This window comes from Pelobates fuscus, chromosome 2, assembly GCF_036172605.1.
Source record: "Pelobates fuscus isolate aPelFus1 chromosome 2, aPelFus1.pri, whole genome shotgun sequence".
Classification (NCBI taxonomy): Eukaryota; Metazoa; Chordata; class Amphibia; order Anura; family Pelobatidae; genus Pelobates; species Pelobates fuscus.
Genome location: NC_086318.1, coordinates 364024082 through 364312439, shown reverse-complemented (window position 1 = coordinate 364312439; position 288358 = coordinate 364024082). Strand labels below are relative to the sequence as shown.

The following is a 288358-nucleotide window of genomic DNA, read 5'->3' as shown; positions in this document are numbered from 1 at the left end:
GACTTCCCACCGGGAGCAGACCCAAGAGCATTCAAAGACCTAATCCGGGACCCGCTACCCAGACTTCTACACATCCTCACAACGACAGGCACTAAGACATTAACAGATTTACGGGGCACCATGGAACACACACTCCTGACACGCCTAAAATACCAGCAAATTAGGAGCTATATCACCTCCCTCCCACAGGGACCGATACTGACGAGAGCGACCACCGCTTTCGAGAACCTTTGTTTAGACCCTCACCCATTGACACACGGAGTCTCCATACTATACACCCTTTTACTAACATGCATACCGACGGAACACCCGCGATTTATGGGAAAATGGGAGACAGCCCTGGGCCACACGCTAAATGATGAAGAATGGGAAAAGATATGCTATCTTACTCACCACTGCTCCAATTTTAGCAAGACACAGGAAACGGCCTACAAATTACTGACACACTGGTACTACACTCCAGCAACACTACATGCACGAATTGCCTCACACCCCCCTCAATGTTGGCGATGCGAAGAGGCAATGGGCACACTCCTACATATCTGGTGGGAATGTAAAAAGATCACACCATACTGGAAAGAAATACATAGAATACTAGGCCAGTACTCGGATGATCCACCTCCATTCAGCCCAGCAGCCATGCTCTTACATCACACCAAGGCTCCCAAAACAGCATATAAACGTTCACTCACCATACGCATTCTGAATGTAGCCAAAGCTATCATACCCCAGTATTGGAAGCAACAAGTGACCCCTCCACTAAAAGTCTGGTTCACACAAATGGAGGAACTAAGATCCCTAGAGGAACTCCATAACTCCGCAAACGGCACCTCCCAAAAATACCTTGACATTTGGACACACTGGATAATACAAGCGTCCAAGCCAGAATTCATTAACACGTTAATGACCCTGCCTTAAATATGACACGTAGACACTTCACTAACACTGAGTCAGGTTAACGACAGCCCATACAAATAACGAAGCCTCTCCTCGCAACCTCAGCACACCAACGGAGAGCTCTCCACCGTCCACCCAAACAGAAATAAGATACATAAGCACACGTCACCCTAAGCGCACCACCGGCGCGGGGACCACATAGGGGGTTACAGACTGGTTAGCTAAGCGGACAACACCTCAGAGGGACAGAGGGGATGAGGCGCTATAACCGAGACACCCACTAACCAGACACCCATGGAAGCTGGGAAAGGGGGCAACTAGACCAAAAATAGGACACGTGATCAGTAGAATACAGCAACCCCGTAGACATACGGAGTAGCAGACACCCGGGCCTCGGCTGTTGCGAGACCTACCCCACTACACACCCCCACAACGACAGGAACACTACACACGAATCACTATCATTGGTATGAATACGAGGACCTGCGAGTCCAACGAAACTGCGGGCCTGCGAGCCCATCTGATACTGATATTGATAATAATACCGATATATACAAGAATCAAATGGCATGCATGTATGTAGACGAACGAACTTCAATATATATTTACCATGGAATGCAAAGTCAAACTTTACTCAAAGAGGTACCTGCGAGTCCTACATACTGCAGGGCATCCGCGCTCACTAGACAACACGACTGTATATGGCTAATACCGTAATCAATATCTACTATTGAGGCGACCTGCGAGTCCCACTATACAATATTTGATACATGTTGAAAAATCAATAAAAATTATAGGGGGCGGGGCCTGACCGTCAAGGAGGGAAGACGTGCTTAACCGAAGCTCCCTCCTGATCTAAGCTACAACAACTATATGGTCACTCCTGACCCACAAAAAACGACACAAACTGACCCCAAGCAACGCACTGACCTTAGTCCATACGGTAAACCGGTAATGCGGCCCAGAGATGGATGACAGATGGCAGGCTATACCCGTGGAGGCATGCGGCCGGGTGTGCACGGGACGGGAGCGGCGGCCGAGCTCTCAGCCTGGAGCGACCCGCGAGCCGATTGCTACACACGAGTAACCCGTAACCCCCTCCCCCCCCGGACCGGTGGGGGTGATCCCGGTTCACCACTAGGAGTACTACCAGCTATGGCAGAAACAAACATGGAACATATCGGAGGTCAGGGAGACCCACCCAAGATGGCGGCGACCACGTGGTTTACGAGCAGACATGGGGTACAGCAAGCCCCTGTGTCCAGCCTGGACCTAATTTTCACTAACTTCTGGCTTAAGCTTGAGCACAGATTGAGACAGGGGGCTCTGCTAACGCCCACCTCCAGACACCCGCCAAGCCGCCCACCGCCCGACCCGCAGCGTCAAACGGCACCCCAGGGGAGGCCCAAACCAGCGAGAAAACAACGGAGAGACAAACAAACAGCTTATCCATACAGGGTGGCGAAACTGCGAACACAAACAAGACGCAGCATGGGCTCACCTCAGGCTCCCTCTACCGTAAGGGCAACTCTACCCCAGTCTACTAACTCACCCAAGCGATACCCACGTCCACTGACCCACCGCATTGAACTGCGACAGCATGGGCAACCGTGGCAGGGACCAGCACAGCCCCAACGAGGCATCGGCTGAAGAACCTAAAGAGCACTGCATACCTGGGTCCACGACCGAAAGGCCGGCCGCAGCAGGCTACACCACACCGGGAAAATGATCAGCTTTCTGCAGGCAATCCTAAAGAGGGACTTAAGCCTGGGGGCCCCCATGAGACCGTATAGAACTGCATTGTAATACTCTGATGCCCACCCAGGAGTGTCCCCCGGCCTATATCGGCCATCACAAGCTCAGGTTGCACGTTATTATTGCCAACCCAGGCAAATGCAAGTACCTCTCATGCATAATGTATAGCACGCTAAATGAGGCACAGCAGTTAACGATACGCGAGGCTATAATATTTAATATCATCTAAGGCCTAACAAATGCAACCCCAAACTTATAACCGCCCACCCAAGCTGTGTTAGTCTTATAAGCCTATGTCATGCCGCACTAACCTATGGCAGCGGTCCCTGGTTAATTCATGTTATTTTAGGCCACTTATGTTTGTCGGTTCTAACTAACCTTGCACCTCACTACTGATATACGGCGCAGGAGCAAATATCTGACAAGCGACACTACTATATAACAAAGAAAATGAGCAACACCCTCCAATACCTAACTAATGTTAAACCATGAGTATAACCGTTTTTCCTTGCCGTTGTGACACTGTAAGCCAGATGTCTTTTCATAACCTAGTTTAACGCTGTTATTAATAATATTATTGGATGCGACACGAAGTTTAATGTTAACTAAGCTTACTTCCTACCATGTTCCTAATCAACTACCTTTAAACACAAAATTTGTGCTAGATATTGCATGTACCTCTCTGTTAAACTGTCTGCTATGCGTTGGAGGAATGCCGTTGGGGTACCTCACAATCGACTGTTATGCACAACATATGCACAACATAAGCTTATGCACAACAAAAATAAAGAATGAAAAAAAAAAAAAAATTATATTTACAAAAAAAAAAAAATTTGAGGTCAGAGTAGCCGAACTGAATGCTGCTTATATGGAGTTTAACCCCTTTAATACCAGAGGTGTACCACCACATTTGCTATCCTGGACAGAACAAGCATTTCGGGCTGGCTAATGTTAATTCTGTGCTTATTACTATGCACAGGCGCTCATTCATTGGCTGACGCTGTCAGCTGATCACTCTCTGTCAATTAATAAGTGGCAGATATCCAGCGGGGATCATGGAAAGAGGGCATACCACTGCAAAATGTTTTGCCCCAGTACCGTGGAACAGTGCCAACATACTCCTACAGCAGGCTGTGGTGGGTTATCATGGTTGGAGCAACCCTTTAACCCCTTAAGGACCAAACTTCTGGAATAAAAGGGAATCATGACATGTCACACGTCATGTGTCCTTAAGGGGTTAAAACGTTGTTTTCTTAGGTTGGAAGATGACGAATGCTAGGTCGCAGTGTGCTGGGATATTCTTGAATGCATTAAATCTGTCCTAAACTCAGTTGTATTAGACACAGGACATTATCCTGTTGCCTGTAGTGCACACATGGTATTTAAGAAAAATACACTTTGTATGTCTCTTAAAAGAAACCTATGCTGTGTGGGCACTTAATTAGTGTTAAACCAACATCTTTGCTGGCCATATTTAGTAAGCATTCATTGACAGGGCATATCAACTGATACTCGGTATATGAATTCAGTCAAAATTTGGCCAAGATAGATATATCTTAGGGAACTTATATCACTATCTGAAGAGGGACTGAACTGTGGGAACCCATGTGTATCAGACCCTTAGAGAACTGCATGACTCAACAACAGGACAGCACCAGGGGACTTCTAGCAGAATAATGTATACAGTATATTAAAAATGAATATTATATTTGCTCTTTAACACAAGCCTCTGTTTTTTTTAGTTTTAACCTTTTAATGACAAGCACTGTATGTTGCCGTTACAAATACACTTTGGACAGCCAACATACTATGATAGCCGTTTATAAGGCCCTAAAGCCACGCGTCTTGACAATCGCTGCAAAACCCAACTATTGCTGGGCTCTTAACTTCTCTGGAATTTCTACCATTGAATGAAATAATTGAAAATATCTTGTGTTAATGTTTTTTTCACCATTTGATGTTCTTCTTTCTCTGAAATTTATATGAAAGATTTATCAAATTACCGTATGTCATAATCCAGTTCAGATAAAGCAAGGCCTGGGTAAATATTGCAAATGAAGAGGAGAAATAGAATAATTGTCTCCATTCTCCTCTTCCCTGTGTGCTTTCTCGGTGTTATCTAGAAAATTACACCAACTCTCTCTAAAGTGTCTAAGAGCTTCTGGAAAAAAAAGTGTTTATACAATAATGCATATATGGAGTTCAGCGAGTTTGTTTTATAATACTCATGTTGCAACACATCCCCTTATGCAATAAATCAACCTTGAACCATGTATCTATGATACTTTGCCCTTGTTTAAAATGTTTGGCTCTTTAGCAACACAAGACATATGTACTTCAAGGTAAACAGAGCCAGATTTAACAATATATGGGAATTCATATAGGACATTTTCATCCCTGATAACCAATTACCCTTTAGTATATATATTATTATATATAATCCTGACCCATATACAGTTGAGAACATTATTTGTTGGTAGGCATGATTAAAAGTCTCTAGAAGTGATTGTTCCTTTACCCTAGTAAACCCTATTGAAGTACATAAAATACAGCTGTCAGGTTTCTGAAAAGACAGTAACTTACTTATCTACTATAATAAATATGATTACATAGTTGCATAGTAAAGTAGCCTAAAAAAAGACTTGAGGGTGTGGAGCTCCTTCCACAGCAGTGTTACAGCCTCCCACGATGGGCCTACCCGGGCTGAAGACCAACAGGGATATACTCCCAGTGCAGGCGGCGACTGCCCATCGGGATCCAATGCTGTTCCCTGCAAGGGAAGAACTTGGCCTCCCACATAAGCAATCAAGTTCGTGGTCCGTGGATGCAGGCCTTCACGACGGCCTGGGGCTTTGGGGGGGGGGGACTTACTCGGACTCTGCCTCTTGCTGTAATGCAAGCCCCTAAGCCTGCCACCAAGCCGGGGCATAGGCTGATCAGGGACTTTACACCCCAAGCACTCAGATAGCTGGCGATGTCGCCCATACGTTGGATTATCCTACTGATTATAGCATGCCAGCCTGCATCTACATTCTTAGAAAATGGTTTAGCTCACAGTGAGCACTTATATCTATGTTTTGATTATTGTGCATGTCCATATGTTATAGCTCACCTTATCTGTTATGCTGAGCGTTTGTAACTGATAGAAGCAGCTTGCCAACAAGCAATCTATACGTTAGCTGCTTTGACATGCAAACATCTACTAAGAGGTGGAACCCGTGGTTTTACAAGCCTGTAACATTACGTTTATGCGATTATAATACTCTCACGGATATCTAGCATGAAACACTCAGTTTTTCAATTGTACATGCCAACGTAGTATACTCATGAATACCTAGCCTGATTTATCGTGTTTTTAGCATGTCTACTTTACAACAATCCACAGAGGCGGCTCTAGACTTTATGAGGCCTTGGGCGAAACTCAAACATGAGGCCCCACTAACAAAAAAATGTCACATATACACATTGAGGCACTGTCTACCTGTGTATGTGCCTGAGAGTGTGTCTGACAGAGAGTATCCTTGTGTGTGTGAATGTATGTCGCTGTGAGCATGTTTGAGTTTTTGTCTGAGACCGTATGTGTATGGGGTAGCTGCTTGAAGTGTGTTGTGTGTATGGGGAGGTGATGGTGAGAGGGACAGGGGGGTGATGGTGAGAGAGGGTGATGATGAGAGGGAGAGGGGTGATGTGAGAAGGAGGGGGTGATGTGAGAAGGAGGGGGTGATGTGAGAGTGAGGGGCGGTGATGTGAGAGTGAGGAGGGGTGATGTGAGAGTGAGGAGGGGTGATGTGAGAGTGAAGGGGGGTGATGTGAGAAGGAGGGGGGTTGATGATGGTGAGGGAGGAGGGTTGAGGGTGAGTGAGGGGGTTGATGCTGAGGGTGGTGGAGGGGTGAGTCTGAGGGTGGTGGGGGGTGAGGCTGAGGGTGGTGAAGGAGGGTGATGCTGAGGGTGGTGAGGGAGGGTGATGCTTAGGGTGGTGAGGGTGGTGTGGGGGATGCTGAGGGTGGTGTCGGGGTAATGCTGAGGGGGGTGAGGGTGGTGGTGTGGGGGTGATGAGGCTGAGGGGGGTGTGGGGTGGTGAGGCTGAGGGTGGTGTGGGGGGTGATGCTTAGGGTGGTGTGGGAGGGTGATGCTGAGGGTGGTGAGGGTGGTGGTGTGGGGGTGATGAGGCTGAGGGTGGTGGTGAGGCTGAGGGTGGTGAGGCTGAGGGTGGTGGTGAGGCTGAGGGTGGTGAGGCTGAGGGGGGTGTGGGGGGTGAGGCTGAGGGTGGTGGGGTGGTGATGCTGAGGGTGGTGGGGGGTGGTGAGGCTGCGTGTGGCGGGGTGGTGAGGCTGAGGGTGGTTGGGGGTGGTGAGGCGGGTGGTGGGGGGTGGTGAGGCTGGTGGTGGTGGGGGTGGTGATGCTGAGGGTGGTGGGGGGTGGTGAAGCTGGTGGGGGGGTGGTGAGGCTGAGGGTGGTGGTGAGGCTGAGGGTGGTGGTGAGGCTGAGAGTGGTGGTGAGGCTGGTGGGGGGTGGTGAGGCTGAGGGTGGTGGGGGTGGTGATGCTGAGGGTGATGGGGAGGCTGAGGGTGGTGGGGGGTGAGCGAGAACCTACTTTTTCTTCCCTGGTGGTCCAGTGGGCTCCCTGGTGGTCCGGTGGCCATTGTTTCCGGTCTGCAGCTCTGCAGAGCTGCAGACCATGTAATCTTGCAAGACCATCAGAACGTTGCCGTGGTAGCTCACGGCAACGTCCTGAATGGACGGTTTTCGCGCAACACATGGTCTGCAGCTCTGCTCACTGCGGAGCTGCAGACCGGTGTCTGCGCTGGCTGGCCAGGCAGCCAGGAGGGGCCACGCACCCGGCGGCATACTGGGCAAGCCACCGGTCCCCTCCTGGTGTCAGGTCCTTGGTCAGTGACCGAGGACCTGACACAGTCTGCCCACAGGTGGTTTAGGCGGCCGCGAGGCCCCAGCCAGCGTGAGGCCTTAGGCGGCTGCCTAATTAGAGAGCCGCCTCTGACAATCCATTTATGAATATCTAGCCTGATAAAACGTGTACCATTATAAAAATGTGGCTGCTTCACTTAGGAGTTTCCTCTGTTATACGTTGATACATCTGTCTTATGCCTATCTGATTTAACTCCTTTCGTACTATTCTGTAAAATGTGAATCAACTGCCACAATAAAAGAAAGATTGACAAAAAAAAAAACAAGTCAATAAACTTCAGCCATGAACATATGTGATTTCTGCTGTTAATCCAAACAAGGTGAAAAAAATGGTTACTTCAAATGTTGCATCAAAATGGGTGAAACAAAACCTTCTGGCTTCTTGTCTCCAATCTGTCAGTAGGCTTTCTTCTTGAATCAATAAGCTGTTACCCCGCATATTAACTATATACTCTTAAATATTCTGTTTCTTCACAAATGAATCCAGACATAGTTTAAATGTCTTTCACAATACAACATCGTTAGGCAGAGAATTCCAGAATTCCAAATCTTTTTTTTTGTTGTAAATTTTTCTTTTATTATGGCATATGCGTTATGGGGTACAGAAGAGTTTGTGTTTTACAGTTAGGAAGGACTGCGATCTTCACTTGTTGAAACATGAAGAGACATAGTGTTACTGACAGTACAGGTCAACTGCTAGCCTACAATGGTGCATTCGTTCAATTGTAAGGGGTTTATAGGCCATTCAGGCGCCACACTATTTTTAATCTATGCGTTGTAAGGCATATGGGACGACCATTAGGCGCAGCGGCCATTTTGCTGGTGCCGTGAGGTGGGCTGTCGGCCTGCCGAGGCTGTGCTTGCTGCCACTGGCGCAGGGCCAGGTTTCTCCAGAAGTTGTCGAATATTTCATCCAGCCTTGCAGAATAATTTGATTGCTCGGTAAGGCAATCGGTGGGTCTCGCTGTAATCTCCCAGGGCTGCGGGAATAAAGCTGTGACTGCCCCTTGTGTGTGGTTTGTCTCGCTTGTTGGCGCCATCTTAGGCAGGCCATTTGCTTGATAGCTCTTCAGTTTCTCTCCTGTGAGCTGAGGTTTCAGGCTCCGTCTGTCTCTCCGGTTGCCCAAGCTAGACCGAGATAACCCCCATCGGTCCAAAGGGGGGGGGTAGGCGTGGAGAGCGGTCTGCAGCGTGGAGAGCGGCCGTCTCTCCACTGCCCGATCTCTGGCAGGCCTCGGGTGTCAATGCAGGGTCTCGATGGGTTACACGCTTCGTTTTTGCACCCAAGTGTCACCCGGGTGTTCCCTACTTAATGGCACCTCTCCTGCATGCCTTTGTGTCGTTATTTGGGGGGTAAATTCCCCAATTTGTGCCGTTTTGAGCAGGAGCTGAGGTGCAGCACAACCGCTCCGTTTGGAAGCCAGGCTCCGCCCCCCGAATTCCAAATATTTATTGTTCTTGCTGTATAGAACCTGTTCCTCTGCCATAGGTGAAATCTCTTTTCTTCAAATCTATGTAAATAAATGTAGAATTTTCCAACCTTTCTTCATAACTATTAAAAGTATGGCAACACCACCAAAAACAAAAAAGGGCTAAGGCAATTTGCATGAAGCTAAGATACAGGCAGAGATAGCAGACAAAAAATAGGTTTTCTATAGAATAAAACCTGTCTGTGGTAGTTAAGGCACTTTAAGAATGTGGGTTTATTATTTAAGGGAACACTATAGTGTCAGGAATACAAACATGTATTCCTTATACAATAGTCATGGAATGCTGGATTAGGTCCCTGTCCCCCCTCAGTTCGCTTTTTCTCATACGCATCAACGGTTTCGTTGAGGCTGGCAATGCCTGGTCCCTCTATGGCTAAGATCATCAATTTTGATTCTCTCAGTTCCTACAATGCTTTCCCATAAGAAAATATTGGGAGGCTAGTACTCATATGGGCAAAACGCCGCACTGTGCCAATCAGCAGCTCCTCATAGAGATGAATTGAATCAATGCATCTGTATGAGAAACGTTCAGCGTCTCCATGCAGAGCGTGGAGAATCTGGACGGGGGTTCTGCACACTGTACAGCAGTGACATAGGAAGTGACTACCACTAAAGGTGTATCTACCCAGCAATGTAAACACTGCCTTTTATCTCTAAAGCCAATGTTTACAGTGCAGGGCCAGGCTATAGACACCAGAACCACTACATTAAGCTGCAATGGTTCTGAAGCTAATAGTGTCCCTTTAACCCCTTAAGGACACATGACGTGTGTGACACGTCATGATTCCCTTTTATTCCAGAAGTTTGGTCCTTAAGGGGTTAAAAACCCATATATGCAGAGGGTGAGTGATTTCTCTGCATAATATATATTTATTAGCGTTCCACTGATATACTGATGTCAGTATACAGTCGTCTAGTCATCACTATTTGGCCCTTGTTAAAGTCACTCAGATCTTTCTGTTGCCCATTATTCCTGCTTCTAACACATGAAATTCAAGAACTGACTCTTCACTTGCTGCTTAATATATCCCACCCCTTGACAGATGCCATTGTAATGATATGATCAATATTATTCACTTCACCTCTTAGTGGTTTTTAAAGTTCTGACTGATCAGTGTATAATACAATATCACTCAAACTATTACATAACAATACTTGTTTAACTTTATAATGATACAATATCGAAGGTAAAGATTTAAATAAATTAAATAAAAGTAGTACTAGATGTACAGAATGCACAACCTAATTTGTCTAACACAATGATAGTCAGGGCTGTTACCATATCACTAGAAACTGAGATTACCCAACAAAGAGAGCGTACATAAACCAGACATGATAATACCAGCAACATCCATACACCCAGCCACTTCAATTCTACAATCCCGGTCAATAAATTAGAAACCGAGGATAGTCTGCTAAATGAGCTGAATTCTGTTCTGTTAATTTAACCCATCACATCCTTCCAAGGAGAGCATAACACCAACAATGAACTCTCTTGATTAGTGACAACATAATTAAATATGTGGAAAAACAGTGAAATCGAGAACCAAAATAAAATTACCACATTGTCACTACTCAAATCAAGTGAAACAATATTCAAAACATGAATTAGAATAAAAAGCAGTGAATACAAAAGTGAAAACATTGTGAAAAGAATATAAAATGTGAAATGTATGACATGAAAAAAATGAATAAAAAGAAACAAAAAAATTCAAATTAATAGGAAAACAATAAAAATACATTTAAAAAGTCATGTAATAAACAAAAAATGCTAAATGGTGAATGATACAATAAACTTGGATTGACCTAATAATGAATTTTGAAGTTGCATCACCATACAATACAAGGAAATATCTAAAAATTGTGCCACAACTAAATATAATATCTTAAAAAGCACAAAAACCGGAGGGCGGGGCCTGACAGCCAAGATGGCCGGCAGCACTTTCCAAGAGCTCCAGCACCAATGAGCAAAAATAAGCAATTTATGATTGAATCGACACCCAGAAACAAGCTGGGACCATGGGGAAACCCATCCCTTACGAACACGCTATAATACCGCTCTGTCCGGCCATGCGGCCTGGCTCTGAGCGGGGCCATGTGCCTGCGTTAGGCGGCCGATCCCCCAGAACAGAACAGGCGCCCAACAGCAGGCTCACAACAGCCCTGCTATGATCTTCCCCCCCCCCTTGGGCCGGTGGGGGTTATCCCGGTTCCCGCTGGGGTTACTCACTGCAACACCACTGACTGAACCCATACAGTCCCAAAAGGCACCAAAGTTAGCAGCCACATTCTCACCCACGTGAACCTGTGAGAGCACGGTGAGTCCCACCAACTACCTCACTGAGCAAGCAGAATTCTCCGCAAGTCTGGACGCGATATTTAACGGGTTTTGGAGAAAACTGTCCCGGTGCCAAAAGCAGCAAGCAAAACTCAAGCAGGACAACAGCCCACCTCAAAGTCCACGAGGTACACAAATAATGACTGCTGCGCCTAGTCTCCGGCTCCCTCACAGCCAACCTCACCGCTCAACTCCCCGTGTCAAACTGCGGACTGCAGCAGGGACCGCCCGGTCCCCGTCTGGACTGGGAAGCCACAAGAGAAAGCACCCTACCTACCGCTCATATAGCCGAAAGGTCATTCAGGGATCGGCGCTCCCGAGGGCCCACGGTGTCCATGGACACGGGGGAATGACTCCCATCTCAGCTTAGGCTAGGGGAGCGGAGCAGCCGCAGCTCTATCACCGCGGAACCACCCGACGCCAGCAGAAATGCCGTTCCAAGCGGAGCACCGAGATGGCAGGAGAACTAGACTTGCCTAAACAGGTACCATCACTACCGTCGATGGGGATCGGCTGATCCTGATGCTGGACTCAAAGTTAGACCTCTGTGACACCTGCCATGGACACTACACGCTAAGATATGTACACTGAGGGCCCATTTCCTTCACGCTCACAACTGATTTTATCACTTTGCTTACCGCAGCCTTAATGTTTATATGCCAGGCAAGTTGTTCTAGCATGCCAGTTAATGCTCTTGTCGGTTTAATGTAATGAATAGTATGTCCTTTGGTGAGAATGTTTTGCCTCTTCTTAGTTAACAAGCCGGGATGGCCCAGATATGGAGATTGTCTAATTTCTAGCTCACGAAGGGGACATTAATATAACATCGCCTTAAAATCTGCCTTACCCTTATGAATAGCACCCAGCGGCTACTAAGCTACAGAAATAATAATTATAGTTTAACATGTTTTGAGACATCTTCTTCCTTCATAGCGTTATTGTCAGCCTACCCGACATGTCTAAATTGTGCTTACTGCCATCTCATTATCTGACATAATTTGTTTCTGCTTGCTTAGTACTCTTAAAAAATGTGCGTTCTTTCTTACTTGTCACAGTACTATGCCTCTTGAAATGCCTGTAACTATTGTCGTGGCATAGCAAACCTGTCTGTCAAACTTTTGCACAACAAAAATAAAGAATTATAAAAATTTAAAAAAATCACAAAAGCCATTAATAAATAAAGCCTATCAAGGATTTCACTGTGCCAAAAATAAAGATAAATATAGTAAAAATAAAACAAAATTAAAATAAATAGAATGTTGCCCCCACCCCCTCCCCCCCCAATCATTATTTAAGACAAGCAATAAGTTCAAAATTAACATTATTTTAGACTGTGTTCCAAAGTATTCAATTCAAAAATCCATTTAGCTTCAACCTTGTCTAGTTCTCTATGTCTCACCTTCTCCATTTAGTCACAACTTTCTAAAGCTGTAAAATTGGGGCCCACCGTATCCTGACCATGAAAAATACAAAAATGTTTAGACAAATAATGTGACTGTAATCCCCTTTAGATATACTAAATTCTGATTTTAGTGTTGTTTTGTTAATCCCACATACTGTTTTTTACATTGACAATCAAATAAATAGATGGCATCTTTTGTGTTAAAATTCATATGCGTCTTAATATTAAACTTCTCCTGAATTTTATTACTCATGAATTCTATAATCCTCTTATCTTGCGTGTAATATTACGACAGTCATCACAATTGATCAGTGTACACTATGGGTCTTTGATTTCTTTTTCAAATCATGTGTCTACACTTATGGATCATTTACATTTCTAGCATCAATTTTTGGATTTTTGATGGACTTGCTGAACAGCTTAGTGTCATTGTTTCATTTAAGTTGCGATACAACCATATATTGCTGCTTTGTTTAGAATATTACATAGTAACTTTTTCCTAAACTCATTTTTATAACTTCTTTCCTATCTTTGCCTAGATACAGCTCAAGGTAAGGGTTCTCCTTAATATTTAGTGTTACACATGGGAGCACAGTATGGTTGAGCCTTGATCCTATGTAGAGCGAAATTCAGGCAAAATTCCCCTTTACTAATTTTGTAGCCAATCTCTGCACCAGTTTCATACTATCATTCTTTAAAACAGGTGTGTAAAATCTAATTTGACACTTGACTGCCCTCTAATTGATCCAACCAATATCAAAGACTATGCCAAGATCATCCATAAACAGATTAAATAGTAGTGGACCCAGAACAGAACCATGTGGTACTACACTTACCATATTTGTCCAGTTTGAAAATATATCTGTGTACTCTAATTTATGGCAAGGTACAATCAAATAACTAGAATTTTCATCTAACTAATTGCTTTTAATTGATGTAGTAACCTTGCTATATAGATACCATCCACTGCAACACCTAGATCCGTGCTTGTAGGCTTGTACAGGATTCTTCATGGACTGCAAATAATATAGTTTGATATGACCTGCTTTTCAAAAATGATGTTGATTACCCTAAATAACATGTTGTTCAGATCTGTTTCCTGAATACTATCCCTTAATTACCCTTCAACTAATTTCCCGACCACCACATTTGCTTTTGTCTAGTCTTTTTGTACAATTACTAAAGAAAAGGATTTCAGAAGATTAAAAGCAGTAGTTGTGCTATTTTTATTCTAAGCTTCTTATTTATGCCTGGGTAAATAAATGCCATCTGGTATCTTGTTTACATTAACTTAAAGGAACACTTAGTGTCAGGAATACAAAGATGTATTCCTAGCACTAACGTGTTCCTCAGACCCCGCATCCCCCCAATTAACATAAAGGGTTAAAGGATAACCCTTTATTTACGTACCAGATTCCAGAACTGAGGTCTCTCAGCAATGTGTGTGTTCCACCTCCTCCAACGTCATCTGATAGGGGGACCTAAAGCGCACACATTAGGCCTTCCCCATAGGAGAGCTTTGCCTCAGTGAGAATTAGAATTTATGTACGTAAACACTTTTTGGGACTGGTTTTGCTCTCTTTGGTTTAAGAGTCAGTTTTATATTTTCTAGTTTAGCCCATCTTATTTTCCCTTTATCAGCATTTTAGCACCGTTAATTCTAAAAAAAAATAAAATAAGTCAGGAGATATGCAAAATGATGGGAAGGAAAATGTTTCCAATTTTCCCCCGTACAATTCTAAAGTTTAAAGAACAAGCCCCCCAGAATTTAAAATGGTCTAATCAGGAATCAAAAGCACACCATAGTGGTCCCTGATGACCTCCCAGAGTAAGTAGTCAAACCATTTAAAAAAGGTTTAACTAACCTGGGTTTCAACATAAAACGCCTCCCCCACCTGTTGCCATATGTTCTTAGATAATAAGGTAGCGTTGCATCAAAAATATAGAATATGACAAAATTAAGAACAAACAAAAGAATAGAGAACCTCAATAGCTTGCCCTTCAGTAAATCCCCGCTCAGATCTTAAAAATGTCTTTGCTCCTTATTGCCATTGCAGAGTGAACCTTTACCATTTGCATACCTATTAGGGCAGTCCATAACTGAAGTGCCGGCAAGTTCCCCCTGCACAGGAGACACAGCAACCCATGACAATTATTTCTGCCTTCTTTGGGCCTTGTCAGCGATGCGTAGCTGATACCACTCTCAGCACAGTGAGCACGTGGTCCACGTCAAGATTACCCCTTTTGCTTACAGAGAGCCAAAGCAAATTGCATTGCAACAAAAACTAGAGAAAACTAGATGGCTGGGCTTAGCTCACCTAAGTTATCAGAAGTCTTTCTGGTACCAAGGAAGGCAATGACGGGAGCCCAGTGGGACTCCGGTAAGTTGTCAAACTGTGCTTAAGCAGTTTAACTATTTACTCTTGGAGAGTGACAGAGTATTACAGACATCTTAACCACTATGGCTGTAGTGCATATGGTGCTTGGAATGCTCCTTTAATGGTTAAAGGGTGTGTATGTATGTGTCAGGGTGTGTGTAATGTATCAGTGTGTCTATCTATGTGAGTATGTGTCAGGGTGTATATACATTTGTGTGTACGTGTGTATTTTTCCGTTCGGGAGTACTTCATGCGAACAGAATTCTTTTGTCTCCTGAACGAGGACCACCCCTTTACCCCATTAGAACGTTAACACCAACCACTTAAGTGCGAAACCGCAAGGGAAGTAATTAATGAATGCTTCCCCTGGCCATCTTGTCTCCGGACGTGGGCAGCGGTACTTGGTCGTCGAGTGTCTGGAACTCTTTTCCGCTAGGCATTTGTGCGAACGCCGGTATTATTATTATTATTATTATTGCCATTTATATAGCGCCAACAGATTCCGTAGCGCTTTACAATATTTTGAGAGGGGGGGGATGTAACAATAAATAAGACAATTACAAGAAAACTGACAGGAATAATAGGTTGAAGAGGACCCTGCTCAAATGAGCTTACAGTCTATAGGAGGTGGGGTATTAGAAACATTAGGATAGGAAATATCAAGTAGGAGTGAAGCAGAGCTGGAGGAGAGAGCAAAGCACTATTCCATAGGGACAGGTATGTAAGGGAGAGATTACTCTGGGAGGCCATACGCTTTCCTGAAGAGATGGGATTTAAGGCCCTTCTTAAATGATTGAAGACTAGGGGAGAGTCTGATGGCAGTAGGCAAGTTATTCCATAGGAGAGGAGCCGCCCGTGAGAAGTCCTGCAAGCGTGAGTTGGCCGTACGGGTGCGAGCAGCGGTCAGGAGGTGGTCGCGGGCAGAGCGGAGGGTACGAGGAGGGGCATACCTCTGGATCAGTGAAGAGATATAAGAGGGGCTGGAATTGTTCAGTGCTTTAAATGTATGGGTTAGCACTTTGAATTGACTCCTATAGGATACAGGGAGCCAATGTAAGGACTGGCAGAGGGGCGAGGTGTGAGAGGACCGACTGGATAGGAAAATCAGTCTAGCTGCAGCATTCATTACAGACTGTAGCGGGGCAGTACGGCTTTTGGGGAGACCAATCAGGAGAGGGTTACAGTAATCCATGCGGGAAATTACTAGAGCATGGACAAGCTCCTTGGTAGCATCTTGCGTAAGAACCTACAGGACTTGGCAACAAACTGGATGTGAGACTCAAAGGTGAGACCAGAGTCAAGTATGACGCCAAGACAGCGCGCTTGTAGGGATGGACTTATGTGGATATCACTGACTTGAAGGGAGAGTGAGAGAGGAGGATCAGTATTAGGAGGAGGAAAGACAAGGAGTTCAGTTTTAGAGAGGTTAAGTTTGAGAAAGCGTGACGACATCCAGTCAGAGATGGAAGAGAGGCAAGCAGTGACACGTTGCAGGACGGCCGGGGAGAGGTCCGGTGAGGAGAGGTATATCTGAGTGTCATCAGCGTACAGGTGGTAGTTGAATCCAAAAGAGGCAATAAGTTTTCCAAGAGAGGCAGTATAAAGAGAAAATAGAAGGGGACCAAGGACAGAGCCTTGGGGAACTCCAACCGAGACAGGGCGAGGGGAGGAGGTATCCTTGGAAAAGGAGACACTAAATGAGCGTTGGGAGAGATAGGAGGAAAACCAAGAGAGGACAGAGTCACAGAGACCGAGTGATTGAAGAGTTTGAAGGAGAAGAGAATGATCAACTGTGTCAAAGGCAGCAGAGAGGTCAAGGAGAATTAATATGGAGTAGTGACCTTTGGATTTAGCGGAGATTAGGTCATTAGTCACTTTGATAAGAGCGGTCTCAGTAGAGTGGAGAGGGCGGAAGCCAGACTGAAGAGGGTCAAGGAGAGAGTTGGAATTAAGGAAGTGAGACACACGGGTAAAGACAAGTCTTTCCAAAAGCTTTGATGAGTAAGGAAGCAGGGATATGGGACGATAGTTCGAGGGGGAGGACGGGTCAAGAGATGGTTTTTTCAGGATAGGTATTACAGTGGCATGTTTAAGGTCAGCAGGAACAGTGCCAGAAGAGAGAGAGCAGTTAAAGATGTGTGTTAGGATAGGCACAAGACAAGGGGAGAGAGATCTGATGAGGTGAGATGGGACAGGATCAAGTGGGCAAGTGGTGGGGCGAGAGGAATGGAGAAGTGCAGCCACCTCTTGTTCAGTAGCTGGGGAGAAAGTCTGAAGGGTAGGGAAAGCATGATTTATGTGTGGTTGAGAAAGAGAACGGCAAGGAGGGGAGAATTGTTTCCTTAGCTGTTCAAAAACTTAGACCGATGCCCATTCTATTTCCCGACCACCCATACGAATGACATTCGGGAGATATAAACTACCAAACAGGGGAAGCATTTGTAACCTGAAATAAAGAGATTCCCTTGCATGGTGTTCGCACAGGAACCTCACGAACGGAGACCGGCCAGGACACCTATTTTCCTGAAACTGTTTTGGGCTAGCGCCTAGTGTCTGGCCGGTCAAACTTTACCTCGATGGCATTCTCGTTTCACCAAACCGATCTGAGTGATTCTCGGATATGTTATACACTCAGATTGGGACTATCGGGGAATGTACTTTTGTGGGGTTCCTGAGTACGGTGGGGACACTTTTGGGGTACAGTATATTTTGTTGGATATTCTGTACCTGAGAGATAATTAAATTAGAGTTTTTTTCTCATGCAATTATCTCTCAGGTACAGAAGATCTTGGGATTGAAACCCCTGTTTTATTGTGTTGTACACCCATTGTAGGGGACTGGGCATAAAAGCTGTGTGTGGCCTGAATAAGATCAGTTGACTCCCAGAACTCTGTTTCGTCTGGTTACTGGGGGAATGGGTATCTACTTGTGTTGATGGTTCCAGAGTGGCTGAAGGAAGGAATTAGCGGAGGTAACCAGTTGGGTTACACGTGGTCCGCTACAATTACATACAAACACACCCCTGTATTAAACCACTAAAATTATATACAAGCACCCCTTCAATCAAACAAAAACATTACACACAAAAGGACACCTGCATTTGAAAGCCAACACAACATACAAACAAACCCCTGCATTCAGATTCAAATACTACACATAAGTACACCACTGCATTCTAATGGCAATAGTACATACAAATACACCCCTACATGCACACATATATTCCCTATACAAAAACATGCTTACATTCTAAATGCACAAACACTGCTCACAAATACAACCCTGCAAGGATAGGCAAATGGAAGATCCTCACCTTGTATTTCATCACTGGAGTTTTACAACAGATGCCGATCTACCTTTAGGCCACTCTTGCACTAGACGGGGGCCCAAAAAACTTTCTTGCACCGGGGCCCTCTCTACATTAACTTTGCTTTTTTTAAAATTCTGATTTAGATATTAAAAATAGTTTAAATATGATTTGAGGAGGGGCGTGGTCTGGCGCTGGACAAAGATGGCTGCCTAAACACAAGGCTCCGTCCCCAGATGCCCTAAAAACGCTATAATAAGCCATCAATGCCATCCATGGGGCGCACCAAACGTACCCAAATGACCCCCTCGACTCCTAGAACGCAGGGGGGACCCCCCTCGACCTCCATCAGGGGCTACCTGCAAACGCCGGCGATTTTGGCGGCAAGCCTTGAGGCCTCAAGTATGGCGCCGGCCTCACCCAGCTCCTCTGCGTCGGAAGCAGACTCCCTGTCGGCAAGTGAAAGCCGGCCACCTCCCACACCAGACTGGTACGCTTTGTTCGCATCTCTGCCCAAAAAGGAAGACTTCCAACAAATGGTGGAAGAGGTGAGGGGAGCACTGAGTGCCGAGGTCTCCTCGATGCGCGCTTCCCTAACGACGCTGGAAACCCGGGTCAGTGCGCTGGAGGAGGGAAGAGCGCAGACGAGAGGCCTAGATCCAGATACCGCCCGACAGCAAGCGATGCAAATAACGGACATGAGAATGCACGTTGAGGACCTCGACAACAGAAGCCGACGGAATAACATCAGGGTGCGGGGCCTACGAGAGTTCACCGAGCAGGAAGATCTCCGAGTGATTCTCACCCGCCTGTTTAATAAAATACTGGGAAGACCGCCGGAGGCCCGAGTGGGGATGGACAGAGCGCACAGGGCTCTGCGCCCGCGCCCGCCACCGGATGCACCGCCGAGAGATATCATCTGCAGGATCCAGGACTACCAGCTAAAATCGGAGATCATGATGAGAGCAATATACCGCTCACATAGTAAAGCTCTCAGAGGAGCAGGGCCCACGGAGTGAGGGCCTTCCTCTCTACTCCCCTCCTGCTGGCTCGGTCTAACAGCCTCTGCCCACATTCATCACCCTCCATAGCACTTACCCTTACCCACGGCTGTAACATGTGGCTCCCACTACCTAGATGGGAGGATTTCCCTCACGCTCCTACCAACGCACGAAGAGGCATGGGGGGGGGGAGAGAGGGAGATGGAACGCACAACGGAACGGAGCTCACACACAGGGGGGAGGGCGGGGGGGGGGAGAGGGGGAGAGGGGGAGATGGAACACTCAATGAAAAGTAGCTCACACACAGGGGGGTGGGGGGGGGAGAGAGGGAGATGGAACGCTCAATGAAAAGTAGCACACACACTGGGGGGAGGGGGGGAGGGAGGGAGATGGAACGCTCAATGAAAAGTAGCCCACACACAGGGGGGTGGGGGAGGGAGGGGGGAAGGAGGGGAGGGGGGAGGGGAGGGGAGTGGGAGGGGAGGGGAGAGGGAGGTGGAGAGGAGAGGGGGGGAAGGGAGGGAGACGGAACGATCAATGAAAAGTAGCTCACACTTAAGGGGGAGGGAGGGACACCCGTCAACTGAGATAGAACGGAAGGGAACAGCGGACGGAAGCAAGAGCAACACAGAGAGGACTGAGCGGGAGGAAGGAGATCAGGGATAGGGCAGATTTGCACAGGAGACACTACAGAGAGAGATAGGAGAACTCAAGCACTTAGAGACACAAGGAAGGAAGAAAGAAAACACAGACACCAGCGACATTGCCTAGGGAGATCACCAGGGAGCGGCAGATACCCTGCCAGACACTCCGACTAAGGCTGCCAGATAGACTCACACCAAGACACGGACGGGGCATACACCTGCACGGAGAAACGGGAGGACAAGAAGGGAACCCGCAACTCATATTACCCAGACAAAGAGACTCACGACAGGAGCAGACACATAGGGAGAATAAAAAGGGTACAGAAACACACAATAGACAAGAATACTAGGGAAACACCCGACTTAGACAGACTGGCCCTCGAGGCACCAGTCTAGCTACCCCAACCATGGATGGCTCATGTAGTCAGAGATCCGACGAGTGGGAAAGCGCATTCCCCTATCAACACAACTACGATATTGCTAACCTGACACACTACTACCGCACAGGAGGGCATGGGGGACGGCTCACCATTGACGACCCCACACCAACCCAGACACTACCCCACGGGCGGACTGCCGAGAATCTGAGACCAGGTGAGGGGAGGGGACAAAACCTCAACCCACCCACGGGCTCAGCGGCACATAGCCCCTATCAGGGTCGACAAGAGACGACACACCAAGAAACAACCAATTGACAGAGGGAGAAGAGAGGGGAAGACACCGAGATATTCCGGACAGCTAGTCTGCCCCCCTGACTCGCGGCAGTCCTTGGCGCCCCTCGTCCCCCCCCCCCCCCGCTATCTTCCCCCCCTAAATAATCTTATTTTTTATTTTTTTTCCTTCCTCTTTACCACGCCCCTCCCACTCTCACCTCTCCTAGACGGATGCCGACCGGGACCGTGACCGGGGCCGCAATTCGCTAGTTGGAAAATGCCGCACCCGGCCCATGCCATCACGGAGAGCGGAAATCCCAGAGAGGGGATGGTGATCTACACAATCAACGCGCGGGGACTGAACTCCCCACAAAAAAGAGCAAGAGCACTCAGGGAGCTGAGAGCACTACGTGTATCAGTAGCCTTTTTTCAGGAAACCCATTTCCTGGACAACCAAGCCCCAAAATTCTCAAATAGCTACTTTCCACAGGGATTCTTCGCCAACAACCCCACATCTAAAACCAAGGGAGTGGCAATCCTCTTCTCAGCAGAGGCCCCCTTCCAGTTGGAGGCGGAACAAAGGGAGGAGCAGGGAAGGTATCTCTTCCTGAGGGGAACGATATACCAAGCGAAATTTACCTTCGCAAATATATACCTGCCGAACAGAGGCCAGAAGATCTTCTTGAAAAAGGCATTAGACGCCCTGGAGCAGTTTGGAGAGGGCACGATAGTGCTGGGGGGTGACCTGAATGTCCCATTGATACCGCAGATGGACACATCGTCTGGAACAACGACACTACCGGAGCACATCACGAGAGGGGCCAGGGCCCTACTCCATGAACACCAACTTATGGATTGCTGGCGCATCCTAAATCATAACTCCAGAGACTACACATACTACTCGACGGCACATAAATCCTATTCCCGACTGGACTACTTCTTCCTGCAACACCGAAACCTAGATAACCTACTTTCAGCACGAATATCACCGATGACATGGTCAGACCACGCTCCAGTGGTTATCACCCTCAGCCACCCAAGACCCACCCAAAAGCAATGGATCTGGAGATTAAACGAAACGCTTCTCGAGCAACCAGAGATTCACGCAGACATCCTCGAGAATCTGACGCAGTTCTTCCAGACAAACACCACGCCAGACTCCAACCCAACAACAGTCTGGGAATCCCATAAATGCATGATTCGAGGCCTCCTGATCCAACATGGAGCACGCCAAAAAAAGCTACGTACACAGGAGATAGCGGAACTCATATCACAAGTGGCAGACCTGGAAGCCGAACATAAAACCACGCTGGACGAGGACACGTACAAACGATTAACGGCAGCCAGAGCGCGCCTACAAACAAAACTTATGGCTAAGATCCAATTCCAATTCAAACTCGCCAGGAAATCGTTTTATGAATATGGCAATAAGTGCAGCAAAATGCTCGCCAGAGCGTTGCGTACCAGACGCCAGAAAAGCTTCGTACAATCCATTAACCTTGGAAACGAGAGCCACAGGACCCCCAAAACGATCGCAGAAGCGTTTAGAAGGTATTACGCAGCATTATACCAGCTACCACCCGGAGGAGGACAGACTGAGGGGGGAACCCCGACCGTGCAGGAGAGACGGCTGGAATATGTAACTCGACACACCCTCTCCAGACTGACCACAGAGGCGAAAGAGGCTCTGGAGGAGCCCATCACACTAGAGGAACTGCTGAGAGCGGTAAAGCTGACTAAGGCGGGGAAAAGCCCGGGTCCAGACGGATACACCATCCAATACTACCGGACATACGCGCAAGCCCTGGCACCCCATCTTGTGGAGGCCCTCAACTCGATTAGAACAGGAAGAGAACTTGAACCAGGCATGCTCATGGCGCACGTGGTGGTAATACCAAAGGAGGGAAAGGACATGACGGACTGCGCCAACTATAGACCGATCTCCCTGTTGAACGCCGATCTGAAGATATTTACGAAGATCCTGGCGCTACGCATCCAACCCTTCCTACCGGAGCTGATACACCCGGATCAGGTGGGATTTATACGGAACCAGGAAGCCAGAGACAACACGGTAAAAGTAATCAACCTGGTGCACGCGGCACAACGACAAGCTTCCCCGGCGCTGCTGATCTCGACGGATGCGGAAAAGGCGTTCGACAGGGTAGATTGGTCCTTCCTCATGGCGACACTGAAACAGGTGGGTTTTGGACCCCACATGAGGGCATGGATAGGAGCGCTCTACAGCAAGCCGGCGGCACGAGTCCTAGTCAATGGTGTATTGTCCCAACCATTCGACATACGAAACAGGACTAGACAGGGGTGCCCCCTATCGCCCCTGCTCTTCGTTCTTAGCTTAGAACCGTTCCTCAACGCAATACGAAACAACACAAACATACGGGGCATAGAGGGGGCAGGGGGAGAAAGTAAAATCTCGGCCTATGCTGATGACCTCCTCTTCTCGATCACAAAGCCACAGGCGTCACTCCAAGAGATTCTGAAAGAATTTGACATATACCATCTCCTCTCCAACCTGAAAATCAACTATAAGAAATCATAAATCCTCAACATAGGATGCAACCCACACACAGTGCAGCGGATCCGTTCAACAAGCCCCTTCCAATGGTGCGCAGAGGCCCTGGGATACCTGGGGGTGCAGATCCCGGCAAAGCTGACAGAGATATTCCGGCTCAACTTCATACCCCTCTTGGAACAAATCCAAAGGGACCTCCGACAATGGACACTGCCACACATTACCTGGCTAGGGAGGATAAATGTCCTGAAAATGAACGCCCTCCCAAGGCTTCTATACCTCCTACAAACGCTGCCGGTGGACATCCCCAGGGAATTCCTGCTCAAAGCTCGCCGATCGTTTGTACAATATATATGGAACTGAAAGCAGGCACGTCTGAGTCACGAGATTCTGATCCGGACTAAGACGAGGGGGGGACTGGGGCTACCAGACCTCACCAAATACAGATGGGCGGTGCACCTACAGAGGATTGTGGAGTGGACTCAAGCCCCTCCAGGAAAGCTCTGGATAGCAATAGAGGGGAGCTTCACGGAGACTCCACTGACAGCGCTACCCTGGGTCCCGAAGGGAGTGGAGGGGATGATACCAAGGGACCACCCAACCATTAAAGCCACGATGGCCATCTGGAGAATGCTAGCCCAGAGAGGGAACCTAGCACCATAAGTTTCCCCGCTACACCCTATCGCAGGAAACCCGCGATTCACAACGGCGGCCCCATCACAATTCTTGACAGCACTGGGCCTGCCGCAACGATGTAGACTACACCACATAAGCAAAGAAGGGGGAATGAAGCCCCTGGCGGAACTACCAGCTCCGGATCCTCTGAGCTTCCTGACCCAATTCAAATACCACCAGCTGGCGTCTTACGTTAAAGCCATCCCAAATTTGGGATCGGCGAATAGACAGAAGACGGCCTATGAAAAAATGTGTGACCAGGAGACTCTACCGGTCCATTGCATTTCACTACTATATCAAATGCTCCTCCCAGGCGGTGCGGGAAACGCATTACCATACTACACTAGATACTGGGAGAGAGACATAGGACACACCCTGACGGAGGACCAATGGCAAAACGTATTTGTGAACACACATAAAGCCTCGATTAGCACGAAATATCAGGAATCGGGATACAAGCTACTGAGTCATTGGTACAGGACCCCAGAAAGAATAACGGCAATGGGAGGCCAAAACGGGCCAGAATGTTGGAGATGTGGGAAGGAGCTCGGCACACAATTCCACATATGGTGGAAATGTCAAAATATCCAGCCCTTCTAGGAACAGGTCCACAGGACCATCGTCAGGATCACGGAGGCTGATGTCGAACTCACACCCGAGGTATATCTACTACACATCACATCCATACCGCCGACGAGATATAAAAAAACGGCGATCCCACACTTAATCAACGCGGCGCGCAGCCTTATACCCAACCACTGGAAGAAGATGACAATTCCAACCATCAAAGATTGGATCCGACGGGTGGAGGAGATACGAGAGATTGAGGAACTCATCCTGATAGAAGCGGACAAGGCCCAACGGTACCACCAAACCTGGTACCACTGGACGAGGTGGCTGGAGGAGACCGCGGAGCGCGGGCCCCCGGAGGCGGGCCCGGAACGGCAGAGACGGAGAGCTAGCCCTGCCCCCCTGCCCCTCCCGGCGGGGTCCCTCCTCCCCTGCTCGCCCTCCCCCCCGTTCCCGCCAGCGCATGAGGGGGGACGGGGGGTGCCTTGACATGCTGCGTCCCTTCCTACTGGAGGACGACACTCAAACCCACATCTCAAAAGACCAAACACCCGGTAGCTAAGCCCCGACAGAATAACGACCGGATTACAGACCGGGGGGGGAGGGGGGGGGAGGAGAGGAGACAGAACAGGCCGGACGACGAACAGGGAACAGGGGGAGGAAACATCTGACGGACCCTGTGACACTGGACAAGGAGTGAAGACTAGACCCTGTTAGAGAGCAAAAACTGAGGAGTCTGCAACCTACAAGGAAAGACACACTTAGTGGAAGACACGAGTTACACATTAGAGTTAAGATCTTGTTACAGTTCACACCGTTACTTACGAATGAAGATACAAAGAGCATGTATGTATGATACGCAGCAATTCACACACACCCCGCACACGAACAGACGAGCCCATAGCACACAGAAGCACCACAACGCGAGGGAATACACGACCCTCGGTACCGGGGAAACCGAAACTGACACACTCTGCACACATAAAGAAGGACGCACCACAACAGAGAAGCTGAAGGGGGAGAGGGGGAGGGGGGAAACGAAAAGCAAACCTACACCAGACAGGGAACCCCTCACTAGAGCTCGGACCCAGACAAGGCCCTCGAGGAGGTACAAGAATTAAGGGGGAAAGAACAATACTGAATATACTGAAGCAACTCACACGCACACTTAAACATATGAGCTGCGCCCAAAGTAATGCACAGCGCAATACATCGAAAGAACACAAAACTTACTCAATCAAAGCAAAGTAAAACCTGCAGATAAACGAGAAATAAGCTGCACAATGTATAACATGTTTCATGGCGATTTGTTGATTTATGTATACCGTTATATGCATGACAAAAAAAAATATATATATATATAAATAAAAAGCTTTAATAACCTAAATATGATTTGAGGGTTGGCGCCAGCCGCCAGGGGGCTTCAGCCACTTAAATCACTTCAATGAGATGACTCATGTGCACTCAGTGCCCACAGTATTTCTTTAGCAAAGTATGCTAAAACGGCAGAAAATAATTTTAACAAAAAGAGAAATATCAACATGCTTATTTACAATAAAACTAAAAGTAAATGTTTATCAGGGGCCAGGCGTTGACAAAACTGGGCGGTGACCCTCAGTGCGTCAGACCCGGGAATGAGAGAAAGAGTACAAACTCTGAAAGGAAATATAGATCCATAGCCTCAGGCCTTCTCGTATGAGAGCTGAGTATTTCATTTCATCAGTCCTTTGTGAATAGCGATCCTAAATCCTGTAACTGAGACACTTTATTTTACATACTGAACAAAAGCGAATGAAAATCCCCATTGCTGTCAGTTAGATAATATGTCCTATCCCTTTGTGTTCATCACACGGCAGAACAGAGCCAAATGCTCAACGAATGCAGACAGATCCATCGTGATCTCTTTGTCCAATCTCTCTCCATAGCTGAAAGCGTACAATGTGTGCGTGAAGCAGCGGTTTAAAAAGTTAAGACGAGCTCAGAGCAATATCTTATGCAGCAGTGTGATTTCAGAAGGTGTTACACTGTATGTTCAGGTAATCAATGAAACAAAGATTGGAATTAATTTGCTGTCTTTGGGCTGATTTAATGGTCTATGGCTGAACTATCACAATGGATCAATAACATCCATAAAAATATATTTGAAGGTTTTATTTTTTAAACATGGTTTCCATGCTCTTAATAATTATACCCTCAGACGAAGGCATACATTGCACATACATTGCTTTATTCTCATGTGTAAATCAGCATGAAACCTTGAGATAGGTGTCTCAAGGGAACTACAGTCACGCAGGCCTCGCTGCTCAGTGGTTAACTTTATGAGCTGTACTCCTCATGAATGTTTTTACTTTGGCATGAAGGAGTCAGACTTGCCCTCTTAGAAAGAAAAAAGGGGTTGGCAGTCTTGCAGGATTTTCCTTAGGCCCCTCTTGTATTCTTGTGCATCCATTGTACAGCGCTGTGGAATGTGTTGGCACTTTATGAATAATAATAATAAAAAAAATCATACAGTTATGATACAGGTTCCTGGCAGATGAACTCAGAAAAGAACATGGCGATGACTGGGAGGGAGAGTGGCAGGTACCTCGCTCTTTAGTTTGTTAAATAAAATAAATAACCCTAACGAATGTGTATTTATGAGTATTTGGTTAATTATTGTGCTCTCACGAAAACAATAATAATTTGTATTATTATATTAACACTCTAATGAGATGTGCTGAACTATGTGTAGTCCACAGGGCTGCTCTGACACATTCCCACTAATTTATAATAAGAGCAATGCATCTTATTTACACCGACTGATTTATAAACACATTCATTGTAGGTTAAAGACACATTACAGTGAGTAGTATTGCTGTGGAGCTCTGTTATACACTCCGATAGACCAACACTATGGAGCTCCTAGAAAAGAGGGACATTAGAATAGAAAAGGTCAATAGGTCAACGGGATTTAGGCCCACAATAGGGACTGTCTCTCTTAAATAGGGACACTTGGGAGGTATGCAAATATACTACTTGGGATGTTTGGAAAAGAAATCAGAAAAGCCCTCAGAGTGGGAGTTTATTCGGATTATGTAAAACAGTTTGCAGTTTCCCAAACATGAGGGGGATGGAGGAATTATGAGTCATGACTTCTCAAAGACTCGTAACTCTTTGTGGTCAGTTTTTATCCACACTAGTGGTGTGTGCCCCAGTTCCCTCTCCCTAGTTGCTGTCCTGAAGTGGTTAATTCCACTGCCACTCCCCTTGATTCAGAGTTACTGTGACAGCGCCCATTCCCTGCTGCAGGCTCAGTGTCTCCTGGTAGCAGTGATGGGTGCTAGGTCTGTGCTGGTGCTGAGCTTGCTCTGTGTGTGGGGTGCTGTGAGGGCTGAGGAGGGTGCTGCTGATGAGTACAAGGCTCCTGACTTCTGTGGAACCTATGAATGTCCCAAGTATGAAGTGGCAAAGAAATATGAAGTAAGAGGATGGGGGAGAAGGAATTGTGTGCTTTGGTCTGGAGACTGGCAATAGAATGTTGATATTATTATTATTTATAAAGTGCCAACAAATTCCAAAGCGCTGTACAGTTACTGCCTGTTATACAACTGCAAGAATAACAAAAATGAACTTTATAGATACTATGGTAAAATATATTGCGGCACCAACCTTTCGGTTGTTATTTGTTTAATAGTATTTTCATTTACTCTTTTTAATAGCACTTAATTTAAAGCATCCAGGACTAGTGATAAGCCAACATCTACTGCTAGCATTTTACTAAATATTACATTTGATATAGCCAGAAAATACAAAGAATTGTGTTTTATTATATTTGTGTATATTTACATTTTTTTTTAGATATTTTATAAAAAAAAATAAATTGCGATATGAAACAGTCTTTCAGACAATGCTTGCACGTTCTTCCAGCAGTGCTAATTTAGTGTCTAGCATCTTTGGTAATATATTATAGGAGACTAATATAGGACAGATATAATCACCAAAGTGTTAAACTGTCTGGAATTCAAAGTGAATTCCAAATGAATTCGAATTATAGGCTGTAACAGACAAACTGAACATAGCAGATTTGTTGTTTTGTTTTTTTTCTGTTTAGCTATTTTTGGCCTAATAATCGAAATTCACTGAATTTTCAAAATGATAATCTTATATATAAATAACCGTTTCTGTCTCGTTATTTTCCAATATCATACACTGGTAGAGTATAGTTGATGTTAGTGGTTTTGCATTGCAAAATTCAAGGTGGCGTGTTGCACAGTACAAAACATGTTTTTTAAGTTAGGATGATGTTTCGGTTACCAGCACATTTATGCATTTTGTACTTTTGGCCTCAGTAGTTAGGTGTACAGTTTGATGATTAAATTATTTTTAGGTGTTGGGCTTTTGTTTTGTTTTTTTATGTTTTACAGCTCAAAGGAACATTCTGGGCACCATAACAACTTCACATTTTTATGGTGTCTATCTTACCTTTTACAGATAGAGCTGCCCGTTCAGCCCCAGCTTCAACGAGGATGCCTCGGACAGGGCGCCAGTGATTTTTCTAGATATATTTATTGAGAAAATGCATGAGAACAGTACATACCCATGGTCCTTAAATTTCTATTTTAATCTATTTTTCAGACTTTTGAACTAAGAACTTATCAAAGCACCCTATGGGTAACTACATCACTAGAGTTGGACTACTTTGGCTTTGGAATATATAGAAGCTTCAAGCGCTTGTTCGATTACATCAATGGACAGAACTCAGAAGGTGCAACATCTTTGTTATTGTTTTTTGAAATTGTAACTTCTGTCTCTTTGCTTTGAGAAAAAAAAAGGAAACTAAAAAACTAAACAAGGAGAATAAAATATGCATGATGTTGCAATGTTCTTACAGCTATATAGAAAGAGAAAGGGAACTGAGACTTGCAGCAACAAACCAATGGACTTGGCCAGTAGGGTTCTACCGCCGGTGCGAGCGTCCCCAGGTGCTGCATGCTCTGGGGGCCTGTGGGACGGCCCATACACTTAGAGCAGTCCAGTCGGTATTGGTGGACAGGGGCTCGGACATTGTGCCGCAGGACTTTAACAGAGCAAGTGGGCACCTGTAATACTGCCAGTGCTGGGAGGAAGTGAGAGCCCTTTCACTTCCTCCCAGCTAACAAACTGAGCCGCGTAGAAGCCAAAGAGGAGGAGGAACAGGCTGTAGGGAGGGAGAAGCTAGGAGAGAGCTGCTCCAGACCCCACACTCCCATCAGCCTCCGACACCAGCCTTACCCTGCACTCGGAAATATATGTTATGAGGGTGGCTAAAAATATTACAATTATTACATGTATGTGTGTGTATGTATTAGCGTGTGTCTATATATTTGCCAGTGTGTGTATGTGTCAGTGTGTATGTGCCAGTGGCTGTATCTATTTGTTTGTCAGTGTGTGTGTGTGGCAGTGTATCTATGTTTGTCAGTGTGTGTGTATTTGTCAGTGTGTGTGTATCTGATTGTGTGTATGTGATAGAATGTATCTGAGTTTGTGTGTGTGTCAATGTGAAAGTAGTGTATGTGTATATGAGCTACACTTGGTGCCTCCGAAATGTTAGTTTAGTCCTTCTTTATTGGATTAGCCGCCCAGTTGCTATTCTCTTTTTATAACAGCGAGCAGCCATTGGCTTTTCGCTGTTTAGTAGACATGCCCTTATTCGCTGTAGCTAGGAGCAGCAGGTAGCATTTAACCTTCCTTATACTAATATGGGTGTCATGTTGACTCCTATAGGGTGAGGTGGGCATGGGGGGATTTAGGAAGTGGCAGCTTATATTTTTAAAAATAACAAGAAGGGAGCCATGAGCCAATACCTCCATTACATAACTATGGTGTTGACAAGGATAGAAAGGGGAGGTTTTGGTGAGAAGAAATTACAAATCATATAAAATTAAAAAAAAATGCAAAGAACCTAAAAACAAAGTGGCAAACATGTTAGTTATATTTAAATAGTGCATTCAGAAAGTATTCAGACCCGTTCATTTTGTGTTCCAGCTTTATACTACACATTGATTTAAGTATTGAGACCCTTAACTCAGCACCTTTGACAACAATTACTCATGTCTTTTTGGGTATAATGCGTAAGGTAGTTTCTGCCAATAATCTCTGCAGATCCTCTTAAATTCGGTCAGGTTGGATGGGGACCGTCAGAAGACAGACATTTTTCAATCCCTCCAGAGATGTTTAATTGTGTTTAAGTCCAGGCTTTGGCTGGGCCCCTCAAGGACATTGTCTTGTCTTCACAGTGAGTGTGCTTAGGGTCATTGTGAAGAAAAAATAATAATTAAAAGATGGAAGCTGCAACATGAAACAAATGAAAGGGCCTGAATACTTTCTGAATGCGAATTTTCAACACACTATTATTATTGCCTGATTGTGCGCTGAGACAATTAGTTAAAGCGACACTCTACACATCAAAACAAGCTTAGCATTAGTGTGTACATAATATTCCTGCAATCTAACTGCTTAATACTCTTTAAGGGTTAAATCGCTTTGTTTACACTGATCACCCACCACTTTAAAATCACTGACAGGTAAAGTGAATAACATTGATTATATCGTTACAATAGCATCTGTCAAGGGGTGGGACATATTAGTCAGCAAGTGAACAGTTTGCTCTTGAATCTTTTCGGGTGTTCCCTGTATGCAGTCGTTAGTGCCTACCAAAAGTGGTGCCAGGAAGGACAACCGGTGAACCACTGTCAGGGCTCAAGGCTGAGACTGCAGTGGCATGGTCTGTCCACAAAAACTGCTTAATTCAGCCAACGTTGTTTTGGTGCTTAGAGTGTCCCTTTAATTGTATAAGACATACAATTATAAGGCACCTATACTTATATTTAATAATAAAACTATTGATTCATATTGTAATATCAGGATTTTAGCTACGGCATCTTTCAACTAACAACCCATTTATATCCAACATTTTACAAGAGAAATGGAATGTATTTATATTTTCATCCTTTTTGTTTCATTTTAAGGTATCAAAATTAAGATGACTGTCCCGGTGCGGATTTATGTTCCATTAATAACTCCAACAGATAAGAATGCCACTATGTCTTTTTTTGTGCCATTGGCAGTGGTAAATCCACCGCAACCACTGAACAAAGAGGTTTACATTGAAAGTTTTCCTCAAATGTCTTTCTATGTCAAGTAAGTGACTATCCTGACATTGCATTTCCATTGTATAATTCCTATTAATTTACTTTGCTGTACATTTCTGTTTGTAGACTAAATGTAGTTATGGTAAAACAGAGGAACTCCAGTGCATTTGTATAAAGAGTATGCAGGATATAAAACAAAGAACTTAAAAATAAAGCATTCTATGTACAGTTCTTCTCACACACTACCTTTTGAACAGAAAAAACACGCAGCATTTACATTGATTTGAGATTAGATCTATTAAGTAGATTGTATGATTGTACTAAACGAATTCAGGGGTGTGGAGTCTGACTATCATGGAAGAGAGTCTTGTTCGAGCTCCTCTCTAACACTGGTGATAAAAGTTTTTTCAGCCTCACTCGGCTCGAAATAGTGTTATCCTGCATCTTATCAGAACTTCGACCGGGCTATATTCCAGTCCAGCGGTCCGCAACTCGACGAGAGCCCTCTTACAGCACTTATGAGAGCATTCAGCCTGGTGTACACCGGGTGGGAGAAGCGGCCGATCTCCCGGTCCAAAGCTGCCAAGCAACCGAATGCATTAAGCAGGCGCCCGTGGGGGTGATCCTGGTTAACCCATGGGAGGCCTCCATGACTTACTGAGAACACAGGATGTAACAATCAAGGCTGCTGGTCAACCCAGATACTCACCTAAAATGGCAGGCGCCGCGTGAATCTCCGGCTTTGTTGGAGCCCAGCATACTATCTTGTCCAAGCTGGGCAGCATTTTCAATTACTTCTGGCCCAGGATTGAGCGCAGACTGCATCTCACTGCCCCACAACAGTCGGAGGATCATTCTCTTGGTAATCCGAACCCTACCCTACATAAGACGTCTGTGGTTTTGACAACGATCAAAGCCCCAAGAAGGTGGCGGCAAGTGAAGAAGCGCAGTTGGGGAAGAAAGCTGGGTCGGCAGCTCATGAGAGGCGCAATGCATCGGCCAGCATAGAAGCGAGGCACCTACAAGACGTGTGGAGTGAGTTCCAAGTGAGTCTCAGCAAGGAGGAGTAGACGAAAAAAGCCAAAAGGGCAGCCCTCTTATCTGGGCACTACTTCAACACCACCACAGTGTCAGGGTATTTATATCGGCAGACATTTTGTGCTATGATAGAAATTAAAATGTATATTGTCAGAGTCACTCTGAACAGAGCAGACTCCATTTTGTTATTCTCAAGCTAACAAAAGACACAAGATTTCTATCCTTTCTGTAAAACTAACTACTGAGCTGGGAGCTTAGGAATGTTAGTATATACAAATCAAGTGATAAGAAATGAGAACGGGGGATGGACAGACTGTCTAAATGCTAATGGAATAGAATAAATGTAAAAGGTCCCATTGTAATTTAGAGGTCATATTTAGTTATAACTGTCATATTAGAAATTATAGCAGAATTTTCCAGACACATAGTCTGAAGAAAGCCCAAAGAAACTCTTTGAACTGACAGAAAACTTAAATTATAGGTAACCATAAAGATTAGCTAAATGACGTCAAAATAGCCACCAGGAAAAGTTAACTCTTTCCTGGATAGGTATGTTTAGTGGGACAAAACTGCCCTCTATAGACCAAATACTTAAATTGCTATCTGGAAGGTAACCACACCTCCAGTTTTCTATTGGTCTATCACCTTGTGACGAACAGAGAATTTTTCCCTTTAAAAGTTAAGACAAAGGGAAGAGAGGAATGCAAAGGAAGCAAAGGAGGAAGGAGTAGGGGTTTCAGATTCGGCTATGCAGAGAAATCCATAACAGATATCCACTCCAGGGCACTCAGAATTTCTTACACACCAATCACACATCCATTCAGTTCCTGAGACTACCTACTCATCAGATGAGAATGTCTACTCAACTGGTAATTATACTGGTTTCATTTAATTAATCTAATAATTAAAAATTTCTAATAGCATGATATATGACTGGATAAATCACGATCAGATTTCGATATTTAGAAATCTTAGTTACTAAAGAATATATAGTTATAACATCCCTTTCTGCAGATGGGAAAATAATAATTATGTATTAATGTGACATATCACATGTTAGCATATCGTGATATTTATCCAGGTGTATTGATTTGCTCTAAAATAAGATAAAATATCTGTTTAGGCAAGTTAATATTCTGCTTATAGAACATGGTAGATTACTCTTATTGGATGGTTCCAGTAAATGACTAATGAGCTGGTTTAAATGTTATTTTATTTAAAATTACATGAGGATAGGTATTAACTACCTAGGAGGTCTAGCCAGCATTGAAAGGGTTATTCTAACTGTTAGCTAAAGTTTTTATGGCCTTATGCTGCAAGCTGTGTGAAAGAAAGTGTCTCTGTGAAGCCCATCATAAATCATTGTCTTGACAATTGAAGCTGTGTTAACCATTGGAATGTGTATTGCCATTGTAGTGCATACCATGCTATACTAAATATTCATTGATTATTATCACGCATGTTACATATTATTATTTAAATTGTCACAATAAATTGTATCTATTTTTATAACAAATTGTGATTTTATTATATGGAATACATTTCACTTACACAATAACGATCTTTGGGATCTGAGAATTGAAATAGTGGGCAATTCTCAACTGTTTACTATTATTATCCCATAAATATCCCCACAACAGCTACTAAGCCTGCTACTTCGCACCTTTGACTGGGACTGCACCCTACCTATACCAGGCACAGGCTGAAGTAATAGCCAAACACTCCACTCATCCTCCTGCCACACCCAGCCGTGTGAATCTTGGTGGAGTTCCAATCTTTTTCTGAAGAATGCATACACAACCTGTTGGGCTGTTTTACCCGATGTGTATTGCCCTTCATGTGTTTTTACCCTTTTGTCAGTCTACCATCGTGGGGGCCTCCTCAGGGAATTATCTTGCTAATATAATTTAATTGAAGTCATTCTACTGATGGTTTAGCATGTTTTATATCTCAGCATGGCTATCTTGTTTATTTTATGGAAGTCAACTCATGCATGTTTAGTTTGTTTCCTTACCATTATTTACTTTACCACCTTACTCATGTGTTTACATTTGATATTGTACTCATGTTTTTCTCCATACTATGCCTGACACTATATGTACAGCTCTGCTTTCACTCCTTCTTCCTTGTACTGTACTTTACATCGGCCTCAATAACAACAAAGATTGACAAAAAAAAGTATTCCAGATGTACAAAAATGTGATGTTCCACAAAAAATAACCTTTCCGTGTGACCCCTTTCCCCACCCATATCTTTTGAAAAATGACACAAATAATATTATATTTGCTCTTTCATTTTTTTTTTTAGGTCTTTTGGTGGCTATGCACTTAAGACACACTATGAGAAAAAAGCTAAAATGTTGTCAGAAGAGCTGACGGCCATGGGGCTAGGATTTGACAGCACCTTTGGTACAGCAGCTGGCTACAACGATCCACTTACATTTGTTGGCAGGCATAATGAAGTGTGGTACACAGTCCAATAAATCAGTCAAAACCGATTATATCGTATTCCTGGCTGGATAAGGATAATGTGCGATCTATAGCCGCTATAGGGAATATTTCATTTTAGGACCTGCTAATGGATAGTTACATAGGGATATATAGATACTTTGAGGAAGACAATGCTGTCATGATTGGGTAAACTAATAAAAAAAAGCTTTGTTTTTGTTTTTGCTTGGATTTTGTCAACTTGTCAAGCCAATATATTACTTATTTTATTTGCCAAGTAAACACCATTTATAGATTACTTGTAGGAATTGGATGGACAATATATTTTCTATTCTCTGTATGTACAAAATCTATTGTAATAAAATCTCTGATTTATTTTCTGGCTGTCACATGTGCATTATTAACGTTGGCAGCTGTAATAATAGATCCCCACTTGTAAGTGTTCAGCAGCTTTGAGATTAGGAGTCTGAACGAATGTGTGCCACTTTCCTATTGCCACCGATATCCCATTACAGTACAGTATACACGATGGTGCAAGCTAAGTAAATATGTTTATTAATACAATGATGTCATGTTTGTTTATGTGATATACTTAAGCACGATAAAGGTCTAAATGTTTTGAGACTGAAGCAATAGTATTTTTGTGAACGTGGCTGACCATCAATGGCGACCTAAAGGAAAACTCCAAGCAGCGTAACCTCTGAAGTGCAATCATCTGACGCTCTCGGCGAATTAATTGGGCTGCACTGCAGGGTTTAGCTTAGGAAGGTGAGAGGAAGCTCCGACTTAGCTCCTGGGACTCTGTCAGAAGTAGTGGAGGCTTGGAGCAGTTCCTGGTGGATTCCAGATGAGAAGTTAAACAGTTCAAAATGGTCTAACTACTACAGAGTTTCCGGGCACCATAACCACCAGAGCATTCTGTAGTGTTTATGGTGCTTGTAGTGTTCCGATAATAGACAATTAAAAAAAAAACCCCGAACATATGACTATAGTCACAGCTTAGCAATTTTAAATGGTCTTAATTTAAAAAAAATGTTTAGGAAACCCTTTTTCACCTATAGGGTGCTGATGGCATGGCAATTTTTCATTTATGATCATGCTTAATCAGGGGAGGGCTGGAAACCATTGCCCTTGGGGGCAAGTACAGTTGAATGCCCTTTTTTTTGGTACACAAAACTTGTAGATCTCTGTGTGGATGGTTCGACTAATGCTGAGCATGTGACACATGGAGCTGACAGATGGAGGTTGCTTGTATAGTGTCATATATTCTTCAAACCTCCGTCAGTAGTACCTGAACAGCACTAAGGTGCATTCGCAGAGCCCCACCAGATCACTGTTGCTATTAAAATAAATCTATTGGCATTAGTATAATTGTGAACTATTAATATTATTCCCCTTTGGAAATGGCTTAACTTGCATATTTCCATTATAAATGGTAAACAAAAAAACATCATTCATTGCTGCCGTGCTGTGATTTTTTCCTACTTTTCTTTCACCATAGCACAGACTGACTTACTATTAATGAATGATGGCTATCTGGATAAACCGATGACAGCAGTTGGGCAGCTGGATTGTATGTTCGTGGAGGTGTTGACTACCGTTGTCCTTTTTAGCAATGGAGTCTTGAGAACCAGAGTTTGTATCTCTCGGCCATGCGCAAACCTCTCTGCAGTTAATACTGATGAAGGTTGTGAGATGTATAATGTCGCACATCACCACACCTGCGGCCTTCATCTGTGAAATCCTTATATCCTGCATACGTTGCACAAATCGGATCAGTCACACAAATCTTCATTTTCATTTATTTGTACTTTTCCCTCAGGACTAGAGATGAGAGTCCTCACCTGCTTCTATGGATATTAGGATCAGGAGACCATGCATCCGAGGTCCACTTTTACTGGGCTAGGTGGCTTGGGGGTTTCCTAGCCGAAAATTACTGGTATTATTCTCCACCTCACAGGCAAGGGGTTCTTATTTACCAGGCCTCTGCCCAGCATATCCTTCCCTCCACCCTCGGCACATGGGATGGAGGGGAAGGGCCATTTGTCAGGCCCGCATGGTTAAACTTGAAGTATATCATTTGTGTAGTCCTCCACATGCTGAGTTAGTTGTATTTCCTGAAAGCAAATGTGCCAGATATGTTTTATGTTACTGAAAGTCTAATCTTTGTTCTCACAGACATTCACAGTAAGGCTATGCTAGGTATCTGGACTGGCAGAACACTGCTGAAATATTTACAACAGAAAAAAAAATACCCAACTCCTACTATTTAGCACTATCCATGGACTATTTTTCTCTACCAATAATACTCAGATACATTCTGGTGTAACTCTGCATCTATGAAAGTTTTTTTGTTTTTGTTTTGAAAAGTCTCTATATAGTAAATCTATATGGTCCACCTCTGGCAGCATCATTAGCCATACATCTTGTTCAGCTGTGAATTCTCTGCATAAAATATGTCCTTTGTCAGCAAACATAGCATGCAGGCGATGGATGTTCAATCATGGTACTGCCCCCACTTTGCATGACGCTCTCTGGTACTCCATGTCCTTGCCCCCTTCCTTGTCCTCTCTGACTTAGAAGGAGTGCAATTAATGCAAATGCACCCTAGATCCAATAATGCTTGTCTTTGAGAAGCATTTCATTCAACTGCAGAAATGGGTGGTGACATTCCGGAAGGCTAATTGAGCTGCAGGGAAAACTTGGTTTTAGTGCTGAACTATTGGTGAGGTTTTGGTTTTTTTAATCAATCTTTCTTTTATTTGAGGCATGTGAGAGGTACAGAACATAGAAAGAAAATAGGAGTCATGTCAGAGAACAGTACAACGATATTGTCAGATACACATATACATAAGCTCCTAAGGTAGACAGCCTCTTTTTTTTTTTTTTTTTTAAAGCTGCAAAATATGATATGAAAACATGAAGTTATCATGAGAAATACTGATTGTGTAACAAGAGGAGACAACATGCCACTAGTGTATTGTAGCTGTATAAAATGCATGGGATGCACAATTAAAGTAAAAGTAAATAACTACACATGCAGTGAGTCGTAATATAAGCAGGTGATTAAGTTGCGGCTTCGGTGACCTGTCTCAAATAGTTGAGAAACATGCAGTTCTAGGCCCATAAGAGAAGCTCAAGTCAACCTACACCCTGCGTGGGTAAGGCTTTGCCCTTCAGATGGGGAGGAACCCCTTGAGAGAGTGTCCCTTTGAGACATGTGGTCCAGATGAAACGAGGGCAGAAGTGGATTCTCCCATACTGCTGGTCTGGAACTGGCATCATGCAGTTACCAGAGTCCTAATGAGGGGTATTTCTGGACCCCCTCCTACATAAGCGGCGTCGGTGTAGGCCCCGCATTCGTCTCCTCTGTGTCAGCTGTGATTGCGCTGCTCTATGCGGTCGCCGTTCACTCGGCACTCTAAGAGAAGCAGCGTTCAAGCCTCGCGGTGTGCCGATGGTGAAGAGCAGAGAGCAGTAGGTTGAAGCTGTATGCCTCTAGAAGCCTTCATATGGCACTCAAGTTTGGTCCAGAAGTCCCGAAAAATTCTGTCAAGGCTCTCCAGGACAGGGGCCATTGTGGTGCTGTGGTGGAATCTCGGTAAAAATAAATTTAGTAGGCCGAGATTACCACGTGGCATGTGTACGTGCATATGCTGACGTATCGATCAGTTGGTTGCACGAGGCAAGATGCGATCAGTAGTGTACGGAGCATGTGCAAGAATACAGGATGTAGTATTCCCCTCCTCCATTGTGCTGGACAAGCCATGCGGTCAAGCAGGAAGTTAATTCTTATTTGTATTGATTGGTCAAGAGAATGTGCGGGTGGAGCTTAATATGGGAGGAGTTATGTGCCTATATAAGGAGCCTGCACTATTGTCCGGGACTCAGAACTTGTGGTATTTTGGTGACGCTAGTCCCTCTGAGTCCCGATCGGTGATCCAATAAAGAATCTCTTCCTTCCTGAAGAAACCTGTGTCCATCTCTCTGTGCTTCGCTTCCGTCAGTTTCTCCGGTATCATTTGGTGCATTGGCCGGGAAGCTCATCGTTCAACGGTAGCTGAGAGGCAGAGACGGTCTATCTTTGCCCACGTTCTCTACGGCTGCACCCCTGAACTTCTGCGTGGACCTCCCTTCGTCTCGGCGCCACTGGTCTGTTGTCCAGGAGATCATCGGCCTCTACGTGAGAAGTGCTGGGGTGTCCCCGTCGATGAGTGTGAACTCAGGTTCAGGAACGAGGAGGTAAGACAACTGCTGTTTTAGACGGCAGAACCCACTAGGGGTATACCGATTGTGCGGTAGGCCCAAAGGGGTTTAAATCTGTGTATCTGCCCCCTCTGTCGGAGGGAAGGAGCGAAGGCGCACCGCTCGATCGAACGCTCTTTAGTCAGACCGTTTGATTTTGTTAGTCAGGCGGGGCTCTGGTGTAAATAGCCCTAGGGGGACACCGGTGTCTTGTCTAGACTAGCGTTCTAGGGTGTATATTTTGTTCGCTAGGTCGGAGGGACCGGGAGACTAAGCGGCGTCTGTGTAAATTCGGTTCGCTAGCTCTCATCCTATCTGGGCTAAGTGGGAAGGCGTGTAAATTTGGAACCCACTAGACTTTTGATAGTTATCGACTAAGAGGCGTCTGTGTAAATTCGGTCCTCTAGCTCGCTATATGTGGTGCTTGGGCAGTGTGGCTAACCAAAACGTATGTAGATTGTTTTTAGGTAGTCCATCAAGGTACTGGCCAATAGTTTAGTTGGGAATTGTAAATGTGTTAACGATTGTTTAGTAAAGTGTATATCTTGTTAGATAGCGCGAGCTCAGCCGTCTAGCGAGAGTGTTAATAGCGTGTTGCTGTATTATAGTGCACGGTACCATAACCCTGTATATTTACTGACACTGTATATAAGTACTAATCATTGTCGTCCATTGCATGTTTAACACCATAACCACTAATAATTGTATTGTGACCTTAACTTGTGCTTTGACCTATGCTAACCGTACTGTAACCGCTATTTGTAAAAGACGATGTTACTGGGGTGTGTTATAGACGGGTAATTCGTATATAGAGAATTATAGCGTGGGTGACTGTATAGTTACGCCAAAGGGCATAATATTGATTATCTAGTGACTGGTGTAACAGCTGTGTGTGTACGGGAATTCCCTGAGTGTTTATTGTGTTATTGTATACGTTTCACTTGGTAACTGTACCACGTGGTGCTGTTGCCAGAGGAAACGGGTGTGACTGTTGAATAGTACGCGTGCATAGTATTCGTTGTCGACGACGTTCCATTGTTAAGTATGGGTGCGTCGCAGTCAACGATTCCGGATCCCTTAGGTTGTATGGTGAAGAATTTTAAAAAGGGATTCAAGACATGTGATTTTGGGGTTAAAATGTCTCCTGTACGTTTGGTCACTTTCTGTACTAGGGAGTGGCCTACTTTGGTTGCGGCATGGCCGCCACGTGGCAGTTTGGATCCAACTCTGGTACAGCGCTTACACGTGGCTGTATCGGGTAGGCCTGAACTTTACGGCCAGTTTCCTTATATTGATTGTTGGAGACAGGCCGTAAATGACTCGCCAAAATGGCTCCAGACATGCCACGAGGAGCAGTGTCGCCTCATGGTAGCTAGGACTTGTTTGTCCACTAGGACTGGTGTTAGGCCCATTTTGGACACGCCCCCTGAGTCCGAGATCCCTTTGCCGCCCCCTTACTTTCCGTTAAGAGGAAGTGACGCAAATGCAGGAAGTCCTGCAACCCTCCCCTCATTACCCCCATCCACTTCCGCTTCCTCCTCCAGTACAGGATCCACCCCCCCTCGTACTAAATCTCCCCTTCCGGAATCAGAACCAACCCCCATTAAAAACGAATATCCTGATTTGGCGCCACTTCAGACTTCCGGTCAAGCTTCATCTAGCTCGGCTCGAAGTGTTTTATTTACAACCTTCTCCCAAAACCAAGCTCCCACATCCCCATACCCTATTTCTCCCCGACTGGAACCTATGACTGACGCCCCTCCACGTAGCCCCATACAGACCCGACAGTTGACCGGTGCCCAACAATTAAAACACTATCAGATGCCTCTTCGTCTGAATCCTGGGCCAGCCTATATCGATGCCGCAGGCCAAATGGCACATGCTGACCCAGTCTTTGTATATGTCCCATTCACGACAACCGATCTCTTAAATTGGAAGACCCACAATTCCTCGTATACTGAGAAACCACAAGCTATGACTGATCTGTTCACCTCAATAGTACAGACACATAACCCGACATGGGCTGATTGCCAGCAGTTATTAATGACTTTATTCAACAATGAGGAAAGGACAAGAATTAATCAAGCGGCCATTAAAGCACTAGAGGATAAAGCCCGTACTTTAAACCAAGCCAATCCATCAGCATGGGCCGCAACACATTATCCTAACACCGATCCCGATTGGAATGTAAATGGTGCTGATATGGTTCAACTCAGAGCCTATAGAGACGCTATAATTGCTGGCATGAAAGCCGGAGGAAAGAAAGCCATTAACATGTCGAAGACAGTTGAGGTGATTCAGAAAAGTGATGAAGCGCCCAGTGTCTTTTATGACCGATTATTGGAGGCATACCGCTTGTATACCCCCTTTAATCCGGAAGACGCAGACAATTCCCGAATGGTGAACTCCGCCTTTGTCAGCCAAGCTTATGGAGATATTAAGCGCAAGCTACAAAAGTTAGAAGGGTTTGCAGGTATGTCCATCACCCAACTAATGGAGGTAGCGAATAAGGTATACATGAATAGGGAAACAGAAAGTAAGAAAGAGGAAGAGCGCAAGATGCGTAGAAAGGCAGACATGCTAGCGGTAGCGATCGCAGGCGTAGATAGACGGGGCCCAGATAGAGGCGATAGTAGATGGAATGAGGAACCTCTAAGTAGAAATCAGTGCGCATACTGTAGGGAAGAAGGGCATTGGAGAAATGAGTGTCCTCGAAGAGAACAGTGTGAGAGAGACAGACCTAGGATAGGTTATGTAAACTTTAGAGGCAGAGCGAGAGGTAGAGGAGGCCCCGGAGGGAGTAATGGTAATAGAGGGAGCAATGGGAACAGAGGAAGTGTTAGGGAAGATAGATATATCCCAGCAGCGCAAAGGTCCCGCGATAGAGAAGGCAGGGACTTTGTAGGATTGGCTGACACGGTCATGGAGGACTATTGATACCGACCGGGCTCCATCCCCCTTGGTCGAGCGGAGCCTATGGTCGATGTATCAATAGGGGGAAAAAGGAGTGCGTTCATGATCGACACTGGTGCTGAACATTCAGTGGTGACTAATCTAGTTGCTCCTCCATCTGGAAGGACTATTACTGTAATAGGAGCAACTGGAAGAAGTGCTGAAAAACCGGTTCTTAAAAGTCGACTCTGTACATTGGGAGGCCACGTAGTAAAACATCAATTCCTTTATATGCCTGAATGTCCAGTCCAATTGCTGGGACGTGATATGCTATCAAAATTACAAGCGCAGATTACGTTCCTACCAAATGGAACAACATCCTTAAAGTTTAATGGACCTTCAGGTATCATGACATTATCCGTACCAAAGGAAGAAGAGTGGCGACTTTATACAGCGTTGACTAGCCAAAACCCTAGGAGTGATGAGACATTATTCAACATACCAGGAGTTTGGGCAGAGAACAACCCACCAGGACTGGCCCGCAATATTCCACCTATAAAAATTGAACTAAAACTTGGGGTTTATCCAGTGAGCCTAAGACAATACCACATCCCACAGAAGGCTAAGAAGAACATCCAATCCTATCTGGATAAGTTCATACGGTATGGTATCCTAAAATTCTGTACTTCCCCCTGGAACACCCCATTGCTGCCTGTTCAAAAGCCCGGTACAGATGAGTATCGACCTGTGCAGGACTTGAGAGCAGTCAATGATGCGGTTGTTAGTATACATCCAGTTGTACCCAATCCATATAACCTGCTTGCTTTAATTCCGGGCGGGGCTACTTACTTTACAGTCTTAGACCTCAAAGATGCCTTCTTTTGCCTCCGAATTGCCGCAGAAAGTCAATGTATTTTCGCTTTCCAATGGGAGAACGCTGTAACAGGCTCAAAACGCCAAATGACTTGGACAAGACTGCCCCAAGGGTTTAAAAATTCACCTACCCTATTTGGTTCAGCCCTAAGTCAAGATCTACTGGATTTCGAGTCCATCCCAGGAGAGTGTGTATTGTTACAGTATGTAGATGACTTGTTGATAGCAGCAGTTACAAAAGAAATATGTCAGCAAGCAACGCACGATCTACTACACATTCTCTGGAAGGCAGGATACAAGGTGTCTAGAAAGAAGGCTCAGTTGTGTTTGCCAACTGTCAAATATCTGGGATTCCATATCTCTGAAGGTCAAAGAATTATGGGGCCAGAAAGAAAAGAAGCTGTGTGCCAAATACCGATACCCAAGAATAGAAGACAAGTGCGAGAATTCTTGGGGGCAGCAGGCTTCTGTAGGATATGGATTCCCAGCTATGCGATACTGGCAAAACCTCTGTACGCAGCTATCAAAGGTACAGAGCACGACCCCTTCTTATGGACCCAAGAACAGCAAACGGCATTTGAAGATGTGAAGAAGGCTTTGATGAGTGCCCCAGCATTAGGTCTACCTGATCACACACGACCATTCTACTTATATGTACACGAGCAAAGAAGAATGGCTGTGGGAGTATTGACACAGTACTTGGGATCATGGCAAAGACCTGTTGCCTACATGTCTAAGCAATTGGATGCAGTGGCCAGCGGACTTCCACCTTGTCTAAGAGCCGTAGCTGCAGCCGCCCTGCTAGTAGCTGAAGCCGATAAACTCACTCTGGGTCAAGAACTTTATGTACGAGTCCCACATGCAGTACAGACGTTGTTGGATTACAAAGGAAATCATTGGTTTAGTAACAGCCGTATGACCAAGTATCAAGCAATGTTGTGTGAAAACCCCAGAGTGCATTTAGAGACTGTAAACACCTTAAATCCAGCTACCCTTTTGCCACAACCTACTGAAAGTCAACATGATTGTTTGGAAGTAATGGATGAAGTATTCTCAAGTAGACCAGATCTTCGTGATTTTCCCATCCAGAACCCCGATGTTCAATATTATACCGACGGCAGTAGTTATGTGAAAGAAGGGATCCGCTATGCAGGATATGCAGTAACAACAATAGACAAGGTGATAGAAGCTCGGCCACTGGCGAAAGGAACATCAGCACAAAAGGCAGAATTAATAGCACTAACACGAGCGTTACAATTGGCTGAAGGTTTAAGAGTGAACATCTACACGGACTCCAAATATGCGTTTTTAACCACTCATGCCCACGGAGCTTTGTATAAAGAAAGAGGACTACTGAATTCAGAAGGCAAAGAAATCAAGTATGCAGCTGAAATCCTACAACTATTGGAAGCAGTGTGGGAGCCGAAAGAAGTCGGTATCATACATTGTCGAGCGCATCTGAGAGGAGATGGTGATGTAACCAAGGGAAATCGGATGGCAGACAGTGCAGCCAAGCGTGCTGCTGAATCAGGAAGACAGGAGTATGTGGGGCATATAGCTGCTCTTATACCAACTCCACTATCCCAATGGACTCCAGTTTATACAGCTCAAGAAGAGGAGTGGTTAAAGACTGAACCAGGAAAGTATTTGGAGAACAAGTGGTATCAGCTAGAAGATGGAAGAATAGTCATACCAGCATCACTAGCGGTAGAAATTGTCCAAAATTATCACAACGGGACACATTCTGGGAGAGACAGCACTGAAGAATCTCTCAGAAAACATTTCTACATACCAAGATTGTCCAACTTGACTCAGGCCATTGTACGAAGATGTGTAACGTGTGCTAAAAATAATGCAAGACTAGGACCAGTAAAGCCACCAGGAGTCCAGTTTATGGGGGGACTCCCCATGTCCGATTTACAAATTGACTTTACAGTGATGCCTAAATCGGGTGGACATCGTTACCTGCTGGTAATTGTGTGCACCTATTCAGGCTGGGTAGAAGCATGTCCTACTCGTACAGAGAAAGCAGGAGAAGTTGTGAGATTCCTGCTACGAGAAATAATACCCCGATATGGACTACCCTGTTCTATAGGATCGGACAATGGTCCAGCTTTTGTTCATCAGTGCCTACAACAACTGACTCATATGCTTGGTATAAAGTGGAGGCTTCATACAGCATATAGACCCCAGAGTTCTGGTAAGGTAGAGAGAATGAATAGAACTATTAAGAATCAGTTGGCTAAAATGTGTCAGGAAACCCAACTTAAGTGGAACGTTCTCTTACCCATAGCTCTATTGCGAATCCGCAGTACCCCTACCAGAAGGATGGGCCTCTCTCCTTTTGAAATCATGTATGGGCGACCACCTCCCGTACTTGGTAACTTAAGGGGGGACTTGAGTCAGTTGGGAGAAGGAATTACCCGGCAGCAGGTTGTAGAGTTGGGTAAGACTATGGAGAAGGTACAGAAATGGGTACAAGATAGATTACCTGTGAATATTTATCCCCCTGTTCATAGTTATCATCCAGGAGATCAAGTGTGGATTAAAGAGTGGAATAATGTACCGTTAGGGCCCAAGTGGAGAGGTCCTTATGTTGTTCTTTTGTCTACCCCTACAGCGATAAAAGTAGCCGAAGTGACTCCGTGGATACATCACTCCAGGGTTAAACCAGCAGCAGTCGATTCTTGGCAAGTTACAGCAGATCCAGAGAATCCCTGCAAGATCCGGTTAAAACGCACTACTCAGTCGGAGTAACGAGGAACTATTGTGGATTACAAATTTTATTGTTACAGGGATTTGGTGAAGTGAGTGTTTTTAGACGGCCATAATAAAGCCTGTCCGCTCACCGACATATAGTTTATAAGCCAGGGAAAGTCTCGAAGGGACTCCTGTGAAGACGAGCAGAACTCCATTCCCTGCAGCCCTTACATCCTGGAAGCTGAGGTGCCTTCGCACGGACGAAGACTGAGGATGACGGCGAAAGATGTGTTGATGATAGTGTTTATTTATGTGTGTTTTTATATTCAGGAAGGTAGAGGTACCGACACTCCTAGCTGTGAGGTATGCATTAAGACTACGAGAACAGGTAACCATATTTCCCAAACCCTAATTTGGCATTCACAATACGAGTGTAAAGGAGATGTATCGAGATGTAGATACCTAAATATAGACTATAGTGTGTGCCATTTAGGAGTAGGAGAACCTAAGTGCTTCAGTCCGGAGTATCAACCCCGTACAGTTTGGTTGACTCTCAGGAATGGAGATCCTCAGGGGACCCTAATTAATAAGACGGTGTTAGAATCCGTACATTCTTCGGGTGTTCTGCTATTTGATGCGTGTAAAGCGATATCGAGTGGTAGAAAGCCGTGGAATGTATGTGGGGATCTTAGATGGGAGAGGACGTATGGGTCTAATGATAAATATATTTGTCCCAGTAGTAAAAATAAATATGTGAGTCCTAGATGCCCAAATAAAGACTATAACTTTTGCCCATATTGGTCTTGTGTGGGGTGGGCGACTTGGGGACAGACAGTAGACAAAGACATGATAGTGACTAAGTTGCCTACCAGCCCATATTGTAAGTCTATGGAATGTAATCCCATCCATATACTTATAAATAACCCCGATAAGTTTTTAGACAAATATGGCAATTTATTTGGGTTTCAGATATACGGGACGGGTTTAGATCCTGGGACAGTATTGTTTATAGGGATAGAGACTGATACAGTATCCTCCCAAACTCATCAAGTATACCATTCCTTTTATGAAGAGATGAGCATAGATAATAAGATCCCCCATAATGCTAAAAACCTGTTTATTGATTTAGCTGAAAGTATTGCCGGTAGTCTTAATGTTACCAACTGCTATGTGTGTGGAGGTACTAACATGGGAGACCAATGGCCTTGGGAAGCAAAGGAGGTAATGTCCGGTTCTGAGGCAGTTGACCAATTAATATCTACACAAGCCGATTATCATATGAGTGTTAGAGGTAAATCTGAGTGGAGATTAAAGACCTCCATCATAGGTTATGTTTGCATAGCAAGGAAAGGAATAATGTATAATACTTCTGTAGGAGAATTAACTTGTCTAGGGCAAAAAGCTTATGATGATGATACCAAGAATACAACTTGGTGGTCGGCTTCAAATGTCTCAGAACCATCTAACCCGTTTGCTAGATACGCCAATTTAAAGGATGTGTGGTTTGATTTATCCATCACATCTACCTGGAGAGCCCCAGCAAATTTGTACTGGATCTGTGGTAAGAAAGCCTATTCGGAGTTGCCACAGGACTGGGAAGGGGCATGTGTGTTGGGTATGCTCAAACCATCCTTCTTCTTGTTACCGATTGAAACAGGTGAGACTTTAGGTGTTAAAGTGTATGATGTGAATCATAGGAAGAAAAGGGGACCCATAGAGATAGGCGCCTGGGAAGATGATGAATGGCCTCCCCAGCGTATCATAGATTATTATGGGCCAGCCACGTGGGCAGAGGATGGTACCTTTGGTTACAGAACCCCTATTTATATGCTCAACCGTATTATAAGATTACAGGCGGTGGTTGAGATTATTACTAACGAAACATCACAAGCGCTCAATCTTCTAGCGAAGCATAACACCAGGATGAGGACGGCAGTCTACCAAAATAGATTAGCCTTGGATTACCTTTTGGCAGTAGAGGGAGGTGTATGTGGGAAGTTTAACCTGAGCAATTGCTGTCTTCAAATAGATGACGAAGGGCAAGCAATAGCTGAGCTTACTAGCCATATGGTTAAACTAGCGCATGTGCCTACTCAGGTATGGAAAGGGTATAATCCAAGTAGTTGGTTTGGTAGCTGGTATGAGTGGTTTGGAGGGCTTAAGGCAGTGGTAGGTGGAGTCCTACTGATTTTAATGTTGTGTCTACTCCTGCCGTGTCTTATACCCTTAGTAGTTAGGTCTGTGCAAAGCCTGATAGAAAATATAGCAGAGAGGAAGGCTGCTGCACAGATAATGGCGATTTATAAATATAAGGCTCTAGATCAGGGAGAACCAATGCAGGAAGATGAGTGTTGAAGATTCACATCATAGATAAGTCTGGTCTGGTTCATGGTAACTTGCGGTGTATGCAAACCAAGGTTAAGTGATGCCTCAAGTAATTGTGAAATATCAAGAGGCATCAAAGGGGGGAATGTGGTGGAATCTCGGTAAAAATAAATTTAGTAGGCCGAGATTACCACGTGGCATGTGTACGTGCATATGCTGACGTATCGATCAGTTGGTTGCACGAGGCAAGATACGATCAGTAGTGTACGGAGCATGTGCAAGAATACAGGATGTAGTATTCCCCTCCTCCATTGTGCTGGACAAGCCATGTGGTCAAGCAGGAAGTTAATTCTTATTTGTATTGATTGGTCAAGAGAATGTGCGGATGGAGCTTAATATGGGAGGAGTTATGTGCCTATATAAGGAGCCTGCACTATTGTCCGGGACTCAGAACTTGTGGTATTTTGGTGACGCTAGTCCCTCTGAGTCCCGATCGGTGATCCAATAAAGAATCTCTTCCTTCCTGAAGAAACCTGTGTCCATCTCTCTGTGCTTTGCTTCCGTCAGTTTCTCCGGTATCAGTGCTAGATTCTGGTGGGCACATGGTGTGTGCCATTTCGTGGCAGAGAAGGTGGCTGTTTCAGGACACCCATCACAGCCCTGAAGATGTTGCCAGGATATCCCTTTAAAGGCAAGGGAGGGGGGGGGACAGGGGAAGACCCTCGGAGTTAAAGAATTTTAAACAGTCTGCACAGGAATCGACCGCATCCCCTGGACCAGCCCTTAGTAGGCCGCTTCAAGGCCGCATGTCTGCCCCACTCCTGATCCGCGGAACTTGACTGGGTCAATGCCCAGGTGTACTTCACCAGAGCTCACACTGTTATTTCTTACGTTCAGTAAGTTTTAAATTGTGATTTGCACGCCTTTTCTGCTTAGTTTGTAGCTTTTTTCTCCAAGCATGCGACCTTCCAGTATGGCGGCCAGGCTACACCCCCCATCGGTGAGTTTTTTTAATCACCATTTAATTTACTATTACTAGCCAGAGCTACTCGAAGCATAAACAGTGTTATAATAAAGCATTGTTATTTTTGAGTAAATCTTTAACCCCTTAAGGACCAAACTTCTGGAACAAAAGGGAATCATGACATGTCACATGTCATGTGTCCGTAAGGGGTTAAATAGGATTGTGACGGGTCCCCTGTGCCACAACTGAGCAAACCCATCTGAACAGCTTCTTCCCACCGCCAAACCACAGGTGTCAGCCCGTTCATGAAGACTCAGTCAGCTAACACCTCTCCCCCAAGAAAAGCAGACACACACAGCTTGAGGGTAGTGCAGGAACTCATTTTTATTAGACACACCCAGGTATTTGTATACAAGTAAACTCATGAGTAAACACACAAAGGTTTGGAACAGCAACCAATCAAACTGGGCCTAAACAAACAGCCAATCACGCTAAGCCCATTAATAACCAATAGGACACACCATCACAGAACACCTACTTCGCATATACAGGAAAACATTAGGCATTAGGTAGAGGGCTTAGCACACAGTCAACAATAGGTGACTCAGCTCCCTGAGTCACAAAGGGTAGAGTCCCAACCCCCACCCACGTGGTCACACAGTCTCTGGTTTGACACCATCTTGTCTCTCCATGTTGTGGCTAGGTCTAAGTCTGTGCGGTCTAAATGGCCGCTCCCCACCAGAGCCCACCCAAACAAAGGAGCCCTTGATGCCCAAGTGACGGCGTACCAGTGTTACGTCACAAGGATTATAATACATTTTCACAAAAGTGTCTTTATAACTGTTTGTGGTTGGAAGGTCAGCTCTTTATACACTGAACTCAATATTGCATAGCCAAGCAGCTTCCTATTCCTGTCTTCAATTACATTCTCTCCTGACGCAGCTCCAAAAACAAGGTTTAGCTCAAGGTTTATCTCCTATTAATATCACACCGTGGGAGCAAATATGTATCAATGGAAGAATGACTCCTCATTGTAAGCTGATCTCCATGTGCTACAGGCCAATATCCGTGCACACGCCCCTCTTTCAATCTAAAATTTCAAAACAAGTGGAACCAGATCTCAAATGTAATATATCACCAAAACATGATTAAAATACTAAAAGGTCTATTCATATCTTCCGCTCGTTTTGAACAACAGCACAGAACACTATAGATCCTATATGGTCCCGACTAAATTACATAACATAATTCCCAATACTTCCTCGTAATGTTGGCTCTGTAACAACTCTAAAGGGTCAATGTATCACATATGATGGGAATGTGCTATTACTTGCAACTTCTGTGGAAAAATATATGTGACAGAGTACTCATTAGATTTTGCCCCCCTCTCCTATCTTTTACTCGACTTTACCCATGATATCCCTAATGTAAAATTCAAAATATTACTACATAATATATAACCGCTCAACAGCGGGTGGCGAGATCCTGGAAATCTACCTCTCCTCCAAAAATAATAGTAGCAATTACAGAAATTGATTAACAAAATATGTATGAACACAAATTCAAATTTATATTTCTCTCTTCCAAAAATGTTGTTAATGGATGGCCTTCTATGGAGATCACAGTCAATTAAACGTAAAAATATATTGATGCTCCATGCAATGTAACTAATATCTTGTGCTTCATGTGGAATTTTTCTTATGTAATGTTTTGTATTGTCAAGCATTGTTGTGGTCTGGAATGAATTGAATTTATTGAGTATATCTCATTTTCCACCTCGACTCTTCTTTCACTAATTCACATGGGCTGTTAGATGCTATGGTACGATGTAATAATTATGCTAACGTATACATTTGGCACTTGTCTATGTTGTAGAAAAAATATAAAAGTGCTTTCATGTGCATGAATAAAGTGCTAAAAACTAGCACTTTATTCATGCACATGAAAGTACTTTATTTGAACTCCTGAGGAAGTCCAGTCTAACTGGACGAAACACGTCGAGTTAGCTGTTATTTTAATTTATTTTTATTTTATTGTGTTTGCTGCTGATCTTTGTTTTGTTCTGTTCCTGGTTATCCCAGACACTTATGTTTCTGCTATCTGGACGGGGGACCAAGGAATTGACTGATGAGCTTGCTTTGCATTTCTATATTGTAAGTGTAACCATTAAAGTGTATTTTTATTTTTAATCGTATTGCACTATGGTTTTTCGCTTTCTCTCCACTTGACTGGCTTGAATTGCTGAACATTATACTGGAGTCTGATGAGATTGACAATTTTTGTGATGAGCCTGAATTCTCAGTTATTTTCTGAGTGCAACCTTTAATTGTGGGGGCCTATTTTATGTATGCTATTACCCTATGAGTGTTCTCTCCATTGTGTATTTATAGGTGTATTTTGCTTTTTTCTATTTTGTACAAGGATAGAGAGGAATCCTTGGTTTATACCATACCAAAAAGAGTTAGGTTTCTTTTTTATTTACTATAAACTTCTGCACCTGGGTGATCTACACAATCAATTGTTTTCAATATACTTGTCTATGTCGTGTTGGCGTTGTCATCTATACTTGTGATGTCTCCCCATCACCACCATCATCGTTCCTTTTTCTCCCCTGTAGCCCTTTTCATATTGTTTACAAACAATAACAAAAACTTCAAATGTTAAAAAAAGAAAAAATAGCCAAGCTGTATTATAGCTGAATGGGATACCGGTATTTTCTTAAAATTAACTGTTTTGGCTTAAATGTTGCCATTCATACTTTAATTGGCTTCAGTTCGGAGTTTCTGAAATAACCCTGTTATTGTGTCTCAGTTCTGTTTCACAAACTGTAGTACAAAGGTAGTTAACCATTAGTCTGACCCTCGTCACCACCCCATGTCTGATTGCTAAAGCAATTCCCATTCCTCGCTGCAGGCTCAGTGTCTCCTGGTAGCAGTGATGGGAGCTCTGTCTCTGCTGGTGCTGAGCTTGCTCTGTGTGTGGGGCGCTGTGTTGAGCGCTGAGGATACATCTGATGGATACAAGGCTCCTGAATTCTGTCGCAAATCCGAATGTCCCAAGTATCAACTGGTGAAAAAATATGACGTAAGACTAGAGGGAGAATTGATTGTGTCTGTGTTTATCCTACTCTAGCAACTAGATAGATCATTATTTTACTTGTATGCAGTAAAATATTGTTAGTTAATGAAACAATATGATATTTTAATTTTAAGCCAGTCTGGATGTCTTACGAATAACTTGTTGCATGATATGTAAGAGGTATACGAAGTTTGCAAATCCAGAAATACTTTATCAGTGAGAATACAGAGGGCTTAAAAGGGGAATATTAACAAGGGAATTCCTTATTTTAAACCCAAATAACTGAGCTTGTGTTGCTGATTTGTTTTCTTATTTTGCAATTTTGGTCTAAACGTGCAGCTGCCTTGTTAGTTCTCAAATATTGCTGATTCAATTAATACACTTTATTATATTTGAGAAACTATAATGAGCTATTGAATGCTTCAAGTGGCTCTCTCATCAGACTATAAATTGAGTATTTTGTAAATAAAGAACCTTTATGAAATACTCACATTGACTGTGTTGGGGTTTACGGCACCAGGAGTTGAAGATGGCAGCTCCTGCAGGGGACAGTTTCAGGTAAATATATCTACCTTTACTGTCCACCCAGGCCACCGCACCCTGAGCTGGGATGTAACATTCAGAAGTCTTTACAAAATTTGCAAGGATGCCTAAATATGACAGAGTGGCTTTAATATTTGTAAGAGTCTCAGGAAACCTCCCAGGTATTCCCATATTATATAAAACATCTGCAGTATATTAGAAAAGCAGAGGTCATTCTAACTACACATTTACATAATTCTAAATGGTAGAATACACAACAAGGGTACAGAGTGCTCAGATAGGCATCTTCCAATCACATTGCATCATAATGTAATCTAATAGAATGATTCACAACATTTGCCATTAAACAACCTTTGAGCCCTGGATTTAGCTATGGCTGTTAATGACTACTTGTAAACACTTATTGAACAAATGTTATTATCACCAGCCATTCACTTTGTGTAGTATATATATCATATAGTGCACTCTGTCCAAAGAAAGGCACCATCAAATGTAACAAAATACTTTAAAGCTATGGTATATAATAAGAATTATTATTATAGGCAGTCAGAGACTTACTTACCAAGTTGTATTCCTAACAGTATAGTGCCCTCTGGTTCGCTCCTCCCTCGTCCCTCCCCCCTCCCCGCCTTTATTTACTTACCCGTTTCCAGCGCCAATGTCCCTCGGCGCTGGGTAGGCGCTCCGCCTCCCCCGACGTCATATGATGTGAGGTGGGAAGGGACACCTAATGTGCATGTGCATCTAGCGCATTAGGTCCTCCCAATTGAAAACCTTGCCTCAGTGCTTTCCTACGGGATGTCACTGATGCTGGATGTCCTCATGCAGAGCGTGAGGATGTCCAGCGTCATTTAGGCGACCGATAGTACGGTAAACTCTCTGAAGCGCATCTAGTTTTTGTCTCAAAAACTGCAATGTTTTACACAAAAGTACTAAGGAGGACAGAGAGGACAGAGCACCCAGAACATTTCAATGAGATCAAGTGGTCTGGGTGCCTATAGTGTCCCTTTTATGAAAATATGTAAATTAATCATAAATACTTTTTAAAAGTTACTATATGTATATAGCTGAGCCTGTAGCCAAAGCCTGTAGTTGTGGGAATGGTTACCCAGCCTATAAATACACAGGCTGCCCCTTCCTCTGGGCTGATACTGCCTGGTTCAGTACAGAACTATCTACATTCGGTTGAAAGGTCGTCAACAAAAACGACCTAAACTCCAAACAAACTTGTCTTGGCCCCGTGCATTTTACCTCACTTGAGTAAAGAAGAGCCGTCTCCCTCAAAGCTCATGGGGCCTATATTCCTGTTGCTGTTCACGCGTTTCTTACAACAAAAACATTTGTTCATTCAATCCACGTTGGGCCGAGCTATCAGTGACATTCAACATGTATTCGGCCCTCATTCGGATATGGCAAATTTCAATACTAACACAAATTTGGCCTATTTCAATCAAACATAGCATCACAGTGATATCTCAATTAAGTTCATGTATTAATACGATTTACCTACATCTATTCATGCCATAATCCGTACATCTTATACAGCCTATTATAGACACGGCAGCTCAAGACTTACATTTGGCACTATCAGCCTTCCACTGGAATACCTCTATATGCGGCAATCACTAGGCCTTCACTCCATACGTTACATATAGTCGTCTGCGGGAAATTCACTACGACATAATTTCAGCCCCTCTTTTGGGCAATTACATAAAATGTTTCCATCTTTACAAGAGTCTACTACAAGCATGTCAAACTCAAATGCTAGCATTGGCCAAATAAACAAGGTTTAAGTTTACGTGGGCCGCAAAATAAAACAAAAAACTTACATTTTCATAGAAACGTAGGTTTGTTTTGAAAAGTACAGTATAAAAGAAAACCGCATCCCCCTCTACTAAACCCCAGTCCCCCCCTCTATACTAAATCCCAGTCATCTCCCTCTTCTAAATCCCAGCACCCCCCCTCTACTAAACCCCAGCCCTTGTTTAAAAAAACAAGACTCTGGAGTCCAGCCTCTGGGGTCCAGTCGGGATCTTCTCTCGGGAGGTCTCCTACCTGCTCCTCACTGCTCCCTCACGCGTGCTGTTTAGTGATGCCGGGTGCTGGAATGACATCATATTCCGGCACCCGGCATCACTACAGAGGGAGAAGTGAGGAGCAGGACGACTGAGCTCCCTCGCACCTCTCCGCCGGGTAAATTTTAGCAGAGCAGGCACCCCATTGTTCATATATGGTACTCTTCAGCCTTAGATCCCCCTTTTCCTATCAATGTCACTATTCTTAATGCCGTGTGTCATAGTTTTGCTTGATTCATAATGAGTTGAAGTTTAACTGGGTTTGGGAGTGCAGCAAATATATGTTTGTGATACACTAATCTATGCAAGACTGAGTACTGCAATATTCCCAAGATGCACCAGGTTGTGAAAGAACCTCTGAGGTGACAATTCCTCTTTAACTTCTCTATCCTGTTTTTCAGACATTTGAACTAAGAGCTTATGAAGCAACCAAATGGATAACCACGCCACTGGAAGTGGACGTGTTTGGCCTTGGAATATATAAAAGCTTCAGACGTCTATCTGATTATATCAATGGAGAGAACTCAGAAGGTGCAACACCTGCTTTTAATATTTATAGTCAATAATGTTTTACAAAAGGTCTGTAAGGTACAATAAGCCCTTTGATGGTGACCCAAATACCCGCCATAGTAGGTTTACCTGGGAGGCTAAGCCAAATTACCTATGAGGTTCACAAATTAGAAGAATAAAAAAAGTCTTCTTGCTTTAAGTTAACATCAGGAAATCCAAAATGATGCACAAGTGAGGTATAGTGCACAATCGAGGAATGCTGGTGACCCAGTCCAGACAGTAATGTCTTCAAATGTATTGATTAAATGGGGCCACAAGCTGATTTTGGAGATGGCAGTTTGCCATGCTGTAGAAGACGAGGGTGCATGGGTCAAACTTCTGTTGACAGCTATCTACATAAGTCTAACCAATATATGGCCTCAAACTGGTCACAAATAATGCAGTCATTCAGCCAGCAGCCTTTCATCCAGGAATCAGGAATGAGACTTTGGATGACTACAAATGTCCATCAAAGACCCCAGTTATCACTAACATAGGAATCAAATACAATCTGGATGGGTCAGCCTTTATGGCAAATATGCACCCCTTAGGAAGCATCTGTTACATTATGTTGTGGAAAAACAATATACTATCACTGGCGAGGCTAGTAATAGAATGGCTTCCAAACTTCATATCTCTACATATGTTTACACTCTATTCTAACTGGTATAATTTCTCAATTTACTGTACATGTCCACTACTATGATATATTAAATATACCAGTAAGCACTGTACTTCAAAATGTACACATATATTGAAGATAATCTTCTATTTTTCTTATTAAGGTTTAACAATTAAGATGACTGTCCCTGTGCGGATTTATATTCCATTTATAACGCCTCCAGCTAAGAATGCCACTATGTCTCTATTTGTGCCATCTGCACTGGAAAATCCACCACTTCCAAAGAGCACAGACGTTCACCTTGAAAGTTTTCCACCAATCTCAGTTTATGTAAAGTAAGTAAAAACCTCCTGGGCATGTTTTCTCAGATACATAGATGTCTCTTTTTCTACATTTTGTATATCTCTGCTACAATTTAAAAATTAGCAATTGAGCTCTTTTTTTTTCTAGTAAGGATAGGTTCACTACCACTGACATCTCTCTCATTAACACTACATTCCACAGAGATTATTTAGCACAATACTCTCCTTCCTGTGATGATGTCCAATTGGGGGTTTACCGCAAAAAGCTGCAGTAAACCCCCTTACCTCACCCAAACCCCCAAGCTGCAGTAAACCCCCGTACCTCACCCACACTCACACTCACTAATAATCGGAGGGATATATTTAATTTTAAAGTTGCTATTCAAATAACTAAGTCAGTAAAGGTCCCAGGCCTGAATGGTCCCAGTTTAAAATATTCTAAAACACATAAACTACACTGACTTAAGCTAGAACAATTCTGATTCTTAAACCAGACAAAAACTCTGGATTACCCCAATCCCACCAAACTATTACGCTGTTGAACTAAGACCTTAAACTGCTACGGTAAATAGACATCCAGTCATTCTACAACCTTAACAGTTGTCCAGGAAAAATAGGTATCCCATGAAAAAAGATTTACCATAGCATTGAGAATAGGATAGAAGACTCCTGGTTTCTGAGTGTTGATGCCCAGAGGGCATTTGATGTAGTCTCCAGTCCAGACAGCACTTAATGCAGGTTCTTAAATATAGATTTTGATGACAGTCTGTACACCAATCTGGAGCTCCCAGCTTTCTTAAAAGACCACGGCACAAAGGCAATGTATTTACAAATATTTACACCACCAGGGTTTAGTGCCTGTAAACACATTTGCCCTAATTCTCCAGATTTTTCTTATGGCATACGACCCAGCTTATAATATAACTAATATATCAAAATAAAACGCTACGTAGGCCATATTGTCACACCACTCATTGGACTATTATATAATAAGAAAGAATTTCCAGTCATCCAAATGGGTAACACCATCATGAAAAATGACAAAGTTTACAGATGGTCTACTATTCTATATAAAAAAAACTTGTCAATTCTCTACCACACATAGAACTTACAACTATAGCTAATTACATTGCAGTGATTGATGATCTTCACTATCAACCATTTTCCATCACCTTGGTGATGAGGACTGGTGTCCTCAAATAGATTGATCAGCAAATCTTGAATCCTTAATCCAGCATTCCACAAGTTTAGTTTACTCCATCCTCAGGCAAATTACCAACTATAACGACTCATGCACTGTACCAAAAAAATGGCATATCCCCTCTCTACACTGTAATAGAAATTACTAAACTATGCAAACTCCTCCAAGAAGTAAGTTGCCAAGAAACACATTTAAAGTTAACCCATCATGCTTACTATGTAACAGACGAGCAGTTCCATGTGGGATTTTGAGACACCAGTCACAAGACACAAGTGAAGTGAAGAGTTGATATGAGGTTGCAGATCTGTACCACTGTTTCTGGTCATATCATACACTTAAACAACTTAAGAATGAGTTTGTGGCTGGGGTTGGGAGCATTTGTTCCATTTTTATTTTGTTTATTTTGTATTTTTTTTCATGAACTTAAAGGGACAGTATAGGCACCAGAACAACTACAGCTTAATGCTGTAATGCAAACCAGCATTTGGCCCCCTTGCTAATTTTAGCCAATCCAATACTTTTCCCATGGGAAAGCATTGGATTGGCTAAAAATCGGCAATTCTGATTATGTCACCAAGGGGGCGGGGTCAGTGCCGGCGGACCCAAGGAGAGCTGAAAATAAGGTGAGTTTTAACACATTCTGAGGGAGCTTGGGGGGTGGGGGAAAGTCACCTAAATGGTGGGTTTGGCACAATAGAGTCAGGAATACATGTTTCCTGACCCTATAGTGTTCCTTTAATCATCAGCTATGAGGTTAATGGGAGCAAGAAACCAGGGTGTGACTGTTGCCTTAACTAACCTTAATTGTTTTTATTGCATCAATATTATTTAGGATGTATAATTTAAAAAAAAAAAAAAAAAAACTAAGTTTCACAGAAAATAACCCTTCTACGACGATCTCTCCTAGTTTCTGTCGTTTGTGAATTATGTCTAAAATAAGCTAGATCTACTTCTTCATTTTCAGGTCTTTTGGTGGCTATGCACTGAACTCAGACTTTGAGAAAAAAGCTAAAATATTGTCAAAAGAGCTGACAGATCTGGCCTTACAGTTTGATAATACCTTTGGTACAGCGGCTGCCTATAATGATCCACTTACATTTTTTAAAAGACACAATGAAGTGTGGTTCACAGCTCAATAAAGAAAACTCAATCCATTGTATCTTACATCCAAGCCAAGCAGTTAGAGGACGTATCATCCGAACAATGTTTGGGACCGAATACACAAATATTACCAAAACGAGCGAACGCACTTTAATGTTATAATAAAGGGCTAATGGAAAACATTGTATTTGCTTCGTATTCTGTGAATAATGTCTACCAATTAATTATCGCATCCATGAAGCCTGATATTGCGAATGGTTATTTTTAAAGATTAAAATGATTACATTGCTTGCCTTATAATATTATTTCAGTTAATACTAAGGTGATTTTTTTTCCAATTAGACATGCTAATTTGGAAGTAGAAAGCAACATTTATGTACAAGCCAAATTTTTGGGGGGGAGAATTTAATGTGTGGAAGTTGTAATTATTAATGTTAATGGTGTAAAAATATTATTTCAAGCTTTGTTTGCCAACTGGTAAATTATTCAACCAATTGATGACATGATAATCCTTTTACTTACAACATGCCAGCACATCTTACAGCTGGTGAATGGCATATTGTTAAAGAAATAGAGGAGTATGATTAGCAAGAAGGGACACAATTAAGACACAGTTACAGAAAAGTTCTCCAGTCATACATCCCTGCATGTGACTTGCATAGCTTCCCTAAACACTTCCTGTAAAGAAAGTACTAATGCTTAAACGTGTTTATTGCACAGTCTGTTTAATTTAGAATTTCCTATCTCCTGCTCTTTTAATAGCCTTCTAGACCCTGCAGGACACTCATGTATGTTATTAAAGTTCAATTTACAGAGCAGGAGAAAAAAACGTCTAAAGGAAGTTAACATCTTATTAAAATGAAACCATTTTTTCATGCAGGTTGTATCAGTCTCAGCCAGGGGAGGTGCAGCTAGGGCTTGATAAACAAAAATAAAAGTGACTTAACTCCTAAATGGCAGTGAATTGAGAGGGGAGACTTCAGGGGCATAATCTGAACATAAAACGAAAGCTAAAGTGGTTTTGATGCCTATAGTACCCCCTTAATACACAAATTGATCAATTTTAGAGTTTGCATTTCCGGGACAAAATGGTAATATACAAATATGGTGTTACAGTGACAATGAGGATAATTTATGATTATTATTATTATTAAATAATTATTGGCATTTATATAGTGCCAACTTATTCTGAAGCACTTTACATTATTAAGAGTACTTTAACGATAAATGTGCCAACTATTGACACAAACAATAGGTTGATGTGGACCCTGCTCATATTAGTTTATAATCTAGAGGAGGTCAGACATAAAGCACAATCTTAGGACAGTGTTAAAGATAGGAACCAAGTGGCAGGGTGCAAAAGTAGCAAAATTGAGAGGTGAGAGTGAAATGGAAAATTGACACACTAACTAAGTTGAAAGAGTTGTGACAGTTACCCTGAGAGTTTATTATTTTCAATTAAATTCCATTGTGTACATAAAGTCAATGTAAGGATTGACAGAGGGGTGACATATGAGAGGAGCGAAGGGAGAGAAAAATAAACCTGATGGTGTATGGAGAGACCAATTAGGAGAGAATTACGTTAGTCAATGTGCCAAATTGGAAGAGTAAGCTTCTCAGTAGCATCTTGCAGGGCTGCCATCAGAAATTGTGGGGCCCCTGACAAAGCACAAGGTCTGGGCCCCCCCCCCCGCCCCCTCCCTCCCGGGCCCGCCCACGCCCTACCTAGTCCGCTGACAATGATGCGGGACTGAATGTGGTGTGTATAGTGGAAGTGAATTAGAATGTGTGTAATGGATGTAGTGTTTGTGTGTATGTGTTTGTGTAGCGGATGCAGTGTGTATAGTGAACGCAAAGTGTGTTTGAGTAGTGCATGTAGTGTGTGTACAGTGATGTAGTGTGTGTTTGTGTAGTGGATGTAGTGTTTGTATGTACTAGATGAAATGTGTTTAGTGGATGCAGTGTCTGTAATGGATGCAGTGTGTGTATTAGACGCAGTGTCTGTGTATAGTGAATGCAGAGTGTTTCAATTTGTGGTGGATGTAGTGTGTGTACTGTGAATACAGGATGTTTGTGTAGTGGATGCTGTGTGTACAGTTAATGCAGAGTGTGTGTCAGTATAGTGAATCCAGAGTGTGTGTTAGTGTGTAATGAATGCAGAGTGTGTGTTAGTGTGTAGTGAATGCAGAGTGTGTCAATGTAATGAATGTAGTGTGTGTGTGTTAGTGCAGTGAATGCAGAGTGTGTGAAAATGTGTAGTGAATGCAGAGTGTGTGTTAATGTGTAGTGAATGCAGAGAGTGTGTTAGTGTGTAGCGGATGCAGAGTGTGTGTTAGTTTGTAGCGGATGCAGTGTGTTAATGTGTAGTGAATGCAGAGGGTGTGTTAGTGTGTAGTGAATGCAGAGTGTTAATGTGTAGTGAATGCAGAGAGTGTTTGAGTAGTGGATGTAGTGTGTGTACAGTGATGTAGTGTGTGTTTGTGTAGTGGATGTAGTGTTTGTATGTACTAGATGAAATGTGTTTAGTGGATGCAGTGTCTGTAGTGGATGTAGTGTGTGTATTAGACGCAGTGTCTGTGTATAGTGAATGCAGAGTGTTTTAATTTGTGGTGGATGTAGTGTGGGTACTGTGAATACAAGATGTTTGTGTAGTGGATGCTGTGTGTACAGTTGATGCAGAGTGTATGTTAGTATAGTGAATGCAGAGTGTGTGCATAGTTTAGTGAATGCAGAGTGTGTGTTAGTGTGTAATAAATGCAGAGTGTGTGTTAGGGTGTAGTGAATGCAGAGTGTGTCAGTGTAATGAATGTAGTGTGTGTGTAAATTTGTAGTGAATGCAGAGAGTGTGTTAATGTGTAGTGAATGCAGAGAGTGTGTTAGTGTAGTGAATGCAGAAAGTGTGTTAGTGTAGTGAATGCAGAAAGTGTGTTAGTGTAGTGAATGCAGAGTGTGTGTAAATGTGTAGTGAATGCAGAGAGTGTGTAAATGTGTAGTGAATGCAGAGAGTGTGTTAATGTGTAGTGAATGCAGAGAGTGTGTTAGTGTGTAGCGGATGCAGAGTGTGTGTTAGTGTAGTGAATGCAGAGTGTTAATGTGTAGTGAATGCAGAGAGTGTGTTAGTGTGTAGCGGATGCAGAGTGTGTGTCAGTATATTGGATGCAGTGAGTGGGTTAGTGTGTAGTGTATGCAGAGTGCATGTTGTATTAGTGAATGCAGTGTGTGTATTGTATTAGTGTATTAGTGTATGCAGTGTGTGTGTTAGTGTATGCAGTGTGTGTGTGTTGTATTAGTGTATGCAGTGTGTGTGTGTGTGTGTTGTGTTAGTGTATGCAGTGTGTGTGTGTGTTGTGTCAGTGTATGCAGAGTGTGTGTTGTGTCAGTGTATGCAGAGTGTGTGTTGTGTCAGTGTATGCAGAGTGTGTGTTGTGTCAGTGTATGCAGTGTGTGTTGTGTCAGTGTATGCAGAGTGTGTGTTGTCAGTGTATGCAGAGTGTGTGTTGTGTTAGTGTATGCAGTGTGTGTGTGGTGTTAGTGTATGCAGTGTGTGTTGTGTTGGTGTATGCAGAGTGTGTGTTGTGTTAGTGTATGCCGTGTGTGTGTTGTGTTGGTGTATGCAGAGTGTGTGTTGTGTTAGTGTATGCAGTGTGTGTGTTGTGTCAGTGTATGTAGTGTGTGTGTTGTGTCAGTGTATGTAATGTGTGTGTTGTGTCAGTGTATGCAGAGTGTGTATTGTGTTAGTGTATGCCGTGTGTGTGTTGTGTTGGTGTATGCAGAGTGTGTGTTGTGTTAGTGTATGCAGTGTGTGTGTTGTGTCAGTGTATGTAATGTGTGTGTTATGTCAGTGTATGTAGTGTGTGTGTTGTGTTAGTGTATGTAGTGTGTGTGTGTGTTGTGTTAGTGTATATAGTGTGTGTGTGTTGTGTCAGTGTATGTAGTGTGTGTGTGTGTTGTGTCAGTGTATGTAGTGTGTGTGTTGTGTCAGTGTATGTAGTGTGTGTGTTGTGTCAGTGTGTGTTGTGTCAGTGTATGTAGTGTGTGTGTGTTGTGTCAGTGTATGTAGTGTGTGTGTGTTGTGTCAGTGTAGGTAGTGTGTGTGTGTGTTGTGTCAGTGTATGTAGTGTGTGTGTGTGTTGTGTCAGTGTATGTAGTGTGTGTTGTGTCAGTGTATGTAGTGTGTGTGTGTTGTGTCAGTGTATGTAGTGTGTGTGTGTGTGTGTTGTGCCAGTGTATGTAGTGTGTGTGTGTTGTGTCAGTGTATATAGTGTGTGTGTTGTGTCAGTGTATGTAGTGTGTGTGTGTGTGTGTTGTGTCAGTGTATGTAGTGTGTGTGTTGTGTCAGTGTATGTAGTGTGTGTGTGTGTGTTGTGTCAGTGTGTGTGTGTGTAAATGTGCAATCTGGGGTGAGGGGGGGGCATTTTAACATAATAAAAAAAAATTACATTTAATTAAATTGTTTCTCCCCCCTCCCTGCTTACCTGTGTCTAGGGAGGGGGGAGATTCCATCCCTGGTGCTCCGGTGGCATGGTGGGGCCCCCCGGGTTCCCTGATACCGCAGAGGGGGCCCAGGCAGCACACAGCCTCTTCTCTTCGCTCTCCTCTAATAACTCTCGCGAGACCCGCGGAGCGTTGCCATGGCAACCGGGTCTCGCGAGAGTTATTAGAGGAGAGCGAAGAGAAGAGGCTGTGTGCTGCCTGGGCCCCCTCTGTGGTAACCGGGAAGCCGGGGGGGCCCGCGGCTGCACACATAGATAGCGATATTCGCTATCTATGTGTGCAGGGAGGGAAAGTGGGGCCCAGGACTGCCAGAGCAGTCCGGGCCCCCCAGGGCCGCCGGGCCCGTGACAACCGTCATGGTTGTCACCCCCTGATGGCGGCCCTGGCATCTTGCATAGGGCCCAATGTGGGAAATGTTGTTAAGGTGGAATTGGCAGGATCTGTCAACAGAACGCATATGTGGTGTAAAGGTGAGGTCAGAGTGAAAGATAATACCAAGGCAGCAAGCTTGCAAAAACAGGCTGATGCGCGTACTATCTTGCAGAGAGAGCGACAGAGGAGGATTATTAATATAAGGAGTGGAGGTAAAAACCTCAGTTTTAGACAGATTGAGTTTCAGAAATTGGGAGGACATCCACTTGTATATGAAATAAAGGCAACTGTAGACTTGTTCTAGGACAGCGGAAGAGAGATTATGGAAGAAGAGGTATATGTATAAGAACCAAGAAAGGACAAAGTCATGGAGGCCAAGGGCTTGAAAGTTTTGGAGAAGGAGAGCATGATCAACCGTTTTAATAGCAGTAGAGAAGTCTATAAGAAATAGTATGGAGTTGTAGCCTTTTGTCACTGGAAACTACCCTTATACATAGAGAATAAGTACCCCGGAACACAAAATGTAGAGTTAATACCGTCCTTAGAATGGCCGATTAAGGATAATAAGACAAAAGAGCAGTCAAAGTATAGCCAGGTATAAAGGGAGCCAGAAATCAGGAAATGAGATACAAAGACATGTCAAGTATTCCAGAAAGTAGAAAAGTGAAGAGATGCCGAGTCAATAAGCCAAAAAAAATGATAATAAGTATCAAGCACTCTTGGGATCTAAGCAGAAACCACAACAATGCAGTTATTTGCAGACAAACTGCTTTTTATACGGTGAGGCGGCATCGCCAATGGCGTGACTCAGAGTGACTGATGTCGTACCATAGGTGCCAAGGCGTTGCATCATAAAAGGGGGCTGTACCGCAATGGCCAGTGTTGGAAAACCAGGAGGAGAGGCAGGAGAGGAATAAACAGTGTGGTGCTGAAACGGCACACAATGTGATTGGCGCAATCTAAGGACGGAAATGGGGTCTGTGACATGACTAAGCGAGGGATATGGATATTGAAAGCATCAGTCCAAGACCTTTCCTAAGGACCATTTCCTTTCCAGTCCACAAGGTACTGCACATGTCTCCTAGCCATTAGCAAATCCAAAATGGAACAGATCTCATTTTGCTCTTGACCAGCCACGATAACGGGAGAAGGTTGCATGGTTACCCTGTATGCTGTCCTCACTACCCTTTAGCTAGACAGCTGGATAACAATCACACAGAAATAGTTGTCTGTCTTAAAAAAGACAGAGTTTATTCATGTTGCTTGCTTGTAAAAAACGCATAAATATAAATACAACAAATTTGCTCTCACACTCTTCATATATACATTGGTAAATACATACAATTAAATAATTTCAGACACAAAGACTTTACACAAACAACATATACTGTAAATCTTCAACTTTAAAATATGCATTACAGTCTTTTACACACATTTCATAAACTTCATTCAGAAAGCAAGGGTTAAAAAAACTTTATTGTTGCACGCTGACACTGTTCAGAGAGGTGTACTGTCAAGAGAACAAGGTCAAGAGGTTGCGTGATGACGTAGTAGTGGGCGGTGGTACGCACGCATCCTGAGGCGGGGAGGCTGAACTCGTAATGGAGGATCAACGCGGCGTTCTGTGGCAGCGACAGAAGTAAGGTGCTCCGTTTGCAAGGGTCGTGGGAGTCGCAAGAAGACAGGTCGAGCCCGGTGCAGGAGAGCGAATAAAGTGCTGACAGAGAGCAAACAGACCGATTGTGATTGTGAGTCCGTGAGTTCGTGGGAGAGTGTTCAGATTTACCGGTCAGATTTACCGGTCCGATCAATGTGAGCGCGAACAGGAGCAGCACCCTATGATGCCTTAAGAGTTAAAGGACGCCCAGAAAATTAACAGCATACAACCGGCTTTAAAGAGAAGGAAAAAGAAGACAAGCTAAGTACTTCCTCTTTCTTTACATAACTATAGAACGGGGGTAGATCGGGAGTAGAACCGAGAGAAGATCAAGAGAGGAGAAAAACTGACATCGAAAATATTGTTTATTATTATTTAGGACGGAATAGGGGAGAGAAAAGGGGGTAAAGGAAAAAAAAAACTTTATTTATCAAACCACAGAGTTAACTAATAAATTAGAATCACCAGAGGAAAAGAAATAGTTTTGAATAATCTCTATTTGAAGATCTTCAAAAAAAAAAGGAGAAAAAAAAAAAGGGAAAGGAGAAGAAAAGAAATAAGTGAAGAGTGAAACAAAGGCAGAGAGAGCATGGCAACTAAGCCATCAGGAAAAGCTGCCATTAAAAAAGCAGCAAAACAAGATCTACAACAAGAAAAAAAAAAAGCCTCCATAAACTTTTTCTCACCAGGACAGAAACCTAACGAAGAAAAAAATCTTGATATCTCAAATATATACTCATCAAAAGGTGAAGAATCAATTCAAAGCCTGTCCAGTCAAACAGAAAACTATATTACTGCAGATTTTCTAAAACAGTGCTTAGAAGAGCAACTGGTAGCAATAACAGCTGAATTTAATAAAAATACAGCTGAGACAAAAAAACTATTTTTAGAAATATTGGAACAGCTAAAGCAAAGCGAAGATAAAATCACTGCCTTAGAATTTGAAAGCAGAACATACAAAGAACAAAATGATCAGCTGAATAAGCAAGTGAGACAAATAGAAGGAAAACTAGGAGACTTAGAAGACCGTTCAAGAAGAAAAAATTTGAGATTAAGAAATGTCTCAGAAGCAGTAACACAAGATAAAATACCTGAGTATTTGGATACTCTATGGGCAACACTCAATTTAGATTTGCTGACCCTAAATACCAAAATGGAGAGATATCATCGTTTAAACAAACCTAGAACAGCTCCTCAACAATCACCGAGAGATATAATAATCCATTTTCAGTCCTTCCAGTTTAAGGAAGCAATATTATATGCATTTAGGAAAAAACAGATTAATACAGAAAAGTTTGGTGATATCAAGATATTTCAGGACTTATCCTTCTACACTAGACAACAAAGAAAGAAATTCATGTCAGTTACAAATACACTAAGAAATTCAAACATCAAATACTCCTGGATCTACCCCTGTAAAATAAAAATTATCACAGAAGGAATAACTGAGATATTCACGACTCCATCCCAGATTGAAGAATGGATAAAGAAGAAAGAGAAATAACTTAATAAAGAAGGAAAGAAGAAGAAAAAAAGGGAAGAGAGATGAAGGGGAGTGAGAGGAAGAGGGAAGAAGGAAGCTGCTGGAGATCAACAGAAGAAGAAAAAAATCAGTTGACCTAAAGACATCTAGAAACTTCTAAAGGACGCTGAAATATATAAAAACAAAATATTTAAAAGCATAAAATAGACTGTACTCAAAAAGAAGAAATCAACTAGAAGAAAAAAAAGGAAAAAAAAAGAAACTTCTAGACTTAAACCTTTTTTTTTTTTTTTTTTTTTTTATTAAGTAAGGATAAGCACATGATATTAAGTAGGATATATTAAAGTTTAAGAAGAGAAAATGGTGCACTCAGAAACACAATTTGCACACTGACAGAAAGAAATAAAATTAATGATAAAAATATTGTGATAAACACAGGGATAGCATAAGATGGAATCCACAGTTAAAAGGGAAAGTGAAGGGAGGGAAAAGTAAAGGGAAGAGAAATGATAAATGGTCACTTTTTTTTTTTTTTCCCACTAAATTAAGATTTAGGCAAAGTAACTCACACGATATTAAATAAGAAACATTAAAGTTAATGAAGAGGAAATGGAACACTCAGATATATAATCGGCATAAAAACAATTAGAAAGAATTAAAATATACGAGGCACTTTAAATTACAAAAGATGTGTACCAATTAAAAGAGTACTGAAATACAATATAAGGTGGAGAAAAGAAGGGAAAAAAAAAATGAGAGGTGTGAAAATTAAATGTATATAGGAGAGGGAAGGAGAGGGGAATGGGAATAGAAGAGAAGTATAGCAATATAGAAGTGTTGTTTTGTTTTAAGGCTATAAGAACAACAGCGATAAATTAAAGGGTCTAAACGACTAAAGAAACAAAGAGACGAGTTTTTCTAGATTAGTAGGAAAATAAGGTAAAAGAGGGAAATAGGAAATAATTTAGTAAGAAAAAATAAGATAATCTCCAGAGCGTTTTTTTTTTATTTTTTTTTATTTTTTTTTATTTATTTATTTTTTTTTTCCCTCACCCTCTTTCGACCCCTTATCTCTCTCCTCAAGGAAAGAAAGCAGAGTAAAAGTAAATACTTTAGAGAGTAGTAGGAAGAGAGGGAGTGATGAGTGTTGAGAAGAGAGAGGAAAAGGGAAAATGAAAAGTCTCAGGTGGGTTCCTCCAAACCCGAGAAACAGCCTCCCCTGCTGTAACCTGGAAAAGGTTATTAGTGGATAGTAAGATCCACTTAGAAAAGTGTTTTTTGACTCTTTTTAGAGTCTTGGAATGAGTGGAAATATACTCCAAGTGTTGAAGATACTTGTAGATATTTTAGTTATGTATTGTAATGTCAAGTGTTTGTATTGTTCACGAGAGCTCAGTAGGTTAATTAAAATAAAAAAATCTTCGGAAAATGGTTAAAATAATTACGTTAAATATTCAAGGTTTAAATATCCCCCAAAAAAGACAAGCTTTCCAAGATTACTTAAAAAAAGAACAGGTTCAAATTGCTATGATACAAGAGACACACTGGCGTAAACAGGATGAAAAACGATGGAATAGCAGGTCCTTCCCCTTAAAAATTTGTTCCTCTAGAGAGGAGGGAAAAAAAGGAGGAGTAGCAATATTTTTTGCAAAAGATCTAAAAATAAACATAAAATATATGGAAACAGACTTGGAGGGGAGATATATTATTTTAGTAGTCACAATAGAAGATGAACTTTTCACCCTAATCAATGTATACTTGCCTAATAAAAATCCCGTATGCCTATTGAGAAAAATATTAAATAAGGTTGAAAAAGTAGCAGTGGGAATAAAGATATATGCAGGAGACTTTAATAGTATACAAGATCCATTATTAGATAAGTTCTCTGAAAAAAAAAATAATAATTGGGATAAACAAGTATTAAAAAACGCAAGGAACTTTAGTAATGTGATAAAAAGAGAAGGTCTATTTGATATATGGAGACTTAACAATCCCACAGTAAAAGAGTTTACATTTTATTCCTGGCCCCACGATTCGTATTCTCGAATAGATCTTATTTTTGGGCATTTAAAACTGATAGAAAGAATACATAAAATAGAAAACAAAACAGTAATATGGTCAGACCATAAAAGCGTGTGCCTGGAATTAAATAGTAATAGATCTAAGTGCTGTAAGAATACAACCTGGAGGTTAGATGAATCAATACTGGCAGAAAAAGAATATAAAGACTATATAGATAAAATGACTACTTGCTATTTTGAAGAAAATAATAACGGACAAGTGGAGAATGATACTTTATGGTGCTCATTTAAGGCAGTAATAAGGGGACATTGCATAATGCTTAATAAATTAAAGAAAAAAAAAAAAGGTGTAAATATACAAGATCTCTACATTGAATTATATAATTTAAATAAAATAAACAATGTAAAACCAAGAAAGGAGAATCAGCTAAAAATAGAGAAGATTAAATCCGAGATACAGGAAAAAATTTATGAAAAAATTAAAATAAATATGCATAAACTTAAAATTAAATATTATCATAAATCCAATAGAGCAGACAAAATCATGTCGAATATGTTGAAAAAAAAAAATACATCAAATAAGGTTGACAAAATAATAACTAATGATATCATCTCCCTTCTCCCAGAACACATAGGGAAAGCATTCAATGAGTATTATGCCAACTTATATAGTCAATCAACAATCACTTCTTCAGAAAAAATAAAAAGATATATTAAAACAGCAAAATTGAATAAAATAACAGAAATACAAGTAAAAAAGTTAAATAAAGAAATTACAGAAGAAGAGATCAATATAATAATAGACAGATTAGAAACCTACAAAACCCCAGGCCCAGATGGATTTGGAAACAAATTTTATAAAGTAATGAAATCACAACTGATAGGTCATTTAAAAAACACTTTTAATACTGCAGTTAAAAAGGGCAGATTCCCAGAAGAAATGCTCAAAGCAAACATTCTACCTATATTGAAACCAGGGAAAGACCCAACAAAAGTACAGAGCTATCGGCCAATATCATTAATAAATGTAGATGTAAAGATATTCTCTTCTATTTTGGCCAGTAGATTAAAAGAAATAATAAATCAAATCATTCATCCTGACCAAACAGGGTTCGTCCCAGATAGAATGTCAAGCAATAACATCAGACGTCTGATAGATGCACTAGATACATCAAAGCGTAAAAAAAGTCCCATGCTGATCCTGTCTTTAGATGCCGAGAAAGCCTTTGACAGGGTCAGCTGGGACTTTATGAAGTTTACCTTAGAAGAAATAGGCATACAGGGATGGTTGTTTGACGCAATCTTGGCGCTATATAAAGATCCAATGGCGAGAACAATTGGCCCGGGCATATGCGCAGACTGGTTCAAACTGAACAACGGAACCAGACAAGGCTGTCCACTGTCTCCCCTATTGTTTATAATGACAATAGAAGTATTAGCTAATAGAATTAGAAATAATGAAAACATCAAGGGATATACAGTAGGACAGAAAGAATTGAAAATTTCCCTTTATGCTGATGACACCATTCTTTTTCTAAATAACCCGTCAACATCAATAGTAAACGCAATGGCGGAAATTGAAATGTATAGTTCAGTATCAAATTACAAATTGAATAAAACAAAATCAATAGCTATATACAATAATATATCAAGTCAAGAAATAGATCTTTACCAAAAAACCTATAACTTTATAAAAGTAAAAACGTTCTCATATTTAGGAATAAAAATATGTAAAAATCCAAAAAATATTATGCGAACAAACTTTATGGACCTCTTAAAAGAAACTAATAAGAATTTGAAAGAATGGAGAAAAATAGAAGTATCTTGGGGAGGAAGAATTAATATCTTGAAATCATACGTTCTACCAAAATGGATTTACATTTTTAGAATGATTCCTTTAAGCATCCCGAATGAATGGCTGACAATGGTCAATACTTCCTTTTCTAGTTTCGTATGGCAAGGAAAGAAACCTAGAATTAAAAATGGAATATTATCAAAAGGACTAAAGAAGGGAGGTTTGGGATATCCAAACATAAGAAAATATTATGAAGCAGGGATCATAATGCATGCTATGACTACCCAGATAAATCAAAATAAAGAGGAAATATGGTGGTGGTCAGAAATAGAATCAAGTCAATTAAGCGACTCCCTAAACCTAGTCTGGAAGAATAAAAAAGACAACTTCTTTAGATCATATATTCTAGACCAGATTATTCCAGTCTGGCAAAAGATAAGGAAGAAAATTGATTTAACCAATAAAATATTTGATTTCCAAACAATAGACATAATAGAAGCAAGTATAGAGAACATCTCCTTAAAAACATGGAAGGAAAAGGGAATAAATACAATAAAAGAACTGATTAAGGAGGGCAAAATTAAACCCTATAAAATATTGATAGAAGAGTTTAAGGTTCCTGTAAATGAAGTATATACCTATCTTAGAGTAAAACACTTTCTGGAGAAAGTTGAGATAGTAAAAGATGGTAAGATGTATGAAATTTTAAAACCAATGTTACATCAGAATAAAAAAAAGCAAATGTTCTCTAGGTGTGTCAGAATGTTGGAACAAAAGGAGGACTTAGCCCTCCCCAACGTTATAAAAAAATGGAATATGGAACTAAAAATAAATATAGAAGTAAATGAATGGTTATTCAATATACAAAAAAATCAGTAAATTTGTCCACTCCTTTATATTAATAGAAACACACTTTAAGCTAGTTCACAAATGGTATATGACCCCAACTAAAATAGCTAAATTTGATTCATTCAAGGATGTGAAATGCTGGAGGTGCAGAGAGGAAAAAGGAGACTACATTCATATGTGGTGGTCCTGTAGACAAGTGACTGCTGTCTGGCAGTGGGCTCAACTTATCATCCACACACTTTGTGGTGTTGTAATACCTCTAAAACCAGAAACAATGCTATTACATTATCAATGGCCAAAATTAAATAAAATAAATCAATTTTTAATTATTCATTGCTTAATAGCATGTAAAATAATAATAGCAAGAAATTGGAAGGGAAATACCGTCTTTAATATAAAGTTGATAATAATACAGATGATCTATCAAATTAAGATGGAAAAGGATCACTGCAGGATTCTGGATGATAATTTGAGCCTATGGTCAACTTGGGAAGAAAAACTAATACAAATGTAAAGGTAATGAGATTACCATCTGAAAAAAGTAATTAGAAATTGGAAGTATGATGAGCTCTCGTGAGGGAGGGGGGGAAGTCTTTATGTCTATGTGTATGAATATTTTTTATAGATATTGTGTATGAATGTTTTTATGTACTTTTTTGTAAAAGATTTATGGTGATAAACCCAATAAAAAGACTATAAAAAAAAACAAAAAAAAAAACCTTTATTGTTGAACCAAAATGGCTGCTGCAGGCTGGAACTACATTTTATCCTTTAGTGGGATACAGCATCACTTCCTTATGTCACGTCTTCCTATCTTACCTAGACTGCAATTACATCAAACAATCACTAGATGGAGTGCAAACACATTGACTGTACTATGGACAGTACACCATGGTGTGTATACTGCATGTTAACTGCTTGAGTAAAGATACATTAAACATAACGAGTATAAACAGGGAAGAAGGCCATCATAATTAATTTGTATGCAAAGGGATTCACTTTCCTGATGAAAATGTAGAGAGTGATATATCTAGAGGCCAACTTCATTGTAGGTACTTTCAAATGAATGTTCCTAGTGCTTAGCCACACTGTATCACCAACTTGATATGTAGGAGCTGTAAATCTTTTTTGAACAGACTTCCGATTCAGGATGTGTCGAAGATGTGTACATGTCCTCTTCGAATCACCAGCTTGTTCCTCAACAATAGGTATTCCAGTATTCCCTCCCTGTGAGGAAAATGGCATTGGGAGTACAGTGGGATGGAAACCATAGTTAAATGAACACTATAGTGCCAGGAAAACAAACTTGTTTTCCTGGCACTATAGGGTCTTTAGGTCCCCCCCCACCCTCAGGGTCCCACTCCCGCTGGGCTGAAGGGGTTAAAACCCCTTTAGCCACTTGCCTTTCCCCAGCACCAGGCTCCCTTGGCGCTGGGGAACTCTCCTCCTCCTGCCGACGTCGCGCACACATTCAAAACGCCCATAGGAAAGCATTTCTCAATGCTTTCCTATGGACGTCCAGCGTCTTCTCACTGTGATTTTCACAGTGAGAAGCGCAGAAGTGTCTCTAGTGGCTGTTTTCAGCTGCAGGGTGAACACTAGAGGGACCTAGCACCTAGATCACTTCATTGAGCTGAAGTGGTCTGGGTGCCTATAGTGGTCCTTTAACCCCTTAAGGACACATGACATGTGTGACATGTCATGATTCCCTTTTATTCCAAAAGTGTGGTCCTTAAGGGGTTAAAGTAGAAAGAACTATGCTGTATGAACTCACACACGTTATTATGAGCAAATTCAGCCCAGTGGAGCAAGTCATCCAAATTATCCTGATGGGCTGAAATAAAACAATGCAGATACTGCTCTAAGGATTGGTTTGTTCTTTCATCAGCACCATTGGATTGCTTGTGGTAAGCTAAAGAAAAGTAAAGTTTGATACCCATCATATTGCAAAATTATTTCCAGAATATAGATATGAATTGAGGCCTTCTATCAGAGACAATCTTATGAGGCAATCTGTGCAAACAAAAAACCTCCAGTTCTATAGAGCAAGACAATTTAGATAATCATACAAAATTAAAGATTTTTGTGAATCGGTCTACGATAGTCATGATAATTGTTTTCTTTTCAATCACAGGTAAATCATCAGTAATATCTATGTACAGGCTGGACCATAGTTTATTGGGTATGATAAGTAAGTAATTATATGGCTAGGTGTTGCAACTGACAGTCTAAATTTATGTCAGGCTCAAACTTAGGCCTATAAATGTGGTTAGCATTTATGGAACTGCCCATCCATCCACCCATCTATCCACCCATCCATCCATCCACCCACCTAACCATCTATCTATCCACCCATGTGGAAACTTTTAATGTTGTTTGAACTATGGAAAGCCCCATCATGCCACGGGAGAGGACGGTCTTTCCCTTACTGCAACCGAGCCATGATTGGGGCAGCTATAAACAAAGAAGCTGAATTGCAGCGGCACGTTACAAGCTAGATGAAACGATCCCCTATATTATTACTGACACCTAACTGGTGTAGCCAAATAATTAGGGGTAGACAATTTCTGGTGGGCCATATTTAAAAAGACTGGAATCATTAGTCCACCTACTGATGGTCCCAGATGAAGATACGGTTTATTGACAAAAAGCGCATTGGGCATTTCTTTCTCTTTATGCCTTATTTTATTTTGTATCATTTATGGGCTATGCAACAACGAGGGTAGTGCACTTTACAATTATGCACTGATTTATTTTTCACAAATGTTTATTTTATTTGATATTTCAGTATTAAGGGACAGCTGGTTTAGTGTGGTATGTAGGAGCCCTGTGACTCTGATTATAGTGCTATCTCTTTTTGGGGTAATTGTTTGGCATGTAGGAGCCTTTTGCTCAAGGTAATACTAATCCTTAATGTTAGCCAGTTGTCTGCTGCCATTTTTCTACTCGGATTGGTATGTAAGAGCCCTGTGGCTCTGAGTAATTACATTTTTCCTTTTAGGGTTATTTTTAACCAATGAAATATTATTCTGTAATGAAGGATCTTCTTTTGCTTATAGATAGAAGCACCTTTATTGTCACCTAAATTTGTGGCTACTCTTGGGAGTTTTTTCTCATTTCTCCACCACAATTTGAAACCATAAACTATTGAAACTATTCGAATTCTGCTACAAAATTTATATAAAGGAGGATCTTAGACAACCATTTATTTATCTTTAGTTTACACTTAAGCAATATTTTTTAAACTAGATGAATATGCCTCTTGGGGCTCCATACGCCCAAGTACCTTATTTTGCAATTGTTTCTGTATACCTCAGTTCCTCACAGGTGGAATCTTACGTTACAATTGTTCAAGTGGATACTGTGTTTATTCATCTTAGTCGTTAAAATAACACTATAGGGTCAGGAACACAAACATGTACACCCTAAATACAGTAAAATCTTACCTTTATTCTCCTCAGCTGCTGCTGGCTCTGCCCCTGATCAGCCTGCTTGGCTGACATCATCACAAGTAAGTGTTGATCTGAACCAATCACAATGCTTTTCTATAGGAAAGCATTGGATTGTCTGAGACTGTCAAGGAGGCAGATCAGGGGCAGAGCCAGCACAAACCAAACTCAGCTCTGGCCAATCAGCATCTCCTCATAGAGATTCATTGAATCAATGCATCTCCATAATGAACATTCAGTCTGTCTGAACATTCAGATGTCTACATTCAGAGGGTGGATACATTGAATTTCAGTGCTGCACACTGTGACACTGTGTGTTTAGTAACCCTTACCCTGCGGGGAGGGGGAGGCTGGGAAAGCGAGGAGAGGGGGTGGGGACGACAGAGGGAAGAATAGTGTTAGGAATACAGATTTGTATTCCTTACACTATCGTTTCCCTTTATTCCTGCATTCTTTTTTAGATTCCAGCAAGTTATTATGTGATACTAGTGACATCCTAAAATGTAACCATACAGTATAACAGGAAAAACCAGTAGGAAAACCTGATACTCACTAATAATGTTAGCTGCCCTTAGTAATTGAACTGACTAAATACGGGACCATATATTAATTGCAGACCTGTTCTAGCCAAAAACATGTGGGTTTCTCTAGTGTGTAATATATGCAGAAAAGGGAGCACGCTTGTGTTAAGCTAGCTAATTAGTTAATAGCTAGTACAGTATGAAGTTTGTAAACTGCACACAACATTTGAACACTTTTTAAATATATCAAAGTTTTATGTACATAGTTTTCCACTTTGATTTTTTCTTCTTTTTTCACTAAAATTGTGTCTTTTTTAGTCTCTTCCTCCCTTCGGGAAGGAGGAGATTAAATTAGTATTGGTATTGTGCCTAGGTTGCCCTATCACCCTCTATTGCCAAGTTGACCCGAATAAAGAAATCAAACTGGTTTAGAAAGATTTGACTCAGTGGCTGAACTAACCATTATTTAGTGCAATATATATACTACCAGGGATGTATAACTAAACTAACTCCACACACAGTTACACTTAGCCAGCCCTCGCATTCAACCAGACCTACACATAGGTATCAAACTTAAAAGGAAACTATAGTGCCAGGAAAACAAAGTGGTGCAGAAGGAAATAAAAACCCCTTCTGTCATTTACCTGTTTCCAGCACGGATTTTCGTCGGCGCTGGTTCAAGCTCCATCTCCGCTCCTCCCCCACTGACATCAGCCTGGATGGAGGACCTAATGCACATGCTTGCATTAGAACTTTCCCCATAGGAATGCATTACAATGCTTTCCTATTGGTGAAGTCTTAATGTGAGCATTTCTATTGAGTTTCAGGTGAGACTGGGTTCCTCATGCATAACGTAAGAACGTCCAGCACCAGTTAGGCGACCAAAAGTCGCCAAACCACCGAGAAGTTCCTCTAGTGGCTGTCTGGTAGACATCCACTAGAGGTGGAGTTAACCATCAAAGGTAATTATTGCAGTTTATTAAAAACTGCAATAATTACCACTACATTTTTACTAATGAAATCTGAAAAGGAAAACACTGTGTCTAAAATAGCTGATCTGGAGATCTATCTATCGCTCAAGCAACATAATTAGCTTTTAAAGAAATTCTGTGCACACCATAACCACTTCATGTAATCTATTTACCATTAAAGGGAATCTCCAGTGCCAGGAAACAATCTGTTTTCCTGGCACTGGAGGTTCCCTCTCCCTCCCACCCCCCAATCCCCGGTTACTGAAGGGGTGAAAACCCCTTCAGTCACTTACCTGAGGCAGCGACGATGTCCCTCGTCGCTGTCTCCTCCTCCGCGCCGCTCCTCCTACTGACTCCGTCGGCCGGTGGGCGAGACTGATCCCGTCCACCGGCCGGAGAGACCTACCGTGCATGCGCGGCAATGCCCATTAGCGCTCCTCATAGGAAAGCATTGAAAAATAATGTCAATACTTTCCTATGGGGACATGAGCGACGCTGGAGGTCCTCACACAGCGTGAGGACGTCCAGCGACGCTCTAGCACAGATAATCTGTGCTATAATCCAGGAAGTCCCTCTAGTGGCCACTAGAGGTGGAGTTAACCCTGCAATGTAATAATGGCAGTTTATAGAAAACTGCAATAATTACACTTGCAGGGTTAAGGGTAGTGGGAGTTGGCACCCAGACCACTCCAATGGGCAGAAGTGGTCTGGGTGCCTGGAGTGTCCCTTTAAGTGCTAATCTGTATTTGAACTGTTTAACACTGAAGAACTGTCCCTGGGCACTCATCAGCTACTTCTCCTCCTGAGCTCAGGTAGCATTAGCTCCACCAGTGAAAAGGCAGCAGTTATATATTGAGAGCTGCAATTTGCTGTTTTACTGACCCCCGTTTTTGGGTTTTTTTAACACAGAAAATTGATATAACCCATATTATAATACCTGTGTTATTTTTAATACACTGTATCAAAATAAAGCCTTGTATAAAAAGTTTTATTAACCGATCAGGGTACTCACTGAGATCAGGACAAATGCACCCCTGGTCATAGTAGTGTAAACACAATTATAAAACCATGAAGATGTCAATTCCTACTGCTGACCACATCACTTACATAATGGAAAAATAAAAGGGCCTTGACATAGTGACCATTAACTAACCATTAACTAAATATTTAGTCCCCTCAGATTTCCACATGTGTAAATAGGGAAGGGTATAGATAATCCCAAAGATAAGAAGTATCTTTAACCCTATATTACATCCCAAACCAACAACATTCTACGCATTCATTGACTTGTAGGAGTAGTAATCAGCATTCACCCCTCCCCTTCCCCTCCATCTCCATAAACCCTGGCAGACCAGGAACAGGCTCAGTGTTTGCAGGTAGCAGTGATGGGTGCTAGGTCTGTGCTGGTGCTGAGCTTGCTCTGTGTGTGGGGTGCCGTGAGGGCTGATGAAGATGGTCCTGATCCGTACAAGGCTCCTGCCTTCTGTGGGAAACTTGAATGTCCTAGGTATGAAGTAGAGCAGGACTTTAAAGTAAGTTTTTATTTATGTATTTTTGTTTGTATATCTTATCAAATGGTGGATATTTTGCGTCACTGTGTTAATACTTGGTAGATGCATGTACTGTCCTGTTCATAATACAGAGTTATTACCTGAAGGTGGGACCTATAGGGTGAGACTAATCATGGTGATGTGCTGGTCTGAGGTAACATGTAAAGACCAATCGCTATGGGATCTGCAGAATGTTGTCATATAGTACCTTCCACACACTGTTTACCTGATCAGGTTCCCCACAGCAGGTGGTGTGCTAAATGGTATCTATGACTGCACTAAGGTAACCACCCAGCTGCCATTTTGGGCTCAGATCTGGTTAACAAGTGTGACCATCCAAACTATTAAAAGTCTAATCAATGATCTAGGGATCCACTGAGATTATGTAATCAATCTGCCTGTCAGATTCTAACACTTTTTTTTTTATTATTTATTTATTTTTATTTCTACCATGTTAAAACTAGTGTTAAGAGTGTTTATTCACTAATCCAAATTATTAATCCACAAAATGCAGCTTAGTTATAGGGACCCACTATTCAAAGTGCTTATTCACTAAACTGAGAATTGTAGAGACCTGATGTGGAACATTTTAGGTCAAAATGAAAACTCCCCTTGCCAACATTGTTCATTGCTTAACAAATGTGCCCTTAACCCCTTAAGGACACATGACATGTGTGACATGTCATGATTCCCTTTTATTCCAGAAGTTTGGTCCTTAAGGGGTTAAATTTGCCATTCTCTATGAAGTTGTCCAGTCCTCGGGCCACTAAATAGACCCATGTGTACAAATGCAAAATTATATTTCTATCATTTGTTTCTCTCCTCAAACTACACTCAATACCCCACAATGACAAAGCAAATGGCAAACTTCAAATCTGTGTAAAAATAAATAAAATAAAAGGGGGCGGGTCACAGTTCTGAGGAAGGCTATAAAATATTTTGTCTGTATGTATGCACTATACTACACTACAATCCAAAAATATCTCTGGCCTCTGTAAAAGGGACCCTGCTGGCTAGCTGTGTGCTGTATAAACATGTAATAAAGTCACTCTTAATAGAATTAATGTAATATTTCTGTTTTCCAGAGTTTTGAACTTCGTGTCTATGAAGCCACACAGTGGGTGTCAACACCTGTGAATCTAAACGTATTTGGCACAGTGAAGGCCTTTAGACGCTTGTTTAAGTATATCACTGGAAGCAATAGTGAAGGTGAGTAGGTTTTGCTTTTGTAGCTTTTCACGTTTAGCGGTGGTAGCCTAGAAAATGGCATTGCTAATGAAATAACAAAATTTACTCTTCAGAATAAAGGTTGGTCATCGCAGATGGGAATTAGTGTGACTGCTACAAACGACCGCTTCCAATTCCAGTGATATAACTTTATTTAGAAGAAAAATTATCATTGTAATATTTTTTTTTTTTTTTTTTATATAATTCTTTGAGTGCAGAGTAGATGTTTTGGCAATATTACATGGCTTTACAGAGAGATTGACAATGTTTTGTTTAGCATAGTCATGGTGTGCTGCACCTTTTTTTTCTTTTTCTTTCATAACAAGAGTAATATTGAAAGATACAACAGGCTTGTCTACATTTTTGTATGTATGATAACAAAAGAGATTTTTGTGCGTGCTTCCAAGAGAAGTTTAGAGTGTGTGGTGTCTCCTAGGAGATGGGCTCTCTGGTGTGCCCTTGTGATGTGAGTGAGTGTCAGTTGAGGTTCTGTGTGGAGGGTTGCAGGCGCATCTCTTGTGTATACAAATGCAGAAAGAAGAGTCCTGCGCTCACTCCCATCACTGGGCGGCTGCAATGACTACAGTACACATCAGCCCCAATATATAGTAAAAAACATATCTCTTGTGTATGCCTGTGGTGTTCTGTAGGAATTCCCCGGTGTATGGGGTGTCGTTTGCCCAGTGGTTGAGATGTTGGAGTGTGTGGCTGGGTGTCGTTTGGCGCTCTGCCAGGACGTCTGGGGAAGATTTGTGTCCTCCTTGTGATGTGTTGTGTTGCCCCTAACCGGGGGGGCAGCGGGGGTTGATGTGTCGGTGTGTCTCAAGATTCTCGTCTTTGTGGGTTCTAGCGCTCTATTAGTGCGGTGGTCTGGAGTGTGTGTGTAAAAGAGAGCGAGGAAAAAAGAGAAATCAGGAAATAAACAAATCTACAATTGCAACTTAAATCAAAACCGGTATAACGACTCGTGCTGAGTTTTAGCCCATATGTGTTTGTTCAGGTGCCATGGCCACGGGTGTTGGCCCAGTCCCCTGTAGTTGTCAGGTACCAGTTGCTTGTGAGCCTCCGGCTCTCGGGACGGAGGTGGCGATGCGGGCAGGGTCCCATGTGCTCCTTGGGGTGGTCGGCTGTGGGTCCTGATGACTGTCTGTTAGTGCCAGTGCTTGGAGGAAGGCCGGTGCCCCCTCTATTGACGTAAGTGTGTGAGTAGTTCCATTGCGGGTTACCACAAGGGTCCCAGCGGTAGGGTATGACTGCAGATCTTAGTTGAGAGATAACTGTGTTCAGTGATTTCCGCCAGAGTAGGGTATTTTTGGTGAGGTCTTGATAAAATGTTAACGTGGAGCCTTCGAAGGTCAGAGGTGTTTTATTCCTCAGTGCCATCATGATCTGGTTCCTATCTTGTGAGGTTACGCAGCGGAGAATGACGTCTCGTGCCACTCCAGTTGGTGTTTTAGGTGTGCCCGTGACCCGAAACACTCCATCCACAACCATCTTTTTGGCTGATGCGTGGGGCAGTATGGATGCAATTAGTCTGCGTGCATAATGAGGGAGTTCCTCTGCGGTCACTGAAGCAGGGATGCTACAGATTTTTATGTGATTTCTGCGCTGTTTGTCCTCTAGGGCTGAGATTTGGTATGTCAATGTGACTTGGGTGTTTTGCAAGTGTTGTACTGTCTCTTTAAGGGCTGAGATGTCAGTTTTGGCAGCTAATATGTCCTTTTCAGAGGTTTGCACTCTGTCATTTATGGCCTGTGTGTCAGTTCTCAGTGCCCTAAGGTCGGCTGTCCAGACTTGCTGGATGTCATTAAGCAGGAGTTTTAAATCCTGCTTTGTTGTAGGAGCAGTCCCATCTGGGTTGTCAATTGGGTGCATGAGACTTACCTGGGTGGGTGTTGTATCTCCCAGTCCATCTTGCGCCCGGTTCTCCTCGTTCCGGTCCGCAGCAGGAGTCCGCTTAGTCTGTGCTGGCTGTCTTAGCATATCACCTATGTCTCTGCCGTCAGCCACAGCATTAGGTTTTTGGGAGCGTCGCCCCATTGCGTTCCGGTGTTCTGGTTGCGGCAGGGAGGTTATTGGCTCCGGTCCCAGCAGGGGGAGTATGGTGCTGCCGCGGAGAGGTGCTTCCACACTCAGGCTTAGGGGTGTGCTGTAGGCCGCAGTTTTTCGCCGTGGCTTGGAGTACTTCGGGTGTAGAAAAAAGGCATCTTTCGATGCAGTTTGACTCTGGGGACCCAGCTATGTTGGTGAGGGGTTCGGATGAGCTATGGTTGGATGGATATTTGGTTAGATTCGATTGGGTGTGTGGGAGCTCGTGGAAATGGCGTCCGCTTGCAGGCTCCGCCCCGTAATTACTACTTAAAGTGAGCAGAAAGTGTCATTCTTGGTACCTTTTTTATGTGTTTCAGGAACACTCTCAAAATAATAAAGAAGAAGAAAAAAACAAAAACTCGCTCTCTGTTTGAGGCAAACCAATTCTGAAAATCGCTGCCTTAAAGGGACACTCTAGATCAGCAGTTTGCAAACTATAGCACCGTGGATACTTTACTGGTGAACAGGGGTCTGGTCCTTTAAGACCGTGACCGGGCACCTCTAATGTCGGCCGGCTGGGAGGAAGTGACAGCCTGTCACTTCCTCCCAGCATCATGCAGGGAGACCGCAAGGGAGGAAGAGGAGGCAGTCACAGCATGAGGTGAGAGGAGCATGAAGAGCTCCAAGCCACCTTCCTCGACACACAAGGTAAGATAACAGCAGGGTGGCTGGAGATTTTTTTTTTTTTTTTTTTTTTTGAGAATTTTTTTACAATTCTTTATTTTTGCAGTGCATGGATTAATGTACAAGCTGGTGGAGACCTAAAATAAAAATACAGAGTTACAATATAGCTTATCTAGTTATGGCTCTCAATATCACTGCACTTATTTTTGTGTTAGCATTCAAGGATAACTGAAAAGTTTACGAATACAATAAATTGCTTGTCAGGATTGTCACACGTTTGTAAAATTTAAATTTACATTGATAAAACCGATAAAATAAGATGCATATACCATTAAGCAAGATGACCGATCCTAGCCTGTGCTGCATACAGACAATTTTTAGAGGTTAAAGAATACACAGCGAGTTATCAAGCCAAGTTATTCAGACAGGCTCAATCTAGGCACAGGAAGTCCTGAGTGGTATCAAATAGTGGCACAGTGTAGGAAAAGGAATGGCATTAGATACCAAGGCAAAAATAAAATCTGGCATTAACTGTAGATTATCAGATAGTGTTATGGGACTACGAGGGTAGTGCACTTTACAATTATGCACTGACTGGACCCCGGGACACCCCAACGATAAACATTACCCTTGTGTCATTGGTAGGAGAGGAAGAAAATAAGAAAAAATAAATACATTAATTCATTAAAATAAATAATATATTTGCACAAGGGCAAGCAGAGAGGCATATTTTAAAAAAAATGAACACCAGTCAGGGATCAGACGACACTGCAACCGCTATCCTGGGAGTGGAGCTCTAGCTGCAATTCCAGTATCTGGTTCATCTGATCCCCCACCAGTGGCAGGAGTGGAGCCTGTGCATGAGAGTTCAGGTAGGCAGCAGCAGTGTAAAAATGCAGGGCTCCCTTTCCGCCCCAGGCCTGAATGAGAGCCAGCTTCACCATTTCACAGACTCTGGTAGTCACTGGGACCATGTCATTTCTTCTCCCAGGGTGAGCAGGGGGTCTGGATGGTGTGCGCCTTTTTCGCCAGACGATCCTCCACTTCAGTGAATGATGCTTGGAGGCAGTGCCTCGAGGGGCTCTCGGCCCAGATGGCCGAGTAGATGAGTGAGTATGCGCTTGCTTGTGCACTTTGCCCGAAGGAGGCCTGCTCCACTCCGGCTGCTCACTGCTCTCAGGAGCGATTTCCCGCTCAGTCAGGGTAGCCTGCTCACGCTCTACCAAAACCTTCACCAGGTTTTCCACTAAAACCTCTGGAAGAGATCATCCAAGCGCTGCAGTGAATATTCCAAGGAGCCGCATCGAGGCGCTTGAGATGGGCGCAAATGCTGCGTGTTCAGAAAGTAGGCAGTCGTCTTCTTGTGGTTGGTGCACCACACGTTCAGCCTGGTGTCTATTTATTTGTGGCACAAGGTAGGAGCAGTGCTTATAGCCCCAGAATGTCCAGTGGGGAGCGGGATATCCCCCGCTGGTCCAGAGGGGGGTAGGATCGCCGCCGAACTAAACAGATGTTTTAAAAGCGAGGAGATCAGCCGCCTCTCCCCAGCTTTTGCTCAGTAGGCCGCAGCAGCGTGGCTCAGATCTCCAAAGGGTTACAGGCTAGATTCCAGTGTCTGTGTGTGTGTCACAAGAGCCCAGCTTAAAGATAATTGCCTCTAATAAGAAATGGTAGTCGATTAATTAGAGTTGTCACCCCAAAAAGTGAGAGAAGCCTGGGAGCTCAAGCCCCACACGTCTGCGCCCCCCCACCCTCCCCCTTCCACTCTTGTGGCTGGAGATATTAAAAATATTGAGTGTGTGTATGTATATGTCAGTGTGCTTCTGTGTCTATATGTGCGCACACGTGTGTCATTACAGAGTAGTAGTATTACAGTGAGACACACAGTAAAATACAATAAGTGCTCAAAACACCTTAGTGAGTATCCCTTTCACCTCGCAATAAATTCAAATACATACAATATAAGGTGGAGACTCTTCTTATGTAACAGGTAATCAATAGTAGGTAGTCCTAAAGGCAGAAATAAAAACACATAATGGTGCAATATTGTCTATAAATAATATAAATAGAATGAGAGATGGAATATCACTCACAAGTGTAGAGCCTCTAGATAGGGCTCAATTATCCAGTATTGTGGGAAATAAGGTTCCCACTGCCTTCTTTATTTTGCTAGTAGCCAAATATGCTCACAAGGACAGGTGTGTTCTTTCCAAAAGTGCTTTATTATAAAGTGCACAAAAATGATAAAATAAGAATAAAAAGACCTTACAGTATTGGGGGTAGTAGATGGGGTAAGTCCTTAGTGCAAAAGTCCTTAGAGGCTCCTTCAGAGGCTTCATCAGTGTTGTGTGTGTGTGTGTGTGTGTGTGTGTGTGTTTATTTTGAGAAGGGGGGGGGGGGTGCAAACACCGCCAAATACTCTAGGTACACCCCTGGTATGTCGTGATGGGGGTAATTGTTCATTACTTGGCTGCCATAAGGTCTCACCGGTAACATAGGCCCAGCAAACTAATCTGCCAAATTTTAATGTGTAAAACCTGAATGGGCACACTCTTGATGTGACCCTGTAACTTTCGTCCCCCATGAAACCTGTACATGGGGGACGTTATAGCATACAAATGTATAATATATAAGCAATCAACATTTTGACCCAGGAGGTCTATCAAGGTCTTGATAAAGACCTCTTGGGTTGAAATGTTGATTGCTTAAATAATACACAAATACAACTCCTTATTCATTCTTAATATATTTTATATATTATTCACAGTTTATCTTCCCACCTTCTGCATTACATTACGAACTGTGAATGTCCTAATACTTTTGGCTTGTACTGTGGTAAATTAAGAAATTGTTTTGTTTTTTTTTTTAAATGTATGTTTATGTATGTTCTTCTTTATTGCTTCTGGCTGGATTAGCAGATACCGACCAAGCCTTGCATTTTCGAGATTAACTTGATTATACTCAATTGTTAAGGAAAATCCCAAGTTCCTGGAAGACATTTGATCTGAGCTGAAATACCTTCCTCAAGCTTTCCATAAAAACCTAAGCCAGCTGATAGCATGATCTCTAGCACGCACGTTACCAGCATAAAGTGATTCACTAAACTCCTAATTGTTGTGCATTTAAATCTGAATGGGAAAAAAATAGCTGATCTGATCCAAATCTGGCCAAGCTTTTCAACTGATCACAATCTTTTACAAAAAAGCTTTTTGAAATTTGTTACTTACAAAAACCCTGTTGGGCTTTAATTGAGACTTCTGTAAATAAATCATTTGGAAATGTTGTGTGGTTTTTATCCATTTTTCTTTTCTTTTTAGGTCTGAAGATTAACATGACTGTGCCTGTATTGGTGTATCTGCCCATTAATAATGCTTCTGCTAATGCAACCATGTCATTCTACCTTACACCTACACTGAATCCTCCAAAACCACTGGACCCTGATGTGTTCTTGGGGAATGCCGGAGAAACACGTGTCTATGTCAAGTAAGTTTGTTTACGTATTTCTGTAGGCTTATTTTGAAGCCCCGGCCAAGAGGAGCTATTTGTAGCTCCATGCTGAATCTCTGAAGGGCTACTTTCTTGGCAGTGTACTCCAAATGGGTGCAAAGTTGTAGTCTAGTGTGAGTGAAATGTCTATCTTGGCACTATTAAATGCTACCGGTAGTCCATGCTACCAGATATATAGATTGGCGAAAAACCTACTTAAAAATGCGATGGTGTTTTTCTCTCGACGTGCTGAATCGTTGACTTACAAGGCAGAGCAGACGTGACTTCTCACAAAAGTTCCTTCTGCTCTCCCAAGCATAGCAACCACAGAGCTTGTGCTGCAGTTACTATGGAAACTCCCTAGCAGGAGCTGAGGCTATGGAGTATAAGAAAAGCGTAAAACATGACCTCACTCCATTCTGACACTGGCAACAATGTCCGGTGGGGAGATCAGAGCTTGGTCTCCTTCTACTGTAATGGAGCGTAACTGTGGCAATGCCATGCTACATGGGGGTGCAGACTAGGCTATTTTCCAACTGGGCCACCAGGGATAAGGTGCCCCCCTCCCTGGCCAAAGGGAAGGCGGAGGTAAGCGGAAATAAATGAATCGAGGAGGAATTTATATCTTAAAATTCCTGATATTGTGTACTGCATTATCTGCAAAGAAAATGGACTGGACCTGCTTAAATTGATATGGGAGATACCACAAAGTGTAGTTGAGAATGACAGGACTAAGATCCTGTGGAACTTTTGGATCAAAACAGACAAAGTAGTGGCCAACCAATCTGAGATTGTGGATGTGACTAACATCAGAAAGCAGGAACATGAGAAGGTAGACAGATGCCAAGGACTGAAAGAGAAGGTAGAAAGGATGTTGAAAGTGAAGGCGGCTGTAGTCCTATTAGTGATAGAAATAATCTGGCCAGTGACCCTCCAGTTGTGAGAGAGGTTTCAGTAGATTTAAGGTGGGACATCTGGGATCGCTGTCCAGAAGAGTGCAGTTCTAGAAACCGCTTAGATACTACACTGAACCATTTAGAAGTCTACAATACTTCAGCTTATATACTGTACAAAGCTTATTGAATGTTTGATAATTTCATGACTGTCACTCAAATAAAGAATTGAAGAAAAAAAGTACACAATACTTAAATAACTAGAAGGGGAGTCTTTATCTTTGTATCCCTCCTCTACATCAACTGATGCAATTGTCACCCCTGCAACCACTACTATGATGAGGTGGTGGACATTATTGGTGCCACCCCTATTTTGAATGTGATATCTTATGTGAGCTCCCTGTGTATTGTTCCTAAATGGTATAGAATTGAGCAGTTGGACTGCAGCGGCATGATCTATATACTGAAGCTGCTTCATTAACCTAAAGTTATTTTGGTCATGTCTCCCAACTGTCCCAATTTTGGTATGACAGTCCTGATTTTTCAGGTGCTATCCTGCCTTAGTTTCCTGCTTTTGGGGACACCAGGGAACTGTCCCTGATGATGATGATCATCATAAGATGTACTTGCATTATGTTTGTGGCACTAGGACCATGTAGGGCAGGGATAGGCAACCTTCGGCACTCCAGATGTTGTGTACTACATCCCCCATAATGCTCTTACACCCATAATGCTGGAAAAGCATCATGTGAGGTGTTCCAAAACATCTGGAGTACCAAAGGTTGCCTATGCCTGATGTAGGGGGCACTAACCTAGTGTTCCCTGCATGTTCTTCCCTCAGTGGACCAGCTAAAATGTTTGGCAGGCAGCTTGGTGTGTATTCACAACAGTCTGACCTCCTGCTGACATGGGCAGACTAGCCCCCTTTTCCTGGCAGGTTCACCTCTTTGGGTTGGAGCTAGTGACACAATCCCATCAGGGCTTGCCCCATTTACCTTCCTCAGGACGCCGGTATTTGGAGGTATGTTTTTGGTGCCTATTGTGTCCCTTGAAGCAATAGTTTTTGTGGATAAAAAAAATTAAAATCTGGATTTTGCTACTTGTTTGCACAAAGTATATAATGGGAAATATTTTTAAAGATGGATTCTATTACCTTACGAATAATAAGTTGTTACAGAAAGTTCCAATCACATGATAAGGTGGGGACGTCATTACATAAGGACACCAATATGCCAGAATGTGCATGTGACATCACATACAAGTATATGGCAACACTGACCAGAACTGAAAGAGAAAGAAACATAAGCATTTAAAATTGGTGTCTAGATGCCACCATTATGACCCTTTCAGACATTCGTTTCATCCACTATTATGGCTCAATCTTCATAGGATCCACTGATGTTAGTCTTAAGTTACCTAGAGGTACAGACTACGATTTTTTTTTTTTGTTTGTTTGTTTTGTGGGGTCACATCACCAATCTACTGTTTTTATCTTTAGTCTAAATCTTAAAAAAAAAAAACCTAATTTTTGTAAATGTATTTATTTTGTTTCCCCCTCCAGGTCGTTTGGTGGCTATGCGTTTGACTATGAATACGCAAAGCAAGCCAAACTGTTGTCAGAAGAGCTGCTTGCCCACGGCATTCAATTTGATGATTCAGCTTATGTACGTGCTGGCTATAATGATCCATTCACATTTTTTAACAGGCACAATGAAATTTGGTACTTGTCAAAATAAAAATGCAAACGTCTGTAAGACTCGATTTTATTTAGATGTGCGTTGATCTCAAGAGTAAAGGAATCTAACCCTGCCATGAATAAAATAAGTGTTTAAATCTCATTGATCCTCTTTGTAACTGGTTTTATGTTTAAATAAACTTGCATGTTCTAATGGAGAGAAGGAATATCAGGTGTAGCGCTCTAATAATGGTGGATATACTGGTGTAAAAGAAAAACTGGATATACCTTAAGGGATCGTATACACTTATATGTAGTCCCAATATTTTCAGATAAACTTTAAAAAATAAGAAACACATATACAGAACATAGTGTAACCTGTATATAAATATAGAATGGAAATAGATGTGTAAATTGCTAAAACACTAGCTCAGGTATATGCGCCATAGGGTCCGTTGAGGCGACCCTCACCCCCCTTTAGATCCAAATTTCTCCAGGGGTTATATCCTAGATAATAAGTATAGGAGGAAAATATAGCGTAGTACGGTCGATATAGTGGGTATATATTATGAGATAATTTGTATATATACTCACAAACCCAGAGCCAATAAGTCGTCTCACTTCATAAGATGTATGTGGTTAAGGATCACATTCTTTCTTTGTAAAAGCAGGTAAAAAAAAAAGCTGTAAGTGTAAAAGATATATTATATACTTTTTTTATAAATAAATTATAACATATGGTATAAAAAAATAAATATATATATATATATATATATATATATATATATAAAATATAACACTTATTCGGCTATAGTTCTATGTGCTCACTGTTCCTCCAGGACGCGTTTCACCAATAGGCTTCCTCAGCTGGAAAAATTCTGTGATCTCGAAGGACTCCTTCCTGCTTTAAATATCCCTGTTGATTGCAGCATCTCTGTCTCTGGGCTTGTGATTTTCGTGGGCAATTTCCATGGAAACGGAGATGCCCTGTGGTTCAAGCCTACTATTTGTCCGTTTTACTTCCGGGTATATGAAAAAATGTTTACTTACAGTTTTGGCTCTTTCGGCGTCATGCATTCCACGGTGCGTTCCACAATGGAACAGTCTCTCGAAGTCCTTTTGCTGGATTAGGAGATGGATTTCTCGAAACACTCATTTTAAATATATAAGAACAATCTTGTTAGCCAACTTATTCTATGAAAAGTATTTATAAGACATAAACAATTTAAAAGTATACATTTGTATTACACTTATATAGCAACTGAGTTTTATATCCATATTGAGATATTAAATCTATTATACAGTTTTCTCTTTTGGAGGAGGGGTAACTAAAATCCAAGAAGGGGACAAGAATAAATAAGGGTAAATGTAAAAGGAGAATAATCAAATATTTTTTTTAATAAAGGACTGAATATAGAGATTTTAAACCAAAAGGAATTCCAGTTTTTAAATAATTTATATCCTAAAATCCCTGTTTTTTTATTTCCTACCTGAAGTCCATATAGAGCTCAACAACCCCCTGGGGAGACCTATTGTGGCAGGCATAGATTCCATATCAAGCAGGCCATCTCAATATGTTGATTTACATTTACAACCCATAGTTAAAAAAAAAAAAAACGAGATCATATATTAAAGACACTATGATGGTGTTAAAACTTCTAAACGAATTTTAGATGGAATAATAACTGTTTTTTTTAGTTACTTGCGATGTAACTGCCTTATACAGTAATATCCCGCATAATTATGGATACGAAGCAGCTAAGCACTTTATGGAAAATCATTCAGACCTTACCCCTATTAAAACAGAATTTATTTTAGAAGCAATCGAGCTCATTTTAAATAAAAACTTTTTTTGGTACAATGAAGAATTCATTCTCCAGATTAAAGGGACGGCCATGGGAACTAAGTTCGCCCCCAGTTATGCCAATCTATGGCATTTTGGGAAGACAACTTTATTTGTGGAGAACTTCATATGGGAAGGACGAGAAGAAGACTTATCTACTTTTTAAAATATTTTAAACTCTAATACATGGGGGATGCAACTCACAAGCAATTGGAGTAAAAAAAAAAAGTTATTTTTTTAGACCTACATATTTACATAGAAAATAATTTTATTAAGACTAAAATCCATTTTAAAACTGTTGAATCTAATAGTTTCATAGGTAGAGAAAGTTGTCATTTTCTACCATGGTTGGAAAATGCTCCCAAAGGACAATTTCTTAGAATAAGAAGACATTGTACAGATTTAGAAACTTATGAGATTCAATCTAATAAAATTAAATCAGATTTTATGGAAAAGGGGAATTAAGGAACTAAATTAGAAAAATCAAGACAGGAAATTAAAGAAATAGAGAAAGTATTTTACAATATAAAAACAAAGAGGAACGTGTAAATAATGAGATTCCGTTTGTATGTACATATAGCTCAAATAATTATAAAGTTAGGAAGACCGTTTCGAAATATTGGCCCATTCTCCTTCAAGATCCTATTTTAAAAACCTTCCTCCCAGAGAAACCTTGTTTCATTCATAGAGGAGTAAACAATTCAAGGAATACTCTAACTTCTAGTTTTATAAAAGAAAAACCGAAGACTAATACAACCTAATACTAATCTTAATACAGAAAAGGGTTTCTTTGGATGCGGGCTGTGCTTAACCTGCAAAAGAACCGAAAATAAAAAAAGACATATAAAAAATTTTAAATGTAATGAAGGGGATGAATATCCTATTAAAGAATTCATTACTTGTCATTCTAAAAACCTTACCTACCTCATGCAATGCCCTTGCAGGCTTAATTATGTAGGAAAAACTACAAGAGCCCTGCATTTAAGAATATAAGAACATGGCCGGAATATTAGTAAAGGTTTTGAAAAATATAGCGTGTCATTACATTACAGAACTCACCATAATTGTGAAATAAAGGGTACTATTTTTTGGGGAATCAACAAAATATCCAAAGACTGGAGGGGAGGTAACTTCAATCTAAAATTAAGCAAAACAGAAATGGAATGGATATTTAAATTAAATAGTCTCATTCCCCATGGTTTAAACTCAGACTTCGAAATGTGCCATTTCTTAACATAATTTTTATCTCTTCTCTCCCATTCACCCTTCCTTCCTTTTTCTTTTTCATATATATAATGATGGCATATGTTTTATATATATTTTTTCTTTTATATTTATTATTACTGCATTTCCTTACCTCTCTGCCTTTTTAATGAGCATTCCTGGACCATGGTGTATCCTGGTTTTGTGCTGCCCTAGGCAGGACAAAATTCAGGCGCCCCCCTCCCCCCCCCCGGAACACCCCCACCCACCCCATCCCCCCGCGCCACCCCACCCAACCCTTCCCCCCGCCCCGCATTCTAAATACACACACATTCACTGTCAGATACGCATACACTAGCTAACAGAAACAGACACACACTAACAGACAGACAAACACACTCACTAACAAACACACACTCACTCACTAACATACACACACACTCACAGGCAAACACACACAGAGTCAGGCACGCTCACTAGCACACACACACACAGACTAACAGACACTCTCACAGACACAGACACTCTCACAGACACACACTCTCACAGACACAGACACTCTCACATACTCTCTCTCACTCTCACAGACTCACTCTCACTCTCACAGACTCACTCACAGACTCACTCTCACACTCACAGACTCACAATTTATTTAAACACCCCCCCAGCCTCCTTACCTTTGGGAATGCTGGGGGGGGGGTCTCTGCAGAGGTGTGTTTCCCTGGTGGTCCAGTGGCTGCTGGGCGGCGCGGTGGCCGGCGAGGGAGCACTTCCTCTGAGCTCTCTGCTCAGCTCCCTCGCGCGCCGCCCGCAGAGTGAGGCTGGAAGGCGGAGCCGGAATATGACGTCATATTCCGGCTCCCAGCCTCACTCTGCGCCGCCCGACCGCCCAGCATGTCTGTTAGCCGCGAGGCTAACAAGGCATTTGCCCTGGGCATTTGGGGGCGGCGTTTTTTGCCGCCCCCTGGAAAATGCCGCCCAAGGCAAATGCCTTGTTTGCCTCGCGGCTAATACGCCCCTGTTCCTGGTATATATTTATATACATTTTTTAAGTTTAATAAGCCCTTCATAAGGTGCTTTTATTATTGGGGTTTACTTCTTGTGCTATGGAGTTTTTTATAATATTTAATTATTTGATTATTCTCCTTTTACATTTACCCTTATTTATTCTTGTCCCCTTCTTGGATTTTAGTTACCCCTCCTCCAAAAGAGAAAACTGTATAATAGATTTAATATCATATCTCAATATGGATATAAAAAACTCAGTTGCTATATAAGTGTAATACAAATGTATACTTTTAAATTGTTTGTGTCTGATAAATACTTTTCATAGAATAAGTTGGCTAACAAGATTGTTCTTATATATTTAAAATGAGTGTTTCGAGAAATCCATCTCCTAATCCAGCAAAGGACTTCGAGAGACTGTTCCATTGTGGAACGCACTGTGGAATGCATGACGCCGAAAGAGCCAAAACCGGAAGTAAACATTTTTTCACATACCCGGAAGTAAACGGACGAATAGGAGGCTTGAACCGCAGGGCATCTCCGTTTCCATGGAGATTGCCCACGAAAATCACAAGCCCAGAGACAGAGATGCTGCAATCAACAGGGATATTTAAAGCAGGAAGGAGTCCTTAGAGATCACAGAATTTTTCCAGCTGAGGAAGCCTATTGGTGAAACGCGTCCTGGAGGAACAGTGAGTACATAGAACTATCTATTGGACTATAGCCGAATAAGTGTTATTTTTATTATATATATATTTTTTATACCATATGTTATATTATATACTTTTTTATAAATAATAAATTATATCTTTTACACTTACGGCTTTTTTTTTTTTACCTGCTTTTACAAAGAAGGAATGTGGTCCTTAACCACATACACCTTATGAAGTGAGCCGACTTATTGGCTCTGGGTTTGTGAGTATATATAGAAATGACCTCATAATATATACCCACTATATCGACCGTACTACGCTATATTTTCCTCCTATACTTATTATCTAGAATATAACCCCTGGAGAAATTTGGATCTAAAGGGGGGTGAGGGTCGCCTCAACGGACCCTATGGCACATATACCTGAGCTAGTGTTTTAGTTTAGAAAAGTGTGAGTTAGCAATATACACATCTATTTCCATTCTATATTTATATACAGGTTACACTATGTTCTGTATATTTGTGTTTCATATTTAAGGTTTATCTGAAAATATTGGGACTACATATAAGTGGATACGATCCCTTAAGGTATATCCAGTTTTTCTTTTACACCAGTATATCCACCATTATTAGAGCGCTACACCTGATATTCCTGCTCTCCACAATTTCTGATAGAAAGATAAGCACGGTGACATAGCAGCTCACGGAAATTTGGTATAACCTAAGATATAAGATCACGCATATAAGCGCTTGTACTCTCCATTTTATTCTTTTGCATGTTCTAATGCTGACTACTGTCTTGTTTTGTATCTGAACTGCAAGATCTTAAACAAAATATGGCCTGTAATGAATTCAATAGCTAAGGGACATCTTATTAATTGGCATTGGTTGTGCTCCTTGCATAGTTTATAGAGCAAGCAAGGGGCACCCCTTAACATTCTGTCAAAGGTGACACACAGGTATAAAGATGATATCAATTTTATGTATCGGACAACGTATTAAAATAAAGTACGCTCGTCCTAAGATCCTGAATCAGTACAGATTAGATGTTTGCAGGTTCAGTTATACTGGGTCTTCATCAGGAAGAGGATCCACCAATCAGTGGCATCTTATTCATTCTGGTATAAGGATTTTGATCTTCTCCCATATTCCATCCAGCAGAGGTTTATGGCATAAGTAGCTAATTTCCCCCCACCTTCTGTCTTTCTGATCAATAAACGGATGGCAGTCGCGGTGTGGCTGTTTCAAACAGCCCAGTTCAGGTTATGAACCAGGTTTGTCTCTGGCAACCAGCCGGGCTGCTATCTGTACATATCCTCTCTGCAGTGAGACACACAGCCTGTGCTTATCAAGGGAAGCTAGGGATGTATGGGAACTGCAATTCAAGAGCTAGCACAGCCTAAATATTACATTTTGGAAGTAAATACATCAAAGAATACTCCAGGCACCATAACTACTAAAGCTGACTATGGTTATTGTTATGGTGGTAAACTTGACCATAAACTTCAATAATGAAAAGGTGCTAAGGTACCTAGAAACCAGATGTAAAAAGGAACTGCTAGTGCTAGTCTCTCCAATTAGCCATGTAATACTTTACCACTTAATACATTTAAAACCTATGGTCTTTAGAAGCTAACTTTCAAAGTAATACCCAGATCCAGGAAAAAGGTAAGAGTGCTATATTTGTAGGGAGGAATGCTTGCATGATTTTCACACTAAAATGTCAAGTGTCTGGAATTCAACTTGAATTTCTAATTATAGGCCAAAATGTGCAAATGAGAAAATCTGTCGGTTGGATTCTTAGTTCTGTATTTTGGCCTAACGTTTAAAATTCACTTTGTATGCCAAACTATTTGCACTCCAATGAATACCTAAGGAGGTTTTCTTCACAGCTTTATGTTCTGGACTGGCTCTTGGCTAGGATATAATAAACTGGTGGTGTGTCCCCTGCATGTCAAATGGTAATAATGCTTTAAGTGTTCTTAGAATCTGAACAGCCAATTAAAAGGTAGATCTGCACCACGCAATTAGGCCCTCAATCAAAATCCTTTCGTAAGCATCGCTGATTCAAAGAAGTGTTTTGCTTGGGAAAACACATAAACAGAGAACATTTGTTGAACTCTAGCTCAATCTTTAAACTGATTTGCATCAGAGAGATCGAAGTAATATGAAAACCGCACAAGCAATCAGGATCATAAACTTATTCAAGGAAAACATCTGTTAGGAATAAATGTTTATATTTCTAATGTTCATTTCTTCAATAATTAGATTGAGTGTTTCCCCATAATGCTAAAATTAATTTGTTACCTATCATCCCTCACTACCACTCTACTACTGGCTGACACCATCCTTACAAGTTATCTCAGACAATCCATAGTGAAGCATTTAGGGCCTACACAGCACCAATCAGCATCTCCTTTGGTTTCTTCCTGCTGAGTGTAAGGTTGGCAAAGGATGGTCTGTTCTGCAAATATTGCAAAAACATAACCTCTTGGCGCTGTCTGAGCAACAGTCTCTAAAGATGTTCTTCAGGACAAATGTAAAGATATGTTTACAAAGGACGGACATACTTGTTCCATGAAATCCACTGCATTAAGCTATAGTGGTTCTTGTGTTGAGTGTCCCTTTAGAAGTTTTATTTCATTAATGGATGAGGCGTCAGTCTCACTCATGATCCTCACAGCCAGGTCAGCAGCGCCGGTATTCTGTGTAGAGAGAGATCTTAGGACCAACAGTCCATCTGTGAGGCTCAGTCTGACCCTACTTCATCAGAGCCTAGCATTTACACCGGAGACCAGTGCTGCTTACTTGGCTGTGAGTATCCCGGAGCAACACACGCCGATCCAAACCGGTGGTGCACACACAGAACTGACTGAAGCACTCATCCATCCAAGGAACAGGCATATCCGGTTTCATTGCCAGCTGTTTAGCCTATGTCATTTATTTAATGTACTCTTATGAGTGCTTTTAATCCTTCTTTTGAATAACATTTCAGCTAATATAGTGGGCATGTGATATGTGTTGTTTTAGGCTTCACTGCCTTTGTTTCGTTAGGCAGTTAGCTGGTTTATGTACTGCACTACAAGTGTATCACATTGTACTGATTTTAGCGCTAGATGATGCTTGCATAAGGGTCTATATTGATATATACTTCCATATAGCTTATCACTCTGCTCCTACAATTTTTGGACTATGTTTTTATTTAGTTTTCCCTTTTTTTGGACTGATTTATTGGGGCTATTATTATTTATCTATGTTATTTTTGTATTGTACTTTATTTTATAGCTTTGATTATAGCTTACTAAATACTATTGATATTAATTGCATGTATTTTTATCCACCTTATTTTATCATTTTCTATATTCAGATTTATATACCATACTTTTATAGCTCCTAGATGTCTCACTGTGTCAGAACAGAGGTACTAATAAAAAGTCATAGTTGGGTCCAGTAGTTTGAAACCATACAAGGAGCAGAGCAACACATGTTGGGTGAGACTTAGCAGTAGACTTAGACTCAGCAAGTATCCTGTTCTAAAAAGCAAGGCAAAATTTAAAAGGGGAGGAATTTTATAACTTTAGATCACTTTTTAGAACACTTTGATAAATGTTCATGTGTGTCATAGCTTCACACAACATGTCTCTGTCCAACACCATGGCAACATGCATCTCACCAGTGCATCCAAAGATAAAACATTTATTTCCTTCTTAAGATATAAAATGAGCCTTCCGTGTACTAAGGCAGTTTTTATTTCTTTCATTGAGGGCTTTCAGGATGAGAATGAGGGGGCGTTATATAACTGATATATAGGAGGGCTAAAGTAGAGATCAGGAGGCATAGATGAATGGAATACGCTGCATAATGGGAGAGGCGGGAAAGAGCACTTAATAGGAAATATAAGGAAGGGGACAGGCACTAGGATTTACTGTGAAAGCAAAGGAGAGCAGGGGCCAGAAATGGCTAACTGGGGAATCACATTAAGGGAGAGGAAAGGAAATATGACTTACAATGTCCCCCCTCTTATAATATTGGACAGCGCTACGGAATATGTTGGTGCTATATAAATGGCAATAATATTAATGTAAAGAAGGGCAAATAGAGGGGATACAAATACACAAAAATAAGGCTTGCATTCAAACTAACCATTAAATGTAAGTCCACTAGCCACGATTAAGGGTTAATAAGTATGTAAGGGTTTAGAAAAACACCCCTCTCTGTCTCAGATTTCTTAGCCTGAAGCTGAAGGAAGCAAGGTAAATGGTTAGTGTAGGACCCACCTAAGGTTTGTCTTGACATGGCATGTGGGCTTACATCTAATGGCCATTGGAGTAACTAAATAACCTCCATTTATTTAAATATGCACAGGGATTTGCGCTACTACACAGGTAACCTTTTTCATTGATAAATAAAGTGGATATGACTGGAAAGGCAGTAGAGGGTAGGGGACATTCAAAATATCTAACTGAGGAATAAAGAAAAACAAAAACACATTTGCAATACATTCTAGACACAGAACTACGAGGATGATAGGTAACGAGATATGGGGGGCAAAGAATGTGCTGCCCATATGATTGACAGCAGAGGAAGTGGATGGGAGGAGGCTAGGAGCTGTGATAGGAGACATAACGGGCAAAGAATGTAAGACATAAGAGGCAAAGAAATGGGAGATAAAGAGGTTGTGAATGACAGGAGCATTGTGATAGGATGGTCATCGTGCGGAAGCAATAAGCAGCATTCAGGAACTTTTTACCCTGTAGATTTGCATGTAATTTCACACTGTATAGAATAAATGTGCCAATCTGACAGTCACTCCTTAATGGACATGAGATTAAGGCTTCTCACACAAGGTTTTTATTGCTTTATATTCAAATCTGATTTAAGGACATACAAATGTAATATAAACATCATAGATACTTAGATGTAGTCTTTTGGGTGGCAAATTAAACAGTTACAATTCAAATTCCAATCCTGAATGCAGTGACATTTACCATTTGATAAGTTTTCATGATGTGTAGTTGTTTCCTACAAGGTGCAGCCAAGCAAGACGGGCCACAAAAACAAAACAAAACACAAGCATCATGTATTTCTTTCACTGACAAAAGTTTAGGCACTGCTTAAAGTGCTTTATGTGTGAAGTCTGTGTCCTCTTTGTTTCCCCATTTTACAAAAATTGCAGATTTAAATAGAAATTGGGACTTATTACACCTCCTCACCTGTCAATCGAACAATTGGTCCTGTTACTTCCTGGTTTGTTTAACTCAATTGAGCTAAGATTAGAAGACAGCAATTACTAAGTACCTGCCTAGCTCTTGAGCTGCTTTGGGAAGTCTGTGATTGGACAGCCACAGAAGGTCTGGGCAGGGTTAGAAAGGCATGGCTTGTAAAGGCTGCAGACAACAGATCTGCAGCTTTTGAAAGCTGTCTGTAGATAAAAAAAAATTAATTGCACAATCAAGTGCATGCATTGTACATGGAGTATATCTACTAAACATTGAATATATTATTTGGGCAGTGGTGTGTCTCTTTAAGGGATTGGCAAATGGGTGTTGCAATGCACTACCCCCCCCCCCCCTTCCCCTTCCCCTTCCCCTTCCCCTTCCCCTTCCCCTTCCCCTTCCCCTTCCTTGTATTATTGGTCATGTAAAAGGTTTCTCTAGCATTTACTGACACAGGTCATCATATACATTTTAAATATATATATATATATATACACACACACACCAATAGAGTTGTGGTGGGGAAAAAAAAGTGTGTCTGAAAACCCTTCCACCTGAAGTAAGTGGATAGTTAATACATTGCTAAACACAAATACCCACACCAGTCAAGTCATAAGACTTGCTTTTCCCACAGAAATCTCACTTTAACAGTGCGCTCACCACTGCAAGGGATTCTGATGATTTGCACTAACAATAAAACAGCTGTCCATGAGTGGTTCACTGGCTTTGCTCCTCTTCCCGAGTTGTGTTTCAAAGCTGTTGTATACAGCAGACACATACTTCAAGGAATCCATGTATAAAGTAGAGTTATGAGGCAAAAATGTGATTCTTTGTTGAGATCATTTGCATACCCCTCCCCAGAATCCCTTGCAGTAGTGAGAGCACAGCAATGTATTAACTATATATATATATATATATATATATATAGATTTTTTTTTTCTTCTTTTAAATGCCTGTGTATCAGAGCAAACAATTAAATGTGTGTCTCGCTCAGTTTTACTACACCACAGGAATAGTCTGAGCATATGCATTCATCAAAACAGACATAAGCAGCATACATTCCCGTCAGTAGTGAAAATTATATTTTTATATATATATATATATTAAAAAACAAGTTAAAAAAACAAAACACACAAGACATTAAATGTTGGAACAGCATCAGAATTTATTCAACCTATTTTATTCTCTCACTTCAGCCTCTTACAGCTTCATTGCCTCCTATCACACAAGAGCACTGCAGACACCTAAATAAGAAACACTACGTATGTACACACTGTGCTTGGTTCTTGGGCAAAAGATAGAAAACGTTACCGTACGCATTCAACATTTGTATCAGTGCAGAAACTCCACACACTCGTATATTCACACACAAAATAAATAATACGAAAAACTATCTACCGTAATTAAACTTCAAAATCCATTAAAATAAAATGCTTTTTCTTAACTATTAATTTTCCTTTTAAATATAGTTCACTGACTGAGATCATCATATACGCAATACAAAGAATGAGAGGATCTATATAGGCATTGTTGCTGCATCCAAATTGGAAGAATTTTCCCAAAGTACATCACTATGTAGACAGTATTCTGCTATTCAGAATCCTAATGCAATGTAGCACGGGGTTCCATCACTGTGATTTGTTCCCAATTGCTTGGCATATTCAAGAAATTAAAACACTACTTATCTGCCTACATAATTCACTACAAGTTATGTGCTGTTAAAACCCAAGTACTCAAAGACTTGCAAAACAGCTCATGTACTGCTACCACTTGTAATACGGGCATTTTATCAATATATACAGTGTGAAGCTCTTGGATAATGGTGTTAGATGGCAAAATTGCCAATCTAAACTATATATAAAGCAACATTAAAGAAACTCAAAGAGCAAACGATCACATTTAAAAATTAAAAAAAAAACTAGTGTTCATTCATTGAGCACTAAGTTGTAGAGGAAGGACAACTGAGGTGGATGTTTCAGCTTGTCTATTCAGCGTAATGTTTGAAGTGGTTGTCAACTTACAAACAAAGCAAAGAAAAAAAAAAAAAGGTTATTAAACGCTAGGTTTAATAAAGGCAGATTTAAAACATTTCCTATCTACTGAACTCTTACGGATTTATTATGAGTGAGGTTTACATGGCAGAATAAAGAAATGTTAATTCCCCCACTTGGCGTGAATATATAGTAGGAGCTATTACAAATGTATTTTCCCACAATTTGTAGATATCTGATCATTGCATTTAATCACTATTCACAGTGAGCATTTTATGCAAAAACCCACAAGGGCTTTTAGGCAGTATCCTTGACTGGCAGCTGAGTTTGTTTTATAAGGATGTACAGATACAATCCACAGACCGTCTTTATAGCCAACATATATGTGCAGTGGCACCAGTGTTCTAGAGCAATACAAATATAGGCAGCCAGGACAGTAAGAAACAGAATTCTCAGTAAAGCAACAGAAGCAAGGTGAGGCAGATAACCCTCAGGAGTAAAGTGTATTAATAACCCCAATGAAACCACGACGCTTATCATAAATCAAAAACCTTCCTATGAAGAGTTATAAATACAAAAACCAACAATTATTGGTCTATTTAGAATGTGCTTTTTAGAGTTTTGATCACCCTTTCTGTATACCAGAGAATAAAAATAAATTTTAGGTGTCGGGTATGAAAAGCTATTTTTTTATATTCTAATTGCAGGACATGTTCACTTTTTTTCAGTCAGTCACTTTCATTTTGCATAGGTAAATACAATGCATTTATCATCCTTTTGCCCAAGAACCACAGCTAGGGTTATTCAATATCTTCAGGCCGGACCGGGTGCTGGAGAGGGACGATGGATTTCTTCTCTGTGTCTCTTGATAATGCCTTCCTCATGTCTAAAATAAAACAGCAAAAATATATATACACACACGTACATAAAATGAACTTTGAACCCCAAAGTAAGTAGAAGAAAGAAATATTTAGAAAAACAAAAAAAACGCCACATTTTTTTAGGGAGGGAAAAAAATAAACATAAAGGAACACACAAAGCATTTTATCTTGTTGAAGTGCTTTAGTTGCTGATTTCTGGTCACTGCAGGCTTGTTTTATACAACTGCTGATTTCAAGAGAACCCACTTAGTAAAATCTCCGGCTGCTTCACTCACTGCAGTTCAAAGTGAATGCGAGTGTTCTGCTTAAAGGGACACTGTAGGCACCCAGACCACTTCAGCTCCTTGAAGTGGTCTGGGTGCAATGTCTTATGACACTTAACCCTACAGTGGTAATTATTGCAGTTTCTGAGACACTGCTTGTTCGGCTTTAGAGCTGAAGGAAGGTGTGGGAGAAGTAACCACCTCCATTGATGCCTCTGAGAGAGAGGGGCTTAGGGGAGATCCTCCGCTACTCCCATGGGTTGGTCCTATCTTCGGTGCCACCTATATGTCCAAGAGGTTGAGGGAAAAATGTTTCAAAGAAGTCCTCTTGGACCCTCCCAGGACTGCCAAGGGAGCTTTTGCATCTGTTCGACCCTTTTTAGATGCCATCTGCTTACTGGATATTGTGAGATTGATAATGATTGTTGTGTTGCCTCGAGAGAGTTCCGTTCATGCGTCCATACTCGGGCTGATCCTAACCACGCCCCCTATATTCAACATTTTAACCAATAACAGTTACCTATAGTTATTACATTATTGCTCCATTTAAAGATATTCCTGACATTTCTTACTACATAACCCTGTATGAATTACCAAGATTTGAAGAAAATATTTACAGTGCAATTTCACAGTGAGAAGACGCCAGCGTCCATAGGAAAGCATTGAGAATGCTTTCCTATGGACTGGCTGATTGCGCGCACGGCTCTTGCCGCGCATTGAGCAGATGATGGCGAAAAGGAGGAGGAGAGTTCCCCGCGCCGAGGGAGCCCGGCGGGGGAAAATAGGTAAGATTTAACCCCTTTCACCCCCTAGAGCCCGGCGGGAGGGGGGCCATGAGGGTGGGAGGGACCTAGAGACCCTATAGTGCCAGGAAAACGAGTATGTTTTCCTGGCACTATAGTGGTCCTTTAAGAATACAATTACAACATATTCTCAATCTAGAAGCACAACGTAAAGTTTTATTAAAAAGATGCTCATATTACTCATATGGAAATAAATGTGGTAAATTGCTGGAGAAGGCCATGAAACAGAGGTGTCAATACTCGTTTATTTCCAAGATAGTAGATCCCAATCACCACACATTAGGCCTTCCCCATAGCAAAGCACTGAATCAAGTATTTTCTATGGGGGACTTTATGAGCTGAATATCCTTATGCAAAGTTTGAGGACGTCCAGAGTCGTTTCATGGAGTTAAAAGTAGATTGCAAAGTGAATGCTAAAAGAGCCAAGCTGTGACTTTTTCCCAAATCTGCTATTTTTGTCTAAATTTTGCAGCTTGGTGTTCAATTCCCTACACAGTGAAAAATCTTAAGAAGCTCAATCAAATGGCAAGTTGAAAAAAAAAGGCACAAAAATTCTACAAATAAGAACAGACCAGGGAAAATTACTGTTTGATTTTACACCTGCAGATAATCTGTAATCAGGAAGACAAGCGGACAGGTACATGTTTATATAGATTACGGACCTGCTTGATTCTTTGCCCTTCTGGTGTGTTACAAATGTTACATATTCTGATAAGCCTTCAGAATACAATGTTAGGGCAATATAGCAAATTCACAGCTTTATCCCACCCAACACTTTTACGATGCCAGGACGGTTAAAGAATAGAATGGATAGCAGGTGAACGTGAAGGAAAACAACAAGCAGGTATATATGTAAAGTGTGTCTGAAACTTGCCAGTTCAAATATGCGAATTACAAAGCAATATAGAAATTTAGGTCAAACGTAAGCAGGCTTCCAATACATTGTCCTTACCATAGGCATCCTCATCTGGCTCTCCATTGCTGGCCGAGTAGTACTCTATCACAGTCCTGTATACACTGTAACCAAGCTGCTTATACATGTTTACTGCTACCTGATTGGACACTCTTACAAACAGATCGACAAAGAATCCTCCTTTTCTGGATGGGAAGAAATATTAAGGTTACTAGAAAATATCTAGAAAAGAGGAAGATGGTAACAAATAGTCAAAAGAGCTGATAACACAAGGATTCCTATTAATTTAAAGGGATATTATAGTCACTAAAACAACTTTAGCTTAATGAAGCAGTTTGGGTGTTTGGATGATGCCCCTGCAGTCTCACTTCTCAACTCTGACAATTAGGAGTTAAGTCACTTTGTTAATGCAACTCTAGGCACACCTCCCTGCATGTGACTTGCGCTGCCTTCCTAAACACTTCCTGTAATGTGAGATCTAATGTTTACACTTCCTGTATTGCTAATTATGTTTATTTTTTTATTTCTTATCTCCTGCACTGTTACTAGATTGCTAGACCTTGCAAGAGCCTCCTTTATGTGAGTAAAGTAAAATTTGCAGTGCATGAAGTAAAACGTCTAAAGTAAATTAACATCTGATTGAATTTGAAACCATATTTCTTTTTAGGTTTGGCTAGGGCTGCATGGACAAAAATAAAAGTGATTTAACTCCTAAGGGACAGAGGATTGAACAGTGAGACTTTACAGCATGACCTATACACAAAACAGCTGAAATAACTTTGGTTACTATACGGTCTCTTTAATCAGGAAGAAAAGATACAAGTCATGATATTACAAGACACCCCCCCACCCCAAAAAAATAAAATGAAAGGCCTCTCTCCCAATTTTATGTATGTAAATATTAGGTTTGTCTAAGTCGCAGTGTTTAGTACACAGTCCTGCCATAGAAACCTCAGAATTCTTTTATTTTTTTTTACAGATCATGAAAATACAGCAAAGAAAAAGAAAACACCACACACAAAGCACTTCTGCTTGTTAAAGCTGTATGTGCCTGAAGATTGTCACATTTGTGACAGTTTTTAAAACTGCCAATTTCAGAATAAATCTGCACCTTTATAACTGGTGGCAGAGCGGTCTCTTGGTGGAAGCAGCACGCGTGTTTTACTAGCGTGCGGCTGGCTACCTTCCCCCTTCTCAATGAGCTGTATTAGAGTTCATTGAGAAGCAGTGGGAAGACACAATCGCAGATCCAGCACAGAGGCTTTGCAATAAAAGGAAAATACAAACAAACTCAACAACAATTACATTGACTTAAGGGCTGTGTGCATTTCTAGATAGATTAAAGGATTATTACCTTTCTGAAATCTCTTCCAGAAGCTCCATTAACTTGGCAGCTAAACCGAGGCGTCGGAACTCAGGCGCTACTGAGAGAGCTGTCACATGTCCATGCCATTCCTCCCGGGCAACTGACCCCTCCGCTTTCCCCATTACTTCAAAAACATAATTGAGCATTTAAAATGATTGCATAGGATGCGTGTAAGAGTACAACAATCAGTACAAACGGTTACCTTTTTATGTAAGTGAAGGAGAGGAAATAAAGTGTCATTGCATGGTATAATACAACGATTTGCACTCTAACCCATTTAATGCAGGGCACTGGGTCTACACTATGGCTGGCTGTGACGTGCATTATCTGGCTTCTGCAGAGCCAGATGCAAATCCTGCCAGCCATTCATTGGCTGAGAGCATCAGCAGACTGCTCTCAGCCAAAGATTGCAATTCTATGCAGAGAAAAAAAAAAACGCAATTTCCGGGCTAGCAGATGAGGCCCCAATGATGCTGCCCGTGGTGGAATTACACCGTATGTGCAGTGCTTCATAGCCAAACGCTGCACCTACAGACTCCAGGCACCATGACCACTTCAAATCACTGAAGTACAGATGGTGCTTGGGGTAACCCTTTAATGCCATTCAAAAGCCAAGTAAAATAGACATAAATTGCCATATTTGAAGAGGAAACAGTTGAGTCCCTTCTATTTCATTCTGATCATTCTATTTTTAGCATGTACATTGAAAGGGACAATCTGAGCACCAAAACAACTTTAGCTTAAAGAAGTAGTGTTAGTCTATAGACCATGCCCCTGCAGTATTACTGTTTAACAGAGGAGGAGATAACTTCTAAACACCAAATTTCCTTTGGAAGGACAAAATCAGATGAAAATGACCAATTTGACCATACTGGCAATTCTCAGATTTACTAAAGTCAAAAATGGTCAGAATTTGGTCAACTTTTGAGTGAACCTGTATAAACTGCCTGGATGCATTTGTTATTCGGAATAAAATTGGTGTATTCACATCTGATTGCTATACAAAGTATAGGATTTGGAAAATTCTCAAAGCAGCGGTTTTAAAAATTCCGAACCAAATGCAATCCAGTAGAATTCACATTTGCAAACTATCGTTTACTTGCTATTTTGGAAGTGACTAATCTTAAGTACTATTGAATTAATGGTTTCCTATTGGGAATTTGATGATGTTGGATGGCCTCATGCACAGCGTGAGGACGACCAGCGTCATATTAAACTCCATGAAAAAGCAGGATGTGCCTCTGGTGGTGGTCTTAACCCGGCAACATAAACATTGCAATATATCTGAAACTGCATTGTTTTCAGATTGCAGGATTAAGGGGACAGTATACAGAGACCACTTCGATGACATGATGTGGTATGTGTGCTTATAGTGTCCATTTAAATCAAAGTCAGAATCAAATTGTACTGTTTTAGCATTCTCCACTAGATGGTGGTGTGCACTGTATGGGATGACTTCAAGTCTCAAGGACAGAGACACACACACACACACACACAATAGTAGATAGCTGGGATGGAAAATATTTTCGAGTGGATGACTTTTAGCATATATCAAGTCACAGACCTGAAAGTATTTAAATTCTACTTTTATCTTAAGATCTGAATGGTTCAAAATTCTTAATGGCACGAGACAGGGCTGTCCACTCTCACCGCTATTATATGTTATTTCAGTAGAACCCTTGGCATGCATAATTAGGCAAAATATAGGCATAAAAGGGATTTCTATCCCAAATGAAGAACTCAAGATCTGTTTATATGCAGACGATGTTATATTGACTATTACAGAACCTGAACACTCGCTACCACTGTTAATGCAGGAGATAACATTATATGGTGAGGTTTCCAACTTTAAAATTACACATTTTCCATATTTAGGCATTTTGTTAACAACTGACGTTGCTCGTTTAATTTGAAATTAATTTTTTAAATCAACTAAAAGAAACAAATAGATTGCTTAAGGAATGGAGATTCCATGAAATATGGTGGGGCAGAATTAATACGGTTAAGGCATATATTGTCCCAAAATGGATCTGTTTCGCATGATCCCTCTTAAGGTCCCACTACATTGGTTAAATTTAATACAGAGAAGTTTTACAGACTTTATATGGAGGGGCAAGAAACCCAGAATCAGCTCAATAACGTTAGCGAATAAAGCCTATAGGGGAGGTCTGGGATATCCACTAATAATAAATACCTATCAAGCAATTATAATGTCACATGCTTTAAATTTACAAGCTGTAGATTATAAAGAACAAGCGTGGTATAAATTAGATTACATAGAGAGGGGTTGTCTAACCTAGAAACTTTGGGCAAATATCGGTAAAAGGGTTAACATGCCAAAGTGTAAAACTACGAATATTTCACATACAATAAATAAATGGTATACTATTAAAAAAAAATTAAAAAAAATTGGGAATTGTAGAATTAATCCCAAATACTATATCCCTGAAAATGGTGGAAAATATTATGGAGGATATAAGTTTAAAAAACTAGTATGACAATCTTGATATCTGTATTAAAGATATATATGATAATGATCATCTGGAAGATTATCTCACGTTAAGGATAAGATTGGCTTTACCCCCTAGAGAAATTTTTAATTACTTGCGTATTAAGAGTTTTCTAAAGATGCATCTTATAAATTATAATGGGGATAAAGAAAATCTAATTAGAAACATTCTCTCCATAGAAACTATGAATAGGAAATACTCTCTAATACTTGAGTTGTTGAACTGTATAAATCAATCAAACCCCCACAGCTTTTAAAAACTGGGAGAGAGATTTTGACTCTAAGGTTGACTTTAACTTGCATTTTTTAAAATTAAAAAACATCTCCATTGCTTAAATATATTGGAAAACTTTATTAAAGTTAGCTCTAGATGGTATATGGTTCCAAGGAGGTTAAACAAAATATGGCAAACCAATCTCCCTAACTGCTGGAGATGTTTTGATTTGGACGGTTCAATGATGCATATATGGTGGAGTTGCCCTAGAATCCAACCAATATGGGAGCTTACATATAAAATAATAGCTGAGATAAATAATATTCGACTAAACTTTACACCAGAAACAGCTTTATTACATATCTATAACAACAAACTAGACAAAAAAAACAAAATATTTGCCATCCACTGTTTCATGGCCACTAAGTTCCTGATTGCAAAATCATGGAAAAAAACAGATATTCCAAATATGCATCATTTAAAGGGCCAAATTCTGGATCAACTGGAGATGGAAAAAGGAGTAATTTGGAATAATGCTTATAAAAAAACTCAACAAGAGATATATATATATATATATTTATATATATATATATATATATATATATATATATATAACACCCTTATAGCAGATATGAACCATATAGAAAGCTAAAAAAAAAAAAAAAAAGGGGGAAAGGGAATGGAAAAAAAAGGGAAAAAGGAAGAAGGAAATAAAAAGAAAGAAAAAAAAAAAGTAATAACTTTATGAAAAAAAGAGTTAACCCAATCTATGTTTTAATGCATGTTGAAGTCTGTGTGAATGTGGCATAATCATAGAAAAGATAAATAAAGTATGTAAAAAAAATAAAAAATAAAAATTCTACTTTTATTCACCTCTTACTCGTTTTAGTCTTTTTATCCTCACTGCTTATTCTTATTTTAAATTTCCCATTCAATTTTTCCTTCGTGACCACAATTAAATTTCAGTTCATGGTGCTGTAGTGGTTATATTGCCATGAATGCCTTGGCACCTCGCAGGATAAACCATCTACAAACGGTATGACAATTTACCAGGTAGCCCAAGGCTTCAAGGAGAGCTCGAAGCTTTTGCATGGAGCTTCTGTTTGCACCCCTCCGCAAGTTATGAAACAGTCTTCAAATGGTTTAACTACAGATCCTGGAAGAGTGCCAGGGCACTCCAGTACACTATAGTGGTTATGGTGCTCAGAGTGTTCCTTTCAATTCACCATTTATTGCAGTTCACTTTTTACCTGCACCTTCCATTCCAATTTTCTGCTTCCCACTTTTATACCAGCTTCTACTATTCTGCCAGTTGTTACAGAGCCACAACTCTCAAGATGCTCTGCCATTCTTAAAGCAGCACTGCTACCACCTATCCCCCATGCAAAATGAGTATTTGATAAAGATAGAATCTTTATGAAACACTCATTATGACGGTGGTGGAATTTCACTTTAACTCCAACACAGTCCAAAGATATACAGCAAGCATGTCAAACTTGCGGCCCTCAACGGATATATTTGCGGCCCACCTGTCCTGGGGACACTTTGTGTTGTGGCTGCGACCAGCCACAAGACAGGAAAGATATTTCCTGTCCGATTCTAGTCTTCCCTCCCACGGCCGATCGCGTGCTCCTGCAGGCCAGGCACTCCCCCTTCCCTCCTGCTCGCAGTGCCAGAGGAGCGTCTGGCCTGCTTGAGCAAAGAAGAGCAGGGCTGGAACTGGAAGACAGGTGGCTCATCTTAAGGTAGTGGAAGAGGGGTTTGGGGGACCTTCCTGTGTAGTGTGTTAAATTGGGTAGGGGAGAGCAGTGTATTAATTTCAAGGAGGGGGCTTTTATATTTATTTGGGGGAGGGGTGCAATGTATTAATTTTAGGGAAGGAAGGCAGGCAGTGTATTAGAGTGGTGGGAGGGTGGGCAGTGTATTATTTGGAGGGAGAGAGAGGGGCAGTGTATTAATATGAGGAAGAGAGGGGGGCAGTGTATTAATTTGGGGTAGAGAGAGGGGCAGTGTATTAAATTGGGGGTAGGGAAGTATTAAACTGGGAAAGGGAGGGGGCAGCGTATTAAATTAGAGTGGAGGGAGGGGGGCATTGTACTGGATTTGTGGGCAATGTATTAGAATTGGGGAAGGGGCCATGTATAGATTGGGTCTGCATGGAGGTGCTGACCGCTCCCCATGGAGATGCTGATTGGCCGCGCAACTTTTTGCCACACATTCACAATAGCCTCCCAATGCTTTCCTATGGGAAAGCATTGGATTGGCTGAGATCATCAAGTTTGATGATCTCATTCAAGTGAAAAACACACTTATAGGACTTCAAAATCAACGTTGTTTTTTACAGCTGTGCAACAGCATACATTCACAATTTCAGTCCCATTACCAAACTGGAGTGAAACATTGGTTATATGCAAATGCACGTCTCCTTAAAATAAATTTGCAATTTGCTCTTTGTTTACTTTGAAGCCCTACGAGCGTGAGGACATCCAGTGTATACCGTTTATACTGTACTTTTCTAAATAAATCTACGTTTCTATGGGTTTTTAACCACTACCACTACATGAAGCTGCATTGGTTCTAGGGACTATAGTGCCCCTTTAAGAACTTTATTTTTGTAGCTGAGAATGATACTTTGGTAGTTTAAAAAAAAACAAAAAAAAAAACTGGCTTTTAACTTTTTTAGCTGGCCCTCGAGATTCAAAGCAAATTTGTCAAGCTTGCACTAGAGCCAGTTTCAGGTAAGCTGCCCTCCTCCACCCCCCTTCACAGCTATGGCTCCAATAGGGTCTTTGCAAATTATGCAAAATCCCCAGATGGTGCTAGTGCTGCTTTAAGGCTGGTAAATCATCATAGGAGGGATGTTTGGCCTGTGTCACCTCAGGGTCCTCTGCACATTTTGTGATAATCAATTTTTATAAAAAGTAATTACGTTTTTTTTTTTTTTTTAAACCTTCTGTTATTCTTTTATAATAGTTTTTATTTTTAACAAATTGCTGTATTCAGTGTGCTTGTAGAATTTATTTGACACTTGCCTACCAATGTAAACTGCACTTCACCTTTTTTGAGTACATTTCAAAATGAGATACTAGTTTACAGGCTACATTTCCTTTACAATGGGGCTTTATAGCGAGAAGCTTTATTTAAGATGAAAGCAGAGCCCCCATTTCTGTTAGATTTTGATACTCTTCCTTTAAAATATGAAAAGTGCAGCATTAAAGAGAGCTTACATTTCATCCAGCAAACATTGGTATTTTTGGGGTCCCTCTGCTTTTCCTTAGACGCAGACCTTGTTTTTATTTTATTCCTCATTGATTTAGAGAGAATACACTAATGAGAAAGCACACCTACAAGTTTGTCCCCCAACCCACTTTTTTTTTTTTTTTTTTACATGACATGTACAATCTAATGTGACAGTTTTGTAATAACTTTTCACACTTATAAATACACATTAGCAATTAGCTTGCAAGCAATACCATCATAATTTAAACTATGTTTGTCAATCATTTAGAATACTTACTGTAACCCATAAGTTCCCCTCCAGGAGCCTCTGCAACAATGAAATATTCTGGCCAGTGAGCCAAATATTGAAGGTAAAAAGGGATCCCATACTGAAAGAGTCAAGGTATCCAATGGTGAATAGAGAACTTTCAAAACATTTACAACGGTACCTCCCATAAACATCAATTACACATAATGGAATGGATTGCACTCATGCCATAGCAATTATGTAAGCAGTAAGTTGGTGGTGATCGGTATCCACAGATTGTTCCAAAAAGTGAATACAGTTGACAAAGGCCACTTAATGCCAAAACGTTGTCATGACGGCTTGCTTCTGTGTAAGTCTGCACTTTAAAATATTTGCCTGGACCCTTTGTAGAGTTTTGAATCCCATCATTTAATCTGCCCTTAGTGAAACTGCACTATCTTTATATATACTTTGGGGACAGCACTTGCAATTCCCAAGCATTCCTTGATTTACTGACTGCGTTTGCTTTCATTACTTATAATGGAAGGCTATTCCAGGTAAATACATATTCTCAAGATGGATGGAGAGAAAGTACCGGTAAGTTCATATCTCACTGAAACCAAGCACTAACATGTATATATAACATTACAGGCAATTTGCAAAAGGATACAGTCTCTGTGAGAGGATCCAAATTTCTGCAAAAACAAAAAACAAATCACAGATTATATAAAATCACAAAATGTGAAATGCTCATTTCAATGTATTTATATTCAGTTCACTGTAAAACATTTTGCTGCATTGATAACATGCAGAGGGAGGCTCTGAGCAACATAACCTTTCTTATGCAATACATGAACACAGCAAAGATTTGCTAAAACAGCTGCAAGCATGTGCTCACCCACCCACCCAATATGTGCTGACAAATGTGAAGTCCAGCACATCCCTACACCACATGTTATAAAGGACTTGTGTGATCGTTCTCCCATACATTCCAATGAGAGAGCTTATAGATCACAATGTATAAAAACTCTTGCACACATGGCTATTATTTCACATTCACTACAATAGAAACGCAAATGGAATCATTCATTAAAGGGACACCCCAGGCACCCAGACCACTTCTGCCCATTGGAGTGGTCTGGGTGCCAACGCCCACCACCCTTAACCCTGCAAGTGTAATTATTGCAGTTTTTATAAACTGCAATAATTACCTTGCAGGGTTAACTCCACCTCTAGTGGCTGTCTACTAGACAGCCACTAGAGGGAACTTCCTGCTCTATAGCACAGATTATCTGTGCTAGAGCGTCGCTGGACGTCCTCACGCTATGTGAGGACCTCCAGCGGAGCTCAAATCCCCATAGGAAAGCATTGAAATTCGTTTTCAATGCTTTCCTATGGGGAGACCTAATGCGCATGCGCGGCATTGCCGCGCATGCGCATTAGGTCTCCTCGGCCGGTGGACGGGATCAGTCTCGCCAACCGGCCTACGGAGTAAGAAGGAGGAGCGGCGGGGAGGAGACAGCGACGAGGGACATCGTCGCTGCCTCAGGTAAGTGACTGAAGGGGTTTTCACCCCTTCAGTAACTGGGGATTGGGAGGGAGAGGGTACCTCCAGTGCCAGGAAAACGGATTGTTTTCCTGGCACTGGAGATTCCCTTTAAGTTAAAGAAGTTGTCAGGCATGTCAGAAATGGATATATTAACTAAAGACACTTTAACCTCGGGGTCTAAATGAGGGCTTTTCTTTTGCCCCATTAATTTGACTGTACTGCTTTTGAGTGCCCTAGTTGTTTTCATTTTTGTTTTGCTTGACTAGTTTATACGAGGGTCCTGTTTTTTGAGACCCTTACTTGAGCCATGCCTTTTCTTATATATACCACTCTGTTTTTAATCTGTTTATCTATTTGCTATAATTTTTCTGATTGATGAAACAATTTTATCTATTCAATTACTTTTCTTCCTCCCTCCCCTCCCCCCCCGTAAAGGCCACTAAAAGATGTGTATGAGACAGTGTGGATATGACTATATACATCTGTTCCTCACATTAACATTTAAACAAATGAGGGAGATTCTCCTTCAGCAATATATTTGTGAATACAGGTGCCCTTATATATAGGTTATCCCGTTGAAACAGGGGACACATACTTGTTTATAATACCAGATTGGGAAGAATAATTCTATTCTTAGTATGTTTGAATCGTCTTTCATTAAAACCCTATTTTTTGATATACCCGCAGAGTGAAGTTTACTCCTATATATATGAAGATCCACCTTCACTTTATTATCTACTCTTTGAGTCTATACTCATGCATATAGGCCATCTCAATGGAATACAGGTTATATACCTATTGAAAATTTGGGATTGCCTACTGTATACTAGTGTATTCCTGTTTATGTGGGGATATGTCTTCATTGTATTCAAACTTCAAGTGTTTGCGCATGTGTCCGCAAATTGATGCGGACATGCGCACTTAATTTGTGGGTCTTAGTTATGTATTCCTCGCCCGGCTGAGATTGAGAACACCCATCTGGCGGACGTGATTGAATCCCTCCCCTTGTGAACAGGTAGGAGGGATCTGTGGTATTTAAGGAGTGAGGTACATCTCCATTACTTGCCCTTGAGAAAGGCGGTAAGACGACCGAAACGCGCGTTGGGCAAATTTTCTACAAGACTACTTGGTAATGATTTGATGGTTTTGGGCAATTTTTCTACAGACTACTTAGTAATGATTTGATGATTTTGTATGCTCTATTGACTGAGATGACAGCGTGCTTAATTTTGATCCTTAATTTTGCGGTCTCTCTATACACTATAGGGATCTATGTCACTTAAGCTTTTGTGGTAACAGAGTTCTTTCTTGTACTCTGGACCCTGTATAGCTTTTTCTAAAATGTTTGTTTCCTCTATTTCTCATCTCCCTGTCCTTTCGATTTAACCTCTGTTGGACGGCTTAGACAAGTTTTTTTACGATTTAAATTGGTTTACAGGGACTTTCTTGACCTTAGAGAGGTTACTTAGGTTCATTTCTCCCTATTTGACTTATTAGGGGGAGGCAAACTGCTGTTTTTTGGCTACTATTAACCATTTATAGGCTGGATATCCTGGAAACATTTTTTTCTTTTGCAACAATTTTTTTAGTATTTGCAACTGTGTTCAGTTGTCATATCATATAATAGTTGCACTCTTTTGATATTTTTGATACACTGTTCAAGCCTTTCTTTTTATACAAGGATCATGCCTGAATATCCTACTAGCTGGATCTGCAGTCTTTAGTCTCTATGTTTTAACCCTCACTATTGTAGGGTGATAGTGTTGTTTCCTTTTTTTTGTTTGTGTGTAGGATATTTTTGTTTCAATAAAGTTTATCAGTTTTTAAGCTATATTCACTTGATAGGGGTAGTAGTGGTGAGGAGAAGTACCCCGGTTTCACGAGGTGTTCTCCTCATTACTTTTTCTTGTTTTCTCAATATATTTAGGGTTATGCCCTGTACTACCCCTGTAACCCTTCTTTCACTTCCTGCCAGAGTTTTCATTGGCTGGTAGTTTTTTGTATGCATGAAATATATACCGCTCTCAAAATAAAGATTAAGATTAAGGAGGATCTATTAAGAAATGACATAAAATTGTGGGGAGGGAGAGCCAGGAATTAAATCAGGGAGGAGTGTCGGGTTGGAAGAGAGAAGCTAATCACAGAATGTGGACAAAGCAGACGCACAAACTAATCACAGCAATGTTGCAAAATGCAAAAGTCCATAAGAACCTAAACACCAAAAAATAAAAATGGAGATTAGTGAATAACAGAGTGTTGGGATTTTTTTTTTGAATGGAGGAAAGAGATGCAAACTAGCATAGCTAAAATGAAAAGCACTGTATCAATTTCTAAAGCAAGGTGTAGAGTGGTGATGCAGTACGTACATGCTGTTATGCTTTGTGTTGTGGGGTTTACTCGCTAGACTCTGATGTGTATCACATTTAAATTTGAATGGCAAAATTTAGGCTCAATAGCCAAGTCGTACATGTAGCAGTGAGAGAATTTTCAGATTTGAATGCTTTAGAATTTGTAAACATTAACGTAGGTGCTGCAAAGTGTGAAGCACTGACACAGGAAGCACCTCTAGGAGTCGTCTGAGTTACTGTCGCTAGAGGTGTCACCAGGCAGCAATGTAAGCACTGCCTTTTGTCTGAAAAGTCAGTGTTTACATTTAAAAGCATTCAGGGACGTGTGTATGGGGGACGTTTTTGTGTCTCCAGGGGGTAGGAGGGAAAATGTATAAATATATCATTTTAAAAAAAAAAAAAAAAAAAGAGGGAAAAAAATATTTATTAAATAATATCCCCCCTCCCTGTTTACCTTTGACTGTGAGGGGGGACATTTCCTGCAATACCTGGTGGTCCGGTAGGGATGACCTGGTGGTGACAATGAACTCTAGCAGCCTCAGGAGTTGCTAGAGTTCACTCACGCGAGATTCGGAGTGTTGCCGTGGTAACCGCGGCAACAATCCCAGCTCGTGAGAGGAGAACCAGGCAGAGCTGCAGGTTAGAGTTCCCTGGATCCTCTCTCCCTCCCTCCCCTGCCGGCTGCAGCATTACACTGCTAGCGGGCCAGAGAGGGAGGTCTCTGATCTCCTCTCTGGTCCTGCAGAGCCGGCAGGGGAGAGGGAGGCACAGTTCCTGGTGCGATCATCATAGCACCTGGAAAATATCTTGCGGCGTCCCTGTGTGCCCGTCGTGGCGCCCCAGGGTGCCATGACACACAGTTTGGGAACCGCTGCTCTAAGCCAATCAGCAACTCACCTTTAACCCCTTAAGGACACATGACATGTGTGACATGTCATGATTCCCTTTTATTCCAGAAGTTTGGTCCTTAAGGGGTAAAAAAAAAAAAGGGGGGGCTTGTAAAACGTACATCCCTAACTGCAACAGCACTGCACCGCTGTCTGATGACAGTAGGGCAGAGCAGAACGTAACTGGAGCACCGAAGTTAAGATTAAACAGTTTGTGAATGGTTTAACTAGTAACAGTAAGCCACCGCCATGGACCTCCTGACACCATAACAGCTTAATTCAATGATTTAATGCCCAAAGTGTCCCTTTAAACCCTGTGGGACATTTGCATCATAAAACGTGGGACAGATATTTTATTACTTTGGAGCAACCATGAAATAAATTCGGTTTCTCCTATTACCTCCTCTCAATATTTCTTTGATTTAAAGTGGCACGGTCACCGCCTGGGGACTTCGCTGAATTCGCAAACACCCCCTGACGGTAACATTTAAGTGAATAGAGGTTTGACAATGACACTCCAGTTTTGTTGACTACGTTTCCCACAATGCTCAGCCAACTGAGGAACATTTGTGTAGACTCACAGAATTTGGTATTCATTGGGACCCAGATTTCTTACTATAAACTCTGAATTATCTCCAAACCCAACTCCTACTGGCAATGGCTATGATAAAACCAGCCGGACTGGGACTATAGTGAAGTTGGAGAATGTCTCCAGGTGAACTTGTTCACACATGTTGCCATCTCCATGAGTAAATCCCATGATATGGAGCACACTGACACCTCCCCTCCTCCTCCATCAGGACAGACAGGCTGCTTTCTCCTGCTCTTAGTGCCCTATATCCCCTGAGGAGGGATACAGGCGGCTATCCCAGCGCTATCCCCGCTATACTGCCTGCTCACATGTTGTTGAATCTGAAGAGATCGTCGCAGGTGAACGCTCTCAGCGTGGTCATCTTGTAAGGCAGCAGGAGAACTCCAACCGGAAGTGCAGAATGTGGCGAGTTCGGTCGGCGGAAGTGACGTTGACTTCCTGGCAGAACTCCCAGGCGCCATAGTAAGTGCTGGCACATGTTGCCATGGGTCACAGTTATTGAATTCATTGAAGTTGCCTTTCCCTTTGTGTATCAAGCACCTTGCTGTGGGACTAGTCATTATTACCCACAGTATTTTAAATTTGAAGAAAGAACGTACAAAATGTCCTTCATTTTCTTGGGGGGGGGGGCGTGTCTCTTTTTATCCTTTATAATGTCAGCTGGCTAGTGAGTATGGAAGGGTTGGCCAGGCTGTTTTTGCTGGAGGCATTTGTCTCTTTAACAGCGACTGCTTATACTGACACACATCCACTTGGCAAAGTAAACTTGGATTCTTATTTTTTTATTATTACCGGCATTTATAAAGCGCCGACATATTACGCAGTGCAGTACAATTGGGGGAAAAAAACAATACAGTAAAAAGACAAATACAAAAGGTAGAGAGGGGCCTGCCCATGAGCTTACGATCTTAAGTCATCGCAAAGTAAATTTCACATTTTATTTAAACAACGTAACTGACATGGTGAATTTTTTTTTCCAAATTCAATTTTTTGTGTGTAACGTTGGAAATTAAAGGGTTATTGGAAGCACCACAACCACTTTAGTTAAATTAGATTAGCTCCTTTGGACAAGGTCCTCTTCACCTACTGTACCTGTCTGTCACGTCATGCTTTGTTAGAGCCAAATGTTTGTCTTGTTTACCTATTGTACAGCGCTGCAGAGTTTGTTGGCACTGTATAACTAATTGTAATTGTCGTGGTGCTTGGAGTCTGCATGTGCAGATTTTAAAGGAACACTAAGGTGTCCCTCTCCCTAGTGTAGATGTTTCCCTTCAGGTGTGCCATAAAATAAATGTAAAAAAGAAAAGCTTTTTTTATCTTACCTTTTTCCAGCTTTGAGACTCCCTTTGCTTTGCTTACTGCCCACACCTTAATATGTATTTGAATAGGAACATATAAACTATGTAATATTCTACACTTGCCTCACCTCAGCACTGGTACGGAGTTAAGTTTTAGCTTTATTTTGGCTTTTTCAGCCTCAATTTTGCAATTCGGTTTTTAGTTCACTGCAATTAAAGGGACACTCCAGGCATCTTTAGTACATTTGATAGGTTTAGGCCTCATATCCATGCCTTTTCTCCATACTCAAATCTCTTTATTTAAAAATAGGTTCAAAACCTGAATTTATCTTATGAATTTATCTCACACAAAGTAATTTGAGGCCAGATGCAGCATGTGCATCATATACTTCTCTGTCAGAAGTGTTAGATTCAATGCTTCTCATAGAGAACCCCTGGACTGGTAGATCACGGCAATTGCAGTGCATGAGCTGTATTGTCACAATGCTTCCCTTCAAAAAGTATTCGATTAGACACAATGATCAAACTTGATGATCTCATAGAAGGATTAGGCTTCAGTGGCCTCCCAGTCATCCCGTTTTCAGGCTGGACAGTCCCAATAATTAGGTTCTGTCCAGAGAACTGCCCCCAACAAGCATAGCGTGAGCACATTGTTAGACGCACTTGCCCTGAGAACATGACACTAGGATCCTGCAGACAGCACTGAAAGAGCGCGGAATTACAGGTAAGATTAATTGTGTGTATCTAAAGATTTTTAGTTTTTGTTTTAAAGTGTAGCCCAGTAATTTTAACTGATAATGGAAAATAGCTAATTTAAAAAAGAATACAGATTATTCTGGCACACTACTGAAAAAGTGTAAAATAGGAACTAATGTATAAAGGGTGCAGTAACAATTTAACTACCTAATAAAATGGAGCTTGCTTATAAAGCTAGCACAAACACAAAAGAGAATGCCACAAGTTTTATACATAAACCCGAGCATGTCCTTCATAGCGTGCAGTCAGTCTTGGGGCCATTAAAAGGTTATAGATACAATGTCCAAAATCAGATGTTGCTAATCCGTTAAATTAAAAACATTCTTCTTTATAGTTTTCATTTAAAAAATATTCCATGCTTTTGCTGCAAAACAGTAAATTGTCGCATAGACTCACGCAGAATTATGAAGGACTCCGTAAACTGCAATCATCGTGTATTATATATATATAAAAAAAAAACTTTCTTCTTCAAGATTAAAGATTGCTACACGGTGGCAATTTACTGGTTTGCAGCAAAAGAATACAATATTTTTAAATGAAAATAACAAAGAAGAATGGTTTTAATGGATTATCATTAGTATGAGCGTCTGATTGTATCTATATTCTTACATATCAGTGAACATGAGAGTGTACCACTCCAGGTTACGTCTTGCACGAGTATAAAGATTTGTCATGTATTGTCCTGTAGTGGGTGTGGCAATCATTGCAAATACACTTACCTTCAAATTGTCAGGATCGGGACAGGGATCCAACACGCAAAGTACAAACAGGAGGTAGGTACGTATACCGGACCTTAGAATGGCCGGACTAACGTAAGGAGTAAGCAAAGAATGGTCTAGAGACAAGCCGAGGTCGAGGGAACGAGAGAGCAGATAAGCGAGAGACAAGCCGAGTCAAAGGGTAATAGAGGTAAGCAGGGTAGAACAAACAAGCCGGGTCAAAACCAAAGAGACAAATAGATAACAAGAGCACTGAGTGACTAGACAAGCTAGAACCACGACAGGGCAATGAGCAAATGCATAAAGCCCTACTTTATACCCTGGTTCTAGATAGGTAATCACGCCCCCGACGAGTCCTGATTCGTGGTCGGGACTTGATTGACAGGTCGGAACGGATTGTCGTCATGACGTCGGCTACTGAGCGCCGCGTCATAAAAGGAAGCGGGTCCCTCGCGGCCGGCGTGTAAACGGCCGAGAGAACTGCGAGAAACGAGTGAGTCAACCCCTCTGAGAGGATGAACGTCTAAGTATCTCACCTCCTCTGAGGTAGATACAACAGGTACCCTGACAGTACCCCCCCTCTCAGAAACGCCCACCGGGCGGAAGGAACCGGGGCGAGATGGAAAACGAGAGTGAAAAGCCCTGCGGAGGCGAGGAGCATGCACATCCTCCTGAGGTACCCAAGTCCTCTCCTCAGGACCATATCCCTTCCAGCCAACAAGATATTGTAACCTCCCCCGAGAGATTCGAGAATCGAGGATGGAGTTGATCTCATACTCCTCCTGACCCTCAACCTGAACAGCGCGAGGAGAGGATACAGCGGAGGAAAACTTGTTACATACTAGAGGCTTCAACAAGGAAACATGAAAGGAGTTAGGAATGCGTAAGGCAGATGGAAGGGCCAGACGATACGCAACTGGGTTAATTCGAGTCAGAACCCTGTAAGGGCCAATGTAACGAGGGGCGAATTTCATAGAAGGAACCTTCAAGCGAATGTTTCTGGTACTCAACCATACCCTATCACCTGGAACAAAAGCCGGAGCCGCCCTTCTACGCTTATCAGCGTGTTTCTTGAACAACGCGGAATTATGCAGGAGAATTTGTCGAGTTTGATCCCACAACTTCCTCAAATTGGCAACATGAACATCAACCGACGGTACCCCTTGGGAAGGAGAAACCGAGGGAAGAATGGAAGGATGAAAGCCATAATTCATGAAAAAGGGGCTAGAACGAGTAGAATCACAAACGAGATTGTTGTGTGCAAACTCCGCCCAAGGAATCAGACCGACCCAATCGTCCTGGTGTTCGGAAACAAAACAACGTAAATATTGTTCGATCTTTTGGTTGGTGCGTTCAGCAGCTCCGTTAGACTGGGGATGATAGGCAGAAGAGAAATTCAATTTGATGCCCAGTTGAGAACAGAAGGATTTCCAAAAACGGGAAACAAATTGGGAACCTCTATCAGAAACAATTTCGGAGGGTATCCCATGTAAACGAAAAATCTCTCTCGCGAATATCTCAGCCAATTCGGGAGAAGATGGCAGTTTAGGTAAGGGCACGAAATGAGCCATCTTAGTAAACCTGTCAACCACCGTGAGGATAACAGTCTGTTTTTTAGAAACAGGCAAATCGACAATGAAGTCCATCGCCAGACAGGACCACGGTCTCTCGGGAATTTCCAAGGGATGCAAAAGCCCACATGGAAGCGTATGAGGTTGTTTAGTCTTCATACAGACCTCACATGCTCCGACGAAATCCCTAATATCCTTACGTAGTGAAGGCCACCAGAAATCTTTGGAAATCAAGGCACACGTCTTGCGAATGCCAGGATGCCCAGCCACCTTACTGTTGAGAAAGCACTGTAACAGTTCCAGTTGGAGTTCAGGAGGAACGAAATACCTTGCCCCAGGACCCTGTCTAGGAGCCAGATGCTGTAACTTCATGATCTCGGCCAGCAACGGAGAATGAATCCTGAGACTCGTGTTGGCGATAATATTGCACTTGGGAACTATAGAAGACAAAACCGCCTCAGATATAGTAGAAGGTTCATGTTGGCGAGACAAAGCATCGGCTTTAGAGTTCTTAGAACCAGGTCTATAAGTGAGCACGTAATTGAAATGAGTGAGGAACAAGGACCAACGAGCTTGCCTGGCGGACAAGCGCTTGGCCTCCCCAATATAGGACAAGTTCTTGTGATCCGTCAAAATAGTAACAGGATGCAAGGTCCCTTCCAATAAATGTCTCCACTCCTTTAAAGCCATGATGACCGCTAGTAGTTCCCTGTCACCAATGTCATATCTGCTTTCAGGCCCAGATAATTTCTTGGAAAAAAAACCACATGGATGTAACGGTTTATCCACACCTAACCTTTGAGACAAGATAGCGCCTACCCCTGTCTCTGAGGCGTCTACCTCGAGTAGAAAAGGCAAAGTCGTATCAGGGTGAACTAAAATTGGTGCAGAAGCAAAAAGTTCCTTGAGTGTCTTGAAAGCAACGAGAGCTTCAGTAGACCAAGTCTTAGTGTCAGCCCCCTGTCTGGTCATATTGGTAATAGGAGCAATAATAGAAGAGTATCCTTTAATGAAACGCCTGTAATAATTGGAGAATCCAATAAACCTCTGAATGGCTTTGAGACCCCTGGGTAATGGCCAATCTAAAATAGACTGGAGTTTATCCGGATCCATTTTAAACCCGTCCCCAGAAATCACGTAACCAAGAAAGTTTATCTGAGATTGGTCAAAACTACATTTCTCCAATTTGCAGTACAACCCATGTTGTAGAAGTTTGCGCAATACCCTTCTGACTTGTCTGTGGTGGGTCTCAATTTCTCTAGAGTGTATTAGTATATCATCCAAATATACAATAACGCAATCCTGTTGAAATTCCCTAAGAACTTCATTGATCAGGTCCTGAAATACTGCCGGTGCATTACAGAGCCCAAAAGGCATTACCGTGTACTCATAGTGCCCATATCGGGTATTGAACGCTGTTTTCCACTCGTCACCCTGCTGAATTCTCACCAAGTTATACGCCCCTCTGAGATCTAACTTGGTGAAAATCTTGGAGCCTTTTAGATGATCAAAGAGCTCAGTAATCAAAGGAATCGGGTAGGCATTTCTAATCGTTATTTTATTCAAGCCTCGATAATCAATGCAAGGCCTTAACTTACCATCCTTCTTATTCACAAAAAAAAAACCAGCCCCGGCAGGGGAGGAGGATCTCCTAATGAATCCTTTGTCTAGGTTCTCACGAATATACTCCTCTAAGACTAAGTTCTCCTTAGTGGATAAAGGGTATACCGTACCCCTCGGAGGCATGGTCCCAGGCAGGAGTCTGATCTTGCAGTCAAAGGGCCTGTGTGGAGGTAAAGTGTCAGCATTCTTTTTGTCAAAGACTGCCTTTAAATCCAGGTACAGAGGCGGTATTTGTACGTCTGTAGACTGGGTAGAATTAGCCGGTGCGTTAACTACGCAAACCGGTGAGACTTTCTGTAAGCACCTGCTCTGGCAACCCTGACCCCATGAGACTATCTCCCCTAGTTCCCAATCAATAATAGGGTTATGTTTCTTTAACCACGGATACCCCAGGACTATAGGAACAGAAGGAGACGAAATAAGCATAAGAGATATACCCTCCTCGTGTAGGATACCAACAGTTAAGTTAACAGGTATGGTCTCACGAAAAATAACAGGTTCAGATAATGGTCTACCATCTATGGCCTCAACGGCCAAGGGTGTATCCCTTAGCTGGGATGGAATAGAGTGTTTAGTAACAAAAACTTGGTCAATAAAGCTCTCAGCAGCTCCGGAATAGTTTTTAGTACTCCCTTCTCCCAAGCTAAAGAAACAGGTAGCAGAAGCCTGTGATCTTTATAATTATGTATAGAGGACAAAATAGAAACACCCAAGGCCTGTCCTCTAGAGAAACTTAGGTGCGAGCGTTTCCCGGGCGATTAGGACAATTTAGGCGTAGGTGCCCTCTTACTCCACAATACATACACAACCCCTCCCTTCTCCTGTACTGTCTCTCTTCTTCTGAGAGGCGAGTATTGCCTATCTGCATAGTTTCTGGAAAAGCTGAGGTTGTGGATTCAGGACTTTGAAATGAGGGAGCTAGTTTAAAGGAAGGTCTACGGGTTCTATTTCGAGTGTTCTGCCTCTCTCTTAAACGTTCATCAATACGAGAAATAAAAGAAATTAAATCCTCAAAATTTTCAGGAAGCTCTCTTGTAGCAACCTCGTCTAGAATTTCATCTGATAGTCCGTTTAAAAATACGTCTATATAAGCCTGTTCATTCCACTTAACTTCTGCCGCCAAGGACCTGAACTCTAGTGCATAATCCACAAGGGTTCGGTTATCTTGTCTAAGGCGCAACAATAATCTAGCTGCATTGACCTTTCTACCTGGAGGGTCAAAAGTTCTTCTAAAAGCAGCGACAAAGGCATTATAATTATAGACTAACGGGTTATCATTCTCCCACAATGGATTGGCCCATCTCAGAGCCTTATCAATGAGTAGTGTGATAATGAATCCAACCTTCGCCCTATCTGTAGGGTAGGAGCGGGGTTGTAATTCGAAATGAATACCTATCTGGTTTAAAAAACCACGACACTTATCCGGAGAGCCACCATAACGTACAGGAGGAGTAATACGGGAAGAAGCACCTACTGTGGCTACCTCTAGACCTGAACTTACAGGGGAGATGGATGTAGTACGCATCTCTTCTGGTTGATTATTAGAACAAGATAATAAAGCCTGCAGCGCTAGAGCCATCTGATCCATTCTATGATCCATGGTCTCAAATCTAGAGTCGGAAGAACCAACCTGAGTGTTTGTACCTGCAGGATCCATTGGCCCTGTCGTAATGTCAGGATCGGGACAGGGATCCAACACGCAAAGTACAAACGGGAGGTAGGTACGTATACCGGACCTTAGAATGGCCGGACTAACGTAAGGAGTAAGCAAAGAATGGTCTAGAGACAAGCCGAGGTCGAGGGAACGAGAGAGCAGATAAGCGAGAGACAAGCCGAGTCAAAGGGTAATAGAGGTAAGCAGGGTAGAACAAACAAGCCGGGTCAAAACCAAAGAGACAAATAGATAACAAGAGCACTGAGTGACAAGCTAGAACCACAACAGGGCAATGAGCAAATGCATAAAGCCCTACTTTATACCCTGGTTCTAGATAGGTAATTACGCCCCCGACGAGTCCTGATTCGTGGTCGGGACTTGATTGACAGGTCGGAACGGATTGTCGTCATGACGTCGGCTACTGAGCGCCGCGTCATAAAAGGAAGCGGGTCCCTCGCGGCCGGCGTGTAAACGGCCGAGAGAACTGCGAGGAACGAGTGAGTCAACACCTCTGAGAGGATGAACGTCTAAGTATCTCACCTCCTCTGAGGTAGAGACAACAGGTACCCTGACACAAATAAGGTGTATATATGGATTTTGTTCCACATTAGTATTTTTTTGGGGGGGGGGTGTGCCATTAAAAGCACACTCTAAGTAAAGGAGACATGACTCTCATCACTGGCACCGCCCAAAGGGGTGGCCCTTCCCTTAGCCACACAAAAAACTAGCAGATCAGACCGGTATTGATAACATGCCAGGATGCCTACCAGTCACACAGGCATGGGCGTCCGCAGGAATTTTTCCAGGGGGGGGGGGCATAATTGTAATGACATCTATGCTTGGCCCCTTTTTGACAGTGTCATGAAGGGGAGGAGCATAGTGATTATCACAAAAAGTCAGGGTGAATAGCGTTTTCACAACTATGGTGTCAGGAATGCATGTTTGTATTCCTGACACTATAGTGTTCCTTTAAGCAAATTAAAGGAACATTCTGGTGACCATAACAACTTCATCTAAATGAAAATGCTATGATGCCAGGAAGCCCCTTTAAGGGGTTAAACCGCTCTCAAATGGTTTAACCCCAAAGGCTTCCTCCAGTTTCAGGTCCCTCAGTGGTATTCGGCATCTGAAACGGAGTGTCAGGAAGTGCAGATTGACATCAGGCATGGGTGCCGCTGATTGGCTAGAGTTGACAGTTGACGCTCTAAGCCAATTGCTAGTTCCCGGTTCATAATTTTTTAAAACATTTTTATGAAGGTGGAGCTACTGATTGGCTTAGAGTGCCAGCTGACTGCTCTAGCCAATCAGCAACACCCCTACCCAGCGGCACTCTGTGCTTCCTGACACTCAGTAAATAAAAGTGAACATATTAACACTGATATTTTTTTTTTACCTGGGGAGATGAGAAAGTCCAGAGTTTCCCTGCCAGGCCCAGGTACCAAAGCCTTATGATGTGGTGTCCAGAATAAAGTGGAGGTTTCAGTTCATTTGTCCTTCCTGCTCCAATCTCCTTTTCTTCTCCTTCATTTGACAGTCTTCTTTTTCTTCTGACACTGTCTTCAATATTTGGCTCCTTCTGCTCCTTTACCTTTCTGCTCCTTTCTGCTTATTTTGCGCCCTTCTGCTCCTTTCTCATTCAGATTCCTTTCTGCTCCTTGCAGACCCTTTCTGCTCCTTCTCCTACTTTAGCTTTGTGCTCCTTGCTGTCCCTTTCTGCTCCTTCTTCAACTTTACCTTTGTGCTCCTTCTGATTCTTTCTGCTCCTTTACCTTTGTGCTCCTTCTGTCCCTTTCTGCTTCTTGCAGACCCTTCCTGCCCCTTGCTGCCCCTGCTCCTTGCTGCCCCTGCTCCTTGCTGACTCTTCATTTAGCCCCCCATCCCTCACTTGCCTAATCTATAGGCTGCCCCCCCCATGCCTCACTTGCGTAATCTATAGGCTGCCCCCCTATGCCTCACTTGCCTAATCTTTAGGCTGCCCCCCCATGCCTCACTTGCCTAATCTATAGGCTGCCCCCCCCATGCCTCACTTGCCTAATCTTTAGGCTGCCCCCCATGCCTCACTTGCCCATGCCTCACTCCCCTAATCTATAGGCTGCCCCCATGCCTCACTCCCCTAATCTAGAGGCTGCCCCCCATGCCTCACTCTCCTAATCTATAGGCTGCCTCCATGCCTCACTCCCCTAATCTATAGGCTGCCCCCATGCCTCACTCCCCTAATATATAGGCTGCCCCCCATGCCTTACTTCCCTAATATATAGGCTGCCCCCCCATGCCTTACTCCCCTAATATGTAGGCTGCCCCCCATGCCTTACTCCCCTAATATATAGGCTGCCCCCTATCCCTCATTTCCCTAATATATAGGCTGCCCCCCCATCCCTCACTCCCCTAATATATAGGCTGGCCCCCCATCCCTCACTCCCCTAATATATAGGCTGCCCCCCCATCCCTCATTCCCCTAATATATAGGCTATTTTAACCCCACCCCATCCCTCACTTACCTGATCTGTAGGCTGTCTCTGTTGCCTGCATGTGTTGCTGCCCTGCGGTTTCAATCAGCAGAGAGAAGCAGGGATAGATGCAGCTTCCTATCCCTGTCTTTCTCCATACACAGCGCCACCTACTGTCCGGCGTTGGTATTGCACTGTATTTTCAATTTCACAGGAAAATCAGCAGAACAAGCTGAAAAATGCAGGGGGGGGGGGACGCCCATGCACACAGGCCAACATTATTGTCTTATTATCAAAGCAATCATATATGGCTGAAAAGGTCAGGAATTATCCATCAATAATGCTGTCGTAATTAACAATTTTCAATTACGTAAGCAGCTATTAAAGGATCACTCTAGTGTCAGGAAAACAAAGTGGTTTTCCTGACACTATAGTGCTCTGAGGGTGCCCCTGACCCTATAGTGATCCTTTAATGACTTGAAGCTGGCAGAATATCTTGGTTGTACAAAATAATAGTTGGGAGCTTATGAATTGGTTATAGTGATTATGGTCTCCTGGATCTATCCCTCGATACAGTGTTAAACCATATTTGAGCTGTTAAACACTGAATGATGGTCCCTGGCCACCCACAGCCCGCATATACAGGAGGTATGGCTAAAACAGAGATCACACACTTCCTTCTAGCCATACCGATTCATACCAGCAATGCTGGCTGTGATAGGATGAACATGGTCAGCTGACATTCTCAGTTTAGCATCGCCAGCAATTGCTGCTCAGGCTACTTTAATGTTTCTTCATTAGCCCAAGCAGCATTAGTAATTAACAATTTTCAATTACGTAAGCAGCTATTAAAGGATCACTCTAGTGTCAGGAAAACAAAGCGGTTTTCCTGACACCATAGTGCGCTGAGGGTGCCCCCACCCTCAGGGTCCCCCTCCCGTGGCGCTGAAGGGGTTAAAACCCCTTCAGCAGCTTACCTTATTCCAGCGCCGATGACCTCTCCTCCCCCGTCGACGTCAGCTCCCTCTGCAAGCGGAGCCAAATGCGCATGCACGACATTTCTCAATGCTTTCCTATGGACGCTCTGCGCGACGGAGGCATAATATACCTCCAGCGTTGCAGATGCGCCTCTAGTGGCTGTCCAGAAGAGGCTGGCTTAAACCCAAATGTAAACATAGCAGTTTCTCTGAAACTGCTATGTTTGCATCTGAAGGGTTAAAACCTGAGGGACCTGGCACCCAGACCACTTCATTGCGCTTAAGTGGTCTGGGTGACTATAGTGTCTGTAACAGATCCTTCCAACTTAGTCTTTTCTTTTGTTCGGTTCATGCCTCTGTTCGCCTGATTTCGTGCGAAGTCCGTATGTGAAATATAGGTGGCCGCCATTTCAGGACTTTACACGTGTTCGCGGCCATCTTGTGTGCGAACAGCGGTGTTTGCCTGTAACCGCATGGAACTAAAAACGGATACGCAAACAGGCGAACACCGCTGAGTCCTCCAGACCTCCACAAGTTCGCACAGAAACTACCGAACACCCCACCATTCGGTAGTTACACTCAGTCACCTATGGGGATTTCAGCGAACCCCGCGATTCGGATGGATGACAAGATTTTCATACCGTTTTACCGTGCGAACAGAGACCGACCGCAAGGCCAAAACTCATGGAACTATTTTCGGCTAGTTGGTCTGTGCGGTCGGTCAAAACTTTGAAACTCTGTAACTCCCGAACCGTTCACCCAATCGGGCTGATTTTTGGACAGAGTGTTCCCCGAACGAAGATCTCTCAAGCGGTGCCGGATTTAAAGGTGTACCCCCTGTTTTTGGGGTACATCCAGAACTGGGGCAAAATATTGTATGTTCTAATTGTATTATGTGGTTATCTGAGGGGAGGAGACGTGGGGGTGTTACCCTGTACATAATTGGTTGTTTTCATCCTCCCCCTGGGAGTGTCCTGTGTGTACCCTTTTCTAATAAAAAGCAGGCTGGGTGTCCCAGTCCTCAGTTCATCTTGACCCTTCATAACGTAGCCTCGTCTCGTTCTTGAAAGGGGATTGTTTGGGAAGGTTATTCTGTTCCTGTTGCAGCTGAACCTGATTTTCGCTCTGGATATCGTGGATGGGATTATATCAGCCTACTTCTCCACAGCAGCTTGCAGGGAAAAAGGACGTCTCCAACGGCAGAAACCCTCTCTCTATCTGGGTAGCCGTTACAGTGTCCCTTTAATGTGACTGTGCACAGTTTTTAAAGGGGAACTTTAGTCTCCAGAACAACTACAGCTATTTGTATTTGTTCTGGTGAGTAGAATCATTCCCTTCAGGCTTTTTGCAGTAAACACTGTCTTTTCAGAGAAAATGCAGTGTTTACACTACAGGGAGTGCAGAATTATTAGGCAAATGAGTATTTTGACCACATCATCCTCTTTATGCATGTTGTCTTACTCCAAGCTGTATAGGCTCGAAAGCCTACTACCAATTAAGCATATTAGGTTATGTGCATCTCTGTAATGAGAAGGGGTGTGGTCTAATGACATCAACACCCTATATCAGGTGTGCATAATTATTAGGCAACTTCCTTTCCTTTGGCAAAATGGGTCAAAAGAAGGACTTGACAGGCTCAGAAAAGTCAAAAATAGTGAGATATCTTGCAGAGGGATGCAGCACTATTAAAATTGCAAAGCTTCTGAAGCGTGATCATCGAACAATCAAGCGTTTCATTCAAAATAGTCAACAGGGTCGCAAGAAGCGTGTGGAAAAACCAAGGCGCAAAATAACTGCCCATGAACTGAGAAAAGTCAAGCGTGCAGCTGCCAAGATGCCACTTGCCACCAGTTTGGCCATATTTCAGAGCTGCAACATCACTGGAGTGCCCAAAAGCACAAGGTGTGCAATACTCAGAGACATGGCCAGGGTAAGAAAGGCTGAAAGACGACCACCACTGAACAAGACACACAAGCTGAAACGTCAAGACTGGGCCAAGAAATATCTCGACTGATTTTTCTATGGTTTTATGGACTGATGAAATGAGAGTGAGTCTTGATGGGCCAGATGGATGGGCCCGTGGCTGGATTGGTAAAGGGCAGAGAGCTCCAGTCCGACTCAGACGCCAGCTAGGTGGAGGTGGAGTACTGGTTTGGGCTGGTATCGTCAAAGATGAGCTTGTGGGGCCTTTTCGGGTTGAGGATGGAGTCAAGCTCAACTCCCAGTCCTACTGCCAGTTTCTGGAAGACACCTTCTTCAAGCAGTGGTACAGGAAGAAGTCTGCATCCTTCAAGAAAAACATGATTTTCATGCAGGACAATGCTCCATCACACGCGTCCAAGTACTCCACAGCGTGGCTGGCAAGAAAGGGTATAAAAGAAGAAAATCTAATGACATGGCCTCCTTGTTCACCTGATCTGAACCCCATTGGTGAACAGATCAAAACACTGACAGAATCCATGGATGGCAGGCTTTTGAGTGTCCTTGCAAAGAAAGGTGGCTATATTGGTCACTGATTTGTTTTTGTTTTGTTTTTGAATGTCAGAAATATTATTTGTGAATGTTGAGATGTTATATTAGTTTCACTGGTAAAAATAAATAATTGAAATGGGTATATATTTGTTTTTTGTTAAGTTGCCTAATAATTATGCACAGTAATAGTCACCTGCACCCACAGATATCCCCCTAAAACATCTAAAACTAAAAACCAACTAAAAACTACTTCCAAAAATATTCATCTTTGATATTAATGAGTTTTTTGGGTTCATTGAGAACATGGTTGTTGTTCAATAATAAAATTAATCCTCAAAAATACAACTTGCCTAATAATTCTGCACTCCCTGTATAGCCTAGCAGTGATACCTCCACTGGCCACTTCTTAGATGGTTGCTAAAGCTGCGTCCTTGGGCAGTGCTGCCTAATGTACAGCACTACCATTCAGTGCCTCCACCCTCTGCATGCAGACACTGAACTTTCCTGATAGAGATGCATTGATTCAATTAATCTCTGTGAGGAGATGCTGCTTGGCCAGGGCTATTTTGTGCTGCCCCGATCTGCCTTCTTGACAGTCTCAGACAATCCTATGGGGAAGCATTGTGATTGGCTCAGACCACCACTTCTGATGATGTCAGCAGACTGGGGCAAAGCCACCAGCTGCAGGCTTGAATATAAGTAAGATTTTACAATATGTAGGGAGGCAGGGGGGCTAGATGGTGGTTTTAACACTATAGGGTCAGGAATACATGTTTGTATTCCTGACCCTATAGTGATCCTTTAATGACTTGAAGCTGGCAGAATATCTTGGTTGTACAAAATGATAGTTGGGAGCTTATGAATTGGTTATAGTGATTATGGTCTCCTGGATCTATCCCTTGATACAGTGTTAAACCATATTTGAGCTGTTAAACACTGAATGATGGTCCCTGGCCACCCACAGCCCGCATATACAGGAGGTATGGCTAAAACAGAGATCACACACTTCCTTTTAGCCATACCGATTCATACCAGCAATGCTGGCTGTGATAGGATGAACGTGGTCAGCTGACATTCTCAGTTTAGCATCGCCACTAGTGATGTCCCGAACAGTTCGCCGGGAACCGTTCGCTGGCGAACATAGCGTGTTCGCGGTTGCGAACACGCGCGCTGTTCGGTCCGCCCCCTATTCGTCATCATTGAGTAAACTTTGACCCTGTACCTCACAGTCAGCAGACACATTCCAGCCAATCAGCAGCAGACCCTCCCTCCCAGACCCTCCCACCTCCATGACGAATAGGGGGCGGACAGAACATCGCGCATGTTCGCGACCGCAAACACTCTATGTTCGCCGGCGAACGGTTCCTGGCGAACTGTTCGGGACATCACTAATCGCCACCAATTGCTGCTTAGGTTACTTTAATGTTTCTTCATTAGCCCAAGCAGCATTTAGAGGAAGGGCTGCTTGGGCTAATGAATGGGGAGTCTGGTTTAGCATTAAAAATGGTTTAAAGTAAACCTGTCACTTATATTTTAGCTTTGCCTAAATTGTTTCCAAATACTTTAACTACATCATATATTGCAAAGTTACTTAATTCAATGTAAATTTTTCATATACTTACAATACCTGGTGGGACAAAGAAACATTTTAAATAGTTTTTTTCTCACAATCTATACATATGCTAGCAAATCTGCTAGAACAATGATCTTAGACATGATAGGTATCCTTTAAAGGAACACTATAGTGTTAGGAATACAAATCTGTATTCCTAACACTAAAGGGTCCCTCTGCCTCCTCTTCCCACCAAGCATTCTAAAGAGTTAAAACATTTTTTTTTCTCCTTACTTGATTCCAGAAGTCAGGCTCATCCTTTATCACCAATGGGGGAAACCTCTTGCGATGGATGTCCTCATTCAAAGCCTCAAACGCCAATAAAAACTGCAGAAAACGCCTCTAGTGGCTCTTTGTAATACTTTTAATAAACCACGATGAGCAAAAACAGTTCTGTGTCCAGTATAGTACTCCTATGACTTACTTTCCCAAGTGCCCAGTCTTCCTGTGAATTTAAGAACTTGAAGGTTTTGCTCTGAACCATTTGGTACCAGGTGACGTACACTCATTTCTGATTATTTAGTGGCTACAACTGAGGGCTAGGAATACCCCTAAAGGTAAGGAATAACAGTAACCAAAGAGACAGGAATCGGTGTATGTGGTTTAATCACTGAACTCAACTTAACTGCAGAGAATTGAAATCCAAATCGCAAAATTTAGGCAAAATTAGGCAAGCTGTAACTACATAGGCAAAAATATAAAGCAGCGTGGTTCATGCAATTATCTTTGATACACATACTGGCTGTAACATTCACTTGAACAGCTTATAGGGATCAATGTAGGGTCCATTCTGCAGGACTTACCGGATGCCCCAACACCCACTAAATAGCAATATACAGTGAGTGCAGAATTATTAGGCAAATGAGTATTTTGACCACATCATCCTCTTTATGCATGTTGTCTTACTCCAAGCTGTATAGGCTCGAAAGCCTACTACCAATTAAGCATATTAGGTGATGTGCATCTCTGTAATGAGAAGGGGTGTGGTCTAATGACATCAACACCCTATATCAGGTGTGCATAATTATTAGGCAACTTCCTTTCCTTTGGCAAAATGGGTCAAAAGAAGGACTTGACAGGCTCAGAAAAGTCAAAAATAGTGAGATATCTTGCAGAGGGATGCAGCACTCTTAAAATTGCAAAGCTTCTGAAGCGTGATCATCGAACAATCAAGCGTTTCATTCAAAATAGTCAACAGGGTCGCAAGAAGCGTGTGGAGAAACCAAGGCGCAAAATAACTGCCCATGAACTGAGAAAAGTCAAGCGTGCAGCTGCCAAGATGCCACTTGCCACCAGTTTGGCCATATTTCAGAGCTGCAACATCACTGGAGTGCCCAAAAGCACAAGGTGTGCAATACTCAGAGACATGGCCAAGGTAAGAAAGGCTGAAAGACGACCACCACTGAACAAGACACACAAGCTGAAACGTCAAGACTGGGCCAAGAAATATCTCAAGACTGATTTTTCTAAGGTTTTATGGACTGATGAAATGAGAGTGAGTCTTGATGGGCCAGATGGATGGATTGGTAAAGGGCAGAGAGCTCCAGTCCGACTCAGACGCCAGCAAGGTGGAGGTGGAGTACTGGTTTGGGCTGGTATCATCAAAGATGAGCTTGTGGGGCCTTTTCGGGTTGAGGATGGAGTCAAGCTCAACTCCCAGTCATACTGCCAGTTTCTGGAAGACACCTTCTTCAAGCAGTGGTACAGGAAGAAGTCTGCATCCTTCAAGAAAAACATGATTTTCATGCAGGACAATGCTCCATCACACGCGTCCAAGTACTCCACAGCGTGGCTGGCAAGAAAGGGTATAAAAGAAGAAAATCTAATGACATGGCCTCCTTGTTCACCTGATCTGAACCCCATTGAGAACCTGTGGTCCATCATCAAATGTGAGATTTACAAGGAGGGAAAACAGTACACCTCTCTAAACAGTGTCTGGGAGGCTGTGGTTGCTGCTGCACGCAATGTTGATGGTGAACAGATCAAAACACTGACAGAATCCATGGATGGCAGGCTTTTGAGTGTCCTTGCAAAGAAAGGTGGCTATATTGGTCACTGATTTGTTTTTGTTATGTTTTTGAATGTCAGAAATGTATATTTGTGAATGTTGAGATGTTATATTGGTTTCACTGGTAAAAATAAATACCGTATATACTCGAGTATAAGCCGAGTTTTTCAGCACATTTTTTGTGCTGAAAAACCCCAACTCGGCTTATACTCGAGTCAATAGTCTGTATTATGGCAATTTACATTGCCATAATACAGACTGGGGTCTGTGGGGGCTGCAGAGCGGTTACTTACCTGTCCTGCAGCTCCTGTCAGCTCCCTTCTCCTCCGCGCCGTCCGTTCAGCACCTCGGTCAGCTCCCAGTGTAAATCTTGCGAGAGCCGCGGGGTCATAGTGCGGCTCTCGCGAGACTTACTGTGAGCTGACAGAGAGAGCTGCAGGACAGGTAAGTTACAGCTCTGCCAGCCCCCCTCTCCCCCACACTGAACTGCCAATGACACTGGACCACCAGGGAAGGAGCCCCCCTCCCTGCCATGTATCAAGCAGGGAGGGGGGGACGAAAAATAAATAAATGAATGAATAATAAAATAAAAAATAATTAAATTAAATAAAAAAATAAATAAATAAAATAATTAAAAAAAATAAAATTGCCCACCTCCCACCAAGGCTCTGCCATACACACACACACTGCACTCATATATACAAACTGCACTCATACACACACACTGCACTCATTATACACACACTGTAAATACATTTTCAATTAATATATATTTTTTTAGGATCTAATTTTATTTAGAAATTTACCAGTAGCTGCTGCATTTCCCACCCTAGTCTTATACTCGAGTCAATAAGTTTTCCCAGTTTTTTGGGGTAAAATTAGGGGCCTCGGCTTATATTCGGGTCGGCTTATACTCGAGTATATACGGTAATTGAAATGGGTATATATTTGTTTTTTGTTAAGTTGCCTAATAATTATGCACAGTAATAGTCACCTGCACACACAGATATCCCCCTAAAATAGCTATAACTAAAAACAAACTAAAAACTACTTCCAAAAATATTCAGCTTTGATATTAATGAGTTTTTTGGGTTCATTGAGAACATGGTTGTTGTTCAATAATAAAATTAATCCTCAAAAATACAACTTGCCTAATAATTCTGCACTCCCTGTATATATATATATATATAAATATATAAACACAAGTATCTTGGCACTTACCCTTTAGTCCATAATTTTCAAATACAGTGCCTTGGTGCAATCCCACATTGAAATATATACCAAATTAGAAAAAGGATGCACTCACTGGTCTTTCCATTAAATTCAATGGTTTTTATTGAAACATAAAGTCACAAATATAATCGAAGTTTCGACCCTTTCAGGTCTTCCTCAAGATCTTGATAAATATATATTTATTTAATATATATATTTTTTATTTTTAGTGTGTTTGAAAATTAGATAAGTATTTTTGTTTTTATATAGAAGAGATGTGTAGATTGATGTTTTGACGTAGTGAGTTCACTTCATTTGTACCGTTGTCTACTTCTACGTACTATTTTGACTGATCTGTGCCTGCACATAAACTGGTTGTGATTCGCTGATGTTCATATACTGTGTGTCTATTTAAATTTTTTTTACATTGATTTATTCAACACAAGTGAGCTTATCACTGTTCTGAAGCCAGCAGGGCCGCCATCAGGGGGTGACAACCATGACGGTTTTCCAAGCATTTAGGGCCACCCGATAGGCTTAATATCGTCAGGGGCCTAGTCAGAGCTGCAGCTGTGTAATAGCGCGACTGGACCCCTTTAAAAAAAAATTGCAGCTGCAAGTACTGCCATGAGGAAGTGATGGCCGGTCACTTCCTCCCAGCTCACTCTGTGGGAGGGAGACAGGCCGCGAGGATGGGAGAGTCAGCCGCAGCCACCCTCCTTCAAAGAAGGGAGAGCCAGACCTTGAGCAGTGTTAGGGGCGTCAACATTTCTGATGGTGGCCATGGAAGCCAGTGTAGGTTAGGTGAAGTCCAGTGAAGGCATATTTCTGCACCCTCCCCAATTTTCCCTCAAACTTGTTATACTCCCTTGCAATTTCACAACCATTTTGGTCTCCTTTATCCTCTCTGTTTGATCCATGTACAGTTGTGTCCTTTATACCCCAGCCTAAAATTACATTTTTTTCTTTATTCTCTGGTATAAACATGCCCTTCTCCCCTCCAGCCTAAATACAGTTGTTTCTCTGTATACAATATCATTTTTTTTATCCCTATTCCATTTCATAATTTTCTATCCTTTGAATATTTGTTTTCACCCTTCTCCTTTTTTGGTATCTTACCCGTTATGCTGTAGTGTAGGCTAATCCCTAGTGGATTAGTGGTGAAGGAGCAGAGATTTGTCAGACTGCCCACAAACATCTCACACTTCTATTTCACATGTAGGAATTCTGTAAGTAAGGATTAGAATATATTGATCCACAGAGTATGAACGTTATAATAGTCAGTACTGTTCTTTAGTAAAGGGGGTTCCTGCAGTGAGGCAGTGTTTTCATTTATTTTTTTTTTAAATCAAATCAAATAAAGTGACAGGTACCTCTCAAACCATTTCTCATTTATTATGTGCAAAATACATACAATAAAATACAGGTATATGCAGAGGAGTCATGTACTTTTTTTCTTTATACAAATTTGATCATTGTTACAAATACTAATTTGGTTGTGCCAGGGTACAATCAAAATGCATGGACACACATTGACACCATGAAAAAATACAGTATTTGTATTTATTTGAAAAAAAAAAGTTTTTTTTGTTGTTTATTTTATCTTTATTCTAAAAGCAACCGGTACAAAAAACAAACATTGTTTTAAATAATTAGTGTTTTAACATGTTTTTATTATTTGAATGCATACACAAATGTATACGATCTAAAAGACTAATAACAGCATGTGCCAGCACATCCGAGTCGGTTAACACAAATATTCCATGAAAAACTCCTCGATTACCTGCATGTCTAATGTCTGAACCAGCAGACGAGTACAGTACTACATGTTATTCCTATGTTAGATATCACATCTTTCTTTACCAATTCCATTTGGGACTACATCCTACTTTAACCATTAATTCGAATACACACTTGCAATGCTGATGAGCCAAGCAGCATTAATTCAATGTTTACATTCACAAACCTCCAAAAATTACAGCTTTAACCCTGGCAATTTTGCCATTTTGGCTGAATTTTGCAAATTAACTAGAAACGCACACTAGGAATAGTTTTCTCAAGTTATATTTGCTTTATATCTATCTCTTCATATAATTTAGAAAAAAATACTGAAGCTGTTTTTTGTTTTTTTAAAAAGGTCGGGATATAATATAAATACAATAACATAAACATATGTTCAGTGTTGTATTGATTTTGGGCTTTTGGGAAGAAATTATCTGCCAGTTTTGTTTCTGACCTAGAATTATGGGAAGTGTAGTCAAATAATACCAGCGGAACTACATTGGGAGAAACTTGTTCTAAGCTTATTACCTCAAAGAAACTATTTGAGTAAGGTGCATTTCTATGCTTCTATAGGATCAAGTCACTGGTATATAGTAATACATTTTAGGTCAAACTTAAGGTAAATTGGACCCTGTATATTTAATAAAAGTATCCCCATTCTGCTTGACAGTCATATTGCTCTCCATACGTTCATGTTCATAAACAGAACAGTTTCACGACCATTAGAGACTTTACTTTAAGCATCATGTTTGAATATTAAGTTGCTAATGTTGTTACTGTTTAATTGTTGGAGAAGATAGACTTGCCATTTTTAATAGTTGTCCAAAAATCAGATTATGATCTGTCACCCCACTGTGCACATACTCACTAGATGTAAAATTACATTATACGATGGGCTGAACATAGTATTAAATAAATTCTAACCTAGCGGAACCTCCTAGAGATATTTAAATCCCATCCGTCATGTTATTCAGTGAAGTTCAATGAGAGATTTCACTAGGAAACCTGGGTGCTCGGATGTTCAGAGAATATAGAGAATTATCTGCATTGCTAAATAGCGGACGAGAAAGTCAAAACAATAAAAATGAAGTTCTATCTGATTTGGGTCCTGCCAGGTGAAGGCGGTTAAATGCAAAAAAAAATTATAAACTAGAAAAAAATAATACACTATAAAAAGTTTTCATTTTGACAAAACCAATATTTCTTTAAGAATAAGTAGCAAGAGATTATCTTGCAAAAATCTTTTTTTAACCACTGGATTAGTTTAGCCACATTCTACGACAATTGTTGGGTTACAGAAGCCAAAATATTACAGGAAACCACAACAGCAGCAGCAGTGTGGCACTAAAAACTACTTTCATAATTTGAATATTGATTCACTAAAGGCTGGCATTAGCATAGGGAAGGGTAAAGTCTGGTTAATGAAACTGACTTGCTGTAACTTTACATTTACTGATTGACATGAGGCTTTGACTCAGTCAACCAATCGAAAGGCTGTCATACAATTTCCACCTTGCTTCACTTGCTTACAGTCCTGCTTTTAAAAGTTCACTGTTGCTGTGATAGGGACTTTATTACCCCTTTTCAAACCACAGCATTCAAACTCAAACACAAATATAGATATAGGAAGTTCTGAATGTGATTGGCATTCCAAGACTTCGTAACACTCTGCACTCCAAATGCATAATGTATATGTTAACATATATAAAATGTACTTCTCTACAGCCAGCAAGAGATATACTAGTTCACTATATATTAAATGTTAAATCACATGCACAATAACAAATTATACTTAAAAAAAAACAACAAAAAAACAGTTTACCTGAAACTGCCTTAGAAATATATACATAACATATATATATATATCAAAACAACTTTTATACCTTTTTATTTGTCCTATATTTTTATTATAGACTTTACCTATTTTGTGTTTGTTTAATATTGATATCACGGTGATGCACTGCATCGAACAGTGTTGTCAAGAAAGACTGGTAAAAGTTGAGACAATTCCAGCAATATTTCGGTTTTGTACGTTTACATAACAGTTGTTACAGGGAATAAGCATTCATTATTTTACAATTTCCCCCAAAATACATGTAGCATAACGTAATGCATGTAAACATCCTTATTATCATTTCAGATGCCCTGGCCTGTAGGTTTACAGCACACGTAGCAACGTTTACTGTTATTTGTGAGCAATTAAACAAGTATAATTTGCATGTGTGGCTGTCCTGGCCATGCACTGTACATATTATTTCGACACCCTAGGTTGGAAGCTAAAAGCTCTATCCTGGAAGATGAGATGACATAGGGTATCAGGGCCATATATAAAACACAATACAGTTTGGCTATATGTCATTATACAGCTAAATGTAAAGGCATCAAATCCACAGCAATAATTAGAGGAGATTTACAAAGTGATGAAGAACTGTTTGTTTGGTTTTTGGAACACTGAACTGTGAAAATTCATTATTCGATTATGGAGCTGATTAATTAATGCCATTATAATTATGAACAAAATGCAATAATATTGACCTTTAGCTTAATGTCAACCTTTCATTTTTAACATCACAAGTGAGACACTGCACTGTAAACTAACTTCTGAAAACATTTTTGTCACTATTATTATTGAATAGTTTTTAGAGATTCAGAGACAGTTGTTGATGTATGCAATGTTTATCAAAAATTGTTGCTCTGTATTTTTTTGTGATGCCATTAAATCCAGTTATAGAAAATCTGTCCGAACTTTTTAAAAACTCACTTGAACCCATTTTGGGGGGGGAGGGGGGGGGGTTTAAATTGTGAGAACTTTCTTTGTGAAGTACTTAAAGAAATTAAAATAAATTTAGTAATGTTTTTGTTTGGAGATGATAGTACTTGCAATCCAACTACAGTTTATATTCATGCAATTTGCCATTGTAATACAGATTCTGTCCACTTGGTGTCATATGTGAGAATATATTAAAATATAGTCACAAACCGCTGATGTAAAATGCTGTCCCTTCCAGGAAAATATTCCTTGCGCTTCGAAATGCTTGCCTGAAACATTGCAGTCATACATAAATAACATTAACCTTGAGATCAATTTTATCAAAAAGGCAAACTTCCTGAAGGTATCAGGCCTCCTCACGACAGGAATCAGAACAAGCGCGAGCCTTACTGACTTTATTCAAAGGCTTGTTGTCACAGAGTTATGGATTATTTTGGCAATTTAAGAATTTACCAGTGGATTGCATAAACTGAAAACATTGCAGACTTGGAGATTTTTTCCAGTGTGACTGCTTTGGCCTTTAACATGCAATTCCCAGTGTAGTACATAACCCTGAGATTGGCACAGCCTGTGGATAAGTGTGACGTAACATTACAATTGAAGCATCATACTTAAATCGATGTATTTAAAATTTACATGAAATATAGTACTGGGCGCAACAAGATGATTTACGACTATTTGTGCCTTCGGGGTATATAATCTATCTAAGGATGCTTTGACCTGTTCACTGGCACAAGAAGGGATAATTAACCCCTTAAGGACCAAACTTCTGGAATAAAAGGGAATCATGACATGTCACACATGTCATGTGTCCTTAAGGGGTTAAACTTAATATTTAAAAGAAAGATATATTGTAAACCTTGTCAGCAGTGCTGGACTTCTTGTGGTTTATATATTCATCAATGATCGCTTAAATCTTCCAAAGAGCTGAACATAAAGGTCTACTATGTTAAAACAAAAACATCTAATGTTATCTTAAGAAATGGAGCATATATACAAAGTACACAATGTATGTATTTTCTTTCGTGAAGCGTAAAACAAACTAACAGTACAATAAATCAGTTGAGAAGGATTGCCAAGTTTTTAGGCTTTCGTGTTGTGATTGGTGTTGGATGAAAATGCAAAGTGTTAGTGCCAAGAAATGCCATAAACAAGGAGATTTATCCCCATATCCATGGTACTCCTTGAATAAAAGAACCCGTTTATAATAAAATACATAGGCACATAAAATTTGTTTTTGAGCCCCTTCCAAGCCAGCACTGTCCGTCCAAGATACAGTAGCTAACCCCACAAGGATTGAGCAATATCTCACTTGTTGGTATTGATTTCTAGTTCTTAATTTACACATTAAACACTCCAGGGAATGTTCATAACCTTCTAGCGTAGTCCACAGACATGGCTGTTGCTAGGGCCCGAAAGTCGCAATCTAGCCCAGTTAAGATCCTTGTATCCATCTTCTAACTGGCGCGAGTGTTTAAATTGCATACAGAATGCCCATTACAGCAAGACCTCCATCTTGACAGTCTTGTTTGCTGTTGGCAGCCAGCCATTTCAAGTGCAATATCAGCCTTTTACAGTGAGAGTTCGTTTTCTACATGTCGTCACATTCATTGTCATTACCATAACTGATAATACCCTGAAAATCACAATTGATGCGCTTATATACAAAATGGAAGACCTGAAGATTAGGGCGACTGTGAAGCTCTGCTTTGATTTTCTGAGGGAATGTGTCCTCGCTCAACTGCTGCCAGGTGTCATCGATGAAAAGGAAGAGACCGTAACTTTCGGGATCTTGCACTTTAAATCTCTGTGCACACATCTGGCAGACATCTTCGGTGGTGGTATAGGGCTTCACTATTAAAGTTTTGCCTGTGCATCCAGTATCGACTTCCTGCAGGGCAACTCTTAGATAATTCTGTTTTGAGGAAATAAAAAAAAACATTACTAAAAATTAGCACACATTAAATAAAAAATCCAGCATAAAAACATTGCAAGTGGTGTCTGAAATTACCCTCTGTTTGTGCATGATTGCGCTGGCAAGAAACCTTGATACCAACTACCTACCTATTATGTATGCCATTTTCAGAAAATGCCATAAAATGTATACTAAACTTTTATTCTCACTTTTGTGATGTTTGATGAAGAAAAGGTTAAAGTCAAAACATCAACTAAACTGTTTAAAACATCTAGGTATCTTTGCTGGCTGTTACTTTTCACTTATTTATGTCAGTATTCTATCATTCATCTTTTCCAGTCAATAGAGAAGCTGTGAGTGGTTCTACTGTGTGTGCTAACGCAGATGACATAAAACTTTGTAAAGTAATAAAATGTGAGCAGGATATTGTTTGCTGCAGAGGGATTTAGATAGATTGGGGGACTGGGCACTAAAATGGCAGATAAAATCTAATTTAGAGAAATGCAAAGTTATGCACTTCCGGTCAAGAATGCACAAGCAATTTACACCCTAAATGGTAGTGAATTAGGGACAACAACACACTAAAAGGATTTGGGAATTGTTATAAAAAACAAATTAGGCAGCAATATGCAATGTCAATCTGCAGTTGCTAAGGCCAGTAAGGTTTTGTCATGTATAAATAGGGGCATAAATTCTCAGGATGAAAATATAATTTTGCCTCTTTATAAATCGCAGGTAAGACCACACCTTGAATATGCTGTGTAATTTTGGGCACCTGTTCTAAAGAAGGATATCATGGCATTAGAAAAAGTGCAGAGACAAGCTACAAAATTGATAAAAGGAATGGAGCATTTTAGTTATGAAGAAAGGTAAAAAAAAATGTAAATCTCTTTATTTTTTTTTTAGTTTTCTTTAGTTTGAAAAAAACGGTGCCTGAGAGGGGATATGATAACATTATACAAATATATTTGGGGCCAGTACAAACCATTATCTGGAAATCTGTTCATAAACAGGGCTATACATGAGGTCACGCATTTAGGCTGGAAGAAAAGAGATTTAGTCTAAGGCAAAGAATAGGTTTTTATAAAGTAAGATCTATAAGGATGTGGAATTCTCTACCTGAAGAGGTGGTTTTATCAGAGTCCATACACATGTTTAACCCCTTAAGGACCAAACTTCTGGAATAAAAGGGAATCATGACATGTCACACATGTCATGTGTCCTTAAGGGGTTAAACAGAAATTGGATACATATTTGCAAAAACATAACATACAGGGGTATAATTTCTAATTAGTGGGGTAATAGCTGCTTGACTCAAGGAGATAGCTAACTGCCATTTTGGGGTCAAGAAGGACTTTTTCCTAGTTTGTTGCAAAATCGGAAGCACTTCAAACTGAGTTTTTTAACCGTTTTTTTTTTTTTTGGCCTTCTTTTGGATCAACAGCAAAAACATATTTGAGGAAGGCTGAACTTGATGGATGCAAGACTCTTTTCAGCTATGTAACTATGTAATATCCAGTGACTTGCATTAGAACAAAAGAGACTTGCGTCCATAAAGCACAGCCTTCCTCAAATATGTTTTTGCTGTTGATCCAGAAGAAGGCAAAAAAACCCCAAAAAACAGTTTGAAGCTCTTCCAATTTTGCAACAAACTTGGAAAAAAAGTCCTTCTTGACCCCTGAATGGCAGTCAGATTAATAAGAAGCTATTACCCTCCATTGAAAAATTATATCCTTGAATATTCTGTTTTTGCAAGTATGCTGTTTGGACATCTGTATGGACTCTGATAAAACCACTTCTCCAGGCAGAGAATTCCACATCCTTACAGTAAAAAAAACCTTTTCTTTGCCTAAGACAAAATCTTATTTCTTCCAGTCTAAACGCCTGACCTCGTGTCCTATGTAAAGTCCGGTTTGTGAATAGATTTCCACACAATGGTTTCCACTGGGTTTACGTTTTATTCTAGCTTGTTTTCCTCAGAAGGAAAATAGGGTTGGAGCAGAGATGCATTGAGGTTGGGTATTTTTTTTTGTTCATAACATGTGACTGGCATAATGCAAATAGATTTAGCGTGGTGCTTTGTCAAAAGCATATTCTGCTGTATGTTGGCCTGACGTGTCTCTTGAGTGTATACTGCTTGGATCTACAGCTACTTGAGGACAATTGACATTCCCCCGGCTTATTGTCAAGCTTGCCATAATTTATTTATAAACAAAGACAGTCATATTTTGCTAAATTTAAATTGAATTGCTGCAGCGAAGGAACTCTGTACGCTGGTCTGTATCATCATACCTGGAAGTCAATCATCATACCTGGAAGTCATCAATAGATGGGATGGTCCTGTTAGTTGTTCTCCGCTTATGCCATTGTTTTAGGGTGTCTCTCGTCTCGGAATTGAGTAATCGGGAAGCTTGCTCTTCACGAAAGTTCTTTATCAAGGAAAGGGCCCCATACGCACTTGTCAAGTAGTAACCTCCTGTGAAAAAACACAAAAGGAATGTTCTGTAAAACAGGAAATTACCTAAGTAAACTATGGCAGTATCAGGATCTGGCTGTATGCCTTCCTTCAATAACCAATATGGAAAAAGTGATGAAGATTCAGGCTTTGTCTTATCTGTACATAGTGACAGACAGCAGCAGAGAGATGAATATAGTGTATTTTCATTTTTTTTTCCTTTGTCTTTTTTGGGAGCTATATTCTGCAGCAGGAAAGCTGGCAAAGCATCATAGGAGTCATAGTTTTGCAAAATCTGGAGAGCAGTCTTTTTTTGTTAATTCTATAGTATATAACTATAATCAGTCTGACCCATAACAGCATCCCTATTTAGGCTGATCAATATATGCATTGATTTACAGAGTGTGAATTGAAACAGAAAACATCGCTGACTTGGAGACTTTTCACAGCTCGGTTGTTATAGCCTAAATGCTAAACCCCCAGCAATTTGCACATTAGAAATGTAACCATATAAGTATACACCAAGCATGGTTAGCTTGCTTATAATTAGGATTTATGTATAAAAAAATAAAATGAATAATTTTAGTTCACTTTTATTCTTTGCACACATTAAGTGCATCTGTGTATAGGACGTCTTCCATACAAATAAATGTGGTAACAGGGACTGACTGACCACCTCATAAAGAGGATTAGAGACATCTGCATTAAAGAGGGCAGCTATAATTTAAGTACAATGGACTTGGTACAATGAGTTGAATAATTTGTTTTCATATTTTTTCCATACTATTAATTCTACGTGTCTAAAACCTGCTATTTTTTCTTTGGATGATCCCAGGACGTTACTTGACAAGAATGCTTCTATTTGCAGACTTGAGATTGACAAGTTCAGGAAGGGCGTAGGAGCCACTGGGTTATCTGAAACATACCACTCACCCAACAGGATGGAATGATTTAGTTCAAAGCGGTGTAATAGCTCAGGAATTAAACAATGGAAACAACTGCTGTAAGCGTATTGGCAAAACAATATTTTAACCGTCAAGGAAAATCTTTGGTGCACAATGTTCCTCTTTGTGGGAACAATTCAGAATGCTTTTATAATATGTTCCTAACATATTCATTAAATACGGAATTGTAGAGATTTCACAAGGGAATTGTGAAGTTCAATCCAGAATAGCTTAGCTGGAAAAATTTGAAACATGTTTTTTTTTATAGTGCTACCACTTTAGCTTATGATTTGTAGATCCATTGTCCCATCTCTACAATTCACAGTTTAGTAAATAATTCTGATAATATTTAGTTTTAGTTTTACTTTTTACCTTCATGGATACCCGATAATGATGCTTAACAAAAATGGTCTGATGTGAATTGTGGCAAATGTGAAGATTTGCTAGAGGTTTTAGTCACAGGTCAATATATTCTGAATCCTTCTATCAAAGTGTTCTGTTTAATGCAGTGGTTTCCAAATCAGTCTTCAAGGCACGCCTACCAGTCCAGGATTTAGGATTACCCAGTTGTGTTAAGGTGTTTTTTTTCCTTTTTCTAAAAACACCTTAGACACAACTGGGTAATACCTAAATCCTGAACTGGTAGGTGCGCCTTGAGGACTGGTTTGGAAACCACTGGTTTAATGAAAAAGTATGTAAAAGTTCAAGACCCCGTCATGTTCTTAAGGAATGCTTACAGTTTTCAGGTTTGGCTCGTCCTTGACCTAGTTTAAAAAACAAAAACAAAAAAAAAAAGAATCTAAACAATATTTCAAAAAGCCTTTACCTTCTCCATGCAGCAGAACTGGATCCAATAGCTCCATCATGTATTCAATTTCAGTGTCTATCTCCAGCATGTCACACTGGGCAATGACGTAAGTCAGTACTGGCAAAAAGTCATCCGCCCCATACATCCTCCCTAGGAGATAAATGTTGAGGATTTACAAACGATATCGGATCATATACATATAACAAATATTTTACTCAGCTGCTTTGCATTTAAATTGCATGCCAATCAGTAACAGACCTGAGTTATTTTCCATGCACGTATAAATGAGTTTGCAGATTTTCAAGAGCAACATGACTTTCTTATCCGGGGAGTACATTTTCTGCATAGTCAAGAATTTGATCTGAATCTTCTCAATATCCATGGACTCTGGTGTTGGTGTCAATACACCCAGCTCCTGAGGGGTTCTCTCTCTCACCAACAGCAGGTTCTCCTTCAGCTCCTTCCACGACCCGTCCGACGTTCGGAATTGTTTCAGCATTGTCGCAATGTGATTCTTCAAAGGCTTTAAGATACATTTATGCATTGCCTTCTCCAGAACCGTATCTGAAACAAAAATGTGAACCAGTTACTTTACAGCCCATATGGCCAAACATTAATTTATCTAAGGAACCACCATCTAGACAATATATAGTAGGTTTACCATCTAAAACAAATTATCTACAGTTTTAAAACAAGGGACTTTTGTCCCCATATAACAGCCTTCGACCTATTTATTCCAAGTTTCACAGTAAGCCATTTTAAAAAGTCATATTGTATCTTGGACATATTATTGGTATATTATTACAGGATTTTGGTTAATGCAAATATTAAACATATCTATTTATGTAAATGCAGATAATGTGTTCCAAATGTAATTCACCACTAGATTAATCATGACGTCTACAGCTGTTGTAAAAATACACCCAATGCATTTTACATCCAGTCAATGCTTTAAAATTTTGAAATGATACAAACTGGTTTAGTAAAGGATATTAATCGTTATACACTTCATTTTGTCAGTAGCCGGGTCAAAAAAGATGAGAGCACCTCTATGAATGGAGATTTTCAAGAAATTTGGAAGTTCTGTCCTATATTTAGCAAGGGACATTTAAAGAATAAATACTTCCTTATTGATTGGTATTTTCCCGTAGTTAATAGCGCTCTATGAACAAGACATTCATACATTACTTGAGAACTTGTTTTTCAGATGCAGTCCAAATTTCATTGCTCACGGCAACTAAAATGACGTAATTAGTGATGTAAGAAAAGCAACATTGAAGGGAAAACACCGCTACGGATTTTTTCTTCACATATTTTTCAGATCAATAACCCTAGATCGTGATTTATGCCCTCACTTTAAAGGTTCAGCATCTTAGGTGTAATCTGTCATTTATGGTTGCGGCAGTGCAATGGTAAATTATTATGTTATTATTTATATAGCGCCAACAAATTCCGCAGCACTTTACAGTGGGTGGACGAACAAACATGTAGTTGTAACCAGACAAGTTGGACACACAGGAACAGAGGGGTTGGGGGCCCTGCTCAATGAACTTACATGCTAGAGAATAAGCACTCTGCCTTGAGGAAACAATGTAACATTTAAGAGTGGTATAATTGCATAACAGAACATTGCCTACTATTCAGGAGATTATTTAAAGCACCTTAGGTTAGCCCTATTCTTTTCCAACGTATATATATATATTATTATTTTTTTAATCACAAGGAAACAGTGTAAAACTCTCAGTAATCTTTCACTATGGAAATGAGTCACTCGATACAGAATAGTGTAGAAGTGTAAGTTTACATGTCATTTGTAGATTCATTTGAGGGATGCAGAGAAAGAAATAAGATTGGAGGGAATTGGTGGAATAGGAAAAAATAGCTTAGAAATTGGGAGCCTACATTAACAGGTATTGCCGTGGAAATTCTGGAAGGAAAAAGTGCATTCAAGGGAGGATTGGTCCAGTTCTGTGATGTGTCTGGAACAAATGGTGCCATGGGATATCTCTGGGATGGGATATTCTCTTAAAAAAGAAACACTTGAAAAAGGTCACCTGAATGTATAATATTAAATACATAAGTGCCACTGATTAAGATCATTCAGGAGTTTGAAATATCTTTATATGTTAATATTTACTTTAGAAATGGCGTTACAAGACTAACATTCCTTGAAAATATTACAATGGAAATGTTTTGAATAGCCTATTAAGAGTATGGGAATGATTCAGTATGTGTAAGAACCCCATCGTAATATGGGGAAGTATTCACCAAACTTGTGCACAAATCCTTTTCATCTACTACGAACAAATCAAATTCCTTTTACTTTCTATACTCGAACGAATCAATCCATTCAGGATTTACCTGCGGAGTCTTATGCAAAAATCTGTTTCATCTCTCATTGCATAAGTCTAGTTTTCAATGGCTAGTCTTTTACACCACCAAGTAATAACATGGACACAGATTAACAGCTTTATGAATGGCACGTTATTATGGATCTAAGTAGTTGTTTACTTGGTTTAGATATGATTTAGCACATGAACTGCTTTCATAACAGAGGCTACATTGTTTTAGTCCATGAAATCAGTTTCCTGTTTAATTGGATGGCATATTACTTTAACTAGCATTAAATAGAACACGCTTATTTAATTGTGGAATAGTCCAACTGTCCGAGGATGCAAAAACTACAAAACTCATGTGATCCTGAGCTGTATTAACAGAATATGCCTGCCGTACAAAAATTTCAAACTTTATTGGTGGTACCATTTCTTTTCAACGTGGTGTATGCCAGTCTGATTGGAAGTGTATAGAGACTTATCTAATATATAAATGTTTTGATGATATTTCACTAATCCATATATTGTGGGGTTTTCTTTTTAATTTTCTTTTTTTTTTTACTTACCACATCCTTAACACATTTTTTATTTACTGGTCCACTTTTAGTACCCAGTACTAACTCTGATGAATATAAGAAAAGCCCCCTATGTGGTTATTTACTTAAAGGACCACTATAGGCACCCAGACCACTTAAGCTCAATGAAGTGGTCTGGGTGCCAAGGTCCATATAGGGTTAACCCTGTAACTGTAAACATAGCAGTTTCAGAGAAACTGCTATGTTTACACTTGGGTTAATCCAGCCTCTAGTGGCTGTCTCATTGACAGCCGCTAGAGGCGCTTCTCACTGTGATTTTCACAGTGAGAAGACGCTGCCGTCTATAGGAAAGCATTGAGAAAATCTTTCCTATGGACTGATTGAATGCGCGTGCGGCTCTTGCCGCGCATGCGCATTTGGCGGATGACGTCGGAAGAGGGAGGAGAGTACCCAGCGCTGGAGAAAGGTAAGCGTTTAACCCCTTCCTCCCCTGTCAGCCTGGCGGGAGGAGTCCATGAGGGTGGGGGGGACCCAAAGACCCTACAGAGACAGGAAAACAAGTTTGTTTTCCTGGCACTATAGTGGTCCTTTAATAAAGGCGTACAGTTGTCAATATTATTGCACCGTATAGATTGTTGTCAACTTGTATTCTCGGCTGCAGTCTAGATCAATGTTAGGTAACCTTTCGGCACCCCAGATGTTGTGGACTACATCTCCCACAATGCTCTTACAGCCATAATGCTTTTAAAGTATCATGGAAGATATTGTCCACAACATCTGGGGTGCCAAAGGTTGCTACCCCTGGTCTAGAAGGTGTTTGTTGCAGATAGAGGCAGACATAATGCTGGACTTATCTAGGCTTCTTACTTGTAATGGAGTTCGGTTTCAATTTGTATTTTTCTCTCCTCTGCTCTCTGAGCATTACCGCTCTCTCCTCTCCATTTCTATTCATTTTTTTGAAATCATTCTTTTTTTGCACTACCAGGGGCCTACCTCACCTCTCTTTAATATATTACCTATATTTTCTTTAGGCAGCATGGGGTCTAACAGGTTGTACTGGTTACAATGTTACCTGTTGTTTTAAATATCTTTATTGGTTTCTTGCCAAAGGCGTGGTTCATGGTAGTAATTAAACATATCATTCAATTGCCTGCGCAGAGGCGTGTTTTTCTTTGCGTCGAACAAAACAGTTAGTTGCCTGCGCAGAGGCGTGTTTCTCATTGCATCAAACGTAATGTTTAGTAGTCTGCGCAGAGGCGTGTTTCACATTGCATCAAACATAACATTACCTGTTGTATATCCGCCGCATGTTCTTTTGGTTACATAAAATTCCATTCACTTATAAAAGGCAAAAAAGTGTCACTAACAGAAAAGTGATGTTAAGTGCGGAATGTTGACCATCATAATAGAAGCTAGTGGAATATTTCTGCAGAGCGCATTCAATAAACAATCTAATATCATCTTTCTCCTTAGAATAACAATTTAACCGCCAACATAAAATCTCTTCAACATTTCACAACTTAGCAAATCTCCTCTGACAAAAATAAATTATTGTCATGTTGATTTCATAACTACGTCGGCTTCCTGACCGCAAGCTCTCATCTGCACACTCACATGTTATGGGTTCCTCTTTGAGAGATAAGGGTCTTGGCTATTCGCTTACTTTGCAAATGATATCTTGCAAAACTGAGCAGTCTAACAACCTGCTATACATAGATCTCCCTGGCTACAAAGTTATTTCAGGACACGCTCACTCAGACGCGCTGTAATTCAGATCATCTACACGATTTACAACATCAAAAGCTATTAAAGTGCTCAGTCCATTAAAACGGCACAGAACGTATGATTCTTTAACAAACCTATAAAATTCAATTAACACTTGAGTACTATTAATCACTCTAGATATTTAAATATGATACTAAAATCACAGCTACCTCGGAGAGCATTCGACAGGAAACTCACAGTTCGCAAGCAGTAAATCATTTGTGGGCTAAGGAGACAGGGTTGTGAGCAAATATATTATTTCATAGAAAAAAAAAAGTTCTCTACTTTGTTTTCAGAACTTCATAGGTGACCCTCTGTTTAAATCACCTAATTGACATTGCACAAAAATATATGCAGTTGCTAATTTTGAAGCTGCACATTGTTTTGTAGCTCTGTGTTTGTTTTTATTGTTTGTGCATAAGGTAATAGCTATAACGTGTTTGCTCTAAGAGTTTTGGAGAGGTGCAGCTGTTACCTTTGAAATCTGAATTAAAAAAAAAAAATGTAGAGTTCAGAAAATAAAAGTTACTTTTACTTGTTTTATTCATTTTTAAATATGTAACTTATTGAGTCATTCTCACTTTAGTGCAGCATTTTTTTTTTATGACAAGATCATATGAACTGCAATAAGATTTCATGGAAATCCCAACACAATCAGAACATACAATTAAATAATGTGAGGACTGCTTTGTCTGGTGGATGAACCAAGCTTTTGGAAATGTATCAAGAATCATAATGTTCTCTTGCCATTTCCAATCAGCAATCAATTGCAACAACTGATGGTAACAGACACCTTCTTGTATGATCAACATGTATGGCATCTCATTGTACATGGAGATCTATGTAGGATCCAACTATTATAAATACATTCTATAGAATACCGATTAGCTGTTGCACACGTGATAGTACACCTGTGACGCTGTTGCTGGACAGGAAAGCTTCATAGATCTGAAGTGTAAGTTGGTCTTGACAAGGATGGGCAATTTCAGGTAAGTATACTTACTTTTCCCTCTACACTGACCATAATAACTATATTTTGTAAAATACAGACCTGCAACTCTCGATATAATTAATACTTTTTATGTCTATTGTGTTTTAAAACCCACTCCTTAAAAAGTTCCTCTGTTTAATTCAATCTGTTTGGATTACTTCACCACACAATGCTCACGATATGTGCGTGTGGTCAGTTAGGAATCCAGTGTCTGCTCAGTTGACGTCCCGGCCAAGTTAGTAGAATAGGACAATGATGTGTTTGTTTACAGTGCTTCTTTGTCAAGTTTGAAACTGTGAGAAGCCATTGAAATACCATGTAAACATGCTGAAGTCATTCCTTATGTTTTATGTGGTACATTTCAGGACTCCTTAAATAATATTGCATTTCTGAATAACGGAAGAATGCAATAAAAATAAAAAACAGTTGCAGATTATTCCCTCTGGAATCAAATGTTTATGGTATTCAGATGGCTTTAGTAAATGTGCATAACATAGCAGAAGTAACTGTGTAATACACAACTCAGCAAAAACCTGCTTGAGATATAAGTAGATGTACACCAAACTGATGAGCTTATTGTATTTACATTAAAAGGCTTGCAGGGACGGGCAGTAGACACCAGAACAACAACATTAAACTGTAGCTGTTCTGGTGACTAAAGTGTGCATTTGAAGCATCTTCTTAATTCTTGAACTTTCAGAGACAAAGAATTCCAACTCAAAAAAATTTCTGAAATTCTTCTTGCACTAATGGAATGGTGTTTTTTCTTAATGGCAAATTGGAAAAATCATATTTTTAACTTATCTGACTTTTCATCTCCTGAAAATCCACTCAAATTCTTCATATTGTTGCAGCACCTGGATCACGAGGAGATGGTCTGTCTGAACGACTCCATGTACATCTCAAATCCTTGTCAATGATTGAACTTGTACTTTAAATCAGTGTTCTCCAACCCAGTCCTCATGGACCACCAACAGTCCAGGTATCTCCATTGGAATAAAACAGGGAAATACATAAATCCTGGACTGTTGGTGGACCACTGAGTTAAATGACACTAAACATGCCCTTCAAGTTGTTCCAGACATTAAGAGGAGAGAAAATGATATGCAGGTTAAGGGAACATAGGATAAGGGGATACATGCCTTTAAGATGCTGGGAACTGTAACTCTTATCTAATAACAGGCAGCACCTTAAAGGCAGGTACCCACATACTGAAAGTCCCTTTTACCCTTTAAATGCCATGCATATGTAATGGTTTTAGGATTGCAGCGTCATGGCGCCAGTCCAGCTCAGGTCATTTAAACTTTTTTTTTTTTTTTAATCTTTTGGTTGTAAGATGATTGATAAACGCCCTACACAGTAATATACCCATAAAGGGGCTTTTAAAGGGTTAAAGTGAGGTCTAGAGATGGCCACCTTGCTCAGTGACTGGGGTCTTTCATGCACAGGGCACATTCTTAGCATTTTGGTTTCTGAAATGATCCCATTAACATTTTTGAATAATGACAAAAACACCCACCTGCATCTTATTTCCCCCTATGGAATAAATTGCTTATGGCGAACAGATGTTATAAGTAACATCTGCTACTTACTCAAACATAACTAATCCTTCTAATGCCAATGAGGAGAGTAACTGTGGCAGTTGCCGGGTTAAGCTAATGCCCTGCCAGTGGTTGGCTTCTGGTAGCTGCATTGTTGATTATAATAAACATAAGACTGGGGAGCCTGTAACTTCCACTCCTTTGCCAAAGTTTGTTTTCCCAAAATAAAATCCAACAAAACAGATGTTAATGATCACTAGGTAGAACAGTGTGCCCACCAGTGACTTTTACGACTTACCGTACAATGTTTAAATTATAATGTGATTAACTGCCATGTCTTAGCTGTCGTTGCAATGCTACAGGCCATATTTCTTTGTAGTTTGTTTTTCCAATTGTGGAAAAGCCAAACCTCACAACTTTATGATATATGAAATTGGAATAGGATGTGTTTGAGCCTACAGGGGAGTGCCAGTAATGCAGCTTGCCAAAAATGGGTGCTCCGTCCAAACAGGGTGCATGTCAGCCTGGTGTGAGTGTACATTAACAGCCTCCGGCCGGGCCCAGTCAGGGCAGACTGCACAGCACTCTGTGCATGGTACTAGAGCCCTGGCACAGCGCCAGCGTATCTAATAATATGCTCTTGCATTGCAAATGCAACAAGAAAGGACTCTGAAATTGGGGCTGTGCCACCTAAATCAGGGAGGCCTGAAAATGTTGTCCAACAACAAAAAGGCTTGCTTTGGATACTCTAGCCTACATAAAGGCCTGAACATGTTCTTCAGCAAGCAAGGACTAATCTCTCCACGGATATTAGTCTGTGGAGAACATGGTTAGAAAATAGTTGACACAAATATTATGATATTTCTATGGTGCCTGGATATTTCACATTCTTTTCATAGTGTTAACGTGTTGCTTGGCAGAACTCCTCAAGCTCCAGGCATATAAAAAAAAAACACAAAAAAAAACAAGATGCCCTAAAAGTAAACCACACCCTGACTTCATATTTGTTTCTTCCTCTCTCTTTATGTATATATGCGCATTATCATCAGAATGGATATCCCACTAGCAAACTAGCATATACTTCAAATAAATAACTTTAAATAATCTGATTTATTTGTTTATAATTGTAACAAATAATTTAAGGGAGTCAGCTGAGCAGGACGTTTGCTGTGTTGACTTTATATTTACAGTTACTTTTTAGATGAATGCCTTTTTTCTAGGATCACTGGTTTGTTCCGCTAGTAAAACGGAATACTGCACTTTTAACAATTCTACAACATCAAATTATGATGACTGAATTAAATTTGACCATAAATATGCACTAGGTCAGCCACGTTACAGAAGAAATGTCATAAATCCTCCTCAGCCAATTGTAAGTTATTTTACTGAGTGCATTAAGGCTCTCCAAATGGGATGTGGTGAATAGAAATATTATGCCTTGGAAAAGGGGTGGTCCCACTGAAGGCCACGCTGAGTTCCGGGCATGCCACCAAAATGACAACTTTTCTGGAGTATGAAGATGATTTGGAAATATATTAACCCCTTCCTTCTTAAAGGGATACTCCAACCCTTTTTTTTTTTAAATGTTTTTAAAGTATAATGCCCTATTGAGCAATATTCTTTAGGTCCCCCTATTTAAATGGAAATGATAGTGCCAGGAAAACAAACTTGTTTTCCTGGTACTATATCTTCCTCCTCGACGCAGATTCCCCTGTGGTGCAGAAGGGGTTAAAAACCCCTTCTGTACTTTACAAGGGTCCTCAGCACTGGCTCGGGTCAGCCAATGGGAGAGACCAAATGTGCATGCGCGGCAATGTCCGTGTTTGCATTAGGATTTCCCCATAGGAAAGCATTGTAGAATGCTTTCCTATGGGGTTTAGGGTGATGCCGGACGTCCACATGCATAGCGTGAATGTCCCTCTAGTGGCTATCTGGTACACAGCCACTAGAGGTGGAGTTAATCCTGAAAGGTAATTATTGCAGGTTCTGAAAAACTGCAATAATTAACTTTGTAGGGTTAAGGGACCTGGGGCATTTTTCACACAGATCACTTAAATGATCTGAAGTGACCTGGGTGCCTATAGTGTCCCTTTAACTAAAACATTGACTTTTAAAATAAGTTTTCCTTCTCCGTGCTGCTTTTTACCCCTCTTTGTGATTTCAGGGCAGTTTCTCATAGAGAAGCCATTGATTGAACCAATTCACCGACTCCAAGGGCATACGTGCACTCCGGAGCAGTAAGGAGAGGGAGAAAAGGGGACACTGTGCGCGCTAACAACAGATGTAAAATATGCGCATTATTGATATCAAGGTCACGTACGTATGCCGCTGATGCAACTAGCCCCCAGCACAAAAGTGCCAATTACTCAGTATATGCAATGATTCAAGCAGAGACACTGCACATACATACATAGTCATACCACCACGATCACTGCAAATCACTGGGGAATGTAGCACCCCTTTAGCCCTGTGTATACATGTGCTTTATTTTTATTTTTTTTTGCATTCAAAAGTAAAATTAAATCTAGACGAAAACCCCCATTTGTACTTCCACCTCTGTTAAAGTGCGCATCTAGGCTTTATTAACTCTTTGTGCACAGGTAATGTAAAACTCATCCATCTACAGCAATATACAGGTCAAAGCTACATGGTAAAAGCCATAGATAGGGCAGAGGCTTTCAGTACATTGTTGTATAATGAACTGCAATAGCATACTGGTATGCTCTGTATAGTTCAGATGCCTAGTTTTGACCAGGCAGCTGCACGTACTGTATATGGCCATATACAGATTTACGTTTTTTCAATTATGGTGGCAATTTATAGTTTTATTAATTGGTATATAAAGTTTTGGTACACCTAGCCTATGCAATTAAAAATATATCTTAATCTTGAAATATTTTCATGACCCAATATCTCTCTAAAGGACAAAACAATATTAAAAAAAAGAAAAAAAAGAAAATCTAACTGTATATGTTTACAATATTTAAGATGTGATATGTTATGCCTGAATATAAACCTACACTCAATATTGCTGCTCGATCCGCACATCAGGTGATCTACAAAATAAATCCTACAATGTGTAAACCTAAAATCCTGGAAGTTATACTAAGGAAGATAAAATTTCACTTGACTAGACAAAAGCCTACAAACAATTGCATCATAGAAAGTAGAATAAACTATGTAGTCATTAGGGGATTTTTAACAAATAGCTGGAGGATGAAGTTTACTTACCTGTGGTCGGGACTTATTAATAGAAACTCATTTTTGTTAAACATTAAAAAGGTTTATTCATAGTCCACCTACACTGTAATTCTTGCTAAATACATGGCATTTATGTTGATGCCTGCTGACTTACGATGCCAAACCACAATAGTTTCAAGTATTAGTCATAAGTTTCTGTCTGAAGAATTAGTACACGATACAGCAAGTACCTTTTGTTTACATCAAAGCCTGGCTAAGACTGAGTGCAAATTAATTGTGGAGGCCATTTTGAATTACCAACTGGCATTTAAAAGGCATTAGGAATAGGTTTTTGCATTAAATATCAAGACGCAAGCTTTACACACAAACTCATGGCATTATTTACTGGAACTTCCTTTTAAGCATATCAAGGAAAATCCAACATTAATATCAATATAATTATGCATACCAACCAAAACACGCTAACATTACATTAAAAAGGTTAATTTGGCAAGTTTTATATTTTTCATTTATATTTTTCATTTATGATTTGGTCAGCATTAGAGTTGTTTACATGTATGCAAATCTATTGTTTTCCTTTGAAGAATATTGTACAATAACAACAATTAAACAAGTTAGAAAAAGTAAAATAATGCTGATTTGCTGTCACTAAAACAGCAGGCGTAAAGTCATACTGGTTCTCCAGAGGAGGTGAAATTGCAGCAACCTCAGAGAGACCTTCAAAGTTCCTTCATTTTTAAGGTGCATGGGATGGTGACCTTTTATGTCACTTGCCATTGTGAATCCTCACCTCCTTTCTGTGTTACAAAGACCAAGAAGGTGTTTCTCAGTACACAGTAAGGGTTAGGAATACTGGGCAAGCTGGTAAAGGCTAACAGACAAATAGTTTAATTAGCGTTACTCGTTCCAAGCTAGGGTGGGCTTTTTTTCTGATATTTTTTTTCTTTCACTAGAAAGTCTGAGCAGAGCGTAGCTTGGCAAGCCACCTTTTTGGCAAAAGCCAAGGAAAAAAAAAACGAAGTGAGAAATGCAAATGGAAATTCCTATGCATCTGGGGAAGGTTTAACCTCTTCACAAACGGAATAGACATGAACACAAAGGAAAAAAACAAACAAAACACACCGAAGGCAGAATAGCTTAACTGGGAACAATCCCATTCATTCCTTTTTAGTGTTGTCATTCTCTGTTATCCCTTTACATGTAAGAAAGGAGAATACGGCTGGAATCACACCATCTAGAATTCACAATTGTGCTTTGATAAACTAAATATCAATTGCATTGGTTATGCAGAAGTTTCTTTCAAAGTGTCTGCAGGCGTCTAAAAAAAAATTCCACAATATATTAGGATTCTGAATTTGCTTCTGAGAGAACTAGAGATGAGGACCTAACACCTGGCTTGGCTGCTGCTGATGAACTACAGACTCCACATGCTAAATGAATCATGGGAGTTTTAGTCCACTACAAGCCGCACACCCTTCTCATATGCCTATGATTGTTATTTTTGGCATTTATATAGCACCAACTTATTCTGCAGCGATTTATAATATTACATTAACAAGCATATATTTTGAAACATGTTAGTGATGCAAAAAAAGCAAAACACACACAGCATGTGGTAACCATTCGGCCTTAGAAGTTCTTTAGAAGTTTCTAAAGCTTTTGCTGCATCCTTTAAAGGATAAACACAAAACAGCTGGGGAGAGCATGAAGGCTCAAATAACACTTCCCAATATGATTTTACTGAAGACAAAGTATTCAAGTGGGTCGGCACTTTTTCTGAAATAAGCCAGTTTATTTAAAGGTCAAGGTTTTTTTTTGCCACTTTGATACAGTGTTCTCTTTAAAATTATACTGTGATTTGTTGCCAACACTGCACTCAGGAAGCTGGAGGGGTTAATAAGTAGTGGTTAGCTCTGGAGGATACATCAGCGACGCAGAGAATATGGCAGCCATATTTATTAGGGGAAAATGGAGCACCTTTGGGACAGATTGACTGTTCTCTTAAAAGTAAATAGAATGCTTTCTGTTCAGCAGTTTACATAGATAACATATTCCTTGTGAGCTGCTTTTAACTCTTATATGCCTGCAAACATAGTAAATTTAAAAAAAACTTTATCAAAAAGTATTGTATGGATAGCTTCACTTCATGTTAGTATATCAGTATTACAATGTTCTCTTACCTATCTGATCTTCAGGAATCAATGATTCAATTGGTGGATCCAATTCGGAGCTCTGGGATAAGTAGTTTTTCACTTGTGTCATGAATTGTCGTATGGTAAGAAGCATGTCCGTGCTGGAAACGTGGCATTCCTTATTCTCCAGCAGAAAACTGATGTAATCTTGGACAAGGCACCCAAAGTACGTGCGTTTGTCCCGAGACATAGCTGCTATTTTCTTTATCATCTTCTTCTCAGGTGTCATGAGAGAATTAAAGACTCCACTCACTTTACGCAGGTGGCTCTTCATGATTCTGGAGAAGGCTATGGATGAGCCCCTTTTACTCCGAGACTTCACAGGGGGTGACATACTCTCCTGATCACTTTCCTCTTCGCAGTACTCTAAACTATCCCCTTCATAGAAAGGTGGCACCATGCGATCGTAATCAAAAGAGTCAGAGGAAGAGGTTGAGATGCTCATGTCGCTCAGCCTCTGATTCAGCAAGGTGGCCCGTGCAGAAATATCACAATTCTTATTTAGGTTCATGTTCTCAATTGTTTTCTGCGGTGGTGATTCCCCGGGTTGCGATTCCATAGAAGACCCGCAAGATGATCTGTTGAATGTCGAATTAATGTCGTTGCTCTGCCACCTGTTAATGGTGGCCTGTTTCTTTAGACGGGGAGGTGGAATGGGGGCAGTGTTTTTGGAAGGAGAGTCCAAGCTCCCGTTCCTGCTATGTAAGACTGTTTCTGGCATGCTTGCCTCTTGCTTCACAGCTCTAGACAGCTGGAGACTTGAACGATGACTATTAATGGAAGGGGGAGGGGGTCTGGGAGGTGGTGATTTCGTCCTCTCTATGCCATTTGTCCCATGGGTTCTTGTGCTCTCCCTCTTCAAACTTCCCCCTGAATCCTGGCTGTGTACTTTTAAGAAAAGTGGATTAATGAAACACAGGGCTCCGTTGGTCTGGCAGCATTCCAATTCTGAGGGCGTTCTAGTACGGATAGAATGCACTCCATTTATAAGAGGTAGTTGATGTGACTCCCTGTTGACGTAGTTATGGGGGAAAGGCTTGGGGGAAGGTGGAGTATATTTTGGTTTTTTGTTTGTAGATGACTTCCAAAAGCCTGAAAAGCAATAAAACAGAGTTGCATGAATAGAGAATTTTAAACATGCAGCATACACTTTCAGCAAAATAATTTTGCAAGTAACCAAAGATCATAATGAAAAATGACCGACAGTAGTCATTCTAAAAATGTGTTTAACAAACCAAGTTAGTAAAGGGGTATTACAATAATGCAGTAAGTGTAAATAAAATGAGATACTCAACTTTAAAATGTGCAGTGTTGTTGCACTTGTACTGTAAAGCTGCATCCTATGACAGACCTCGCCTCTGACCAGGAAGGTCAACCTTAGGGGTCTCTCATTCTGGTCTGTGAAGTCTGATTTTATGTAGTTCAGTCCCTATATGCATCGCCACTCATTACTTCTGATGAGATGCAGCTATACTGCTTTACAGTTACAATGGACTTGTGTAAAAAAAAAAAAAATATTGTGTGCTTTATTAGCTCTTGGTTTTGCTAGAACATGTGCCAAGGAGAAAACCAGTAAATTAATCTGCCAGTTACAGTGATTTCAATATATTTATTTATTTTCTTAAAGAACCACTATAGACACCCAGACCACTTCAGCTCAATGAAGTGGTCTGGGTGACAGGTCCATCTAGGGTTAACCTTGCAGCTGTAAACATGTTTACATTAGGGTTAATCCAGCCTCTCTAGTGGCTGTCTCACTGACAGCCGCTAGAGGAGCTTCCGCGATTCTCACTGTCATTTTCACAGTGATAAGACGCTGCCGTCCATAGGAAAGCATTGAGAAATGCTTTCCTATGGGCGGATTGAATGCGCGCGCGGCTCTTGCCGCGCATGCGCATTCATCGCAAGAGGGAAGAGAGTCCCCAGCGCTGAGGGAAAGGTAAGCGTTTAACCCCTTTCTCCCCTTAGAGCCCAGCGGAAGGGGGACCATAAAGGTGGGGTTTGTTTTCCTGGGAATATAGTGGTCCTTTAAGTGAAATGATAGCATTAGGAGGAATTACAGCAACAAGGCAAACAATGTTGTCTCTGTTTTATTGCTTGCAGCATTAACCCTTTCCCTGCTAGTTCCATGTATACTTGATGTTTGTTTTATAAAGCACTGTTTTGCTTTTCAAGTAAAACAAAAATAAAATACAAATGTACTATTTAACTCAAATCCATCTTTTAATCCTCCCACACTTAACGCTCCATGGAAAATCCTATAATAACAGCAGAACATATTGGGGACACATTTTCAAAGTGAAAAACAGCAGCCGTCATGCCCTTTAAAAACTATTCTTCTATGCTACATTTTTTCAGTGAAACTTAACTTTTAGATAGTAAGCTCTTTCTTTCTTTTACACATATTAGATTGAAGCTGACATGATTCTCAACTCGTTATTGTTCCAGTATATCTTCTTATTATATATTTTTTTTTATCTGTAACCCAACCTAATAAGCAATTGCAATATTATGTAAAGCGCTCAGGATAAATCATTAATAATGCACAGTTAAAAGGAGCCAATAGGCACCCAGACCACCTCAGCTCATTGAAGCGGTCTGGGTGCAATGTCCCAGGTCCCTTAACCCTGCAATGGAAATGATTGCAGGTTTTAATGAACTGCAATAATTACCTTTTGAAGGTTAACTCCACCTCTAGTGGGTGTCTACCAGACAGCCACTAGAGGGATTTCCGGGTGGTTAGGCGACTTTTGGTCTGCTAACGCTGGATGTCTATGCATTGGGACATTCAGCGTCATGTAAAACCCCATAGGAAACCATTAAACATGCTTTACTAAGGGGGACATCCTAATGCCAGCGCAGCGCTCGCTCCTCATGCGCATTAGGTCTCCCCTGCCAGCTAACGTAAGGTAAGTGGTTTTTAACCCCTTCTGCACCACAGGGTGGAGGGGAAGGTACAACAGAAGGGGGGGAGGACTCTAGGGAGCTGTAGTGCCAGTTTTCCTGACACTATAGTTCCCTTTGAAGCCAGACAAGGTGTACTAAAATGTATGTCATCTTATATGTAAAAAAGCTCACACATAAACTGAGAAGAAAAAGATGCTGCCATTTACAATATCTGAATTTCCAAAAACAGCTGCACGTCCTTCCAAAATCCCATAGGCAGATCCTCGACAACTTCTTTATATACTTCTATCTCCCCTATTACCTGATGACTCATTGTGTCATAATTCAACGTATGCATCCCCTGATTTCAATACATACAAGATTATTCACTACAGTGAGAATTCAAAGTGAACGTAAAGTGAATTTCAAATTTAAGGCCAGAGTAGCCAAACTGAAAGCCTAGCTGACTGAGAGAATTTTTCCAGTTTGGCTATTTTACCCTTAAATTAGAAATTCACTTTGGTTTCACCTTAAATTCTCACTTTAGTGAATAACTGTGGTAGTATGCACTATTTTTGTGGAAAGAACTTTGTAAAGAAGGGGTTAAAATGTCACCGTCTGCATGTTCGTATTCCCTGTTTGATTATACAGTTCTAAGTTATTGCACAAGTCTATACAGAGGGCTGATACGTCACAGCACCTCGATGCAAGTATGCGGTGAATCTAATTATTTGACACATTTTGATACCAGACGCACATTTCTGCAGAAACAGCAAATACTGTCAATAAACCATACATCCTCTTTTTCTCCACTGCCTAAATAATGAGCCAGGATGATCAGCTGCTTTTCTCTCTCTCCGAGCCCGTAAACACACAGCTGGGAGGATTGCAAAACATTAACATTTTGGATGTGCGGTTTTAAGAAAAACTGGCATATGGTGTGCTGTTCAAGATTAAAACCATGAGCAACAGGAAACGCTGCTAAAGATTCTAGCACATGTCTGCCCCACTTAACTGGAATTCAGGACTCAGACTGCACGAGAGAAACTTATACAATTAGTGGTTTGTTTACTAAACAGTGAGTAGTGGGGAGTTAATACGGAATTGTAATGAATTGCAAAATGCATGTAACAGCAGACAAACTGGGATTATAGCCGATTTGGATAATGTGTTCTGCCCAGCCATTTTTGCCTACATTTTACAATACAGTATTAAATTCACCTCAACCCAGACAGAAAGGCAGCACAACATGTAAAATGTCGAGAACCCGCTGTAGAAAATATGTAACCCCTCGACGTCCAAAGCCAAAATGCAAATATCACAATGCCATAGTATTGCCTAGTTCAAGCATAGGCAACCTCTGGCACTCCAGATGTTTTGGACTACACCTCCCATGATGCTTTGCCAGCATTATGTGTGTAAGAGCATTATGGGTTATGTAGTCCACAACACCTGGAGTGCCGAAGGTTGCCTACTCCTGGCCTAGTTCCTTGACAAGAAGAGGTTAAACTTTAGATAGGTATACATGAAGCTAGAGCAAAATCATGTATATACACAAGCTCAAGCTGCAAACTTCAAAGCGTCAGCATTTTCTGCAAACATCGACATTTGCCTATTTTTATATAACCACAAAGCTGACACAGTGTAGGAAGAGTGTAATATAAATCAGGAGTGTAAAATGTTTTTTTGTGTTTTTCTTGCTGGGTTCTTAAAGGTTTATAAATCTCTGGGTTCTTTTTTCCCCCTCTAAACCCTTTCTCTATTGAAGGACATTGTGTAAGAAAAAATATATATGATACGAAGACTTTTCTGGGAGCCTGTAAACCACAGACATAGATGGATATAAAAACATAACCAGCAAGAGAAGTCAATATAAAATTATGTATTTGTAATGCTCACCGATTCCCAGCTGAGCTAACTCATCCAGTTCTGCTTCTGTCTTGGCCTTGGCAATGGCATGGGGCAACTTCAAGGTAAATGGAAGTACATCTCTGGTGGCAAAAAGGGCAGATAAAAATATGGTTTACACACAAATGATTTTTCACACTTACAGGATTATTTACTAAATACCGCATTTTAGTGAATTAAATCTGAATGGTATAGCTCATTTGGAATAATTCTCATTATTATTATTACTGGTATTCCTATAGCGCCAGCATATTCCGTAGCGCTTTACATTATTCGTTATCATATATCGGCTAACATGAATTCAGATAAGAATGGCTTTTCTGGCTTTTTTATCGCAGCACCACTACCCAGGTTCCCTTTGGGTTGAGCACCCAACCATCCACTATAGATGGTGCTATATAAATAATAAAATAATAATAAGTTCCTCTTTGGAGGTGACCACAGGAAAGCCTAAATTTGAGGAGTGTCTCTGGGAGCAGTTAAAGCAGTAAGTATTGCAGTTAGCATGTTAATCTCCAATGTTACAATTAGTGTAGGATATTAGGGTACTGTGACGTAGTTGTGGGTTTAACACAGTATGGCCATATGGTGTAACGGAATCCTTAGATTTGTTTGCTAAGATAGGTGATTTTAAGTGGCATTGTAAACTTTAAAACTGTATTTTTTTCAGCGTGGACTGTTCCTTACTCTGTATTTTTCTAGCTATATCGCATGCCTGCAGTTCTACTTATCACTTATTCAAAGTGCGCCTTATTTTTACAGAGGAGTTAAAATTACCCGAAGTGAGTGACTAATAAAATGTATGGATTCAGTATGCTTTTTGGCACTGGGATGAAATAAGAAGTCTATTGCCTGCACACAATAAATATGGCTTTCTTTTCTTCCTGCAAACTGCACCATTGAAGTTTATTTGAGGTTAGTAGGGAAGTTAAGTCCAACAAACTCATTGTATATATTAGATCCTGGAACAAGTCCAGCTGCCTTAAAACACCCTGCATCAATGAAGAACATGTGATCGGAGAGGTAATGCTTGCAGTCATCTTTTACCATTAAATCCCTCACAAGGACCAGGTTTCTAATTAAGGGATGGGGGATGGGCAATAGATAAATTATACCCTGCAAGTTACAATTTAAACAATGGTTAGTGAACTGCTATAAGACTGTGGGATAGCAGTATATCATAGAACAGGCTTCCCCAAACTCCGGCCCTCCAGATGTTGCTGAACTACCACTCCCATGATTCTATGAATTAAATAGACAGGCGGAGAATCATGGGAGTTGTAGCTCAGCAACAACTAGAGGGCCGGAGTTTGGGGAAGCCTGTCATAGAACTTCAGAACTAAGATTCTGGCCTAGTTTTGAGTTCACCACCGCGCACCTTAAAACACAGAAGGACTTTTGTTGTTGTATACAGGGATTGTGAGTGCGCATATTAAACGTACCGTGCATTGTATGCAAACCCTGTTTAGAACTGGGCATTTATAATTTGCTGTACGTGGGGGTTCACTAAAGCTGTAATTGTGTCAAGGGGACAAGAGAAATTGTAATTTTAGGTGAAAACAGCTCATTTTCCCAGCTGGACTAATTTGGTTTAAAATGGTTAATTATGCCTGCTGTTCCATTGGTTTCTAAATACAATGATGTTGACACAAAAATGTAAAATTATGGAGTAGTGACAAAGAAAATAAACACAAGTAGAAGATTTCTTACAATTACAACTGTTTTGGCTGAAAATTTTGAATTCTCTTGCCAATTCTTCACATTTCCCAGATTACAGAATACATGTCAGTACATATTTTTTTCTCCCTTCAAACATATTCACGTACACTTCTTGCTGGTGAATTTAATCGCCAAATGTATGCAAGATTTAATATGCACCCAAGTGCAGCACAATAACTAGAGATTCTATAAATATACACGGAAATAAAACCCACTTCCCAAAAGCAGGAAGTAACAAACAAACAAAGGTGCAATGAGTTTATCCAGCCGTGATTCATCATTTAGTTCATTTATGACATAGCTTCTGTTTGGATTTTGTGTGTGAATGAAAAAGTCCCTTATACTTTGGAAAACCAGCACACACTGAGCAGAGCAGTGGCACAAACCCGTCATTAGACAGCTCTGCTCCGTTCAGTGAGTGCGTGAGGTCACAGGGTGCATGGGCATCCTGTACTTCCCTTTGACAGGCACTCATATTATCTCATCGTTCACTGGGCCCCGGCCCAGATTAACATGATCCTCATTTACTCAAACCCCATTGTCATGTCAGAAGCACTCATTCATTTAAAAAATAAAAACTTTGCACAAAATGATTTTTACATCATTTAAGCCTCTAGGCTAAGGGTTTTTTCTTTTTAACACAAAAACAATATTTTTGTTTGGTTGGAGGTTTTTGAAAAAAAAAAAAAAACAACAAAAAAACAGAACAGAAGTAATTGCACAGAGCACAATGAATTGCACATTAATATGAATGGGGCATGACAAACAACATTTGTCAATAATATGCCAGTCTTTTGCATTTTAAAAAAATAATTTGGCATGGACATGTTATTTTTTGGTTAATAACTAAACTTCTAATTGTAGTGAAATAACATTTGAATGACAAAATAGCTCATTTGGAAAAATCCCCAGCTTTAGCTACTTAAGTCTCAGCTTGGCTACTTAAGTCTCAATTTTGCAGGTCGGATTTTATTTCACTACAATTATGAGTTTAGTAAATAGATCCCACAGAAACATGTTCATGCCAAATGGGAGGAAGGGGATAAACTCATCAGCTCCTTTGGCTTCCAGTATCATTTCCACGCAAATTCATCGGTCCTCCCCTGATTTCTCAGCACCCATCTTTACTCGTGTCTCTGATTGCCTCTCTGCTATTTCCAACTGGATGGCTGCTTATTTCCTTAAACTAAACCTGTCCAAAATAGAACTTCTGGTCTTCCCTGCCTCAAGTGTTGCTTCTCCCTTGTCTGTGCCCCTCCAAGTCAATGGCACTACCATCCGCTCTACTTCTAAGGCTCGCTGCCTAGGTGTTCTCTTTGACTCCGACCTCTCCTTCACCCCTCATGTCCAATCAATTGCCAAATCCTGCCGCTTCCATCTCAAAAGTATTGCGCGCATCCGACCCTATTTAACGCCTGATACAGCAAAGGTGCTTGTCCATGCCGCTGTCCTCTCTCGCATTGACTACTGTAATCCGCTTCTCAGTGGTCTTACGTGTTCCCAACTTGCCTCGTTACAGTCTATAATACACAGTGCAGAGGCTCATCTTCCTGTCTGCCCGCACCTCCCACGCCTCCCCCTTTTGTTAGTCCCTACATTGGCTTTGTGTAAGATATAGGACTCAATTTAAGATCCTGATACTTGCTTACAAATCTCTACACATTGCTGCTCTGACCTACTTATCCTCACTAATACTCAAATATGTCCCGTCTAGGCCGCCCCTATGCTCTGCCGGAGACCTATGTCTAACCTCTGTTTGTACTCCTACCTCTGATGCTCACCTTAAAGACTTACCTAGGGCTGCACCGTTCCTATGGAACGCCCTTCCCCTTTGTTAGACTTTCACCCAATCTCCACTCCTTAAAAGACCACTATAGTACCCTCAGGGTGCCCCCACCCTCAGGGTCCCACTCCCGCTGCGCTGAAGGGGGAGGAAGGGGGTTAATCCCTTACCTTTTTTCCAGCCCTCAATAAATACTATCCTAGCAACCTACTTTCCTACCCTGCCCTTACCCTTTGTGTCATTATACCCAACTCCCTCTAGCATGTAAGATCATTGAGCAGGGCCCTCAATCCCTCTGTTCCTGTGGGTCCAACTCGTCTGGTTACCAATACTTGTCTGTTAGTCCACCTATTGTACAGCGCTACGGAACTTGCTGGCGCTTTATAAATAATAATAATAAACGCTTTTCCTTGCTGGCGCACCCCTAGAAAAGGGAGAAGCTGACGTCTGTTGCCAGCACACAGCCGACACACGTTTTTTGCACAGAAATGACCTTAACAGAGTTCTGGGCTGCGTGAGTCAGTGTGCCTGTGGTGTAACAAACTCCCAACACAATAGTGCAAATGTCTTTGGATGTGTAGTGTTTCAAGCTGATACGTTACACACACAGATTTCTTCCTCCGTTGGAATTACCCTTTAAGTCAATTAACAAAATATGTTACAGACAGAAACAAATTAATTATGTAGGCTTTCAGAGTTTTGGTGCAAACTAAATGTACACCCAAACAACACACACAGGGTTAACTTCTAAACAGAAAAGCAAAAAAGTACCTACTGAAAGAGCACAGAAAGGTAAGAAATTATATGTAAAATAAAATGTTAAAACTGGGAACCACCCATAAACAGAATATTACCATAATGAGACATAGGGGAGTGGGCAAAGTAGACAGAACCACTATATTGTAGTACAAGATAAATACTAGAGGTATAGGTTTGCTGGTTTAGGTAGGCACTAAAGTCGTGCGGTGCAGAGGTAACCTAGCGTCAGCAATTAGCTCCTACGTGTCTTTTTTCAATATACTTTTATTCCTTTTTGGAACGATTCCCTGGGCTATGGTATATTTTTCTCCTACAGAGCTGTTATAGATTTTTATAGGCAGTATCCCTTGTGGGTTGCGGACCTGGATCACCCTCTATCCAAGAGGAAAGTTCCTTTGGGCTATACCTCAAATATTATCTTGTACTACAATATAGTGGTTCCGTCTACTTTGCCCTCTCCCCTAGGTCTCATTATGGTAATATTCTGTATATGGGTGGTTACCAGTTTTTACTTAGGTTGATTAAAGGTAGGGTTTTTGTTTGTTATTTCACATATCCTTTCTTACCTTTCTGTGCTCTCAGTGGGTTCTTCTTGCTTTTCTGTTTAGAAGACCACACTGATATCATTTTTGTGTTTTGTATGTTACGTTTGAGAGCACAGTTTAGGCGACCGTCCTCCATTTTTGGAGGTTTGCTGCTGAGACACCCTTTCTCCTTATTGTGGAGGTAGTGGTGACTATGGCATCATATCATTTCTTTGACTAACACACCCAGGGTTATTTGCTGACGTGAGAATTGCTAGGAATTCAAAGTGAATTTCAGATTTAAAGGCACACTATTGTCACCAGAACAATAACAGCTTAATGTAGTGGTTCGGGTGTGTTAGTATGTCCCTGCAGGCTTTTTAATGTTAACACTGCCTTTTCAGACAAAAGACAGTGTTTACATTAGTACCTAGGGACACCTCTAGTGGCAGTAACTCAGAAGTCCACTAGAGATGCTTCCTGGGTCAGTTCTGCACAAAGTGCATGGAAGTGCTGAATGCAAGCCATAGAGATGCATTGCTTTAATGCATCTCCTATCAGGAGATGCTGACTGAGATCTCAGCCAAGGACGCGGATCTAGTGGAGCAAGCACTGGCGAACCCACGGGGTGCTGGAATAAAAGGTACGTTTATTACTTTTTTAAGGTGGGCAAGGGGAGAAGGGAGACCACCTCTACTATGTTATGGTGAATACATGTTTGTGTTCCTGACCCTGTAGTGTTTCTTTAAGGCCAGAAGTGACTAGGAGAATTTTATCTTATTTTGCTATATTGACCTACATTTTGAAATTCACTTTGAATTCCCTGTTCCTTGGCATTGTAATAATTCTAAAGACCACAAAACTGCTGTGCACTGCATTCGTGCAATAATATAATAACACAGTAGCAATGTATGGATCAATGTAACATCTATATAACATGACACACCGAAATAGGCACTTATATGTATAGAAACATGGGATGCGCCCATTATGCACTTGACTTCTGTAAGAAACGCAATAAACTAACTGACTCATCTGAAATCAAAAACATATTCAGACTGGAGGCTTAGTGAATTCTGCCAGTTGGAATTCAGTTTGGTTGAAAGTAAAGTCATGGTCAGTGACTAGAGAATCAACAGATGAGAACAGAATACTTTTGAAATGCTGAAATATACAGATTTACTTTACCACTTCCTATTAAAACATATAGACCATTAGCCAAGATCTCCCAATCATCCCTATTTCATTGGAACAGTCACGGTTTTTGGATCATGTCCCGCCGTTCCAATTTCTTTCTTTGGTGTCCCACTTTTGGGGACACCGGGGAACTGTCCTCAAAAAGTGTAGAGCGAGCACATTATGAAATGTTCTACAATCAGAAATCTAGGGCATTGACGTCGGTCTGACCTACCAATGATTCTGCTCCTTTTGGGCAATGCCGGTGATGCAATTGCGTCATTGCTTGCCTCCTTCACCCCCTCTCACCGGTTTTCCGCTTCTTGGTACGTCAATGTTGGGGTGATGCATTAGCCAGCATCTTTTGTATCTGTCATATGAATGGTTGTGTCATTTGAGTCACTTTAACACAGTTAAAGTGGTTGAGTAATTTATTTTTGACCTTCTATGAAACAGGAATCCCAATATGTGAGAATTTGTTTTGTCCCTTTTCTATTTCAGGAATGTCATATAGTATCTCTGCCTAAGCAGAATTGACAGGATATTTGATGATCTGACGTGTATAGAACACGGCAGTGGCTTGCAACCAGTGTTATGTGGTATGTCTCAAGCCTCCTCAAACTGTGCCACCTCAAATTCAGGGTTGTAATAGGTTGATAGGAGTCCTAAAATCTGCTTTTTAATAATTATCAGTGTTAAAATTGAGATGGTCATCTAGCATTTAATTTACACTAATAAAGTCAGTTTGGCTAGAAAAATGCGTATTTCCATAAAAAAGGATTCAAATACTTGTGACATATACAAGCTGCTGATTAAGTGAAAAAGAGAAACGAGCAGGTCTATCTCGGAAATGCAACTTCGACTGAAGTATGGCGCAACCCAAAAAAAAGTTAGGAACCACTGCAATGAGGTGTTCCATATATATAGTACTCCTTAGCCAAGCATTTTGCTATTCAATTACCTGTGGCAAATAATCAATATTCGCTTGATTTTCCTGATGCTGTCCAGGTCGCCCGTTTTTGGGATTGTGCCAATCAAAATAAACGTTTTGGAGCATAAATCCGCCTCATCTTGTCTTTTCATAAACCGTCTCCCTGATTGACTAAACTCCGTTTCGCAGCCAATCACTGTCCTCTCTTATTATATGCTCCATGTCCCCTTAGCACAGTGAAGTTGACTTTAAAATACATTTTGCCTTCTGAATGCTTCTGATAAAATACCTGCTTTTATTCACTGTGTTGTTTACACCTCCTTTCTTATCACTCCAGTTTTCTCTCCTCTTTAAGGTTGATAATATCATTGGCTTAATTTTTTTTTTCTCTATTGTATAGAATTAAAATGTATAAAATAAAAGAACAAAGAGACTGTGCTATCAGTGTTTTACACTGGTACTTTGTCTTGCTGGTTTTTATTATCATGCCTCACTGATATATTGTGTCTGCTGAATGTACACATCACTTGTATTTCATCAGAACAAAAACTGGAACAAAATATCAATACTTAGTTTTATTTTTCCAACTGGCAACATTGCAAAAGTTTTTGCATATTTAAAGCAACTGGTACTATACGTGAGATGTTGGCACATAAACGTTCCTCTGTGAATTTTCTACTTTTTTAATGTTATGTTTTGACATTTTTTCTCCATTAAGTATATCTATAATAATTTGCTCAAATACTGGCAAGCACCTATTACAGCCTGTACAAACAGTATGTCTCTGGATTACAAAATGGTTCAACTTGATCGGAACATTCTAATTTGAAGGAAGGAGACACAGTGAAACATTATTGATGGTGGCAGGTACTTAACCTTCAATCCACACCACAATAAACACTTTAGCATTTCTATGGTGATGGAAGGAGGGACTGTCACATTGGAAAAGTGACTGGTCTTCAAATGACTGCATTAAAGGAAAACTGGCATAATTTCTTATTAAAAGTGAAAATCCAATATTGCAATTATTATAGTTAATGTGTGTATTTTGTCATCTATACTCAAGAGGTGCACCAAAAAAAGCAATTACCTCTGACATATCCTTGCATTAGGGGGTCAACCATCTTTAAATGCATATTGGTCAGAAGACCATAGCACTAGGCTGTCTGCATAGGGTTTGGGTGGATGGAATGCTTTACCGAAGAATATCATGAGGCTGAGCTAGAATAAGGTTATAATTGCTGGAAAACCAAGAATGCCCGAGTACTTTAGAAGTTTTTATCTCCTGCTCTATAATTGAACTTTAATCACACACAGAAGGCTTCTGCAAGGTCTAGCAAGCTATTAACAGTGCAGGAGATAAGAAATTCTAAACCAAACAGTGCAATACAGGAAGTTTTGATATTAGATCTGCTGTACAGGTAGTGTTTAGGAAGGCTGTGTAAGTCACATGCAGGGAGGTGTGACTAAGGCTGCATAAACAAAGTGATTTGACTCTGAAATGGCAGAGACTTGAGCAGTGAGACTGCAAAGGCATGGTCTGTACACTAAAACTGCTTCATTAAGCTAAAGGTGTTTCGGTGTCTATAGTGTCCCTTTAAAACATTTTTCAGAATATTAAATCATTTTAAACGTTTATTCAAAAATTTGCAATCATTTTAAAATGTATGTAACAATATTAAATTGAGGCCTAAGACTGTTGTGCGTCATACTTTGTTATTATGTCCGTGAACAATAAAGTTCTCCTCAGAGGCAGGAAGATGGCATGGGTACTTGTGCTGTGAGGTCCCAGGGAGCCTCTAGATTTCAAGTCATTGCTCATTTACATACCTGTTTACACTATTATATAATACACACAGGGTTTTTCATGCAAGCTTTTGTCTTAAATAATAATAGTAATAAAAAAAAAATACAACGGTTTTCCATTAAGGGCCTTTTGGGACCATAACACGGGATTCTTGAAAATCCACAGTTTGTTCCATGAAGTTTTTGGACAGATTAACAAAAACACATGTGCTATATTATTTTAGTAATCCTTAATTATCAGCAGATTTTCATCTCTCTTACCTGCTAATGCAATAAAACGCAATGAGTCTAAATATATCTGGAAAACTGATCCCGGAGCCTTCCAAAAAAAAAGCTGCGGAGAAAATAAAAGGCTTAGATTAGAAAAAGAGCAATATGAGATTTATAGTCTAAACAGGGAGTAGCTATTCATTTGACAGTTGATTTGCAACATTGAAGGAACACTCCGGTCGTCATAACAACTTAATCTAAATTAAGTTGTTATAGTGGCAGCCCCACCATTCACTTTCTTATCTTAAGGGGTTAAACTGTTGTCAACGGTTTAACACCAAAGGTTGACTCCAGCATCGGTTCTGCAGTTCCTTCCGGTGGCACCCACATTCTGAAATCAAAGGGCACCACTGATTGGCTAGAGCTGAGGCGCTAAGCTAATCACTAGCTCCCCATTCATACAAAAAGTATGAACTGCAAATCCAGCACTGGAGCCAGTCTTGGGGTTATAAAGTTTTAACCCCTAAAGGTATGAAAGCACCCTGGACCTCCTGGCACCATAACAACTTAATTTATACAAAGTTGTTAAGGTGACCGGAGTGTTCCTTTAAGGCCAATATATTTGAGTTGGAAAAAAAAAAAAAAAAAACTTTGGTTGCCGTCCAATTCGGTATTTGGTGAATAGACCCTCTTGATGTTATTCTGCAGAGGGTAAGCAGTAATGTTTTGCAACTATCAAACAAAGTAGTGTTCTTCTAATTGAAAACAAATGTGCTGGCTAGTATTCTTGCTGCCAAGAAAGCAATTCTGCTAAATATACGGAGCCTGAAAGTTTTTTTGTCTGTTTTCCTCATTCCAGGAACATGCGATCATCCACGAGAAATGGGTCAAAACAGATCTGGATTTCACAATGTGGAAGTATCAAAACAAAGCCCTCACATGACTCAAGGAATACTCGACAATAATAATAATCAATATTGTTGTTTTAATAGTATCCCTGTGATGAAGGTCCCTGATAAGTTACCAAACATTTTTAATAAGCACATATTCATTTAATGTGCTGTAGTTATAAGAGACTTAAAAAAACAAAACTCTTTGTTAATCAAAAGTTTTTTACAAAAAGGTCAACATGTTTCTAAATGGTTTAACATTTTTTTTAAGGCTATATTATACTTAGAACACTTTCCAATTCCTGCTCGCGGCACCAATTATAAACATATCTGGAAACGTTTGCGATCACTGTCCCTCTTGGAGAAAGATGGGCCCTTTTTCTAAAACTGTATTTTCAGGACTGCGTGATACACAGAAAGTTGGTGGAGGCTCGTTTTACAGGTCTGCCTAGTTAAAGTTGGCATACCTGAAGACCAATTGTTAGAACCATTAACAACATTAAGCTGTCAAATACAGTTATAATAACATATTACTAATATTTTTTTGGGGGGAGGGGTGGGGGGAGGGGAACAATTAAAAACTAAATAAAACAAAAACTGTGAGCCAATAAGCAAAAAAAGGAGAGGAACATATATGGAAATATAGCCTCATCAGCACAAAAGAAGTGGAATGCATGGGGAAAAGTGGTTGCAAATATATCTTAAAAAGCACAGAACAGCGTTAAGATTCGTACAGATTTTTTTTAATACTAGTGATTACTAGAAAGCTCATATATACAAAACCATGTTACCTCATTACCTGGTCAGTATGCTCGCCTGGAATTTCTCCACCCCTATGACTTATGTTCCACACCTAACACTTAACTTTGTATCTCTAACTAGAAAAACATATGGGTTACGCAGATTTCCCCTACAAAACGTCACGAAAATATAAAATATCAAACCTGCCAACAGTCTCAAGCCACTGAAATCATCAACCATCATAAACCTTCTATAAAAACATACTGTCAGCTAATGTATGGTCTATGGCTCCTATGCTTTCCAATGGGGAAGTTCAAATTCGAGCAGCGTTCGCCACACATGAGTATCAGGTCCCCAATGCTCATCTATGAGCATTGCATCGGATCATGGGGGAGGAGGCCATTATTACTCTCTGACTTCAAAGGATGCTGATAGATAAGCAGCGCCGAGGGTGCCTCAGTCCTGGGAAATCATTATTTTATACAGTTTTTATTGCACAGGGACAGAAAGAGGGGACCTCAAAAAGAGTATAGACAGGGACACTACAGCGTCAGATTTGCTGTAATGTTCCTTTATCAATATTTTTCTAAAACTTCTAAAAGCATAAATAACTCACTAGCTCTAAAAAAACATTTCCTTCTTCATTACTCTGGCAATAAAAGGGTTAAATGTATGATGTTTCTGTTTAAAAACACATGCATGGCCGGCCTCTAAGCGCATTGTCAGTAAATTTAACATCAAAACATGTTTCTACTCCCTTTGTGGTCTCCACAGAAACCAATTCAGTAAGCTCTCGTATGTTAAAATAAAAAGGCCCAGAATAGCACTCTGCAAAACGTTGTAAAATGAAAAAAATAAGAGTTGGGAGTAAAAATTTCAAAACAAAAAGAGCTTTTTCCATATAAACACCACATTAGCCTTTTCAAGTGCTAATTTAATATGGAGCTAGGGCTGCGTACTTGAAAAAATATCTTCCAGGCGCCTCTGTGATTAACGAATAGTCAGAAACAAGGCTTCTGGTTCAGCCTCTTTTCAAGACACATCAACTTTAAATGGTTTTCTCAAAGACTTAATACATTAACGTACAAACTTGATGAAAATTCGAGTTCAGTATTAAAATTGCTGCCAAGTTGTATTTAACATATTCCCATGTTGTTTGCCATTTTACTTGAGTGGCTTGGTATGTAGACGACCCCCTAGGTGAGTTTCCAAGCCCATTTATGTTTATGACAATACTAAAAAAAAGGAATGTGCCAGGATACTCATATAATTTAACATATGACTGAGCATACTACTTTGAAGAAGGGTTTGGTAATGGGATTACCATCATTAAAAAAAACAAATGATATGAATAGAGAATGGACACATTATATTCAGGGCTCCCCTCAAGGGGATTCAAGCAGTGATCTGGTAATGGCACGCTCATGTGCAGGGAAAAATAATGCTTTATTTATGGATCACATTACAAATCCACCTGGATGGATGAAATGTCATGTACCCTCCACCCAGCATGCAGAATGCAGTACAAGGGTTCCAACATGCTCCCACTGGACGCTAGGAAAGCCACACTCCTGCACCCAAAACATTGTAAAACAGGAGGGGAACTAAGAACAATGTCTGTACTATAAAACTCAACGTGTGTGTCTTGTAGGCTTGCTGCCTAATACACCCCACCCCTTAACAGGTGCCATTGTAACGATATAATTCATGTCATCTACTTCATTTGTCAGTAGTTTAAGGTTATGGTTGATCAGCACATAAGCCGAGTTCCAGAATGGGTCAACTGACTTTGATTAACAGAGCCAAAATATTCCAGTTCACCTCCACAGGAACTCTGTACTCTATACTGAAAATGTAGCCAAGTCAACTTGGGGCTGAGTAAAATGTGATCAATACACGGATTCTAAAATACACGATAAAACTAACAGATAAATAAATGTGCACTGAATGGTTACTTACTGTATGAATGCTCCCTTATTATAAATTCCTGCAAACTGGACGTGGATTCATTTGGTACACGGAGGGATAATACTTTCTTTTGAAGTTTTGTTGATTTTCTAACGAGAAATGTCTGCAAAGCAAGATATTTAGAACAATGACTCAACTGTTTCTTACATTACATACATTTTTGTTTTTACTGTTGCACAAGAAATGGCATCTCCAGATTGCGAAATATAATACATATATGCCCCTAAAAGAGAGAGCGAAGGGCGAAGGGTAACTTTCAGCACTATTGCAAAACCGTCCAGCCCCCTTTGGCAGCAGTATTATGCCGAGTATGTCATACACATTGTGTACATGCCATCTATATCCTTACAAACAACATGTAGGGTATACAGTTATTACATTTATTGTCAATTATACGCAGTCGCTCCATATATGCTGAGCAGCCTCATGCAGTGAATAAAGTAGACAGGCGTAAAGGAAATGTGTTTCATTGTCAAAAGCAGAAGCAATGATTACATCTAAAGGGCAAATGCAATGTATTCCGATTAATACGATATAACTATGAAGCCCCTTGTGGCCACTTCCAAACTGCAGGTAGAAACAATTATTTTTTTTGGGTGAAACTTTTCAATAATGTTATATGTTGTGTGTCAAGACAAAAAGTATGTGGTGTAAACACGGATTGCTGCAAACTGAAATACAAAAAAAAAAAAAAGAAGAAGAAGAAAAAAAGGAATATTATCAGAAATATTAAATGGACTTTCATATATATGACACTTATCTAACCATATATTTGGATAAGTATAGCTTTATAGGGTTAGAGCAGAAGTTTTATTTAACATTGTTTAAGTGGGGGGTAAATGGATGTGCTTACATGGACGTGTTAGAATTGCTCTTACAGTACACTATATTATTCGTGGGCTTGACATATTAACCTAGTGTTTGTTGGGCCTGATGTTTCCATAGCTTAATATGCTCTGCATACCATAGTCTTGCCACTGTTGCTAATTACGTTCTACTTTAGTGCATTATCTTTTACCTGGGGTGTACTGCATATGAAAAAGGTGCTGTCACACGAACCATGTAATGAGTCTGGTGCTCCCGGATTTGTCTTACACTTTCATACATACTATATCCATGTTCTATATTCATGCTGCCTAAGCCTTTGGTATATTGCTATGTTAAGTTATATTTCGCCCTGTCTCTTGTGTGTTGTTTCCTTGCTTTGCCTACATTGGCTTTGTTTTGATTTAATGTAATTCACTATAATTACAATAAACTTTGAATGATAAAAAAAAAGAAAGAAAAAAAAAGAATTGCTCTTAAAGTAGTTATATGATCTCTAAACACAAGTGTCGGGAGCAAGGATTTGGCTTTATTTCTCATGGTAGCTCTGTTTGGAATGGAAATAAACTGTACAAAAAAGATGGTTTGCATCTTTTTCAAAAGGGAACAAATGTTCTCAGTGAGCAGTTCAGAGGTTTTGCTAGGATGTATTTAAACTAGGGGGGAGGGGGGGGGCAAAAGGGTGATAAAACATCAATCCAATTGTCCCCCAAAACAAGGACAGAAGGTGCATGTAGCAAGTGTGTTAAAAAAGGATAAGCTTAGAGTCATGTCTACAAATGCTCGCAGTTTAGGGAATAAGATCCATGAACTTGTGGCAATAATGGCAACTGATAATGTAGATTTAGTCGCTGTTACTGAGACATGGTATAATGAGAAAAATGACTGGGACATAGCAATACCAGGGTACTCTTTATATAGAAAAGACAGGGAAGACAGGAAAGCAGGAGGGGTGGCCCTGTATGTGAAGGATAGCAAAAAATCTAGCCTAATAAAAGTTAGTGAGGCGAATATAGAGTCCGTTTGGGTTACGTTAGAATTTGGTAATCACACAGTAACTCGTGTAGGTGTGATTTATAGGCCCCCAGGACAAATTGAAGAGTTAGATAATCTACTAGTTGAAGAAATAGCTAAAATGACAATGAAGGGGGAAGTTATCATCATGGGTGACTTTAATCGTCCTGATGTGATTTGGTATACAAAAATAGCTGCTTGTGCCAGGAGCACACATATTCTAAACTCCCTACTGGGATTGACTCTAAAACAAGTGGTTGAGGAGCCAACTCGTAAAGAGGCCATACTAGATTTAGTGTTAACAAATGGAGATTTGGTATCCGATATTACTGTAGGTGAAAGTTTAGGGTCCAGTGATCATCAGTCAGTGTGGTTTAATATAAGAACAGTGACTGAGTCACACCACACAAAAACAAAAGTTTTAGACTTTAGAAAAACAGACTTTTCTAAAATTAGAATATGTGTAAAGGAGTCATTATCAGACTGGAGCAATTTAAATGGAGTCCAAGAGAAATGGGATTATTTAAAAGTTGCACTACTGAAGGCAACAGAAAATTGCATTAGGCTTGTCAGTAAAAACAAAAATTCAAGAAACGACTGTGGTACTCCGCAGATGTGGCTAAATTAGTAAAAAAACAAAAAGTTAGCATTTAGTAATTATAAAAAAACCCAGAGTGAGGAAGACAGAATGATCTATAAGATTAGGCAGAAAGAGGCCAAGCAAGTTATAAGAGCTTCCAAATCACACACAGAAGAGAAAATAGCACAGTCAGTAAAAAAGGGGAACAAAACGATACATAAATGAGAAAAGAAAAGTAAAACAAGGATTAGTTAGATTGAAAGCAAAAGAAGGAAGGTATGTAGAAGAGGATAAAGGTCTAGCTGACTGCCTCAATGACTATTTTTGTTTGGTATTTACAGATGAAAATGAAGGAAAGGGACCTCAGTTAAGAAAAAGGATAAATGAGTCATTTATTACACGTGAGTTTACAGAGGAAGAGGTTCTATTTCACCTCTTAAAAGTAAAGACAAATAAGTCAATGGGACCTGATGGAATACACCCAAAGCCAGTAAGCCTTACTTCAGTAGTGGGGAAAGTGATGGAAACCATGTTAAAGGATAGGATTGTTGAACATCTAAAAACACATGGATTTCAAGATCAGAGACAACATGGATTTACTTCAGGGAGATCATGCCAAACTAATCTTATTGATTTTTTTTGATTGGTTAACTAAAATTATAGATCAGGGTGGTGCAGTAGACATTGCATACCTAGATTTCAGTAAGGCTTTTGACACTGTTGCACATAGAAGGCTTATCAAGAAACTGCAATATTTAAGTTTGGATTCCAATATTGTTGAATGGGTAAGGCAGTGGCTGAGTGACAGGCAACAGAGGGTTGTAGTCAATGGAGTATATTCAAAGCTTGGGCTTGTCACCAGTGGGGTACTGTGGTGGAATCTCGGTAAAAATAAATTTAGTAGGCCGAGATTACCACGTGGCATGTGTACGTGCATATGCTGACGTATCGATCAGTTGGTTGCACGAGGCAAGATACGATCAGTAGTGTACGGAGCATGTGCAAGAATACAGGATGTAGTATTCCCCCTCCTCCATTGTGCTGGACAAGCCATGCGGTCAAACAGGAAGTTAATTCTTATTTGTGTTGATTGGTTAAGAGAATGTGCGGGTGGAGCTTAATATGGGAGGAGTTATGTGCCTATATAAGGAGCCTGCACTATTGTCCGGGGCTCAGAATTTGCTGTATTTTGGTGACGTTAGTCCCTCTGAGTCCCGATCGGTGATCCAATAAAGAATCTCTTCCTTCCTGAAGAAACCTGTGTCCATCTCTCTGTGCTTGGCTTCCGTCAGTTTCTCCGGTATCATTTGGTGCATTGGCCGGGAAGCTCATCGTTCAACGGTAGCTGAGAGGCAGAGGCGTGAGACGGTCTATCTTTGCCCACGTTCTCTACGGCTGCACCCCTGAACTTCTGCGTGGACCTCCCTTCGTCTCGGCGCCACTGGTCTGTTGTCCAGGAGATCATCGGCCTCTACGTGAGAAGTGCTGGGGTGTCCCCGTCGATGAGTGTGAACTCAGGTTCAGGAACGAGGAGGTAAGACAACTGCTGTTTTAGACGGCAGGACCCACTAGGGGTATACCGATTGTGCGGTAGGCCCAAAGGGGTTTTGAATCTGTGTATCTGCCCCCTCTGTCGGAGGGAAGGAGCGAAGGCGCACCGCTCGATCGAACGCTCTTTAGTCAGACCGTTTGATTTTGTTAGTCAGGCGGGGTCCTGGTGTAAATAGCCCTAGCCGGACACCGGTGTCTTGTCTAGACTAGCGTTCTAGGGTGTATATTACGTTCGCTAGGTCGGAGGGACCGGGAGACTAAGCAGCGCCTGTGTAAATTCGGTTCGCTAGCTCTCAACCTATCTGGGCTAAGTGGGAAGGCGTGTAAATTTGGAACCCACTAGACTTTTGATAGTGCGACTAAGAGGCGCCTGTGTAAATTCGGTTCTCTAGCTCGCTATATGTGGTGATTGGGCAGTGTGGCTAACCAAAACGGGTGTATATAGTTTTAGGTAGTCCATCAAGGTACTGGCCAATAGTTTAGTTGGGAATTGTAAATGTGTTAACGATTGTTTAGTAAAGTGTATATCTTGTTAGATAGCGCGAGCTCAGCCGTCTAGCGAGAGTGTTAATAGTGTGTTGCTGTATTATAGTGCACGGTACCATAACCCTGTATATTTACTGACACTGTATATAAGTACTAATCATTGTCGTCCATTGCATGTTTAACACCATAACCACTAATAATTGTATTGTGACCTTAACTTGTGCTTTGACCTATGCTAACCGTACTGTAACCGCTATTTGTAAAAGACGATGTTACTGGGGTGTGTTATAGACGGGTAATTAGTATATAGAGAATTATAGCGTGGGTGACTGTATAGTTACGCCAAAGGGCATAATATTGATTATATAGTGACTGGTGTAACAGCTGTGTGTGTACGGGAATTCCCTGAGTGTTTATTGTTATTGTGTACGTTTCACTTGGTAACCGTACCACGTGGTGCTGTTGCCAGAGGAAACGGGTGTGACTGTTGAATAGTACGCGTGTATAGTATTCGTTGTCGACGACGTTCCATTGTTAAGTATGGGTGCGTCGCAGTCAACGATTCCGGATCCCTTAGGTTGTATGGTGAAGAATTTTAAAAAGGGATTCAAAACTTGTGATTTTGGGGTTAAAATGTCTCCTGTACGTTTGGTCACTTTGTGTACTAGGGAGTGGCCTACTTTGGTTGCGGCATGGCCGCCACGTGGCAGTTTGGATCTAACTCTGGTACAGCGCTTACACGTGGCTGTATCAGGTAGGCCTGAACTTTACGGCCAGTTTCCTTATGTTGATTGTTGGAGACAGGCCGTAAATGACTCGCCAAAATGGCTCCAGACATGCCACGAGGAGCAGTGTCGCCTCATGGTAGCTAGGACTTGTTCGTCCACTAGGACTGGTGTTAGGCCCATTTTGGACACGCCCCCTGAGTCCGAGATCCCTTTGCCACCCCCTTACTTTCCGTTAAGAGGAAGTGACGCAAATGCAGGAAGTCCTGCAACCCTCCCCTCATTACCCCCATCCACTTCCGCTTCCTCCTCCAGTACAGGATCCACCCCCCCTCGTACTAAATCTCCCCTTCCGGAATCAGAACCAACCCCCATTAAAAACGAATATCCTGATTTGGCGCCACTTCAGACTTCCGGTCAAGCTTCATCTAGCTCGGCTCGAAGTGTTTTATTTACAACCTTTTCCCAAAACCAAGCTCCCATATCCCCATACCCTATTTCTCCCCGACTGGAACCTATGACTGACGCCCCTCCGCGTAGCCCCATACAGACCCGACAGTTGACCGGTGCCCAACAATTAAAACACTATCAGATGCCTCTTCGTCTGAATCCTGGGCCAGCCTATATCGATGCCGCAGGCCAAATGGCACATGCTGACCATGTCTTTGTATATGTCCCATTCACGACAACCGATCTTTTAAATTGGAAGACCCACAATTCCTCGTATACCGAGAAACCACAAGCTATGACTGATCTGTTCACCTCAATAGTACAGACACATAACCCGACATGGGCTGATTGCCAGCAGTTATTAATGACTTTATTTAACAATGAGGAAAGGAAAAGAATAAATCAAGCAGCCATTAAAGCACTAGAGGATAAAGCCCGTACTTTAAACCAAGCCAATCCATCAGCATGGGCCGCAACACATTATCCCAACACCGATCCCGATTGGAATGTAAATGGTGCTGACATGGTTCAACTCAGAGCCTATAGAGACACTATAATTGCTGGCATGAAAGCTGGAGGAAAGAAAGCTATTAACATGTCGAAGACAGTTGAGGTGATTCAGAAAAGCGATGAAGCGCCCAGTGTCTTTTATGACCGATTATTGGAGGCATACCGCTTGTATACCCCCTTTAATCCGGAAGACGCAGATAATTCCCGAATGGTGAACTCCGCCTTTGTCAGCCAAGCTTACGGAGCGCAAGCTACAAAAGTTAGAAGGGTTTGCAGGTATGTCAATCACCCAACTAATGGAGGTAGCGAATAAGGTTTATATGAATAGGGAAACAGAAAGTAAGAAAGAGGAAGAGCGCAAGATGCGTAAAAAGGCTGATATGCTAGCGGTAGCGTTCGCAGGCGTAGATAGACGGGGCCCAGATAGAGGCGATAGCAGATGGAGTAGGGAGCCTTTGAGTAGGAATCAGTGCGCGTATTGCAAGGAAGAAGGGCATTGGAGGAACGAATGTCCGCAAAGAGAGCAGTACGAGAGAGACCAACCCAGGGCAGGCTACGGAAACTTTAGAGGCAGAGCGAGAGGTAGAGGAGGCCCCGGAGGGAGTAATGGTAATAGAGGGAGTAATGGGAACAGAGGAAGTGTTAGGGAAGACAGGTATATTCCAGCAGCGCTAGAGAAGGCAGGGACTTCGTAGGATTGGCTGACACGGTCATGGAGGACTATTGATACCGACCGGGCTCCATCCCCCTTGGTCGAGCGGAGCCTATGGTCGATGTATCAATAGGGGGGAAAAGGAGTGCGTTCATAATCGATACTGGTGCTGAACATTCAGTGGTGACTAATCTAGTTGCTCCTCCATCTGGAAGGACTATTACTGTGATAGGAGCAACTGGAAGAAGTGCTGAAAAACCGGTTCTTAAAAGTCGACTCTGTACATTGGGAGGCCACGTAGTAAAACATCAATTCCTTTATATGCCTGAATGTCCAGTCCAATTGCTGGGACGTGATATGCTATCTAAGTTACAAGCGCAGATTACGTTCCTACCAAATGGAACAACATCTTTAAAGTTTAATGGACCTTCAGGTATCATGACATTATCCGTACCAAAGGAAGAAGAGTGGCGACTTTATACAGCGTTGACTAGCCAAAACCCTAGGAGTGATGAGACATTATTTAACATACCAGGAGTTTGGGCAGAGAACAACCCACCAGGACTGGCCCGCAATATTCCACCTATAAAAATTGAACTAAAACTTGGGGTTTATCCAGTGAGCCTAAGACAATACCACATCCCGCAGAAGGCTAAGAAGAACATCCAATCCTATCTGGATAAGTTCATACGGTATGGTATCCTAAAATTCTGTACTTCCCCCTGGAACACCCCATTGCTGCCTGTTCAAAAGCCCGGTACAGATGAGTATCGACCTGTGCAGGACTTGAGAGCAGTCAATGATGCGGTTGTTAGTATACATCCAGTTGTACCCAATCCATATAACCTGCTTGCTTTAATTCCGGGCGGGGCTACTTACTTTACAGTCTTAGACCTCAAAGATGCCTTCTTTTGCCTCCGAATTGCCGCAGAAAGTCAATGTATTTTCGCTTTCCAATGGGAGAACGCTGTAACGGGCTCAAAACGCCAAATGACTTGGACAAGACTGCCCCAAGGGTTTAAAAATTCACCTACCCTATTTGGTTCAGCCCTAAGTCAAGATTTACTGGATTTCGAGTCCATCCCAGGAGAGTGTGTATTAATACAATATGTAGATGACTTGTTGATAGCAGCAGTTACAAAAGAAATCTGTCAGCAAGCAACGCACGATCTACTACACATTCTCTGGAAGGCAGGATACAAGGTGTCTAGAAAGAAGGCTCAGTTGTGTTTGCCAACTGTCAAATATCTGGGATTCCATATCTCTGAAGGTCAAAGAATTATGGGGCCAGAGAGAAAAGAAGCTGTCTGCCAAATACCAATACCCAAGAATAGAAGACAAGTGCGAGAATTCTTGGGGGCAGCAGGCTTCTGTAGGATATGGATTCCCAGCTATGCGATACTGGCAAAACCTCTGTACGCAGCTATCAAAGGTACAGAGCACGACCCCTTCTTATGGACCCAAGAACAACAAACGGCATTTGAAGATGTGAAGAAGGCTTTGATGAGTGCCCCAGCATTAGGTCTACCTGATCACACACGACCATTCTACCTGTATGTACACGAGCAAAGAAGAATGGCTGTGGGAGTATTGACACAGTACTTGGGATCATGGCAAAGACCTGTTGCCTACATGTCTAAGCAATTGGATGCAGTGGCCAGCGGACTTCCACCTTGTCTAAGAGCAGTAGCTGCAGCCGCCCTGCTAGTAGCTGAAGCCGATAAACTCACTCTGGGTCAAGAACTTTATGTACGAGTCCCACATGCAGTACAGACGTTGTTGGATTACAAAGGAAATCATTGGTTTAGTAACAGCCGTATGACCAAGTATCAAGCAATGTTGTGTGAAAACCCAAGAGTGCATTTAGAGACTGTAAACACCTTAAATCCAGCTACCCTTTTGCCACAACCTACTGAAAGTCAACATGATTGTTTGGAAGTAATGGATGAAGTATTCTCAAGTAGACCAGATCTTCGTGATTTTCCCATCCAGAACCCCGATGTTCAATATTATACCGACGGCAGTAGTTATGTGAAAGAAGGGATCCGCTATGCAGGATATGCAGTGACAACAATAGACAAGGTGATAGAAGCTCGGCCACTGGCGAAAGGAACATCAGCACAAAAGGCAGAACTGATAGCACTGACACGAGCGTTACAATTGGCTGAAGGTTTAAGAGTGAATATCTATACGGACTCTAAGTATGCGTTTTTAACCACTCATGCCCACGGAGCTTTGTATAAAGAAAGAGGACTACTGAATTCAGAAGGCAAAGAAATCAAATACGCAGCTGAAATCCTACAACTATTGGAAGCAGTGTGGGAGCCGAAAGAAGTCGGTATCATACATTGTCGAGCGCATCTGAGAGGAGATGGTGATGTAACCAAGGGAAACCGGATGGCAGATAGTGCAGCCAAGCGTGCTGCTGAATCAGGAAGACAGGCGTATGTGGGGCATATAGCTGCTCTTATACCAACTCCACTGTCCCAATGGACTCCAGTTTATACAGCTCAAGAAGAGGAGTGGTTAAAGACTGAACCGGGAAAGTATTTGGAGAACAAGTGGTATCAGCTAGAAGATGGAAGAATAGTCATACCAGCATCACTAGCGGTAGAAATTGTCCAAAATTATCATAACGGGACACATTCTGGGAGAGACAGTACAGAAGAATCTCTCAGAAAACATTTCTACATACCAAGATTGTCCAACTTGACTCAGGCCATTGTACGAAGATGTGTAACGTGTGCTAAAAATAATGCAAGACAAGGACCAGTAAAGCCACCAGGAGTCCAGTTTATGGGGGGACTCCCCATGTCCGATCTGCAAATAGACTTTACAGTGATGCCTAAATCGGGTGGACATCGTTACCTGTTGGTAATTGTGTGCACCTATTCAGGCTGGGTAGAAGCATGTCCTACTCGTACAGAGAAAGCAGGAGAAGTTGTAAGATTCCTGCTACGAGAAATAATACCCCGATATGGACTACCCTGTTCTATAGGATCGGACAATGGTCCAGCTTTTGTTCATCAGTGCCTACAACAACTGACTCATATGCTTGGTATAAAGTGGAGGCTTCATACTGCATATAGACCCCAGAGTTCTGGTAAGGTAGAGAGAATGAATAGAACTATTAAGAACCAGTTGGCTAAAATGTGTCAGGAAACCCAACTTAAGTGGAACGTTCTCTTACCCATAGCTTTATTGCGAATCCGCAGTACCCCTACCAGAAGGATGGGCCTCTCTCCTTTTGAAATTATGTATGGGCGACCACCTCCCGTACTTGGTAACTTAAGGGGGGATTTGAGTCAGTTGGGAGAAGGAATTACCCGGCAGCAGGTTGTAGAGTTGGGTAAGACTATGGAGGAGGTACAGAAATGGGTACAAGATAGATTACCTGTGAATATTTATCCCCCTGTTCATAGTTATCATCCAGGAGATCAAGTGTGGATTAAAGAGTGGAATAATGTACCGTTAGGGCCCAAGTGGAGAGGTCCTTATGTTGTTCTTTTGTCTACCCCTACAGCGATAAAAGTAGCCGAAGTGACTCCGTGGATACATCACTCCAGGGTTAAACCAGCAGCAGTCGATTCTTGGCAAGTTACAGCAGATCCAGAGAATCCCTGCAAGATCCGGTTAAAACGCACTACTCAGTCGGAGTAACGAGGAATCGTGTGGATTACAAATTTTATTGTTACAGGGATTTGGTGCGTGAGTGAGAAGGCCATAATAAAGCCTGTCCGCTTACCAACACATAGTATATAAGCCAGGAAAGTCTCGAAGGGACACCTGTGAAGACGAGCAGAACTCCATTCCCTGCAGCCCTCACATCCTGGAAGCTGAGGTGCCTTCGCACGGACGAAGACTGAGGATGACGGCGAAAGATGTGCTTTTGATAGTGTTTATTTATATGTGTTTTTATATTCAGGAAGGTAGAGGTACCGACACTCCTAGCTGTGAGGTATGCATTAAGACTACGAGAACAGGTAACCATATTTCCCAAACCCTAATTTGGCATTCACAATACGAGTGTAAAGGAGATGTATCGAGATGTAGATACTTAAATATAGACTATAGTGTGTGCCATTTAGGAGTAGGAGAACCTAAGTGCTTCAGTCCAGAGTATCAACCTCGTACAATTTGGTTGACTCTCAGGAATGGAGATCCTCAGGGGACCCTAATTAATAAGACGGTGTTAGAATCCGTACATTCTTCGGGTGTTCTGCTATTTGATGCGTGTAAAGCGATATCGAGTGGTAGAAAGCCGTGGAATGTATGTGGGGATCTTAGATGGGAGAGGACGTATGGGTCTAATGATAAATATATTTGTCCCAGTAGTAAAAATAAATATGTGAGTCCTAGATGCCCAAATAAAGACTATAACTTTTGCCCATATTGGTCTTGTGTGGGGTGGGCGACTTGGGGACAGACAGTAGATAAAGACATGATAGTGACTAAGTTGCCGACTAGCCCATATTGTAAGTCTATGGAATGTAATCCCATCCATATACTTATAAATAACCCCGATAAGTTCTTAGACAAATATGGCAATTTATTTGGGTTTCAGATATACGGGACGGGTTTAGATCCTGGGACATTATTGTTTATAGGGATAGAGACTGATACGGTATCCTCCCAAACTCATCAAGTATACCATTCTTTTTATGAAGAGATGAGTATAGATAATAAGATCCCCCATAATGCTAAAAACCTGTTTATTGATTTAGCCGAAAGTATTGCCGGTAGTCTTAATGTTACCAACTGCTATGTGTGTGGAGGTACTAACATGGGAGACCAATGGCCTTGGGAAGCAAAGGAGGTAATGTCCGGTTCTGAGGCAGTTGACCAACTAATATCTACACAAGCCGATTATCATATGAGTGTTAGAGGTAAATCTGAGTGGAGATTAAAGACCTCCATCATAGGTTATGTTTGCATAGCAAGGAAAGGAATAATGTATAATACTTCTGTAGGAGAATTAACTTGTCTAGGGCAAAAAGCTTATGATGATGATACAAAGAATACAACTTGGTGGTCGGCTTCAAATGTCTCAGAACCATCTAACCCGTTTGCTAGATACGCCAATTTAACCCCTTAAGGACCAAACTTCTGGAATAAAAGGGAATCATGACATGTCACACATGTCATGTGTCCTTAAGGGGTTAAAGGATGTGTGGTTTGATTTATCCATCACATCTACCTGGAGAGCCCCAGCAAATTTGTACTGGATCTGTGGTAAGAAAGCCTATTCGGAGTTGCCACAGGACTGGGAAGGGGCATGTGTGTTGGGTATGCTCAAACCATCCTTCTTCTTGTTACCGATTGAAACAGGTGAGACTTTAGGTGTTAAAGTGTATGATGTGAATCATAGGAAGAAAAGGGGACCCATAGAGATAGGCACCTGGGAAGATAATGAATGGCCTCCCCAGCGTATTATAGATTATTATGGGCCAGCCACGTGGGCTGAGGATGGTACCTTTGGTTACAGAACCCCTATTTATATGCTCAACCGTATTATAAGATTACAGGCGGTGGTTGAGATTATCACCAACGAGACATCACAAGCGCTCAATCTTCTAGCGAAGCATAACACCAGGATGAGGACAGCAGTCTACCAAAATAGATTAGCCTTGGATTACCTATTGGCAGTAGAGGGAGGTGTATGTGGGAAGTTTAACCTGAGCAATTGCTGTCTTCAAATAGATGACGAAGGGCAAGCAATAGCTGAGCTTACTAGCCATATGGTTAAACTAGCGCATGTGCCTACTCAGGTATGGAAAGGGTATAATCCAAGTAGTTGGTTTGGTAGCTGGTATGAGTGGTTTGGAGGGCTTAAGGCAGTGGTAGGTGGAGTCCTACTGATTTTAATGCTGTGTTTACTCCTGCCGTGTCTTATACCCTTAGTAGTTAGGTCTGTGCAAAGCCTGATAGGAAATATAGCAGAGAGGAAGGCTGCTGCACAGATAATGGCGATTTATAAGTATAAGGCTCTAGATCAGGGAGAACCAATGCAGGAAGATGAGTGTTAAAAGATTCACATCATAAGATAAGTCTGGTCTGGTTCAAGGTAACTTGCGGTGTATGCAAACCAAGGTTAAGTGATGCCTCAAGTAATTGTGAAATATCAAGAGGCATCAAAGGGGGGAATGTGGTGGAATCTCGGTAAAAATAAATTTAGTAGGCCGAGATTACCACGTGGCATGTGTACGTGCATATGCTGACGTATCGATCAGTTGGTTGCACGAGGCAAGATACGATCAGTAGTGTACGGAGCATGTGCAAGAATACAGGATGTAGTATTCCCCCTCCTCCATTGTGCTGGACAAGCCATGCGGTCAAACAGGAAGTTAATTCTTATTTGTGTTGATTGGTTAAGAGAATGTGCGGGTGGAGCTTAATATGGGAGGAGTTATGTGCCTATATAAGGAGCCTGCACTATTGTCCGGGGCTCAGAATTTGCTGTATTTTGGTGACGTTAGTCCCTCTGAGTCCCGATCGGTGATCCAATAAAGAATCTCTTCCTTCCTGAAGAAACCTGTGTCCATCTCTCTGTGCTTGGCTTCCGTCAGTTTCTCCGGTATCAGTACCTCAGGGATCTGTACTTGGACCCATTCTCTTTAATATTTTTATTAGTGATATTGCAGAAGGTCTTGATGGTAAGGTATGTCTTTTTGCTGATGATACTAAGATATGTAACAGGGTTGATGTTCCAGGAGGGATAAGCCAATGATTTAGGTAAACTAGAAAAATGGTCAGAGATGTGGCAACTGACATTTAATGTGGATAAGTGCAAGATAATGCATCTTGGACGTAAAAACCCAAGGGCAGAGTACAGAATATTTGATAGAGTCCTAACCTCAACATCTGAGGAAAGGGATATAGGGGTGATTATTTCTGATGACTTAAAGGTAGGCAGACAATGTAATAGAGCAGCAGGAAATGCTAGCAGAATGCTTGGTTGTATAGGGAGAGGCATTAGCAGTAGAAAGAGGGAAGTGCTCATGCCATTGTACAGAACACTGGTGAGACCTCACTTGGAGTATTGTACGCAGTACTGGAGACCGTATCTTCAGAAGGATATTGATACCTTAGAGAGAGTTCAGAGAAGGGCTACTAAACGTGTTCATGGATTGCAGGATAAAACTTACCAGGAAAGGTTAAAGGATCTTAACATGTATAGCTTGGAGGAAAGACGAGACAGGGGGGATATGATAGAAACATTTAAATACATAAAGGGAATCAACACAGTAAAGGAGGAGAGCATATTTAAAAGAAGAAAAACTACCACAACAAGAGGACATAGTCTTAAATTAGAGGGACAAAGGTTTAAAAATAATATCAGGAAGTATTACTTTACTGAGAGGGTAGTGGATGCATGGAATAACCTTCCAGCTGAAGTGGTAGAGGTTAACACAGTAAAGGAGTTTAAGCATGCGTGGGCTAGGCATAAGGCTATCCTAACTATAAGATAAGGCCAGGGACTAATGAAAGTATTTAGAAAATTGGGCAGACTAGATGGGCCAAATGGTTCTTATCTGCCGTCACATTCTATGTTTCTATGTTTCTAAGTGATGGACTGCCTCCGGGCTGTCACCCTTCTTCCTACATGCCATGCTATATGTGCACTCTTAAGGATATTTCAGAATGCAATGTTGCAAAAAACATTCATAAAACAGGGTGGAGATTTCCCTGAGAGTGGAGATGTATGGCCTTTCTCCAAGCCAGCTTTGGCTTTAACAGGAAGAAAATTAGCCAAGGTCAATTGTAACCTCAAAAGATCAGCATATTTTTAACTCCTGTCTTTTAGTACTCTATACAGAGTTCGATTAAAGTTCAGAATCATTGATCTTGACGAGGAAGCAACTAGTAGAAAATACAGTTGCACAATATCACTAAAGGATGGAGATGGATCAGGTTTTTACAGAGGGAAGACTTTCGAGGAACAGCTTTTCAGCAACACCTGTGATAAACAGAAATAGTAAGGACAACTGGCGAATACAATGCACTTCAGCCGCAGCTGTTCAGAGATTCTGTAGAGAAAGGAATGGCAATTGTCTTTTCAGCTGTCATTGGCAAAACCTCAGTCATATCACTCTCCATTAACCTTGGATGATAAGACGGTGATAGGAGCTGATACATTATTTGTTGTTTTACTTTCCCTGTAAATGATTTGTAGATCAGTGACCAAATTTTTCAAGTACGTGCTTGAGCAAGGCTCTGTGTTGAGCGAAATGTTGCACTGTATGCTTCAATAAATCTGCCTACCCTTGTATCTTAAAGGGACACTATACGCACCCAGAACACTTCAGCTCGTTGAAGTGGTCGGGGTGCAGTGTCCCTGTCACACTTAGTCCTGTTTCAGAGAAACTTACATTACTAAGACAGCCTCTGGTAGCGGTCTACAAGACAGCCACTAGAGGTGCTTCCGGGATTTATCGGACTCTAGGTCGCATAACTGAGGCTGGACTTCTTCACGCTCTATATCAGGACATCCAGCGTCTGTTAAATCCCCATAGGAAAGCATTAAGTCAAAGCTTTCCAATGGGGAGGGACTAATGCGCTCTCAGCGCTCACTGTGAATGTGTATTAGCCCCTGTCAGAGGGGGGGAGGGGTGGCAGATTTGTATTTTTAGCAATATGGTATCCCTTTAATGCATACCTTTCCTAACACTATAGTGTTCCTTTAAACTCACCCTGTGCATGATGTACCTACCCTGTGCATAGCATTTTTATGGGAGATATTTTACAGTTTTACAGTGTCTCCAAAACATTTTCTGAATGTTAACAACTATTTTGCATGTGTTGGCATGTATGAAGCCTGTGAATGTAAATCATGATTTGTTCTAAAACATTAATAAAATACATAATTTTAACACAAAAACCATAGCAGTGGTTCAAGCAACTGGTTCCACTGGTACAGACAAAGTAGCAAAGTCTACTTTTGGAACCTTTTTTTTCATGCTTCCATACGTACCGCAGGAGGTTGATCTTGAAGGACATCGAGCACTTTATCATCACTCAGGCCAAGTTGAAGCCACACAGGATGAGTGTGAAGGAGTCTGTCTAGGATGCTGGGTTTGTAAGACACACTCTCGTACCCAGAATCTCGAAGAGGGGCTTTCTTATCAATTTTTTCAGTCAAACTACTGTCATCCATGTCTTCATGTATGCTGTAACAGGAATAAACAACACTATTAACAGGAATATTGAGCAAGCAGATATAAGATAGTAGGCACCACCAGGGTCGCTGTACCCAAGGGGACAGCGCCGGGAGTGTCTACCTCTCTTAAGTACCGAGATGAGACTCCAGGGGTCTCTAGGGGCTTAACCCCAATTTCATTAACAAAAACAGAAAAGGATACAAATAATCACAACACCTGAAGTGTTTAAGACTCAATGTATCTCCTGGAAGTACATGTAGTGCTGTGGATAGTCACTATAAAAGAATAGAATACCAAATGGCTGTAGACAGGTAAATATATATCGCAAGATCCGGTGACCAAAGAATAAATGATAAATTATTGCCTAATAAGATATGCTCCTATATAACAAAGGTATATAACAGGTCAAAGTATCATGTGCAGGTGTAGTCCAAAATTATATATAAATGAGCTTTATTAAATCTGGCTCTGAGTAAAAAAGAACCATCACCTGTTTATCTAATTCATTTTACCTCACAAGGTATATCCCGTATCACTATTAGAGTACATAAACTAGTGTCCCTTCAGAGAGTACTGAGTATACAAGCTTGTAATGTTCCTTGGGGATACCAGAACAAAATTAATTAGTAATGACTAATGGGATTTAACAAAAAAAGGATATATATTTGGATCCAATGTCACAATTTATCCTAGTAAATCTTCAGAGGATAGATGCTGTCAGAGTGTTGGTTAGAGTAGAGGGAAGGCGGTAGGAAATCATTTATTATTTGGTCACCAGATCTTTCCAGTCTATGGCTATTTGGGATTCTATTTTTGTATAGTGACTACATGTACTTCCAGGAGATACATTGAGTCATAAACACTTAGGTGTTGTGATTATTTGTATCCTTTTCTGTCTTTTTTTTATTAACAGGAATAAACAATACTATTATGATAGATGATGATATGTTTATTATATTATTTCATGTTTAGTTTTTTGGGTATTCTCAATGAATATGGTTAGATTCTGTCCTGCTTGATTTAACGTATTACTCCATTACTCCATTTTTTTAATTGAAAATAAATATTGTACCAAATAATATTAATATTTAAAAACACACTATAACTACTAGTAATAATATGAAGAGTGCACAAGTGAGTATAGACAATAAGTAACAAAAACCTGGAGCAACTTGGATACATTAGGGTGCTGCTCCCCACCTTCACCCAGGACACTCTTGGTCAGAGATAAGCGCAGGGGTCAGCTTATTGGCTGAGAGCAGTCGGACGACTGCTAGATTAGCTCAGGAAAACTAATGGAAGTTACAGAAGAGGAGTTTCCAACTCTCCGGCACCCGACAGACCCCAACTCTTTCTAAAACAGGTTGACTGTTTACAATGTGGGTTGCAAGGGCACACCTAGCACCATAACCACTACAGCACATTGTAGTGGTTATGGTGATTGGAATGTTTCTTTAAGTCTACATTGTTGCTAAAATAAGCCAACACTGAAATCAATGGAGATTAAACTTTGCTGTTGAAATTTGGGAAACTGAGTTCTTCTTGAGTTCAGATGCTTTAATAAGCATTTGTTGCAATTTTGACAGACTGATTCCAACCTTCACACTGATTTACGTAAATTGTAATGATGTAAAGCAACAAGCACACAAATATTAAACACATTCCAACTAAGGACAACATATGATTGATTTCGATCCCTATATTCTGTTCTGAGATTGAAGCCTATTAAATTATTATAACTGTAACTCTTTAGAGTCCTCTACTGGATATTAATAGTAGTGACCCAATTTTTTGCTACACTCTTTTAATTGCACAACATAAACATGTACGTGCCACATAGATAATGTCCTGGTTTATTAACAGTGATGTGATAAAAAAAATGTGTGCGTTGTCAATCAATACGTTGTACTAATGGTTTCATTACATGTCTGCTAATCAGTTTGAGAATATATTTCATGTTGATTTTATTTTTTGAAAGAAATTCTATAAAATAATAGGGGATTGTGCTCAAGAAACAATGGCTTGTAATGACTTAGAAACTGAACAACTGTGGAAAATATCTTCAGTTCGATAAGAATTCTTCAATCTAGTCTAATTCAGCTTATATTTTTATTCGGTTTCCAAGTGAATACAAGCCATATTAATGTAGACAATTATCTTGTCTGATTGTGATGCGTTACCTAATTAAAGAGCTAGAAAAAGTATGACAGGAGCTACAGTCAAAATATGTCAGTATACCAGCAGTAACTCTCCCAGTGGTGATAAACTACAACTCCCATCAGATTCAAGGATATTGTATTTTCCCAAAAACTGCAGGGCTACGTCTTGATCATCCCTAAGGAAAACAGCTTTAGTGTCTGACAGATTAAATCACTGTTTTACATATAGTTATTTGAATACAATTATTAGATAAAATAGCAATAGGGACATTAGGCCTGGAATTGATTTAAAATTAGCACCATTCTAAACTAGATCCTGGTGCGTACATCACATAAGTCAGCCAGAAACCTGAATATGGGCATATATTTTACATAGTGATAAAAATGATCCCTTTCTTAAACAAACGTATTAGGGGCCAAAACCACTACAAAGGCATTTTAGACCTCAAAACAGATGTTCAGCCTGGTATAGGGGAAGTACATTAACCAAGTTCCTAATCACAATATGTTATGTAACAGAAACATGAAGAAAGAGATCAGCATGTCCTTACGGCTCTGAAAACAGAACAATCTACAATACCATCACAGACTTTGTTATGCATAACAACCATTCAAAAAACAACATTGGGGGGGGCGGGGCTGACCGCCATGCTGGCAGGTCGCATAAAAGAACAGCTCCTGCGTCTTAGCCCGATTTTCACAAGAAACACAGATTTAAAACCCATTAAACGGATGTCATTATATGTTTTAATAGCTTTAATAGTTTTAATAGCTCTAGTCTGTCTAGGTCACTAGTGTTGCAAACCAGAGTTAACTATATCACTCATAGACCAGCTACTGCACTGCTTAAGCCACATACTCACATAGGTAATGCTGCCACACTAGCAAAGCACAAACCATGGCAACCACAATGCAGCATATCCCACAAAATCATATGTAATCGCCCAAGCGAGAACCCGCATATCTGTAAACACCTCACTGTAACATTGAGCGAGATCACTCTTGACATGCACACATTTACCACGAATGTCTTATAGCTTGTTATCTTCACGGAAAAAAAACAAAAAACTGCGCTGTTTAACCGGTCACGATATGTGATGCTATGAAACTGCTTGCAGCAGCTGTCGTGGCTCTGCACGCTTGCTGTCATTTCATGCGCAAATAAAATAAAGAATTAAAAAAAAAAAAAAAACCATTGGAAACATAAAATAGTCAAGATAAAATAAATACTAATGAATAGTATATAAAACATTGACGCTAAAAGAGCTGAGCTGGAAAACTAAAAAATAATCAGGGATTTTGGCCTGAATGTTTTTGAATTCTTTATATAATTCAAACCATGGTCTGATCTATAATATCCAATAGGTTACTGTAACCTACCTTGATGTACTATGTACATGGGGGTTGATCGACTACTAGACTCTAGTGCAGGAATAGGCAACCTTTTAGCAGCACTGTGCCAATATAGGATTGTTATGTTCCGTAGCGTGCCGGTCCTATTTTTTTTAATTGAGGTGTGTATGTTGCCGTATTCTGCTTGTGTTATTTATACTGTAATTGCTTTGTATCTTTGTATTTGTGCGTATGTGGGCTGTTATATTGTATATGTTCATGAGTCGTTTGTGGTATCGTGTATGATACCTAGGAATGTGGGCTGTGTAGATGGAGGCTACTTGTGGAATTGTTTGTGTGTGTGTAGATGGATTTGTCACATTGTGTATTTGATAGTGTGTGTATGTGAGGGGCTGTTTGGGGTATTATATGTGAGATGCTGCATGTGGGGTTGTGTGCATGTATGTGGATTGTTAGTGGTGTTGAGTTTGTGTGGATTGTGTGTATTTTTGTGTGTGTGCTGTTTGTATTATGTATTCTGCATTTCTGTGTATATCTAGCAGTGTGGGTGGCTTCCCTGGGGTCCAGCGTGGACAATGCTGATCAGGTACAGGTCAAGGACAGGAGCTGCAACAGCCGCTGTGGGCTGCTCTACTCCAGTGTGGATTTCCATTCACAAGAGCTGAGAGGAAGTGATCTATGATCACTTTCTCTACGTGCTACAATGCATAAATTGAGGATTGTTCTTCACCACCTTTTCGTATTAGCAGATATCTGAAGTTTCACTGAGACTCCTGATAGGACAGAGCCTGTTTGGCTCTAACAGCCTTGAGTGCCGTACAAATACACCTTGAGTGCCGTGCACGGCACTCGTGCCGTAGGTTGCCTACCCCTGCTCTAGTGAATTAACTTCCAAGTACACAATATTTCAAGGTAGGTTACAGTAACCTATTGGATATTATAGATTAAATAACACCATTTAAAAACAGTTTAGGACCAAAACCTACCATCCATGGTTGCTTTTCCATATTCCTGGTTGTTTGCAACATCAATTAAATGAATTGACTATATAACAGAGCTGTCGACAGAGTTGTCAAAATGCCGACTTTCAGATATGACTGGACTGTAACTCTTATTTTGCTCTGCTGTGGCTGGCTAAGAATTAAGGCAAGTGTAGTCCAGCAACATGTGAGGGGTCACAATTTCACATTCCTGATGTAGAGCATCCACACGTAGTTATCCATATGAAATGCTCAAATGATCAAAGGCTAAGTCCTTGTGTGCAGCACTTATTGCTGGTTTTGCTAATGTTTGCATGTTTTTTCTATTAAAAAAAAATATTGACACCCAGTGTTGTGGTATATGCAGGTGCTTTACAAATCGTAATAAAATAAATATATTTTGGTTTATATTTTTTCCTTTTTAGGTTTCCTAGGCAATATAGCCCTAGCGTTACATAGAATATAAATATACATTCTACACATGTTGTGCATTTGTTGTTCCTCTTAGTGGAGCTAAACTCAAGAGGCAGCAATTGCACAGAGCACCTGTCTTGCAAAGACTTCTCATTGAGCTGCATTGGGAAGTCTGTGATTGGACAGCCACGGAAAGTCTGAGCTGGGAAAAGGGGGAGTGCTTGCAAAGGCTGCAGACAGCAATACTGCAGCAATTACAGGTTGTTTTTAGATATACTCCATTATTTAATTTGAAGGGATATCTACTAAACTGTTAAAACAAATATACAATTGGTGTGTTCCTTTACGAATAATGCTTCGGTGACTGTGCTGATAAGAGAAATAAGCACAGCAACATTAACTGAATGGGTAACAAAACACATTTAAAGTGGAAGATCTGTATTCCATATTATAAGTGGGATACGGTTAAAAAATACAAGTCCAATGCTGCTAGACTGCCTGAAAGTTACTTGTCACTGCAAGCCTAGAGGGTCCATAGCACACTCACCAGGGGTGAGCTTCTACTTGCCTTGGCTACGTTTTCACATACCTACGGCTATAGAGCAAGTGGCAATTTTGAACCCTGTATCTATTTTATTCAAAAGTATTAAGCTTATTCTCTCAATAATGATGCATTAGTATTGAAAACCAAGTTGCGAAATGTTGACCTTAAAGGGACACTATAGTCACCCAGACCACTTCAGCTCAATGAAGTGGTCTGGATGCCATGTCCCTCAGGATTTAACCCTTCAGATGTTTACATTAGGGGTTAAGCCAACCTTTAGTGGCTGTCTTCCTGACAGCCGCTAGAGGCGCATGTGCGACTCTGGGTGCGAATTTCGGGATCTGACGTCGGCAGGGGGAGAAGAGGTCACCAGTGCCGAGGGAGCCCGGTGCTGGAATAAGGTAAGCTGCTGAAGGGGTTTTAACCCCTGCAGCGCCACGGGAGGGGGCCCCTGAGGGTGGGGGCACCCTCAGGGCACTATAGTGTCAGGAAAACCACATGTTTTCCTGACACTATAGTGATCCTTTAATAGGAGAGTTAGAAAAGTAGTTGACTAGCACAATCTTTACACCTTGTTTTGTATAATGCACATAACCTCACTGTCTAGTGAATAAAGTCCCCAGAGCTACTGGTCCAGGAATTCAGTCAGGGTGGTCAGGAATTCATTTAGAATATATGAGTTGTGATGCAGAGCTACAATGTACTAGTCTACCTTAATGCTGGCTAAGCATCATGGGAAACATAACAGGGGCAAGTTTTTACACAGCTGTACAATAGCATTTTGGCGTGGGTCTCACTGCCATACCTGATATCAATGGTAAAGCTGCACCGTTGTTTATATAATCTATTGTTTTCGTAAAAGAAAAAAAATTGAAAGAAAAAAAAAAGGTTTGGTTTTAAACACCACTTCCTTACTTACTGTGTCAGAACCTCTGTAAATTATAACCTTCAAACTCTGCCATCATCCCTGTGTGGTATTTAGGACAATGTTTGGTTGGGCTGTGACCTTCACTTTTAATGTGATTAATGGACACGGATAAATGACACCAGGAAATATATTAAATAAATACAATACCTGCGTCTGCCAGCACGTTTCCATGAAAACAATCTGTGCCAAGCATGCCACTGTAACCCGCAGGGATTTTCCAGAACAATGTGGCAGACCAATTTCACTCAGTCTGACTTTTTCTACTGACCATTGATGAACAAAACAAATTAAGAACCTAAAACAAATATTAGTTCTGGCTAACTAGCTTTAAGTCAAGTGCACATATGTAACTAAAGCACCCCACCAAGAGGAAGTACGAGAGACAACAACCTACACAGGATAATATTTACAGTGCTTACAAATGTGACTCATTTGGTGCATTGTGCCCACAACTGTAAACCCGAACGTATCTTATTAAATCTAATATTATAATACAATCAATAGGAATATGGGGACATTCCCTACCAAATAAAATCTGCTAATAGGAGGTGCTAACTTTAAGTAGTAATAAACGATTCTGAAACACACATTTAAGAGATTAGATTGATGGTGGTAGCATTGTAATTCATTTTGTGAAGGAAGGTTTTGTCAAAGACAATGGTTAAGTGGTTTATGAAAGTTTCACTAATGGAAAACTAAGGTAGATTTTTTTTTTTTTTTTTTTTTAAACTGAGCAATTTTAATGGAAACATACGGAACATTCCTGTTGACACTAACGTTTTCCTTGGTGATAATCGCCATTTTGGAACATTTTCTCAAACAATTCCAATAATCTTCACAGACAGTAATGGTAAGCAGCTCCCCAAAAGAAACAGAAAGGCCACTGAGAATGTTGTGAGGATGTGTGTTATGTAATTTAACAAGTGCAGGAAAAAATGGCTTGACGTCACACAACACTTAAAAAATATTTTCGTTTTAATTGTAGTTAATATACATCTTTCAATAGGCAGCGCCCATAGTTATAAATAAATAATAATGACAAATGTAATCTTACATGGTGCGGTTTGCATTGTGAAATTAACAAGGGAACATTGCTGCAACTTTATTTCATGTTATTTCATTTAAATGGCTGAACAGGTATCAATCAGCTTAAGATCAAAGTAAATGCAACAAATTCTGCAAGCGAAGATTCAATGTTTGTCTGCAAGGTGTTATAACCATGAAGCCTACGCATTTTGGTTCATCCTTACTCTTGGAAGGCTGACGTTTGTAAAACGGATTTCCTCTTTATCGACCCCTTTCTCCAACTTATCCTGTGCTACTTGACTATTCCTTGATATCCTTCCTGAGATCAGCTTATAAACTAGTTCTTCAATAGAACAATACTATTTAAAGTGACCTTGTCACACCATACTTACCTTTTCTCAATCGCTTACTCTTTGCTACTCTGTCTTTCTTTTTTTTCATTTTTCATCTATTCCTAACTTAAAACATAAGACAAAGTAGGTACAAACAATTCTGATGTATTTTTCCTACGTCTGACTTTCTTAGACACTGGGCCGAGTAACAGTGTCAATCCCAATAGCCGTCACCAGTAACGGCTGCAGGGAACTGGCTCTGTCCTTGGAGGATCCCATGAGACCTCCAAAGACCTGAATGGTATACTCTGGACGTCGGTTCAGTACCAGGAGCTGAAGAGGGACCATCAGAGGAAGATGGCGGCGCCTGCGAGTTACAGGTGCAAAGCAATATGTAACTCTTAAAACAATTGTACGCCTAGAATTTATGTCATTCAAAATGTATTAGAAGGTATTTAACAAATTGTTAGACCAACTTTATTTAGCATGACACTCAGCATCCAAATCGGTTAGGAATGGAGAGGTTGGGGAGCTAAATCAAAATAAACTATGTAATACTCAAGCATTGTAATTAAAAGCATATATTTGTAATTATGTAATTATGGTATTCAGAGTTCCTCTACATAGAAGAATGTAATTGTAATACAATGCATAATAGGTCACAAAATCCGAGCACTGAATAGGCACACTTTAGAAAAAAAAAAAATCAGTGCATTAATTCTTAAATACAATATTTTACCCTCACTGTAAGCTGATGAAATTGATGGCACACACGTTATAATTTATTTCATGGATGAGCAATCAGAAAATAATTATTCCATTGCTTATCAGCAACCTCAATTTTCTTTTCATTAAATACAAAATATGATTATTTTTTAACACAGAAACACAGCTTCTGGCAACAGATAAAATCCAATAGGCCCATCTAATCTCTCCCATGTGAAACTATTATTTGTTCTGTCAGAGATTACGGCATATCCCAAGCATTCTTTAAAGGAACACTCAATGCTGCAAGTGATTCCCACTGTATTAAATCATTCTATAAATCAGTGGTTCTTAACACCTGGTTCAAGACACTGAAATTGTCCTCCAAGTCACGGCAGTAAATCCTCACTGGTAAGAGTGGACACATCATATTCACAAGGCACCAGGCAACTGTACAAAATAAAAGGTTTACGGAGAAGGCTCTGCCCAATATCATTTGATACTGGGAAGAGTCAACGTTAAGGAACTCTTCAAGCACCATAACCAAAATCTGCAGAACTCAGGAAGATAATGGGAAGATTTCATTGTTCTTTTTGCAAAAAGGAAAAAACATTCCCAGCACGTGAAAGTGGTCTACTACTGTGCTTTACAACGCCCTATCCTGGACCTGACTGCTCCAGAGTTGGAAGTCTTTTACAGAATTGTAGCATTGTGGGAGAACCTACTTGCCCCATTTCCGCAAATTCCAAATGAAATCTTGTCAGTGACTGGTTACATGTCTTTGTTATAGCACATTTTCTGTTCATACTTTAACAGTATGAGCAGAAAAGGTACCGTTATCTTCCCTCTACCCTTACTCTGAATATTAATTAAAATCCATTTACTCTAAAATTCCAACAAAGTAAGCATCCCAAAAATATAAACGAGCATGTTAATCCATTTGCCCAACCATAATCACTGTACAGCAGCAGGACATCTACATTTTGGCCATTCCTGTAATAACCTTTAGGTCCATTCACACACTAGTAAATGCTTCAAAGTGCCCACAACCCTCTATTTTAAAGGGACACTCAATTCCCCCCCCCCCCCCCCCAAAAAAATAAATAAATAATTATATATATATATATATATATATATATATATATATATATATATATATATATATATATATATATCACTTTTGAGGTGGTATAACCCCAATGAAAACACATATGCATTTATTTATACATTTCCCATTGGCTGTATATCTAAAAACAGATTGTAAACAGCTTGTAAAAGCGGATCTCTTGCCTGAAACCTTTGCAAGCCCTCCTCTTCTAATTCCACCCAGACATTCTGTGGCTGTCCAATCACAGACTTCCCACTGCAGCGCAATGAGAAGTCTTTGCAAGACAGGTGCTCTGGGCAATACCAGACTCTTGAGTTTAGCTCCATTGACCAGGAAGTAACCAAACCAGGAAGTAACAGGAATTGTTGTCTGCTTGAAAGCCAGGGAGGTTTAACCTATATATAAAAGTGACAGTTTCTATTGAAATCTGCACTATTTGTAAAATGAAAAACAGAGGACACATTTTTCAAGAGCACACTGTGGGCACACATTACATACAGCCAGCACACACACTACATACATTACACCCATCAGAAACACACCACAACTGAAACATTACACCCAGTCGTCACACCTACACTATGGGGGAGGACGGAAGGCAAGACACTAAACTTGCCTTCCGTCCTCCCTAACTAAAAACTAAACATTAAATCCAAATGGAAGAAATAGCCTGTTATGACTATAGTTAAGTTGGAGTATTTTTCCAGATTTGCTATTTGTGGCCTCAGTTTGTGCATTCAGATTTAGGGAATATTTGGAGTTTAGTGAATAAACCAACTAATGGCCAGATGTAAGCAGGGTCCCCAAACTTTCTATTTTTTTTTTTTTTTTTTTGTCAGTACAAGTAGATTGTGGTGACGGACAAGTAGATTGAGCTACCACTTTTTTCCTTTGAACAGGTAGATTTTCCTAAAATGTCCACATCCCAGTCACATATAAAGCATGTCAACAAGCTAAAGTGCATTAGGGGTCCAGAGTGTCCCTAAAAGCTATTGGTCACTCATAATTCATTTTTGATCTACTGAAACGTACGTTCTCCAAGAAAGGACAATAAGTCATAAAACTATAGGACACTAAATATGAGGCAGTATAACTCCAGTAGAGGACACGGCCATACGAACATTCTTGAGAAGCTGTAAAGCTTAAAGATGCACTTATGGCAGTGCATGACGGAAAACATTATGCAAACAAAACATCTCAGTGGTTTCGGTGAAACATGCCGCTTTCTCATTAAAAAGTGTTGGAAAACTGGGACTGGCTGAGAGATAAATCTCTAACTGAAGAGTATGTTACTACAGAAAGCGTAACGCCCATATAATTGCTGCAATAGAGTTGTGTTCAAAGACGAGTATTTTTTTTTCTTTCTATTTTTCCTTGTCCTTTTAAACATAGTACCATTTTAAAAGCCATAAAAAAAGATAAAAATCAAAGTATGTAAAGGACTCGAACATACTGAATGAACATTCTATAAAAGTAGAGTTATAGATACAAAGCATTCCTGTACATACAGTGTATCAGTTAGCAGGGCAAATCAGTTGGTTACTATGGTAACAGCCCCACATCTTCATTAATAACCTAAAAGTATCATATGTGTTTCCTATGTGCCTATGCATTCTACCAATGTCTTGGTGGGGATTGTTTTGGTTCTCTGTCTGTGCACCAAACCCCTGCAGTAGACTGTGATTATAAAATAAAAAAAATAAAAAATATTTGGATGCTGTCTCCTAGAATTAGCAAAAAGAAGAAAAAAACAAAACAAAAACCAGGACCTGCCCAAAGCCTGGAAACTCAAACCCTGGCCCATCTGCCATCTGCCAATAATGATAGGTTGTGAGAGCTTGGTGGAAGCTTACTCCAGCACTCATGGTCTATCGTTGATGATCTTTGGATGAGCCATTCAGAAATGTAACTTTCACATTAGCCTGGTTATTGAACATAGGTTGGGCTTTGTATACTAGAGACAGCTCCGGTTTTTATCAAACCAAAACATGTATATTATTTGCCTCTTGGAGAATGTCACCTTGTTGGATTATTATTTTTTATCGACAATGCCTCTTGAATATTTAATGTTCGTGACTACCTAAATCTAAACATGTAAAGTGTTCTATTCCTATGGATACATGTGAATTCATATCATGGCATGTTATAACAATCTAAACTGCTCTTTTGTTAGATTATCTCATACACTTTTCTTTGTTAAATGCAATACGAGGCATTGTAAAAACCAGTCCAAAGGTTATATGAATGAGATCACATTAATCTATTTTAGTACAATAGAAGTTTGTATAGTAGACAGGGGCGTATTAGCCGCGAGGCAAACAAGGCCTTTGCCTTGGGCGGCATTTTCCAGGGGGCGGCAAAAAAAGCCGCCCCCAAATGCCCAAGGCAAATGTCTTGTTAGCCTTGCGGCTAACAGACATGCTGGGCGGTCGGGCGGCAGGCTGGCGAGGGAGCACTTCCTCTGAGCTGTCTGCTCAGCTCCCTCGCGCGCCGCACAGTGAGGCTGGGAGCCGGAATATGACGTCATATTCCGGCTCCGCCTCCCGGCCTTACTGTGCGGCGCGCGAGGGAGCTGAGCAGACAGCTCAGAGGAAGTGCTCCCTCGCCAGCCGCCGGCCAGCGCCGCCCAGCAGCCACTGGACCACCAGGGAGAAAGATGACGCCCCCCCCCCCCCCACCTCCCCCCCAGCATTCCCAAAGGTAAGGAGGCTGGGGGGGGGTTAAAGTAAAAAAAAAAGTGTTAATGTGAGTGAGTGTGAGTGTGTGTGTGTGTCTGTTAGTGAGTGTGAGTGTGTCTGTTAGTGAGTGTGTGTGTGTGTGTGTCTGTTAGTGAGTGTGAGTGTGTGTGTCTTTTAGTGAGTGAGTGTGTGTGTCTGTTAGTGAGTGTGTGTGTCTGTTAGTGAGTGTGTGTGTGTGTGTCTGTTAGTGTGAGTGTGTGTGTGTCTGTTAGTGAGTGAGTGTCTGTTAGTGAGTGTGAGTGTGTGTGTGTCTGTTAGTGAGTGTGAGTGTGTGTGTCTGTTAGTGAGTGTGTGTGTCTGTTAGTGAGTCTGTGTGTGTTTGTCTGTTAGTGAGTGTGAGTGTCTGTTAGTGAGTGTGTGTGTGTGTGTCTGTTAGTGAGTGTGAGTGTCTGTTAGTGAGTGTGAGTGTGTGTGTCTGTTAGTGAGTGTGTGTGTGTCTGTTAGTGAGTGTGTGTGTGTGTCTGTTAGTGAGTGTGTGTGTCTGTTAGTGAGTGTGAGTGTGTGTGTCTGTTAGTATGTGTGTGTGTCTGTTCGTGTGTTTGCCTGTGAGTGTGTGTGTGTGTGTGTGTGTGTCTGTTACTGAGTGTGAGTGTGTCTGTTACTGAGTGTGAGTGTGTCTGTTAGTGTGTGTGTTTCTGTTAGCGAGTGTGTGTTTCTGTTAGCTAGTGTATGCGTATCTGTCAGTGAATGTGTGTGTGTGTATTTAGAATGCGGGCGGGGGGGGGGGGGGCAGGGGGGGGGAAGGGCGCCTGAGTTTTGTCCTGCCTAGGGCAGCACAAAACCAGGATACACCACTGATAGTAGACTATGTATTCTGCATATTTGCTGTGTTTGCTTAAGTGATTGGATTATCTATTGTATTCCACCTTAATGTTCAATATGTGTATACTGAAGGAAGGGATCTAACCAGATGCCAGCATTTCGGTTACTTAATTTTAGAGAGTTGACAACTGTTTTGCAAGATTTAGTTGAAAATAGCTGAAAAATTCTCCAAATTCACTGTACTGGAATTTTTTTTCCAGTTTGACAATTTAGTCCTAAACTACATTTGTCAACTCACCGTAGCTCACATTTTATTACATAAAGCCCATCATACGTCCTATATTTTATTTGTCCAAGTACTTGCCATAAATTCCAAATCCATCACTATGTTTCATTTGTGTGCGCCCCCCCCCCCTTTTTTTTTTTTTAAAAACCACCCATAGATACATATGCACAACTTTGCTTTAAAACACCAGTGTATGCATAAAAAGTCTGTTTATATATATATATATATATATTTCTTTTTTTTTTTTAAAGAAATAATTTCTGTAGATCCCAAAGGAGAGTGACTGTCCTCCTTGCTTGCTTTATTAATAATTTATTCATAAAGGTCCAATAAACAGATTATAACATGCTCAGATAAACTAACTGACGTTACCTGTCTGGTTAGTTCTATAAATATATCATTAATTCTGTCTGCAAATCGTCCTCCCTGTCAAATCATCACGTGGATTGTGTGCATTTCATTTTACCTCTGGTAATACAATGAGGATATAAAACAAAAACACACAAGTTTAAAGTTACTTTTAGGTTCAACACCATATGCTTTGTTTATATCACTTTAGTCTCGCCAGTAGCCACTAATCTCACACGCAACCCCTACATAAACTGATTATTTAAGTTTTAGCAACCACCACAGTTTAAATCTATAGCCCTCTGTGTGTCAGAAGAGTTTCCAAGCATTCTTTTGCAATGAGTTACATATAACAATATCAGGTAGTTTAACAAATTCAATACAAAGACCTGATGGGCTGTAAACTTTAGTTGTCTTTAATAAAAAAACAACCACCTTGTAGAAATATGTCTGGTTAGCGAAATCATGATGAAAAATAAATAAAGACAAATTCAAATTTCCACCCAAACATTCCCAACACCACCACCATGTTACAGATAACATTACACACACCAACAAATCTGATCTCATGACAAGTGAAACATGCATTTATTTTTTTTTTAAAACAACATTCCAGGACAGTCTACTATGCCAATTAACCTTAAAAGAAAATTGATAAAAAATGATAAAATGTAGTCACCTCAGACAGTCGGGAGATTCCATTTCGTCTCGGACACGGAATTCTGTGTGTACCATATCTTGTTTCAGTTCTCCGATCTCTGAGGCAATTGTGTCAATGAGCTAAGGGAGGACAAAAAACTGTGACGTTAGTTAGTGGAAGAGGCGGGTTTGCACACTTCAAGCAGGTTTGGCCACTTCATTGCAAATAGTAACACAGATTGCTTTTTTTTTTTTAAATCAGTACTGTTTGCACTTCCCCATACTGAGAACAGAGAGAGAGGAGACAGGATTAATCAGATGAGCAGCTTTAAAAAGAATATAAAGTAAAACTTTTAATTTGACAAAACGAACAAAAATACATAAAAAAAACAACAAATGACAACTTTTTCGCAAGCTGAATAAAATAGTCAAAAACATCTGTAAAAAAAAATCAATGCCGTGCTAGTTATAGACATATCAGGGGTTTAAATAGTTTCCAAAAATCATTTTGTGTTCGAACATGCAAAAAAAGACATTTACCGTAACTCATTCAGCTCCACACAAAGGCATTTTTTACATTCTGATGGCATTTATAGAAAGGGACATTCCCAGATATGCCATTAGAAACCTTACAAAAGCCCATAAAAAGCTGTTGGATCATTTTTTTTCCGTTATTTTTTTTTATAATAACTATTGTATGTGCAAATATTTCGGATTTGAGCCTTTTCGAACATTCCGTGCAGCATTTGTTTTCTTTTCAAAACCTGGATAAATGAATTCAATATTCACATGTAACCAGCTTAATTATCTTACCATAAACTTTTGCACACATAAAATGTATTGTATCTAAAACTTCATTGTAACTTGCCAAACACAACCGAAACATGAATATTAGTTTAAAATGACAATAAAAACCAGATTTATCAACTTTTTTAACAATTGCTACCCAGGGTTAAAGAGGCACTTTAACAGCGAACCCTGCATTCGAATTAAGAGATGGAATACCTTATGTCTTATCTAGGATGTTGAATAAGTGATAGTGATACCTAGGTTCATGGTAAAAATTGTTGTTAAAAACTCTGTTTCAATGGACACATGTAATACGCCTCTACAGGGATGTCCCTGTGCTATGCTGAGACATGCAAAGAATATACTTTAAACATGTCAGACTGTGATGATGTATTGCAAAACAAAAATAAAGAATTAAAAAAATAAAATAAAGGGGCACTTTAAGCACCATAATCACTACCATGCACTGGGTGTTGGCTGTTTTCAAAATTTCTGATACTTATCTGGGTCATCTCTGTGTGCCCATAGTCTGGACGTATTTCACTGATATCACTAAAGCAAAAGTTCCCTTTTGTTTTACCAATATCAATTTTTGTTAAATTCAGATGGAATTCATTTGTTTAAGATTACCATTTGACACTCTCAGAAAATAAACCCGGTCCAGATGACATTGATATAACTAAATGAAAGTAATGATTTCTGTTTTTAGCGATATCTGTGAAGCGAGGATGAGTGCAAACAGCTGTGAACCCAGGTACGTGTCTTAACTGTTGGATTTATCAAGGCGACGTAATCACTACAGCATGCTGAAGTGGTTACAGTGCCTCTATAAATGTTAAGTAAGCAGAAACAACATGACCCTTTCAGATAAACTCTACCCATGTATAATTGTGCCTACCTTGCTATCTGCAATTTTCATTTTTCTCTCGCTTCGTAACCTGTACACTGAATACGAGTTACCCATTTTGCTTTCTTCGTCACATCTAAAACATTCTGACCGTTGAAAGCAGTATTTTCACCAAAAATCTGATCAAAGTGCATATTCAGCAGAATGATGCAAGCACCAAGTTTACATTTTCATGCTTTCTATCTTCGCTTCCCTATTTCATTTAACTGCGCTGTACTAATGATTTAAAAGAGTAAGAAAACAATCAAAATATATACTGAAAAACACTGCTAGAAATATATACATTTCATAGGCAGGGGCATAAAATTAGCAAGGAAATATATTATCAGTAACCCATAACTGAACTCTCTGCAGTATAAACAGAATTCTGTTTTGCTTCAATTGAAGGGTAGAGATTTGTGTTTCCTGTTCGAGATTTAGGCCATTGTTTTCAACGCGGTTTCCTTTAGTGTATTATAAGGAAACCCAGGAAGAATATTCTTTTTTTTTTTTTTTTTTTTTAAATCCGTGTATGTAATAATTTACATACAAAAACAGAGAATATGGGAACTCTGAGAACAGGCAAAAACCTAGAGAAACCCCAGTAGCTTGCCCCTTTGGTTAATCCCCGCTCAAGTCTCAATAATGTTTTTGCTTACTTTTGCCATTACAGAGAGAATGTATTTAATTTGCATATCAGACTGATCCCACCCAAAAGGGCAATCTAGAATTGAAATGCTGGTTCTCTCTGCACGAAGGTGTAGCGGTACTTACCCTCTCCAGGGGCCGGCCGGGGTCCTCTCTTCTCGCCGCGCGCGGTCCTGCTCCTGCACGAGCCGCGCGCGGCTCAGCCAACGATAAGATCAGTCAGGCGGGCAGTGACCGCGAGAAGCGGTCACGTGTCCCGCCCGACACTAAGAGCGCGCCGCGCGTCTCGGGCGCGCTCTTAAAGGGACAGTGGGAGACTAAATTAGAATCAGTCTCCCATTGGCCCCTGTCATGCCACGTTCCCCATACACTCACGTTTTGGGGGCGTGGATATGACAAGGGCCAATCAAAGTGAACATTAGGGTATTTATACTCACCTGTTTCCTTTGCTCCTTGCCCTATCGTGGTTTCTGTCCAGTTCCCTTTAGTGCTTGTATCGTTCAGTTGGTTTTTTGGTGCTTGACCTTGGCTTTGTTCCTGACTCCGCTCTCTCCTTATCCTTGCTTGCTTATCCGCTGTTTTGTCCTCTGTGTACCAGTCCTCGGCTTGTTCTACGTTACGCTGTCTCTCAGTTCCCTTGACCTCGGCTTGTTCTAGACTCTGTCTTTCTTACTCGTCCTAGTCCGGCCATTCTAAGGTCCGGTAAGACGAACCCTGGTTTCTTGTCTCTTGACTATTGAACTATTCCTGCGTGTTGGGGTATATTACCGTGACATTACGATAGGGCCATGGACCCCGCAGGTTTAGGACAACAGATGGCCACTCATGAGGCTAGATTTGCAGAACAGGATCACCGTATGGATCAAATGGCTCAAGCCATCCAGACACTGTTATCCAGATCAGCTCCGGTACCTGTACCTGCGCCTCCTGTAAACCCTATACCAGACACAGCTAATATGCCTAATGCTTCAGCACATCTAACCCCGCCACCTAGGTATGGAGGGGACGCTAAGACATGTAGGGGATTCCTTAATCAAGTGGAATTCCACTTTGAAATGTACCCACGTTCATTTCCCACTGATAGATCTAAGGTGGGTTTTCTTATGCACCAGCTTACGGATAAGGCACTAGAATGGGCAAATCCTATTTGGGAGGCTAATGGGCCTATGGTACACGACTTCAATAGCTTCCTCACAGCGTTTCGTAGAACATTTGACACGACTAAAAGGTCAAAAAATGCCGCCAGGGCATTAATGAGAATAAAGCAAGGATCTAAATCTGGAGCCGATTATGCTATTCAGTTCCGTACCCTTGCCTCACAGGTAGATTGGACTAATAATGGGCTTACTACTGCGTTTATGGAAGGTCTGTCTGAAACTATGTTGGATGAGGTAGCAGCTAAGGACCTCCCTGTACCCCTGGAGGACCTGATTGACTATCTTATCGATATAGATAACAGGATCCGTGACAGGTTATATACCAGGTCCAGAAATAGACGTTTTGTTCCCGTTAACTCACCTAGAGCTGAGACCCCCGAGGGATCTAAAGGTTCTGAGGAGGAACCTATGCAGTTAGGGGTTGCCAAACTTACTGACGCTGAAAAGCTTTATAGGAGAAAGGAGGGACTTTGTCTTTATTGTGGTAGGAGGGGTCATATGAGACAAGAATGTCCCGTGCGTCCGGGAAACTATCGCACCTAAGACCGTATAGAGGACTGGCCTTGGGTGTGACATCACAGTCCTCACATTTGCCTCTTAATAAATTACTTCTCCCTGTTTCCCTGCACCTTGGTAGTAACTGCATGGCAGGGAATATACTAGCCCTGGTTGATTCCGGAGCGGCCGAAAACTTTATTGATTCCAGTTTTGTCAAGGAGAATAACATACCCACCAGAGAGAAGGAGACACCCTTGGCCGTTGAGGCCATAGATGGTAGACCATTATGCTCTCCAGTTATCACACATGAAACTGTTCCACTTCATATGTCTACAGGGGTGTTACACTCTGAGACCATTCGGTTTCAGATCATTACTTCTCCTTCCTCTCACCTCGTGTTAGGGTATCCTTGGTTACGTACTCATAATCCCACCATTGATTGGGAGTCAGGACAAATAGTTTCTTGGAGTGATTCTTGCCAAGAGTCTTGTATTGTTAAAATCACCCCTTTGAATTCTACTAATATACCTCCCGTGCCTACGGTCATACCCCCTCAGTACCTGTCTCTTAAATCTGTTTTTGATAAAAGGGAGGCTGAAAAATTGCCACCTCACAGGCCTTACGACTGTGCTATTAATTTACTACCTGGTACGATGCCTCCCAAAGGGAGAATATATCCTTTATCTCCTCAGGAGAATCTGGTTATGGAGGAATATATTAAGGAATCTTTAGAGAAGGGATTTATAAGAAGATCCTCTTCCCCGGCAGGGGCGGGTTTCTTCTTTGTATCTAAGAAAGATGGCGAATTAAGGCCTTGTATTGACTATAGGGGCCTAAATAAAATCCCAGTCAAAAATGCGTACCCCATACCTTTGATCACAGAACTATTTGATAGGCTTAAACAGGCCACAGTTTTTACTAAATTGGACCTTAGGGGTGCTTACAATCTCATACGTATCAAAAAGGATCACGAATGGAAGACCGCATTCAATACCAGGAGTGGCCACTACGAATATACTGTGATGCCCTTTGGCCTTTGTAACGCCCCAGCAGTTTTTCAAGAATTTATTAATGATGTCCTACGTCAATATATACATACATTCGTTATAGTATACTTGGACGACATATTAATTTATTCTACTGATTTACAGACTCATCACATGCATGTTAAATTAGTGTTGAGAACTCTTCTGGTTAACGGTCTCTATTGCAAACTCGAAAAATGTTCATTTGATCAATCTGAAGTCCAATTCTTGGGTTTTATAATCTCTGCCAAGGGTTTTCGTATGGATCCCAAGAAACTGTCTGCCATTATGGAATGGCCTCTACCTCAGGGTTTGAAAGCCATTCAGCGTTTTCTGGGGTTCTCAAATTATTATAGGCGTTTTATTAAAGGGTTTTCTGCCATTGTAGCACCTATAACCAGAATGACCAAGAAGGATGGTAATACTCATGTCTGGAAACCAGAAGCACTCGAGGCCTTTGAATTCCTGAAGGCTTCCTTTGCCTCTGCTCCTATTTTACAGCATCCTGTCCCTTCACTGCCCTTTATTCTTGAAGTTGATGCTTCTGAGATAGGGGTAGGTGCTATCTTGTCGCAAAGAGATTCACCTGAAAAGCCGTTACACCCTTGTGGCTTCTTTTCCAGACAGATGTCCAAAGCAGAGAAGAATTATGATGTAGGCAATCGTGAACTCCTTGCCATCATTTTGGCGCTCAAGGAATGGAGACATCTGCTAGAGGGTACTAGGGATCCCATCCTCATTTTAACAGACCACAAAAACCTCTCCTATCTCAGTGAAGCAAAAAGATTGTCTTCTAGGCAGGCCAGGTGGTCTCTGTTTTTGTCTCGTTTTAATTACATAATCACATACAGACCAGGTGATCGTAATACTAAAGCTGACGCTCTGTCCAGACAATTCGAGACTACTGACAAACTCGAGGTCGATGTTACCCCTGTCATTCCGCCTGACAGAATAATAGCTACTACTGTTCTTTCTATTTCGTCTTCCCTCTTACAGGCTATTCAGGCTAAACAAAACTTGGCTCCTGGGGAGAGGCCTGCTGATAAGCTATTCGTTGATATACCGGAGAGACGAGACATCTTGTCATTATATCATGACACTAGAACTGCTGGACACCCTGGTATTTCTAAGACATTCTCAGCAGTTTCTAGATATTTCTGGTGGGCTTCCTTGCGCAAGGACGTCACCGATTACGTTAATGCCTGTAGTACTTGTGCCAGTATGAAGTCCTCCCACAGAGTTCCTTGTGGGTTGTTGCATCCGTTGCCCATACCCGAGAGGCCGTGGTCCAATATATCCATGGATTTTATTGTTGAATTACCTCCCTCTAATGGTAAAACTGTCATCCTGATGATTGTGGATCGTTTTTCTAAGATGGCTCATTTTGTGTCTCTTGTCAAATTGCCATCATCCAAGGAACTTGCCTCTATCTTTGCCAGGGAGGTGTTTCGGTTGCATGGTATTCCCACTTCGATCGTGTCCGATAGGGGTAGCCAGTTTATCTCCAGATTCTGGAGAACGTTTTGTACAGAGATGGGTATCTCCCTCTCGTTTTCTTCCGCCTACCACCCCCAGTCTAATGGAGCTGCTGAACGTGCCAACCAATCTCTAGAGCAGTATCTTCGTTGTTTCGTGTCCCACCATCAGAACAATTGGGCTGACCTTCTTCCTTGGGCTGAGTTTGCTTGTAATAATGCTGCTCATGAATCCTCCGGTAACAGCCCTTTTTACGTTGTTTATGGCCGGCATCCCGTGGTTCTTCCAGCTGCATTCTCCTTACAGGGCATGCCAGCTCTGGACGAACATTTGGCTAGTCTACGTAATACTTGGGAGCAGGTTCAGTGTTCTTTGGTGGCTTCAGCTGCTCGCCAGAAGATTCAGGCAGACAAGCATCGCAGGGCGGCTCCATCCTATGCTGTGGGAGACCGGGTTTGGCTTTCTACTCGCAATATTCGTCTTCGTGTGCCTTCTATGAAGTTGGCCCCTCGTTTCATTGGTCCTTTTCGTATCTTGCATGTGGTTAATCCTGTCTCGTATGCATTGGATCTTCCTAGGAATCTACGCATTCCTAACGTGTTTCATACCTCCTTGTTAAAACCCCTCCTTTGCAACCGTTATACTCGGCATGTCCCTCCTCCTCCTCCGGTTTCTGTGGAGGGCCATGAGGAATTTGAAGTGGCGGCTATAATTGACTCTCGTTTTCTTCGGGGTCGCCTCCAATATCTGGTACATTGGAAGGGCTATGGGTCTGAGGAACGCAGTTGGATTTCCGCTGACGCTGTTCACGCTCCTCGCCTTGTGCGTTCTTTCCACGCTCGTTTTCCTGCCAGGCTTGCTCCTCCCCGCCCGGTGGGCGTGTCTTCGGGGGGGGGTACTGTAGCGGTACTTACCCTCTCCAGGGGCCGGCCGGGGTCCTCTCTTCTCGCCGCGCACGGTCCTGCTCCTGCACGAGCCGCGCGCGGCTCAGCCAACGATAAGATCAGTCAGGCGGGCAGTGACCGCGAGAAGCGGTCACGTGTCCTGCCCGACACTAAGAGCGCACCGCGCGTCTCGGGCGCGCTCTTAAAGGGACAGTGGGAGACTAAATTAGAATCAGTCTCCCATTGGCCCCTGTCATGCCACGTTCCCCATACACTCACGTTTTGGGGGCGTGGATATGACAAGGGCCAATCAAAGTGAACATTAGGGTATTTATACTCACCTGTTTCCTTTGCTCCTTGCCCTATCGTGGTTTCTGTCCAGTTCCCTTTAGTGCTTGTATCGTTCAGTTGGTTTTTTGGTGCTTGACCTTGGCTTTGTTCCTGACTCCGCTCTCTCCTTATCCTTGCTTGCTTATCCGCTGTTTTGTCCTCTGTGTACCAGTCCTCGGCTTGTTCTACGTTACGCTGTCTCTCAGTTCCCTTGACCTCGGCTTGTTCTAGACTCTGTCTTTCTTACTCGTCCTAGTCCGGCCATTCTAAGGTCCGGTAAGACGAACCCTGGTTTCTTGTCTCTTGACTATTGAACTATTCCTGCGTGTTGGGGTATATTACCGTGACAGAAGGATAGAGCAACCCCAGGCGATGGTTTTGCCTTCTTTGGACCTTGTCAGTGAGGCTTAGCTGATACCCCTCTAGGTACAGTGAGCATGGGGTCCATGTCTGGATTACCCTTTTAAAGAGTCACTACATGCACCTAGATTATTATTTTATTATTTATATAGCACCAGCAAAAATAGCGCTGTACAATGGGTGGACCAACAGACACGCAATTGTAACCAGACAAATGGACGCACAGGAATAGAGGGCCCTGCTCAATTAACTTACATGCTAGAGGGAGTAAGGTACAGTGACACAAAGGGTATAAGTAGGGGTAATGAAATGGGTTGCTAGAAGAGTAATCACTGAATACTTAGTAGGTTATTTTTGACAGTTGCAGGAGTCATGGAGGGAGGGGGACGGGGAGGGGGAGGGGTGGCTGAAAACCTGCTAACAGTTTAAATGAAGAAGTGTGTTTTCAAAGATTTTTTGAAGGAGTGGAGACTGGGTGAAAGTCTAATGCAGAAGGGAAGGGAGTTCCACAGAAAAGGTGCAGCCCTGGAGAAGTCTTGGAGGCGAGTATCAGATGTGGGAGTACGGACAGAGGATAGGCGTAGGTCTTCAGCGGAGCACAGGGGCCTTGACGGGACATACTTGTGTATTAGGGAGGATAGGTAGGTTGGAGCAGCATTATGTAGGGACTTGTAAGCAAGCACCAGAATCTTAAATTGAGCCCTATATCTAACAGGAAGCCAATGTAGGAACTGACAGAGGGGGAGGTGTGGGAGGACAGGAAAATGAGCCTTGCCGCCGTGTTCATTATAGATTGCAGCGGTGCAATCTGGGAACACGTAAGACCACTGAGAAGAGGATTGCAGTAGTCAAGGCGAGAAGCAACACCCGCATGGACCAGCACTGTAGCTGCGTCTGATCTTAAATAAGGGCGGATGCAAGCTATGTTTTTTAGATGGAAGCAGCAGGATTTGGTGATTGACTGGACATCAGGGGTGAAGCAGAGGTCGGAGTCAAAGAGAACACCTAGGCAGCGAGCCTGCGAGGTAGAGGTGATGGTGGCGCTGTTAACTTGGAGGGAGACAGACACAGGAGTAGCAACCCTTGAGGGAGGAAAGACCAGAAGTTCTGTTTTGGACAGGTTGAGTTTAAGGAAGTGAGCAGCCACCCAGTTGGAAATCGTGGAAAGGCAGTCAGAGACACAAGTCAAAATGGGCGGAGAGAGATCAGGAGAGGACAGGTAGATTTGTGTGTCATCTGCATATAAATGATAATAGAAGCGAAAGGAGCTGATGAGTTTACCAAGGGAGGCAGTATAGATAGAGAACAGTAGGGGACAAAGGACAGAAGGTTGGGGAGAAGTGGCAGAGCCAGAGAAAGAAACACTGAAAAATAGATCACTTCAGCTCATTGAAGTGGTCTGTGTGCAGTGTCTTATTGCACTTAGTGCTGCAATTTAAAACATTACAGTTTTATAGAAACTGCAATGCTTACATTGCAGCACTAAGACAGCCTCTAGTGGCTGTCTACCAGACAATGCATTGATTCAATGCTTTCCTGTGGGGAGGCCTAATGCACGCACGACACTTGTTGTGCATGCAAATGAGTGCACCCTCGTCTAGTACTGTGGGAGGAGGCTGAGGTAAGGAAGTGTTTTTAACCCTTTATTCACGGTGGCGGGTGAGGGGTGGTGTGAGGGAGGGGAGAGTCAGAGGGAGCTATAGTGCCAGGTATACACCTTTGTATGCCTGGCACTATAGTATCCCTTTAACTTAGGGAGAGCCTAAGTAAATCCATTGCAACAAAAACAGAGAATATAAGAAAGCTTTGGGAAACATCCCTAGCAAGTTTTTTTTGCTCTCCCTTAGGTAAAGGGGTAATGTAGATGAGGACTAGTTGATCGCTAGTTTGTTTTTTGCTATCCCTAATATTTTACATATCTCCCAACAGTTCTGGATTTGTTGGAACAGTCCTGATTTCAATACTGTATAGCAGTGGTAGTCAACCTTTTTCTAACTACCACCCACTAATGCATCTTTTTGGTTGACAAAAATGTCCTTACCGCCCACCAGTTTTCGAGCAAGTGCGGAATATTTTTTTCGAAAGGAGGGTGTTTTAAAAATAATAAATCTACGTACATTTATCTTTTTATTTCCAATTAATGCATGTTTATAATGTTTTTAACGTTATAAAGTTTAATGAGAAAACAATAAAGTAAATTGAAATAACCTTTACCAGTGATTAATGAGATTCTTGAGGTTGATGCTGCAAGACTAAATATTTGATATCTGGTTCGATTTTCGTAAGGAACAAACAAAGGTCTCCTCTTTCGGCGATATTCAGATGACTTCTGTGTTTGCGCATAATATGATTTCTCATCTGTGCGTCAGCTCCCCTCTTCACCCTCCTCAATTCCCCTCCCCACCTTTTTTTCTCCCTTTTTTTAACCTTCCTTATAGCAATGTCAAGTAGGAAGGCTGAGCTAGGTATCCCACTATAACAGACTGGCACACATACATACATACATACATACATACATACATACAGACACACATGACACACATACAGACAGACAGGCACACATACAGACACACACACACACACACACACACAACACATACATACAGACAGGCACACATACATACAGACTCACACACAAGACATACATACAAAGACACATACACACATACAGACAACAAGAAACATATACATACAAAGACAAGACACAAATACATACACACATATATACAGACAGACACACGACACATGCAAAGACACACATACAGACAGACACACACAAGACATACATACAAAGACACATACACACACACAAGACATACATACAAAGAGACATACACAAACAAACACACATTATATTTAAGTCACCCTCCTGTTTCCTACCTTTAAAGTGCAGGAGGGTGACTTTCCCTGGGGTCCAGTGGTGGCTCAGGTGGATGGGAGTCAGAGTTCCCACTCTGACTCCCTCCTCCTCCTTCCACCCATGCGGGCTCTCTGTATGCTGGGAGGAGTGACCGGGGAATCACTTCCTCCCAGCAGAGATGATGTCATCACAGGGGGCCCGGTCACGCTGTTAAAGCGCCCAGCGCTGACCGGGCCCCCTCACAATCCACATCCATCGGGTGGCCCTGACAGCATGGGCCACCTGATGGACCCCACCATATGCGGCCCCGGCTCGCACCCGCCCGCCCGCTCACCCAATCTGTAAAAAAAAATTGAAAATCCCTACCTAGTAGATATTCTCCAAGACTCTGAGACAAAATGTGACCTGCCCTGCTGGGGTCTCTAAATCTTTCCAATTGGATATTCCTATACCCCCATGCACATCACTATGCTAAGGCTTTTAAACATGTCATTTGAAACCGAATCGCATGGTTACTTTTATTTGCTTAGAACTGTTCCTCTGATGCATATGCTTTTGTTGGTTCAGTTCTTATATTTTGTTAAATAGCCTGACTGGGCTTTACGCATTTACTTCTTTGGTCCAAAGGTACTGTGTTAAGTACTGGTTTTAGCTATATGATGCTATGAATCATAAGCGGTCTAGTACCGTCTCAAAGCATGTGGGCTCAATGGGCCCAAACCGGTCAATATATCTCGAACCAGTACCATAACACTGTGTAATAACTGAATGTCCTAGTGTTATCATATTGAAAAAGCGCAAACAAGGAAAATTGAGTGTTCTATTTTATGATCATTTTTCTAGTTTAAGCTCTTTAGTACATTAAAGGACACTCTTAAAGGAATATAAAAATATTGGGCAGTTGCAGTCTGCTCTAGCTAGCAACTCACTGTCCCTCGTAAACAAATTTTACCTCCTACAGATTCAACCAATCTCACAGGTACTGCGAACTTACACAACCAAGTAAGAAAAATAAAATGAAAGGTATTTTTCCACTAAACAAGCGTTCAACCTTGCGGTATTTCTACATCAGCCTTGGCAACAACACATAAGGAAGATCTTAAAAAAAAAGAAAAGAAAAGGAAACCGAATGTTGGCCTTAGCAATGGTAACGGATTAAATGGTCTGAGCTAAATTCCTTTTAGACTCTATGTGCTAAATACAACTGTCATATCTGATGTGTTTTTCATCACTATTTTACAGTTGCAAAACATTTTTTTTACATTTTCAAAGGGAACGGTCATTCTTTAATCTCTATCACTGAATAAAACAGTGAAAAATAAACAATAATTTGTGTTTACTTTTTCCATTAGATATTTATTTTCTTTTATATTTTTATCAAAAGAACACTCCAAGCAACTTAATCAGTACTGTATGCTGCAGTGGTTATGGTGCCAGGAGTACCCTGGTGCTTTCCCAGGATAAGTAATCAAACTGTTTGCAAACTATTTTACTATTCACTCTGGGAGGGAGCCAGGGAACTTCTGGCACCAAAACCACTTCAGTGTGCTTTACTGGATATTTACTTAAAGTCTTTCTTTAACAATTTAGCAATTATATCACATTGCAGTTCTGGCAAGGCAAAGCATCAACAAACACTGCAGATGGTGAGAAGGAAGAGGAACACTGAGGGATATTTACCAGTATGTCCTATTCTAAAAAAAAAAAAAAAAAAAACACTAAACAACCACCATAAAAACCATCAGGTACATTCCATTAGTAACTCAGCCCCCTCTACATCTTTCCATCATTTTCAGACCCAAAAAAAAAAAGTATTCCCAATGTTTCATTTCCCTTCTCTCTTGCTTGCTCTGTGCTGACTGCCAGGTGTAAGGGGACAATGATTAAAAGGGGAAGTGCTGACATATGAGACCCGAGGAGAGTAGTGTGCGAAGGAGGGAGGAGAAAGGGGTCACCACATGATGGGGACTCAGGTTGCCAGCCATGAGCGCCAGGAACATCCCTTGCCTCTGACCTAAAGCCCCCTTCGTTGAGGCACCTCGTTTGAGATGGTATTGAAGAGTCCAATTCTTGGACCTCCTTAAAGTGGGTCATTGAGAAATGCTCCTCTCTGGCCTGGACGGACTAGCGGGGGGATGGAGGAAGGCAGGTGCTCTCGAGTTATCTAAGCTAATCTGTCCCCTGTGCTACTTCGCTCCTGAAACATGAGTGTATGGAATTGTTGTATTAAACAGTTTTACATTATACTACAAATACTTTAATAGATCGCAATGGACCTGCACGTCCTGGCAAGTTTATTATGATGGTTCTGCGCGACCCACGAATGGTTGCTGATTTGGACCTGCATGTCCACGAATGTTGCATCTGATGCTTTACTTTACGGCCAATAAAAATCTGATTCAACAAAAAAAGGAACTAAGATAGAGGTGTCCAGTTGCAGGATAATGAGATATGAATCTCTATTATTAAGTTCATTTTTCACAGTTTACAAATACATATTTGTTGAATATAGGGATAAGTAAACATACTATTTTAAATAATGTTAATGCACAGTTCCCTTATAGATATAGGTGTATTTTGTTTTCAGACAAGTAGATCCTCAGCCATTTTTTCATGTTAGAGCCAAAGAGGGTGAATCAATGATATCAGTATGCCTATCAAACAAAATATCAAATGTTCCTTCTCTTGCCAGAGTTGTCTCCAATGAGTGTCATATATAGCTGCAGCATATTTCACCACTGCCACATTACAAAAGTTGTAGCAGGCTAAAAATGCCAAAAAAGCGTAACAGAGCCTGAAAGGGTTAAAGAGAATATGCCTTTTTTTTCGGCTTTCCTATCCTTATGCCTCCCTGTATCTTAAAGGGTTACTCTAACCAACAACTAGTGCTCACAAAACAGTAGTTTTGGTTAGACTAACCCTTTCTGTGCTGGTCTGCATCCCTCCCAATAAACAAAAGTTAAAACCTCACTTCAGGGCCAGGGCTAAGATCTCCTTGCAGTCCTATTCTTCATGGCTGACATCACTCTCCCTAGCCGGAGGGGAAAGGAGGTCAGGGAGGGCGATGTGATGAGGGGACATGGAAAGCAAGTGGAACCATGCTGCCATTGGATGTCTGACGCTAACTCTTATTGCAGGCCAAATGTCCAAATGTCGTCTAACCACCCGGAGGTCCCTCTAGTGGCTGTCTGGTAGACAGCCACTAGAGGTGGAATTAACCCTGCAGGGTAATTACTGCAGTTTATCAAAAACTGCAATAATCACAATTGCAGGGTTAAAGGACCTGGGACACTGGACCCAGAACACTTCAATGAGCTGAAATGGTCTGGGTGCCTATAGTGTCCCTTTCATAACAGCTGAACTGTTGTAAACATATATGATAAAGATGTAATCTCTTACAATTTTTTTTAAAATGTATAAACATTTTTTTATAATGCCAAATAGATCGCTAGATAGTCAGATTGATCGATTTATCATTGTCGGATAGAAGTTCGAATTAAAACTACACAATTTTTTCAGTTCTCCTCCAGTTCCATTTTCTTGCTCCTTTTTGATAGGTGGTTTTTTTTTTTTTTTTAAATCCAATCCAATGACATACCAAGATATTTGGTTGCCAAGACAGTTAAGTGGAAGAAGCAGAATTTACATCCTTCCTGCTACTGTACAAATAGCCTTCTTGGGAAAATGAGCAAGAAAAAACCCAATCACTGGATGAATCAGCTCAGCCCTCTTACTGAATATAATGAGCGGATACAAATGTAAACTAGCAAGATGACAAACAGGAAAATATGTTTTACTGAACACAGATTTATGAACTTACTCATCACTTACAGCAAGCATGTCAAACTCAAAGTCTAGCACGGTTCAAATAAACAAGGTTTAAGTTTATGTGGACCGCAAAAGTTTTTTTTTAAATTTTCATAGAAACGTAGGTTTATTTTGAAAAGTACATTATTAAAAACAAAACAAAAAAACAGCATCCACCTCTACTAAATCCCCCCCCCCTCTACTAAATCCCAGTCCCCCCCTCTACTAAATCCCAGTCCTCCCCCTCTACTAAATCTAAGTCCCCCCCTCTACTAAATCTAAGTCCCCCCCTCTACTAAATCTAAGTCCCCCCCTCTACTAAATCCCAGTCCCACCCTCTACTAAATCCCAGTCCACCCCCATATACTAAATCCCAGTCCTCCCCCTATACTAAATCCCAGTTGTCGTCCCCTCTACTAAATCCTAGTACCCCCCTCTAGTCAACAAGCAGACTCCCCTCACATTGCCGCTGCCAGTATGCGACTCCGGAGTCCGGCCTCTGGTATACCCCAAAGGGCAACATCCGCACCCTGTGCCAAAGGGGTACTTTGCATGTCGACGTCACGTCGGAATGTGACGTGGCGTTACATGCTTCCGTGCACCTCCAGGTACTCCACTGTCCTCGGCCATCGCAACACTAACTGACACACACACAGAAACACACACTCACTGACATGCACACACTCATTGACATACACACTGACACACACACACACACACACTGACAGACACACTCATTGACAAACACACAGACTTACTGACACACACACATTTACTCAATGATAGACAGACACACACTCACTGACAGACACAAACAGACACACAAACATTTACACATTCTTGCACACACTGACATCATTCCCTGGGGTCTAGTGGGGATCTCTTATCTGGAGATCTCCTTCCTGCTCCTCACTGCTCCCTCGTGCGCAGTTAAATATTCCAGCACCCGGCATCACTACAGTTGGCACGAGCAAGGGAGCAGGGAGGAGCAGTAAGACTGAGCTCCCTCGCTGCCCCCAGTATCCTGCTTCTTCTCCGGCTGGGTAAATTTTAGTAGAGTAGGCACCTGCAATGTGGAGAAAGCAGGTGCCTACTCGGCTTTAACACCAGCATGTACTCGCGGCTCGCTGGGCCACAAAGATGTTCATTGTGGTCTGCGAGTTTGACATGCTTGACTTACAGTAACTCCTCTGGTTTCCATCCAACATTTTTTTATGAATTAAATCTGAGTGGCAAAATGGAGGTAAAAATAGCTCATCTCAAACAATTCTGCAACTCTAAGCTATATAGTCACAGTTTGGCTATTTATTGCCTTAGGTTTGCTATTTGGATTTAATATGCAAAAATGAGTTAGTGAATAACCCTGACAATTTTTGTGTTTTTACACAGGACCAACTAATGTTATTCACTACCGTGTGAATTATTGAGAATTCAAAGCAAATTTAAGGCCAAAACAGTCAAACTGGGAAAATTCTCCATGTCTAGTACACTTTTAGGTCTTGAAATTTTGTCGTAAATTTAATTAATTCACATTCAATTCATTAAATTTTATACTTTAATAAATAACACTGTATGAGTTATAGATCCCGTTAAAGGGACACTGTAGGCACCCAAACCACTTAAGCTTATTGAAGTGGTCTGGGGGCAATGTCCCTTAAAGGGACACTCCAGTGCCAGGAACCAGGTCCCCTCTCCCTCCCACCCCCCATCCCCGGTTGCTGAAGGGGTGAAAACCCCTTCAGTCACTTACCTGAGACTGATGGATTCGGGTCGCCATCGCTCCTCCTCTTCCTTACGTCAGCCGGTGGGCGAGACTGATCAAATGCACGCGCATTAGAGCTCTCCATAGGAAAGCATTGAAAATGCTTTTCAATGCTTTCCTATGGGGAATTGAGCAACGCTGGAGGTCCTCACACAGCATGAGGACGTCCAGCGACGCTCTAGCACAGGTTTTCTGTGCTATGAAGCAGGAAGTGCCCTCTAGTGGCTCTCTAGTAGACAGCCACTAGAGGAGGAGTTAACCCTGCAAGGTAATTATTGCAGTTTATAAAAAAACTGCAATAATTACACTTTCAGGGTTAAGGGTAGTGGGAGTTGGCACCCAGACCACTCCAATGAGCAGAAGTGGTCTGGGTGCCTGGAGTGTCCCTTTAACCTTACAGTGGTAATTATTGCAGTTTCTGAGAAACTGCAATAATTACCTCTGAGGGTTAACTCCTTTTCTAGTGGTTGTCTACCAGACAGCCACTAGAGGAACTTCCGAAATTGAAACCAACCTTTGGTCCGTTATCTGACACTGGACGTCCTCACGCTCTGCATGAGGATCTCCTGCGTCAGATTTTCCCCATAGGAAAACATTGAATAATGCTTTCCTATGGGAAGATCCTAATGCGAGTTTAGTGCAAAGTACACACATAAAAAATATACGGTACTTTTAAATCTTACAGGCTACTTAAAATCACCTATCTATAAATTACTTTTTAGGATACTATGGCAAAGTGTTGGACTTAACATGGAATGGCCATAATATGTATTTGGCTTATATTTCAGCCTTTACAGCACCACTACTAAGAAATGCATGCTCTGGGTGTGCCCCAAATTCCCTTATTTTCTGTGTATTACTTAGTTTTTGGCTTTCGTTTTTGCAATATATAACTCTAAATTAATGCTGACTTTTGCCTGGCTGGTTGCTAATTTCTACCATAATTTGCAAAAGTATTCTACATATATCTACATTACAGTAATATTGAATGTAGACGGACAGGTAATTCTGTATATGTTAGAATGCCACAGTATTGAGCTTTTCCACTAACAGGATTATTAAAAGGACACTACAGTCACCAGAACAACAACAACTACTATGCTTTTCAGAGATCATCAGAATTGACAAACTCAGCCAATCCAATGATTTCCTATATGATGATTGGCTGAGATTGTAAATTCTGATGATCTCAGCCAAGGGGGCGGATTGGGGGTGGTGCCAGCGTTTGCAGGTCCACATGGTGCTGGAATAAAGGCAACTTTTATTACACATTTGTATTCCTGACCCTATAGTGTTCCTGTAACTAAAGTGACATTAGTCGGAAATTCAAAGTGAGTTCAAAGTTATTTTCACATTTAAGGCCAAAATAGCCGGATTGTACATATTCTCCAAGTCAGCTCTGCTTCCAGTTCAGCTATTTGGTCTTAAATGTGAAATTCACTTTGATGTCCTGCCAATTCATACTTTAGTAAACAACCCACGAGTGTCAGAAAACAAGAGTCTGCTCTGTTTAAAGGACCACTATAGGCACCCAGACCACTTCAGCTTAATGAGGTGGTCTGGGTGCCAGGTCCATTTAGGATTAACCCATTTTTCTACAAACATAGCAGTTTCATAGAAACTGCTATGTTTATATTAGGGTTTAATCCAGCCTCCAGTGGCTGTCTCTTGACAACCGCTAGAGGCGCTTGCGTGCTTCTCACTGTGAAAATCACAGTGAGAAGACGCCAGCATCCATAGGAAAGCATTATGAATGCTTTCCTATGAGACTGGCTGAATGCGTGCGCAGCTCCTGCCGCACATGCGCATTCAACCGAAGAGGAGGAGAAGAGGCGGAGAGGAGGAGGAGAGCTCCCCGCCCGGCACTGGAGAAAGGTAAGATTTTAACCCCTTCCTCTCCCCAGAGCCCGGCGGGAGGGGGTCCCTGAGGGTGGGGGCACCCTCAGGGCACTATAGTGCCAGGAAAACGAGTATGTTTTCCTGACACTATAGTGGTCCTTTAACCATGTACAATATGGTGATTTTGCCAGTTTGATGTGAAACAATTTTGAAAGTAGGTGTTCTGTTTGGAGAAGATAATTCTTTTTCTCACAAAAAGGTTTATAGAACGTCCAGAATTAAAATGTAATGCGTGCATGATAAAGAAATAATCATGGTTTCAGTTCCTTTTTACAGGACTAAACAAGAAACAGGTCTGGGGATTTCTGGTATTTGTGATATGACGTGCCCATTTGTGCATGTTCCACATCTGCACAAATCCACAATAAATAAATAAAAGTCATATTTGAATATGCACATATTTAGAAAATAGCAAAACAAATACTGTACTACAAATGGATGTCCAATTGCTAGACCTTTTGCTATTTATGAATTTGCTGATGGTCATTTCATATTTGTAACACAACACCTTGCTGCTTGTACACTATTTTCAAAACTACTACATTCTAAAAGGAACAATCCGGGCTCTATAACAACTTCATTAGAATGAACTTTATCGTAGGTCACCGGCGCCAGCTTACTTTCAGTGGTTAAAATTGTTGAGAAGCTGTTTAACGACAAAGTCATCAGTCCAGCGCTGATCAGCTCTTACTCCTTCACATTCTTTGAGTTCTAAGCTGAAACAGGAAGCCTTGGATTGGGTTCAGCTGATAGATTGACACTCTCAGCAGATCCGCATTTACAAGCCAGCAACACTTTAGACCAGGGGCAACCTTTTAGTTGTACTGTTCCAAAACAAGATTTTGAAGTACCTTCGGCGTGCCGATACTATTTGTGTAAATCGAGGTGTGTATGTTGCCATATTCTGCTTGTGTTATTTATGGGTGCTGCAGTTGCTTTGTAGCGTTGTGTGTACAGTATATGTTCATGAGTTGTTTGTGGTATTGTGCATGAGACATATGAATGTGGGCTGTTTATGGGGGCTGATTGTGTAATTGTGTCTGTGTGTGATATGCCACATTGTGTGTTTGGTGGTAAGTTTATGTGTTGGCCTAATTTCGATATTGCATGTGAGAGGCTGATTGTGTTGTCAGTGTTGTTGTTGTGAGTGGGACTGTGTGTATGTTTGTGTATGGGCCTGTGTGCGTGTTTGTGTATGGGCTCTCTGTGTTGTTGTTTTTTGAGAGGGAGGCTTATTCTTCAGCAGCTGTGGGCTGCTCTGCTCCAGTGCTGATTCCCGTTCACGAGTGCAGGGAGGAAGGGATCTGAGATAAATTGAGGATTGTCCCTCACCACCTTTAATCACCACCAAGCTTGAACTAGCAGATATCTAAAGTCCCACTGGGACTTTTGATAGGCCAGAGCCTGTTTGTCTATGGCAGCCTTGAGTGCCGTGCAAAGGCACCTCGAGTGCCATAGGTTGCTGACCCCAGCTTTAGACCTTAGCTTCTCCAACCTTTGTTCTATCACTAACCTCATTTGATCACCACCTCCAAAGCTCCAAACTTGCACCTCACTCAACCACCCTCATGTCCCTCACCTTGACTCTTTAGAAACCCAAAAATCTGTGATCTGCAGCAGCTTTTCATTTGACATCCAAGCTATACTCTCACTGATCTCGACTACCACTTGTTGTTCTGTGGCAACCACCTTCTACAACTCTGATCTCTCAAGTACCCTAGATAAGCTATGTCCACCTAAACATTCTGAAAGAGGAAGAGAAGAAGAAACAATAGGAGAATGGTAAGTCTGAGTTGACAGGGCCGCTTTAAGGGGGATGATATATTAAATAAAATGTTAAAGGGACACCATAGTCACCAAATTATTGTATTTGTTCTGGTGAGTATAATCATTCCCTTCAGGCTTTTTGCAGTAAACACTGTCTTTTCAGAGAAAATGCAGTGTTACATTACAGCCTAGGTATACCTCCACTGGCCACTCCTCAGATGGCTACTAGAGGTTCTTCCTAGGGCAGTGCAGAGTGTGCAGCACTGCCATTCAGTGTATCCACCCTCTGCATGGAAACACTGACCTTCCTCATATAGATGCATTGCTTCAATACATCTCTATGAGGAGATACTGATTTCCCAGGGTTGTGTTTGGCTTGTGCTGGCTCTGGCCCTGATCTGCCTCCTTAACAGTCTCAGCCAATCCTATGTGAAAGCATTGTGATTGGCTCAGAACAACACTGCCAAACAGGCAGATCAGGGACAGAGCCAGCAGCTGCAGACTTGAACAAAAGTAAAATGTTACTATATTTAGGGTGACATGGGGGGCAGAGGGCAGGTTGGCTAGATCGTGGTTTTAACACTATAGGGTCAGGAATACAAGTTTATGTTCCTGACCCTATAGTGTTCCTTTAAACTTTAGGGACATACCCATTCAATTTCATTATGCACCTTACTAAGAGTAAGATAGAGTATATGTGTGTCAGAGTGTGTATATGACAGTCAGTGTACCTGTGTGTCTGTTTCAGGGTGTGTGTATCAGTGTAAGTATCTGAGTGTGATTGTATGTGTCTGTGTGTGTATCTCTGTGACAGGGTGTGTGTATGTGTCAGGGTGTGTATCTTAGTGTGTTTGTATATGTTAGGGTGTGAATCTGAGTGCGACTATATGTGTCAATGTGAATCAGAATGTGTATGTGTCAGTGTGTTTATATGAGTGTATCTGTGTATTTTAATGTGTATTTATAATTTTGTATGTGTGTGCATAAATCCCAGCAAACACCAACATGAAAACATACTGCTGCTATCTGTAGCGGACTCCAGGTAACCCGACTGGTTACCTCCGTTATTTTCCCTCTCAGCCAGACTGGAACCATTGTGTGATTAAGCTCGTATCCCCCCAAGAAACTAGACGAGACATAGTTCTGCGAGTCATCTGGTTTATTCAGGGCAAACACTCTCAATTTATAAACAGACCCCCAACACGGGGTCTCCATACAGAAACATAGCAAGCGACTCCCTGGCATCCCTGTGTCTGGGAGATAATTGAGTCAGAAACTATAACTCAATTATATCTCAGTTACAGGGAAACATATATAATATTTACAGGAACCCCACAAGAGTCAGATCCCCACATAGCCCTGATCTGAAAGCACAACTTAGCCAAATAGCGCTCAGATGTGTTTGGTAGAATAGAATCGCCACCAGGGTATAGTTCTGACCGCCCGGCCACAAGGTGAAAGCCCAAAACAGTTCCAGCGAAATGGGTGCAACAGCTGGTCTCCGTTCGGAGGTTCCTGTGCAAACACTATACAAGATATTCTCTTGCTTTCAGGGAGCGAATGCTCCCCCCAGTCGGTAGTTCCTATCTCCCGAACGTCGTCCGTATAGGAGGTCGGGAAGTAGGACGGGCAGTGGTACAATCTTTGCCGGTGTTCGTGCGAGTGCATAGCCGAAAAGAGTTCTAGGCACTCGACGACCAAGTACCACTGCCTGCGTTCGGGTGACAAAATGGCCACCATCCTTTTGTCTGCTACCCAGGGGAAGCACTCAATTATTTCCATTGCAGTTTAGCACATATGTTAACTGCTGTTCCAAGGTTCTAATGAGGTACAGGGGTGGTCCTCGTTCGGGGGTCAAACTAAGTGGGTCAAACTAAGTTCAGGTACAATAACTCCCGAAAAAACGAAAAGTTAAAGTAGTATAAATGAATGGTACATTTCGCCACACACTCAAATACAAACATTATATACATACACACCCCTGCATTAAAACTCCCAAATTATATACAAACACGCCCCTTCATTCAAAAACATGCATACATTCAAACACACAAACCCTGCTCACAAATGCAACCATATAAAGTCTGGGAGGGGGTTGGAAGGGGAGAGCTTGTAAAGACTGTAGACAAGAAATCTGCAGGTTTTGCAAGAAGTTTTTAGATATCCACCCCAATGAAAAAATACATAGTTAAATGCATGCAAGTTTTTATTTGGGGCATATCTACTAAACAGTTATTTTTATTTATTTTGTATTTGGGCAGTGGAGTGTCCCTTTAATTCTGCCACTGGTTCAATGTTTTTATATATGTGTGTGGATGTGTTGGGCTTCTTTTGTGTGTGTTTGCGTGTGTTTTGTACTGAACACTAGCTTGAAAGGCTGAAAACTTTTTCTGGCACTCCAGCTGCAGTGGGAAAAAAATTCAATAGAAACATATTTAAAAAAAAAAAAAGTTATATAAAAGATGCATACAGTTGAAATGTGCGTTATAAAAAATAAACCACTAGCCCGATCACAACAGATCACAGCGACCTACACAGCTTAACAAAGCTCTGATGGGGTACAGATGCCAAACCAGGCATACATTGACCACGACCCCCCACTGGGACAGCACACAGCAAATCCATAAACTAAACTGAACAACCATCAGAATCCAAAAGCTCAAATACGGAAGGGTAGGGGGGACAAGGAGACGGAGGCAATTATCCTTCACAGGACACATAATGAAGATCACAAACACAGCACACCAAGTAGATACACCACAACCTTGACATACAGGACCCTTTGACATGCATGCTGAGGGAGCCCAGTACCTCCATAACCATATCAGGCCTGTCAGGGGCACACATAACACATACAAGATGAGCGAATGGGACTAGGTGACGTGGACACCCGGTGACAAACGCTAGAGACTGCTGACTTGACATAAGCTAGGAGACCTGCGAGTCCTAGGACAACACTCAACATGCATGCCTTGCGGGCCTATAATCACTAATCTGACAACTACAGAAACACACACCACGACTCGCAGGAGACCTACAAAACTCCCAGTTAGGCCAGGCAGACTCGAGAGCTACACATGCAGTCCATGCACATTATGACGGGTCCTGAGTGACCGAAGGCTCTCTATTATAGACCTGCGAGTCTCATGACACCATGTTGACCTCCTCTCACTTTAGTTATGGAAGAAAAGAACGAGATGAACACAGAGTACATATCTGACTAGTAATACCGCACCTAACAGGATATCACCTGACACACAACTCTTGTTTCTTTGTTACATGTTTGAGGCCCGCGAGCCCTAATGCTACACACCAAAATACGGACCTGCGAGTCCACAACGAGCTGAATCATCCACCTTACTTGCGATCTCCTATCCGAGACCTCCGTGTCTCACTATGTTATTACTTATCTGCTTCGCATAATTGCGGTTATGAAACAAAAAGGACCAATAAAAACATATTCACAAAAAAAAAAAAAAAAAACACCATCTGACATTTGGTCTCCATAACCCCGAGATGGCATTATTTACACACTTCATTGTTATGAAGCCTACGTTTTTAGAATTCAGATAAATCAAATTAATGCTAGTCATTAATAAACAGATTTATTCCGATTCGATGAATGCAAATGGAAAGTTGTGTGCCAGAGATATTTCCAAAACAACTTCTATATGCTAACAGTGTAAACCAAAGTGAACATGATGAATTGCCTGGATATAGAATAAACTCTAAGTATGTTTCCATTTTACATGACCAGGCACAGATGATGTCATCATCACTAGGAAAAAAGGCGATGTCCTTGAATGACCTGCAAATAGCCCTGCATGAGGTTAGCACTATTTCTATACTGCAAAGAAGCTGTATGATATTGGTAGAACGTGCTCAAACTGAAAATCTTTTGAAGAAATCATTTTTGGCTTATGGATATTGTGCTTGAGACATTGCAAAATAGGTTTGTACTTCATGTACATGTATACTTGTAAAACGCAATTATACTTCACTGATATAGTCAATATGTTGGCAAGTGTCTGAGATATCCACGTATTTGAATGTCACTTAAGGGATACGCCAAGCACATTTGATTTTTTTACTCAATATACTAGATCTTGGAAAAAGTATTTCAATCCTCAACTAAGAGAAGTTAAAGGGACACTATAGTCACCAGAGCAAATACAGCTTAATGTGGTTGTTCTGGTGAGTATAACATGTCCCTGCAGGCTTTTTGCTGTAAACACTGCCTTTTCAGAGAAAATACAGTACTTACATTACAGCCTAGGAAGATCTCTAGTGGTCACTCCTCAGACAGCCAGTAGATGTGTTTCCGGGTACACATTGACGTTCAGTGACTCCACACTCTGCATGGAGACACTGAACTTTCCCCGTAGAGATTCACTGATGCAATGCATCTCTATGAGAAGATGCTGGTTGGCCAGGGTGGTGTTTGGCTTCCTTCCCCCCGCTCATTTCCTTGACTGAGATCATCAGAATTGACTATCTCAGACAATCCAATGCTTTCCTATGGGAAAGCACTGTGATTGGCTGAGATCATCAATCCAGTTGATGTCAGCCAAGGGGGAGGAGCGTGGGTGGAGCCAGCGCCGGTGGACCCAAGAGGCGTTGGAAGTAAGCTAAGTTATTACTAGATTCAAGGGGGGTCAGGAGGCAAAGTGGAGTTTTTAACGCTGTTACGCTGTTACTTCATGCACTGCATCTTCAATAAATCTGCCAATGCCTAGATCTTATTGCATTTTTTCACTTAAGAACTGGGGTTTGCCAGCTTCCAGATTTGCATCTTGGATTCCTACTATAGAAAATTGTGGACTCTCACTACCCATGAAACCAAATTTCTTACATTATAAAAATATAATTTACACAAACATGGATTTACTTGGACCGTCTTTCTGTGGTTTATTTTTATTTCACCAATTACATTTCAAAAACACTATAATCATCCCGTACATCGATTCTAGATATTTAAATGGCTTTGATATAATCGTATATCCCGTTAAATTTGGTCAATTCAAGAAATCGCATGTGACCAACGAACAAATTAAACGAGACAGATGAAGAGTGATTAGGTATTATTTTAAAATACCAGTTACAGTTGTTGGTTAGTCTTAAATATATATTCCAGATCAAGATGGATGCTGTTTATAAAGCTGAATTACTATAATATATAACGTTGTGTTTGCTTTCAGTAAGCTGTATATAGAAAAAACACAAATTGATTTATTTTTGCAAAGAAATATAACTATTTATAGATCAGAAAAGCCACAGTATATTCACGTTGTTTACGTTGTAAAATGTAAAGGAGTTCAAGTACGGTATATATTATAATGCTTAATTTAGAAAGCATCCACATATTTCACAGCACAGAACAAGGATTCTACAGATTGTATGAAACATATAATTCTTTAAAGGGATACTATAAATCACCAAAATAACTACAGCTTATTGTATTTGTTCTGGTGAGTATAAGAGTATAATCATTCCCTTTAGGTTTTTTTGAAGTAAACAGTGTGTTTTCAGAGAGAATCCAGTGTTTACATTATAGTCTAGTGATAACTTCACTGGCCACTACTTAGATGGCTGCTAGAGGTGCTTCCTGGGGCAGTCCTGCACAGTGAGCAGCACTGCCATTCAGTGTTTCCACCCTCTGCATGCAGACACTGAACTTTCCTCATAGAGATGCTGATTGGCCAGGGCTGTGTTTGACTTGTGCTGGCTTTGCCTCTGATCTGTCTCATTGACAGTCCAAGCCAATCCTATAGGGAAGCATTGTGATTGGCTCAGGCCATCACTTCTGATGATAATAGCAGACAGAGACAGTTCAGGGGCAGATGCAGCATCTCCAGACTTTATAAGTAAGATTTTACTATATTTAGGGAGGCAAAGGGGTGCAGTGGGACTAGATGGTGGTTTTAACACAATAGGGTCAGGTATACATGTTTGTGTCAATGACCCTATAGTATTCCTTTAACGGAATACAACAAATTATGGAATAAAATAGTATTCCTTACTTTAATTTTAGCCTGTCACGTCACAAAATCTTTGGATGCTAGATTTAGCCAAAAATGTATACATTTAAGGTGCTACTCAATTTGTTATGGTACAAAGTGACATCTTCATGTCTGCACTAGATTCGAGAACTACCGAAGTTGGCAAAATTTATTGCATTATTCAACCCTCTCACTCATATAAATCTCATAAAATGCATCCTTTATTGCAGATATTTGATATATGATAACTCAGCAAAAAGAGAAACGGTCCCATTGCCTAAATTATTTTTAAAGCCTGTTCTAAGTATAAAGAGGTCGAACACTCGGAACACAGACATGCCAGCATTCTAATTATTATTATTATTATTATTGCCATTTATATAGCGCCAACAGATTCCGTAGCGCTTTACAATATTTTGAGAGGGGGGGGATGTAACAATAAATAAGACAATTACAAGAAAACTTACAGGAATAATAGGTTGAAGAGGACCCTGCTCAAATGAGCTTACAGTCTATAGGAGGTGGGGTATTAGAAACATTAGGATAGGAAATATCAAGTAGGAGTGAAGCAGAGCTGGAGGAGAGAGCAAAGCACTATCCCATAGGGACAGGTATGTAAGGGAGAGATTACTCTGGGAGGCCATACGCTTTCCTGAAGAGATGGGATTTAAGGCCCTTCTTAAATGATTGAAGACTAGGGGAGAGTCTGATGGCAGTAGGCAAGTTATTCCATAGGAGAGGAGCCGCCCGTGAGAAGTCCTGCAAGCGTGAGTTGGCCGTACGGGTGCGAGCAGCGGTCAGGAGGTGGTCGCGGGCAGAGCGGAGGGTACGAGGAGGGGCATACCTCTGGATCAGTGAAGAGATATAAGAGGGGCTGGAATTGTTCAGTGCTTTAAATGTATGGGTTAGCACTTTGAATTGACTCCTATAGGATACAGGGAGCCAATGTAAGGACTGGCAGAGGGGCGAGGTGTGAGAGGACCGACTGGATAGGAAAATCAGTCTAGCTGCAGCATTCATTACAGACTGTAGCGGGGCAGTACGGCTTTTGGGGAGACCAATCAGGAGAGGGTTACAGTAATCCATGCGGGAAATTACTAGAGCATGGACAAGCTCCTTGGTAGCATCTTGCGTAAGAAAGGGGCGGATGCGGGCTATGTTTTTGAGTTGGAACCTACAGGACTTGGCAACAAACTGGATGTGAGACTCAAAGGTGAGACCAGAGTCAAGTATGACGCCAAGACAGCGCGCTTGTAGGGATGGACTTATGTGGATATCACTGACTTGAAGGGAGAGTGAGAGAGGAGGATCAGTATTAGGAGGAGGAAAGACAAGGAGTTCAGTTTTAGAGAGGTTAAGTTTGAGAAAGCGTGACGACATCCAGTCAGAGATGGAAGAGAGGCAAGCAGTGACACGTTGCAGGACGGCCGGGGAGAGGTCCGGTGAGGAGAGGTATATCTGAGTGTCATCAGCGTACAGGTGGTAGTTGAATCCAAAAGAGGCAATAAGTTTTCCAAGAGAGGCAGTATAAAGAGAAAATAGAAGGGGACCAAGGACAGAGCCTTGGGGAACTCCAACCGAGACAGGGCGAGGGGAGGAGGTATCCTTGGAAAAGGAGACACTAAATGAGCGTTGGGAGAGATAGGAGGAAAACCAAGAGAGGACAGAGTCACAGAGACCGAGTGATTGAAGAGTTTGAAGGAGGAGAGAATGATCAACTGTGTCAAAGGCAGCAGAGAGGTCAAGGAGAATTAATATGGAGTAGTGACCTTTGGATTTAGCGGAGATTAGGTCATTAGTCACTTTGATAAGAGCGGTCTCAGTAGAAGAGCGGTCTCTAATAAGAGATAAGAGCGGTCTCTAATAAGAAGACCATAGGAATATCAGCACTAGCTGCCTAGAGAAAATGTATTTTTAATGAAAAACATAGACTTTATTGGGTTAATTTCCTACGTTCATGTCGGGTAATAGCAAATCAGGATAAACATAAAACGAGAAGTGCACTGCAATATAAAATGATTATAAATCATATCCTATAGGTGTCTAAAATGCTGCCCATGGCCGGGCCACATTCCTGTATTAGATTTAGTTTGAGTCTGTGTATTTCTAAGTTTGAAGGCAGTGGTATAAACAGCTCACTAAATTCCGTGGCAACATTTCTAGCGTCTGTGTAAATTAGTAAAAAAAAAATGTATGCCTGGCAAAGCATTTAAGCAGAATAATTTATTGTGCAGGAAAGTGCCCCACCAGAAAGGCGGGGAAATAAAAATTCTCCACCAGGACACATCTATCATACCATGTGGTTCTGCTTTGCACTGCTCAGCAGCAAAATGAGAAACTTGCGAGAATCCAAGTTTTCCTTGGAAGAGAAATGGGAAAATTCTGCAAAGATTTGACAAAAATAGCAGGTGCTATATGAGCATGAGCCAAGAGGCATAAACGGACATAGCAACCCAGTAACAATATTGTGCTACCTGTACTATAGCAAAGGGCAGTTTATACCTTATTTGCCACCATGGTTAATTTGCCCACTCCGAACATAGAAAGTCTAGTTTATTTCAGGAGCTGTGCAGGGATAGCATCATAGGAGGGCAGGTTTTCTTCCATGGATAAATACGTTGCTGTTCCTTCTAACTAGTCTGTAGCACATAATTCTACCCTCTCTAACAAATGTTTTTGCAATTTCGGAATGGTTTGTGGTAAATTGCTGAAGGCTTGAAGTGTGAGCTGGTTCCTTAATCGCACAGATTTCTCTTTCCTGTTCCTCCGTAGCCCTCCTGATCATCAAGCAGTTGTTCTCGATTATAGCATAGTGCTGCCTCCGAGGCAACAATTTGCGACTTAAGTATAACAACAAATGCTCCTCTCTGTCTTTGTACTGGGAAAACACAGCCCCCACACCCACGACAGAGGCATCAGTCTGCAGAAGGAGTCAGGTGCCCTAAGTACGGGTTGCTTGCACAACATAGGACGAAGACCTGAAAAAGTCTTCTCTGCGTTACTGTCACACTGCACCATGTCTGGACTTCTTGCTTTAACCCCTTAAGGACCAAACTTCTGGAATAAAAGGGAATCATGACATGTCACACATGTCATGTGTCCTTAAGGGGTTAAAGGACCACTATAGGCTCCCAGACCACTTCAGCTTAACAAAGTGGTCTGGGTGCCAGGTCCATCAAGGATTAACCCTTTCTGTTGTAAACATAGCAGTTTCAGAGAAACTGCTATATTTACACTAGGGTTAATCCAGCCTCTAGTGGCTGTCTCATTGACAGCCGCTAGAGGCGCTTCCGCGCTTCTCACTGTGATTTTCATTGAGAATGCTTTCCTATGGACTGGCTGAATGCGTGCGCAGCTATTGCATGCGCATTCAGTCGATGACATCAGAAGAGGGAGGAGAGTACCAGTGCCGAGGGAGCCCGGGGCTAGAAAAAAGGTAAGGGATTAACCCCCTTCCTTCCCCTTCAAACGAGTTTGTTTTCCTGGCACTATAGTGGTCCTTTAAAACCTTAAGGACACAAGACATGTGTGACATGTCATGATTCCCTTTTATTCCAGAAGTTTGTTCCTTAAGGACACATGACATGTGTGACATGTCATGATTCTCTTTTATTCCAGATGTTTGGTCCTTAAGGGGTTAATGAGGTCTGTGAGGGGAGAAGCTCAAGTCACAAAATGTAGTATACGCCGTCTGTAATAGCCAACAATCTGCAGAAATGCCGTATCTTGCTTCTTGCTAAGTGGCTGAGGCCAATCCTGTATGGTTCCTACTTCGTTAATCTGGGGTTTCATTAACCCTCACCCAACAACGTAATCCAGATACTCTGCCAGACCATATAAAATATGGCGTATACTGCGCCCAAGTTTAATACGTACATACACCTCTGCGAGGGAAAGTTGGTAAAATACTTTTGATAAAGCCTCTGGAGAGGCGAAACGCGTCAAGTGGGACACCCCTCTCATTTGGACATTTATATTTATACTTTTATATGCCATATTTTACAATAAATAGTCTATTTTATTACATTTAGACATTTATCCTTTATTATTTTATTTTATTTGCTTTTGATGTCCTGCTGACTACCTGGTGCCATCATATCCTTAGGTGGGGATAGTACCACCCATGCTGTGATAACTAGAGCAGGTCTTGCTCTACAAATTGTAAGTACATTACTTTATCCTACTACCCTGGTTTTATAGTACTTACTACACTATCAGAGCGTTTCTTTCTTTTATCCCTATTTTGCATCTGGAGGAGCAGTACCACCTTTACCATCCTGTACCCTTAGACGGGGATTATACCGTCCACGCTGAACAAAGTAGAGCTCTTATATAGCTCTACCGTATGTGAGTGTTTTTCCTATAGTTACCCAGCACAAAGATTTGCAGTGTTATATACTGTATTGCACTATCATTTTTTTCTGTTTTATTACTCCGAGGTATTTTACCAACTTTCCCTCGCAGAGGTGTATGTACGTATTAAACTTGGGCGCAGTATACGCCATATTTGATATTTTCTGTTTCATCAATACACAAGGTTTGGGAATCCTTGTATTGTATACAGCAGCCCCCACTGTTATTTCACGTTATAGCGAGCGCCTATATACCCTGTTTTTTCTTTACACTCTGCCAGACCAATCAAACACTTGCTTGCCCAGCTTTTCTGAAGATTTCAAACACAGCCTCTACCTTCTGCAGATGAGAGTCCCAGGCTGTGCTATGAATTCGGACATCATCAAGGTACGCAGCTGCATGAGGTCTGAGAAGGGTGTCTGGAGCTCCATGAAGGCGAAAGTCCATCATCCTATAGTGAAACAAGCCACCTGGAGAAGCAAAGACAGTTTTCTTTTTCGCACACTCTGTTAGAGGTATCTGCCAATATGCTTTAGTCAAGTCCGGAATAGAAAGAAATCTGGCCTTTGCTAATCTCTATACCAGCTCATCCACACTTTGCATAGGATAAGCATCAAATATATTAACTTCATTCAGTCTTCTAAAGACAGAACCGTGTGGAGTCATCTGGCTTGGGCACCAAAATAATGGGACTAGACCAATTACTACGAGACTCTTCAATAACCACCAGCTCTAACATTTTCCTGACCGTGTCGCTTTTTGTTTCAGTTATGCAGTAGGGCTTAAGTTTAATAGTGACTCTAGGTTTCATTATTATCTTGTGAAAAATTTCACAAGTGCTACCTGGTATGGGGGTGAAGACATCCCTATTTCTTTCCACCATGCCATTAATGGGACCCTATAGGCATCCAAGCAACTTAAGCCTAATAAAGCAGTTTTGTTGCATAAATTATGCCCAAAGCAGTCTCCCTTCTCAGTTCTCTACCATTTAGGAGTTAAATCACTTTTGTTTCCATGCAGAAACATCAGATCTATATTTACAGGCAGTGTTTAGGAAGGCTGTGTAAGACATGTGCAAGGAGGTGATTGAACTCCTAAATGGCATAAAATTGAGAAATAAGACTGAAGCGGCATGATCTATACAGTAAAATCGTTTTATTAAGTTAAAGTAGTTTTAGTGACTATAGTTACCCTTTAACTTGGCCAGGTATCAGCTCAGCTACTGGCATCAATCATAATCCTGTGACAGTACGCATGTTCTCACAAAAAAATTAAAACAAACAGCAAAATAAAAACGATACCATCATATTCCCTGCTGCTTCTGCTAAAATACTACAGGAAGAAGTCGCTCTTTCACTTATTAGATTTGATAAATGAAACTGCTCAATAATTTGATATTAGCCACATGACAGCTGCTCTGTTTTCATCGCATTCACAAACCTGGTCAGAGTTTCACAAACAAAACTGTGTGCATCCATCTATGGATAAGTCAAGTGCGCATGTGTACAGCTCTCCACTTATTAATGGCTGCTAATTAATATAAATAATAATATTTTTTAAAATCATTAGCTGACACTCTCAACATATAGGAGGCCATCCGGCTAACCCTTCCCTGTACTCCATTGCAGAGTGTTGAGCCAGGAGGTGGTAGAGCCAGGTGCTGGTCCCCATTCCAACAGATTGCAAGAGTTCCCACCTTACACTACCATAAGGCAGACGTCAATATGATCTGAAAGTATATGTTCAGCGAGACAGTATAGCGAGAGAAAGGAAATAGAAAAATAAATGAGTGGAAAATTAGTTAAAACATATCTGGAGAAAGAATTGAAATATCTCTGGAGGTATATACATAACACAGTGAGGAAAAATAAATACTGGTGGGAAAATAATAAGACGGGCAGTGGGATGAGAATATACAAGGTCTGTGTTTCATGGAGAAACAAAGAGAAGTAAGGGGGCATTAAAATGTTGCCCCCTCCCTGAAACCAAATTCCTGGGTTGGTGTTCCCCACCACTTTTTTCACACTGTCAGATAGCACTTTCAATTTGTACAAATCAGGTAAATATAATGTTGTCTCAAACACTATTTTAAAAACATTTAACCCTTTAAGGACCAAACTTCTGGAATGAAAGGGGATCCTGACATGTCACACATGTCATGTGTCCTTAAGGGGTTAAAGGGAAATCAACCATTTATCCTACATTAATTATATACAATAGACATACAATCCTTTTTTAAGGATGAGTGAAAACGAAACAGCACTGTCAATCTGTCATAAACAAGGACTTGTAATATTCTACAGAATGTCGAGCACATGATGCTGTGAATGGAATGCTAAATTTAACCTGTTGTATGCCAGAATGTGGAATAAAGAAGCAGACCTGGTGGGTCAGAAAAAATTGGGCGCCCCCTTGTGGGGATCTATGCATATGTACAGAGGGTAAAGCGTAACCTTTAATGAATGCTGTATAAAAAGGTATAGTGACCTATGATGAGATCGCAAATAAGCGATAAACAAAAAGAAAAAAATATAAAACAAATATATGGGAGGTTATACTAGAGAAAAATATCACACACACGTTGGATGAGGTGGAGTGTACCCAAATTCAGTTCCCTGGAGGACACTTCAATGATCCCCCCAACGTGAAAAAATAATTCTCAAGTGCACTAGTAACTCGGATTCAGTAATATTGTGTAGCACCCCCCAGTCGGTACCCAAAAATCGAATCCACCAAACCGGGGTCAATGCGGGTACATGGAGTAGCAAATGGCCTGCGTACTCAGGAGAGGGCTATAGCAATGGGAATAGCTAAACGAGATTTATATACTAAGTGATAACACACTGTCCAAAATAAATACAGTGTAGCTGAGACAGTGATCTGGTTGTTTATAGCCTAACCTCCAGTGGCAAGGGGAACGGAACTGTGGGAGAGAGAGAATAAAACTGTTCTGAACAAAATTCCCCACCTCAACCCCCTACGTCCCTTCAGCCTTGCTGCCTTGGGGGTGACTGTCTCACAATCCAGACTACTAGTATATCTCGTGGAGTCAAACCTTCATTGCTAACTAGAACTTTGCCTCAAGCAAAGCAATAGAGAAAAACAGAAAAAGGTGTTTAAATAATGTGATAACGCACTGTCCAGGATATATACAATGTTGCTGTGACAGTGATCAGGTAATCAGAGCCTAGCCTCCAGTGGCCTAGGGAACAGAACTGTGGGAGAGAGAGAATCAACTGTGCTGTACAGAGTTCCCCACCCCAGCCCCATACGTCCTTTCCCTCTTACTGCCTCTAAGGTGACTATCTCATAAATCAGCTTGCCAGTATCACTCGTGGAAAACACCCTTAATTTCTAACTGAATCTTTGCCGAGAGCAAAGGCACTGGATAACCTCCCTGCCTGCCTGACACGTGTTTCGGCGCCTCTATCTGCGCCTTCTTCGGAGGCTTAGCCAAAATGGTATGCGAGCTCAGGGGGCTCCTTAAATAGCCCATAACCTATGGGCGTGTACTAAAGTGTCCGCGCCAAAAATGGCTGGATTCAGACAAGCCTCTCCCCCTCATGACGTGCTGTGATGTGATTGGGTTATGATAATGAGGCCTGATTAACCCCTCAAGTGCCCACCCCATATCGTGAAGAAAATGGGATCGTGATGGGGGAAATCGTAGGACCAATAGTAGTAACTCCTATGTTAGGATAAACCCAAGGTTCAGTACGGCAATAGGTAAAGTGGCTGCTGTGACTGCTATGAGTCACAGTGTTGCAGCGTGAAGGGAGGGAAAGGTGGACATAACACTACCGTTTGGCCCAGTCACTTACTGGCTAGCGTGAGCCGTTAGTAAGTATTATATTAGCGTTGGGACCAGGGCAGTGGTAACCACACGGCGCATCCACTGGGGTAGACAGCCAGGTGGAATTACCGATGACTGTCTATTGGGTCCGTGGATGTCCCTCTCCCTATAATTGCAGATATAGAGTGAATTCACGCATGTGGGGGGGTGCTTGCCTGTATGCGCAGAGGATTAAGATGGACCCCTGATGCTACAGAAAAGGATGAGCATACCAAATGGAAATAATAATAACGATAACTAAAGTATATACAGTCATAATAAAGAAAAAATATGTACATATATGGTTTGATCCTAAAATGATGATCTTGGTGTGGTTTATTTGTCAATAAAGGGAGTAAATGTGAATCCCTCATTTAATCCATTGGGGGCCAAAGTTTTAAATCTGTAGATCCAGAAGCACTCTCTTTTGAGCAACATCTGATCCAAGTCCCCTCCTCTACGGCCTACAGTCACCTTTTCAATACCTGCGAACCTCACTCCCTTGGAATCACCAGAGTGTTGGCTTCTTATGTGTCTTGCCACAGGGGTATCCCTCAGATTTCTCGCGGAGTGTATATGCTCCATAATGCGTCTCTTGAAGGGGCGGATTGTTTTGCCCACATACCTGAGACCGCACGTGCATATCAGGAGATATACTATTCCTTTGGTGCAGCAATTAAAAAATTGCTTAACACTGCAGGTTATTTGATCACATGAGTCCTTGAGATGTTTGGAGTCTCTACAGATGTAGCTGCATGCCACACACTTGCCACATTTGTACGTGCCCTGTAAAGATAGCCAGTTGCCCCCGGATTTCCCAGAGGATAAATGGCTTGGTACCAGTGTCTCCTTAAGGTTTTTCCCTCGCCTTGCTGTAAGGGATACATAGGGGGTGACTGCACCTTTGAAGTGGGGATCTTGTGATATCAGTGGCCAAAACCTCCCTAATATCTTTTTCGCCTGATCCCAGCCTGAGTCGAAATTCGCAATACAGCGGATCGGCGCTTGCTCATTGAGAGTCACTTTGTCTTGAAGAAGGTCCGATCTATCGCTGTGTAGGGCCCTCTGGTAAGCCTGCTTCAGACAGCGATTAGGATAACCCCTTTCCTTAAACCTAAGTCTGAGGACTTTGGCCTGAGTAATGAACTCCTCCAGGTTTGAACAGTTCCGCCTGAGTCGGAGATACTGTCCTACAGGAATACCTCTCTTTAATGTAGTCGGGTGATGACTTTCCCATCTCAGCATAGTGTTGGTGGATGTAGGTTTCCTGTATAGGGTTGTTTCAATTGTGTGCTCAGGGGAAGTACTAAATGTGCAGTCAAGGAAGTTCAGGGAAGAGCCTCCTATCTCCATTGTGAACCTCAGATTGAGGTCATTGGAGTTTAGGCTCTCCACAAACAGTGTGAAGAGATCCCTTGTGCCCGTCCAGACCACTAGGACGTCATCTATGTATCTCTTCCACATACCGATGAATTGGGTGTAAGCGCTGTTGGAGTCCCTAAAGACCACATTCTCCTCCCACCACCCCAGGTGCAGGTTGGCATATGATGGAGCACAAGACGTGCCCATAGCTGTTCCCTGCACCTGGTGGTAGTACTGGCCATCAAACAGGAAGAAGTTATGGGACAGGACAAATTGTAGCAAGTCCAGTACGAAGGATGTGTGACGTTGATGTCTGGAGCCACGGGTCTCCAAATAATGCTTAGTGTGTCTTATTCCAAGAGAGTGTGGAATCGAAGAGTACAACGCCTCCACATCCAAGCTGCACAGGATGGCATCTTTAGGAAGGGTAATGGATGCTAGGTATTTGAGGGTATCTTTGGTATCCTTAAGATACGATGGTAGTTTCTCTACGTAGGGACGAAGGATCTTATCAATATAGATGCTTGCTTTACATGTTAGGTTATTGGAGCCGGACACAATGCCAGAATGTGGCACTCAACAGGTTAAATATCAGCTTTACTGGTACTTTTGCAACCTGTGTAGTTCCAGCAACACAGTACACAAGTTCAGCACTCATAGTTTTAAAACATTGTTCCAATCACATCATTGTCCAAAATAGCTCATAATTTCACTTGATTTTTAAACGCTGTTCCCAGCCAAATATATAAGCTTTGCTGGATAACTTCAAACATATTGGAAACACAAACCATTCGTCCATGAAAGCTTTGTAAACATGCTGGAATAGTAGGAATATGAACTAACGGAGACACAGATGAAATGCTTAAATCCTCACCACAACAGCTGACCGCAGTCTCTGCGGGGATAATCTCTTGAAAAAACGCCAAAAGATTCATAGGAAGAAAAATAGTAAAAAAAATATATATATATAATTTTTTCATGTTATTGGTCTTACCTTAAAAAAGCTCCCTCGATCTTCCAGCAGAGACATTTCCATTGTCATCTTTGCACCGCTATCCCAGCACTTCTGAGAGTAAAGACATTTTAATGGTTAGTCCAGTATGTAAGGAAATTCCTCCGCAAACCACAAAAACAGTCACAACACGCACTCTGCCAAGACCTTTTCCGTCAACAGAGCTAAGCCATTCGTTTTCCACCAGAGACATACAATTTTTCATCTCGTTTGTCCATGTTTGTTAGGTGCACAGAAAGCAGCTATTAACTCTTCAAGAATTCTTAATATCAGTCACTGGTCTTTGACAGGGGAAAATGCTGCAGGACGTCTGTTTATGTTTTTAAGTACGGTTTTAGGTTTTTTTTTTTGTTTGTTTTTTTCTTTCGATTTAAAGAGACAAATCTCTTCTGTGAGATTCTCTTTATAAAGGATCTGAAACCCAGAAGGTTGGAGAAAATATTTTCTTTGAAAACTCTTTTTTTTTCCTGCTTTGTTTAAACTAGGGTGGATCTGTTCAGAATTCCAGAGCAAATCTGTTAAGAGTTTAAATGCAGGTTTTAGAGATTATTGTAAGCACCCCCACTGGACAGCAACATTCAATGTGATAACAGATATAAAGCAATTGGCTAATCTACTCTGCCCATTTCCCTGTCCAAAAAACAAACAAACTACAAAACAACTCAATATTTGTCGATATTTATTAACCATATTAGGGCTTATTTATACAACATTTTTATAGTTCTTATTTCATTATGTATTTACAGAACAAGAAATGTGTACAAACAAATTACAAATGTTAAATATAGTAAATAAAAGGTACTTCCAGATTATCCATTTTAATTTGTTGACAGATAAAAGCAATCCAGATTCCAGAAAGCCAGAATGCACACTTGGCTGAACCAGCACTTTCATGTTCCCCAACATACCGATTGCGATGACACATTAGGGACAGGAGGGCTACAGAGCCAAATTATGGCCTTCTGCAGGTACGTTAGAAGTAAGTCTTCAAACACCATATCCATTAAAGCATGTTGTAGTAATCATGTACTCCTGATGCCCCCCCAACCAATGTAAGTAGTTTAGTGACGGTTTAATTTCTTACCTGCGGTCTGCAAAGGCCCTGCACCACAGGAGTCAGTTGAGAAGAGACAGAGAGCAGAACGAGGCAGACCTCGTGAAACCGTTGCTAAACTGCTTGACTACTTGCATATGCCTCCCAACTGTTCTACTTTCGTCGGGACAGTCCCAATTTCCCAGGAAACCACACCAATTGTGGGCGTTGCTAGTGACGCGGCTCGCGGCACTTCAGGTGCCCCCTCAGGACTCTGCCCACAAGTCCTAACTTTAAGGGGTCTTATATTGGGAGGTTTGCTTACATTAGGGGGCTCCTGGTCACTCCTGGTACCATACTGACTACAGCGCATTGAAGTAGTTATGGTGCTTGAAGTGTTCCTTTAATTAACCATTTGTGCTGTAACTTTTACAAATGTCTTCTGGCCTCCCCAGAAATGTAATATAATGTGTGTCTCAGGGCATTATTTCTTTCTGATCAAAAAGTAAGTCTCTTTCCAACTTTCCTTGGCTCCGTAGACTTGTCGCCTCTTGATGGAATGGAAATAAACAGGAATCTATCCCACTCTGGTTCTGTCTCTCTCTGACCCTGCTAAGAATGAAGAATTGGCATTTAAGAGACACACAGAGGACCTTACTGAATTACCCTCTTATTATACTGGCACATTGCGGACCTCTAGTTGTCTCTCCAGGATTCTACTCATTCTATTCATTTTATTATGTATCTTGGAAAGTTGCACTCAACATTCAGGTCGATTCCTTTCTGTCCAAATCTCCTAATCCCTTTAAGTTTATCTGATCGTCTGATGGATGTTTTCTACACATCTGTAGAAACTGAAAATTCAAGTCACATTTTTCTGATGTTTCTGTTTTGATTGCTGCATTCCATCTACACAAGCAGGTTCTAACATCCTAACCTCTAGATAGTGTCTGACTTCATATCTCCGTATGAGATTTTCCTTCCCAAAAATACATTTTTATCTACTCTGGCATTGAGTCACAGGAGCCTGCTGGGAATTGGTGGGGAACAGCTTTTGTTGCACTTTGTTTTCTCTGTTTTTTTTTTTTTTCAACTATTTCAACTTTCAACTAGTCATTTCCTTAAAGCGGACATGTCTTTTTTCCCCTTTCAATAGGCATGTCCCGAGTTCCCCCCTTGGCTTCCCCGTTTTTTTAAATTACATTTTTTGTTATATAAAAGGGTTAGAGTAACCATTTAAAGTATTCTACTACTTTTCATAGGAAATACTTTAACCCCTTAAGGACCGGCCTGTTTTTGCGATGTTTGTACGTTAAGGACCAGAGCAGTTTTAACACTTTTGTGGTGTTTGTGTTTAGCTGTAATTTTCCGCTCTCTCATTTACGGTTCCCATACAAGTTATATATTGTTTTTTTCACGACGAGAAGGGCTTTCTTTACATACCATTATTTGTATTATGTCATATATTGTACTAAAAAAAAATAAAAAAATATGGTGAAAAATTAAAAATAAAAAAATTTTTTGGACTTTTACTTGAAAAATATTTTACTTATCTACAAAAGCTAATGAAAAAAACTGCTAAATTGATTCAAAATGTTGTCCCGAGTTTAAAAACACCCAGTGTTTACATGCTTTATTGCTTTTTTTTGCAAGTTATAGGCCTATAAATACAAGTAGGAAATAGCTGTTTCAATATATATATATTTTAAATGTATCAATAGTGACATTGTAACACCGTTATCTGTCATAAATCCCCGAAACACACCTAACATGTACATATTTTTTTTAAAGTAGACAACCCAGGGTATTCAAAATTGGGTATGTCCAGTCTTTTTTAGCAGCCACCTAGTCACAAACACTGGCCAAAGTTAGCATTTATATTTGTTTGTGTGTTAAAAATGCAAAAAACGCTAACTTTGGCCAGTGTTTGTGACTAGGTGGCTACTAAAAAAGGCTGAACATACCCCATTTGCAATACCTTGGGTTGTCTTCTTTTGCAAATGGTATGCCATCATGGGGCTAATTCTCATTCCTTGGCTACCATACGTTCTCAAAGGCAACCTAACCAATCTGACAAATTTCAATAAAAAAAAAAAGTAGAATCAAGCCTTATATTTGACCCTGTAACTTTCACAAACACTATAAAACCTCTACATGTGGGGTACTGTTATACTCAGGAGACTTCGCTGAACACAAATATTAGTGTATCAGAACAGTAAAATATATCACAGCAATAATATCCTCAGTGAAAGAGCTGTTTGTGTGTGAAAAATGCAAAAAACTTCACTTTCACTGACAATATCATCGCTGTGATATGTTTTACTGTTTTGAAACACTAATATTTGTGTTCAGCAAAGTCTCCCGAGTAAAACAGTACCCCCATGTACAGGATTTAGGGTGTCATAGAAAGTTACAGGGTTAAACACAGTGCTAGCAAATTAAATTATCTGGACTTTCGGCCTGGGTTGGCAGGCAGGTCCCTCGAATTGCAATCATTAAAATTACTTAATTAGGTAAAAATATTACATAAATATGCACGTATAATTTTAATATATATACATATTTATATATTTGACGTCTACGTGTATATTTATGAAATTATTTATGTAATTATGTATGTGGACATATGTATATTTCGTATAATTTTTATTTATTTATTTATACATAGATATATATATCATTACATTCTAAGTGTATTTTGATATAAATATATATATATATATATCAATATCAAAATACTGTTAGAATAAAATTGCATATATATATATAATTTTTTTTAATTATTAAAAATTATTTTTATTTTTTGTTATTTATTTTTATTAACATATTATTTGTATTTTATAATAATATATATATACCATATATATAGTTATTATATATATTGTATATATTCGTGTGTAATTTAAATATAAGTGTATTTTTATATTAATATACGTATATATATATATAAAAATACACTTAGTGTGACATTATATATATGATATATATACATATATTATATATAGGTATATATAGATATAATACATGTATATATATCATATATATATATACATATTATATTTTTTTTTACACTGATTGTTTGTTTTTTTTACTTTATTTTATGATTTTACACTTGCAGGGAGACTGCCTGTCAGCACAGACAGTCCCCCTGCAGGCAGATACACAGACACCTATTGCGGTCATGTGATCGAGTGATCACATGGCCGTGGGGTCCTGATCTGCCGAGGGGGGACTGCCCGGGCCGACAGGCAGTCCCCCTGGACCGGGAGGAGAGCTGATCGCCTCCGTGGGACCGACGGCGATCAGGTAAGTTGCCCAAAACCGTTGTGACGGTTCAGGACCGTCAGCGGTCCAAACGCACGTTTTACCGCTGACGGTCCTGAACCGTCAGCGGTCCTTAAAGGGTTAAATGCACCAACCCCTTTTTTTGTTGTTTATTTTTTACATTCTTTATTTATGAAGTGCAGGCGAGTACAGACAGGTTTGCTATGCCACAACAACATTGACAAGCTTATATGGTTTTACATTAATTTGGCACAGATAGAAATTGCACTATTTTATAAAAATAATAAGACAAAACAGTAAGCACGATATACAGTATCCCACAAAAGTGAGTACACCCCACACATTTTTGTAAATATTTTATTATTATATCTTTTCATGTGACAACACTAAAGAAATGACACTCTGCTAAAATGTAAAGTAGTAAGTGTACAGCCTGTATAACAGTGTAAATTTGCTGTCCCCTCAAAAAACACAACACAACAGCCATTCATGTCTAAACCATTGGCAACAAAAGTGAGTACACCCCTAAGTGGAAATGTCCAAATTGGGCCCAATTAGCCATTTTCCCTCCCCGGTGTCATGTGACTCATTAGTGTTACAAGGCCTCAGGTGTGAATGGGAAGCAGGTATGTTAAATATGGTGTTATCGCTCTCACACGCTCTCATACTGGTCACTGGAAGTTCAACATGGCACCTCATGGCAAAAAACTCTCTGAGGATCTGAAAAAAAAGAATTGTTGCTCTACCTAAAGATGGCCTAGGCTATAAAAAGATTGTTAAGGCCCTAAAACTGAGCTGCAGCACGGTGGGCAAGGCCATACAGCGGTTTCACAGGACCAAAGAAGTTGAGTGCACGTTCTCAGCATCATATCCAGAGGTTGTCTTTGGGAAATAGACATATGAGTGCTGCAAGCATTCTTGCAGTGGTTGACGGGGTGGGGGGTTCAGCCTGTCAGTGCTCAGACCATACGCCGCACACTGCATCAAATTGGTCTGCATGGCTGTCGTCCCAGAGGGAAGCCTCTTTTAAAAATGATGCACAAGAAAGCCTGCAAACAGTTTGCTGAAGACAAGCAGATTAATGACATGGATTACTGGAACCATGTTCTGTGGTCCGATGAGACCACAATAAACTTATTTGGTTCAGATGGTGTCAAGTGTGTGTGGTGGCAACCAGTGAGGAGTACAAAGACAAGTGTGTCTTGCCTACAGTCAAGCATGGTGGTGGGAGTGTCATGGGGCCTGCATGAGTGCTGCCGGCACTGGGGAGCTACAGTTCTTTGAGGGATCATGAATGCCAACATGTACTGTAACATACTGAAGCAGGGCAGTATTCCAACATGATAACGACCCCAAACACAACTCCAAGACAGCCACTGGCTTGCTGAACAAGCTAATTGTAAAGGTGATAGACGGGCCAAGCATGTTTCCAGACCTAAACCCTATTGAGCATCTGTGGGGCATCCTCAAACGAAAGTTGGGGGAGTGCAAGGTCTCTAACATCTACCAGCTCCATGATGTTGTCATGGAGGAGTGGAAATGGACTCCAGTGGCAACCTGTGCAGCTCTGGTGAACTCCAGAGGGAGGGATATTTTAATTTAAAAACCCTTTTAAATTTATAGCGGAAGGTAACACACACATTGAGAAGATTATTACGTATGTCGCAAGCGTGCTGTGCATAGTGACCTCAGAAGTAAAATATGCACAGATGTCACGGCCCCGGCCGCACCCGATCGGTGTGACCACACTAAGGATTTACCTGTGCAGCAGTGAGCCGGGAGCCGAACCGTTGGGGGGTCCATCCCCTTCACATGCGGGATACAAAATGGCGCCGACCGTGAGGTCGCGTCCAATTGTAGCCCCGCCTCCAAAAATTATGCGAACATGCGCAGGATGCCACGACATCTACGCACACACACGTTTTGGGGTCAGAGGCCAAGCTCTGACCAATTACAGCCCAAGGAGGCGTATTTAAACCCCAGAATACCTTAGCTCATTGTCCTGACGTGGTTTCTGTTCCGTTGTTTTTGATATTCCTGTTTTTTTACTTTGGCTATTCCTGAATATTCTAATTTCTGGTATCCCTGACTTGGCTTTCATATCGATCTTGTGTATTTCCGGTTCCCTTGACCTCGGCTTTCCTTTGACTATTCTCTATTCTTCAACGTTTTATCCCGGCCATTCAAAGGGCTGGTTTACCTTCGTTCTGTTTTTCTAGTCTATGTACATGTTACATTGTTCTGCGTGTTGGATCACATAGTTGTCGTGAATTGACATTATGCAGCCCAGAATAGAGTTTTGGGCTGACCTAAGTCACGTGTGCTGGAGGTGATACACAATTAAAAATAACTCTGGAAGTGCACTATTTTAAGCTGAAACACTGCACATCCAGACTCCTACCACCATGACCACTTCAAAAAGCAAGGAGTAACAAGGAGTAACCCTTTAACATATATAACCTGCAGGATTACAAAAGATGACAAACGGTAGAGCTTTACTCAAGTTTCATGACCTTTATCAACTTTGTCTTTGGCTGTCTTTGGTTATAGGCACCTCCCTCATGTCGCACAATCATAGGAGTGAACCAAGGTCAATGGAAGCCTGCCCAAGGAAGAGCAGAAGATATGATTTCAGGGTGCCAAGATTTTATTAAGACGAAGGTGACGAGAAAGAACACTCTTTAAAAAAGAAAAGAAAAACTTTTAAAACGTTAAGTTGAACCGGCCCAGGGCCAGAAAGGTTGGGGGGGTGGGAGACCAAGGGGATGAGATCACTAAGCTGTGAGCCACTTTAACATGAAAAAGTATGTTGCATCTACAGCTCAGTTATTTTCAGACCTAACAAGGGCAGATGTCCTTTGCATAGCTTCCAACGCTGGAAGGTGTGCTGATTGGGAAAGGGATGTCTTGTGCAAGCAAGTTTCAAGGAACACTCACGCATCATAAACACTAAAGCAAATGGTAGTGGTTATGGTGCCAGTAGTGCTCTGATGCACCACAATGTAAATAGTCATATAGCTTTGTAATGGTCTGTCTTCTTACTCGGAGTCTGCGGAGATGCTGCTTCCTAGCTCAACTCAGCCTCTAGGGCAGACGTCTTGAGCATACATTACAAATGTACAAGGTGTGCCTATCAGAAAAGGGTGGGCAGGCCCAGGGGTGTCCCAGTGATGCAACTTGCATCACTGGTGATGCCCAAAATTTGCGGGGTCACCTGAGAAGGTTACAAGCCCACCCACAGAAGGGGAGTGTCAGCTTAGCATTAAGCACACCGGGCTGACTGTCAGCTTCCAGGTCGGCCTGACATGCAGAAGACAATGCAGAGAGTACTGCAAAAGTGTTCTAAGCATGGTTATAGTGCCATCTGCACAGCACAATCATGTCTAATGATGCTCGCGGGAACAGGAACAAAACTGGAACAAAAGAAGCACGGCAGAACAAGACCATAAAATAATCTGTGCACTGCAATGATCATAGTGTGTGCACTAGTAGAGGAGATCAGATCACCTCCCCAACCAGTCCATTTTAATATATATTAAATTCACCACAAGATCAAGACAATATACACTTTAATGAATAAACCTGTTGAAAAAATATTGGGAATAATTGTTTGTTTTATTCAAAATGTTATCTTTACCTTTAACAGGTGTTAGGCAAACCTATTTATATCCTCATCAGGTCATCTTACATGAAAGAGTTAATAGACACCAATATCAGTTTTTTTCCAGCTACACTTTGAAAGCCATTAGTAAGTCACAAGAGGGGTTAATGGTTATCTTAGAAAAGGTATTTACAGATGTACTAGTTCAGATAAAACGCCTTTGGGGAGTAAAGCCAAGTTGTTTTAGTTGAGTCAGAATTTTTGTCTATGTAGTTATGTAATGTTTAAACACAATCCAAGCATAATGTTGTGTTTCAATTACTGGGAAAATTGAGTGAGGCAAGATTAATCACAACTGTTTTGTGTGCCAAAGGGAACAGCAGTTATTTATTTATTTTCTACTAACTACACTGGCAATGAAATGGTTCATAGGCAAATAGCAAACGCTTAATCATTGTTATGCCATGCAAAGCATGTTTTCATAAGTCTAACAGAAGTTATCCCCCTTGTGGTCCCTTGGATTGGCAAGCATTTATCCCTTCATTAGAAATGACAGATAACATCTGCTTTCGGAAGCTAAGCAGGATTGGACCTCGTTAGAATTTGGAAGTGACGATTGCGAGTTTTTTGTTTGTATTTTAGTTTGTGCATGCGCAGCAGATTAAAAGATTTTCCGACTCACAATCCAAAGTATACACTGTCTGCATCAACACAGATAAACAGTTCATTGCTACTGGGCCAATGACATATAAGGTGTGCATTAGGTAGAAAGAGACTACAGGACTCATGCATTAAAAGTCTGGCACTCACCAAGTCCATAGTGAAAGAGTCTATCAGACACAGATGGTGAGATCTATTATTATTAGGTATTTACACAGATTCTATGGAAAGCATTGAACAATTACAACACAGTCAATCTGAGTATTTTAGAAAAATTCTACATTTATGAAATACTCATTTGTGGGAGGGGTGGTGACAGTGCCGCTTTAACCCTGCAATGTACAAATTGCTGTTCCTACAGGACAGGGGTATCGCGATGAAGTGGTCTTGATGCCTTTAGCGCCCCTTTAAAGATTTAACAAATGACATCACAAGCCAATTCAGTTCAGGCACAGCCAGGGCACATATTGCAAACGGAGGGGAGAAAAATAAACTTTGCTTAATTTCTACAAACATTCTCTCTGCTCACTGCTCATCATGTGTAAAAGACAGGACATATATAAAGATGGAGGTGTCCAGTTGCAGGACAATGAGGTGTGGATTTTAACATTTTAGTTGTCATACAATACCTATCTTGTTAAATATAGCAATAAACATGTTCAAAATCCAGGGAAGTGGATGTCCCCCTTTCAAAAAGGTTGAAATTGCTTGAGTGCAAAAATATTGTGAAATGGTCAGAGTTGGTGGTCCAAAAAGTAATAATCTTAGGAAAATGTGAATATTTATAATTTCACTGTAAACCAAAACATACTCCTCCTACTATACTTTATCTTTTCCGCCTTCTTTGAAATTTGTTTTCATTCTGTACTGTATCGTGTCCTTTTTTTTAAAATTAATTTATTTCTCTCGTCCTATAATTCTATCATTTAACAGGTATTACTGTAAAGTTAGCATGTGCTTTACCTGTATTACGTGTATTTTTTGACATAGTTCCTGGATACAGGTTTTAACTTTTGCAAAAAGTCCAATGTTCTAACAAACATAGAAAAAGAAGAATAAAATCAATGAATTTCTCAGAGCAGATAATTTCAGGAATGTTACAGGAATGTTACGTGATAACTTGATAATGTTACCACAATTTAGTTCTAAAAGAGAACTTAATCCCTTTGGCTGAGTGCCATATTATATCACAGCACCAATTAATCACTTCCTCTCTGTACTATCAGTAGGGCTTGGATATTTGTAATGGTAACAATGTACCACCCATGTTGACTGCCACTTCCTACATGTCAAATGTGTTTTAGTTCTAAGCTATCGGGAGAACCACATTTGAGTTTATTTTACAAGCCAGCAATGTGTTTAATGGATTAGCAGACATTAACATTAGTCGTGCTAACTGTTTCTCATTGTTCAAAGTATGAATCAAAGTATGAATAGTCAGAAATTCAAAGTGAATTTAAAAACATGAACACCCAAAAAATCGAAGAGTTCATCTGCGCAGTCTCTCCTTCTCGGATGCATAACTGTGGATGATGTATTTGCTTAGTATGGCCCAGTACGCTAACCCGTGAACCGGTCTATGGTAAACTTATAGCACTGTGTTATGGCTGCTACCAGTGATGAGTGGAACTGCTCTCAGAGGATAAATGCTTTATCCCATAAATCTCTTATATCCCATAACCTCTGCAGGGCGAGCGTTTATGAGATAACATCTGGTTAGGAAAGGGGTTTGTCTGTAGCTGCAGGCAGACCCACTAAACAGTACACTGAGAGACATTTTCAAAAAAAATTGTTTTGCAAAAATGTATAAAAAGAATGTGGATAATTTAACCCCATGGTTTCTATGTAAGGCAAAATGGCTGAGCTGTAAATATATTCCATGTCAGCTCCACCTTAAAAAATAAATGCAATTTGTTCTTTAACTCATCACAATTCACTAATTGTGGCTTAAGGCGGTATTCACTAAACACAGAGTTGTAGTAAATTGAAAGGTAAACTGCAAAACTCAGACTGTTGGTACTATAGTTGGAGAATTTTTCCAAGTCAGCTATTTTGGCCCAAATTCCACAACTCAGGTTTCAGATCACTACAATTCAGTCTTTAATTAATATAAACCACTAGGGGATTGTGTAAGATTGACTAGGGATCTACAAAATTAAAGATAAAATAGGCTGGAAAGGATCAACCCAGCTCTAGGTACAGGTAAACGTTAGCCTAAGAGTTCAGTTCTTGTGAAAAATCTGCACAATCCCCACCTTACTTAATATACACTTTAAAGGGACACTATAGTCACCAGAACAACTACAGCTTATTGAATTTGTTCTGGTGAGTAGAATCACTCCCTTCAGGCTTTTTGCTGTGAACACGGTCTTTTCAGAGAAAATGCAATGTTTACATTACAGCCTAGTGATAATTCCACTGGCCACTCCTTAGACGGCTGCTAGAGGTGCTTCCTGGGGCAGTCCTGCACAGTGAGCAGCACTGCCATTCAGTGTATCCACCCTCTGCATGCAGACACTAAACATTCCTCATAGAGATGCATTAATTCAATGCATCTCTATGAGGAGATGCTGATTGGCCAGGGCTGTGTTTGACTTGTGCTGGCTTTGCCTCTGAGCTGCCTCCTTGACAGTCTCAGCCAATCCTATGGGGAAGCATTGCGATTGGCTCAGGCCACCACTTCTGATGATAATAGCAGACAGAGGCAGTTCAGGGACAGAGGCAGCAGCTCCAGACTTGAATACAAGTAAGATTTTACTATATATAGGGAGGCAAGGAGAGGGGGGGGGGCAGTGGGACTAGATGGTGGTTTTAACACAATAGGGCCAGGTATACCTTTTTGTGTTCCTGACCCTATAGTATTTCTTTAACGGAATACAACAAATTATGGAATAAAATAGTATTCCTTACTTTAAAGGGATTATCATTCAAGGTTCCATAGATAGTAAGTAATATAAATACTAACAGCATCTGGCATCTCCCAGGCACATACATCCTATTTTAACATCAATATTATTACCATTCACTCTTTGACCCCTTAAGGACTCGGCCAATTGTACAAGTTGTGATCAAAACAAAACTTAAACATAACCTGAAATTTGACTATATGTCTGTTCAACCATAATCTACCTTTTTCATATTAAGTGCACCTCCTTAAGATACCTCCTCTGGCCACTCCTCAGATGGCTACTAGAGGTGCTTCCTGGGGCAGTGCTGCACTATGTGCAGGACTGTCATTCAGTGTCTCTGCCCTCTGCCCTCAAGTCATCTCTATGAGGAGATGCTGATTGGACAGTTATGTTTTTGGCTTGTGCTGTCTCTGACCCTGATCTGCCTCCTTGACAGTCTCAGCCAATCCAATGCTTTTCTATGGTAAATCATTGTGATTGGCTTTTGTTCAACGCTTCTGATGATGTCAGCCAAGCAGGCAGATCAGGGGCAGAGCCAGCAGCAGCAGACTGGAATATTTAGGTGAGCAGGGGGCTAGATGTTGTTTTTAACACTCTAGGGTCAGGAATACATGTTTGTGTTCCTGACCCTATAGTGTTCCTTTAATTTAACATGTTGCTGTCAGTTTTGGTTGCACACTGCATAACAAATTAATCTTATATTGTCAGGAATACATATATCAGATTATTACAAAAAAATAATGCATACTGTAAATGCTTATAAACAAATTTAATTCAAACATAAATAGGAAGCAAAAACATTCATTTTGTAGAGATCATGATTTTTTTCATTAAATAATCCTGAAAAGAAGAACTCTGTATAGAAGCATTTCCGGAAGTAATGTGTAGGAGCTAAGTATTTTTTGTGGGAACAGCTGCAGTAACACAAAGCCCCATTTCAGCTGCTGCATTTATCAAATCCTGGCACCAAATAACTATTTTTTTTACATCTATTTATTTATATATTTTTTCCTTGGGGCCTTTGATGCAAAGTAAAGGAACAAAAAAAATCTTCAAAGCACTTCTGTGTTCACTTCTCTCAGTGATAGCCTCGAACATACTGTCTGTGAGTTACATCAACAAGGAATGAGTTCCTATGACAGGAGGGATGTTTACCAAAATAAGATTACACAGAGCATCATGAACATACTTGATTTGCCTAGTACAACAAGTAAACAAACGTAGTTGTAAGCTATCCATTGTATTGCCTATCTTTATCAATTCGTATTGTGAACATTAGATGGTGTCCAATATTCCAATATTTTAGCAAGCTTCAATGAAAGTAGCTCTAGACTAGAGTACCCGCCAAGTTGTGCTCTAATGAAAAAGCTTAAAGGACCACTCTAGGCACCCAGACCACTTCAGCTTAATGAAGTGGTCTGGGTGCCAGGTCCAGCTAGGGTTAGCTAATTGTTTTATAAACATAGCAGTTTCAGAGAAACTGCTATGTTTATCAATTAGTTAAGCCTTCCCCTATTTCCTCTAGTGGCTGTCTCACTGACAGCCGCTAGAGGCGCTTGCGTGATTCTCACTGTGAAAATCACAGTGAGAGCACGCAAGCGTCCATAGGAAAGCATTATGAATGCTTTCCTATGTGACCGGCTGAATGCGCGCGCAGCTCTTGCCGCGCATGCGCATTCAGCCGACGGGGAGGAACGGAGGCGGAGAGGAGGAGGAGAGCTCCCCGCCCAGCGCTGGAAAAAGGTAAGTTTTACCCCTTTTCCCCTTTCCAGAGCCGGGCGGGAGGGGGTCCCTGAGGGTGGGGGCACCCTCAGGGCACTCTAGTGCCAGGAAAACGAGTATGCTTTCCTGGCACTAGAGTGGTCCTTTAAAGGGACACTATAGTCACCAGAACAACTACAGCTTATTGAATTTGTCCTGGTGAGTAGAATCATTACCTTCAGGCTTTTTCAGAGAAAACGCAGTGTTTACATTACAGCCTAGTGATAACTTCACTGGCCACTCTTCAGATGGCTGTTAGAGATCCTTCCTGGGTCATGGCTGCCTAAAATGCATCTACACATTCAGTGTCTCCTCCCTCTGCATGCAGACACTTTCCTCATAGAGATTAATTGATTCAATTCATCTCTATGAGGAGATGCTGATTGGCCAGGGCTGTGTTTGAATCATACTGGCTCTGCCCCTGATTTGCCTCTTTGTCAGTCTCAGCCAATCCTCTGGGGAAGCATTGTGATTGGATCAGGCTACCACTTCTGATGATGTCAGCAGACTGCTTGTTTTTCTGAGGCAAACAGCATGCAGATCTACAGCTTCAGGCTTGAATACAGTAAGATTTTGCTATATTTATGGAGGCATGAGGGGCCCAGTGGGGCTAGATGGTGGTTTTAACACTATAGGGTCAGGAATACATGTTTGTGTTCCTGACCCTATAGTGATCCTTTAAAGAAGTACTCTCTACATTAACTGTTACAAAATGTACAGATTTATATAAAAATCTGTTTAGAGCTATGGCTTCCTCATGTAGATCCCCAGATGTTTTAAAATTACAGCTTTCATGATGGTTTGTCATTCTATAGGCATACAAAGCATCATGGGAGTTGTAGTTCTACAGCATCTGGGGATCTACTATTTGGGCTCCCCTGATTTAAACAGTTTGATTTCAAGTTAGGTTTCTTCATATAAACCATGATATCCAATAGATTGCGCTTGGCAATAGAACCACAATAGCTAATATGCTCCGCTTTGGTGCCAAATGTTTCCAAGTGGTTTGGCAAAAACAAGGCTCTCCTGGCCCCTAAAGTCAGACTCTTCGCTTGTTACTGGGATGTTTAGAAGTCAATTTCCGCAAAGTCCGCAGACAGGTGGAGAGTACATGGCTAAAGGATGGCAAAATAAATTCAAAAATCATTTGTGTCAGTCCCCCCCCCCCATGTCAGGCAATTAAAAAATGTATATTTCTCAGGAACTCTTCCCTTATAGACATGTAGAACTTGCGCTTCAAGTTTCCATAACAACAGAATGCACTTGTCTATAATTGTACTTGTGATATTGTAATGGTAATTTACATTCTGAGAAACCAAATTGTTGTTAAAGGAGCACTATAGCATTAGGACTATACATCTGTGTAATTATTTTTATATAGAGGTAGATAGAGTCCCCAACAGGTCCACGATCTGTCTCCAGTGGATTGTAATGCTGACCCTTGTAAATGTCCAATTTAATGCTCCTCATTGAAGAATATTGGCGACAAAAAAAAACTTGCGCACCATTGCTGTGTTCCTATTGGAGATTAGTTGAAAAGACTGACTTTGTATTTGGTTCCCACAACAGAAGTGCCTCTAGTGGAAGGAAGACAGTCACTAGAGGCGTATTTAAGTCTGCAATGTGAACATTGCAGTATCTACTAAACAGCAATGCATTACAATGCATGGTTTAAACTAAAGGAGCAATGCATCCAGACCACTTCAATGAGATAAAAGAGTTTTCATGCTTATGGTGGTCCTTTAATGTCCATTATATTCTACTAGAATGTGCAAGGTGATTGATTGGTTTTTAACCCTATCATGACCGGGAGGGGGGCAGTGGCAGAGGTACGCTATAGTGTTAGTAATACAGTTTTGTACTCTGGACTTTCCTCTCCAGTGAGGTTTTTTTTTTGCTTACTTTCACACTGCCCTGTAAATCATCCCATGCCTCTCTGCCCACATTTGACAACTTGTTTTGAAAAAGATGCTTTTATGACTGCACATTGGTGCTTGGCTTTACGAACAATCTAATTAAAATAATACTTTATCAGTATGAACATTTTATAGTACAGCAGCTCAGACACGTTTCTGTAAGTTTATTGTTATTATCCTATTTATTGTTAAATCCCTCCCTCTTATAATATTGTAAAGCGCTACGGAATCTGCTATATAAATGGCAATATTAATAATAATAAATTGTAATTGTTTTCTTACAAATAATACTAATACTAATAATTTATATTATCTGGAAATATGTTTTATTTAAAAAAACAAAACAAAAAAAAATTCCCTTGAAAACTTTGTAAATACATTCAGCCAGAATCTAAAAGGAAAGTTAACTATCCCACCTGTTAGACCCCCTGGGGTTCAGCAAAAGTGAACAAATTGTGTTTTAAGAACAAAGCAGGTGACAAGTGTCTTCTAAGCATTCTAGGAAAGGAAAACAAATCATTCCTTTTCAATTGTTTGGAAAGTTTGTAAAAGACAACTGGACAAGCAGATATATGCTGGGGGTAGGAGAAGCTGTTTTGGAATACAAAAGGAGAAATTCTACACCCCAAGGACACAAGCTAATCACATCTAAAGCTGCGACGCCATGAAGCAATGTGGATGGAAATGGAACCACAAAATACAATATATATGACTTGTCACGTAAATTTAAGTTACTAAATGAAGAGTTGGTGCACAACTTACGCTTGACCTGTTGTCTACAAAATGCTGTCCTTGTTGACTTTAGTAAGACTTTCAAATTTGATCTAATCACAGTGATCTTAAACCACCTTGAAAAACACCTTAAACCACCTTAAAATTGTTTGGAACACAAACGCAGAGTGAAGCACATACATCAACGCAACAAGTATATCATCAGCAGACGACCACATCTCTAATGCTTGTCTGCCAACGACAAGATTGGAGACAACAGCATCTAAAATGGGATAGGCTGCCTATTCACTAAAGTGAGAGAAACACTTCAGGCACCATATCCAGTAGGGCCTGTGGTGTGGGAACCAGGGTGTAAGTTCTCAAACCACACTAAAACATTTGTCTACTTACCATGGGACAGTGGCAGGTCACTCATGGCACCATAAACACTGCAGTAAGCTGTAGTGGTTATAGTGCTTGGAGCTTTGTTTTAATATTTAAATATTTTGTTCATGGTCTGATCTCTGCATCCACATTGTCTCTCAGAAATTACCCAGCTTTTTAACAACAATAAATCTGTGCGTAAAGCGACAGGGAGAACTCAAATTTATTATTTATTTAATCAAATCAAGTGTTATTACCTACGTAATTAGTGTCTCTTCCAAGTAGAAAGTACAAAATTAAAAAATAAATTCACATGAGACCCTGAACTTGAAAAGAACAGATAATTCTGGAAGTGGGTTATTATAATACATTACAAAAATAATTTCCAAATGCAACCAAGAAACAGAGGAATGTCGTCACATTTCGTCTATATAATGCAATAAAGCACAGATAGGCAACAATCGGCACTCCAGATGATTTGGACTAAGGTAAGAGGAATATGGGAGATGCACATTTGGAGTGCTGAGGGGTGCCTACCCCTGCAATAAAGAAACAGGTAATGTGTCAGTCCGCTGCATTTATATGACAAATCTTCAATAAACCATATGCCCGGATAGATTTGGAAACTGTGTTGTCTTATCCTCAACAAAGCACATGCACCCTTCTCCCTTCTAAAGGCTTGATTTTATTTTCCCTTCTTCCTTTGCCAAACTAAGAAATTTTTCATTCATCACGAGCTCAAGGTATACTTTTCATTCACCACCTCTCCTATTTCCATTTCATTCCATATCAACATGTCAGCCCATGACCTTGATTCCATTTATCCCTACATCAGCCCATTCCAATCATTCTCTCCTTTTATCGGTCCCCTCCAACCACCGCTAAACATCTTCTAAACCATATTTTGCAGCTTAACTGCCACATTTAAACCCAATTAAGGTAATTTTATCAAAGTTTGTTCTTTCTATTACTTTTCTTTTCAGCCATCACTTTCAACCAGTGACGATAATTTCCATCTTTTTGTGAGATGCACTATAGCTACCATGGCATCAATAATATGCACTAAACATGTGCCTATTAGGTGACACGCCACTTCTATGAAGAAACCATCCTTGTGAACAGAAACCCCCTATCAAAGTTCTGAGTGCCCTCAGCCTAGTGCTGTTAATATGAATCTTTGATTAAGTCTACCTGGCATGCTGCTCCTGTCCTGCATACCTACACCCTGGTCCTGCCCTTCTCCCGTCGTCATTGGATCTTTCAGCTACTTGGACATGGCTTCATTTGTCTGTTTATGAACCTTTGTTGTCTGCCCTGACCTCGGACCATCTAACCTCAAACTTGCCTGCTGCTCCTGGACACCACACTTGGACTGTTTACTTTTTATAATTTCAATAATGTCACCACATACCTACTAAGAGCCTATCCTCACCTCCAGGTTGTAAGGGTATGCTGTCTCAATGCCATTGATTCCAGTTCCTGATCCACAAATCAGGCCAGTGGCACATCATATTAAAGTATATCACATATTTGAAGACAAAAGCTGATCTCAGCTGAAGAATGATTTATTTGACAACTGTGACCTAAATGTGCAATTCCTTTGTCACTTTTCCATAGTTGCACTTCAGAGAATGACCATATACACTGATCAGCCACAAAATTAAGCCACCTGCTTATATCATGTAGGTCCCACTTGTGCTGCCAAAACAGCTACGGTGGGTCAGAGCATGGACTCCACGTGATCTGTGAGCATGTAGTCCTGTGGTATCTGGCACCAAGACATTAGTAGCAGATCCTTTAAGACCTCCAAGTTGCGAGGTAGAGCCTCCATGGATTGGATTTTTGGAGGCCATTGTGCATGTACAGCAAAACGCCACACTGTGTGATGCCCACTAGAGGTGTTACTAGCCATCAATGTAATGTAGGGATAATGTAGGGATAAGTTATAAACGCCAGAACAACTACATTAAGCTGACGTGGTTCTGATGAATTTAGTGTCTCTTTAAAGCTGTGGCTGATCAGAATATTTTACATTTTCAATCGGTTGTGTAAATCGTATTTTTTTATACATAACACTGTGACTTATTTTTCTCAAATTACCAAGATTATTCACTAAACTGTGAAATGTTGGAAATTCAGAGCAAATGTAAAATGTTAGGCCAACATAGGCCAAAATAATTAAACTTAAAACATAACAGACTTGGAGATTTTTCCAGTCTGGCTATTGTGGCCTAAAATGTGAAATTCACATTGAATACTTTGAATTTGTAGTTTAATTAAAAACCATGAGAACACCCATATAATCAGATCTGTCTCGTTGCTCTGGTGATGATTTTTTTTTTTCAACCCAGGGTAGTGCAAGTAGGATCCAGGGGTTAATATGGTGTAGTTTTATCTTTAATAAAAAGGTTTTCCGAAAAGAATAGTCAGAAGTGAGACGTTAGGGACCTCTATATTGGGAATATTTTGAATCGTCAGTAAACATTTGTAAGTGCATTTCTTGCAGGATTATTTACTGAAGTAAGAATTGTCAGGAATTTAAAGTGTATTTCAAATTTAAGACCAAACTAGTCAAAAAAGAAGCACGGTTGACTTGGGCATTGGTGACCAGAGAAGAGGGACAGACGGAACAGGACCGGAAAATCTGTATTGTCCTGCAACAATTAGGTTGGTTGGGAGGCATGAGTTCAGCTCTTTGGCCTTTGAAAAGATATTTGAAATTCAGTTTGAATTCCCAACCTCATTTTAGTGAATAAGTCTGCTAGTGTTTACCATATTTGACATCAATGTACCTGCCTTGTTACCCCAACAGAAAACTGTCTGACCGCTGATCAATAACAACAATTATCATATTTCATATGGAAAACTATCCTGTTTTATTCTACTCTATGAACAATTAAACAACTTCAAATTAAACAGAAGGGTTGAAGGTCACTAGCATGTTATCTTCCATCCGCAGTTTCCTGACTATTCATTATAAATGCATAATCATGTCATGTCGAATGTCATTTTGTAAATAAGCTAAAGGAAATCTGTAAGCTAGACAGTGTTTATTTCCATAGTGGTTCTTTGACATATTTATATTCACATACTATTTGCATTGTTAAATTTTTCCACTTTTTTCTTGCAAAAGGATGTTCTATACAGCAGAATAATGTAAATATAATTACCCATGCCTTTATGAATCCTCTGGTTTCTCCGTTCACACTTTGCAGATAATTGCTATGATATGTGTACACCATTTGCAGATCACACCAAACTGATCGGACTTGTTTTAGCAAATAAGTTACTGTTATTTATTTTTTTATTTATTACTGCCATTTATAAAGAGCCAACATATTCCGCAGTGCTGTTGAAATCAGTGCAGGCTCGGCCTCATGAACGCAATTCCTCACAAATGAACAAGCTCAGTTTGATAAAAAAAATAAATAATAAGGAGCAACGGTAGATATTATAGGAACACTGTAAGCACCATAAGCACTGCAGCTCATTGTAGTGGTTATGGTGGCTGGTGTGCCCTGGCACCTCTTCATTATAAGGAGTGTCAGATAATCACTCAGCCCATGAGCTACACCCCTGCATTGCAGGGTTCCGGCTTAGAAACTTCCAACCATCTGAAGACGGTAGTGGAGGCGGGGAACTGCACCTGGCGGACACAGGTAAGAAGTCAAACCATTGGTAAACAGTCTGACTTGTTACAAGGGGGAGACAACCAGGACAGTCCTGGTACCATAACTAGTACAGTGTGGAGTGTTCCTGTAAAGGGGGACTGTCTCGGTTATGAAATCCCATTGTTGGAATTTCTTTGACATTATAAGTAAAATTAAAACATGTCTATATGATAAGACAGGAATAGGCAACCTTCGGCACTCCAGATGTTGTGGACTACATCCCCCATAATGCTCTTACACCCATAATGCCGGCAAAGCATCATGGGAAGTGTAGTCCAAAACATCTGGAGTGCCAAAGGTTGCCTATGCCTGTGATAAGATATCATAGGCGATACATTGTCTTATAGACAAAATGATTTTTGGTAAAATGTGCAGCTTCCATTAAAACATTTTGCCATACCACTGTCTTCTCTCTCATTGTGCATACAGGAGACCATCTGTGAGAACGCCTACAGTCTCTTGGGTTCCTTTTCGTACCTGTTAAATAAAGCCGCTAGGAGCTAAAGACCAGGACCAAAAAATAGATGGTTGCGCCAAGGAGAGGCTCGGGTAAGTATATCTTATGTAACTATGTCTCTCCCCTCCCCCCCAACCCACCTCCAAAAAACAAATTAAGTTAATAAATCTATGTTACTAATAATTTGCACATTTTCAAAAAATTTTTAAAAGATCTGTAGCTATTTCTACAACTAAATATCAAAATACCAGAATCAAAAATGCAACAATTGGATTGATTGTAATCTAGAATTTAGTCCTTGAAGCTAAAGACCATAGTGAAAAACTACTTACTATACATCTGTTTGGAACCTGGTTAAAGAGACATTAATCTTTTATTTCATGGTAAACTTCTTAAAATAAATGAAATAAAAAGAAAACGTTTGACATCTCTAATATCAACAAAAACAAAACAAAAATGTATTCACTGCCTTAATGCAATCTTTATTTATTCTTTTTTGCTTTCTATTTTTTGTATTTTTTTTTTTTTGCTCTAATTAAAAGGTAAATTAACATTCCACTGTTGTTTTAAAACCAATAAAGATCTACTATTAAAGAAAAAGGCTATAATTTAGGGGGGATAAAACCCACAATTGACCAGTGCAGACTGAGTTAATCATTGACAGAAGCCAGCTGATAATTACGTTACTGGTAAATAATTTTACTTTACAGTCACACTGGACTAAGAGCAAATCCATAAAAATAATCATTACCGTAATATTATAAAGGAAATAAAGATATATTAAAATATTAACACAACATTGATCAAAATTCCCCAAAACAGGAAGAGGAAACTTAAGTGTCATATATCATTTAGTCCTGTGCAGAATGTAAGGGGAAATTGCAGAATATGGATGGTTATCTGTAGTGTTGAATTCTTGAAAAGAGAAGCAGTCTCCAGATTATGTGAAAAATGTATGTAAATGACTAAAGCCTAGCGGGTATGGAATAATTATGAGCTATATTGAACTGTCTCAACATGCAATATATTTTATGAATTAGAGCGTGGATTGACTAGATGAATACACATATATATATTTATTGATTCTACACTACATATATTTTTATATATATATATATATATATATATATATATATAATATATATAATATATAAATATAGTAGAAAGGATCGCACTCCAAAGGTCTTTGTGATAATTTTCAAATAAAATGTAACTTTTATTTAATCCATATAAAAGTCAACGTTTCAGCCCCCACATGGAGCTTTCATCAGGACTTGTGGGGGCTGAAACGTTGACTTTTATATTGATTAAATAAAAGTTAAATATTATTAAAAAATGATCACAAAGACCTAGGAGTGCGGTCCTTTCTACTATATTTATATGATTTTGCCAGACCTGCACCGGGCATTAAGAATTTAACCAGGAGAGCAAGCCCTTGTTACACACATATATATATATATATATATATATATATATATATATATATATATATATATATATATGTTTATCCATTGCCAATACTTTATACGTCAGTAATTCGTGGTGGTACACAGGAGTAAGGAAGTTAAAATAGTGGGTGTGCTGTTATTAAAAGGGCACAGACTAAAGATGGAGCATTAAATGAACACTATAGTCACCCAGACAACTTCATCTCAATGAAGTGGTTTGGCTCAATGAAGTGGTTTGGGTGCAGTGTCCCTTTCCTCTTAACCCTGAAAAGCAAAACACTGCAGTTTTTTGAGAAACTGCAATGTTTACATTGCAAGGTTAACTCCACTTCCAAGCACTGTCACTATGACAACCACTCAGGGCCGGCCTTTGGGGTGTGCGAGCTGTGCGGCCGCACAGGGCGCCATGCCAGTAGGGGGCGCCATGCTGCTGACACAGCTCACACATGGCCCCAGTGAAAGCTGTGAGTGAATGCTCAGAGTCAGAGCTCTCCCCTAATGCTGGTCACGCTGCACAGCAAAACCAGCATTATAGGAGTGCTCTGAGCACCCCTAACACAGCACCCGGATTTTATTATCCTCCACTCTGGTGTATTAGCGAGCCGGGGGCGGAGCTACACGACCGGCGGGGGCGGAGCTACACACACTAAACCCTCTGCCTGGTAAGTGAGAGAGGGAAGCAGGGAGGAGTGCCTGCTCCCTCACATAGCTTCACACTGCCCTGCTCCCCCCCACCTACCCACTGGGCTCCTGCTCCCCCCCACCTACCCACTGTGCCCCTGCTCCCCCTTACCTACCCACTGGGCTCCTGCTCCCACCTACCCACAGTGCCACTGCTCCCCCCCACCTACCCACTGTGCCACTGCTCCCCCCACCTACCCACTGGGCTCCTGCTCCCACCTACCCACTGTGCCCCTGCTCCTCCCCACCTACCCACTGTGCCTCTGCTCCCCCTTACCTACCCACTGGGCTCCTGCTCCCACCTACCCACTGTGCCCCTGCTCCCCCTTACCTACCCACTGGGCTCCTGCTCCCACCTAATCACTGTGCCCCTGCTCCCCCCCCACCTACCCACTGTGCCTCTGCTCCCCCTTACCTACCCACTGGGCTCCTACTCCCACCTAATCAATGTACCCCTGCTTCCCCCCACCTACCCACTGTGCCTCTGCTCCCCCTTACCTACCCACTGGGCTCCTGCTCCCACTACCCACTGGGCTCCTGCTCCCACCTACCCACAGTGCCCCTGCTCACCCCCACCTACCCACAGTGCCCCTGCTCCCCCCCACCTACCCACTGTGCCTCTGCTCCCCCTTACCTACCCACTGGGCTCCTGCTCCCACCTACCCACAGTGCCCCTGCTCCCCCCCCCACCTACCCACTGTGCCTCTGCTCCCCCTTACCTACCCACTGGGCTCCTGCACCAACCTACCCACTGTGCCCCTGCCCCCTCTTACCTACCCACTGGGCTCCTGCTCCCACCTAATCACTGTGCCCCTGCTCCCCCCCCACCTACCCACTGTGCCTCTGCTCCCCCTTACCTATCCACTGGGCTCCTACTCCCACCTAATCAATGTGCCCCTGCTTCCCCCCACCTATCCACTGTGCCTCTGCTCCCCCTTACCTACCCACTGGGCTCCTGCTCCCACCTACCCACTGGGCTCCTGCTCCCACCTACCCACAGTGCCCCTGCTCACCCCACCTACCCACTGTGCCTCTGCTCCCCCTTACCTACCCACTGGGCTCCTGCTCCCACCTACCCACAGTGCCCCTGCTCCCCCCCCACCTACCCACTGTGCCACTGCTCCCCCCACCTACCCACTGGGCTCCTGCTCCGACCTACCCACTGTGCCCCTGCCCCTCCTTACCTACCCACTGTGCCCCTGGGACTGTGTGCAGCACAAATATCACACACATATATGACACAATACAACCATTGCAAATAGTACACACAACCTACACGCCTATCGCACACAGACACCACGCACACTACATAATATTATTATGCACCTGGTAGAGGCGCCGACCAGATTCTTAGCATACTGAATCACCAGAGATCATCATGCCCCACCCTGCAAGGTAACAGGGAAGGGGGAATACATTTTTGTTTTTAAATAATTATTAATTTAATAAATATTATATATAAACATAACAAATATTGACACACACTACACATGGATGATGGGGTATGACTGGCGAGGGGGGGGGGGGGGGCGCTGTGATGAATTTTCGCACAGGGTGCCTAAAGGCCTAAGGCCGGCCCTGCAACCACTAGAGGTTCTTCCCATGCACTAATGGAAGTAAGGAATTGGGAGTAGTGCCTTAAAATAGCCTCTGATGGTATATGTAACAAAAAACTGGAGGGCAGGGAAAGGTAATACAGTATGTTATATAATAAAACTCAGTCATGTGACATAGAAGCCCCATAGAAAAGCATGCACATTGGGCCCCCAATCTATGAGGAGTATTGCATGATTAGACCATCATGGGGGAGGCTCTACCTCCTCCATGATGTCGCCGAGAGCAGAGCCGAGAGAGACTCGTCGCTGGAAACAGGTAAGTAAATATTTTATTTATTACATTTTTATTGCACAGGAGGTGGGAAGCACACTTAGAAAGGAATAAGGAGAGGGACACATAGCATTAAAAATACAGATTTGCCCTAATGCTATAGTGTTCCTTTAACCCCTTCAGGACCGCTGACGGTTCAGGACCGTCAGCGGTAAAACGTGCGTTTGGACCGCTGACGGTCCTGAACCGTCATAACGGTCTGGGACTACTTACCTGATCGCCGTCGGTCCCACGGCGGCGATCAGTGCTCCACCCAGTCCAGGGGGACTGCCTGTCTGCCCGGGCAGTCCCCCCTCGGCAGATCAGGACCCCACGGCCATGTGATCACTCGATCACATGACCGCAATAGGGGTCCATGTGTCTGCCTGCAGGGGGACTGTCTGTGCTGACAGGCAGTCTCCCTGCAAGTGAAAAATCTAAAATAAAGTTAAAAAATAAAGCAATCAGTGTAAAAAAATAATAATATGTATATATAATATATATATATATATATATGATATATATATACATGTATTATATCTATATATACCTATATATAATATATGTATATGTATCATATATATAATGTCATACTAAGTGTATTTTTATATTTATATATACGTATATAATATAAAAATACACTTATATTTAAATTACACACGAATATATACAATATATATAATAACTATATATATGGTATATATATATTATTATAAAATACAAATAATATGTTAATAAAAATAAATAACAAAAAATAAAAATAATTTTTAATGACTATAAAAATATATATATATATATATATATATATATGCAATTATATTCTAACAGTATTTTGATATTTATATATATATATATTTATATCAAAATACACTTAGAATGTAATGATATATATATCTATGTATAAATAAATAAATAAAAACAAAACGAAATATACATATGTCCATATACATAATTACATAAATAATGTAATAATACAAATAAGTCTTCCCACAGAGAAGCACTGCAATAACATGCAGTAGGGCCCTCAAAGCTTTTTAATGGACTCTGCAAGATCATCTATTTGGATAACAATTGAGCCCTCAATGCTTCTCTATGATGCTTTGGATGATCCCAAAAGAAGATGCAAAGGCAGGCATGGTGAAACTGTGATACACCCAATAATCTAATGCAATCAGGAACACTTTAACAATGCAATACATATATGTATTTATAATGCTAGAGAGTTTCTTCAAAAGGATTGTGTTACTACTAACTGGATTGTGGTTAGGTGAAAACAGAATTTGTAAAAATAACAGAGGGGCAAATATATCTGATTCATTTGTGTTCTCAAACTATTCTGCAATTTGTAATTTTTTTTTATATGTTATTTATATGTTAACAGCAGAGGATAAACAGAAAGGCCTTATGAGCCCACAAAATGGCTATTTCTACTTAATTTAGTTTACCTCCGCAATGTCTATGGTAATGTCCTTCTGTGATGTCAGCAGTATAGAAAAAAACTTGAAAAGTCCATGAGTATGCAAAACAGTACCCAAAGAAGTATTTAAAAGCCCTCTCTAGTAAATATTAAACAATGATTTATTCACTAAACAGCAGTAATTGAAAACTAAGCCTCAAGATCCAGACCGAAACAATCATGCTGAGTTGGAGAGTTTTTTTCTATTTTGGCCTAAATTTAGCAATTTGGTTTTTCATTACGTAAAATTCACTGTTCAGTGAAAAACCCCAATTGTGGTGAGCTAAAAAATAATTGAATGATTTCAATTAAGATCAAAATGGCTGAAAAGTTAACATATTCCAACCCATTATTCCTGCGGCCTAGCACACCCCAAAGATTTTCATATCATTCAATCCGAGAGAGAATCCTTATTTTTTATTACAGTCACAGTGACATAATACCCTACACTTTAGTCTTCGCTCTCAGTGATGCAAGAAACAATAACACAGAAAGCTGTTTATCTTTTAACTATATGAGAAAATAAAAATCACATAAAAAAATGGACACTCATATAAAGGGCAAAAAATACATGGCTTTTTTTTTTTTATAAGTGTTGCGCAATAACGACCTCCACAACAGATCACTATAATACCAAAAATTCAACTGGCACACAAATATGCAGGTGCATATGGTCTTAATATTGGATGAGGTAACGAGTGGGTGCTGGCAGTAGACACGTCCATAACGCGAATAACATCATGGACAACGTGCCCATCCTCAAAAGGGGACACATCATACTGGAGCAGATGTGCAGGTGCCTGGAAGGGCTGGCAATAAGGGCAATTTTATCTCCAAATCCAGTTATAAAGCTGGTGGCAGTGTGCATTTCATCAGTCCTGACATCACCAGGCTGTCGGTTGATTGAAAGTATTGAGGGGATATATAAATAAATGCAATCTTTAAGTCAAATCGTTGATTAATCTTGCAACTATTTTTATGCATCTAAAAATAAGTCACTGAGTTTCGAAAAGGTAAAACCACAGGTGTCTAATTTTCAAAAACGTAGTTTTTGGGACTTTTCCAAGTCAAATTGACCTCTGTTAAAGGGACACTATAGTCACCTGAACAACTTTAGCTTAATGAAGCAGTTTTGGTGTATATAGCATGCCCCTGCAGCCTCACTGCTCAATCCTCTGCCATTTAGGAGTTAACCCCTTCAGGACCGGACTGTTTTTGCGATGTTTGTACGTTAAGGACCAGAGCTATTTTAACACTTTTGTGGTGTTTGTGTTTAGCTGTAATTTTCCGCTCTCTCATTTACTGTTCCCATACAAGTTATATATTGTTTTTTTCAGGACAAGAAGGGCTTTCTTTACATACCATTATTTGTATCATTTCATATCATTTACTTTAAAAAAAATAGTAAAATATGGTGAAAAAACCCCCAAAAAACGTGTTTTTTGACTTCTACTTAAAAAATATTTTACTGATCTACAAAATCGAATGAAACAAACTGCTAAATAGATTAAACATTTTGTCCTTAGTTTAAAAACACCCAATGTTTACGTGTTTTTTTGCTTTTATTTGCAAGTTATAGGGCTATAAGTACAAGTAGGAAATTGCGGTTTCGAAATTTACATTTTTCAAATGTATCAATAGTGACATTGTAACACTGTTATGTCATAAATCTCCAAAAAACACCCCACATGTATATATTTTTCTTAAACTAGATAACCCAGGGTATTCATCTAAGAATATTTTGATACTTTCTATGCAGCCATTTTACCATAAACCTTTGTCAAACTTTGCATAGGTAGTTTATTTTTTTTATTTTTTTCACATAAATTGCAATTCAGGTATAAATTCACAGATTTTGTTAGGTGTCACTACCAAACAACACCCCAATATGTGTTCAGCAACATCTCCCGAGTACAGGGATACCCCCCATGTATAGGTGTTTTGGGTTGTTTGGGGGCTAAAAGGCCACATTTTGCAGGTGCGCATATCAGTTTCCCAGCTCGGAATTTTGACATGTAGTCAACCTGCATGCATGTCCTATTTGGGACATTTTTGAAGCCGGCCAATGTATTTTACCCCCATCAAACCATATATTTTTGAAAAGTAGACACCCTAGGGTATTTCACATGGTGGAATTTTTACACTTTCCATGCACTAATTCTACCACCAGGCTTTGTCAAACATTGAGTTAGTAATTTTTTTTCTGTTTTTTTCACACACATTGTACTTTAGGCATGAATTAACAGATCCTGTTATGTGTCACTGCCAAACAACACCCCAATATGTGTTCAGCAACATCTCCCGAGTACAGGGATACCCCCCATGTATAGGTGTTTTGGGTTGTTTGGGGGCTAAAAGGCCACATTTTGCAGGTGCGCATATCAGTTTCCCAGCTCGGAATTTTGACATGTAGTCAACCTGCATGCATGTCCTATTTGGGACATTTTTGAAGCCGGCCAATGTATTTTACCCCCATCAAACCATATATTTTTGAAAAGTAGACACCCTAGGGTATTTCACATGGTGGAATTTTTACACTTTCCATGCACTAATTCTACCACCAGGCTTTGTCAAACATTGAGTTAGTAATTTTCTTTCAGTTTTTTTCACACACATTGTACTTTAGGCATGAATTAACAGATCCTGTTACGTGTCACTGCCAAACAACACCCCAATATGTGTTCAGTAACATCTCCCGAGTACAGGGATACCCCCCATGTATAGGTGTTTTGGGTTGTTTGGGGGCTAAAAGGCCACATTTTGCAGGTGCGCATATCAGTTTCCCAGCTCGGAATTTTGACATGTAGTCAACCTGCATGCATGTCCTATTTGGGACATTTTTGAAGCCGGCCAATGTATTTTACCCCCATCAAACCATATATTTTTGAAAAGTAGACACCCTAGGGTATTTCACATGGTGGAATTTTTACACTTTCCATGCACTAATTCTACCACCAGGCTTTGTCAAACATTGAGTTAGTAATTTTTTTTCTGTTTTTTTCACACACATTGTACTTTAGGCATGAATTAACAGATCCTGTTACGTGTCACTGCCAAACAACACCCCAATATGTGTTCAGTAACATCTCCCGAGTACAGGGATACCCCCCATGTATAGGTGTTTTGGGTTGTTTGGGGGCTAAAAGGCCACATTTTGCAGGTGCGCATATCAGTTTCCCAGCTCGGAATTTTGACATGTAGTCAACCTGCATGCATGTCCTATTTGGGACATTTTTGAAGCCGGCCAATGTATTTTACCCCCATCAAACCATATATTTTTGAAAAGTAGACACCCTAGGGTATTTCACATGGTGGAATTTTTACACTTTCCATGCACTAATTCTACCACCAGGCTTTGTCAAACATTGAGTTAGTAATTTTTTTTCTGTTTTTTTCACACACATTGTACTTTAGGCATGAATTAACAGATCCTGTTATGTGTCACTGCCAAACAACACCCCAATATGTGTTCAGTAACATCTCCCGAGTACAGGGATACCCCCCATGTATAGGTGTTTTGGGTTGTTTGGGGGCTAAAAGGCCACATTTTGCAGGTGCGCATATCAGTTTCCCAGCTCGGAATTTTGACATGTAGCCAACCTGCATGCATGTCCTATTTGGGACATTTTTGAAGCCGGCCAATGTATTTTACCCCCATCAAACCATATATTTTTGAAAAGTAGACACCCTAGGGTATTTCACATGGTGGAATTTTTACACTTTCCATGCACTAATTCTACCACCAGGCTTTGTCAAACATTGAGTTAGTACATTTTTTTCAGTTTTTTTCACACACCTTGTACTTTAGTCCTGAATTATCAGATCCTGTTATGTGTCACTGCCAAACAACACCCCAATATGTGTTCAGCAAGATCTCCTGAATACAGTGATACCACCCATGCATAGGCTTGTCGGGTTCTTTGGGGGCTAAAAGGCCACGTTTGGCAGGTGCGCTTATCAGTTTCCCAACTTGGAATTTTGACATGTAATCAACCTGCGCCCATGTCCCATTTGAGCCAATGTATTTTACCCCCATCAAACCATATATTTTTGAAAAGTAGACAACCCAGGGCATTTTAAATTGTGGTATTTTAACACTTTTCATGCACTGAATTCTACCACCAGCCTTTGTCAAACTTTTGGATAGTAATCTTTTTTTGTTTCTTTGTCACACACATTGTACTTTAGGCATGAATTAACAGATCCTGTTACGTGTCACTGCCAAACACTGCCCAATATGTTCAGCAACATCTCTTGAGTACAGTGATACCCCCCATGTATATGGTTGCCGGGTTGTTTGGGGGCCAAAAGGCAACAATCAGAACTTGTACATGTCAGTTTTTCAACTTGATATATAGGTATGCATGGTCTATCTTCAGTTTGACATATTTTTGTACCCCCCAGTTAATGTTACCATCATGCCAATATGTATAGTATATATTTTTATAAAGTAGACATCAAATGTTATAGAGGATGGGGTGTTTTGACTTCTTTCCCCCAACCATTTTGCCCCCCAAAGAAAGTGTAGTGGTATTTTCTTTATTCTGGTTTTTATGCACACGTCATCTGGTTTTGGACAGCTGGTTATGTGTTACTGCCAGAAAACTTGTTAGGCCAAATGTGCAGGTAGCAAATGTACATTTAGCAGCAATCTTTAAACTGACTCCTGCAAATAGAATCTAAAACTGGAGATTTGGGGGAAGGAAACTGACTAACAAAAAAATGGCTGCTTTCCAAAGAAACAGAAAATAAAATAAAAATTCAGGAACACTTCTTACAACTGTTCTGTGTGGTACTGCTTGAAACATGTTCCTACACAGAGTCCTGGTTTCGAAGGACAATCAGGACAGTGAAAAGGGGTGTCTGTCCTTTTCCCGTTTTTAAAACAGACCCGGCAACGTTTCTGGGGGGTTTTTTTTCTAGCAGTTGGCGGTAACTTAAAAATAAAATGTCTGGACTCAGCTTGCACCGTTGTTGGAACTTGTCCATCTCCATAAATTGTTAAAGAAATTATTTTCAATTGAAATTGGAGAAAGGTGATTTTCCCTGGATTATTTTTTTTAAAAAGTAAAAATGAGTTGTGGGTTGCTATTTGCATCAGATATATAGCCACCTTTTTATACCATGCTTTGGTTTTTCGTAAAATAAGATACGGCTGCATAAGCTGATCAGCCAAATCAACACCACCCATGTACTTATTATACGCCCTGATGCAAACCGGTTTGGACTCTACTCTGCCCCGGACAGAGACGTCGGACATGCGTTCGTCATGGATGGTGGTGAGCATTTGGACATCCTTCCTGTCCCTAAATTTTAGTGCAAGCACCTCAGCTTTCCGAAGTGCTTTACATTCGCCTTTTTTTAATTTTGCATCTATGAGAGATCGTGGAAAATCTTTGGAATTTTTTCTGGCAGTGCCGCAGGCCAGTGTCTGTAAAGCATAAAGTGTTTTAAATAGACGGACACTACTATAAAAATTATCCACATAAAGGTGGTAACCTTTATTAAACAAGGGGTTTAGTAGGTCCCATACAAGTTTCCCACTTGTCCCCAGGGAGTCAGGACAGTCAGGAGGGTCCAGTTGACCATCTTTCCCCTCATATACACGAAAGGAAAATGTGTATCCGCTTTCGCTCTCACACAGTTTGTACAGTTTAATGCCATACCTAGAGCGCTTTGAGGGGATGTATTGTCTGAACCCTAATCTCCCTTTGTATTTCATTAGAGATTCATCTATGGATAAATTTTGTTGGGGGGTATAAACATCCGAAAATTTGTCCTGAAAATGGTCTAGCAGTGGGCGTATTTTATAAAGCCTATCGTATTGGGGGTGATCTCTAGGGTGACAGAGGGTATTGTCACTGAAATGTAAAAATCTCAGCAGTAACTCGTATCTGGCTCTAGGCATGGTTTGGGAGAATACTGGACTCGACATTATTGGGTTGGTGCTCCAGTATGAGCGAATCGATGGCTTTTTTATGATCCCCATGAGCATTGTGAGAGCCCAGAATTTTTTAAGCTCTGGGACATCTGTGGGATGCCAGTCATGCTCCCTGGCTGTATAGCTACCTGGATTGTTGTCAATAAATTGGGTAGCATACAAGTTAGTCTGGGAAGCAATCTCCTCCCAGATGGTATCCCCTAAAAATAGTTCTACATACTGCATTGGGGAGAAGCCATCCACATTAACATTAATGCCTGCGTTGGCACTAAAAGGGGGGCCGTTGGGCTCGGCTAACTGTGGAGGTACCCAGTCCTCCTCCACATTTGGCATAGCAGAGGAAGCACAGCTTCTTTCTTCAGCCGGCTCACACACAGATGACATGTCGTCTTGACTAGACATGTCAGAAAACTGACCTGGGTCAAAATCTGACGCAGTGTCAGTGGCGTCAGAGTCTGACGCCAAGAAGGCATATGCCTCCTGCAAGTTATACATACGCTGCATGTTTTACACACGACTAAAACAAATTACAAACACACAAATTTTTTTTTATACTTTTTTTTTTTTTTTTTTTTTTTACTAAAACAGACTAAACAGCAATCCCTAAACTAACTCCTGTCACAAAAATCTAATGGAGATTTGGGGGAAGGAAACTGACTGACTACGACAGACTACGACAGACTAAGACAGACTAAGACAGACTAAGACAGACTAAGACAGACTACGACAGACTACGACAGACTACGACAGACTAAGACAGACTAAGACAGACTAAAACAGACTAAGACAGACTAAGACAAATATTTTTAAAACAAATTTAACCCTTTAAGGGCAAAAAAAAAAAGACAGACAGTACAAATGCACTGCTGAAACAGATCTGGCAGGGAAGGGGTTAAAATGGATTTTTAATTCACTGCTGATACTTTTTCCAACTCTCTGGAACACTCTGCTGCAACAAACTATCACGATCTCTGTCTCTCTCGCCTCACAAAACGCTACAGAGGAGAGAGGGGCAGAGATCTCTGTCAAAGTGAGTGTTTGTAACACCCACTTTGACAGCAGCCAATTGTGAGCAATCGCGGATCGCTCACACACCGTAATTGGCTGTTACTATCTGCCTGGGATGTCTGGCAGATAGTTACATCATAGTACGGGCAAGAGCGATCTTTGATCGCTTCCTGCAGCCCGTTTTCCGCTATGACGGTTCAGGACCGTCAGCGGTCCAAACGCACGTTTTACCGCTGACGGTCCTGAACCGTCCGCGGTCGTGAAAGGGTTAAATCCCTTTGTTTATGAACCCTAGTCACACCTCCCTACATGTGACTTGCACAGCCTTCCATAAACACTTCCTGTAAAGAGAGCCCTATTTAGGCTTTCTTTATTGCAAGTTCTGTTTAATATTTTATTATCCCCTGCTATGTTAATAGCTTGCTAGACCCTGCAAGAGCCTCCTGTATGTGATTAAAGTTCAATTTAGAGATTGAGATACAATTATTTAAGGTAAATTACATCTGTTTGAAAGTGAAACCAGTTTTCTTTTCATGCAGGCTCTGTCAATCATAGCCAGGGGAGGTGTGGCTAGGGCTGCATAAACAGAAACAAAGTGATTTAACTCCTAAATGACAGTGAATTGAGCAGTGAAATTGCAGGGGAATGATCTATACACTAAAACTGCTTTATTTAGCTAAAGTAATTTAGGTGACTATAGTGTTCCTTTAAACTTACAGGCACGGCATACTGACTTGTGAAAACAATGGTCGATCAATAGGTCCTGATAAAACGGACAAGGTTATGAAAGTGGAGCAATCACCATGGAAACCGAAGAGATGTTCCTGCTCCATTTTTAGAGCTTTGCCCAGATTTTGATTACAACATTTTAATAACTTCCATGTTGAAACGTTTGTGTGTTCATTGTAGCATCTGACCTCTAAAATGCACTCTAAATCCTAGTTACAGAGTTAATCAAAAACTAGGTCATCAGTCTATTTTACAGCATTCTGTCATAGCTCTACCAAACTGTGTGCAACGTTTTACAGGTAAAACTTGCTTTTTTTCACACTATGATTCCTACTAAGTGGTGAGTTTTTTAACATGTACATACAGACAGACTGGCAGACATGGAATTGATTGCATGATGATGAGGTAGTGGGGGAGGGAGACCAAGTGTGGGAAATACAACAGGATTAATTAATTTATAGCCCTTTGGCTATTGGTACTACTGATTGAAACTGTTTTCAGTGACTGAGTCCATCAATAATCATTTACATTTACTATCTCCTTAAAACACAATGCTTTCCCTTAAAGTATATATGTCACCTAAAAACAAAAGAGAAAAAAACAAATCCCCTGATTTCCCTCGTTTCTTCTGTACTCTTACCTAAACTATTGGTTTTTTTTTAAATCAATCAATAAATAATCATAAGCAAACAGAAATGACTGTTACATACTGCATTATTTTTCTTGAATAACAAACACAGATGGATGGTCAGTACAACATTCACTGATTGGTTTGTGTATTTGATAAAATCTATAAAGCATAATCTACCCTTACTATTGCTGTGTATTTTTTCCGTAAACTGCTGTGCAACTTTTTAAGTTTAGTGGATTCCTGAAACATCCCCACTGAAAGCAATGGAATCTTAAGGATTAGCTCAGATCTATCAGCCAATAAGGTCACCCTAAGCACCATAACCACTAATCACCTGTAGTAGTTATGGTGTGAGGATGGCCCTGAAACAATCCTGCGTCAAAGTGTTTTTGAGTAAATTGATACAAACCGAGGGATCTCTGGAAAAATATCTCTATATTGTATTTTAAAGTGTCACTCTCACTGTAACGTGCTGCTAAAAATATTAACACTCTATAAAGAGAGTCTTTTACGCTCTAGTGATTATCTTAAAATCATTCAGATAACACAGTGTGGGACTGCATGTTTTACCATGAATGAGAGTGATATCTTTGTTCTACAGCTGGTTACAAACACTTTAGACAAATATAGAAAATGTACCTGTTTGCACAAAGGGAGGCAAAGATTTATGGGATATGGTAAACTCCAATTGAAAACAACAGTAAAACCTTGACAGGACAGAGCCTTGAGCAAAAAACTTTGAATCACAATCTATAAATCATTTTGTTTTAATTTTTAAAGTTTTGACATAATTTGATGCATTATCTGTGTAATCTGTTTAAAAAAGCAATGGAATGTCCTTTTAACGCCTGTCATGAGTGATAAATCTTGGTGGCACATTTCTAGCCTTACATATTTACATTAAATAAAATAGATTGTAAGTTGTAGATACATACATTTTCAATACAACATAAATAAATATAATAGATAGGCTCTGAGAAGGAGACAAACTCAGAATACATTTCATTCCACACTGAGATTAGAGTCAGATTTAAACTATGGCTCAGTCTATGCCACTGTGTAAGCTTTTATAAAATAAATACATGGGGCTGATTCCCTATCATACATTAGCAAATCAGACATAGGTTCCAGATTCATCAAAGTTGTGGAATGAGTTGTGGCTTGGGCTGATTTTGACGTTCCCTCTAAGAACAGCAGTTTCACATGTAGATATTACAATTCAGTTCCTCACAGATATTTTAGTGGTAAACATTGTTTCATAAAAAAAAAGAATCTTGCACTTTGTCGTGTGAGTGAAACATGCACGTTTGTTAGAGCTATTTTTACAGAACAGATTAGTGATTTTGTTATTCACCATGGTAATGATAATGTTTTTGTTTTTTTTTTATCTATAAAAAGTGTCTATTTAGTAGGTCTGAATCAGCTTGCTGTAGACCATTTTGCATGTTAAAGGGACATTCCAAGCACAATCATCACTTGAACTTATTGTTGTTATGGTGCTAGAAAGCTGTCCCTGAAAATGTATCTCTTAAATCTTTGCTATTTTCTTCCTCTAAAGCAAAATCTAAAGGCCCAGACTCGAACATCCTAATCAAGGACTGTTTGTCTGCTTCCATCATTCAAGTCGGTCACCTTCACTAACAGCAGCTGTACTGTGAGCGCACACACATAAGTGCGCACCTTCTTTGACAGGATCCATCGCAGCTGGGTGCATGCATAGTCATATCTATAGCTCCAATTACAAAATTGTGAATAGAACCATAACTAAACTAGCATTAGCTGTGATAGAACTGATATTAGGCAGTAATGTTATTCATCTTTTTTGTGCTGTGCTACATATCCCATGAATCACTGTTGGTCAGAAGGCAATACAAATACTGGAAGTGCTAGGAATAACTAATAGGTATCAGCTACTTCATGGTCTAGACATACAGGGCTATTTACTAAGGTGAGAGTTGTCAGGAATTCAAAGTGAATTTCAGATGTAAGCTTTATCACTGCTTCCAGATCAGCCATTTTGGTCTGAATTCACTTTGAATTTCCAACAATTCTCCCTTTAATGAATAGCCCTTAGTAATAGCCTATATTTGTATCAAGTATATTATGTTCAAAGTTACCTATCTTTTTTAATTTCTTTTTGGCGCATTTAATATTTATGACATATTTTAGATTTATTTTTTTACAATTAATTAAAAAAATGGGGGTCTACTATTGCATCCTTCAGTTTGAAGATGACTCAGAATGCTAACTAAACAATATCTGTAATGTAAACTCTCAGAGTAGGTATATGATTTTATAATTATAATAACACAATGATTTATATATATATATATATATATATATATATATATATATATATATATATATATACTAATATGAGTAAGTGGTTTATATTTATAATTACATTCCACTGATAATTGTATAATTGTCTTGGTCAATTCTATAATGTATATACATTTTCTATTTTTATATGCAGTTTATTATTATTTATAGGTATGCATATATTACAGAGCCTGGGGCTGAGGTGGGATTCTATTTGGGTTTATCTGTACGTAGCCATCTTTTATAGGCAGATCACCAACTTGATAAAGCTCCCCAAGTAAAATCACTGTGGACTATTTGCAGTGACTTCCGATCATGGCCCCTGCTTGAGATTTTAATTCTATTTTCTACTTCCAGTCTGTTTACAGATACAAGATGCAAGCTGCTCTTGTTCGAGTTGTCGGAGTCTGACTGAACCGCCAGGAATTGGAATGTTATTGCTTTATGTACTATAGCTGTGATATGGATATTTTGTTTTTACCAAAAGTGATTTTATTGTGCACAAGAAATATGTATTTTAGATATTACCCCAATCAGTGCCTTTTTTGAATCCTACTCTGAAAATTCATCATCCCTCGTGCACAATCCTTAACCCAAGTATTACATCTCTTTCCCTTCACTATTGACAAAAGCATTGTCTCTAGAAGACTTGCAGGCAGGCAAATAATCTACAAAAGGTCTGTCTGCCAGTGCAGTTCACTAGATGGTATAAAATATAGGCCAGACTATCCGATTTAGAGCAATTTACAAGACTTGATGGCTATTTACTAAACTCTTTGGCATTTAGTGAATACATGCATTAAACTTTACTACTTTGATCACAATTTTCAAACTGGGTTAATGGGTTTTCTCAGTAAACAGTGAACTGCAGAGAGTTCAAAAATTAATTACTAAAAAAAAAAGAAAAATAATTAAATTTAAAGCAACTCCCTGACTTCTGAGTATTTTTATTAAACATTCATGCTTACTGCATTGGAATTTCATTAAAATTCCAAATGCAATCAAAAGATATCAGAAGACTTATGGGCAAGCCTGAGGTTGATAAAAGACTGAGCTTTGCTATCAGCTCTTGCCAAATCCCTGCAGCGGTCACAAGAAAGGGCTGTCGAAATCTCAAGCATTGTAAGATATAATCTATGGAAGCTCTCGCAGGTTTCTTCATAGACTCTCAAATTTAAACCTATTTAGTTTAGAAAAACGTCGCCTGAGAGGGGATATGATAACATTATACAAATATATTCGGGGCCAATACAAACCATTGTGTGGAAATCTATTCACAAACCGGACTTTACATAGGACACGAGGCCTTGCGTTTAGACTGGAAGAAAGAAGATTTTGTCTAAGGCAAAGGAAAGGTTTTTTTACTGTAAGAACAATCAGGATGTGGAATTCTCTGCCTGAAGAAGTGGTTTTATCAGAGTCCATACAGATGTTCAAACAGCTACTAGATGCATACTTGCAAAGACAGAATATTCAAGGATATAATCTTTCAATGTAGGGTAATAACTGCTTGATTCAAGGATAAATCTGACTGCCATTCTGGGGTCAAGAAGGAATTTTTTGTCCTAGCTTGTTGCAAAATTGTGCTTCAAACTGGGGGTTTTTTTTTTGCCTTTTGGATCAACAGCAAAAAACAGGTGTGAGGAAGGCTGAACTTGATGGATGCAAGTCTCTTTTCAGCTATCTAACTATGTAACTATGCATGCACAGGAGAACAGCACTAATGCAGCTCCTAGCACGTGAATCGGAAAATATTGCAGGTGAAGCACAAAATATGCAAACACCCCCCGAAAGTGACAGAGCCACTTTAAGGATAAACTACATACAATAAAAGAAATAAAATGTAAAAATGGATTTGAATGTCTGTTTATAGTTATTATCAGAATACTACAGTAACTTGTTTCAATAAAAGTGTGGAGCTTTCTCCATGAAACATAATGCTATTGTGAATAGTATTTAAAATTAATTATTTCTCATTTCCCAAAAAGCACTAAACTCAGTCAATAAGAGATGATTTTTTCTGCCAGATACTTATTTTAAGTCACTAGGCACCATAACCACGTTATCTCACTGGAGGTGGTTATTGTGCCTGACGTTTCCAACTGCTCAGTGTTAAAATGTTTTTGTTTATCGTCGGTAAATTTGATTGGCAGCTAAAACAGAAAGTTGCTTTAAGCTCCACCCATTGTCACGTTTTGTCAGGTTTACTGATGGAAATGAGGAAAAATAATCACTACTTTTCTTTATGTATTTCACGAAAATAGTGTGTTGGGAAAAAGAAATAAAAAGAGAAACAGTGGGCTTTATAAAAGCAGATTAAATAACATTTATATTTGGCGACAGAGCCATTTTAAATTCACTTTGAAATCACTCTGGATTCCCGACAATTTTCCCTTTAGTAGTATGCACAGTTTTCCATACTAATAAGGACTTTGTTGACTAAACAGTTTTGCCAACCAGTGTGGGCTTGTAAAACCCATCCTTTCAACGAAATAAGCTGGTAGAGAACTAAGCAGAAAACTGCTTTTCCTGTTATGAAATTCCTGAAAGTCTAAACAAGAAAGCTAATCTCCATAGGCCCAAATATACATTTCTGATTACAGACAGTTTTGACTGTAACGAGTTACTTAGTGAGGTTAAGAATCTGGAGCAACGTTGTAAAAGAGGAGCAGTCACCATGGTAACTAATAGACTTGTGTAGTAACTAATGGAACGTTCTAATTGGCTGCTTCATTTTTACAAATCTGTTTGTAATTTCAATAGAAGCCTACAAGTGAGCCCATATAAATTAGTTAGGATATGTCAGGCATATCATACATCATGAACTTGTTCAACCAGGAATAAGTATAGTTACTCATAGTTATGTCACTAGGAGCATCTTGGTTTATATAGCTGCAGCAATGTTTGTTAATCTCTGCAACTGTAATTAAAGGGGCACCATAAGCACTAAAGATAAATGTAAAGGTTATTGTGCTATGAGGGGTTAGGTACAGTCCCTCCAGTTTTTATCTAAAAGTTCTTAAGTCGTTTAACCCTTAAGGACACATGACATATGTGACATGTCATGATTTCCTTTTATTCCAGAAGTTTGGTCCTTAAGGGGTTAGCAGAATTAAGGATACATTAGACATCCTTGTACCAAATACAAGGTCGTTTTGCCACTTGAAGTTTGCCTTTAATAGGCAATAATGATATACTTAATCGCGACGATAGAAAGGTTTCATATTTTATATACATCCCCCCATGAATATATCTGACTAGCAGACAGTGCACATAACAAACAATTAGTTAGTTATGCATCACCTTCACTACGAAAATAGTCATATTTCTTCCACAATACCATGAAATGTCTTACTCTTCTTCCTACCTCTCAGTACGACCAATTCTACTCTATGGGTACTATGTAATAACACGATGTCAAAATGCAAAATAGTGTCACTGTTCCTTTAATTTAGCTTTTTAGGAAAACAAGAGAGGCAGTTATATTTGTCCAAGTCGTACAATGCCACATTTTATATTACATGCAACTCTCTGCAGAAAAATTGAGGGTTTTTAATGAAATCTCTCTAGCCTAATATCCTCTGCCATCTTAGCAGGAAGAAGGGGTGTAATGCAGAGACAACATGGCAGGTATAGCAGCAGAAAAGTGCGAGCTTCTGGCCAGCAAGGTATTCTTTAACGTGAGCGCCACTCCACCCTTGGAAGGATGGCAAACATATGGTTGTTAAAGCTGTACTCAGGTAGTGCTACCACTCTGATGTTGGTGCCAAACCTCCATAATTTTGATATTGTATAGATCCTAACCTTAAAAGCGTTTATCTCATTTATTAAGCCTCAAGTTACCCTCAACTGGAGCTGAAATTGGCCATTTTCTATACAGTACATTAGATGTAAAGAAAAAAAAAGGCTAATATGACAAGGCATCATTTATAAAACGCAGATATTGTTTTAAGGCGAGGATTTCTCTTTAACTGTAAATATGGTCGGTCTCTGTATGGGTTCACATTGTGGACATAATTTGTCTTTGGAATCACACTGGTGCATGTGGGTGTCTGGTCCATGAAAACATGCTGAATAAAATAAGAGAGACACTTATTCAACATGAGACATAAGCAGTGCATGAAAAGGCATGATCAGACAGGATCTCTGATTCAGAGTGAAACTCAACTTTGCTGAGAGTCAAACATCTGAAAAACTCATCTCTTTCATCTAAACCCTTCATAGCAATTCAACCTGCACTGGAGTCTCTAAACTGCACCATTAAAACACAGGCTGGGCATTAGCTCTTATTTTATTGCAGAGCCTAATATAACCTTGTGATTATTCATTCTAAGAGTTCAGACACTGTTCAAAGCTATGACATGAGCCTGTAAATACACCCCTCCCTTCATTTCCCAAAATTCATTTTCTTCTATCAAATTTCAAAAGATGTTCTTGAAACTGAGATTACAGCAAAATATGAACCAAGATTAACCCTCTGTGAGCCGGGCTGGCATTTCTCTCTTTAGAAAAAAAATGATCATAATACTATTCAGCTTTGCACATCATTACTGGTTATGTACGCAGAGTAATTCTGGAGCAAAGTTAAATATGGAGCAATCAGCAGGAACATTCCATTGGTTTCCGTGGTGACTGCTCCACTTGTAGAACTTCGAACTTACAGAAGCATCAGCCATACCCCCAATGTTATTTAACCATCTACAATGCTTTACTTGACCCCAGCACTGGGAGAATTGATTTCATGTCCATGACGGTGACATAAATGGCAAAGTACAGCAATAAAATCAAAAATCTAAAAAAATCAAACAAATAATGGCAAGGGGACAGACAACACAAAGCTTACAATAACCTAATCCCTGCAGTGCATGCATTGCTGGTATGATTTCCCAGTACATGCTTGAAATGATTTCATTCCAAAAGGTCAGGTAAATGAGATGCTGTGTAAAATACCGGCACATCAATGGTTAGTTTGCCGGGGAGCACAAAGGAACAAGAGACTGGTCTCCTGGGGTCCATCCTCAGCCTAGCAAAGAATAGGGTCCTTCACACAATGCAGAGGGCATCAGCCTCACCAGTCACTAATTATGGGCATTATATGCCTGCACCGGCTCTTACCTTGCAGTGAGGTGCAGCGTGCTTCTCCTGCCTCCCTCCTGGGCTGCTGGCAAAGTTATGGCAGCTGTGCCTGTCCCTGTCCTTTAGCCTTCCTTGAGGAGTGTGTATCCAGAGACTGGGCTTCTTCCCCTGTACAATGAAGCTGCTGGTCTCTACCCCAGAGACATTGAGACAGCATTGGTTCTGTCTGATCCCAAAGCGCATGTGCGCCCTCTTTCCCTCCCCCAGCTGCTTCACACTAACTCCCTTCACCCCCAGGGAAGACAATAACAAAAATAAGGAGGAGGCACAGTGTGCTTGGGCTAAGGCAAACTTTGCCCTTCTTTAGTTTTCCCGTCACGTGTTCAGGATTTTTCTTCCTGGTATTTTGAAGTAGTTTTTTCTATTCTCAGCAGACTTAGGCTAGTTTTGTCAGGTCATCTGTGAACATAAATCTAGGTGTAAATAATCAGAATTAACGTCTTGTCAGCCTATGTAATAGCAGGTGCATGACTAGGCACTAAGAATATCGTGTGATTTAAAGGAATATTGTTGCAGCATTTGATATCAGAATTATTATTTTTTTTTTTATTATTTCTACCACATACATTAAAATTTGGAAGATACAGCTTGTCATCCAAATAGATGTGAACGAAAATTGTACCTGTCTATCTTTCTGTCTCTGTGCATAAAGAGGTAAACAGCCTCAAAATAGCTTATCTAACCAAAACTACTTAACAGATAGTTAACATTAAAAGTGATTGTGACAAAACACAGAAAGCTAGGAAAATATATACATATTCTCTAAAATTGCATATGTCTTCCAATGTGGAGGCAAAACAGGGGGAGGGGGGGGGGTATATATTTCATGTACAGCACGCATACTTGTGCCTTTCATTGTCAAAACTATTTCACAAAAAATGTCTGCAGTACCAATCACCTCAGTATAAAGCTACACATGACTTGCATAAAATGCCTGCTCCTCGATCTGCTATCTGCATCCTTGACATCTTGAGTCTTCTAAAAAATATCAAAGTAGGGCTAAGGTATCCCCAGAAACTTTTCCAGAGGCAGGGGAATAAAAATGTAAACTGTGATAGTTAACATTAAAAGTGATTGTGACAAAACACAGAAAGCTAGGAAAATATATACATATTCTCTAAAATTGCATATGTCTTCCAATGTGGAGGCAAAACAGGGGGAGGGGGGGGGTATATATTTCATGTACAGCACGCATACTTGTGCCTTTCATTGTCAAAACTATTTCACAAAAAATGTCTGCAGTACCAATCACCTCAGTATAAAGCTACACATGACTTGCATAAAATGCCTGCTCCTCGATCTGCTATCTGCATCCTTGACATCTTGAGTCTTCTAAAAAATATCAAAGTAGGGCTAAGGTATCCCCAGAAACTTTTCCAGAGGCAGGGGAATAAAAATGTAAACTGTGTACTTACCGTCATTCTCAAGATTTTAGTCAAAGGGAGGTGTGATTTTGGGGAGGGTGACACCTGCCACCTTTGGTCCTATGCAAAATTGTCACAGTTTTTCTGTATTTTTTTTTTCAGTTCCTAGAAAGCCCCATTAGGATGTCATTACTCTAACGTTTTCCTGGAATGCTGAGAGCATCAATGGTATTGGCTACAGGGCAGGTAAACTTTTGCAAGAAAGGGCCTACAGAGAGGAGTGCAAATTCATATTTTTGTGTTTCTAGAGCTACCCCATTTAAAGTCTAGTTCTGGGACTACAGTTTTTTTTAAATTATATTTTTTCTGCTTTTGTTGTGTGCTACTTTCTAAATTGAAATTATAACCTAATAATTTGTAATTATGGGAAGCTATTTCTATAGACCGAAGCCCTAATGATGCTGCATTTGGATGATCTCAGTGCCATTAATTCTTTAGTGACACATCTTCAGTTTAAAAAGATATGGAAGGGCTGCGCCAAATAAGGGTAGATAGTCCAGTAAAGTATTGCCAAGGTGCCAATAGATGGTCTAGGATACTTGATAGAGTTCCTCTGTGGATGCGTCTAGTGTAGACCGTTCCGTATATGTAAATACAAGAGAGGTAGAGGCGACTAATGGTATAGTAGAAAAGTTCAGGGTGTGATAGGTAACAAAATGTAGAGAACTCACATTCAAGAGAGCTATGGCCAGCTCTGGTGTGGTTTGCGTACAGCGGTATAATCCCCGCTTATGGGATATGTAGGGAGGGGGTCTCCGTCAACACCGTCTGGTAGTCCAGAACTCGGAAAAGAAAGACAGAAAGCGACAATAGTGCTCTCAATTTTGATGTGGTTCAGTGTGCAGATAAGTAGAGGTAAAAAAACTCACATTTGAGGGAGCTATGGCCAGCTCTGGTGTGGATAGCGTACAGCGGTATAATCCCCGCTTATAGGATATGTAGCGGCGATACGTCCGTCAGCACCGTCTGGTGATCCAAGGCTCCAATATAGAAGAATAAAAAGCAGCAATAGTGCTCTCAATTGTGATAGGTTAAGAGAGTAGTAGAGGAAATAAAATAATACTCACAAAGATAGAGCAGAGGTACTGCTCTTTGGATAGGCGCTGGTGGTATGATCCCCACCTAGGATTTCTTGGAGTACTGGAACTTTAAAATTGCCAGTGGAAGTAAAAGTAACCAGGAGAGGTTAAAATGCCAGGAATAGGTAAAAAAAAGTTTAAAGTGCATAGAGAGTGCAATAAAAAGAGGATTGGTACAATAAAGTAGCCAAAAAACTTTTATTGATCCAAAATACACAATAAAATACAGAATTAATAACCATCTATGGACTCTGGACTATCTACTCTTATTTGGCGCAGCCCTTCCATATCTTTTTATATCTATCCACCGAAGGACCCGAGGGGTTTTCCTTCATTTGGGTTGCTGCCTACCTTGACTAATTTTGTGATTACTAGCGCTGAATTCTTTTTGTGTTTATACACATCTTCAGTTTGCCTGTTTTGTACTTAAAGGAACACTGCCGCATTAGAAACACAAACATGTATTCCTACTGTTATAGTGTTAAAGTGACACTGTAGGCACCCAGACCACTTCAGCTCATTGCCGTGTCCCTATTGCACTTAGTGATGCAATGTAAAACATTGCAGTTCCAGAGAGTCTGGGGCGGTCTAATGCACGTGCGGCCATTGCTGCGCATGCGTGTTGGGTCTCCCCCGTGGCTGATGTCAGTGGGAAAGGAGCATGGGCGGAGCCTGACCCAGTGCTAAGGGACATCGGCGCTGGATACAGGTAAGTGGCTGAAGGGGATTTAACCCCTTCAGCCCCAAGGGAGCGGGGCACCTTTTAAACCTATAGTGCCATGAAAACGAGTTTGTTTTCCTGGCACTATAGGAATCCTTTGAATTATAGTTTGAGATTCAGCACCACCCATCAATCCTGCTTCCATAGAGAAGCGCTGAAGGGCTCGTGTGCATGCACTGTAGTCGCCAATTAGCATCTCCTCTATGGGGGAGCGTTCAGTAATCTTGAAGACCAAACCCAGGAAGTCCCTCTAGTTGCTGTCAAGTTTCTCAGAACAGATAGCATTTACACTTTACATTGCTGATGCTGCACGTACAGGCTCTTTGCCGCAGAAATACTGCATTAAGCTGTAGTGTAGGTTCTGGTGTCTATAGTGTTCCTTTTATCACACAAGCAATTTGGGGATTTTTGCTGTGTGTGTGTTCAATCACATCTTCTTTCTTTCATGTCTTTTTTTGTTTTGTTTTTGAATTCTTTATTTTTGCGGGCATAAAATTCATTCGGCAGTTTCAAAACATTAGTATACAATATGGCTGAAGCGTAGTAATGTCACAAGTAATGAGTGTACAGTGCCCTTTTTAAAGTTATGTAAGTAAGGTTAAGGAAACATGCAAAAATTAAATGAGAAAACAAATAGTCTGGTAGCAGCATACATACGATTAGCATCTATACCGAATATTCAGAATGACGAGACTAAGATAAACACATGAAAATTACTGTTAGTTATAACCAAGCTTGTGTGTAATAATACAGTAATTTACAGTAAATATTGCTGAGACGCTGCTAGAGAGTAATAGGCTAAGACTGAAACCAGACTATTGAAGGTTAATACCACCCCACCAACGAGAGCTCCCTAATATAGTGTGTTATGTTACTTCTATGCAAAATTAAGAGAATAAACGATCTACAGAAAGTTAAACATAGGAGCTGCGGTGCAATCGGTTTGCAATAGAGCCTGATGGGCCAATGGGCGAGAGAAACCGCTAGAGTAGGTTAGGCAACCTTTTAGTAGCAATGTGCCAAAACAAGATTTTGAAGTACCTTCTGCATGCCGATACTATATGTGTAAATCGAAGTGTGTATGTTGCCGTTTTCTGCGTGTGTTTTTTATGGGTGCTGCAGTTGCTTTGTAGCGTTGCGTTATATTGTACAGTATATGTTCATGAGTTGTTTGTGGTATTGTGCATGAGACAGCGGAAAACATACCGCGGTCCCAGGGGTCGCAGCTGCGACCGGGCCCGTCACTCCAGGGGGCCCGGCAGCCCTGCGGACCCCTGCAACCGGGTACCGACCTAAATCTTTTGCGGCCCGGGCCCGGGCGGCAAACCGCCGGGGCCGCCCTCCAAGAGGTCCATCGGGTGGCCCATGCTGTTAGGGCCACCCGATGGAAATGGATTGTCAGGGGGCCCGGTCAGCGCACGTCAAAAAAGGAAAATTACACGCATATGTATCTACACGTAATGGCTCCTGTGTGCAATAAGGTCAAAGTATGTGAGTGCACAATACATGCACAGGAATATCAGGAGTTATATAACCATAATCTATAAAAAAATAAATCCAGGTCCCTTGACTTAGCAAATGTACATATTGCAGGTGGCGGTCATCCATGTAGCAGAATCAAAGATCGAGAAAAAAAATAAAAATTAAAAAAAAATTCCCTTGGTCCCCAAGCAAATGGGTAGAACATCTGCAAACAGCAATAGTACAACATAGAGCAGGCTTCCCCAAACTCAAGCCCTCCAGATTTTTCTGAACTACAACTCCCATGAATCAATGAATGAAATAGATAGGCTGAGAATCATGGGAGTTGTAGTTCAGTAACATCTGGAGGGCCGGAGTTTGGGGAAGCCTGGCATAGAGGAGTGAAGAAAGAAAGGTATGAAGAGGGAGGTAAAGACAGGAAATGAAGAGCGAGACCAGGTATAGTGAGAAAGTATTTGTCAGCTAAAGGGACTGTCTCAGATTTAAGTTTATTTTTGGTAGTTACGGGTTAATGTACCAGTCTACAACACAGGTCTTAAGGTTCATAGAATAAAATACAATTTTGATGTGACCATCACAAAAAAAATGAGACTCAGAAGCATATATTTATATAAAGGTGATATCACAGGTTAGTTACCTAAGGGTACTTTATCCTTTTATCTTTAACTGCCAATCTCTGTTAAAGCTCTAGCGAA

General features: G+C 41.0%; 5 protein-coding genes across 5 annotated transcripts; 3 read left to right on the top strand and 2 right to left on the bottom strand.

The window, feature by feature from the left end:
* The first annotated feature begins 27829 nt into the window (after positions 1-27829).
* On the top strand, positions 27830-35536 carry LOC134587371 (heme-binding protein 2-like). Its single transcript, XM_063443687.1, has 4 exons — positions 27830-28026; positions 29182-29311; positions 31554-31725; positions 35022-35536. Exons 1-4 carry the CDS (start codon positions 27880-27882, stop codon positions 35194-35196), a joined length of 624 nt encoding a protein of 207 aa, XP_063299757.1. The 5' UTR covers positions 27830-27879; the 3' UTR covers positions 35197-35536.
* Positions 35537-52007: 16471 nt separating this feature from the next.
* LOC134585899 (heme-binding protein 2-like) lies at positions 52008-58795 on the top strand. The gene is made up of 4 exons (XM_063441381.1): positions 52008-52244; positions 55258-55387; positions 56191-56362; positions 58495-58795. Exons 1-4 carry the CDS (start codon positions 52098-52100, stop codon positions 58667-58669), a joined length of 624 nt encoding a protein of 207 aa, XP_063297451.1. The 5' UTR covers positions 52008-52097; the 3' UTR covers positions 58670-58795.
* Positions 58796-77568: 18773 nt separating this feature from the next.
* On the top strand, positions 77569-88003 carry LOC134587375 (heme-binding protein 2-like). The gene is made up of 4 exons (XM_063443694.1): positions 77569-77775; positions 78879-79002; positions 85053-85218; positions 87676-88003. The coding sequence occupies exons 1-4, from the start codon at positions 77629-77631 to the stop codon at positions 87848-87850; spliced, it is 612 nt and encodes a 203-aa protein (XP_063299764.1). The 5' UTR covers positions 77569-77628; the 3' UTR covers positions 87851-88003.
* Positions 88004-100274: 12271 nt separating this feature from the next.
* Positions 100275-115896, bottom strand: NAA20 (N-alpha-acetyltransferase 20, NatB catalytic subunit). The gene is made up of 6 exons (XM_063443686.1): positions 115799-115896; positions 110785-110809; positions 110166-110256; positions 103914-104049; positions 102599-102744; positions 100275-100585 (listed from the first exon to the last, which is right to left on the bottom strand). Exons 1-6 carry the CDS (start codon positions 115849-115851, stop codon positions 100500-100502), a joined length of 537 nt encoding a protein of 178 aa, XP_063299756.1. The 5' UTR covers positions 115852-115896; the 3' UTR covers positions 100275-100499.
* Positions 115897-139387: 23491 nt separating this feature from the next.
* RIN2 (Ras and Rab interactor 2) lies at positions 139388-283117 on the bottom strand. Its single transcript, XM_063443685.1, has 12 exons — positions 282937-283117; positions 241334-241405; positions 204686-204786; positions 190137-190332; positions 174364-174475; positions 170825-170897; positions 161857-161948; positions 157060-158163; positions 144772-145077; positions 144532-144663; positions 142619-142782; positions 139388-140306 (listed from the first exon to the last, which is right to left on the bottom strand). Exons 2-12 carry the CDS (start codon positions 241379-241381, stop codon positions 139983-139985), a joined length of 2652 nt encoding a protein of 883 aa, XP_063299755.1. The 5' UTR covers positions 241382-241405; positions 282937-283117; the 3' UTR covers positions 139388-139982.
* Between the last annotated feature and the right edge of the window lie 5241 nt (positions 283118-288358).

Coding starts and splice junctions, on each gene's coding strand:
- LOC134585899 (XM_063441381.1), top strand. CDS start 52,098: ATGGGAGCTCTGTCTCTGCTGGTGCTGAGCTTGCTCTGTGTGTGGGGC. Junction 52,245..55,257: donor AACTGGTGAAAAAATATGAC/GTAAGACTAGAG, acceptor CCTGTTTTTCAG/ACATTTGAACTAAGAGCTTA. Junction 56,363..58,494: donor CCAATCTCAGTTTATGTAAA/GTAAGTAAAAAC, acceptor CTTCATTTTCAG/GTCTTTTGGTGGCTATGCAC.
- LOC134587375 (XM_063443694.1), top strand. CDS start 77,629: ATGGGTGCTAGGTCTGTGCTGGTGCTGAGCTTGCTCTGTGTGTGGGGT. Junction 77,776..78,878: donor AAGTAGAGCAGGACTTTAAA/GTAAGTTTTTAT, acceptor TCTGTTTTCCAG/AGTTTTGAACTTCGTGTCTA. Junction 85,219..87,675: donor GAAACACGTGTCTATGTCAA/GTAAGTTTGTTT, acceptor TTCCCCCTCCAG/GTCGTTTGGTGGCTATGCGT.
- LOC134587371 (XM_063443687.1), top strand. CDS start 27,880: ATGGGTGCTAGGTCTGTGCTGGTGCTGAGCTTGCTCTGTGTGTGGGGT. Junction 28,027..29,181: donor AAGTGGCAAAGAAATATGAA/GTAAGAGGATGG, acceptor TCTATTTTTCAG/ACTTTTGAACTAAGAACTTA. Junction 31,726..35,021: donor CAAATGTCTTTCTATGTCAA/GTAAGTGACTAT, acceptor TTTTTTTTTTAG/GTCTTTTGGTGGCTATGCAC.
- NAA20 (XM_063443686.1), bottom strand. CDS start 115,851: ATGACCACGCTGAGAGCGTTCACCTGCGACGATCTCTTCAGATTCAAC. Junction 104,050..110,165: donor AGGGGAACTTATGGGTTACA/GTAAGTATTCTA, acceptor ATGTTTTTGAAG/TAATGGGGAAAGCGGAGGGG. Junction 102,745..103,913: donor CTGGAAGAGATTTCAGAAAG/GTAATAATCCTT, acceptor CTTCCCATCCAG/AAAAGGAGGATTCTTTGTCG.
- RIN2 (XM_063443685.1), bottom strand. CDS start 241,381: ATGACAATGGAAATGTCTCTGCTGGAAGATCGAGGGAGCTTTTTTAAG. Junction 145,078..157,059: donor GATTCCTGAAGATCAGATAG/GTAAGAGAACAT, acceptor TTTTTGTTTCAG/ATACGGTTCTGGAGAAGGCA. Junction 140,307..142,618: donor CATCTATTGATGACTTCCAG/GTATGATGATTG, acceptor TCCTCAAAACAG/AATTATCTAAGAGTTGCCCT.